This window comes from Haemorhous mexicanus, chromosome 3 (genome assembly GCF_027477595.1).
Source record: "Haemorhous mexicanus isolate bHaeMex1 chromosome 3, bHaeMex1.pri, whole genome shotgun sequence".
Classification (NCBI taxonomy): domain Eukaryota; kingdom Metazoa; phylum Chordata; class Aves; order Passeriformes; family Fringillidae; genus Haemorhous; species Haemorhous mexicanus.
Genome location: NC_082343.1, coordinates 77,627,434 through 77,910,978, shown reverse-complemented (window position 1 = coordinate 77,910,978; position 283,545 = coordinate 77,627,434). Strand labels below are relative to the sequence as shown.

At 38.2% G+C, this 283,545-nt stretch overlaps 3 protein-coding genes and 1 pseudogene across 9 annotated transcripts; 1 reads left to right on the top strand and 3 right to left on the bottom strand.

The window, feature by feature from the left end:
• Positions 1 to 23,365: 23,365 nt before the first annotated feature.
• Positions 23,366 to 28,352, bottom strand: NDUFAF4 (NADH:ubiquinone oxidoreductase complex assembly factor 4). Its single transcript, XM_059842433.1, has 3 exons — positions 28,217 to 28,352; positions 27,516 to 27,613; positions 23,366 to 25,438 (listed from the first exon to the last, which is right to left on the bottom strand). Exons 1-3 carry the CDS (start codon positions 28,341 to 28,343, stop codon positions 25,124 to 25,126), a joined length of 540 nt encoding a protein of 179 aa, XP_059698416.1. The 5' UTR covers positions 28,344 to 28,352; the 3' UTR covers positions 23,366 to 25,123.
• A 13,082-nt stretch (positions 28,353 to 41,434) lies between these two features.
• LOC132325718 (kinesin-like protein KIF11-A) lies at positions 41,435 to 45,227 on the bottom strand (annotated as a pseudogene).
• Positions 44,665 to 166,322, top strand: KLHL32 (kelch like family member 32). 7 transcript variants are annotated; one of them, XM_059842427.1, is made up of 11 exons: positions 44,668 to 44,828; positions 70,256 to 70,338; positions 72,844 to 73,024; positions 93,126 to 93,233; positions 103,611 to 103,709; positions 127,178 to 127,393; positions 148,530 to 149,256; positions 158,722 to 158,780; positions 161,210 to 161,402; positions 163,511 to 163,605; positions 165,398 to 166,322. In XM_059842427.1, the coding sequence occupies exons 2-11, from the start codon at positions 70,316 to 70,318 to the stop codon at positions 165,557 to 165,559; spliced, it is 1,863 nt and encodes a 620-aa protein (XP_059698410.1). In that variant the 5' UTR covers positions 44,668 to 44,828; positions 70,256 to 70,315; the 3' UTR covers positions 165,560 to 166,322. The 7 variants fall into 7 exon arrangements, 6 of the variants coding, with proteins under 6 accessions (XP_059698413.1, XP_059698410.1, XP_059698412.1 ...); XM_059842428.1 differs by lacking the exon at positions 44,668 to 44,828 and adding an exon at positions 47,071 to 47,153; XM_059842429.1 differs by lacking the exon at positions 103,611 to 103,709.
• Positions 166,323 to 173,751: 7,429 nt separating this feature from the next.
• MMS22L (MMS22 like, DNA repair protein) lies at positions 173,752 to 262,829 on the bottom strand. Its single transcript, XM_059842425.1, has 25 exons — positions 262,528 to 262,829; positions 261,269 to 261,456; positions 259,072 to 259,197; positions 256,278 to 256,330; positions 253,439 to 253,526; positions 253,160 to 253,337; positions 251,942 to 252,035; positions 249,844 to 249,974; positions 245,868 to 245,981; positions 244,615 to 244,794; positions 239,165 to 239,227; positions 233,455 to 233,574; positions 232,812 to 233,032; positions 229,907 to 230,416; positions 198,692 to 198,882; positions 196,126 to 196,276; positions 193,266 to 193,408; positions 192,364 to 192,506; positions 192,048 to 192,207; positions 188,867 to 189,036; positions 182,025 to 182,236; positions 179,566 to 179,732; positions 178,052 to 178,148; positions 176,733 to 176,900; positions 173,752 to 174,470 (listed from the first exon to the last, which is right to left on the bottom strand). Exons 2-25 carry the CDS (start codon positions 261,445 to 261,447, stop codon positions 174,386 to 174,388), a joined length of 3,744 nt encoding a protein of 1,247 aa, XP_059698408.1. The 5' UTR covers positions 261,448 to 261,456; positions 262,528 to 262,829; the 3' UTR covers positions 173,752 to 174,385.
• Between the last annotated feature and the right edge of the window lie 20,716 nt (positions 262,830 to 283,545).

Sequence of the window (283,545 nt, the reverse complement as noted above, 5' to 3'; positions counted from 1 at the left end):
AGCTGTCTTTTCTTACCAAGACTGGCCTCTGAAGGAAGAATTTTTCACAATCCCTATTCCTATTTAAAGTGCATTTACCTGATTGCCAGCAAACACATCTCTCTCTACATCAGATCACAACCACGCAAAGCGGACTCAGACCATTAAAGAAGAGAATAAGGAAGCTTCTCGTTCTCCCAAATGGATCTCTTAAGCTGTGTAGCTGATGGGATGTCAGCAGAATGCTAGCAGCTACATCTAATCAAAGCACTGATACTGCTTTGATTTTTGAGGAGTTCAACTCTTGATTGAGTTCAGCAGCCCTGCACCCACAAGGCTATGGCTGGGAACTGCAAGGCAGAGAAAAAGCAGTTCTTTCTGTCTTCTTTACAAAATTCTTGACTGCGTAAAATTATTTCTTTATTCTTAAATTTTCTTTTACAAGTGGGTGTGAACATTATTTTTCGGTGCAGTTTCCCATCAGAGTTCAGTTCTCATCACTGTTAAGTTCTGCTGCTTATTTTGAATGCAGAAGAAAAGACCTAAAGGAACCTGTGGGCTTTTGAGTTTTGGGACTCTGAACTCCTCTCATCTGAAATAGCCACAACTAACCTGCCCTGAAGGCGCTTCTGATTTGTCTTGCTGTGGTTGGATAAAGTTTTTAAAGGGTTTTTCTAGCATAGGGGAGACATGATATATTGATTCAATTTGAAAATCCTCAGATATTATCACTGCACTCCATCTTGTGGAAGAGACAACAACATGTTTTTAAATTATTCTGTAGTGGTTTGAGTAATTAAACCTAACAATGTTTGGTTCGTACTGCCAAAGCAAAGAACTACATATAGCAATGGATACAAGAAGTTGCTTAAGTCTTAATTTGCCTAATTGTACCCAGTGGATTTCTGTAAATGGTTTTAGATATGAACTTCACATATTCTTTGTTTTGGAAAGGAGCTTTAGGAAAGCATTCGAAGAGCCTAATTTGAAAAGTGGAACTAAAGAAGAAAAGAATCTGCTTTCTAGGTGAGGCTGCCAAGGAGCACTCCAGATCTGGGAGAGATTTAGGGATGGTGATCCATTGGGAATATGTGGCTGGGGTAAAGACTCTGCTAAGCAAGATTGCTCTGTAGGGAACTTACTGGGTTTGGAGTTTGGTCTGTGTGGTTTTGGTGGTTTTTTGTTACCCCTGTATTAAGTACAATAATCCAGTTGTATCTGGACACTGTTTTGAGGATCACTGTCTTACCAAAAAAAAAAAAAAAAAAAAAAAAAAAAAAAGTTATGAGGTTCGCTCATGTATTTCTGAAACTGCCTTTCATTTTCATGGCTTGTGACCTTTTTCCCCTTGATGTCTAGTGCTGCTTTGGGAAATCAAAATAGGTATTGAGGCAACAACTGTGAACCATAGCAGGGGCATAGTCATATATACCTGTGTCTGACCAGATTCAGAGAAAATTGAGAAACTTATCTGAATTCACTGCTATAAAAAGGTTAACCTTATAATAGTTGCCCTAGGACAAGCTTGAAGATAAAGCCATTTAACTTTAATGAATAACTTAAAATACAAAGGGCTAGTTATTCCAACTGTTCCTGGGGCGGAAGCAAAAAGGTTTTATTGAAAAAAGACTGCAGAAAAGCTTAGTCATTCAGACCCAAAGAAGCAGGGAAAAACAGGTCTTGTATGGGAAGGATTTAGGAGAAAATTCTATTGTACAAATGAGGACAAAATTCTGTAGTACTCTGAATTACCTCACCCCAGAAGTAGGTTCCACAAGGAGACTGAACTTAATTAGTAGCCATGAACTATGCTTTTAGTTTTCTTTTCTTTTCTCTTTTTTTTCCCCCATAACTCTCCCTTTTCTTGCAGTAACAGTAATGAAGCACTGGCCTTTTCTGTATCATTTACCAGGGAGGGGGTTGGACAACAACTTGCTGAAAGCTGGTGTGCTTTACTGCTCCAGACTGAGCTGTCTAGTAAGGTTGAATTGATCTAACTTATGCCTCAGTGCAAACAAGGCCTTGAAGGTGGAGTGTCTCTGTCTACTATTCTAATAGTGGAGACAGGTCTCATTAATTCCTGATGTACACTAAAGACAGGCAATCTTCATTGACTACAGTGTTTGTTAGCCTTTTCCAGACTCCTTGGTCATTTTCCTAAAGCAATGACTCACTACTCCATCACTGCACTGATTACATTAAATTGTTACTATTATTACAATGAAAGTAACATAATGTTTATGTTAATTCACTTCTCACGCAGCTGCCAGAATTCTTGTAACAGTCCTCCGTTGGAAGAAACCTACACAAGCATTTTGGCATTATTTAGACTCTTTCAGATTATACTTTTTGATATTGTAGGTAAAAACTTGGAGCAAATAACCAGACCTTTTTGTGAAACCACTAGTATTGTGTGAGAGGAAATCAGGACATTACTGCTCTTGAGTATCTACTCCAGTTCAGCCTCAGAGATTCATTTTGTTTTCTTACAGAACAGGCCAAGAGTAATGTTGGGGCAGGGGTAACAGGGAAGATTTCCCCAGAAGGAAGTCTACTTTTTCAAAGCGTTCAACATGGATGATAAAACAATGAAGTTAAGTTTGGGGGTATTTCCAACAGTAGCAAGAAAACATGCAGATGAACAGAACAAAAGTCAGATGTTAAGTGAATTTATATTTGCATTTATTTGATTAAGCAGAGAGTTGTACACAATCCCAGTAGAGTCTTGAGTTTCAAAACTGTCTCTGAACTCTGTGCCCAGGAGAGAAGAGATTTCAAAATGTAGTTTCTGCTATATGCAACATAAAAAAACCCTTATCATCCTTTTTGCCTGCTTTTTGCTTTGTAATGGAAGGAATTTGAAGACATGAAAAAACACAGTATAGTGTAACAAGGAAGAGACAGTACTGAGGTCTGACCTTGGTGGATTATTCATGTGCTTGAAGTTGCACAAGTATTTTGTTCTGCTTACCACAGTAACTGGAGCAAGGGAAGAAAGACTGGGTGAGTAAAGATTATAGTGAAAAAACAGGCTGCTATTTTGAAATGGAAATTTATGACATTGACCTGAGCATTGGTGCAGAAGGCTGGCGAATTGGAGCTGAGTTTGAAATGTAGCACGAAAATGCTTTCACACCTTTTGTCTAGAAAAATTAAATCTTCTAGAGCTGTTTGCAATGGAGCACATATCAACTAATCATTTCCTCACAGCTTTGTTACTTTGTTTTCAATCCTGTTTTCACTCTGAGAGGAAGAGAGAAAGAGAAAGCTTGCCAACAAATTTTTTTTCTCATTGCCATGCAAATATGAGATAGTTACTATACAATTTCAGATATTGCCATACATTCAGACTCTCTTGTCCTCTTTTGGCTATCTGACTGCTATTGAAGTAATTCCTCTTTTATTTCTTATAACAAAGATGAAAAGATGGTCAACAAACCTCCCAAATTCACCTGCCTCTCAAAGGCCATTTGCTGCTTCAGCTGCTACTGTTTGCCTTTGAAGCAAGATAAACCAAAGCTCTATTGCATCTATTGCACCATCTACATCAGTGCAAAAAGAATGTTTTGAGAAAATTCAGCTTTCAGTTTCCAATCCACAAGACCCTGTAATGTTTGGGCTGTAACTTAAGTAACTTAAATCCTTCACTAATTATAATAATTTAAGGAGCTTGGGGAAGTGGAGGACATAGCACAGAGTAGTCTCCAATGTGATATTTTGCTCTTAATTTTTTTGCTCAGTTCTGAGAACCATGTATATTCATCCCATATCCTAGTTTTAAGAAAGGAATGAGACTCACAACACTTCTCTTCATTTGAACTCTCCCATAACAGAACCAGCAAACTTCCTTTTGCAGTTAATATGCTGGACAGGGAGGCTACATCCAGTATTACTGAAACTGATGAACTCGTTTTAATTTGTTTCCTTTTGTTCTGTCATCCAGGAACCAGAGGCAAATAATATTTCCTGGATTTCCTAGAGAGAAACTATAAATTTCTTTCTCCCCTCTCTGCCCTCCCCTCCTCCCAGATCAGTGCTTCTCATGCTTCCCATGAGGGTGTAATAAAAGAAGTTTAGCCTTTTTCCCATTCCAATTGCATCTGTGCCTGGGTTTGGAAATTTGCTATTGTGTCACTTTCAGCCTAGATTTATATCTACTCAGTTACTTGATATAATTTTCAGTAGGATCTCTATGATACATACTGGTATCTCTGTTTCAAAACAGGGATTTTTTACTGACAACATAGGAATCAAAATTAGCAACGTTAGTTTTCAGCAAATCCTTTGGGATCCTTACATTACAGTCTAGTGAAAGTGGCTGGAATGATTTTCCAACGTCTTTGTGAAGGAAACTATCTACAGTGTAATGTCTGAGCATGTCCAGTTTTTTGTTCAACTACACTCTAAGAAAAGAGCAACAAAATAGGACTTCTGCCACAAGCACCTTTCCCTTGTGATGGCCCAAATTTGGTAATCTAATTCTGTGCATCTTGTTAGAATTGTTGCCATTCATTCATCAGCAAATTTGACTTTTAGAAGATGCTAGAAGTGAAGATGGACAACATAGATGATATTTATTAGAAACATTTTCTTTTCTTTTTATTCAGAACCAAAATCAATGCCCCATGACCTTAATCTTATGAAGTTTTCTTTATAGTAAAAGAGGTTTCTTAACTGAAAACCAATGACGAATCCTTCACAGATCCTCCAGTTAAATAAAAATAATGATGAAAAACTCACTTATCATTGACAGAGAGCATTACATTAAATAAGATATTATTCCCATTTACCACTGGAAAATACCTGTGTTGGAATCCCTTTCTCTGAACTGATAAGTAACTTCAGCAAAGAATGAACATGAAATAGTACTTTAAAACAAAATTTTCTGTTCAGTCAGTTTAATGAAAATATAAGAATTTTACTGAGATGTTGCACATAATTTTTAATTTTTTCTTTAAAATAGTTGCTACCCTATTTTAATTGCACCTGGGATTATCTAAGTTTTCAAATTCTTTGTAAGTCCCATTTATCCTAAATATGCCATACCATTTTTTGAACAGCACTAGTAACTCAAGAGTGACTTTCACCTGTGGAGGCCTTTGCAATTCACACCCCTCAGAGAGGAAAAAAATGTCCTAAAAACATCCATGATTGGGGAAAATGCCTTACTGTGTTGGACTGTGTATCTTTTTTTTTCTCAGACAGTGGCAAGAGTCCCTAGCACACATCAGGTATTTTGAGTGTACATCAAATGCCTTCTCTCCTCCACATATGCTCATTGAAGTTCCTGCTGTGTTTTTGCCTCTGCACTTTTTATTCATACACTCCCTAACCAAGACTCTTTCAAGTTGCAGGATCTCCTCATCAACAGCTACCAGGTCCTGTTGGTTGTTCATGTCACCAGAAGAAGGAAGGTGGATGGAGGGATCCTGGTGACAGTGGAACCTGTGTATATTCAGGTCATCATTCTCCCACATCTCCAGGCAGAGCATCACTGGGCAGCATCCACCTGCTCCTTGGTTAACCTTCAAGAAGTGATGAGTGATGTCAGGGTTTCTCTGCTTCATACCCTCCTCCAGTTCTCTAGCTCTGTATTTTCAGAGCTGCAACTCTTCCCTTTCTATCATTTGTTGTTTGTTGTCTATTTTTGTCCCTGTTTTCATTACCTACAGCCCTCTCCCTCCCTTGGGGGTCTTCAAGGTTTTGCTTATACAAAATTCTGTTTTTCTAAACCAAAAAGTAAATAGAAACAGCAGCAGTAGGAGAAACTATTTACAGAGTGCACACAAGTTTGGGCACTGCCTTCAAACTCTTTTCTTTGTACTCCCCTAGCTTCTGTGGCTCTTACAAAGGTAAATCCTTGCCTAGTCCTTTCACTGTCCTTTTTTTTGACTTTTTGTACCTGAACTTCTCCAATTCCAGTCCAAACTTATTCCTGAGATCTGCTTCCATAACATCTTTTGGCAGAAGTGCAGAAATACTCTAGCTCCTGTAAAGTAATGTGTTCTTTTTATCTGTTTTAATTTAATTCCGCTGAATGAGCCTGACTCTGAAATTTGATGAAAAATATTCATCCTTATAGCCACCTTCATGATTTCGTAAAGCTTGAACAAGTTTCACCACTGCCTTCTCCCAGTTGAAAAATTTTGAGTCTGATCTCCTAAGACAGCCTCCCCTTTAATCCCTTTAATAATTTCAGTTGTCTTCTATATATCTTCCCTACCTTTTTCATGTCCTATTCCAGACATTGAGACCAATTTCTTTTTAGTTCCTGTGAACTTTTACCATCTTTTGTATAGTGCATGAACATGTCTATTGATCCTAGTGATTTAAGTCTTCCAAAGGATCAGCTCTACCTGGAGTGAAGTAGAATTCTTATTTAAAGAAGCTCAAACATATCTTTGTTATAAAGTAGATGAGGTGGAAAAACAGTAGGTCCTAGCTAGGAAGATAGTAGAGAGAGCAAATTAGAGTTGCCTTTGGATCAGCTCTTGAGACCTAAGATTGCAAAGCCAGCTGCTTATTTTGGGGCTGGTGATCTCCATGCTGAGTATGGAAAGAGGAGAGGAGAGGAAGGGGTGCTCCTTAAGCATCCTTGAAGTCTTCATAAATTCTGGGGTTTTTTTCTTAATTTCATTTCCAAATTTTAGATGCAGAAGTGCCAAAAATGAACAGCTAGGGGAGGTTTTTATCAGAGACTTTATGATATTGAGCTGTTTGTGTGTGTATGTGTGGAGATATCCCTCATATGATGCACTCTTTGATTTGAAGGGCTTACAAAGAGGTAAAGGCCTCAAACAAAGATGTAAAAGCTGAGGAAATAATTTTTTTTAAGAATCTATTTTCCCTAAAGAAGTAATTGATTCCTAGAAATGAGACATTTTGTATATTACATTTTTCTTGGCACATTAGCTCTTGTCAGTTCACTATTCATATAAAATAACAATGTAGGACACCTGTAAAGGCAATTGCACAGAAAGCAGACTATTCTTTTATAAGGTTCTTTGCTGTTTTAGTTTTGTATTTTAAAAATCCAGACATTTTAAAACCAATTTTATAACAAATAAAAGAAGGTGCTATCTTTTGGGATTTTTTAGGGCGTATTGTCAAATATCCAAAGAATACATAAAATACCTAGTTAAAAATTAATATTTTCGCACTGTTCTATTCTTATGAATGCTGATTACTGGAGAGGAAAGGATTGGTAATGTGAAAGCCCTATGTCCTTTTCAAGCAATTTTGTGTTATTAAAAGTAAACAAGTTTGAAGAATGAACCTTTTACTAATGATCAGCATACCCTCTCCATTTTTGTCTTCAAATAGACCAGCTGACACCAGATCTTTTTTTTTTTTAATGCAGGGAGGCAATGATTACAGCAAAGTTGTGTTTTAACTAAAAAACTTGATAAAGCCATCCTTTTTTCAATTTCAGATCATGTCTACTGAAGCATATTTCTCTGGATTGCTCTACATAAAGTCCTTTATAGTATTATGATTGATGCCTGTAAGTGCACAGGCAGTGAAATGGCAATCACCAAAGAGGGAGAAGAGCTATGAATAAATTTAGGGTTGAAATTTAGAATGTTTCTAATAGTCAGAAGAATCAGGTTCTGGAATAGTTTTTCAGGAGAAGTCTTGGTGGGATGATCTTTCAGTACAGAGATGACATATGTGATTTCTAGCTCTGCCAACTTAATCACAAGACTGTAACACAGCCTGCAGTCTTTATTTCTTGTGCAGAACCAAAAAATAAACACCCCAATCCTGAATTCCACAGCCTAAGCATCCTACTGTCTGTGTGGGTCACAACTGCATTTCTAATTTAGGGATTGAAAGGAAAAAAATCCACATTCTTCTCCACTACACCTTGCCTGTGAGCTCTTACTGAGCTGTGGATTATTTAACATAACTTTTGTGAAAGCATCGGTGGAAGTTTTAGACATGATTGTTTTTCTGCTGGAGGGCACTGCCATCAGAGTAGAGCTGGCAAAAAGGCTCATGCAAGAGTTTCTTATTTTCTTCAGCAAAAGGTCAGCCAAGATTAGCTCAAAATACAAAAAACAGTAGGTTAAACTATGCCGGTTGACTTTGTGCAGAAGTAGATTAGGGGTGCCCACAAAGGCCATACCACAGGTGAGCTCCAGAGGCAAGTGAACTCAGAAGGAAAGGACAACTTCTGCCATTTCTGTGGTGACTGACACAGCTCAGTAGCTGTATCCATGCAACCAGTTATTTCTGCTTCAATCTGAATTACAGTCTCCTTGCAGAGAGGACCATTGAAATATTAGGCTTGTAACATTTCTGGATGGGTTGAAAACGCTGTGCTTCCAGATACATGCATTCTGAGATATATGCATTCTGCTTTCCTGTGGTGCACTGAGAAATGCCTGATAGATAGAAGGAAAAATCAATGGGCAATACAGACTTGTTCTTGCTTCCATGCTACCCTAATGCCCATTTCTTCTTGGCCTGTTTGCATGGTTCTATGCCATACTGCTGATCCTTGCAAGTGCTGAAACGCTGCTGAATGGGTGCTTGACACCTTGGCCAATGAAAGTCAATAGGTCTTTACAGGAGCAAGAAGTAAGAAACATGTACCAAATGATAACATCTGCTTTCCAGCAGTGAGTGATTTATGAACTTCCTAAACACTTGTTCTTCATAGGAGTTACATCCCAACTGCTGTGTTTATTAACTACACATGAACTTCTACTTCAGTGTTGATTTTTTTAAATGTTTTTCTACTTTGTTTTCAATCTGCTTACACATTGGACCTCTGTAACATCTCATGGCAATGAGTTCCACAGTTTAATTATACATTAAAAGAAAGACTGGTTTGCAGGATTTGCAATGCACTGTAGCTACACATTCCTCAAAGCCTGTTTGCCATTTTAGTGCCCTTGTTGCAAAGTTCCAGCCTACAGGGACACACAGAGAAAGTAGAAATGGAAAAGATCTGTTGTATCACAGTGTTAGCTCCAGCTTTAATAGAAAATGTTTCAGTCACAGCTTGACATGATAACATCAATGTACTTAAAAGATACAGCAGGTCTCAGAACAGTCTGCAGGGTGTGAAAACAAAGACTTTTACAGCCCCCAGGGTGTTTTTCCTCAACAGAATGAACAGGGCAGGATTCATTCAACAGGGCTAGAGCTGCTGTGAACATCTCTATTGGAATAATTGATATTTTGAGTAGGCTTGTCATTTTCCTGACCACTGTAGTTCTAAAGATATTTCCTGTCCTTCTTCAACAGTTGCTAGACTAACACTATGTGCATTTCCTTGTATAGGTAATACAGAGATTACATTATTGTATTAGTGAACCACAGATTGTAAGTATCTTCATGGGGAATGCAGTTGGTTTTCCATAGCATAAACACTGGTTAAAGAAGAGACAACAAATTGGTGACAGTTTACCACAATCAGTCTAGAAGTAGATCTCAGTCTTGAAACAATGAAGGTAGTGTGGCAATTTTCTAAGGATTATGCAGGATTGTTTCTCACTGGAAATTACTTGATCAATAGTGGGTTTCTTATTTTTCCCCTAAGCTTCTTCTTTATTTCAAAAGAAATGGGAAATGAAGGAAGCATTACATCACTTTATTTTAGATCACATTAGAGTATCACAGTGATCATGTCTAAGATTATATAAATTATGAAATAAAAATAAAAGAAGAACTCAGAATAACCATGAACAATTGAAAAACACAATTTCCTCTGGAATAATTCAGAATAAATAAAGATCAGTTTGTTTAAACAAAAACTCCTTCAGTAACCTACTGAGGGCTTTTCCTAACAAACAACAACATCAGCACTGCAGATTTATGTAATGCATTAATTTAGTGGCAGTCCAAAGTGGTATATAGATGATTTATGGGATATTTCATACATCTCTAAAAAACAATCTCTTCTTGAATAGAAAGATTGTAATTATCAACAATAATACACTGTATTCTGGATCAGCAGTGTGATTTCTGGGTATCTGGACAATTCCATCTGTAGGCAAAATATATGAGCTGCTGTCCTTTCCTCTTCTCAGAAAACAATAGGAAACAAATTTTGAAGAAAATGCCTAACTATGTGCTAAAAACATTCCTCTTAATCAATCCTCAATATTTGATTATGGTATCATAGATTTTACATTAACACCGATTTTTTTTTCTCAAAGAGGGAAACTATATTATGGGTTTTTTAATCAGGAAGTTTTAAATCCTTCAGTCCAGTTATTGGATAAAATGTTTTATTTCTATCCTTTTTTAAATGGAAGTTTTTAAGCCTTATGATTGTAGAGAAAATATTATAAACTTGCAGCAAAGGTTCAGTAATTGTAAACCAAATAAACCCTAGGATCCCCATACTTCTTTTAAAATTCTTTGATGCTTGAGGGCTGTAATACAATTCTTGACAACTGGGACAAAAGACTTTACCATGCTTGGAACTGAACAATATTGTAATTCCTACCTTTTTGTAAACATTTGTTGTAATGAGAAATTACCTAGATGGTTTTATAGCCTCACTTTGCATTCCAAGAAACTCATACAGATTAAGTGACTCCGAAGCGAAGATGTTACTTATTTTCAAATGTATATCCTTTGTTCCAAAATGCTCTCAATTAATGGGAACATTCAGTGGTATGCTGAACAAAGACAAAAAGCTTTTGTAACAGATAAGATTTTGGAAAACTCAGTAATTCATCACATCACATGCCTGAGTTTATTTTACCTAGATAGAAATGTCATACAAACTTTAATTAGCACCGTATAACTATTGCTATGTTATAAACCAGGTTCAGGCTTTTAATATGTGATAATATATGTAGCAAGAAGAATAAATTGCCAGATTGTGGTTAGCTGAACACAAAAATTGGCAAAATTTAGTACAGGGCAGTTACTTAAAAGAACTCAATTCTATTGACCCAGATCTCAAAGCTTATCGTAGGCTTTTTGTATACTTTTAGTCATTATAAGTGGCTCTGATTTTATATACATTTCTAACTGAAGCAAGCCTTCCAGACTGCACACGCATTAAATCCATCTACCAGGCATATGGGGACTGTGGAGCAAATAAGATACAAGCAGCTCCACAATTGTGCATTGACTTGGAGGAAAAAATGGATGCCTCCTAGTGAACCATTAGCATCAGCACAATATGTTTTGGAAGTCTGGTCAGAGCTGCCCTTCTCCACCCTCACTGAGAATTCACATAGTTAAAAATAGTAAAATGGTTTTATCCAATATTCCTATTCCTTTTTTTTTTTTTTTTTTTTTTTTTTTTTTTTTTTTTTTTTATGCTCAACATTAATTTTCAGTGTAATTCTCTTCCAGGTGTTTGTGTTCTACAAAAGGTTTTTGTTTCTAAGTACATGTTCTGCTCTGGTAATTATCCCTCCTGCACTGTAATTCAAGCCTGAAAGTTGATTTATTCTCCATGTGTTCTTTTTACAATTAAATGTGTCACCTTTATAACTGACTTACATCTGACAAAACTGATCTAAACAGTTGCAGAAATGTCTCATTGCCTTCGCAGTTATGAGCCCAATTAACTTGTCAGCATTTTCCAATGGTTATTTACTACAGATTTACCACAGCTCTAATCAGCTACAGAGGCAGGAGAATGAAGGACAATTGGTGTAGGGAGTTTCTTTCCTTGCAGTTTTCTAGTAAGAAGTATTTTGGGATCTTTTGGAGTCAAAATGGTGATGGGTCACAAAATTACAAAGACGTTTCTTCAGTAATTGTGATCTGATTCTGAAGCCTACTGAAATTGGTTTTTGTATGAATAATTATTTCATTCTTGGTTATTTCTACAGCCACTTTTGAAAATGAGATTATCCCATCTGTTTTAGCATACTTCAGATGTCATTGGCATGCCATTTGCTACTTAAAGACCAGCTTCTGCTGTCTTTGTTCATCATATCTCAGAATACCACAGCTGCATAGAAAAGGTGAAAACAGTACAAAGTGACAGCATAAGCTATTGTTCTGGTAGCATTAATCCCTTTCATAATTTGCTTTTTGCATGTATGCTGTATCACCCAAACTAAATTACTGTAGATCCTCCTAGGGAAGTATCACAATTAAAGCTGTGTGATTTAAATATACCTAGAGACAGCAAGGCACCTTGCTAGAGAGCAGGTCAGTGCACACTGCACTTTGTGGAGCTGTTGAAAAGTGCAAAGATCAGAAGCTGTTGATCTAGCGCTACACCTTTGCAACAAATACTGTGTTCAAAACACTTTCATTCTTTTATGAGATAACAAGCAACTACTCCCTTTGAGAGGGCTCTGCTCTCACACTGAGGATCTGTTTCCTTCACCACAATCATCAGAACAGCAGAGCATTCCCTCCTAGCAGAGGGGCAGGAGCAGCAGCAGCACTGGTGCTGCTAGAGGTTCCCAGCAGCCTCTTCCAGCTCTTAGGTCCATCACTGCCCACTAGTGACATGATGGTACCATGGTGTTGGTGGTGCCAAATGGATTGAGAGGCACACTGGCTGTCAGGGTTCATCGAAACCTGTGATGTTCAGAAGGTTTGGCACTCTTTGAAAAAAGGCATCTCTGTGAGTGTGGTTATTTTCAAACCTTGCTGTACTGAGAGGAAATGCTTTGGGTCTGGGAAAGTATGTATTGTGTTCAAACATGAAATCATGTTGATCTGTTCATAGATAGCTCAACTTGTAATTCTGGTTTTAAGATAATTTGAGTTGTAATTTTGGTTTTAAAATACCTAGGAGTTATATGTAATGAATTTAAAACTAAAGTTGTTTCTTTTCCAAGAGGGCGCTGTGGCTGAGTGGAAACCATGGTAACTAGGGTGGCATAATGCTGGTACCTCGCTCCTGAGTGATAAAAAAATGCAGGTAGAGTAGGTTTTGGGCTTAGCAACAAAAAGGCTGGGTTTTCAAAATAGCTCCCTCTATCCCTCCATTACAGCTGCCACCCTTGTCCTATGCAGTATGTATCCCAAGCTTCATACGTTCATGTTGATTAAGCCTTTAGGCATTCAATAAGCAGCAGACAATACATTTCACACAAAAGAAGGGAATTTAATTTTTTTGGCTATTGCTTTAGAAGAATACAAAACTCAGATCTCTTCCCTGTAGAGCTGTTGAGAAGTATGACTCATCCTTGCCCAATGTGTTGGATGTTCATTTTAATTATCATGCATCTAAAGATTGTTGTAAACACTTGCTGTTAATAGCATATTACTCCCTGATTTACAATGGGAAGTATAAGCAATCCTAATACACTTAATACATTAAGCTGTACATTTTAAGTTATGTTAGGGCAGCACACTGACAGAAATTAATTAGGAAAATTCTCTAATTAGCATATATTGGCTGCCTTACAAATCACATTGGCATGAAAAATTGGAATAGTGCAAATTTTACTCTACGATGATATTTTAAATATTTTATAAACACTCAATATTGTTACACAAATCTTTGATACCTACCTATGTGGTAAATCTGGATGGAGATCCAGTTTATTTATAATAATGAGTGAAAAGAGATAAAGTATTGCTACTTTCTTGTTGGTGATGGTACCTGTTAAAATAGACGAACCTTTATAGAATCACAGAATAGTTTGGTTTGGAAGGGACCTTTAAAGGTCATTTAGTCCAACTCCTCTGCAATGAGCAGGGACATCTTCAACTAGATCCAGTTGCTCAGAGCCCCATCCAACCTGACCTTCAGTGTTTCCAGGGGCGTGGTAGCCATCACCTCTCTGAGTAACTAGTTCCAGGGTTTCACAACCCATGTCATAAAAAGAAAATATTCCTTATATCTAGTCTACATTGACCCTCTTTTAATTTTAACCATTCCCTCTTGTTTTATCACTGTCTGCCTGTGTAAAAAGTCTGTCCTTTTCTTTCTTACAGGCCCTCCCTAAGTACCAAAAGGCACCTATAAGGTTTGCCCAGAGCCTTCTCCAGGCCTCTCCAACCCCAAATCTCTCAGCACTTACTGTTTAGGAGAGGAGCTCTAGCCCTCTGATCATCTTCATGGTCATTGTAACAGGTCCACATTCTTCCTCTGCTGAGGACCCCAAGCTGGATGCAGTACTCCATGTGGGGTCTCACGAGATTGGAGTAGAGGCAAGTCCCTTGACTTGCTGGCCTCACTTCTTTTTATTTCACATACACATATTTTCCTCAGTACAGGCAGGTGAAATGCCTTTCTACTTAGCTGGGATCTAACCAACCCACACACCAGTGCCAGCATATGACACAGCACAAATTGATGATCCAGAGATTTTACAATCTCTCTCTTGGGAGATTGTAAAAAAGAACAGGAATATGTCTTTCCAAATGTGGCTTAGCATACTTGAGTAAGCTTGACTGCTCTCAAAATCTAACACAAGAATGATAAAACCATGTGGTTATTTGTGTATATGTCTTTCTCTGTGGTGCAGAAATGAATCATATTTGTCTGTAAGCAACATATCTTTTTTTTCTCCTTTTAAATTTCACTGACATTTACTGACTCAGGATGTACAGTATTTCATAACCATAATGCTATATCACCATGTGTTAAATGGAAGGCTCTAGGGTGTTAGACTGACTTTATTAACATCATCTGTACTTTAAGAGTGTTTTCACATGGTCAGATCAGTAGCACATTATTTAAACATTATTGTGCCTTTTACTGCTCAGAAATCTTCACAGGGTACCACTTCACGTTTTTAACAGAAAAGGATATTTCAATGTTTTTATCGGTCAGCCAGAAAGATCCCTGAACAACAAAATCTGAACTAGTCTTATCTCGGAGAAATTTATAGACACCTTAGTGTTAATCTGAAGACCTAATTGTACATACTTTTGATCACATGCATAATTTCTTTTGGTGGAAACCTGACCATTTATGTAAATAAAACTCCTATCTAAGCTGCACCATCAGGACTTGAGAGTCTAGGTCATTCCATTCACTTAATGAGGATAATGGTGCACCCCTGGACTTCATCTTTTCTCCCACAGCCCTGTTGTGGCAGGTCAGAATTTTCTGGCTTTCTTTTACCTTTAGTTTGCACTTAAACACCTGCCAGAAAGACAAATGTGTATATGTCACAGGACTATCAGAGAGTCTTCTTGGAGTCATTTAAGTGACATGAAAACAATTTGGTGTTTGCTCCTAAGGCAATGATCAAAAAAATAGCAACCACATTTCTTCATGTGTCTGATGTAGACCTTAGGCATTAAGAAATTGTGGGGGTTTTTTGTGTGTTGTGTCATTAAGAAAATGTAGGAGAACTTGAAAGTAAAATGTCACCTCACGTATGCCTTTCAGTACCATTAAAACATAGAATCAAGGCATATTAAGAGTCTGTAACAGATTTGTTACCAAATATTTCATTAAATTTGATGCCTTAGAAAATTAATAACAACTATGGATCTTTTAAGCATATAATAAATGGAAACAATTTTCAGAAAGTGTTCAGACTGTAATGTGGATCCTATAACCTTATTACCAGAAAATGTTACTACAGAGGAGTTGCTAAGAGAAGAGGAGCGATTGTGAGCTTATGTATAATTTTTTTACATTAATGTTCATTAAATAAAATAAGGCAATATTATTTCCATTGGTAAACCACAAAGAAAAAACAGGGATAAGTTTTGACTGGATTTTTGCTCATTTCCTTGTTCAGCCACCCACAGCCCTGGCTCCTGCTTTCCAGAGACAAATGCATTGCCTGGTACTAAGTATATGTAGAGAAAACATGCAAGCTGACAGGAAGAGTGATGGTGTTACTATTGCAGGAATAATCCTTAAATTGTATGTTTATATTCTGTTGAATGATTTCTTTGTCTTTTAAGCTACATTATAGTGCCTTTTCCATGTACTCATGTTTTATAGATAAGGTGGTAGAGTTAGCTCCCAGTAGAAACAGGAATTGGAAAGATGACATTCCCAGCAAAGGAGTAAAGCACAGATGGATGGAACCAAGTTTCTTTTTGATAATTTTTAATATTCTGGTGATGCTGAAAAATATTTGGCCAGGCATAAGCAATATGGAGAAACTCTTCCATCTTCCTATCTTCTAGCAGAACAACAATGGGCAACAGTCACAAGTTGCAACAGCTGTACAGAAATCACTTTTACCACAAAGACAGTTAAGCACTGGAATGGGTTGCCCGTGTTATAGAATCTACAGGTTTGGAAGTATTCAAAGCTTGACTGCACAAGATAAATTATTCCAGTTATTACAATATAAATTTCTCTGTGATTCTATGAATTCAAAAATGTTTACAACACAGTGCCCAGTTTTTTGAGGTAGCAAGTGGTCTGCCTCATTCCCAAATGAAACGCTCTGATCTTCTTCCAAGATCATTCCTCCTGCCATTAGATCCCGCGTCTCTAGATGGCGTCCTGCAGTTTACTTGGAAGCTGCTCAGCCATGGTTAGAACTGTCACCTAGGTCCTGCAGGTCAGTAAGACCCCAGTGCTCCTTATTCCTGTTGCCTTTGTGTAATCTTGACGGAACAAGGACAAGCTTTGAAAGTATCACAGACCTTATAGATGCTGTTAATGATCTGCAACTTTATGAGCAAAATTAAAAAGTGATATAGAAGTATTTTGGTGGCATGGCAAGAGATGTGTATGTAAAAAAAAAGCATGCCTAGGAAAAGTCTATATTGATTTCTCATACCTGTAATTTTTTATTCCTACTCTGCTGCTAGCAGACCTCAAAAAAAAAAAAAAAAAAGGTAATATTATTCCTAATAGCAAAACAGAGAAAAACATAGCAGTAAATCTAGTAATCAAGTAATGTTTTGTGTAATAACTTATCCAAGAGGTATGGAGTGAAGCGTCCTTGCAGAACACAGAGAAAACAAATATTACTCAGGTTATCATAGTTTACATTTAGTAGTTGATCCTGGTAAGTTACCTTCCCAAATGATGCAAACAGGTCCATTGAGATGTCCCTGCATAAATTTAATGATGTTCTTATAAAAATCTCTGGACACCTGCAGCATATATAGATTTGCCAGGGCTTTGGGGAAAAGTTTGATTTGCAGAGAGGGGTTATTTGCAAGGATTCAGCAACAAAACCATCTGCCTGCATCTCCTCCACAGCCTGAAACTCTATTTTTGTCTAGTGTATCTAGTGAAGGGACACAACAGATAAGCTGTTTTCTCATCTTTAAGCCTCATTTTTTCAGCTGCATCTTTAGATAACCACTCTGCAACTCCAGAGACAGTTTGACCAATTGGAATGCACACTGGATTTTTATCTCTTAAGTAACCATTTTTTCTTATCATGAAAATAGCTTGAAAACGAATAGAATGTGAAGTTAGTTCAGATTCAAGTTGTCTTCCATTTGAAACAAACCTTTGATGAAGACTGGAAAAATACAGCGTATCCATGTCTAGCACCAGGTGTAGAAAGGACGTAACATTTGAAAATCCTTCATGACACATTCTTCAACCTGACATTTGAATATTTATCTACCATTTCCCTCTCTCTTCTCTTGAGGAAGCCAAGATAATCTGTGCAGGAGAAGGTTAAGGAGATGCTATCATTTCACCAAAGACAAAAGATGATTTTAGAAAAGGCATTTCATGTTGTTAAAAGCTAAAAACAAGAGAAATTGTCACAGAGCCTGTGTTAATTCAAGACAGAAAGGAGTAGTAGCCCATCAAGAGCCCTATGTAATTTATATCAATATGTCCTGCATTTTGCCTTTAACTACATTTAGGTTTTCATCTTTCATTTTCAGAAGTATTGAGCAGCTAAAACAGAAGAAGCAGTTCATTTTTCACAGTGTGTTTTAAGTTGCAGCAATCTCTAAGAGGATTTGAGTAAACATGGCTTACACTCAGTTCAGCTTTTGTTCTTGATTAAGAACTAATTACACTTTTTTGGCAACATTAAACATTTTATGCTAGAGTGCAGTGTTGTAGCAAGGGCTGAATTCTGGAACAAGTTCCACAGCAACAGAATGATAGCACAAATTTTTTAGTCTAGAAGTCTAACAAGGGTTTCTCATACTGCTCTGTCAGTAAAGCTGCCTATTTCCTTAGCCTATCTCCCAAACATTGCAGTTTCTCTGCTTTCTGAAGGCTAGAGAATTATGCATGTATATATAGGGTCATGGACTGTATGCATCACAAGCAGGTATTTATGGTATCTGTTGAAGGAACACACTTGCTTTTAGTAGCATCTTCTCAGCTTTTAATCATAGCTATGTGTTCATGGTAAAATTCAAATAATTTTATTCAAAATGTACTCAGCAGTACATTTATTTCAAAAGGGTTAAGAAGCCATGATTAAATGTCAGCCTATTAAGAGAGTCACAAGAAAAATGTCTCAATTTCTCAAATTGCTACATTAATGACAACTTTGCAATATAAAAAGGGTTTAATATTGAAGAATTGCATGTGCCGAAGTGAGCTGATAGAATTTATCTTTGTTAAGTGATGACAGCTGTGAATTTGTTCCCACAAAGGAAATCTTTAACTGGTGACAGCTAATTGAGGAAGGCAGAACACAATATGAAATTTATTTCCACTTTCCTCCTCTGCAGAGAAGCAAAGCCAAGAGTCTGGCATTATTTCTTCTGAAGACATCTTCAGTAGCCTGTTTTACACTGATTCATTGCTATTCAATGCATTTGCTTTCTATTTATTCCAGTTTCACTGTAGCTTTAGGTAGACTGTAAATCAGCCTCACTCAATGTACAAAATTAATTGCCTATCTATGAAACAGGACTAGAAACCTACAGATGATGCTTGTCAGCAAAGTAGAGGGGTAAGAGGGGGACTAGATTTAGGTACGGGTAGGAATGGTAGTAACTAGAATGTGACAAAGTTTGTTTAACACAAGTCTTAGCATTTATTCTGGAGATTGACCAAAGGAAAACATACCCTTATTAATTTGTAAAAATACTCCAGGTGTCTGAACAAAATATTTTGTCTTCAGTTTGAACTGTCCTTAGAAATAAATGTCATCTTATACCACCTCACTTAAATATGCTTTTAAAATTTAAAAAGAAAAAAAGGTTTCAACAGTATGCTTTTCAAATAAATAACCTAGGGATAATGCATTTCAAAAAATTCATAGCAGCATTTTGCTACATCTGCATGTTCAACTTTTTGCCCCTAAATTTTGTGCAAGAAAAACATACCTAATTTTAATGACTTGTTTCTCCCTGTAGATATGTCCAGTAATACAAGTAAGCTGACTATATGGTGGCTCCAGTCAAAGGATAGCCACTGATGCTGAGAATGGTAAAGACTTTCTTCTTCTCAGTTATAAAAATATCTCTTTTGCTTTGTTTTCTGCTGTGTTCGTGAATTAAAATGGTTCATCAAATGGTCTGACAATAGCCTGAGCTAGCAAAAAGAGAGGAGCTGGGCTGTAGTGGGCTGTAGCACTGGGAAAGGGGTGGGGTGGTAAGGAACAAAGAAGGCTTTCCTCCCTGAGCAGCAGTGGGCCCCTTCCCCTGTCCACCAGGCTGTTGCTCCTACCACTGCCCCAGCTGAGCCATAGGAAGAGGGACTTGAGCCCTGCTGTGCTTGGTTCTCATGAAGAAAATTCATGGTGTGGAGGAATTACGCAACTGAGATACATAGGTTCCAGCTTTTAGGGGGCATGGAGACTGCTCAGATAGGCTCTATCTAACATTCAGTTTCTGCTTGGCCTTGAGAGGGATGCAAATCCACAACCCCACTTTACAAGAGGACACCTAACCATCAAGCCTGTGGCATCCTTTAGGCCACAGTGTTGTGCTGTGAACGCCAGAGATTGGGACAAAGGGCAGTGAAGGGTGACATGCAATGCACAACTCCTGTACATATGGCAGCTGAACAAGGATCTGACTGTCCAGGCTTACTGCGCTCTGCCCCTACTTCATTGCTCTGCCTTTACTTCACACTCCACACGTTGCTGAAGTCGTCATGAACTGTGTTGATTCTTTTTTGGAGCAAAGCCCTGTGCAATTAACAAAAGGGCATACTTTAGGTCAGAGAAAATGTCTCAAAGACTCCACTTTTATCTCTTTTCACTCTGCCAACACAGGCAATTATACCAGCTCTGCACTCCCAGTGCACCTAGGTTACCAGTGCTGTCTGTTGTTCTTTCTCCAGGCTCTGTGTAAGTAGAGCTTCCAGCTGTGACTTTACACTAAGGCTTCCAGTTCAGCAGCCCTGGCAGGACTGATTCTAGCTTTCACCAGCACCACGTGCAGCTCATCCCACTTAGCAGTGGGTTTCCTCAGTCCCTGTGTGATCCCAGCTTACAGGTATGGGTGCCACTGAGTGACTTTTGAAAAAGTAGAGATTCATGCAACCACACCATCACTTCCCTCAGCTTACTAAAAGCAGAGCTTCCAGCTTTTTTACTTTTTTACTAAAACCAGTGGCCTCATGCCACTCATGCATTTTCTATTCCCATGTGAGGAATCTTTATAGGAGATAACTGTGTGGTCTGTCTGGCCCCACTTGCTTCCCTCCAGGGCAATGCAGCACTACTCCTCTCAGGAGGCCAAAACATCTCACCTAAAAACAATTTCTGCTGTTGAAGTAACCCACACTGAAAGGAGATTTTGCACAACAGTCACAAAAGAACCATCTTGGCGGACTTTTTTTTAAAATTCTTTTCCTGGTGGCAGACAGACACATCAAATCCCACTCCACCCTGCATAGGCACAAGAGCAGCATTGTGCTCTCCCTCCAGCATGCTACAGGAGATGTGCTGCTGTTACTTACCACTGCTGCTGTGTACATCTAAGTCTCTGTTTCAGACCAAGAAAACTAATGTTAAGTTTCTAAGAGAATTTAATCCATGGGATTTGCGGCTTTTTTTCAGGAGAAAATACTTAGCTCTGGTAACAACACAGCAGTACCTAAATTGTGAAAGATTAACAGAATTCATTAGGCTTGTAGATTGCTGGAAACAGATTTAATAACAGGCACCAACAGGGTGTTTTGATTGCAAATACCACATCAGTTGGTGCACAACTTGCTACAGTCTCAAGTACCAAAACCTGTTTGCACCTGAAGCTCCCCTGCTCTGGTCATGCCTGCCCTGTCAGTTCAACAGTGGCACCATCTGATTAAGAGGCAGGAAACTCCTGTATAAAGGGGCTTCAGAAAGAGCTGTGAAATGTGAAGCTTCATGCAATCTCAAACATTCAAGCATGATGCTCTCATGTAACAAAGTGAGACAGCCACCCTTTTTTAAACTTTTGCACTTTGATCCTGTTGTATGACTACTTGAGCTTTGATTTGATTTTCCAATACAGAAACAAGACATTTCATTTTGTAAGTTTAATACATATGTCGCACATATACTTTCCTTTTCTCCTTGAGCAAAAAAAGGCAGCTTAAAAGACAAGTTCCCTGTGCTGGCAGGCTACAGAAAGTTCACATTTTGTACTAAACTGCATGGGGAGCAGAGTTAAAACTCACTCCTGCCTCACAGCTCCAATCTTGCTATCTTGCCATCAGTCTGCAGGAACCAAGCTACAATTAATACGTATGTGGTAAGACAGATTGCTTACTAGGCTCACATATCCCTAAAGAGTAGCTTTTGAAGATGTCAAAGAGCTAAATTCCTTTTGAAAACCTGTCCTATTCATAAGTTCTGCAGCGTGAAATGTGCTCAGTCTTCTCATCTTTACCTCAGCAGATGTGCTACTCTTAGAAGGCAAGAGAGCTCTGCAAAAATAAAATAGTTGTTACTGAAAGGACAGAATACAACCAACATTTGTATATGATCTAGAACAGGGAAAGAATACAACTGCATGAAGATTTCCTAGCAGCAAATACTAGCTGCAGAAGGCTGGGAATAGACTTAATGATAGAAGAAGACTAGAGAAAGAGGACTATATCCAAGAAAACCTGGGTAAGTTAGCTATTTGACTCCCCCTAAAGAAATTTTCTTAAAAAAATTCAAGCCAGGAATTCCAGTATACCTGTTGGAACTCCCCTGAAGACATTCACTTTTGTGACTCACTAGGAATGTAACCCTTATTATCAAATGAGGCTCAGGCTGCTCCTGTGTATTCACTCTGCATTGGTGTTCAAAGTGGTCTGGCGTTTATTCAGTGATGTTTGAAGGACTGGTAGAATAATGTCACACGTAAGAAGTTTGTCAGCCATGTGCCACACTAGAAATGAAACAAATCCCTTGCAGGATCACAAAGTACTTGCAACACATTGCAGTTATTCCATAATAACAAAGCAGTCTGAGTGAGACAGGTTGTTCTCTACCAAATGTAATGTTTCTGCATGGTGGCCAAAACCACCTGAGCTAAATTTGTTTCACCATATGCATGGCAATGAGACATGAAAAATTCTTCACATAGAAGTACCTGAAAACTGAACTGCAGGTTCCCACAAATTCCCCATAATTACCTCTTCAAAACAGTTGCTTGAAGAATACCTCTTTCTTAAGCTGACAGCCAAACAGGAAAGGAATACAGACATAAAGGGACACAGACAAAACCATGTTTCAAGTGTAAAGAAAATATTCTTCCAATTAGAAACTAGTAACCAGGCAAGATAACTGATGAGTAAAATGTCCCTTGAACCTGGAAGAAAGGATATAAAGAGTTCTAGAAAAGATGCAACAGTGAGAATAGTCTTGTTCCATACATCAACCCTAAAGACAGCATTACCTTCAAACACATACTGGAACACTGTAGGCACACACACCTGCTGTGGTCAGTATCCTACATGGAACAAGAGAGTGTTGGAGAGCTTGATCAGGGACAGGCTTTCCCACCAGAGTAGAGGAAAGATCCATGCTCCTGGCTCTTGTGAGCTTTGGGGAACTCCATGTTGGAAGACACAGTGAAAGCTAAACATTCAGACCTCAGATGATTTGGATAGATAATGGTACAAATTTTTAAATGATCCTGTACAATTGGCAATACCCTTGTAATACTAGTTTGACAATGCCCAGCAGGTGTGGCAGGTGACCAGCAGAATCCGTGCTAACAAATTGCATTGCATCTAATTTTCCTGGGGTGAACACACTTTGCCAGAGAACTGCCCGGCTCCAGAGAAGCCTTCTGGGCCACAAGTTCACCTGCTTGCAGGGAGATGGGATCCCTACGCCAGCTCTGCTGTGGGACATCTTTCCCACTGTGGATAGTATATTCTGAGGAAGAGATCCTGGCTCCACAGAAACAGGGAACAGCTTTGCAATCATCACAGATGCGGACAGGATTTTTTCTGAAGGTATGGCTGGGGGACTGGATGTGATGACACCAAACATCCCAAAGTACAAGCCTGCTCCTGGAGGGTGTAAGCAACACAGTAGTGTACCATGAAGTGAAACAAAGCACTGTCATGGTGCAGCCACATCACAAGACTTTTCATTAAGCCAGACAAAAGATGCCAAAATACATATCAAGGCAGTCAAAAGACATGGTTAAACTGTTGTCTGGTGCTGGTTGTAGTATGTTTTTAATCAACTTCAATCCATAATAAAATTCATTTTACAGGAAATTGCAGCATCTTTAATATCAACAGTATCTGTACCAAATGCATTCCACAGCTGTTTTCTGAATGTTACCTTAAATATTACATTAGGATGAACTGTACTCAAACAATTAAGTATTTCTGTTATAACATTTTATGAAACAGTATTTTGTGCAAAGCACAGTCTTAATGTGTCACATAACTCAGGTGCATTAGTTTCAGAGTGCAGCTCTGTACTCCATTGTTTTAGAGGACAAATGCCAAGTCACACATCCTAAAGACTAACAATTTTGAATTTTTATACAATGCGCAATGAATTGTATAAATTTCAATTCATCTTCCACTATTGTACAGCATTATGTACTTCTGAAATCAATCAAACGTAACCTTCAAATACACTGTGGCAAACTGTACCAGAGATACCATGTTCCAGCTCAAAGAAGGTAAAGGAATCTTGCTGTGAAATAACAAAGCTGATCATCTTGGTAAGACATTTACCAGACTCCAAATCAGACTTGGCAGAAAGGTTCTTGAAAAGAAGGTTACATTGTAAGCCTGGCACGGACTTATACCCTTTAAATTCACCTTTGGTACCAGGCATAAAATTAAAAGATTCTGGGTTTGTTTTTTAAAGGAAGGCAACCATAATGCATTTTTAAATATCAATTCTCATTATCTTCTGCCCCATCTCCCCAGCTTATCCAACCACATTTCGCTACAGGATTAACCATCAGTGCAAAACTTTTTTACCTGCACAGATGTGAATAGTCACAGTATCAGGGTTTAAATCCACCACTACCTCACAGTTTGTGTCACCCTTGTGTCATCTGTCTAGGTGTATGCAAGTAAACATGACCTGATCTAGCCCACACTTGGATCAGACAAGGCTTCCACAAGGAAAAAGGATTGTTGTAACAGGATGGGCAAAAATTCAGAGAAGTCCGCCTAGTGGGTCCAGTTAGTACATCCAGTTGCATGTCCTTGCTACCTGTTAATATGAAGCATTGTTCCTCATACAGCAGATGCCACGTGCTGCTGCAAGAGACTTATGCCAGAAGATCATCACTCTACAAATTCCCTAACAGCACCTGGAGAGGTGTAGGTATTTAAGATAAATCAGAATAGAGTAGAAAAGGAGTTACATATGAGCCATTACTGTTGCAGCACCAGAAAGAGGCCTTCTTGCTGTTCACCTTTTTATTTTATCTTTGACACAGCTGAATTTTCCAAATGCCCTTGTGGTTAACCTTCTTTACAAAGTATAAATACCATTCCATTCTTATACAAAAGAAATACAGCTGTTTGTTATATACACACACCTTGACAGCAATTCCTTGAAAGAGCAGTGCAACATGAAATTACAGAGCAAACGCCCACAGAGCGCCTCTTTAGCTGCAGGCCAGGAAGTCTCTGCTGAGAAAGGCAATCTTTTAAGGTAAAATGCTTTAACTGAGTTCATAACATTTGAACGGGATAATCAGAACTATGTGACATGCTGTCATACCACAAATTAGTCATATTCTGGTTTACAAACTGTAGTTGCTGCATTTCACTGAAGCCATCCAATGCAGAATGGAATTGCTTGAATACATCTCACTGGCATAAGGAAGTAGTCTTGCTGGATGACACGTTATCGACTGAATTTTTAGACACGGAATATACTGGAGAGTAAAATGAAGACACAAGTGAGATCACAAAAGGTTTTGGCAAATATTTTTATGTTAACTTTTTTGGTTTATGGCTTGTTAGTGCTTTTTTGGTTTCTTTAGGAAATTCCTGCACAGCAAAAGGAATGAAGAATTCCAGAAGAGAGTTGACCTCCTTCAGTTCCAGACTGTATTCTGCTGCTATTTTCTCTGCAGTCCATATTTGAGGTTGAAGTTTATGATTATTAAGAAGTGTCAGAGCCTCCACAAGGGAAATTTTGCCTTTGGGAACTTTCTTAACATCTAGACCTTCCAAGCGGCCTAATTTTGTAAGTCTCTTTTCCTCCTGTTTACTTGGAAGATGTTCACCACCTCCATCTTTTACCTAATTGAGGGAAGGAAAACAAAAACAGCTCAACAGCAGTTCTGTTTACTATGCATACTGTAGCAGCTAAGCTGCTTGCCTAAATATTTTTTCTGTTTAGCTTTTCCTGTTAGCTTTTGCCATTTTTTAAAAAAAGCTTAGCCAGCCTAGCTTCTTCCACAAGTCATTCTACATAGAGTGTCAACTCCTGACCAAATGCTGAAAAGCTCCTATTCACTGCATTCTAAGTGTTGTATTGGCTTGGTACCCCTTCATACAAGGCAAACTACAGATTCTGGTAGGCAAATGTAAATCCAGATTACATAATATTTGGTACTGATTCATTGGAAGGGACAAAAAATTATACAACAAATCTGTATCCTTCTGATACTACTGGAAAACTTTTTCATGCAGTCTGTCTCCCTTTTGTTTTCAAATTTTAGTTTTCGTACTAAAAGAAATTCCTTCTTTTGCTCTGTCTAGAAAACAAGCTCTCCTGCTATTTTGCAGCATCATGTGGAGTTTAATTGCCATGATTACTGCAATGTGTAGACACACAAAGTGTCTTCTCTAAAGTCCCTTCATATTTCTAAACAATCTCCAAAACAGCTTTCCCATCACAATTAATCAGTGAATCACACTGGAAAAAAAAAAAGACACAATCTTATCTTAAATTTAGAAGTATTTATATAGTAATCAGAGCCCACGACCACTGATTATTACACAGACACTCTGTATTAACTCATATGCTGAGAAAACTGATGTGGATACTACAGCACCTGTGTGTCTGTTTCTGAGCTACAAGGAATGTCTGGCCTGTACTCCATGTCTTCTACTTTTTGCTAAAACTGTGCTTGGATAATGAATGATTTTTCAACTCTCAATTAGATCATCTGTCTCTGGCAATCTGCCACTTCAGGGCTCCCAAGCTGGTGCTTTTTCACTTACCACAGGCAGACACCCCAAACATACACAGAGACGTGTACACATCATGTACACGATGCACCAAGTCATCACGATAACATCATGAATGGGAGAAAGCTTTTGCATTGCTTTGCCCACAAGTCTCTGTGACTACACTTCAATTGTGCTCTAACTGCTGCAAGCAGACACAGCACAAGGGCAAGTCTGTGGCAGCAAACTCAGAGTAGGCATGGAATCAAGCAAAGATTTGTTCCACTTTGGGCTTTTTCCTCACATCTCTCGACAGGTTTACACATGAATATTGAAAGGTACTGAAATTAGACCTTCAGCACTTCAAGATTAGAGTCCTAACCTCTGTGATGGAAATTAAGGATAGAGATTTCTTGAAAATTTCAGGTAGAGACTGAAGAAATCTATTTGTATTTTAAATATTTTTAGACTTGAATACCAAATAAATGTCAAATTCGAGAGACTTAGGGATTTTGCTAGATGAATAAAGCAGCTGGAATAAAATGGTCTGATAATGAAACAGGTAAAACACACAATATGATGGAAAAGAGGACACTGAACCCCAGTCTGCATTTTACACAGGAGTATGCTTTGCTTTCAAGTAAAAGATTGCAGCCGGTGGCAATAAGGAAATTATGACCATATGACCCACATGATTATGTAGGAAAAAAACTAAGGCACTTCGTGAGCTGGATTAAAAAAAAGGTCTCTGCACTGTATAACATTTAATGGAGTTAAAGACTCTATTAAAGAGTAAACATTATTGTCCTCTGCTCCAGCAATCCCAGTCTTTTCTAAAAACCCCACAAATGATCTCTAGCAAACTACTTTATCTTTGCAAAAGGCTCGAGAAGTAGCCTGCCTCACAGGAAGGAGAAATAGGAATTTAGGTGAAAAACAATATAAGAGCAAAGCAATGTTCAAAAGGAAGACTGTGTCAGCATTTACAAGCTTGTATAATCATTACAATCTTCACACATTCAAAACCCGGGGTCAGACACACTCAGTGTTATTGATGTATAGAAGAGCAATAAAACCACCATTTTTATCTACTGAAAAAAGGTAGCATTTATGCACAAAGAGCATTTTTCTTGACACAGACTTTGTGCTGAGTTTGAAGACCACAAAACTGATGCTGGTATGGCTCACACAGAGATACACTCACCCGCACCGGCGGATCTCTGGACTCGACATAAACATCTTTGAGCAAGGTGAGGAACCTATCGTCCTTTCTGAGAACTTCTTCTTTTATCTCTGGGCTATCTAAAGGCAGGAAGAAGAAGAAGGGAAGGAAAAAAGAAAAGGAGGAAAGATTGACCTGACTCAAATCGTTTCCTTTTTGTTACTTCTTCCCCGGCGGCACGGCATGGCTCCCGCAAACACACCTGCCTTCTTGGGAAGGTGTCATTCCTCCCATAGCCCTGACCTTAGCGACACAGCTTCACAAGGTGGGGCCGGGCCTGTCCCCTGTCACAGCACAGCGGGACACAGTAGCCACACGCTCGGTACTGCTCAGCCACCGCTCCGTGCCACCACCCCCGCTACCACCGATCCCACCGCCTCCACCAGCTGTCCCCGGAACCACCGGCGGCATCAACTGTCCCCAGGCCCTGTCCCCATCAACCGCCGACACCGACCGCCCCCCGCAGCGTCCCAGCAACCGCCCCCATCACCCACCAGGCCACCTCCATCAGCCCCCCTCACGCTGCTGCCCACTGTAATAGCCCCGGTCCCCGGCAGCCGCCCCACAGCCGCCCCACCGCCGCCGCCGCGGCTCCCGGCATGCCCCGCGCGCCCCGCGCCGCTCTCAATGTCACCGGTCCCGCACCGGGAACCGGCGGGCGGGCGGGCGAGGCCGGCGCTCACCGGCCATGGCGTCCAGCCGAGCGGTGCGGTGCCGCGGCGCGGGCATGGGCTTCTCCTTGCTGATCTCGCGGCGGGCCCGGTTCTCCACGTTGAAATTCCGGAACACGCGGGTCACCCGCCCACCCATCGCCACCGCCGGCCGCGCCTGCGCACGGGGCAGGCCGGGCAGGGGCGGTGTGCCGCGCCGGCGAGTGCCCCGGAAGGAAATGAACCGAGTACCGCGGGCAAACAAACAAACAAACAAACAAACAAACGGCAACATAGACAACGCGGTTCGCTTTGCACTTCACGGCACTTCTCCTTGTCCTCCGCGCTGCCTCGGACGGTTCTGCCGTGCCGTTCCTAAAGGCGTTCGTGAGCGGAGCATTCCCGGTGGGTCAGGCAGATCCTGCCGGGAATGCTCGCAGAGCCGCGGGCTGCCCCAGAGTTTCCTTCTCAGCCGTGGCAGCCGATGCCTCAGCCCCCGGGCACGTCATGTCGTGACTGTTGCTACTTATTTATCGGCGGGGATGGGCGCGGGTCGAAAGTGCGGCGAGGGACAATTCCCCAGCCCTGCTGAGAATTTGTAGGCTGCACCATGCTTTCAGGGCGCAGACCCTCTTTTTACAGCTCAACCAAATAACCTTTCTTCTGACTGCACAAAAATTGCGAAAACTGCTTGTGAGAAAATGTTGAGAAGGCCTTAAGGCATGCATGATAAGAAAGGTAAATTTGTCGACAGAATCAAAGTTGTTGAGATGTAGTCAGCAGTTCATAGATTGAAGACGTGTGAAAAGATACAGAATCCTCAGAGAAAGGAAGGCAGAAACAGCAAGAGTAAAAGCTACTGGCCTGATGCAAAAAGCAATAAAACCTGATGGTTGATTACTTTATTCAGCCACGACTGATAAGGTGTCTTACCAACAGAGATGAATTACTCCTTCATTCCAGCTGCTGTGTGAATTAGCCAATAAGTAATTTCCTTATGGCTTTAAATTGTATATGTGCTCGTTGCAGAGTCTTAGTGCCTTCTGGGCCACTAGTTAGTTCATGGTAATAGTTGCCTGAATGAAGTCACTTGGTGTGGGAGTGTTAAAGAAGGACAGAGAAAAGACCAGACTTCTTGTGCTGCTTTTTTTGTGTTATTGTTGTTGTTGTTGTTGTTGTTGATTTTTTTGTTTTGTTTCTTAGGTGGGAAACACCTTTTTTTCTGCTCTTGCATCTATCTAGTTTTTCTTATTATTGTGGGCATACAAACCTAGAAACCTGGGGTTTCAGAACTTGGTCTCCTACTAGTAGCATTATTTATTAATGATAATTATTATGTGATAGTTGCCAAGGCTGCAGTGTGTTTTAATGCTGGATTAATGAATGGCTGTGTTTTTCTTAGAAAGAAGCCAAATAGATTTAGAAAGGCAGTGGAGACAAGGCAGCATAAACACGGTGTGTGCTGAATTTCTGCTCTCTTTGGGAATCAGGAAGATGCAGTTTCTCCACTTGTTTATTTTATTAAAGACTCTCACAGTCTGTAGGAGGATAGAAACATGTTTTTGTTCTCTGGTAATAAGCTCACTGACCCTGTCTTATTTTAGACATAGCATGTGAATGAATTAAGGAGAGCAGTGATACAGTGATAATAGGAAGCTGTTAAAATCTGCTGAAGTCAGACTGGTGACAAGTTTAATTAAAAATGTATAGTCAATTACTTGCTGACTAAACCTGTGTTCCTGAGTCCAGGATTTGATACTTTTGTAAGTGGTGAGTCTGTGTGATGTGGCTATAATGGAGAAATCCACATGGATGCCTTTGGTGGTTGTAGACCTTTCATAGGAACTTTAGATTTGTTTTCTTACTGATCTGTCTGTGGATCAGCTCTTGTGGCAAATTTGAAACAAAGTTTCTCCTTCAAAAGCTAAGAACTCCCAGCTTGTGGAATCAAACTCAACACAGGGCTTCTGTCTTCCTAAAGCCTGAATGTGATTAACACTGGTGTAATATGTACTGACAGCAAAATAAATTCACCAGAAAGCAGTCAGTTAAAAATAAAGAGTGATGTCATGCTCTGCCTGTCACTTCCTACGACTGAGGATGGCACAAGGCTGTTCTTTTCATGTATAAAGATGCATCAAAAGTTCAAGATTTTTATTCTGAAGAATATTTCTTAGACTGTAGCAAGCAGAAAAACCGAGATTGAAAACAATCTTTTTAAAACAATTTGGTATTTTACCAATGTGACCATGTTGATATTAAATGTCAGTAATCAAGAGGTTGGATTTTTTTTTCCATATGAAGCATCTGCAAGTGAGATGATAAAAAAATTAGTGTATGTGTTCTCAGCTTAGATAGCATTTCAAATGTGATGCATTTTTCTTGAACGAGGACCCTGAATTTTTCCAGGGAATTCAAAAATAACAAAACAGCCTATGAGAAGAACAGAGACTATCCAGCTGGATTCATACACATCTTTTCTCAACAGTTTCTCATAGCAGCCTGTTCTCAATGCTGGACAGCACCAAACACATCAGAGAAAAATACTGTAACTCTCATGATATGTGCATGCCATAGGCTGCCACACTAGATCTTGTAATCCTTCCATACGTTTTAAGAGAGAAATTTCTAAAGCTACTGGGTACCTCGGAAGTAAAAAGTACATTTGTGACTGTTCTTTTAGTCTTTTTGGTTTTCCATCTCAGTTTTGGTTATATGTCGTGTGTATTTTTTTTTCTCAGCTAGTTCTGTATCTGAGTGAAAAAATTTCCCTTTTGTATTTAAGTGGCATCAAAAGTCTGATTGACCTATTGAAAATTCTCTTTAGAGAAGGGAGAAAAGGAATGTCTGTTGTTAACTTATGTTACTGTGTGGTACTACTGAAGTTTCTTTGCTGTCTTTACTACTCAGAAGATCAGGAATCAGAATATGAGTCCAGATTTCAGTGAAATAAGTCTTTTTTTGGTAATAGGTGCCAGCTGGAGAATTTTGGTGAGGAGGCAGGTGAGGTTTGCTTTGTGATCTGAGGTCTGGGAATGGCACCACAGTCGACCACAGAGGAAATCAGGAATGCCCTTATACAGCAGCAGCAAAGGTTTATGTTTGATTCTGTCCACATTTTCTACCACTGAAACTGTTTTCCTATTCTTGTCTTTCTGTTGTTGTTTGTTCATAATTGATGTCAGTCCAAATGGATACTTGAGCAATTTCATGTGTCATTAGGATTCAGGGAACTGAGTCCTCTATCCTGATTACTGGTTTACCAGTAAACACAATGCAAGCATTGATCCTTTTGTTCCTTATCTCATCAGTGTTAGGCAGAACCAGAGAACATAGCATTACCAAGAATTGATTATGAGCCAAGTAAAAGTGACTGTCCTGCACTTTGTAAAGATGAACTGAAGAGAGGTGGATTTACTGATGGATCACTTTCACCTTTCAGTGATTTTTGGTTGTTCTGTTACCTAATTCAGATTATTTCTCCGTTATTGGTGTCAACTGATCCATCTTTTACTGGCTTCTGAAGTATCTACAGAAGGATCTACATTGAAGGATTTTGCTTAATTCCAGTCTGTGATCAGTGTTCCTGAACACTTGCATATTTTCAAGGCTAGGTGGCTGCAGTGCTTTATTTAAAGGAGTTTTTGTCAAGTCCTTATGTGGATGAAGTTTATGGCAAGTGCAGTCAGCTCAGTGTTACAGACTCACACACCAGCCCAGACAGATCACTAGCTCCTTGTCAGATAATAGTAATTTCAAAGTAATTTAAATTGCATTTAAATTCTTCTGATGGACTGTGGCTTGATATACCTGACATCATCTTCCTTTTTTTTCCTGTCTGATTGTTGTTTCTCAATTAGCAGGTTATTTTGACTTGGAAATGCACAGTAGGAGCCAGCATATTTGAGAGTGAGGCAGCCTGGTACTGGAATTAATTAATTTCATCAATTTCATTAATTACACATGCCTTTTTTCTTCATTTTTACTCACAGGGTACAGTACCCCATGTTCTTTTCTCAGTTGCAACACTAACTGAGACAACTGACAGCCCTATTATTTCTTGTAACCCTGGCTTCAGTTCATCCCTCTTGCCAGCATGAGGGTGTAGGAACACCTCCAGAGCAAACAGCATCACATAGATGGTCTGATTTAAGAAAGAGGAGAGCTCCTATAATTTTTCTAAGCTGTATCAATCACACAGGAGGAACAAAAAAGAAAAAATCCTGTGACAGGAGGAGTATGAATACTGTGAACAGGTATTGCTGCCAGGTTGGCAGCTGGTTGGTTGGTTGGTTGGTTGGTTGGTTGGTTGGTTGGTTGGTTGGTTGGTTGGTTGGTTTGTGAGAGTTTGCACTTTGCTCCCAGATTTTTTCCCTGCCGCAGTGACAGAAAAAACTCCAGTGAGGAGGAGGAGGTGGACCAGCAGTGGGAAGAGACTGGATGGAATGGAGTGCTGGCTGCCTCATCTTGGGCCAGCTTTGCTGGTACTCCTACATCACCCAAGACAAACAACATCCTTTGTACTGACTTGAGGCAGTAACAGTAGCCAGGATTTTACTGCACTGCCACTGCAGTAGCTCTTTGATAGTCCAGAAGAGATTTGGTGAATGGATTCAGAATGTTAGCTATCTGTTGGAGTTTCTTTTATGAAATATGACACATTAAAAAAAATAGAAAATATATAACCTAAGCGTGCTGGCAAGGTGCTCTTCTACAATAATGTAATATTTTTCCATCCCCAAAGGATATTTCTAGTCTCTCCATATGGTTTTAATTTATGATTATACCTACATATTTATACAGGTGAGATGCATTTTTGTATACATAACTTTATAATTGTATTATCTGTGACTTGATGTATCAAGGGATTCATTTTCCATGCTTTTATAAGTAGTTGCAAAGCCAGTTTTATTTATTCATTTTACACTTTAATTGCATCCATCTGCAATTTACAAATTGGGTATTTGCAGGTGTGAATTACATGAAAAACTCAAGTCTTATTTACCTGTGGAGAACCAAATTTTGTGTAGAACAGGAAAGCCAAAATGACCTCAGTGAACACTTCTAAAACCATTTTATATATATCTCAGTCCTAAAGAAGGCTTATATATAGATCTTAAGAAGCTGGAGAAGTTACAGTGTGGTTTAATAGCTCAGTGGCTTAATCAGTGTTATGCTGGGTAAGTAGCATTTGAGTCCATGTCCTATACCTGTGTTTTTTTAGATGCAGTAGCTAAAAATCTGCCTGACACATGCAAAGGATTCTTTGCAGATATTCAAGGAATACCATACTGAGATTACATATCTTTCTTGGCAGCTTCCACAAGCCATTTCAAGTCCTCTAATTTCTAAAAAGCAAATATATCTACACTAATTCTGGAAGAGGATTCTATCAGGGGAAGATACCAGACTGCAGAGCAAAGAAAATGTGACCACAGGATTACAACCTACAGCCTTTAATTAAAGGCCTTGAAGTAAGGATGAATGTGCAATATTGCATTACCAGAAGACCAGAGAAATACATTAAATTCATTTAGCATTTAGTCCAAGAAACAAATGAGTATTCTGAGATGTGGAGTCACCTGTAGACTGGTGACTTTACAATATTAAAGTCTGGCTGATTTAAGCACAGTTCTACCTTAAATTTCTGGTTGAAATAACTTTATTCTAAACTCTAAATTTAGGAACTGATCTTAAAACATATAAAACAGATAAAATCCTATTGACTTCAATAACATTTATACAAAACAGGATAAATAAGAATGAGAATATTGGGAAAGAATCCAAAGCTCTAGTCAAAAATTCTAGACACAAATTCTTCATTTGAAATGAATCAAAAATTGTTAGAAGATTTTTCATAATTATGTTCTGTCTACTACATGGGTTTTGTTTCTTTCTCATCTTACTGTGAAATACCCTGTGGAAGCCCGTATTAGAGATGCAGTTTTAGATAACATGTATTCATATTGATGATCAGGGGAAAATAGATTTATTATCTACTTGCTGTATTTGACATAAATTTGATTTAGGAACATAGCAGTATGGATTATTGTAGCAGTGTTGTAACAGGAATAATGTCCACTACAAAGGATTTGGTCTACACCTAATGCAGTAGTACCCATAAATGTATGTCACAGAGAAGGATATAGTTAAGACAAATAATCCTGTATTGTTTTAGTTAATTTTGCATTATTCCCTGATACTCCGTACAGTAATACAGGAAATTAATTACATTCTTCCTACAGCTCTTCTCAGCATTTTAATTTGTGTGTATCCCCATTTACCTGAGAGATGACATATCCAAATTGTGCAGGTAGAAAAAGAAAAGGTTTCAGTGATACCAACACATGACTACCAGTATTAGAGTTCAAGTGGAAATAATTACTGAAGTTAGATAGCCCTTTTGTGTGCCTCTTCTTCCCACAGCATCAAAAATCTCGGGACAGCATGTGGGACACAGATGTATTTTAAACAGTTACATTTACTAATTATATAGAGAGCTACAGTGGTTAAGTATGCAAGTGTCAGGTTGCTCTGGGGGCTACTAAAATAGACCATTAAAGAGGTCCCCAAATATTTAAAGTACTACTTCAATACACTAGAAGTTCATTTTTAGATTGCATAATAAGGACAGGATTAAACTTCAAAGCTCCAGCATTTTAATGCAGATTTACTGAGACTCCTTGAAGGCAGAGTTCTTTCTTTATATAAGATGTCTTTGGGATCATGATGAAGCTACCACACTTTCCTATATACTTTATTCTAAAATAAAGTATATAGGAAAGTGAAAGTGTGTAATAAAATACAAAACCAGTGTTCTCAAGCATTAATTCAGGAACTCTGTAGGTACTATTGTGCTTTTTTGGGCTAGAAAATGCTGCAAGTGGTCACATTTTCTTTAGTTGATTAACAGTTTGTCAGGATGTCTCATGTTTTTCTAATATAAATTAAGGAATTCTCTACAGGATATATGATGAGTGATAACATGATAAATTTCACACACATAAAATTGGTAGAAGTTAGGTGCTCAGGGAGATTTTTGTAGCTTTCTGTGGGATTAGGTGTCAGCATATAAGAGCTGCCGGGAGATGAGGTTCCCTGTTGTACCTACAAGTAGCAGGTCTCAGCCTATGAATGACAGAGACTTTAAATAATTCAGTACACTGGGTTACTCCAGAAGAAATGTCTGTTGGTGGCCTGTCTGAATTATGGCAGTGAAGCTTTTCTTGTCAGAAGTACTGCCAGACTCTCATCAATGGATTGTGACATGGGCCAGTTCCATCCTGGTGTCAAATCTCTTGTCAGACTGTAGAAATGATCCCTGCAGGGCATCTCTCTTTGCAGCATGAGGAAATTCACCCCTCACCCCAAGAACAATTGAGATTTTTAGATTTCTGCAAGCTGCTCCTGTAGTCTTTCAGTGTTTGTTCAGACATCAGAGGGAACATGCTAAGTTGTTTGTTCTTGTTTAATACTTTAATCTGTTTGGAAAATGTGGGTCATCTTGTAGTGGTTAATTGCTACAACAAGGAGGTGATTTCAATTTTTTCTGACACTCCCGTGGATGGACTACACTGTTTTTTGGACATGAGGTCAAGAAGCACAACTACAGACTCTTCACATGGGAGACAGAACAGCACTGATTTCAGAATCTGTTCTCTCTCTCTTCAAGTGCTGAAATGCATATACCAGTGATCTCCACAAGCTGTTGCAGCTCCCAGTAACAAAGAAAAATACATTTTTCTCTTTTTAACGGGTGAATTATTTCAACCATTGCCTTTTGTTCTTTCTATTGGTTCACATGTATTTCAGGCTCTTCCACTATATCCTAAGACAGGCGGAGTGGAAATGGACACTGGAAAGGAAAGTAATGGAGTGGAAAGTAACACTGCAATTTTTAGAAGAGCAGTTACACTTTTTGCTAAAATTAATTTTTTTTCATGTTTTTTCTTTCTGGGGCATAAATAAGGTGTGATTTGTAGTGCACTGTATAAATTGAAAATAGAGATTAAAAGGCTAAAGTATAATCAGCAAATGTATAAGTAAGAGCTATTATGAAAAATTATGAAAATTTGATAAAGTGTTCCTGTTTCCTAATAACAGGGGAAAACTGAAAGGTTTAAATTTTGGTACCTTTTACAGCTTAGCATTTTATTAATGCATTATATGTGTTTGCCAGAGGTGACCATATATATGTTTTCTTAACTGCCCCTGTAGACTGGGCCATAAATAGAAACAATATTTTGTTTAATGCTAAAATTTTATCTGGTGTTTCTGATTTTGCAGCTTTTTCCCACTGAGCAAAATAGAAGATGGCTTCAACGACTCTTTTGAAGGCATCTTGCTCATTTGAGTTCTGCTCCTTCCAGACTGTATACATAAACCACTGGTTTATGGGCACAGCAGGAAACAGTTTCCATGCTCCGTGTCAGGCCTGCCAGGCAGCATTCACACACACACATATACAGACACACAATTGTATGCTATTGTTGCTTTTGTGGACAGGAGGGGCTGTTGTCATCTATAGCCCTTGCTGTCACAACCCTAATTTTTCATTTAATGACTCCATAACCTGTCTCCCTCCATGCTGCCTTTTGTCTCTTCATCTCGGAGTGACTCCCCAGACAACACCCAACCCTCCTGATTTCAGACCAGATTATTCAACTTCCCCTCCATGCCTCTCATTCTGGTGAATGATTTGGGCAGTGACTTCAGTTGTTTTGGATAAAATAAATTAAAAAAAACAAAACAAAACAAAATGGCATTTGACTGTAATTGGAAGTAGGCTGCCATTCCTAGTAACCTTAAATAGGATTTAGACTTTTCATAAATCAGAGGTGCATTTCATGAAAGTTAGTTGCAATCTGCCTTTTAGTGTCTCCTGCACCATTACGACTTTTTGTCTATTTGAGCAGACAAGTGCCTGCTTCCCAGAGTGGAATCCATCATGCTGAAATTACTTTCAAGCATCTTTTTTGTGTGCTTACCAGAAGCAATTTAAGTCTGCAGTCTAACAGTGCATTGTCTCTAAAGGAGAATCTTTTACCAGTGGCCACCCCTCAGCCCTCTTGGTAAGAAGGGCTCCTCTGCCTGCATGGTAAGCCAGCTCAAACTACTGACTGTGCAGAAAACCTCTCACTTTCTTTTCTTTCATTCTATTTTTTTTTTTTTCAGATACCCCTTGTTTAAGAAGGTGAGTAAGAAGCATAGCACATATGTCATCCTCAGGATTTCTTTCAGGAAATTATTCTGGATTTCTACTGTTCCTTAACTAAGGAGTTAAGGATTGCAATGTCACCCTCTGAGGGCTCAGTTACACTGTGCTAGGTGAATCTTTGGTTTGAATATGTATAGTCACTATTCTGCCACCAGTATGACTAAGAAAGTTCTTCCTCCACTGATTTAACAGCATCATGCACATGAAAATAACAGGCTTTCAGAAACTAAGGTTCATATTACCCAAGTACCGCTGTGAGTGGACTCATCTATTCTGTGAATGTGTTGACTAGAGTATCTTCTGTTTTCAGTGCACAAATCCTGACAGAGGTGCAGGGGTCTTTGTTAGACACTGAGGAGTTCAGTAAGATGTGACCTTACATTGCTGGTATCTACAGAATTTCATTATTTTGGATTTCTACCTAGCCTTTCCTGCCACTGTCTATGAATTCATGCTCTGACAACATGAAGCCAACAGAACCTCCAATAATGCCCTAAAAACCACAGAGAACTGTTAGAAGACATACTGAGAAGGATAAAAGGCTGGTAGCATCTGCTTAAACAACCTAGAAGGTAATAAACCTCAAACTGTAAGCGCTGTGAGTAACAGCCTAAGAGAACTGATTTCTGCAGGTGCTTTTGCATGGGGAAATACTGGAAGTCCTTGATCAGATATGGAATCAACTATTCTCGGGATGGTTCCTGGAAAGTGAATAGTGCCAGGTAGAGGAAGATTATACAGCTCACTGTCCCATGTTGTGTTTCTAATGTGTACCCGCTGGCTCTTCTTATTCTTTTCATCCTCAGAGGTTACAAACTGGAAGAGTTTTATGATTAAACAGTTAACCATTTTTTTTTTTTTTAACTGCATGAGAAAGGAGTTGCTGCTGTGCATAGTTAACATAGTGAGGTCAGTTCTGTCAGCTGTAGTTGTGGAAGGGAGGATAGAAAATCCTTTGGTTCTGCTGATAGACTAAGCTCAATAAATTACTTTTATGAGCTCTCCCTCTCCCTGCAGATTTCTAACACCTGCATCCTCCCTCTTATGAGGAGGAGGACTTGTCCTAGAATTAAAAGCAAAGCAAACATTCATTCTTTCAGATCTTTGGTATCCCCATGCTACTTTCTATTGCAGAAAGGACCTGAATGTAAGAAAAGGCTGAAGGAAGAGTAATCTAAAGAAACTGTTATACAGACAGAATAGAAGTCCAACAATAAAAAAAGGAAGGAAAAACTCACTGGTTTTGAAAAAAAAAAGGCATGCAGAGAGCTCTAGACAAAGACCTACGCTTTTGTTAGCAGAGTGGCAGTGCCAAGGCTTGCAACAGGCTCCATAAAGTGCTACATATACAAGCTCATCACAGTGTAAAAAGCACTGCACGAGTGCATGGTCTATCTCCCTCTTCCTTACCCCAGGTTCTCTCCATACTCTTCCTTTTGCAGCCATGTCGTGATCCCTTTCATTTGATCATAGAGGTTTTCACACATCAGAGCTTCTAGCCTGATGTTCTTGCAGCAGCCAAATGCTGAATGGAGCAGCTACATTTTCAGAGTACTGGCAGTAAAAATGTTTCCTTGATGTTAGAAATACACCTCCTACTTCACAGAAATAAAATCTGTGGAGTATCACATCTAATGTGCCAGACTATTTTGATTTCAACAGTTTAGAAGTTGAGAATGATTTTGTTTAAAGCAGCCTCAGGCTGAGCCATGCTCAACTGTTCTTTGGGAGTAGGGAGATCTGGGAAAGGGAGATGGAGGAATAAGAAAATTGTTAACATTCAGTGGCCAGCAATTTACCTACCAAAAGTATTATACAGGTTGCTTAGAGAACTGTTTATTTTAGTTTCTGTCTAACCTCCACTTCCTTTTTCCCTTTCTGTAAATGTTAAGGGATGCATCCAGGGCTGTATCCAGAAAAACATATGTAGCAGAGGAAGCATGGCAAGGTTCAAGCAGGACCATACACACCCTGCTACCTGTCAGGAAGTTTCTTTCGTCCTGTAGGGGATGTCACCTTGTGTGACTAAATCTGTTCCAAATGAAAGAACCAGGTCAAAGCAGTAACCTAGACAACTTCAGTGTTACAGCTAACACTACTATTTATATAGCTTCTACTGAGAAGGGAATAGTTACTCCCTTATCTGTTTTGATTTTCTTTTGCCCTTAGCTGTTTTTAATTTTCTTTTACTGGGCTGCTTTTATGCAGGTGCTCTTGAGTAGTTTGTGTTTGTCAGCTCCACCAACAAGCAGAAAACCCGAGGCACTTAGGGGTTTTCTTCTAGCTCCAATTGCAATGAGGATAGAAGGTAGGATTGCAGATAGTATGTTTTCTTCCTTTTTTAATGTTAGACTTTTATTCTGTTTGTGTTTTTTAGAAACATTTATTTGGGGTACTGACATCTGATGTTTGTGGTATTGACATGTAACCTAGAAATGCTCAGCTGAGAGAACTGCTCAGAACATAATGTAGTGTTTGATGTTTTTCTGGTTTTAATCAAAGTAGTGGTGCTTGGGTATACTTTCAGATGTAACTGGTAAATGCCTGTGTTTATCTGGCTAATTTTCAGAATGCTGAGATAACGTACACCACCTGTAGAGCAGGTTTCCATTCAGCTTTGCAACTCAGGAAGAGCACTGTAAGAGGAAATGATGGGTTGAGTACAGATGATTTGTAAAAATCCTCTGAAAAGAAGGTTTACCCAAATATTGATTGCACATGATCAGAGATTGCTGTAACTTGTGGCTATGTGGGGAACTCATCATAAACCATCATAAGATGAGAATCTTGTGAACCCATACTGGAATCTGAACTGCAGAAGTTTTCAGTACCGATAGCTGAGTGATACGTGATGCTGACACAGTGACTGTTAATCATTTTAGATGTTATCCAAAAACTAGAAGGAAAAAATACTTCCTAGGGTGGCTGGAATCCCAAGGCACTGTAGTGTTCATAGACGTTCCAACAACATAAATTTTATATTTACTTTTCTTCATAGTGTCTGAAGGGGTAACACAAAATTCTGTATTTATGTTTGAAAGCAGTCTCAGTTTTAAGTTCAAGCCAGCTGTACCCTGAGGCTGAAACATGGCCATGTTTTGGCAGCAGGGAAGATTGCCATATGTTGTAGTGATAAAAAAATTACACTGATGCCAATCTCTGAAGTCAGTCCTCTAAAAAATATATAACAGAGTATATTTGTGGCAATATAAGCTTTTAGAGAGAGAGAGTAAAAGAGCTTGACAAGCCTTTATTTAATGATAATTTTTCTGTCTCTTTAACAGTAAATGCTGCAAGTCATAATTCACTGTTGCTCTTGAGAGAAGTTGTATATAATATGTAAATCCATTGCATCTCCCCATTACACAGCATTGCTTGCTGTTTAGCTCCCAGCTTTCAATTGCCTTAGGACAATTCCATTCATTGAATAAGTTCTTACTTATTGCTGGCTTTTAGTGAGCACAAACTGGAAATCAATAAGAAGACCTTTTTTTAGGAGTCATTCAGGCAGGCCTCTAAATGAGAGCAGGGATGTGGACCCTGGATCTAGCTGGCAGCACCATGACATACTCTCTCCTTTTTTAAGGTCAATATAGGTCATTGGTTTGTAGCTCTCATGGGTGAATTCCAGTGCTTTTAAAATTGGTAATTAGTTTGTTTTAGTTCCAGCAGTATGTCAAGGATCTTTGAACACAACTATTTGTATTCTTGATAAACATATAATAAAACGTATTGTATGATATATTCTCACAGTGCAGTAGTTTCAAACTGCATCTACTGAAATCTTAATGCAGAACAAAATATCCAATAAAAAATATGGATCTCAATCATTAACCTTCTGTTCTCTACTGCAAACACTGAAGCTGCTGTTTCTTGTTGCTGAAGGACTGTTACTGATCCATAAAGCTGACTATATGAGCAGTTTTAAATTCTCTCCATTTACCAGTATCCTGAGATGCATTTTTTAGATTGCTAAGAAGCTGCTGAGAACAGACTATAGATTCCACCAGCATCTTCTTTCATGTCCGTGAAACTTATGGCCATAAACTACCATTTATGTCATTGAGCTTTTGAAAGAAATTATCCAGAGATGCAATAAATTTGTTTTGAAGCACAAGTTTTACTATCAGTCAGTAGTTTCCAGATAAACATTTTCTTGTCCAGCAGTGATGGTAGTCATCAAACTTACATTTTTTGACAGTATACAAGCTAGAGTTCTTCTGCATCTCCTGTGCCAACAGGTTCAGCTGGCTTTGAAGTGAGGACACTAATTCATTTGCATTCTTTGTATATACACACTTTTCCATTTCTGCTTCTCTTGAATTCCCACAGTACTTTGCATCTGAGAAAAAACACTGGCTATTTCTGTAATGTTTTCAGAATGAAACAAAAATCTTCTAAGAAGATATTAATTGTTTTTATGGTCCTCGATCTCATCAACCAGAAAATTTCCTTATGTTATTCTGAAACAAACAGTTTAGTTCCAGGACAATTTCTACCATTGCTGTCAAGATATTTAATGCTCCTCCTGATCCAGATATTTGCTTCTCAGTCAACTTGAATGGTTCAGCTTTACTTGCAAATGGCACATTTTTTTACACATTTTCAGACACTTGAGAAAGTTCGGAAAGGTCAGCAATTTTTTAACAGAGGTGAAAGACCTTGATACAACTAATGCAGATACATTATCTGCTGAACAACTGATAGATAGAAGGACACCTATAAATTATGCATAAGATGTCAACATCTATTGCTGCTTCAGATAGTTCTCACTAACTGAATCTTGTACTTTATTGACCAGAACATTAATTTCTCCTGCAAATCTATTTGGGTGATAGCACAACAGCTCTCTTATGATACGGTTTTGTAAGAAAACATGATTTATATTAATAGTACTGACAAAATGGCTAGCTGTGCTGTGAAGTTTTTGTGTATTCAGAACTGAAACCATATATTCTTTCTCAGCTAGAGAAATCTTGGTTTCTTGCATATCTGTCTGTGCTTAATTTCAGTTATTTCTCCTTGAATTGCAGATCTGTTTTCATTGTTTTATTGCTTTTATTAATTGTGAATGGTTTAGTGATTGTTTTCACTACTTTTTCCATAGTGCTCATTATCTCAATATACTCTGTAACTTGTTCTTCCCAAACTGTCAGCTTTCCTTTAAGGGCTACATGAATTTTCAATGAAAATATAGATTCCATTTTACTCTTGTGCAGCAGTGGGGTGTCCTTTTAGGTGCCTAATCTCTTCAGTATCTTCCTCAATAACAGCTCCTTTTGGCAGCTGCTGGTTAAGGTTTCATCACGTTCTTTGCTCTGTGAGCATACTCCACTGTACTCCGTTTTCCCTTGGGATTTATAGGTGTGGGAGAAACTCTGGCTATTACTGATGTTCTTTTTGTTCTCTTAGAGTCTTGAAGGATCCTCTTAGGATGTCTTCTGTGTCTTCCACAAGAGCAGCAATAACTCTTTCATGGTTCAGGATAGATCATTTGGTATTTCCAGCTTCATAAACTCTTTTATCCAGCCGCATAAACTTCTGCCCCAAAATGAAGTGGTTTTACCTCATTTACCTCAAGTTTAAATTCCCAGTTCTAAGCTCTTGTTCATCTGCTTAAGTTACTTTCCTACAAATGGTAAAGGAAAACCAGGATCTACTGGAATATGCATTCATGTAAGTAGCTGCAATGGTTGTTTTTGCTGCACCTTTTTCCTAGATCTGGGAGGCTTTATTTTAGTTGTGTTCAGATATTTCTTTGGAGCCTTTCACATTTACATGTGTCTTGTGTATGTGATCATCGAACATCTGCAGTCTTTCTCTAGAGCTGGGAACAGGAGTAAGATAAAAAAAGCTCTTTGTGATATATTTCCAGAATAGAGAACTTTACAAAAAAAAAATCATTGCCAATTTCTGTGACTCTTTCTAATATTTAATATGAGTATTGCCAGACTGCTTTCAGTGGTGTCCAGCAACAGGACAAGGAACAGTGACCATAAACCAAAACACAAGAAGTTCCACCTCAACAAGAGGAAGAACTTTATATTGAAGGTGGCAGAGCCCTGTAGGAGTCTGCCTAGGGAGGTCAAGCGGTATCCCTCTCTGGAGACATTTGAAACCCACTGGGACACAATCAAGGAAAGGTATTGTAGCCATAACAGTTTTCGGTTGCACATGATTGAACTGGTTCTCATGAAGCACTGGCCTTGCCTTTATGCCTCTCTTTAGTAACAAAAATGGGCCTCTGCCTGGTGTTGCACTACACAAGCACCAAGCTGCTTGACCCTTGACTTGGGGAAGCTTTGCATTACTACCCAAAACACTCCATGTACTGCATCTGGTGCACTTTCTGAACTAACTTTCCAGATGTTACTGGCTGCTCTGCAGATGAGGAATTGGGGTATTTCTAGACACCTTTCACAAACACCTTACAACAGAACAATTCTGTCAGTAGGCTTAACTGGAGGCCTCCATGCTGTAGAAGTGTCTTAAGGAATTGTTATCTAAAAAAGACTTGAACTCCTCTGATGTGGCATGTATGCAAAATTTAATATGGAGGTATGTTGGAGATGGAGGCAGAGATCTACTCTTTTTCTATTAACTTCACAGATCAGAAAACAGAAACTAAACTCATAAGAAAAGCCACTAGCAAGACGAAAACTCAAAAGTAGAGATGCAGAGCTGGGTCCTGTGCTCCTGCAGAGATGGCATCTGGAGAAATGCACGATGGCGCAGCACTTGTATCTCAGACGGATGTTCCTCATCGCTTTTGCACATAAGATTTTTTTAAAGTCACATTAAACCCCATAAGAAGATGATAGAGCAGTGATGCCTTAATATCCTGGGATACAGCGCTCTGGTCCTGACCCTGCAGAGACCTCATCCTTTCCAGCCGTATCTCTTGTCCTAAAATCCTTCTTCCCAAATGGCCCCTTTACAGCTCTCCTGACCCCGCCATCCCCCTGGTTATCCCGCCTCGCAGGTATGCTTCCTACAAACTTAGCGCTACTTAAAGGGCTCACTCAACCAGGCCTTTTTCCTCCAGCGCTCCCGCAGGGCCGTGGCCCCGGCGGGTGATGAGCACGGCGGCCCTCGCCTGCCGGGGGCACCGCGGGCTGCGCTGGCGGGCCCCCACCCCCCGGGAGCGGCCGACACACCACCTCCTCCTCTTCCACCTCCTTCTCCTTCTCCTCCTCCTCCTCCTCCTCCCCCTCGGCAGGTGCGGCCCTCCCGGGCCGCCGCTGCGCACTGGGCGGGGCGGGGAAGCTCCTCCTGCTCGGGCACCGGAGCGGCACAGCCGGGACGGCGGCTCTGCGGCGCGGGAGCTGCTTGCCCGCAGCTCGTCCCCCCGCTGCCGTCGGAGCGCAGCGGAGCGGGGCGGAGAGGCGGCGCCGCCACCGCCGTGCGCGGCCCCGACACCTGCCCGAGGTGAGCGAGCGGCCGGGCCCGCGGCGGCGCCTCGCCGCCCGTGTTACCTAACCGGGACCGGGGCGGGGGGCGGCCGCCGGTCGTGCCCTGCGGCCCCGGCCGCTCAGCACCGCTGCGCTGGGGAAGGGGGCTCTGATGGCGAACAGGGGGCGGCGAGGGCGAGTGTCCCCGTTGCCAGGGAGACGGGTCAAGCGGCAGCTCCAGCCGCCGGGGCGCCCCCGGGCAGCGAGCGGCGCTCCCGCCGGCCCTCGGCTCCGCGTAGGAGGCGGCGGGGAGCGGCGGTGGGGGGAGGATGAGCCCGAGCCCGGGGTGGCTCCGGGACGCCGTGAGCCCCGCTCGCCGCGGGGTTGTGCGGGGACGTGCTCCAGGTGCTGGGCTGGCGGCGGCTCCGTGAAACATGGCTCTGCCGCCGCGACACGGGCGCTGCGAGGCGGCTCGCTACTTGGTGCGAGCTGCGCTCTCCTATGCCCGCACTCGAAGCTACTCGTTTGACTGACAAAATCAAGCTCTCGCTCCTCTCCGGCGTTTAAATATGCGGGAGCTCGCAGCTGCAAATGATCCAGGCACCCTGATTGCTGGAACATTGTATCTGCAGCCCTCGCAATTGAAAAGGTGCTGCTCAGGTGGTTGCGGCTGATGGTGGGGAAAGATTTGGTTCCCGGCAGGAAATTTCCAGTTCCGTCGATCTGGAGCAATTCTGCCGAAGAAGCGCGGGTCCCCGCGATGCCGCAGGTTGCAGATTGCTCGGCTCATTGCTGCTGCTCTCCCAGGCCATCGGAGCGGGGTGGATTCCGCCCCTGGAGCGAGCCCGGATCGTCTGAGCGGGCTCTGGCGGGGTCGGAGTGACAGCTGATCCATAGCTGTCCCACCGAACACTGAGAAGCAGCGTGCTTGTCACCAGAGACCACAATAAAATGGGAAAGAAGGGGAATTATCGTTTAAGTCTTCCCTCGGGGAAATAAACTATAGACGTTGATCATAGCAAAATCGCGTGACTATAGTTTTTAAAGCTTGTCATGAATTTTTCCAATTTTGTAGGGCTTGGAAAATATCTAACAAACGTTTCAAAAGAAAGTTGGAGTTAGTCTTGTGTGAGTAAATGTTCATGGCAGCATTTGCTCAGTCGTGAAAAGACCAGGAGCAGACCCAGAGGCCACAATCCTGTTAACTGTAGCACATAGGGTAAAGGATTACTGGAGCCCTGCCAATTCCTGTTGATTCTGGGATCTGCCTCCATGAAGCAGTTGGCAGGAGTAAGACCACTGAGACGTGTTCAATTCTTCTGAGTTTTTATCTGAAAACTGTATTTATTGTTTAAATAGATCCTTCAGAAATCCAGTGATGTGCTGAATAAGTAATGCAGTTACCACAGATGCTTAAAAAGCCACCCATATACAGCTACTCAGTGACATCTCTTTGTATTATTCAAGTTTACAGATGATTACAGGGAAATTTTTTCTTGACTTTGAAAGTACTCCAGAAAAACTCCTTTAATCTTTTGCCTTTTTTTCAGACTGTGAATAATTTGACAGCATCTGTAAAGCACTTTACAGTTATTATGTACAAAGTACTATGCTAGGTATGGGTATTCTCAGAAATTTAGAGAATAATAAGCTCTTGATTAGTAGGACACTAAAAATAATGCAGTTGTACCAATTAACATCTCTTAAGCACAAGATTTTTAATTTTATTTAGGTGTCTACAATGTTTATTAAAATATTATGTTATACTGTACACACAAGCAACAAAAGGCCCTGTTAATTCCTGTAAGGCATGCATGGACAAAATGTACATTTGGGCAGCTATTGAATTGGCAGATGGGGCAAAGATTGTACTCCTAATATGTCAAGAGGGAAAGAAGTTGCCTTGGGGTTTCTTTGAAAATGGTCCAGTTAGATTGGCAGGTATACATTTCTTTCAATTCCAAATGAGAGAAAATTCTGTTAGGGGAGGGAATTTTAATATGGAAATTGAAGTGTTGTTTGTTTACCACTTTGAAGCTCAGCATGAACCACACACAAGGTGAGATTAACTACTGTTTTTACCACTGTCAGAATAAAATGGAATATTTTGAAAGTAAAAATGACCGTGCAGAAATTTAATTTATGCATATATTTTTATGAAAGTGAGCTTGGAAGTGACTGTGCTTCAAACTGACTCTGAACAAATAGTGTAGAATCTTGCCTTGGATAAGAATTATGAGATTCCTGCTGATCTTCTAGTGGAGTTGTAATCTTTCTTCAGTCTTGTCTTTTTAAAACAGGAATTGAACAACTGTGTTTAAGATGGCAACTTCTGTTGGAAAGTCTGTGTATTGCCAATCGTGTAAGTGAATTTCACCCAGAATTTGAATTTGAACATACAAAGAAAATGAGTAGCATCAAGGGAGATGGTTTTGTTTTGTTTTGTTTTCCTTTCTTCTTATTAAGAGGAGCAGTAACTTTTGATTTTACAGTAAGGAGAAGTATGGTTAGAAGATCAGTAGCAGATGGAAATTTATGCTGGCATGGGTCATTTCTTCAGTGAGCACTTACAAAATAAAGTAAGTGCAGTTTGAACAGAGAAAAAGCTGTGTTAATTTTAAAAAAAATATTTTTGCTGTCTATTTTGATTCAGAATGTCTTTCTTTTGCCTGAAAAGTCAAAAATTGGTGTAACAGCTTCTGACACTGATGATCAGCTTCTACAAAGCAGCAAAAAGGAATGTATTTAATAAGAAATCTATGGCACTGTTGTGGTGTTTTTGATCGATTCTGCTGACTGGAATATGATGTGCTTAATGGTCAAGAATGACCATAATTTAAAAAATGCCACACTAGCATGGGGAAGTGATGATTATAAATTGAACTAGAAGTGGGAATTGGATTAAAGGAAAAATGAAATTATTTTAATCACTTGTGTGAGAACAGATGACAGTTATTGGGAAAAACTAGCAAAACAAAAATATCATGCAGTGTAATTATACTTACCTACAGCAACCACATATTTGTCTCATTTTAATTCTTTTATTGAAAAAAAGAATTATCCTTCATATTTCCCATCTATCTAAGACTTTCATATGATACTTGCCAGTGTTCTCTGCTCTTAGGACTTCTATTACTCTGACTACTCTGATTGCAGGAAGTGGAGGGACTCTTATGTTTGAGTTTTTTCTATCTCTCTTCTTTGGAGATAGAGGAACAAATTTTAGCCAAAAGGCTAAAAATTATAGGATTTTCCTAAGAAATCACTGAATTTTTAGAAACCTAATTTTTGGGTTTTTTACAGTTTATTTGCCCCACAAAAAAGTCCTAACCCACCCTCATATTACTAACTGGTAGAAGTAGTATATCCCCTCAAATTTCTTGAATTATCTGATACTTATACTTAGTAGTGAAAGACAGCATTCTTGACACAGTGATTCCTAAACCCTCACTTCCTTATGTTCTGACTGTGATGGCTTTTTGACTGCTTATGAAATAAAATGAGGTCTGCTGCTCTGGCATTCTGTGTGCATACTATATTGCATGACTGTGTGCTTGGAGATGGGATGCTTTTATTCCCAAGAGATTTTTGAAATTTTAAGATCAAATTCTGATTACTGAAAATGAGTAGAAACCCTTCACAGGGTCTTGTGATTGTTTAAAATTATTTTTTTTTTTAATTTTGTCTCATGTGTGGGTTTTACCCCTGACTGAATTTTTGGCTTTGAGCAGTTAGAACCTTCAAACTGAGAAGAAACATACTTAGGAGACCATTTTTTGAGGGGAATTCCTGCTAAGCCTGAAGAAATTTCAGGGACTAGAGGCCCCTCTGGGAGGTAGCTTCAAGAGAAGAAAATGAAGCAATTATGTTGGAGTTTGACAGTTTAAACTGGGAGACCAGGAGAGCTTTGAAACTCCTGGTTCTGGGTGTTCCCGTGTGGACCAGCCACCCTGAATGTGCCTGACCTTTACAGAAAGGGAAATGTCTAATGTAGGCCAGAAGGGAGCAGCAGCAGGTTCTGGGTAGGTGCTAGTCTGTGTTCTAGATTCTAGAAAAATATTCTGTCAAGATTTATCAGATGTGTTTTAATTGGATTTTAACTATAAAGGTTTGCACTAAGCTAAGATTCAACACTGCAGTCTGTTGCTGGGCTTGCTGTGGCCCTGCAATGTTCGTCTTCCTTTCTGGGGCAGGAGTTTTCACAGACAAGGTTCCTGAATTAGGAGACCTTTTGTGCTCTTTGCTGTTAGCGGCAGTGAGGTCACTCAGGGCAGATAGCTTGTGGGAACTGGGGCAGTACCAAGGGGTCTTAATCACCTACATACACTGCTAGATCTTGGAAATACAGCTCTCCTTCGGCTTGGGACCAGAAAGATGCTGTTTCAGAAAGTGACACCCCAGTAATGAATGCTGTGCAAATTCCAGTCACACTCATGCCAGTTGGAAGCTGTCGACCTTGCTATTGACAGTTGGATATTTCTCTCTGATGAGAAAGCAATGAAATTTGTAAAAAAAAAAAAAACGAATAAAATAAATCAGAGGCTTCACAACATCAATAATATTTGAGAATGCATGATTTTTATTTCCTCGAAGTTAGGTGACTACTCTCAACAGTTATGTAGATTAAGGATTTGTTCTGGCAAAATTTCCATAGCAATATGCTGTAGCAGTTTAGAAGAGCTTTAATTGTAGGGAGTGAGCTCTGTAGGGGGATAAATATTATAAATATTTTGATTCATCCGTACATAAAAGTTAAGGTTGTTCTGAAGAGTGTCTTTTTCTACAACCATCTGTCTTTGTTTTTCCTGACAGGAATGATACATGTAGTGGTGGTATTTGACAGTATAGATGTTGTAATGTTGGAGCCTAATTTACTTTTGTGTTTTTCCTGCGTGCTGTGATTGTTTAGGATTGATCTTAAGATCGTGGATTTTTCCGCTCAGTGGTCAACTCTTACATTTTTTTAACCCCTTATGCCTCCAGAATAACCTTTCATTCTAGCCTTCAGTAAGAAACCTGTTGGAAAAAATTCTCAGCATCACTAGTTTGGATTACAGGGTTGGTTTTTTTCAAAGGTATCATATCTCAAAGTGATTGAGGTCTATTTCTGCCCTGTTGTTAAGGCTTGATTTCCATCCTGTATGTTTTGTTTGTTTTTTTAAAGTGATTGCTTAAGTAAAAACAGCATTGCTTAGATGAATAACACATTTTGAGGAAGTTGTGAGCAAGATTATGGCCTTATTATGTCTGAAACATTTTCCATCAGGTTTCAGTTCAGGTCAAATAAAGCAAAAGGGCTGCTGCCCTTTGTAAGCTAAATTGTGCCTCTACCTGGCCTATCAAGACAAAACAGATAAAAACCTGTGGTTGAAGAAATGCCATCAGGATATGTGGCATGTATATTTTCCAGGTTTATTTTTGAAGTTTTCCAAAATTTGTCCTAATGTTTTTTTCCCCAACAACTACATTTATAAGACAGTGTCTTTAATAACAGATTTTAAAATTATGTCTTTAAAGCAATAAGAAGCTTCTCCTTTTGAGGGGATGCATCTTCTGTGGTTTTTGCCTTTTCTCTGTTAGTTTTGAAAGCCCTCTTTCAATCACTGACCTATATTTTAGTTGCATAAAACAACAACAAAAAAGAAAGAACTGAGGTGATCTTTTTAGAACAGAACTGGGACTTTGACTTCAGTGATCTGTGGAGACCAAAATAGAGGTCTCAAGAGCAAGGCTGAACTGATGTGCTGCCTTCTTGTGGGGATAAAAGTACCTGTTTTATGAGTTTGGTGTATTCCTTAGCTGAACTTCCTTTTTTTCACTTTTTCTTTTTCTGTTTCCGTAGAAAAGTCAGGCAAACAAAGAGGAAGGGAGCAGAACTCCTTTCTGGCAGGGCCTTAGTGCATCAGCACTGTGGAGTGCCCTGGAGAGTGTGCCATGCCCCTGCTGTGCTGGGCTTCCCAGCCTCAGTGAGGTTACATTAAAGTACACTGGGCATTTCTTGTGGTCTGTGGTGACTTTTGCATATAAATGCTGTATTTTCTTGTAGAGACAGTGTGTAGGAAATTGAATGATGGCAATGCAAGTGAAGTCTTGTCCATTTGCATTTCATGTATGTGGCTCCATCCTCCAAACACATTCACAGAATTGCAGAAACTTACATGTTGCAGAAATGTAAAAAAGAACTAGGTATGCTTTGCTTGCCTGCTTAGGGAGGATAACTATGAATGGAGGTGAAACAGAACAGAAGGAGGAATTCAGCATTAGAGAGCAAGTCAAACTCCAAAAGATTTTGGTAGCCAGCCCCCTAATAAAGGAGGAACCTCTCCTGGACCAGTGTGACTGGGTCCTTAAGTTTCCTTTAAATTCAGTTTGAATTATGCCATTTCTTTTTGTTTGGTTGTTTTTTTTTTTTTCTTTTTATTAGATTTGTTCAATTTCTTTAAGACCTTTTGATCAGGTCTGTTGTGCACAATGGCATCAGATTCCATGCTTCACATCTTTGGATGTAAATGACAGCAGATGAGAACAAGTCATACACAAAATTAGTGGAGTTTATATTTCTTGCAGCTGTTCACATTTCCCCAGGCTTCCCAATCCACCATAGTGCAACTCTACCTTAAAGGCTGGAAGGCTGCTAAGACAGGCTGTTTGAATTTACTGTCTTTGCTAATTAGAACTAACTCTTGCACTATGGACTTGCATTGATTTTTAGTGGTGTTGCTGGGTAGGTGAAGAGAGCTAAGGCTCTAGTAGCAGAACCTTGTCAGTTGTAATTTGTAGCAGTTCAAGACATAAATACCTCCAGCTTTCCACCTCCCTCTGCACGTACTGCAGAGCTGGAGGAGTAGAGCAAATGCCTGCATTTTGTCTGGTTGTGGGCACTCTTGTGGGATGTCAGTTTGGGTTTGTGCCATGACACCCGTGGCAACACTAGTGTCACCTGTGCCCTGGGGCAGTAATATGTGGCAGAGCATGGGGCATACAGGGGAAGGGGAGTCAAAGCATCTTCAGTGGCATAGGCTGATTCTGTGAATTACACATTATGTTTCTACATTTTGTCCTGTCACCGGCCTGTCTACTTTGAGTGTTGAAAATTGTTGTGGGAAACCCAAGGAGTGAATTTTTATAGGCTGTGTCTTTAGTTCCTGATATATTTATTCTTTGGCCCTGGTGGTGAGGGAAGTTACTTGTGATCACTAAGTAGCCCATAGCAAAACAGATCAAGCCTTGAACACCTAAAAAAAAAAAATATGTGGTTCTATAGATACAGGGATCTAAAGATATAAGAGAGAAGGGTGGGGTTCTGCTGTTTGTTTGGGGTTTTGTGACTTTGTTATTGTTGGTTTTTTGTTTTCCTGAGCTAATTGGTATAGTCTATGGTAGGACAGAAAAAAGTGTGAACAGAAGTGTTTCTTTTGCTTAGACCTGGAGAAGGTGCAGAAATCTAAACACTTGTCCATTCTTTTTATAATTCAATTCCTGCTCCTAATTAAAGACCAGAGATTAAAAATTATTTAATATCTTACTTTCAGGTATTTTTCCTTGAAAGAGCAATTTTTCTCCAAGTAAATAAAAGTTGTGTCTCAGACTAAGGAGGGCTAGGGAATGGTTGAAGAAAATCTTGAGCTGTAAATTCAGAACCTCCTATTTGAAGGGAAAAAAAAGTCCCTCTGTCTGTTGTCAACTAAGGTTATTTCCCATCTCTTTATCTCTGTTACACACATTTGAAAACTGTCAGAAGAACCAGACTTTATCAGAAAATTCCATCTAATGGATTTATGACACCTTATGCATCTTGTTTTGATAAAAAATATTCTGCAGCTGTACTGGCTTGAGGTACTCCTGATCCCTCTGCCCTCCTGCTGCAGCTTGTTGCTCGTGTGCTTTGCTGGCATCACTGTTTGTGGAGGGGCATTGGGGATTGGATCACCAGCATGTCTCATAGAGCTTTAAAAAATAAAAAAACCTTCCCTAAAAATTAAAAAGCAGCCCCACAGAAGTCTTTCTTGCACTCTTAAACCAGGTCAGGCAAAAGAAGGAAGTATGGAAGCTGAACTTGTACCCATTCTATCTTGAAAGAAGAGAAAGTTGCTTTGACCTGTGATGAATATATGCAGACTAGAGAAAGGCATGTGGACTGTAAGTGTTTAGTTTTCTTTCATATAGTCAGGGGTAAAAGGTGTTAAAACAGTGGGTTTATTTAGCAATTTCTGGCACTGATTTGTAGTAAGCAAATATTTACACTGCAGCTTGCCATAAATAAACAGAAGGGTGTTTGGAAGCCCTGACCAGCTTTTGTGTAGGAGAGAGCAGTCATAACAAACTGGTTCTGTGAGAAACTGAAAACAAATAAAAGATGGGCTGTTATTCATACTTTGCAAAGGCAGAAGAGACTGTGAACAAAAGAAGCAAGTAATTTTCAAATACTGAAAAACATTGTTTGTGAACCTGGGATAAATTTCAGTAACAATTCATGTTCTCCTGTTTTCAGTCTTTAGAAAATCTAAAGAAAAGAAGGGCAAATGATTTTAACCAACTCCAGCCTCAGAGAAGGGTGAAAATCTTCACTGCATTTAATACTGCTGTGAGTCTTTTGTATCTCCCCAAGATATTTCCAAGAACATTTGCTCCCTGTTTCTGAGTGTTAACAATCTTACAGCTAGTTGCTTAATATGTTGTAGTTAGCTAAAGGAAAGGATTCTTTCAAAAATCCCCTAAAAAACCTTTTCCCACAAGGAAAGCTCTTCTTTTAGTACTTAATGAGATTATTACCTACTACAAGGAAGTAATTTTCCTTATTATTTTGTTTTCTTGGGATTTTTTGAGTCTAACATTACAGTATAATAAGATAGGTAAGCAATAGGGCATTTCCAGTTGGGTAGCTTAAGGATAGATTTAGGGGGTTTTTTAAAGTAGTTAAATAGTACAAACCCCAAAATCAATATTCTGTTTTTATTTATACACATAGTTTTTGTGATTGAGTAATGTCCGAGTATCTTAGTAGTTGATAACTCATATTGGCTTTTTTGCAAATTTTTTTTTGTGGTTTTCATGCAACCACAGCAATATACCAAAGAATCTCCAGCCTTAGAAGATAGGCTAGAGATTCTTTGGTATATCACTGTGGTTGCATGAAAACCACAAAAAAAATTTGCAATAAAGTCATATGAGTTATATCTGGATATCTGGACTCAGACTTGGAATGGTGCTGATGAAATAGAAATAAATTCATGGCTAAAGGCTGAACCTTTTTCTTAGTTATTCCCTGTGTGGAATGGAAATGTATCTTCAGCAATCTTAGGGTCTTCACAGAGAATCTCAGGTTGTAGGGTTCCACTGGAGCCATGTAGGCAGGGAAGTGGTATTAATAGCTCAAATGTCTTTGTGACTGTGATGGTCACAAAGGAAAAAGAAATGTGTTTTACAGAAGAGATGAGATGAAACCTTCTACATTAGGGCATACAAGTTGACTGTGCTGTGTAGAGATACCCACTAAGCTCTGAGCAAATTAGCAAAATATGTAGGAGCATTATTTGTGGTGTAGTATTTTGTGTGAGTAATGTGCTGAGAAATTACTTGTATGTCTGCAGGTCTCTGCATTGGGCTGTGTTGAATGCAGGTGAGGTGGTGATCCCTTGGGAACTGCAAGTCAGTAAACTCCAGTCCAGATTCAGAAATTTTATTCTTTCTCTATGTGAGAAATGGACTTCAAAGACCACACTTGCATGGTAATAAATTGGGGAAACTATTGAGTCCCAATAGTATTGCTGCATCAGATTTTGATTCATCTTTGAGAAGGTTTGTATTTCCAGTAGCACTGGCGGAATTTCATAAATAGCTTTTAGTTCTAGTTAGTGTGCAGTTTGTACTCTTTCTCTCCTGAAAATGGGTGGCAAGAGCCTATATTTGGTTATCTTGAAATTGGTATAAATACAGAGGTAAAAACTTGCATCTGTTTTTCAAATATTACCAAGAGTTAGCCTGAGAGTGGTGAAGCTTGTGGTGAAGCCAGTCCTAGTAGTGATGCAAGAGCTTCTATATGCTCAGTGACTGGCAACACTGTCAGATCAACAAGTTAAAGTGCTTTCAAGATGGGGAGAGATCTTTCAGACTTTATTTATTTATTTATTTATTGGAGATCAGTTGTCTCCTGATTGTTTCTGAGGGGTGACTGTAGTGTTGAATAACTAAGGTAAATGAATAAACCTGGCTGAAGTAGTCCTGCAATTCTTGGCTGCCTTAGGCATCTTACTGTCCAAAGGTGGAAAAGAAGCAGTGAATGTGTGCTTAGAGTGCTGGATCATGTACAATGCAATGGCTTAGTTCCTTGGCAAGGTGAGGAGCAGTCTGTCCCCTGCAAATTCTCTGACTCAAATCCAGCTTCTTGTGTGTGTGCCATTTGGTAAAGAGAAATCAAGCACAATTTAATTATCCTCTTAGTCCTTGGATGTATCTGCGGTATCCTTGGGCTCGGCCATTGGAGGGAAGGAGTGGGTGCTTCAGGACATCTTTGTGCCAGTCAGCATTTTTTGGGCCAGCCTGTTTCTGTTCCCAGCTCAAGACACTGATGAATAGCTTCTACTTGTTATATCATTGAATGGCTTTTAATCTTAGCATTGTCATTCTCAAGCATCCAAAGCCTAAAAGTCGGTTCCCACATGTCAGTAATCACATTTATTCAGACATTCCCCAGTAGGAGTCATAAGCCTGGTGTTGGATTATGTTTTCAGGCTTCTCTCAGTAATCTTCAGCCCTATAAACTTTGTTCTTTTTTGTGAGGTGAGAGCTTCAGGTACAGTTTTATTCCAGGAGATACATTTGGTGACAGGGAAGGAGACCACCATGACTGGTTTATTTTGGCTATTTACCTGTGGTTGCAACAAAACTATTCTCTAGTGTTAGAGAATAGTTTAGCATTTTCCTTCCTAAATCAGTCTAATTTTGATGTAGAAATTCAGTTGATATTAAGGATCCTGTCCCATTGATTCTTCTAGAGGTGTACTAACAGTGATGTATATAAATTTTATTATTTGCAGTGGTCCAAATGTAAAAGCAACCTAGATAGCTTCCATGTGGGTTAGAGGCTGGGAATCTAAACTAATGAAAAAATAACTGGAGTAAAAGTGATGTGGAAATGTTCTGATACAGCATATAAGTCAGAATACCGTAGGAAAATACAGTAATTCAGATTTCTCCCAAGCAAGTTAACTTTTTAAATTTTTTTCAAGTGTGTAGTATAAAAGAGTATTGTTTTGTTGGACATAGGCAGTTTAATTTTAGCACCATTCTTTTGTGGAGTTTGTTGTCCCTTTTATGTCAGCAGATGTTGCTTTTCCTTGTTTAAAACTTCATAGCAGCTGGAATCAAATGCTTTACTCTCAAACAAGAATGATTATTAAGAAGTTAATCTCTGATCCTGCTGGTACCAGCAATATTAAATGTCTTATAAATAATTAAAAATGCTAATGTGAGATCTTGTAGATAAAGTGCACAGTTAAAGCAATTAACAATGTAAGATCTAGTCAAATGAATTGTTTGATGAAAGTTCTCTTCTACTACCAAAAAATCCCAAACAGCCAGCACTGAAGTGAACCCCCCTACCCAAACCTGAGTAATACAAGCTTGGTAACTCTGTGCTCTGCTAAAAAGATTGTGGATATTTCAAATTTAGTTAGAGCTTTGACGTCTTTGACTACTTTAATAACATTTTTAGGAATGGACAGACTGTTTTGGCCTTACAAGAGCCCATGAAGAAGAGATTTGGAGGAAGAAATCTCTTCAGGGCTCTCTTTTAGAGTTTTGTTGCTACCATATCCAGGAGAATAATAATCGTTTTCTGGGATATCGTAGTAACAGTGATAGACCACTGTTGTCCCTTTGGTAATTCAGGGTTTCATTTTATTTTCTTCTCTAACTGGCAGTGTGGTTTTGATAGAGATGTCCACTGTAGCCTCTAGGAGCAGTGGCTTTTCCAGACGTCATAGTTAGCAGAATTATCTTTCCAGAAGGCTTCTTAGTGTGAGTCAGTTCTGATACATTCTGATTTGTTGCCTTAACATTTGATTATCAGAAGCATTAAATTTAAAAGCAAAAATTTTATTGATTGTTGGAAATTTATTCAAGATGCTTTAAGTTGCTTGGATTTCTTTTGGTTGATGACCATCTGTTGGAAAACTTTGAAAATACTGTCGTTGAAACTTAGTTAAGGAAAATAAATTTTTTTGCTCATTTTCAGGAGTCATTCAGGGCTCTCTGGAATAGGAATGCTGAGTGCCACTTGAGATACTGATGCAGAAGGGACTGGATGTCCTGTGTGTCCTGTGTCATCTTTCTTTTCTTCCCCGGAAGATGGCTTAGATACTCTACAGGGTCTGAAATAACAGTAAATTTCTATATATTATCAACTGAATTCAAGTCTTATTTGAGTTTAATTGGAAAATTTTTTTTAAAGTGCATGCATATATTGCTTACAAAGTATTATTTTTGGTTATCAAGTGAAATAATCATCAAACTTTATATACAGTAGTTGCACATGCATTGCTACCAAGTTTTCCTATCCTAAAAAAAAAAAAATCCCAAAAAGGAAAAAATACTTGCTTATGACAAAAGAAGTGTTTAGTGCTACAGTGCATTTGGTTTGGATTGGTATTATTTCTAGACAGGAGTTTAAAGGCAGTTCCAATAAATGGAAAAGACTGAAACTCATAAATGTGCCCTGCTGGGACACCTAACAGAGATCTGGAGGCATGTGTATTTGCTATGGTTTGGATAGAATTTCCCCCTTTTCCCCTTCTGTTTCCTTTTATGAGATAAAATGTCTTCAGGAAGATTGGGATGTGGAAAAAATAGGTCATACGGGACTAGTATGCTCTTGCATGCATGCAGTACATTCGTAGTCTTCTCAGCTGTACCACAGAGAATCACACAAAGCACAGAGTTGTCTAGGCTGGAAAGGACCTCTTGACATAATTTAGTCAAAGCAGGGTCAGCTAGATCAGATTGTCCAGGATGGTGTCCAGAGGTGTTTTGAATATATCTAAGAATGAAGACTCCACAAGCTCTCTGGGCAACCTGTTCTGATGTTTAGCAATTCCTCATAGTAAAGAGCATTTTCTAGTGTTCAACAGGAATTCCATGTCTGTTAATGTATGCCCATTAAGTTATAAAAGAAACAGTGTTTTAACATGAATTATAAGTAGCTATTTGTAGCACTTAGTGGTTTTTAACAAGATAATTATTGCCCCTAAAATTAAAAAGTAAATGTTATTTTAGAAACAAGGAAACAAATACCTTTTTGATTTTTTCCCTCCTGCTTGGCACAGTTTAGCTTTCTCAAATAGGGTGGGATTCTAGTGGTTGCATTCAATTCACAAACTTCAGTTAGGCATGTAGGTCTGTCTCCACAAATCATCTGATGTTTGGTTCTAGAAGAAGTATTCACAAACCCTAGAGACTTGCTGAACTTACCAGTTTAATGTCCTGGTGCTGATAGAGGCTTCAGAACGACGACTCAACAAGCTGCAAGATGCTTGCATGTATATAAAGGGAGGAACAAGATGTCAATTTAACTGATAGAAAAAAATCAGAAGTGTACAAGTATTAAATTCTTCACTTCTGCTAGTAAGCACCTAACTGTAGCCTTACTCAGTCTTTCATAGGTGCCCTTGGGAATTTAAACAGCAATTTGTTTAAAAAAAAAAAAATTTTTTTACTTCTCTTTCGAAATGTAGCTTCTAGTTTGTTTGGTTGGATTTTTTTGTTTGGTGGTTTTGTTTTGGTATTATTTTTTTGTTTGTTTAAATAATCTAAGAAGTATTGATGCAACGTTTGCCTAAAAATGGATCTGAGTCTGTCTATAAATCTGTGTGTACCCAAAGAATTTAAAGTATGAATTCTTGGATTGTCTCTGAAAAGCAGAGAATAGACCACATTTAAAAATCTGATGTTTCCAAACAAAACTTAAATGTTTCTCTATTAACCTATATGATAGAGCTTAATTAGAGTGATATTTTTCTTTAGGAAAAAGGATTTCCTTAAACTGAATTTCTTAAGATGTTGTGAAAGTTATGACTCATGCTACAAATATATGCATCTTCACTGTGGGTTTTTTTAGACTGTACTTCCTGTCACCTCCCCTCCCTATCTGGTGTGTCCCTTCTGCTCTGAGGGAATTTTTATTTGTTGTATTGATGCTGGGTTTTAATGACAGTGGTCAGAACATTTTCTAGGTAGCTGGTCTGGTACATTGAATAAAGTCTGTGTTAGAAATGAAACATAGTGAGTAAAGGATGAGAGAAAAAAGGAGATCTCCTATTTCAGTAAAATACTCTAATACAAAATCTAGATTCTGGATAAATCCTTGGAGAAAAAGAATCCTCTAACTCTCTCATCAGCTTGGTCAGGGCATTTAGCTGTTTTCCAGCAGATGAGGTCAGGTGTCCTGATGTTTTCCTGTGTGTTCCCAGCAGATATGGGAACCACAGCTTCCTCAAGTAGGAACTGTACCATTCCCAACTGTCCTAATGCTTCAAAAGCTCGCACTCTAGCAGATTGTACTCACAGGGAGCAGGGAAAAGGCCACAGTTCCTTAAGTAAATCTGCCCATTGATATCCCTCTTGAGCTGAGAACATTCTTTTTTCTAGTGGTATGGTAAGAGCTTTCTCCTTTGTCCAGGTAAGGTTTGTACAGTCCCATGTACAAAGCTCCTGCAGATTTTTGTCTATGGATGCAAAAAATCCATCTGACATCTTCAGTGCCACTTTGCCTATCCCAGACCAGGCTTATCTGTGTTCTTGTCTAGCTAGGCTCATTTAGGTTATAGAGGTAGCAGTGCCTGTGTAAGCACGTTGCTGGTGGTGAATATAAGAAATCGTGGTCTTATAGGAACAAAATATGGATGTGATGGAAATTCTATCGTTCCTAAAATACAAGGGTTTTTTGTTTTTTATTTTAATCTGCAGAAGGCAATGTAAAACAGGGTAAAGAGCTAGAAGGAGAGGTGACTGTGCAGGCTTCACTGCTTATAGCTTTTGTAATTGCAGTATGTAATAGAACTTGGAGATGGGCAACCCTCTCCACTCACTCACACCGCTTCTCACCCATAAGCAGAATTTCTCTGTAAATCTTATTTATTCTGGTCATCTAATTAGTTTTTATTTTCGTTTTCAATCTAGATTTTTTTTAATGTTTAAATCAAATATATCTTTTCAGTAAAGAAGTGTTTCAATCGATCTGAGTTTGTTGTGAGGAAAAGGTCTAAATTAGATGGATTTACTTTAGAGCTCTAGCTGACTTCAGGTCCTGTCACTCCTACTTAAAATTCTAAGTCAATTATGAAAAGCTACATGTAGAGATTCCTTTAATACTTGAAGCACCTTAAAGCTAAACAGTAATATAGGCATCCATGTGATACAAGAATTTGTGCTGGAATGGCATTAGCCAGGCTTTTAGAAGTATTGATGCAACTTAAGTGTAGAAAAAGGGCCCTAAGGGAGTTCAAACATTCAGGTTTTAAGAAGTGATGGAATTAGGAATACCTGTGCCTTTTCTTGTAGTCAACTGATTGTAGGGAACTTCAGTTTTGGTATTGGAGCACATAGCTTTTTGCCTTTTCTAGCATTCTTAAGTTTCATGAGCATGTAACCCTTTGACACTTTTTCAAAGGAAAACGAAAAAGATCTTGAAAAGCTCTACCAACTGAATGGAAGAGCAGCATGATTGGAACCATTAGCACTAAGATAAGTAAACTGTCAGGAATTATTCACTATAATCCATCACAGTCAGCAGAAAGGGAAAGCAAATGTTCTTCAGCTGTTTCTCCACAAAAAAAGACGCAAAACTTGGTGATCTTCATTTCTAGTCTAAAATCTAGATGGAATGGGCTTTAATAGACATTGATTCTTTTATTTGCTTTCTTCTAAATCTGATTGTTTTGTCACGTGCACATTTTAGCCCAGGATCTTCCCTGCCCTTGTCTCTTCGTCTTTGTTCTGTGTGCTTTCACAGTCTGCTCTCCTGAGCATTCAGTCTTCTTGTCCAGCAATTTGAATTATTCCCTGATGACCTCTGGCTTCTCTTCCTACAATTGCACAGTAGAAAAATCCATTATTTCCACTCTATTTTCTCAGATACTCGTTTGATTTTAGTACTGTGTACTATTCCCCTGCTTCCCTTTCCCCTTTGCAAAAGAAGAAGACCAGGAAATAACTGTAGCTGGTCTTCACCAGCTTCCTCCGTGCTGTTTTGGTTTCCTCTTCCTACTTCTTTCCCACCTGACATCTCCCCCTTGGCCTCATCAAAATGTGTTTCATTATCAAGGTGAATCACACTCTGCCCAATTTGCTTAAAGCTGTCAGAAATCTTTTGATGCCCATTTCTCTTAACAGGAAGGAGTTTGCAAATATCTTTGTTCTCCTGCATTGAAGAGTGGAGGAGAAGTCCATAAACCATACAAGTCCATAATTATGTGTCTAGTTCTGAGGTCCTCAACACAAGAAATGATGACTTGTTAGAAAGGGTCCAGGGAAGAATCACAAAGGTGGTCAGAGGGCTGGAGAACCTTTCCTGCAGAGACAGGCTTAGCCAGTTGGGATTGTTCAACCTGGAAAACAGCTTGGAGTCTGGCCTCACAGTGGCTTTAGAGTAAGAGGCTTTATTCAAAGGAGGGGAGACTGACTTACACAGGCAGGTAATGATAGAAGAAGGGGAATGGTTTTACAGGGTTTAGTTTAGATGCCAGGAAACAATTTGTTATTCAGAGGACAGAGAGGTACTGGAACAGGTTACCCAGAGAAACTGTGGATGCTCCATTCCTGAAAGTGTTCAAGGCCAGGTTGAATGGGACTTTGAGCAACCTGGTCTAGTGGAGCCTGCTCATGGGAGTGGGGGTTGGAACTAATCTTTAAGGGCCCTTCTGACCCAATCTCTTCTGTGATTCTTTGATTCTATTTGGGGTAAAATTGATAGGGATTTTAGTGATCAGTTACTCTATGACTTAAATATTTTTTCAAAATAGAAACATGGAGGTCAGTAACCTGTTGCAGTGCTTTGATGTTTATAGAACTGTTGTGTAGTTGAACTTTTATGTACAGACATTTTTTTTCCTTCTGATTTCTGGCTTTGAAAGCACCCGCTGGACACTGAGCAAGTATTTTACATTATTTTAATTATGCTCTAAGGGGGGAAAAACCCACTCTTTGAAATACTGTCAGTGTCCTGGAAGTACAAGTCGTATTGAAGTATAGTTCTGCCACCCTGTGGCTACTGAAGGGCATTCTTTGAAGGTAAATGTTTACTTAACTGCTTGTAATCACAGCCTTTTACTTTTAACTTCATCAATGCTATTTCACAGAGGAAGTTGAAGGGCTATTGCAGGTCCCATAGAGATGGATAAACTCTCTGTGCTTTTATTGAAATATATAAATAGTTTTTCACTGGAAGTGCCACGTAGACATGTAACTGATCACTTCAGTTATGCAAGACTATACACGATTAAGAAATCACACTTTTCTTAGTATTTTTCTGTGTTTTTTAATGTTTCAGTCATAGATATGAAAAGTTCATGTGGCCCAATTGTCAAGATTGTAGACTACAGTACTGTATATTCCTATTTGATGTAGTCTATATGCAGATTTGAAGTAGTTTCAAAAACATGTTTATGTATTTTTGACTCTTAATTCTCTAGAAAAGAGTAATTGTTGTGTTCAATAAAAGCATCTTGATGGTTGTGAAAGTTAAAAATCTAAGGCTTATCTGAGTGAAGTTGACACCATTTCTGACCACACTTCACTATTGCATGTCCCTTTCCTTGTTTGTGTCTAGAGAGTTTTGTTTCTATCAGGAGAAATAATTATGATCTTTCCAGTTAAATTTCTGTTGCATTCCACTATAAAACATTCTGACTTGCTTTAGAGAAACCTTCCACATTTATGGAGCAGATCCAGAGGAGGGCCACAAAGATGATCAGAAGGAGGGAGCACCTTTCCTATGAAGGCAGGCTGAGAGCTGGGGCTGTTCAGCTTTGAGAAGACAAAGCTCTGGGGAGATATCCTAGCAGCCTTCCAGTACCTAAGTGGGGCTTGTAAGAAGGTGGGAGAGGGTCTTCTTACAAGAGCATGTGGTGACAGGACAAGGTACAGGGTGCAAAAGGTTTTAAACTGCAAGAGAGCAGGTTTAGTTTAGATGTTAGAAAGAAATTCTTTACTCAGAAGGTGGTGAAGCACAGGAACAGGTTGCCCAGAGTAATTCTGATTGCCCCATGCCTGGAAGTGTTCAAGGCCAGGTCAGATGGATCCCTGAGCAAACTGGTCTAGAGAGTGGCATCCCTGTCCCTGGCAGGTGATTGGGACCTAGATAATCTTTAAGGTCTCTTCGAACCCAAACCATTCTATGATTTTGCAAAAACATGACAAATTTTCTAGAAAAATAAGTTTAGACTTGAAGAACAGGGTTCTTGGTTTTTTTATCTAAAAAAAAACCCCAAGAAAATGCAAATCAAGTTCCAAAATAACATGTAATTACAAGTACTAAAGTCACCCTGTCTTTTAGTTCCTTTTTATAAGATCTAGAGGAAAAATCTTGAAAGCAGTTTTGCAAAGTAACAAAGATTTTGGTTTATGCCAGCAGCAGAATGCCTTAAAACTGACCAGAGAGCTTTTAACTTGTCCCTTATAACAACTGTGAACTCAGTGTATGGATTAGATACTTCATTTTGAGATTGCTTTGCATATTTGTTGCCTAACTTTGAGAAAGATGAGAAAATAAGTTCATAGAAAAATATGTTTGTGTTGGAAGAGACCCTTGAAGGTCATCTAGTCCAGTCTCCTGCCATGAGCTGAGATTTCTTCAATGAGAGCAGGATCAAGTTGCAATGTTGTTCTCCCAACCATGATAAATGAATCTGCTGGAAGTTATGTCCTGCTCCTTTCAGCAGGTGAGTAATTAGTATCATGGCTTAAATGACACCAATGGTGGGTGCTCTGAAAAGCTAAGATGATAGTGCATGAAGGTATGTTACTACAGTTGTATAAAACTGTCATCTTTTTTCAAATGAAATAAGTGAAACCATGTGCACACATCCTGGAAGCAAACCTTGTCTTCAAAATCACCAGACTTCATCTGTGTAGTTTCCAGCTGAGTTACATGATTGTCTATGGTTTTATCCCTGGAATGCAACAACCTCTTTCTCAGGTGGTAGTTTAGGTAAAATATGCCTTACACAGATGACCATGAGCCTGGCTTTTTATTTTATCTGAATGTGTATTCAGAAAAAATCTTCTGAATGCTGATATATTGAGATATGTAGAAGATATAATGCCACAAAGAAGATATAAAGACATAAAGATGTCATTCTACTCATACAGCCTTCAGCATTATTTTATATTTTTTATTTTTGTGGTTTAAGATCTTAATTATTCTGTGAAGCCAGATGGTAATTTGGTAGTAATAGAAAATAAACCTCATTATTCTAATTGACTATAGCTGATGGCCTGAAGATAGCAATGACCTTTCCAGTCTCACAAGAAAATAGTTTGCAATTAATCAGAAGACTGTAACAGTTTGAATTTTTTGCGGTTTTATTTTACATTTATTTTGCTGAATTTTTTCTTGAGGTGTTTTGGCTGATTTCCGTTTTCCCAAAAAAGTCCAGGTTTTCAATTTTTTATTCCCTTAATTTTGTAATTTACATTACATCTAAGGGGTTTTCAGTACTATGATGAGAGCTTTTTCTTTAAATTCACTATATTGAGGCACTAAACTAGTTGAGCAGCTTGTGTTTGAGCTGAGTGATGATTGCACTGACAACATTGGGTAGTGGCAGAGTTTTTCTCACACTTTACATTCTTGAACATTTTTTATGGAATGAGAAAAATATTTCAATTCTCAAAGATCTCAATGAAAAGAGAAAAAAGTCTTGTCTCCCAGGCATGTGGAAAAAGTGTGTTAGTATACTCAGAAGAGTAGGTTTGCAGTCTTTAAATCTGTTTCCAAGTGTTTTCCTTTTGACAAATTAATCTGGCAGAGATGTGATATTGAAAAGCAGAGGATAATGTTGTCCATTATTTTCTCTGAATAGTAAACCCATAGTTTTGTTTCTGAAGAGACTCTGAGAGAAAATGAAGTATGGCTTGAAAGGATGATTTATTTTGACTCAGTAAAACCACAAACAGAAGCAGAAACTCCTGTGAATAAGGAGCCAAGCTAGAGCAGAGAATTGCCATGGGTAAATCTTAATGGTCTAGTTCTGTATCCATGGCAGCCTCTGTCAGGATGTGCTGTGATGCCATCCTGGGATGAAATTAATATAGTGTATTTCTGTTAGCTTCTAAATGTTGTATTTTCTTTTTTTAAAAAGGCCAAATTGAAACCTTTTTTGGAGCTGTCAAAGTGAAAAATACAATTTCATTGCATACAAACGCTTTATCTTCACGACTTATCCAGTTGGTTCAAAATTTTCCTTTTTTGCAAGAAAGAGCTCATGATCCCTTCAGTTTGTCCATGCATCTAACTTGAAGTGGTGTGGGTTTAAGTGGAAATGTTTTTCAATACTTAAAATACACACTTGGAAAAACAGTGACTGGAAGGAAAGAAGATAACTAATTAAAGACAACTCCTTGAAAATGCGAAATATATTTTAAATTATTTATATATTCATTATTTTTAGTCTTTTTAACCAGTTCTTGAGCATGTGAATTTAAAAAATTTTCTATGTAAAGTAGTTTGGCACACAACAAATTTAATGTAAGTAAAGTTCAGTTACTATTTTCAAACATAACAACAGTCATAATTAAGAATGTTGGTAAATATATCAAAATGAAATATTGCTATCTGAAAAGATACATTATCTGTACCCAGAGAAATGGAAAAAAAACCCACATTTAATGTGAAGTTTTATGCATCAACAGCTTTTTAAGGTTACTGACAAGTAAAATGAAGTTTTGGAATATAACTAACAGCTACTTATATGAAATGGGATTAAAATCTGTGTTTAAATACTCAGGGTTTGGCTAGATGGTTTGAGTGAGTTAAAATTAATTACTTGAAATATATTTTTGACAAGCAGCATTGTTTGAAGTAATGTGGTAATCAATAAATGGGTAGCTTTCCCAATTCAAAGCAAAAATTTAAAGAAATTGGAGGGCTTCTCATACACTGAAGGAGTTTAAAGGCAGAGCAGCACTAAACTAATGCAGTGCCATTCTGTGAAGTTTAGTGGTAAACAGAAGATCAGCAACTTTATCTTTGATCAACTAGGTGGCAGTTGCTTGAAGTGGTACCCGTGTAAAGGACTCCACAGCTCTCAAAATCAGTCTCCTGCCACTCTGTGAGTGGCTCTGGAGCAGCAGGGGCCATTGTGGGGAGCGAAGCAGTGGCTGCTTGAAGACATCCCCAGGGGTTCTTGGTACTTCTACCTCCCTCCAAATGTGGATTATCACAAGAGCAGAGATTGCATCTGGCTGCAGTGGAGATTTATGTATGTTGGCTGCCTGGATCTCAGTGAACAATTTGAAAGATATTTAGCTCAGATTTTATGTTGCATTTTTTCACAGTTAAGCTATTTTCTTTATATGGGATAAAAGGCACCAAATGCTCTGTAATTTTCCACCCTGTCTTTTAAAGGAGTTTTGATCCTGGCCATGTTTGCAAGAGAACATTTCTTCTGTCTACAAAAGCATCTTTTAGTATCTCTTGAATTTCGTATTAAGCTGAACTCTGTGAAGTGGTAGTTGCCTGTGTTTCACTTTGAGTTTTCTCACTTTTTTATGTCAGTCTCGCCAAATATCTGAGGAGGGCAGAGTCTCACCTCTCCCACCACAGCACAGTGTGTTACCTAGAAACATGGAGGCAGTCAAGTGGGGTTTTTCTGACTCCTGCTTAGGTAATAGAACCCTTGCTTTCCCCTAAACCTAGGCTGGGGCTCAGGAGGTGGGAGTGGGATAGTTTAGTGACTCCTGCCTAAGAAGTAACTACTTTAGTAAAGAAAAGAGTGCAAGCTTTTTGTCCAATGCTGTTTTGTTTTTGTACTAAGAACAAATTTAAAATCAGGATTTTTAAATAATTCTATTTTTGACCTAACAGAAATAATGCTTATATCATGTTTTTAAGTGAGTTCACACTGAAGTTGATTGTAACTCAGTTCTTATTTACTTAGAGCAAATGGGAAAATTATTGATGAAACCACCAAGGTGGTAATTATTTGATATAAGCTTGAATTATGTAGAAAACCTGCATGTTTTCAGGCATTATTAATAAATTGCCATTTCCATTATGAATATACATTTTTTACTAGTTTGCAAGACAAAGGAAGCATAATTAGGGTGGAAGAAATGTTTCTTAGGTACCCAGTATAAAATACAGAGCCTGTTCGTGCAACAGAATAAGTTTTGTGATGATCTGGACTATGGTTTCGGCAACTCTGTAAAATCAGATATGTGAACTAGAAAAAAAAAACCTTGTTACATCAGGGGGGAGGAAATGGTGAATTTTGGGACATTTAAGTTATTTTCAGAAAGTAGGTTGAATATGAATTTTATTTTGATCTCCTACACCCTTGCCCTCTTAATCTAATCCATATTCTGGTGGCTTGTATTTTCAAGAATTAATCAAAAATATGTTCTCGCCTTCAGTTTTTTTCTAAATGACACAAGAAAAACAAATAAACCCCCCCAAATAAACCCACCAAAAGGATGGGAAAAGGTGTAACTGAAATTCTTTCAATGCCTCATGCATTCTCTGTAAACTAGGAACATGGTATTGGCTCCTCAAGATTAATTTAATTGAACAAGACTTTTTCTGGAAAAGGGAACATGCATTCTGCCAATAAATACTTTTGGATACTAAACTTTTTGTCTAATATTTCCAAATCAGTGTTATATCCGATTAAAATGAAGGAAGAAATACTACCTGCTTAAGTGCTTTTTTTTAGTGATCTTTGAACAAATAATTCCTGAACTCCCCTGGTAATTTAGATTAAAGTGGCATAGCCTAACTGTGCAATGGATGTGGCAGTGACACTACATTCCAAGATTTCCTGAGAGTGCACAAAACCTACTGTTTATTTTGCTGTGTCATAAGACTGCGACAAAAATAGATATAGAAAGAGTGACATTTCATCAGGCAAACAGAGCAAACACTGTTTTGGTGTGTTAATTTGTCATAATCATTTGCATGGACAGTGTGATTTCTTTTGAATGTCTTACCTTTGAAATCCCCAGATACACTGTGTTTATGTAAGGAAACTACTGTTGAGGGTTTTTCTTTTTTCCATTTGGGAATGGTGCACCATTCCCTACCAAAATAATGTGTTTTTCCAGTGCTAGCTAGATCATTACTGGTTTTATTCATTTGCCAATTTTTAATTTTAGCACTTTTCTAGGATGTGAAAAAACTAATGGAGCAATAAGGAAATAAATTTTAGTTGTGAAATACTATATTATTGGGAATTAGTGTTCAACACAAAACCATGAAGAGTAAAATAATATATAATATTTTTAAAAAATGCTTTTTGGCAATTTTAGCATGTGTCTCAAACCTAGGATGTAATGAGCATTTTCTGTCTGGCCTATATTTTTCCTGTTAATTTCCAGCATTAGGAGTATTTCACTATAACAGAAGGATTTAGGTGGATTTAAAGGTTTTCCATTTAAACCAAAAGTCTTCTCTTCAAGTTTCTAAACTAATCTTTTAAACCAATTTGATTACTTAAAGGAGTTAAATAGAAAGACAATAGTATGTCTTAAACATTCTAATGCAAAGAATTTCCTTGAGTATCAATCACAGTTTATATAATGGAGATGTATCCAGCTGTCTGAAATAGAAATAAAGTCTTGGTGCAAATGATTTTAGAACTGTTCTGGCACAGCATATCTATGCAACAGGTGGAAGTGCCTCCTTAATTCTTTTTCAGTAAGGATAAATAATGCTTTCAAATTTCCCATTATTAAAGATGTTTAGCTGCTTTAATTCTATATGGCTAAATAAAATCAGTGCAGTATTGGTTTAATGATTTACACACTCTACTCTTGTGTACATGGTGTACATTTAAGTGAGGCATGCAGTGCTGGAGCTTTGGAAGAAAAAGGAGGAGTGCTGAAGTTTAGGGAAGTTTGATTTGTTAGCGTAAAACCACTAAATGCAGTGTGGGACTGTTTGAATGTTTTGTTAACTCTTTGATGCAAATGCCTTAATTACTCTAGAAGGAATGCTTTTCCCTGCAGGTCTTCATCCTTCCTCTGTTTGCTCTCACTGCTGCTTGTGGTTTTGTTTTTGGTTTTTTTTTTCCTGTGTATGAGCCAGAGAGTTTGGACTTCTTAAAGGTTGAAGTTGTTCTCTACCAGTCTCTGGATGGTGTAGGATTTCCAAAGGGCGGACATCATTATTGATGTATGGGTGTATACAAGAGCAGGTACATTGATCAGAAGTGGTTTTGCTTCCTTAGTTGATGATATCAACTTAATGTGCTGTGGTTTTCTGTCTCTTGAAGGATAAGTTGAATTGTTTTAATAGAACTAGAATGGTGATCGTTGATGGAGAGACTGAAATGTTTTGAAACCACCGTTGGAAAGCACTGGAAAGCACCCATTTGTTTAGTATCCCACTGAATCATCAGCATAAGTTCTCTATGACCTCACCCATTTGCTCAGAATTGCAGTCTTTTTGGAAAGGAGAGAAAAATATAGAAATTTTCCCCATTCTTCAGATTTTGATGAATTGTAATACTTCAATGTTACTGAGTTAAACAATCCACACATGGTTTAAATTAGAAGTCAAAGTAGTGTACTTTTCTTTTTTGACTATTCGGTTAAAACCTATTTTTTCTTTTATGATTCTTATATGAAATTGAAATGTCATGTCAGCTGTGCTGGCTGCTACACCAGTTAAAAATTTGCTGTACAACCTGTTTTCAACAACTTAGGTCTTTGGACACTTCAGCTGTTCTCTGTTTATTTATATGGTCACTTCAGTATTTTGCATTTTAAAAAAAGAGCTGTTGTGTTTGTTAAAATGATTGTACTATAAGTCTTCTAATTGCCAGAATGATTATAGCATCATAGAGTCATTTAGGTTGGAAAAGACCCTTAGGATCATTGAACATAAAAACTCTGTATTATTCAGGGAAGTAAGCAAGCACGAATAAATACGTGCCTTTGGCTTACTTTTCATATTGAAGGAATTTTGGTACAATTACTTCCCTCCTCACCATTCTTCAGTGTTTTTGAAATTATATGTGTTCCTGAGTTTGTGGAAAGCATTTCTCAAGGGCAGCAGGTGGAGGACGTTCAGATGGCAGGGAGTGAATCTCTAAAAAAGGCTAGAGGAAAGGCCACTTTCCTTACAGAAACACTGTACTCAAATCTAGACAGTGAAAGTTGCTTTTGAATTGCACATCCTGAAAGTATTGATCTTTAAGGCTGAGGCTGTGTATGCTTTGAATTTTAATGTTCCTCTCCATTCTCTTTTTCTAGCTGGAACACTCACAGCTTTCCCTAGAGGATTATAAGTTTTGATATTCAGAAGACTGAAGGATGCCATCTGAGAGGTGCCTGAGGTATAGTACTTGGTAGTGTGTAGGAAGTTATTAACATTTAGGATGATGTTTACCAAAGATTCAGTTAAGAAAGTAGAAAAAAGTAAAAGTACTAGTTCTGTTCATTAGATAGGAATTCACATTATTAAATACATATCCATGTTGTAATCTGCAAAGTATTACCTTGTTGTTGCTTCTTATCTCAGGCAAGGAAAACTGTGCCTGGGATTGATTGGAGGCCCACAGGCTCCTCATACCTTATCTTATTTATGCCTTAGTCTATACTTGGAATTTTTGATTGTGGAAGCAGCTGACATTTTTGCATCTAGAATGGTGGTTGGTGATAATTTTGGGTCTATGCTGTGTTCCACTGTTCAGGACATATTACTTTTCCAGTTATGTGAAATGTCTTCCAAGATTCTCTCCAAATTCATCTTTCTGCCTTCCCTTGTGTCTCCTTTCCAGTGTAGCCTTTCTCATTTGTTTGTACCACCCATTCCTGCAATAGAGAATTTGTCATTTATAATTTAATTACTTTCTGGGAGCAGAACACGGTTCTTTCAGACAGAACACTCTGCAGAATTTATTAACTGAATTGTTTTTCTGCAGAACTTTGCAGTAGTGTGATATGCTGCTGGTTCTGTTTTAGAGTAGTTAACACTGATCTGGGAGCTCAGAAAACTCCCTGATGGGACACCTTATCATTCCAGTTCTGTTCCCCTTTCCATGCCATGCTTCTGCAGCAGAAGAGAATCAGAACTTGCTTGCTTTTACAGCTCTTGAATTTATCAACTGACAATATCACTACAAATAATCTGTCATGTTATGTTTAATTATTCTATGTATTTTCATTCATAAATTCCAGTTAAATTACCTTATGTGTATGCACCCTTATTAGCACAAGGGTTACAGGCAATTGATTTTTCACTTTGGTCACTGAATTGAAAAATGGATTATGATAGAACTCAGTTTAAAATCCCAGATAAGTTCTCTATTGAATGAAATAGTCCTCTGGATGATGGTGAAAAAAGCAAGAGCAATGAAGGTCTTTATTTACAACACTGGGAGAGAGGCTAATAAAACCAGAAGTAAAAAGAAACCATCTCAGCGTATTCATACCATTAATGTATTATACTTGCCCTAGTTTTAGTCACTTTGCTATAGAAATTACAGATGAGAAATAACCATTACAAATAATTCTCTTGTGTTTAGCAAGTTAGATTTCTTGATAACTGTCATTTAGAATATGAGTTGGGTTCCACAAACAGAACAAAGAAAAAGAATAATTTGAATGAGTCCTTTTGAGATGTATTTAGGGCATGTCCATGTGTGAAACCTGAACTGTCAGAGAGAGAGTAAAATTCAGATATACTCTGTTCCTGTGGTATTTCTCTTTGGCCAGCCTTCTTCTAGAAGCAATGTTTTAGTTGTTGTCTTTCTAAAAGAGAAGTTTAGATTAGAGCAAACAGTCTGCAAGGCAGGTCTGCAGTAGTTTACAGGTGCCAGAGGTGCAGGAGTAGGATGGGCAGAGAAAGGAGAATATCACAGCCACACAGCTTCTGCATAGTACATGTATGCAGAGGATTACATGATTGCGCTGGAGAGATGATGGGTTAGTCACCCCTTTAAAAAAAAAATCTTCACTTTGATTTAAGCTGAGATGACTCTCTGTAAACTCACCTTCTATAAACACCTATGTGGATTCTCTGACAATTTAAATTGGTAGTCTCACAGAGCTCAAATCAATTGCATTGTTTTGTACCAAAGAGGATTTGCTGATATGTTTTGATTTGTTTCCATTTGCATCAACAGTTATCTTGTCTCTTCCTTTTACTACAGAGAAAGGAAGCTGCAATCAGTCAGTCCTAGACCGGATTATATGCGAATCTTATATTCATACATGGAAATATTCAGAGGTGGAGAAGGCGTTGGCATTTTAAAATTGAGCAAACGTCCTCTCCCTTCCCCCAGCACAGACAATCAAAAAAACCACTACAACACTTCATAAATATGAGTAGCCTGAGGTGGTCTGAAAACATTCATTTTTCAGACTTAAGCATTCAGTGTGACTTAAACAGGCCACCTGAGACCATGAGGCATCATACTTCTTAGCAGAACTTCTTGCAGACATACATAAACCCTCCTTTTCACCAGTGCTTCAGTTTGAACCACTTAAAGTTTTCTGGTGGTCCATTGACCTAAGCCCTCTATTGTTCTCATTTAATCCTAAAATTAATTATTCCTGTGAGTTCAGCTGACTTCTGGTACAGGAAATGAGAAATCAGAACCATTGAGGTTTGTAAATTTGAGTATATAATCAGTTTTCGTAATGCTTTGTTATATAGTGCTTTTCTTCTGATGTCTACGCTGTGTAAAGATTTTTTTGCCTGACAGGGTTCATGACTTTTGCTTTCCAAGAATTATCAAACTACCTTGTCTTGTTCTGTATTCCTGACAGAATGTGCTTGTTTTGTACTTTAATTTTTTTTTTGGTTTTGACAGAATCTTTCCCCTTTCCCCTCTCAGTGTTCAGGAAATGCTGACAGGTCAGAGGCTTTGTCAGTCTAGCTCCCACAACGACGCCGTCCTGGCAGCTCTGAACCAACAAAGAAGTGATGGCATTCTTTGTGATATTACCCTTATTGCTGAAGAGCAGAAATTCCATGCACATAAAGCAGTCCTGGCAGCCTGCAGTGACTACTTCCGAGTAAGTCCCAAGATTTTTCTGTTTCTATAATAGTATTAAAAATTATCATTGTGGAGGATGGAGATGATTATAGATATCATATTGAACAAGATTTAAATTTGAACCTTTGGAAAAGGCAGGATTATTGCACACTCTGTAGAGCATACAACTTTAAATATCTGTAGGAAAGAAAGGGTAAGAACAAATCAGATTTTTAAAATAATTATTTATGGTAAGTCTTCCCCTCCCTCTGCCCCCAGCAGAGATAGGCAGTGCTCATCTTTCTGTGAATGTAATGTCCCAGTAAAGTGAGAAAGTGGAATATTCTATATATTCTAGTATGTAGAAATTTTTGTAGAACACATGAGAGCTGTGATTAGAGGATGGGACTCAAGGATACTGCATGAAGCTGAGTTGGGACATTTAGGTTGGATATCAGGAAAGATTTTCACGCAGAGAGCATTTGAGCACTGGAACAGGCTCTCCAGGGAAATGGTCACAACACCACACCTGACAGAGTTCAGGAAGCATTTGGACGATACCCTTGAGCATGTGGTGTGACTCTTGGGGTGTCCTGTGCAGGGCCAGGAGTTGGACTTGATGGTCCTGGTGGCCCCCTTCCAAGTCAGCATGTTCAATGATTCTGTGATCAGAGTATGGAAGTATGGGGTGAGGGAGTTTAAATGTAATCTTTACTATGAGGCTGGTCAGGCATTGGAACAGGCTGCCCTGAGAACTTGTGGCTGCGCCTTCCCTGGAAGTTTACAAGGCCAGGGTGGATGGGGCTCTGAGCAACCTGATCTAGGGGGAAATGTCCATGGCAGTGGGCTTGAAACTAGGTGATCTTTACCCTTTCAACCCAAGCCATTCTATGATAACACGATAAATGCAATTTATTTCAACTTGAGATTGGATTTTTGTCAGATGTAAATGGTCGCTCTCAAAGAGGAAGCCATAGTAATTTCTTAAATGTGATAAAACTTATTTTCAGAAACAAGTGTTTCCAAGACATAAAACAAAATATTCCCTGGGAAATCTGATTCAGACAATTCCAGTCTAATTCCAATCTAGAATTGGAATAACTGAAAAATTGTGTTTGCTGATAGGAAAAGTATCCTTTATATGAGGCAGTTCTACAAACCTTTATTACAATGTGCCCACTCAAAATGTTGGACGATCTATAGCTCTGTACTTGACTGGTATTTTTAAGTGTGAGTCATCCTGTTGTTAATTAGAGACTAAAGTTGAAATTAATTTAAAGGTCTATTTTCTCTAACAAAGTAAATTTATTAAATATTTTGTCTACACAGTAATTGTAGTGTGATGAACTCCTTTATGGGGATCTTTTTGTCTTATTACAAGAGTAATACAGTGTATGACAACTTCTCTATGTCTCTGATTACCTGAGCAGGGTTTTTATCTTCCTGTCAAATCTCTCTGACTTTTGGTTAGAATTTAGACTTAATTTATTCTGCATATTTAAGAAATGTTATTAACCTTGATGTGACTTTTGCTGTGATGGTGTTGAGCCAATTGATTGCTCATTTCTCTAGCTTTTCTGCATGCTTATGGGTTCTGTTACAACATAGTTTGTACTGCCACGGTTGCTGGTGTTGCTTCATCATGATGCCCAGGCCCTGCTGTAACAGAGATTGCTTTGCATTTTTATTTCCTTTAACCCCAGTGCACAGAGAGGGATTCTGGACCTTTCTACTTGTAGCAACTGCTATTATACTTGCCAATTATAAATATAGTGCCTATTCTGGTTTGGTTGAAATATTTTCATAAGGGTGCCATATCATCTGCACCCGTGACACTCCAGAGCTCATTGTACCCTGTGCATGGAAACATCATGGAAAGAGCACCTATGCCCAGTGTTTCAACAGTGTGGTAGGAACAGCTTCTACTTTGGTCACTTATTGATTGATGTTGGGATTTGGGGCACTGTGATTTATCCTGGTATTTCCAGTTGACTTTCTTGGTAATGACTGGGCAGTAATTGCAAATTAAAAGCTTAATGCCCTTTATTGCTACCTAAATATTTTTTATTTAAAAAGTGTTGAGAGAATGCTTTATGCAACATTGAGTCATTTGGTCTGCCTCTAAACTCTTATGGTTTGGTAGGATGTATTCTTCAGACTTTAGATATTAAATATAAACATGGAGCCTGTGCTTTCTGAAGTCAGGCAGTTTTTGATTAATAGACAAAAATATTTTTTTAGAATATTTTGAAGTAAGATCTATATTCTGGAGGAGATGGCAAGAAAGTTACACTATGTTCCTAATTTTAATAATTTAGAAAAAGCAAGAGTCAATTAAAAAGTAATAATGTTTTGAGAGAGATTATTGATCTTTTTATATCTAGGGAGATTTTACCTAATTTGAGCTGCTTGGATATTCTTTTTCTAAGACTTAGAAGAATGAATCAAGCTTAATTTTAGAGTTAGTAAAAAGAAAGAGGCATTTTCAGAGGATGATAAAGGAGAATAGCAGATTTATTCAGAATGACATGAGTGATGATCTGGAAGTGCTGGATCTCTCTCAAGTGGCCACAAAGGCCAGAGTCACGTGCTTCAAACTTAGCTGTTATTATTATTTAATTTTTACCCTTTTTTTTTTTTTCTGGAGGAATTCTTAGACAAAACTTTCAGATTTTCTAACCCTAAAGTCATTTATGAAGAACTCATTGCCATGAAACTTACCAGGATGGACCTGTTGCTGGCCAAGGCTGAACCAAGCAGAAGATGACAGTAGCACCTCTGTAATCTGTTAAGAGGGGGGGGGGAAAAGTTACTGTACAGATGTAATTGTGGCCAGAGAAGAGCAGAGTGAGAATATGGGAAAGGAACAACTGTACAGACACCAAGGTCAATGCAGAAGGAGAGACAGGACGTGCTCCAGGTGCTGGAGCTGACGTTCCCCTGCAGCCCAAGGTGAAGACCATGGTGAGGCAGCTGTGCCCCTGCAGCCTATGGAGGTCCATGAGGATGCAGATATCCACTTGCAGCCCCTGGGAGATACCCTAGCCAGAGCAGGTGGATGCCTGAAAGAGTTCTGTGAAACCCTGGGAAACCCGTGCTGGAGCTGGATCCTGGCAGGGACCTGCAGACCCGTGGAGAGAGAAGCCCATGCTGGAGCAGGTTTCCTGGTAGGACTTGTGGCCCTGATGGGAGCCCAGGCTGGAGCAGCCTGTCCTTGAAGGACTGCACCCCATCCATGTGGGAAGAGTGACCCACATGGCAGCAGTTTGTGGAGAGCTGTTGTCTGTGAGAGGGACTAGCATTAGAGAAGTTTTTGGAGAAGTGTCTCCCCTTGCAGGGACTCCAGGGAGCAGCAGGGGAAGGACCCACCTCCCTGCACAGTGGCAGAAACTGCTGGTGATGAACTGACCATAACCCCCATTCCCTGTCTCCCTGCGCCTCTGGGGTAGGAGGGAGAGCTGAGAAGGAGGAAGAGGCTCAGGGGAATTGTTTTAAAGATTTATTTTACTTTTCACTATCCTGTTCTGATTTTGTTAGTAATGAATTTTGTTAACATCCCCAATTTGCCATGATGGTCCATTTTGCCCTTGATGGTATTTGCTGAGTGATCTCTCCTGTTCCTTATCTCAGTTCATGAACTCTTCATTATATTTTCTCTCCCCTGTCCATTTGTGGAGGGGATTGAGAAAGCAGCTTTGGTGGGTGCCTGGCATCCAGCCAGCATCTGTCCACTACAGTCTTTTTTCCAGGTCTCCAAAAATACATTCAATTTTATGCAGGGCTCTATCAGAATGAATAATTTGTTTTTACTTTTTTGCTGCTATTGTAAAACAGCTTCTACAAGAGAATGGATGTTTGCTTTCCATGGAGGGTTTGTATAGTTTTCTACAGTTTTGTTCTGTGTCTACTTTGATTAAATTGTAGTGTTTTCTTGAGCAGCATATTTTCTTAGAAATTGATACTTATGTCTTTCTTTTACTGGAAAGAAAAGTTTGTTAATGCTTTAGAAGGATAACTAAATGTCATTTTACAATGTAACTAATGTGTCATTTTACAGACTGGGGCAATTGGAGCCACTTGTGTGAGGAAAAGTGGACAGAGGAGGCCAGAAGTTTCCTTATCAAATTTTTTTGGGGATTATAGTTTGGAGTAAAATCTTTTGCTTTCCTAAGCCAAGCTGGAGACCTGAGCTTCAGCAAAATACTTAAAGGCCTTAAGTATTTAAAATACTTAAAAGGCCCTTGAGTACTTAAAATACTCTAGGGTACCAACAGGGCTTGCATTCTTCCTGTTGGTATAGTCTCACAGTTCCAGCTGTGCAGAAACATTGAAGTTTAAATCCTAAGAGTAGCTCCTGGTTTGGAAGTTTGTTACAGTTGTACACCAAAATTTTGTTGGTTTTCTCTTTATGAAAAAAAATCCCTTAGGGAATTGTATACGAAGACTCTGTACATGGAGTTAAACTTCAAGATTAGACACTTGAAAATTAGGAGTTTTAATTTGTTTTCTGCTGCTGAAGTACCTCTTCTTTCAAAATGTCCTAAGGAATATAGTAGTTATCTCCATACTCTAAAAGACTGCTGTAAAGAATAGTAAACACCTATTTTTATGTGTTCTTTTTAAAGCAAGAAACATCATTTTAGGCAAGCTTTTCCATATTGACATGCTATGATTTGCCATTTGTCTCAATCTATTGCACTGAGACAAGGCAGCTCAGTTAATATGTGTAACTGTGATAGCTCTAGCAAGCTAAGTCATTTCCAATTAAAAGATTCCTCTGCTTTTTTCCCCTCTGGGAGCAAAATGAAATGTTACTGCATGACTTCATTAGTAGGCATTTACAGTGTTGGCAGGTGATTATATAACCTCAAAATTGTCTTCTACAAAATGCATTGGTTTTCTAGTCAGAAAAACTCTTCTTCTTCCCTGCTTTTCATTTGAGTGGGTTTCTAGTTGCAGGACTTTGATCTTTCTCAAAAAGATGCAGATTTTGCATCTAATTTAGATGAACAGTTATATCAATTATCTGGAATAGATTTTAAAATGTCAATAATGTTCTGATTCTTTTTCCACAAGGAGCATGCTCAATTCTCTAGGAGAATTTTTCTTATCTGAAATGAGCTAGTGATAACAATTTTGCACACAGACTTTGCACTACTAACTGTCACAGTTGATTCTTAAGCAGTTTCTTCTCAGGGGTTTTCTGTCCTCTCTTTCATGCCTGTTGTCAGATAGTTTCCTTCTTTGTCCACAACATTGCTGATTGCTCATATTTTACAGTATATTGCATTGTTTCATGATCAGGTTAGGGAATTAATTTCTACAAACCAATCCCTGAGGATTGAAAGGGAAATTGATGCAAATAGCTTTTGAAGTCAATGTTATATTAATCATAAAGAGGAAAAAGCTCTCCCAGATATGACTTAGAGATAGATCTAAAGACCTAGTTCTGAGAAATCAGGGCTGCCTGCTGCTTTTGCAGTATAATGTGATTTTGTCTTTCAGTATTTTACAATTGCTATGTGTCAACTAAAAAAAAAATATTGTCCTTTCTATCATGGCCTGAAAGTGATGCTACTTAGAAATTGTCTTTCCAGGTAACCTTTAAAAATGTAAGCTCTTCCCATTGGGCCAAATCAGCTCTGTTTTTCCAAACAAACAGCAGTTCTGCTTAGAGTCCTTCCCTAGCCCCAGACCACATATGGGTGCTTTGAACTTCCTTCCTGGAAAACAAGATAAGGAACAATGGCCATAAATTTAAATAAGAAACGTTCCACCTCAACCTGAGGAAAACTTTACATTGGGGTTAGCATAGCACTGGAATGGGCTGTCCAGGGAAGTCTTGGTTTTGTGAACAGGTTACTTGTATGCCGCCTGTTGAGGGTGAGAACTCAGTGCTGCTTGCTTCTCATTAGAAAGAAAGGAACTTGTCTAAAATAGGATGAGGCCTAGGACAAAATGGAGTTAATTTACTAGGATATTATAAAAGTTTAAATACGAATTAGAATGTTACTACTATTTATTCAGTTATTCCAGTTACAGTTGAGTGTCAAGAAAGCTGCACATTCCTTCACTTCTTAAAATACTGCTTGATATAGGCACTTCAGTTGTTTTACTAAATTAAATCAAAGCATTGGAAGTAATATAGCATGGACAGGTGTGAGGTGTCTTTTATATGTTCATCTGAACAAACTCTTACACTTCTGGAGTATATACAAAAATGGTTTGCAAACTTTTTAAAGCTTTCTAAATAAATAATATTCTTTCAAAATGAAAAAAAAAAAAGGAAATGTATCTGGGTTATTTTACTTTGTTCATCCTTATCTTTGTATTTAATGAGTTTTTATTCTGTGAGGCTCTGAAGCAATTTTTCTTTGCTGCAGGTAGAATTCCCACAGCTCAGCAGTGTTGATTCTGACAAAAACATCTACAAGAATCTTGTCTTTTCTGAATTCTGTCTTCAAATTCCCAACAGTTTTTATTCTGCCTGCTCAAATATGTTCCTGTTGCAATTCTCATAGTTCATGAATGAATTCATTGCAGTTGTGTTAGATGGACAGTTGGAGAGACAATATGTGGTGGTACCATCTTGGTTTTTTTTTTTCTTTTCCTTTTGTGAAGTGCCTGTATGGTAAGTGTGTGCACCATGGCTGTACAAAATCAACTCTGCAGTCTGTGAGATAGTCCAGAGCAGGCTGTGGCTCACTGTCTCTCAGATCTGTGTGATAACAACACGAGGTGTTTGGCTACTGGACTGATGCATTCTCTCAGTTTAAAACCAGGAGAGAAAGGAGCCATTACAGCCATGTTCCTTTGGTTGTTCCTTTTCTTTACTATGTTCTTTGCTTGCTTCAGGCTACCTCAGTTCAGTTTTGCAGGGCTGCTAATAACAAGTATTATGAGTTTTGGCTGGGCTCAGCTGCATTTCTATGTGGCTTAGTGTTTGCCCATGAAAACCAATTTACTGGGGCAGGCCTGTCTCAGAGAAGCATTTTGTACCTGTGTTTTTCTCAGTCTCTGTAGTCTGGTGAGGAAATCTTGTGTTTCAGATTGTTGGATGCAGTAGATGCTCTTGTATATCTTGTAGTGTCTGTCAGTATCTTCCTACACAACCTCAGGAAAAATAAAACTATTCTGTGGGTGTAGTGAAGCTGAAAATACCCGAGGGAATTATTGGGCAGCATATCACTTTAAGCTTCAGTGACTAGGACCCACATACCATTTTGATAACATGAGAAGTATCCAGAAAAAGAGACAGAGAAGTGTTAGAATTTTTTAACCTTCTTGAAATAGCTATTTTTCTTTTGGATACCCCCTCAGGGAGTGTCCAGAAGCCCATTACAATGCAATTCTGGCTTTTGTGTTGCACAACATGCTTGTTTGAAGTTTAGAGGAGATACCTTTCTTTTAATAAATTCTTCAGTTGCTTCACTGTCAACAGTGCCATTACTTTACATCCTTTTAACACCTTCATTTTAGTAGGCTGAAATATAAGTTTGGTGAATTGAATTCATGTCACTGTAGGCAGTGAATCTTGTGGAAGGTTGGATTTAAACAGTGGTATGTTGGGGAAGATGAAACAAGAAAGCCTTACAAATATGATTGCCTGGCAAAAGATTTTGAGAATATAGAAACTATAAGCGAGATTGAAATGAAAGCAAGCTTTGACATCCCTTAGTTACTGAACAACAGGAAAACAATGGTGTGGCCGGCTGAAGGTAATCCCCTTTTGATGAAACAATACCCTCTGCAAGCAGGCAGGTCCAAGGGTCAGAGCAGACCCTGCCAGCTTGGCAGAAGGGGTCTGAAGAGTAGTTTTTTGGGTTTAAAATGTAGCACAATATGGTAATGTAGTGATTCTTATAGGCTGTATGTAAATGCTATAGGATTTGTATGCTGTACTAGATTGGTTAGTGAGAATCAGAATATTCAACACAGAAGATGATATATTGTATTGTAATGGGAACTTCGCTCTCTTATGCTCTTGCTTTTGCTCTTGTTCTCTTGCTTTTACTCTTGCGCTCTTACTTTTCTATGCTCTTAGCTCTTGCCTTTTTACGTTATTACCCTCTCATCCTTTCTCTTCTCTCGGGCCTGCTCCGAGCTGCAGCTGGCAGCTCCCAGCAGGGCCCTGTACCCACGCCCTTTGCAATAAACCGCAAGTTCCACGACCTGGCTTCAGAGATCTCTCGTCTCCATCCGTCCCGACCGTGCTACCTCCAGTCTCGCCTACAGTGGAACTTTTGCATTTGACTGTCCTGAACAGCTTTGTAAAGTGCTGCTGGTTGCTTATCTTTGGCAAGAGTTAGTCCGCTCGAGTCAGCCAGGCTGCAAACTTTAGACATCAAAAACTTCTCTAAATCCCAGTCCTCTCACTGAATGACCTAATGTGTGAGTGATGAATGGATCAAACTGCTCAATCTGCTGCCTGATAGGTAACACCTCAAAGGAGAGAGATGCCCTTAGGAGCCTTAGGTGAGAACATAAGAACAGCCACCCCGAGTTGGATCATTGGCTACTTGCTTTAGCAGTAGCTGTTTGTGATGTCTGGTGAAAAAGAGTAAATCCAGGGTAAGTGTATGTGGTGTGTTCCAGAGAATTCCCCAGCTGTTTTCATCTCAGGGACATTTCAGAGCAAGGTGTGATTCCTGTCTGCTCAGCAATCCTTACTAGGTCTTTCTTCTAAGCTTTTATCTTCTTTCCCATTGGGCCTGTGTAAGATTTCTCATCCACCTTACAGGGTGGCCAGCTGCCTGTTGTGTGAAGATCTGCTTTTGTTTATAGTCAATCTGATTTCTACCAGTTCAATTTGTTTCCTTCTAGCTCTTCTGTTGGAAAAGATAACCATTGATTCTTCTCATGTCAGTCATCTCTTTTCCAGGCTGGGATCTTTTGTCTTAATCAGATGCTATTTAAATGGAAGCTGTGCAGGATGTTTGAGGAAGCTTCTTGTCTTTCTCCAAAATTTTGACAATGCTGATGTATGTTTTGTGAGCTTGAGGGTAAAGGAATTGCATTCAGGAGGCAAGGTGTAAATTTCTGTATGAGCATAGGATTGATTTCTGTTTTGTTGTCTCTTGCAAGAAAAAATTCTAAGCCTTGATTACCTTTTTTATTTTTTTTTTCATTTTTATTGCTGAGGACTGGAGTGATTTTTTTTTTAAATCATATGTTCATTTTTATAATTGCCATTTTAGAAGCCAGCTCTTATTCCATGCAATCCTTTTACAGTTTATCACATTATCCATGCCTTTAGTACTTTGCATAGCTTTGCCTCAATGGACTTTCTGCCTGCAGTGCTCTTGCCCTTTTCCAGAACTACTCTGCATATGTTAAACATGAGTTGCTCCACAGGAATCATCACTCCCTGTGAAAACTTCCCCATCTTTCCTTGTTCACTGTTTTATGTATTCAGCCACTTACCCAGGCAAAGATCTCATTTCTCTCTTGCCTAGTTTGCCTTCCAGGCATCTAAAGGCCTCTGTCAAAAGCTTTTTGTGAATCCACATTGTGAAAAAGCAATGGTTACAGCCCAGCATAACATACTCTTCACCATTAGGTTGCATCCATTACTTCTATGTGTATAGAACACAAGTTTGTGTGTGTATGTGTGCAAAAATCAAATTATCATCTCCTCAGACATGTGGAACATTCTTAGCTACTGCTGAAATAACCTGCCCTTCTAGGGCCACAGAGTGCCAGTTATGCAAATAGGCAACAAATGTACACAAAGCCCATTTTATATAAAAATCAGGAATATTAAGACAACATATTAAATGTTCATCTGCATTTTCAGGAGCTCTTGTACCTGGCACTTAATTATCTACCTTGCCAGGGTTAGATTTCAGCCAAGAAGGAATAGGTATCAAGCCTGGAGAACTTATGAGAATAATTAAATTAATGTTGTTGTGGTCTGTTAGCTCAGAAGCTCTGTTAGCTTGTTTGTTAGAGTTGAAGGAAAAGCCAAAGGATAAATGAGCATGGCCAAGTGCAGACAACTAAAAATAAAGTGAAGAGATGATTTTATAGAGGCATTTGTTCCAAAGGAAGTAGCTGATGAAGGGTAGAGCTTAGCTGATGATGAAAACTACTGTGACAAATGACTCCAACATTAACACAAGCCTGGTTAGTCAAGTCATTCTTCTTTTATTTTGCAAATTGTTAGTGTTTGTTTACTTTTTTAGGTTTTTATCAGTAGAAGGGTATGAAAGAAACAAAGAAAAATAGTCAGTAAGCTGGTTTTATTACTCTGTATAAAAGAGTTTAATAAATATGTTGGTGGGAATTAAGGGTGGTACTTTAGCAAAATTGTTCTATATTTTTAATGAAAAATGAGATTTAGAATAATGATGGAAAATAGAATTATTTTAAAGGATATGAAAGTTATCTAGTTCAAACCCTCATAGAATGGGCCAGATAGGGAAGATATCTAGTGCAAACTCTCATAAAATGAACCATTTAAAATTTCAGCATTAGACTTCTCACATAACAAGTGTGCTTTTGCAGTTAGGATGCAGAAGAGAAGTAATTGCCATAGTTTACTATTGCTTGGAACATTTGGATGTCAGTGCCTAATAACATTCACATCCCATTATATAAATGGCTTCTTTAAAAGGTAATTATAATAACAACTAAGATTGTTACTATGGTTCTGTTAGATTAGGCCTTGCTGTACAACTCTTATATTAGAGCCTGCATGCACTAAGGTGGGACACTTGTCCTGATAGTATTGTATGAAGTATGTTTTTAAAATGAAGCCCCTGAAAGGTGTCCAAGTTTGGATCATGGTTTTTCCTTGGAGAGGGAAAAAAAAATCGCAAGAAACTTTGCCTTCCTGGATTAAATGTATTGTGGTAGTTAAAATGCTAGTTCGAGAGCTAAATGACTTCTATTGCAATTTTATTCTGGGCTTGCTTTTGATATCACTTGCTAAAATCATCGAAGGATGTGAACAATAGGCTTATGCATTCACTGGGAAACATTAAACCAATTTAAGCCAGAATTTGCAAATGTGACTCATGCTTTTCTGTGCTTGACTGGAAATGCTGGAAAAAAAGTCTGGTTTTAGTTATGCTGCTTTCTTTATTCTCCAAAAGGCAGGCCTGCTTATAGGTGTCTGTTGTTAGGACAGACTGTACATTATTGGAGTTTTATGCAGTGCTTTGCACAGCAGTGTCCTTGCAATTCAGTTTTCTTGCATCTGCCATAAAATAAACAATAATCTTGATATTCAGGACCACCTGTGGTGACTTATTCATTTTGAAATATTGGAACTAATAACTTAACTGTATCTGTAATAGTTCACAGTTTTATGTGCTTTTTATTCTGATACCAAGTTGCACATGAAAATTGTAGAATTATTTTGTTTTTATGTCACTACTTAGATTTTGAATATGAGTCTTTTTAATGATGATGCAGCAACTCATTATGAGTAGCATGCTACAGAGTTCCTTTTTCCATGTGGCTTAAATTATGTCTGTGTACCTAAGCAGAACTTTGGGACACATTGCACTGTTAAACTCTGACTATCAAAACCTGAATTATGTTTGATGCAGGTTCAGTCAAGGATATAACTTGCTAGCAACACATTTTTGGGGATTTTTTGTTTTAATTTGAGTTTTTGTTTGTTTGCTTTTGTTTTGTTGTTATTGTTTCAGGTTTGTTTTGGGCTTTTTTTTTTTTTTTAATCTTGAAGTTTTTATTTTGACCAGGAATAAAGACCCTGTGCCTTGTTACAACCAAGAAAATAATTTTGTTCTTGATGGAATGTCAAATATACAAACAGGAAAAAAAAATCTCACATCCCTAAGTTCTCGAAACAGTAAGGTTTAGAGAATTATATATTGCAATTTTCATTAGTTGTTTTGCTTATTTTGAAGGATACCTAGAAAGGGATATCTTTTTGTATCCAGGTGTGATGTAACAAGTGCCTTGTACATATCCTTGATTTGGTAAGCTCTTTGGGGCCGTGTTATTATGTATCGCTGTCTGACACGTAATAAAAGAAACTCCAAAGGTTCAGTGGAATTTGCTTTACTAACAGTAATATGTGACACTTGAATACTGTGCATTAAATTGTATAGTTTGCAGCTCAGTTTTATTTCTTTAACTATATATTCTCTTAAACTATGAATGATAGCTGACCTTTCCATTTAATGGGATTCATTTTAGTTGCTTGGCAAATGCTTAAAAACCAATATTTAGGTAAATTTCATAGAGCAGATGAATTACCGTAGGCTCAGATATCAGTGACTGATGTTATGTGACATTTTCTCTGTGAATTTATATGGAACTTTTTCAGAAGAATTGTGTAATGAGCCTCTTAATCATATTTCATGCAATTGGTATTGATGGATATGTTTTTCAGTGTTCAAGAGACTCCAGAGGACATGGCTGATTGGCTGATGATTGATTTAGGATAGAGAGGCTTGACTTGGGAGGGAAACAAAGCTAGTTATAAGAAGAACGAGTCACATTTTTACATGCTGTAAAGAAACATTGACATATTAAATTGGTTATTTGGATAAGTACACATTGCACATCTAGACCATAGCTGATATTTGATGTGGGCATGGTCATCTGTCAAAGCACTATTTTGACTCCTGTTCATAGATTCTGAATGTATTCTTTTTTGTTGTGATAGGTGAAAACAGCAAAGGAAAAATGACATGGATTATGTAATGAAGAATAAGAACATGAAGCTAAGGACATCCAAAGGTTATTTCAGGAGTAATAGAACAAAGTAGATTAAATATATTATGATTTATTTATTTAATATTACTGTTACATGAACAGGGAATTGCTATCTTTAATACAAACTGCAAAGTGTAATGTTTTGGCCTGAAAAAGTTTATAGCCCAGATAGAAAAGAGTATGTCAGGTCTGGATACTTAGTAGCCCACGTGACAGATCAGCTGAGGTCCCAATCAGGAAGAATGTGCCACTGATCAACAGATCATTGATGCCAGTAAGATTTCTCAAAGGCTTAAAGTTACACTTGAAATTAAAACAATCTTGAGGCATCACATCATAACTGAGTTCCCTGAACAGTGTGGGAAATTGATCTGAGATCTCTGAAGTGTTGGTTTAGTTTGTTCATAGCTTTTCTGATGCCCAAGATGAGAAGTACAATCAATTTCCCATTAAAAAAAAGGCTATGGAAAAGATGAATTTAGAATGAAGTGCATTCCCCATATGATGTGGGAAGTAAATTTGAATAAAATGCTGTCCTTAAGGAAGATGCCTATCTATTTTAAAACAATTTTTTAAAAGAACTCAAGTCAGTATTGTTTAATTGTGGAGGCAGAAACTTGAGATGACAAATCAGCTCTTTCCAGAGTAAAACAATACTAGATAGTGTTGATTACTTAGAAAATTCAATGCAACAAGGTGAATAGCTAAGGAAAACCTTGGTGACTTCATTGATCACTTCTTTAGCAATTAATTTATTAAGTGGTGGTAATTCTAAAGTATCCCAGGACATCATTATTGTGCAACTATGTCTGTGGTTGAACAAGAATTTGTGTATGTCAGAGCTATGCTTTGTTGGGAAGGTCCAAATGTTTGTTTTGTATTATAGTAGACTTGGATCTAGGGCTGCTGGTTGTTTCCAAAGCAGTGTTTGAGAAATCAGAGGGAGAAAATGTTACTCTTGGAGTTACTGTAAGTTTCTATAGCAAGCTCAGCTTACTTGCCTGTTTTTGAAAGCTTAGCTTTCTTTTGAATGTTGCATTTAAAGTTGAATTGAAAAAAGTGGAAAGTGATTAATGTCTCTTCACAATCTTGCTGAGAGAACTTTGAGATATTTTAGAGGTTATTGCTATGCACTGGTACCATGTACTACTTTACTCCTAGAAGAGTGAGGGTATTTCTTGAAAGCCTCAGGTCACAGCAAGTAGTTACTTATGATTTCAGTCACAGTGCTTTTTAACAGCATAAGGCATAACCATTTGTTCATTTTACATAATTTACCTGTCTCCTGGCACTGCATATGTTTTGATTCTGTTTCTTGCCTTTAAAAGGCCACTAAGATATGTGGAATTCACTTACAAAATTTGCTTGTTTAAAGTACATACAAGTTGTTTTGTGATCATTTGCTGTTTGCTGTGACTGACGTGGCTGTAAGGTTGATGTGTACAAACGAGGAAAAGCTCATTACTCTCATGGATATGGAACACCTGAGTAAGTAACAAAATGACTCAAAGGCAAGGAGCAATTTGTATGTCACCATTGTGACAGTGAGCAATTTGTATTTTGGGGATTTTGACACACATCTTGTGTGTCTGTTACCTACGTATCTGTTCCTGAAGTGGTGTGTTGTGAAGGAGTCCATATATGTTACTGCAGTGCTGCCTGACTGGTAAAATCAATGTGTCTGGACATTTTAACAGTAATACATTATTCTGATTTGGTGTTATTTTACAGCTATTGTGCATTTTGTCTTTGAAAGCTAAACAACATGCTGAGCATGGAAAGTCAGACACAACGACTGTGCTAAACACCTTTTACTTTGACAGTTCTAGCTGGTTGCATCAGATCTGCTCACATCTAGGTCTATACACCCCGTGGTTGTGTTTCATTCAGTTTTGAGCTCTTGTTCACTTTTGTATTCTATGTTTGTAGAAGAAAATATTTTTATAAAGGTGCCTGTGACTGCTCAGGGCCAAGTTGTGAAACTACAGGTGTACTCTGTGTTAAATGCTCACCAGCTTGCCACATTTCTTTCAAGTCAAGTTTCCAAGAGTCTGAGAATTTTTTTATGGCTTGAATATTTTTATCTAAGGACTGTGTGTTTTGTTTTCTTTTTCCTTTGGGAAAAAGAAAAAGCTTTGTTCTGTAGCTTTGTTTCTGTTTCAGGCAAGATTAGAAGAAGAATGGAGGGTTGATTCCTTCCTTCCTCCAAAAAGATGAGCTATTAAAGTATCTGCCTGTCTCACAAAAATAAGGCCATCTGAATCTGTAGTATCTGAAATAAGTGTGACCTCAGGTGGAATTCCACAAATGGAATACATCCATTTGTGTCAGCATGCTGAGACCTGAATTTTGGAGCAGTTGCCAAAAAACGGCCTGTGGATTGTACTTACTTTGCATTGGGGGATTTGGTTTACTTAGTTAAAATCTTAACTGAAATACCAGAATGTAAACAATCAATCTATTTACCACATTGTTGCCTGATTATATGATTGGGTGGCAGAACAAGATCTGGATTATTAAGAAGCTAGAAAAAATTCTAAGTTCTCTCATCAGTGGGTTTTATTATAAAAGGGATCTTTGGTTAACAGTGGCAACTCGTACTTTCAAGTCTCATGAAGGTCTTTTAGCAGAAATGAGGCATAATCAGATTTTATTTCAAGCTGAAATGTTTTAAAGTATAATAGCTGTGTTGAATTAAGCAAATAAATAACATTGGTAACGTTTCATGCTTAGTCAAATTTGGTAGCTTTTCTGATAGGGTTAACTTTGAGTTGTGCATTTGTCCAAATATTTTGTATTTCATTTGTTTTTCTTGTCTGTCACTTCTTCATTCACCTGAGATATTTATCTTATTGCCTTGCTTTTAATGTACCCAAGGGAAAAATAAAGTAGGCTAGTAGCCTTGTATTAAAAGCATGACTGATGGATCTATATAAGCTCACAAAACCTTAGAGTATTTTCAGGGATGCATCTGAAACTGGAGTTTAACAGCTTAACCATAATTCATTCTCCAGGTATTGGTGAAGTCTCAAATCAGAATGTAATGGTCCATATTTTTTTTTTACAGCTGAAACTGCAATATTCAGGTACAGGAGTGCAAATTAAAGGCTGAGTTTGAGTTCAGCTTCTGCCTATGGTAGAACAGATTTTTTTTCATGCTGGATTAAACCTCAAAAACTATCAGGCTAACAAGGAAATTTGCCTGCTGGTGAAGGCAGTGTGGATCAGTGAGCAGTACAAAGTTCATTTAAGTGGGAGATTACTTTCCTGGAGGCTAATCAAGTTCAGCTGAATGTGAACTGTCTCAGGACCATTGCAAGCCTTGTCTTTTGATCGAATTCTTTGGCCTTGTTTCCTGAAAAACAGATGCAGTTCCTACTGAGTTTCAAAAACCTTCACAGAATATTTGAGGTGTGACTACCCCAGTGGACAAGGGAAGAGCTACAGACATCATCTATCTGAACTTCTGTAAAGCCTTTCACTCAGTCTCCCACAACATCCTTGTCTCTAAATTAGAGAGCTGGATTCAATGAGGGGACTGGTAGGTGGAGAAGAAAGTGTTTGGACAGCTGCTTCCAGAGGTGAATGGCTTAGAGTTTTGATGGGCATCAGTGCCAAGTGATGTCCCTCAGGAGTCTGTATTTGGACCAGTGTTATTTAATACCTTAATCAAAGTGATTGAGTGCACCCTTGGCAGTTTTGCAGATGACACCAAGCTGGTGTTGCAGTTAGCACACCGGAAGGATGAGATGCAATCCAGAGGAGCCTGGACAAGCTTGAGAAATGGGGCCCTGGGAATCCCCTGTGGCTTGATAAGAACAAGTGCAATGTGCTGCACCTGGGTCTGGGTGACCCCGGTGTTAGGGCAGGCAGGGGTAGGGACAGATGGAGAGCAGCCCTGCTGAGAAGGACTTGAGGGTGATGGGGGATGAGAGGCTGGACATGACCCAGCAATGTGCACTCACAGCCTGGAAAGCCAAACATGTCCTGGGCTGCATCCAGAGCAGCGTGGCCTGCAGGGAGAGGGAGGGGATTTTTCCCCTCTATTCTGTTCTCATGAGACCTCACCTGGAGTGCTGCATCCTGCTTTGAGGTCCTCAGTATAGGAAGGACTTTGACCTGCTGGAATGAGTCCAGAAGAAGGCCACCAAACTGATTAGAAGAAAGGTGTGTCTGTTCAGCCTGAAAAAGAGAAGGTTTCAGGGTGTGTGTCCTTTCATTATGTAGAGAGACTCTTCAAGAAAGCTGGAGAGGGACTTCTAATAAGGGCATGTAGTGATAGGAGAAGGGGAAGGCTTTCAGTTTAAGTGAGAGAGAGTAGGTTTAGATTAGATATTAGAAGAAATCCTGTACTATGAGGATGGCCAGAGACTTTGTGGGTGCCCTGGCTCTGTAAGGCTTCAAGGCCAGGTTGGGTGGGGGTTTCAACAAGCTGGTTTAGTGGAAGGTGCCTCTGTCCATGGCAGGGGGGTTGGAACTAGATAACCTTTATGGTCCCTTCCAACCCAGACCAGTCTCTGATTCTTCACAAAGTCACAGTTTTGTGTCTTACTGGCAGCTACAGTTCTGATACCCCATTGCACTCATAGACTGTAGTTATAAATAAGGGGAATGAGGGCTTGTTTTCTGGCCCTAAAAGGACTGGCATAACATGGCTTATGACAATATGGCTAAACCTCTGTGGGCATTTTGGCTTTGTCCATGCTGCCAATTTGGAACAGCCATGGCTTGAGTTATCTCCTGGACCATAGTCTGGGCATTTCCTGGGAGAGTGCTAGTTGGCAGGGGTCAAAGCTCTGCTGGAGCTGTGCTCCTTATGCACTGGGAGGAATTAGGGACAGTGACTGAGTTAGTGGCCTGATCCTGCTGAGTTTACTAAGTTAGGTATAGTAATAAACCCTGTGTAAAGACCATGTTGGAATCTCTGTGTTAAAATAATCTCCTTAAGGTAAAGGTAGTAAGTGTACACAGAAATCGTATAGGAATGATTCCTAGTTTACAGATAGGATTCAGTTAACCGTTTCTTTGTATTTGCAAGCTTAACTCATTGTGTGGAATATTATCCCTTGATCAGAATAAGAGCTGTTTTAGTAACCACACTGTCTTTGGATGGTTCCTCTGCGCAGGTCTGAAGTGTACAGGTTGTTACTGTAGCATGGTTGGAGGACACAGAGCATCTTTCACCTCTCAGCATTCCCAGCCTTTCTGCAGGCAGTCAGTGTCAGGGTTGAGCGTACAGAAGGTGTGCAAATCTACCCCTCGGCAGACAGGTGATGCTTTGAGACTTTACTCTCTTTATTCAGGAACTGGTGTGTGAAAGGAATATTTTCCAAAATATTTATCTAGTAGTGAATTTCTGAGAAGAGAAGCTTATCTCTCCCAGACAGCGAGTGCAGGTTTGCTTTTCCAAAGAGTAGGTGGCTGATGAGTAGCTTGCAGCTCCTGGCAAGCTCTGAAGCCTCACATTAGCTACTAGATGACAACAAAATATCCACTTCTAATTACATTTGTAATGGATAAGAAAAGTTGCTGAACTTGTTAGAAGTTTGCTTTTTTTATTTTAATCCCCAAGTATATATTTCATGGCTGTGTCTTACTGTATTTGTTTGATAAAGCTTTTGAACAATTTGTTGCTTCTTTTCTGTTGCCAGTTTGGAAGAAGCCTTAGTATCACTTTAATTCAACAGAAATTGCAAAATCAGAAGGAATGACTGGATGATAAATGTCATTCTTGTTTATATTGGATGATTTCCAGGAAACAGATTTATGCCAAATTATGGTGGTTAAATCATTACAAGTACTAATATTTTCTGAAGAAATTACTTATTTGCAGCCAGCACTCAGTTCATGAAGTCACCTGAGTCTAGGCAAAACATGGAATGATTTGAGTAAAGATAATGTTGTCATTCATATGTGCTAAATAGTTAGAGAAGGTAGGGCTTATTTTTTCCCTTCAAATTCAGCACTGCTTGGTGGACAGATTGCACATATCAAATCCAGTGGGCTTGTTGACTGTCTCAGCTTCTACAGGTATCAGCCAGAGTATAGAAAGAAGGTATGAGGGATTATGATGAGAAGTGCTTTGTTGCTGGAGCTCCCCAAGGCCTCCCGAAAGACATTGAGTATAGCACAAAAACCTACTGGGAATAAGTTTAGACTATTGTCACCTTATTTCAAAAGCTCTTATACCTTCTTGGTGATTTCTCATGGGCAGCTCCTCACAGCACTGACTGCTTCTTCTTCACAGCACAGCCAACAGCTCTATCTCTCTTCACAGCACAGCCGCCAACAAACCCCAACTCTTTTGACAGCACAACCAACAAACTCCATCTCTCTCCTCAAGCAGCTAACCCACTCTTTTGTAGCACTTGTCTTATAGGACACAGCTGTGGCCTATTAAGGGCAGACCTGTTCCTAATCTTTGGGGATTAGTACAGCTGCAACTCCTCAGGTGTGAGACTACCTTCTGCACTATTTTCTTACATTCTATCCCCCAACATTAGAGTTTCTTTAGTGATGGCAGATGGCAGAAGTCTTTGGTTTATTTGTTCACAGTTTACTGTTTAAAAACTATGAGTGGTGTAGTTTGTTAAAAAAGTGTGTGAGGGTGCCAAAGAATGGAGCTGATAAGTAGGGAAGGAGTGGTAAGTAGAGGTAGTGTAGCAGGAATGCAGGTTGGGAGGGAAGAGTGAGGGGCAAAGAAGTTTAATGGAGATGAGAAGAAAGAGATTCCCTCAAGGATTCAAGAGACTGAGTACAATTGCTTAATTCCAGGGAGACACTGAAGACAAATGATCTGAAAGTAAGGCTGGATGAAAGGGAGAGTTGCTCTTCTCAGTGGTATATTCAGGGAAATTCCATAGCACCTTGCCTCTCTTCAGTTTAGACTGTATGATATGAGAAACTGAGGTAGTAACAAATAAAGGGAGGTTTGAGTGTCTGTATCTCCATCGTTCCTCTTAATTTCATAAATTGACTACTGCATTGCTCATGTTCCACCCTGAGATGCTGATTTGAAAAGGATTGCTTATAAAAGATGGTTTTAACTGCCCCTTCTTCTCAAAGTAATTGTGTATGGCTTATTGCTCCTTCTTATACACAATGATACTACACTTAAGTATTGCTTTTAGTGATACTTGTGCAGATTATTCTTTTCCCAGAGTCCAGTTACCTTTTTTATTGAATGAGACCTTATTGTGTGACTGTTCTCACTGATTTCACCTGAATGACTTAATTAAGAAGTATACGTACATTGAAGAAAATTATTTCTCTCAGTTTATCTAGAATAAGTTTTTGTATTTCTTTAATGATAAAAGGACTCATTTATAAGATTGATTGCTGTGGTGTTACTGAAAACTTGATATAGAGCTCATCCTAACTCTCAAGGCTGCTGCTATTTGCAATTCATATCCAAAATTGCTTAATGGCATTTCTGTTTTTTCCCATAGGCAATGTTCAGTCTCTGCATGGTTGAAAGTGAAGCTGATGAGGTGAATTTACATGGTGTCACAAGCCTTGGTTTAAAACAAGCCCTGGACTTTGCATATACTGGACAGGTATGTACAGCCCTTCAAATTAAGAAACACAATCAAAAACAACTGCAATAAAAACTGAGTATGACCTTTTTGGAGATACTAGAAAATATTTTTCTTGTGCACTGCTCAGTACATGCTATTTTGATTTACCAGATCTTAATTTTCTTATACTGTGGTGGATTTTTTCTTTAGAAGGATTGGTTTATGAAAACACTGCTTTATGTGCATCATTGTCAGGTAGGGAACCATGTAGGGCCTGCAAACCTTTTTTATGGTTGCCTGAATATTCATAAAATCTTAATGTGAGTTTAATCTTCTTATTAAATGAAATGTAAAGAAAAATGTTTTCCTTATAATAAATATTTATAAACTGCTGTGTTTGACAAATTATATAATTGAGGGGAAAAGTAGTCTCTTACTCTCTGGACAGATGCAGTTGAGGCATCTTTGTAAGTGCTTATAAGTACTATCACCTCCATTTTCACCCATTCATTATGGTACTTCAGAAAATGTGGAGTGATGCTCCTTTTCCCTCTGCCTCTTACCAAAAAAAAGCCCCTCAAAACAGAAAAAAAAAAAAAAGGAAAAAAAAAAGAAGTATTTATGACCTGCCATATCTCTGCACTGCATGCTTGGAGAGTGTTGCTGTGTGACTTTGTCTCAGTTCAGAGTTCATGGATAGTGAGCTCAGAACACTCAGCTGTTTTTGCTTTGGACTTTAAAATTCTAGATAACCAAACTATTTCTGGAATATCACTACAGCAGTTGAGTCCGTTGACGCACTAGTGACGTTTATTAGTTAATTTTGAAAGGGGAGGCTTAAATCCATACTATGATATTCTGAAGAGTTGTTGGATCATAAAAATTTAAGTTGTTGGATTATCTGCTTCCATAATGTGAATTGAGTATATGGCCTTATGTGGGTTTTTTTTCATTTTTTGTTTTTTTTTTTTTTAAAGAAAACCAAGTAGAAATAAGGAGGAAAAAAAAAAACCTGTTTTAAAGGAGCTATTTTTGTCACCAGCCCAGAAAACCGTTATGCTTTAGCATTGGTCTTGAAGACTAGCACTTGAATTTCTTTTTAAAAAAATTGAGTTTGTGCTGTTTTGGAAAACATTATTTATTCAAAGATATCTTTGATATAAATGATAACCAGAGATGCCATATTATATTAGTGAATTAGCCAAAGATCTCAGTACATAACTTGTCATTGCTATGCTTTTTTTTTCTTTCAGTTGAAAGCTTCTATTAAAAATTGAATGTCTTTGATAAAAAATAAAATGTTAGGTACCTATACATCATCATATTAGTAATTTAAAACTATAGGTTGATTGTTCTGAAGAGAAAACTCTGGTTAAATGAAAGTATCCTCTTAGAAGATGAGTTGTAATTGATTTCTATCTGAACCATCCCATCTTTCTGCAAAATTCTAAGTCTAACAAACCCATGTAAAATACATTGAGAACCTTTGAAAGAATGGATGTGGCTTTTATGTAACCCAGCAAGTGACCCCAAGTTTCTTCCAGGATAAAATCCTCAGATCCCTAGGAATTATGTACCTTCTGTCATTGGTCCTTTAGAGACTTTTGAGTCTCTCATTTTCAGGCATAACCTTCTTTGAATAAGTGAGTGGGTTTCCTGAGTTAAATATAGAAGTGCACCTATGTAGTCACTCATAGAAGTGATTCTGGCTCCGTCATGTCTGCCAGATACACCAAGTGCTACTTTGATGCACAGACAAATGAGAAAGATTCTGTAGGATTTGTCATGTAAAGATGCCTTTGAAGCACTACTCACTGAAATGTGGGTCTGAGAATTAGAGAATTAGCAGTGTCTCATTTCCCTTTCATCCTTGGAATTCTCTTCTGACACTGTGTATGTATTGAGCATTGCTTGTGTTCTGACTCAGACTGACAGAATCTGGATGAACATTTCAAGGTAGTGAGTGGGAGTATTAATAAATAACTGAATTACTCCATGCTTATATCAGAGAGTTCTGAAAACAGAATTGTCATTAGCTTGGTTTACAAACTCTTCCTGTTTTTATAAGACAAACAAAATATTTCTCAGTAATCCAATAGTCACTCATGCCATATATAACCTTATATTGCTCTGAAAATATGGGTATCAAGATGTGAAGTGCCTCTTAAAAGTGAAAACCATGAACTCTCTCTCTCTCTCTTTGTTTTTCTTTTTATTTTTTTAAATCATATTTGGCCAAAATGTTAGTTCAAAAAATTGGTGTTTGCCTAGGTAACACTGTGGAACTCCCTAAAATACCCATGTCTAAACAGAGAAGTAATTAGTTGCAGCTTTCTTCTCTTTACTTCTTTAATATACTACACTTATATTTGGTACATTACACTTCAAATTGAGTGCAACTTTCTGTGTGAGCTAATATGCTGGAGACATCTGGTGGAAATATTTAATATTGCACAATGGCAATATTTGTTGTCTGCAGTTTTTGAAAGTTATTAAAATGAAGAAATTTAATTTTTAGGATGACCATGAAATCTGAAATTAAACTCTATTGTCCTTACCTCTTTTTGTTAATTTCAAATCTTCCTGTGGACTTCAAATGCAACCTTCATTGTCCTGTTCACTTAGGCAGACAGTACCTTATTGTAATTACTGTTGAAAATATTTTGCTTTATAGGAAAAATTGATTGTTCAGAAGAAAAGAATGTTTCAAAAGTCAAGTTAAGTATAAATAATATAACTCCAACTGAACTAATCTATTACTATGGTCTTTAATAATTACAAAGAAAGAAATTTTGGTACAGAAATAAATGAAAACTGACAAAAGGAATGGCAGTAGACTTTGATTTTGTTCTTTGCATGTATGTTCTCAGTAATACTTTAATAATAAAATCTTCATCAAAAAATGTCTTAGATATATTTCATCTTGTCCATAGGCATTTTACTATATAATCCCCATATTCAGAATTTAGAGATACAACTCTTCTCCTTCTTCGATGACTCGTTTCTTGTTGTAGTTGCTGTATCCTTTCTTCCCAGAAGGGCTTTTAGGTCATTCTCTCTTTTACTTCATGGCTGGCAGTGGTCAGGCCAGGCAAGAGTCTCAGTGAGTAGATTACTCATCCTTTATTCTCACAAGGGCATTTTGTGAGTGTCAGTGTGCCTTGGAAGGGAGATGGATCAAGTTACAAATGAATTTACAAACTATCTGTTTTAGAATTCTCCTATAGAGAAGCATTTCTAGGCAAAGAGTTTGGAGCTCACAATTCCTGCTGTCAAAATAAGAGCCCAAGTGTCAGAGCCTCATGGGCATTGTTATCTACTCTTTTTGACTACCTTTTAAAATTTTAACTATTTGTTAGAGACATAATCTTACTTGGAGGAATGGGGTAGCCACTAAATAGGCCAGTGTAGTTTTCTGACAAGTCAGAGGAGCAGTGGCTTTAATTTGCAGTGGATGATTGTGATCCTAATTCAACAAAAATACAAATAGAGTCCCATGTGTACTGAAATGCTTCAGACCTGGATCTTTCTTCTTTGTTAATATGTTCTATCATCTGTCTTTAACCTATGGTAAAAAGTATTTTGTTTTTAGATAAAATTTTATTTGAGGACTTCAGAACACATTACAAAAGCAAGTAATCCCTGTCCTTATTTTTTTTGCATCACAGACAGGAGATTAATTTGGGAGAAAATAACTTTCCAAAGAAAGCACAGGGCACTGGTGGCTTCTTAGTACATAATACCAAGTTCTCCTAAGTCCTGTTTTCCTGAGTGGCTGCTTTGTTTATTCACCTAAACTCTAATATTTTGTTTTTGTATGAATAGAAATTACATCTTCCTTAGGTTATAATATCCTGAATTAGTAAAGCTGAAATGAAAGAATTAGTGAGGAAGCCCTTACATATGAGGCTTTTTGTGTTCAACTCTTTCTCCCATAGTGAATTTTGAGGTAATTTGTCCTGTGATGCCTTCTTAGCCCGAGATTAACACAGCCTTACTTCCTAACTATGGCATGTTGAAATGTTTCCTTTTATTGAAGGCCACATACAAGGTTGCACTTACAATGATTCAAAAATAGGCTTTAAACTTTGTTATTAGCATATTTAACAGGTTTTCTTTTAATCACAAAATGCTAATGTAGCAGCAGTGTTTCAATAAAGATAATATGAATATATTATTCCAGTTACAAATCTAGAACTTCATTTTATCTCCAGGTATGTTGCTCCCAATATTATGCATTTCCAGTGTGAATCCTATTTAACTACTGCCTTTACTTTGTATTCAGGTAGTTTGAAACCTATTATCCTCTTCACAGCTAATATTACTTTACCAAACAGATTTCAGGAATTTTTAGAGTACCGTCACATGATTTTTCAAATTCATGCACACAAACCTCTGATTAGTTAAAGTATTATCTTACAGCTCCTTTTAAAAATTGTTCTTTTAGCTTTATTTATTTTAAAAAAGCCATGAAAGAGTAAAAGATCTTAGATAGTAAAGAAGTAGTAGAAATAATTATTATTTCTAAGTACAACTATTTCTCCTTATGATTTCTTGGATTCCTTTGTAGAATCTGGGCTTTCATCTCTCATCTGCTCCCTTCCTCATCTGGTGCATACAGTTTTTCTAGTGATCAACCAGTATTTCATCTGCCATTTTTAGTTAAGACCTGGGTAAGGCAGCTGTCAATATCTTAGTGCCCCTTATTGTGTTAACCCTCTCTTGTGGGTGGAGGTGTATTGCAAAGCTGTATTGTGATGGTTGATTTTCTTGGATAAGTGACCTGCTGCGTCCTGTGCACAGAGCAGTTCCACTGGCTGCTTTTAGATTGAAATTTTTCAATTAAATTACCTGCTGTCCCTAGCAAAAATGAATTCAGCTCTTTTCTTCAGGGGGCAATATGCCAAAGTGTTGGATAACTGAATACAACAGGTCTGTGTCTTACTGTAAATACTTAAGATAATTTTTCAATGCAATTTCAAAGCAAAAAAAAAAATTGAATTTGATACTTAGATTTGGGCACTTCCTTTTTCACTTCTCTCAGGATAATCTTGTTTCTGTGTCTAGCACTAGGGGTTACAGATACTAGGTCCTTGGTTCACAGTCCAGCTAGAGATTGCCTAAAAGGCTTAGACTAATACAGAGCTTTAATTAACTCACTTTATGTAGTTTATTGTAGAGAAAATTGAATAGTTCACTTTTTTTGCTCTGGACAGGAGTTTAGCTAGAGACAAGAGAGCTTTCCTAGTGCTGGAAGTGGTCAAAGTGATGAAACATCTTCCCAAAGAATAGTGAATTTGCTTGGAGTCTTGTTTATCCAAACCCTCTTTAATTATAGTAATGGTACTTAATGGTGGTGTGAAGCTAAGTCAGGAAAAGTTCAGGCTGGACATGATGAAAAGGTGGCAGGTCACTGGAACAGATTCTCCAGGGAAGTGGTCATGACACCAAGCTTGTCAGAGTTGGACATGTGTCTAGTTTTGGACAGTCCTGCAATTAGCAAGGAGATAGGACTAGATGATCTTTATGGGTTCCTTCCAAATTGAAATATTCTATGATTTTATGATGTCTATGCTGTGCGCTTAACATGGATTTTCTTCTAATTTTCTGGAAAATTCTTATGATGTATCAGAGAAATGCTGGTCATTATGCTTTTTGGCATTGGCTAATGAGACATCTGGATTTTGTAGCAAGTGCTACCAGACATTGTGTGCCAGGGCTTTGGGCAGTTGCCTGCAGGGGACTAGAACATTCTTTCCTCACTTGCTTTTTTTAAGCAGCACTTGTCAATGTGCAAGGAGCTCAGTATTCAACTGAATCATGAACGAGCAGGGAGACAGGCAGAAGTGCTATCTGGTTGGGAGTGAAATGCAATCTAAATTACTTTAAAAGAAAAGTTAAGGTGTTTGATTGCTCTTAAGCACACGGAATGATGTCCATCAGGCAAAAAACAACTGATACTTGTGTTTGATGCCTGTCTTGTTTGAAATGCTGATCACTGCCAGGGAGTCAAGGAGGAATTTTTTTTTCATCAGAGTGACAGGAATTCAGAAATTTTTTTTCATGTTTTCTCTGTTAGATTCCATACAGTTTACTTTCTAGAATTTTCTGACAGGGCTGCATATTTCCTTATTTTTGAAAAATGGGACTTAGGAGAACTTGGTATTAAGCACTAAGAAGCCACTAGTGTGCTGTGCTGTCTTTGGAAAGTAATTTTCTCCCAAATTAAATATGGCTGCATACTTCCTTACCATTACAGCACAATAGTGGTGTGTTTTTAATGTGAATCATGCCACCATCTCACTTTTCCATTGTCCCACAAACAGCTGGATGGAAATGAGAAAAATATGGGGGGATATCTGAGTAGCTGGAAAGAAGGTGATAAAAGTGCATCTTCAACCTGCAGTTTAGCCTTCTTGGGCCTAAAGCAGCTATTGTTTAGTGTCTGTAAAAATGTGTGGATAAATATAGTGGCCTGTAGTATTCAGAGAATAGAATGTTCTAGTTGTTCTTTCCTGATATAAACCTCAGGAGACTCCACAGATGTGACATTTAATCTGGACCTTAATTTCTCCCTCAGGCTCTAAGTTGATATGTTGGAAAGGACAGTTTAAGGAGTTTCCTTTTCATTCTTTTCTGACTGTTATTGCCCTCTTTGCTCTGACCTTATTTTATTTTTTTTTTTTTTCGGTAGGCCTATAAGGCTTTGCTGGCTGTAGGAGGGTGGGTTCCGGAGCCATTAAAAGAGTAGGAGGACATTTTTGATCTGGACAATGTGGAGGTGAGGCCTGAGTAGTTGTTCTTAGGAAAGGATGGTGGTTCTTATACACTTTGTTGCTACAACTGTCAAAGAGGATTGAAGAGAGAGGCAGGATACATGATACCAGTTAAGTATTTTCCCATCTTACTCATTGTCCTAAGGTGTTGGAGAGGATGCAGGTTGAGTTGGGAAAGGAAGAGAGAAATCTTGGGCTAAGAGGGAATAAATTCTAATTTTGAACTGCTGGCTGAAGGGTAAAAATATGGGGCAGGGTGTTAAGGCCCCTGTGTTTCAACAACTATGGGACTGGTTATAAAATTCCTGTTTCTGCCTCAGTATTTTGCTTTACAAAGTCAGGTTTAATTTACCATTTTCTAGTTCTCGCATTTGAAGAGAAACTTTCTGCAATATATCCATGAAGTATAAGTGGATAAGTTTGTGTATGCCTAAAAATAGTGGATCTAAGAAATTATGTAATCTGTGACCTCAGCATTCTGTTACAGACAGCCAGATTTTGCATCTCTTCAATCCCTTGGGCTGTGGGTCTGACCAAAGCAGGGACCAGACTGTATTTTATGTATTCTCTCTGGGGGGTTTATGGCATGATGGAGAGTAGAAAGGCAGCTTTGAGGAACAGGTCTCCTGTTTGAAAGCAGTCATTGGCAGAACAAAGTAGTTTGTCAAAGTAAATCAGTTTGAAAACGAGCAGTGTGTCAGGCTTGATGGCTTAGGAAAGGAAGTTACTCATGTATCACAAGATCTGCCTGTTGTACACAGGGAAAAGGTGCTTAAGGGGATTTTCTTTCTTTTTTCATATGCCAGAAAGAAGTCAAAAGTATAATGAAAATTAACCCCTTAAAATAAGGATTAGATCGAGGGATGATTGTAAGGTGCAGCCAGGTGCAATACCTGAATTGCATCTAATTAATCTTAATGTAAAAACAATGCTGCAACCAGTCTAATACAGCCTGTGTCATGAGAAAGCACATTCTTCACTGGTGAAGGTTGCAGTTTTTGTCTGAATTGGATGAGTCCAAATTACTCTTAAGTTTCTGCCCAGTAATTATGCCTCATAATGCTTGGGTTGAGGATGGATTACAGGATAATTAAGCTTCTCTCTATTTTTTCACACTCCAATTTATGATGGATTTTGAAGTTGTGAATCTAAAGACCTTATTTTCACTCTCCTTAATTTGCAATAGGCATCATTCTGTAGACATCAGATCTATTGTTTTGGGAGTTAGACAAGCAGAGGAGAGTCAGTCACTGTGTGTGCTTGTGGTGTGCATTTGGTGGTATTTATGTGCATTTACTGTTAATATTAAGCTGGAAGGCCTATATAACATATAAACACCTGTGCTGGTAATGAATAAAACCCAACCAATTTCTTTTGTGTATAAAAGCTCAAAGGTATGGAATAATTGTGAATTACCCCAGCTTTAGCAGAAGGAAGGCTTGCAATATTTTCTTCCTTCTTTACTTATCCTTTTCTTTTCCTTGTGGATTTTACCAGCATGCAGTTTCCCAATGGTGAACATTTAGCATAGATGAAACAGTATTTTTTGCCTATATCCAAATGAATGTTGAATAAAAGTTCAGATAGTTCACTTTAAAGCAAAGTTTTGTTAAAAGATAATCTAGACTTTCCTCCCTTATCTTGGGAAGCACAAAAGTGATTCTGTTTTCTCAGTAGAAAATTGCTTGCATGGTAAAGGAGGGCTGTAAAAATGGAAGAACATGTAGGAAATACATCTGCCACCTTGAAATGAACTTTTGTTGATGACTTTGTGCAAATCATCTCTAGACAGTAGCCAGCCACCCTCTTTGCCTCTTGTCCTACTTCTTATCTCAGAATGCTACTAGTATTATTTGTAAATGGATTGCTGTAGCTTTAAAATACATTAATATTATCACAGTTAGGTATAGTTTGTCTATGCCTACAAGGTACTGATCTGCTTAGGGTTCTGGTTCTCTGGCTGACACTTAGTAAGTAATGTGCCATAGGATGGCAGCTTCCTCAGTGTCAATCATGTCTGAATAAAAACCACTGCAGGGTCTATACCAGTTTGTTTAGTCTGACCTTGAGTTCTCACTTGAAAATACTTGAGAGCGACATGCTTTTATTTTTTGTTTGTTTGTTTTTAATATCTGTGTGTGTTGGAGATATTTTTGTTACTGAAATCCATCCTAACTTTCTGTTTAAGTGCCTCTCATCATTCATGGCAACCTCAGTAGCACCAGCCAAAAACCTGGGTTCTGCTGGGCCTGCTTCTCATTTACAGTAGGACCCTTACTTGGATTTCTGGCTAGATAAAGAACCTTCACGTTTTATATAGTATGTAAATGATATATAATGTTCACTTAAAACCTAGAATTAATAAATGTAGTGATTTGCAGAAGCATTAAGGTTTTCATACTGCCAGAACTCAATGTAAATGAGTTCTTGATATAAGCAAGGATCAATCGCCTTCTCTCCTCCTCCTAATATATCCATTATGTTGGAGATATTGTGGTTTTGCTTGAAGAAATGCATACACTTTTTTTTCATTTCCCTCAAAAATAGTTAAACTACAAAAGACGCAGTTGAGTGTCTTTCCTTTAGTTTTCCATTTTCCTTATTCCACTGCACTTGAGGTATACAAATGATTCTATGAGTTAAAGCTGAATTGTGTTGGCAGAAAGAAAAGAATCTGAAAGCAAGCTTTACCTTCCCTGTGGAGCAGTGAGAGACTGACCTCATGTGGTGTGAAAGCAAAGTTGCCAGGGGAAGTACAAGGATAAAATTGAATAAAGCAAGCAGCTTTGAAAATTTAATTTTTCTCATGCATTTCTGATTTTTTTTTTTTTATTTTTGATGTTGTGCTACTTAAAAGAGTTTAGTCTAGACAGTTTGTAGTCTGATTGCTAATAAGAAGTTGACCAGTGTCTGTATTCCCAAAGACATTTTTGTGTCCCAAAAGGGATGCTCTAACAAGCTGACCCCAAGACAGCGGTCTATGAGCTGTGGCCCAATTATCCTTACTACTGCCTGTACATGATTTTAATTGAAATGAGTAGGAGTTTCATGTGAGCATGTAGCTGAATAATCAGTCTTGGTTTCCAAGCCCTTTCTGGCACTTCCCCAGCAACATGCTCATTGTGCTTTCAGAGCCTTGCTCTCTAAAATGAAGACAGTGGTTAGGAAAATTATAAAGTGGCACCATGCAGAATAGGCAGGGTGTTCCCAGTCTGTATATGTTTTACATGCATGAATAATATTATTAGTGGAGACTTCTGAGTCAATTCTGTTGGCTTGATTCATCAGTGTATGTGGAGGGATCTAAGTATACAGATAACAAAAAGAGGTTCTGTTATTTTGAAAAGTCTCCTTCTTAAACAGCATGCATTTAGTTTCAAAGGATTTAGGGGGTATTGTGACTTAGGGACTCTCACAGGAAAAAGAAAATAACAAAAAAAAAAGTTTAAAAATCCTTCGGGAAATTTAGGTGAACTTTAGAAAATCTGTCCCTATTCTGTAAAGACTTCCCTATATGCTTAATTGTATTTTGTTCTTTATATTGACTTAAATATCTGAAATAACAAAGGCCTTTCATATACTCTACAAGTACTCTAAGTACATCTTCCAGATGACAAACCTTCCATTTTCTTCTTTACAGATCCTCTTGGAACCAGGGGTGATACAGGACGTCCTAGCAGCTGGGAGTCATTTGCAGCTGCTGGAGCTTCTCAGTTTATGTTCTCACTATCTCATTGAGGTGAGGCTTTTTGGCCTGATCAGCTGTTTCTGTTTGGCACCCTTTTGTTTCAAGCCTAATTTCAGTAGGAGGCTATTAGTACAATACCTGGTGTAATCTAAATGGCAAAAACTGGATTTCAGGAGATCTGCATTTTGGGTGTAATTTGGGTATCAGTTTATGGTTGATGCTTTATCCTTCCATCCATTTGGTCCGTTTCATTCCTGAAAACAACAGTAGTCCACTAATTAATATCAGCACATGGGAGTTTGATTCCCCCTTATACCAGGCAATTTGCTTTCTTCTCCTTCTGTGTACTAAATGTGAAGATATTTCCCTATTAGGATCATGATTGTTGTGACAAATTCAGATGTGTAATTCACAACAGAATATTGACATATATTCCAGGGCGCTACAACCTCTCACTGAAGGAATAGGGCTTATTTTAATGGTACCGTCTTCTCAATGAGCCTTATGCTTGTAATGCCTTTATCAAACAAAAAAATTGAGTTGTGGCAAAGATTTTTTTTCTGCTTGGCTTGTATAGGAAATAGCTTATGATGGCAGCAAGAACACAGCTTTGATGGGTATCTGTGAAAAACCTTCTAAAAATAAAATGGCAGTAGCAGTTCTACAGAACTGTTTGCTCCTCTCAGTAACTTTTCATCACTGTTTCTGAAATGGGATGTGTTAACTGCACCTGGGCAGCACTTGGGCATGGAGATGCACATCAGCACAGTGCTCTCAGTGTGCACTTGCCTTCCAACAGTGTAACTGCCTTTGAACAGTGGGAGTGTGCTTGGCAGCACGCTGAGCTGCCGAGCACCAGGGGCAGGCAGCATCTCGTGTCAAGATCTTCAGGATGTGCTTGATGGCTTTGTGTCTTACAGGGAAAGAATCTGTTCTTTGAGTGTTAACCTTAGGAAACCCTTCAAAATGTATATTCAGATAATAAGTTGGTATTAATTTGTGCATTATAAATTGATCAGAAAGTTCAAGGAGCTGACAGAGGAGTGCAATTGGTTTTTGGTTTTTTTGGGGCTTTTTTTAGGAATGTAGGAAGGGATTTAATTTTTCTGAGAAAACAGACATTGCTTGTGATGGGAAGGATTGTTGGTTTGAGAAATAAGAACTGCGAGATACCAAACTTGCCACAAAACCATTTGACCTCCTGATTGTCGGGCAGGCATGGGAAGGGGTTACTGTAATGAGAAAGATACAAATCTAACACTGGTAGTCATATACAATGTATTTAATGGTCCCCAAACAAACCAGTCAATGTGAGAATGTCTTTGATGCTCATGTGGCTCTTACTTTGTCAGAAATTGAACTAAAGAGACTATTACAGCAAGGAAGCTACAGAAAATATTAAAGAGTAAGAAAAAGGTTGTTCGTTGTGCTCATCAAGTAGGGATGTGAGAGGATGTAGGTATATACTCAACATAAACCGTTGTGCTAACTTTTTCTGTTTAGGCTACACTAAAACTTCTTTTCTATTACCTGTGTTGAGTAGCCTCTGGTATTTGTAGCTCTTCTCTCAGCACCATCTTAATACTTTTAATCCTGATGCCATTGCAGGGGAAAGACAGAAAACTACAGAGTTAGCAGTGCTTTGAATCTCGTCCTTAATGTGCAAGCTACAGTCAATTATTTAGAAATAGATTGCTAATTAATTAAAAAAACAAATCAACCCCAAAATCACACTAGCCCCATAAAAAAAAACAACACTTTGGATTTAGTAAACTTTTTTTCCAAATGACTCTGTAATTAACAGAGCAGTAAAAATTTTCTGGACATGATAAAGAAACCTTAAGTTGGAAAAGCCCTTTAAGATGAAGTCCAACCACAAAATAACTTGCAAAAGAATCAGAGGCATTTTAATTCCTCTCCTGCTAATGCTTTCCTTGTTGATCTCGTGTCTTTTGATGCATTTTGTCTCATGAATATGTTTATTTGCATGTTTTTTCTATTTCTACAACTTACTGTGTCTTTCATGAGTCATAGAAACCACAACTTTGTGGTCTGTTGTTGCTGTAGGATGTGGGAAAGGTGTGAAAAAGCACTGTTGTGCCTTGAATAGTGTGCCAGGGTAGGACAACTGGAACAAGAATTTTTACACTGTGCTAAAAATTAAGAGGAAGTGGGACCCAGTGTCCAGATTTACAGTAGTGGGGGTAGGGAATAAGGTAGTGGATGAAAGGGAAAAAAGAGAAGAATATGTATTGGAATACAGAGAGCAGTGCAAGTTCTGTAACCTATTTTTGAATCAGCGTCTCATCATAAAGGTTTGGAATCTGCATGCACATCTGTGAGGTGGCTGTAGATGATATCATGTTAGGATTTAGGCTCTATTTTACTCTTTTTGCAGTTTTGTTTTTGACAAGTTCATGTCAGCAAGGCACACATGTAGACAGATCCACAGTCTGAATAGATCCCAGTAAGAATTTACCTGTCGTGTTTGTTTTGTACAGTTGCAGTCCACGCAAGTAGTCAGCCTTGAGTGGTGGCTGAAAGTCTTTTTAACAGAGGTCAACGAGGTAATGCACGTTAAAATTGTGATATTTTTCAGGTCCAAGCTAACTAAATCAAATATCTGTTTATGTTCTACATATTACAGCGTGACTTTAAAAAATAGCTCTTGCTTTATTATAGTACTATCTGCAAATAAAATTCAAGCAGATAAAGAAGGCTTCCTTAAAACCACTTATCCTCTCTGCAGTTGGTAACTGGGGTGTGCTGTGATACAGATGTGATCACGTGCTGTGATACAGATGCTGGAAAGGGAATAGTGCTTGCTCTTGCTCTTCTCTCTAATGAATGAGTGTGCCAGAGTTTTTCATTTACAGTGGTGCTGAATTTCTTGCATGCTGTTTTGAATTGTTCAGATATCATGAACTTGGCTTAGTTTAGCCTGAATTCAGGAAATACAGTCTGTGGGATCTGGCTGTCATTTATTGTTGTGTAATGATGACACAGAGTTTTAACTGGTTAGGATTGTCTCTAACTGTTTTGATTAGACCAAGCTTTTCCTGTATGAGTGCTGCTCTTATTGTTAGCACTTGTTCCAGCTCTTCTCTAGTTGTTCCAGCCTGACAGTTCATTGGAACTGTCTTGAACACTTTCATCTCTTTTTGATACTTTTATCTGGGACCTGTAATAATGCCATGCATTTCAATAAGGATGGGGTTTTTTGGCTGCAAATGCAATTGGCATTGCCTGTTCATGTATCTGTTTCAAGGCACATTGATAGTCTATGAGGTTCCAAAGAATACTGTAATGATCTGATTCATCTAAGATGATTGCTGAAGTGTCTGATTGTCAAGAATTATTTCTAGTTCACTGGGGACAGAATATTTTCTAGCCAATGCTGACTTTTATATTGACTGGTCTTTAACGAATTTCCTCTTGGTTGTCTCAGAATAAACAAAATGTTATTTTGACTATGAAAGATCCTCCTTTTTATAGACTAAACTGCTTAGAGGACTTTAATTTTTTAATGAATTTCAAAAAAAATTTCTTTAAAATTTGTCTAAATTGCATTTATGGCAATTTTTTATAAGAGTTCTAAATCAAAGGAAAGACAGGAAAAAGGAGAGGAACATTTTCTCCCTACCCTCAGTTAGGCAATGCAATGGAGGTTTCTGACAACACTGCTAGTTTATTAAATGCATTTTATCATCTATAAATTTCTCATTATCAAATGTTCTGTATTCTATATTTTCATTTGAAAACTCATGCTCATTTTAGTTTGATAATTTACTAGTTTTCATTTTAAAACTGTGGTAAATCATATTTTCTTTATTTGCAAACAACAGAATTGCCCAAGTATTCCTTAACTTTTGGTCTTAATTCCAGCTTTGTGTAGTGCAGACTTCTCCCTCCATATCAGCATTGTCATACCTCGAATTTTGATTATTCCTCAACCTCTGCTGTTTGGGGTTTTGTTTCTAGCTTCATTTGTAGAAGGGGACTCTTTTGAAGCATGCTGATGTATTTTATTTGAGATACATACATATTCATGAATCTCTCATGTCATCTACATAATTCTCAGGTACATTAAACATTGAAACAAGGCTTGTAAGAGCACACATCTGTCTCGGGCTGAACAAACGGTAAGGCAATCAGCTTTTCTTCACTGCTACAGAGGTGTGGGAGAGCTAAGGACTTGAACTTTGTGCAGTGGCACTAAGGTCTGTGATCACTCACACAGCATTTGCTTGCAGCCTGCACATCCAATTCTCTTAGGTTCTTGTTTCCCAAGTTCCTCCTCCAGCTCAGGCTGGTTGTCAGTTTTGGCTGAGGTTTTTTAAAGGAGGCTAATGCAGAGAGCTGCAGCCAATAGGCAAACTTTGAAATGTAGCAGCAATGGGTTGTCTGAGTATCTCCTTTGCCTTTTAAAAGTGGGCCATATTTGTCACGTGATATAGGAAAAAAGCAAGAGATAAGTAGTTAAAGGCATTAAATGTGGTGGCCATCTGAAAAGGGACTTTTTAAATGGAATGTAGGGAACATGGTATTAGGTAATGTGTTTGTGATGACCTATTTTGCACTTTAAAGCTTGTGAATGTTTCTCTGAAGGATACATGACAACTTTATTCTTATGCAAGAGAATAAATGTGTTAAAACATTTATTCAGAACATAAAAATGTTTGTTTCATGAGTATGTCTGAGTTACATAACTGGTTGTAGATCTAAGAAATTTTGTCTTTTTCCTCAACTGTTTGTGTATTCAGTACCAGAGAGCCACAAACTGCAAATTATTTCAACAATCAAAGAGTCTTGATAAGGAGGGAATGCTATTGAGAATATAAGTTTTTAATGGAATTTCCTTCTACTGATCAACAACAGCTCAGTATTGTGTGGGTAGTAATTGGTTTTTAAAGCAGAGGTTGATTTCCACTGGTATTCAGGGATCTGGGATATTGAACTGCCCATAATTGAAATCTCAAAGCTTAGTGATTTTTATGTATATTCTGAAGTACAATTTTTTTTTTTCAGTGGAGTTCTAGGTACATTCTGAATTGCAGTCAAGGTATGATAATTGTGGGTGAGGAGTTTAGAAGTTGCAGAGCAGTTCCAAGCAAAGCTTAGACTCATTTCTGAGAGGCAGGATATGGCATGACTGTTAGATTGCATTTAGATTAATTTTCTGCTGCCAGATTAGGCACCTTTTGAGAAGAACAAATTAAGTTTACACACTGGACAGAGTCGGGAATATAATTTATGTTATGTATATTGGTTGGACAGTGGCATAGTTTCAGTACAGACTTATTTAAAGTGACTGTCCTTGTACTTAATTCTGGAAATTATTTCTTATTCTCATAGTTCTAGGAGGAGCAGGTATAGTAGACATGAGCAGTGATGATCCTGAATGCCACTGAAGTTATTCTGACTTGTAAAAATTCTTCTTGGGATCCTAAATGTTTCTTGTGTCAAGTGAACTTGAAGCTTTGATGCCAATTCTCCTATTAGTGTTAAGTGCATTAGGTTCCCTGCTAAGTGGTAAATGTACCAGATTACTTTTTAGAAGCTTCATTACATTAAATGGAACTCTGCTTGCTTGCTGCTGATGTCAGTCATGCCATCTTTGAAGACAGCTAATTTAAGATAAAAAGAAAAGAACATTTTAGGGGAGTGACTAAAATAAGCCTGGGCACAGCACCGTGGAGCAGTCAGCTGGAGTTTTCTTGCAACTGCCTCTGTCCTGCTCTGGATTCCTGTATGTAAAAGCAGACAGTAAGGAGGATCAGACCTGGGATGCAAACATAAGGTTAATCAACTGACAAATCCTTCTGGAATAATTCATGGTAATAATTGAAGCAGGCAAATTGTCTTAGGTAGGGGCATTTGATTTTTAACCTTCTACTCTAATGGTCAATTTAGGCTTAAAAAACAATTTTTTTTTTTCTTTTTTTACAAATTCCTAATGATCTAAATATTTTCTTATTGTAATTTTAAACTATCTGAATGTGTTGTAGATTGAAATATGTTACTGATTTTAAACGGAAGAGGCTGCAAATGAATTGTGTGTGGATTAAAAGGAGCGTGCATGGTTTATGTATGTGGGTAAGCCAGAGCTTCAATGCTATTTATTTTTCTTAAACCCAACTTCTCCATTTGGAATGGTGCCAATGACAATCCCAACTTTCACTAAGATAAACTCCTTCAGAGATGAATTAATTCCTACACCAGAGATTGAGAGCATCACCTTTGTATTGCTAGAAGCCCCAGATCAGTTGGGATTTTAGCTCCTGGGTTTTTCATATAGAGCAAATTAAACTGCTGGAAAGAAAATCTAAAGGTCATCTAGCAACCAAGGCTTGCTTTTTTTAACTAACGCTGAGTTTTTTAATCGAAGTACATGCATGCACACTCTGCACACTCCCCTCAATCCCCCAGAATTAGTCACCACCAGCAAGCTTAAGTCTACCAACTTTATCCTGTGGTGAAGTAACCTTCCCATGCTAAGAATACAAAGTAGACAAAAATAATGTCTTACATTTTCCTGTTTATAAGTGTTACACAACCAGTTGTTGCTGTGCTAGCCTGCTATTTTTTGAAGGAGCGAGTTTTGTCAGCTGTTGTCATTGAGCTATTGATAGTCATTAGAACAGTTCTTGGACAAAACTCAAAATAACTTGGGGAATTTTTTTCTGTTATCTCTTTAATATACTGATACATTACAGAGATAATAATCTATATATATGAAATGTGGTTGCACTAGTGAAGATTCCAACTTAGAATGGGACTCAGGAAAAACAAGATGGTGTTTTTTTCCATTTTTCAGTTGGTATCAGTGAGGAAAGTGAAAATATACCAAAGTGACAATACCCAGTCACTTGGAATCCCATCCTTACTGTCATCCACTCGCTGCTATTTATCTGCAGTGTGAATTGAAACTGATGATGGATGTGTAAAAAAATGATGCTGCAACATCTAGGTTAGCTGTTGCTGGCGAGATCAAAGCTCCCAAGCTGTCTAGGTAGTTGTATGGATACACATTGCCAGTCCTCTGCAGCAAAGTTACAGGAGAGGTCACAAGTTGGGAGGAGACAGTTAGTGCTATATCTGCCATCTCTTTGCAGATTGTGTCAGGAAGGGAGAGCAGCTTTGGTGTGTGTTTGAAATGGGAGCAGGGAAACTGTATTGCTTCACAGTTTCCCTCCCTGCCCTTCTCATGTGGTCATTCTAGCCAGCGTAGACTCTTTAGATGACCTTTCTGTCCATCATTCCCTGAAAGATTTCTGCTTCTGGAATCTTTCCAGTATATTTATAAAGCTGTAAACAGGGCCTGATGAATGCCAGAGTGCTTAGTGTACAAAATTCTTCTTTGGTTTTATTGCCATCTGATCGATACTAATGTTTTATATTCTCCCTGTCCCTCCCTGTCCCCTGTGTATTTCACTTTAAGTTCTCCTTACAAGTTGAGGCAGTTTGGATGCACTTCCAAAATGGAAGTATTTGTAACTGAGTGGTGCAGCTATCTTCATCTGCTTGTGTTCTCAGAGACATGTCCACTTAGAGGTCTGGAGGAAAATTTTCTTTATTGTAAGAAATGACACCCAGAATGGCTGAACTGGACTTGAAATGAGGCAGTCGGGGCCCTTTCTACCCGGGCCTGGGCAGCAGGTGGCAGTGTGAGTCCATAACAGTTTCAGCAGAGAAATTCAAGCTAAAATCAGAAAAAATGAAAAGAAAAATTATTTATTTTTACTCCGTATTAGTCTTCTGACCTAATCAGTAAAAAAGTCATTATTCACACAACACTGGGCAATATGCATTGTAATTTTTAACAAATAATAGGAAACTGTTAATGTTTTCACAGGAAATACAGTTCTGTCTTGTGCAGCAATGGTCATTTATCACTGCACTTTGTGAAATCACTCATTTGTTCTAATTTGAATGTAAATGACTCTAAGGTTTTACAAATAAGGTGACAGACTCACATAAATGTAATTGCAGGGTTCATCTCTCTCTTTTTATATATCACTCATTAAGTTATGAATTAAATACATCGTATTAAACCAGGGGCATGTCCAATGATGATATTGTAATGGCAAATTACTCTATGCTATTAGAGGTGTATTTTTTATTCATGGACATTAATTTGTCATTAAGCGGCATTAGTTTAGCACTTTTATGTGGAAGACGTGACCTGAAAGAGGAGACTTACGGCTCTAATGTGAAAGAGGAGGAATATAGGCACCAGACATGGAGAGGGATGTTTTACCTCCTGGAAAGAAACAGAGAAAAATTTTACTTAAATTTGTTTTCATCTAAAGCACTTTGAGTTGTATTAAGCCATTTTATTGAAGGGATCTCTGAAACAAGAAAATCCCTTGATTATAAAGTATTTAGAATATGGGAAAAGCCAGAATGCTAAGTATGAAATGGTGACTATAAATCATTTGTAACCTGTGAACCTGAAGAGAACACTGGGCTTGAAGTGAGTTACAATCTGATTTTATCTCAGAAATATCACTGTGGTAGAGAGCTAATTGTTCATCTTTTCTTTCCTCTATACTACCTTACCCAAAATAGAACTGACATTTTTCATTCTTCATTATGAAGTAAATATCTTTTACATCTTCTCTACGCTGTTTTTAGATACACTCTTATTATTTTCATTGGAGTCACTTTCAAATTCTAAATGCAATAGCAAAACCTTTCTTAAGAAAATGAATGAGAAAATTTATTAGATGGAATTTTAGGAGGCAACTTAGCACCTGAAACATTAGGCTAAGGAAAATAGTGAATGATTCAATCTGCTCTGTCTTTAAAAGATGTCAAAAAGACCTTGTCAATTTAATTTAATTTTTCAGTCAGTTTAATAGAAGAGACTTTCAAAATCTTGTTTTTTTAATGGTGAAGAAGGACTGAAATAACGAAGATCCAAGTTGATACATTCTCCAGTTATGCAGTATTTGCATTTTAGTCTTTTTTGTAGACTATCTCTCATTAAAGGCATAAAAAATCTGTATTATACTATGGATATATACTGGACTTGTATTTTACTATGTATTTAGCAGTTGATACCCTGCCCCACCATTTTTTATGTTTTTCTGATGGCTTAATTGTTACTGGGTGATCCATCTACCTGAACTGCTTACAACATACTCAACTGATTGTGCTAGTTAAGAAGAAAGATTTGTAAGGAAAATAACCTAAGCCCACATTATGTATGAGTGAGCTTTAGAAATGGAAGTATTCCAGATTATCATCTCTTTTTAATTACGGTTAAATACTGTTAAACCATTTGTGTTTATAGGGGACCACAAAGAAAGAAACAAGTTCCATATAAGGCTGTTGATGTTTTCCAGTAGATCTTGTAGCAGCAGTAAATGAAACAGCATTTAAGCACATTCCATCATTTATGGTATTTTGTTTGCACAACTGCATGAGTAGAATTTGTATTTTACATTAGATTAGTGATGCAGACTAACTCCATTTGGAATAAAGACACCCTTCCTGTCAAAGGTATTGAACAGGCCTTGAAACCAGAATGAATATAAATGTATACATGCTATAATGACTTACTGAATCTTCAGCTAGTATGTGATCAGAGCTTTAGAAGTTATAAATTGTCTTCATTCTTCTCACTAATTCTAAAAATTAAAGATCCATACTTAAAGATTAGTGGCATCAACTTTATTAAGCATCAATAATGTCCTGTGAGTGTGTTATTTCAAACATGAAAACCATGAGAAATGCCTGTAACTTCATTCACCTGTTTTCTTGTGTAATATATTCAAAGAATCTGTTTATTAATTTGGAGGAAATTTTTGCTAAATTTCCCAGCTGTTTAAACAGTTTTATGGAATTTGTGATTTCTGTCACAAAGTGTGTCTAGCTGTATAAGCAGCATTAGATCTTAAACCAGGACTTTTTTTTACAGTTCAGTAGGAACTGAACTGGTAACCCATAGAATTCTTTCTCCTTGTTAATTCTTTCGTCCGTCTTCCTTGTGGAATGTTTTCTCTTTGTTGATTGGAAGCACTGTCTATTCTAATTATGTAAGTAAAGGGCCTTGAGTTGCCATAGCACCTCAGCACATCTGATTATCATGGGAAAGTATTGTAGTAACCTCAGGTATGTTCAGTTGCCAGAGGTCACTAGGATTGGAAATCCAACTGACTTGAGGTGGCATGTTGTGGACATGAAAAACACCAGGGGGACAGGCCTACTGTCATACACCATGCCCCAAATCAGTGTTTATATGTGTTTGAATTTGGATTTGCCTGCCTCTCAGTATTTTTACTCATATTTGCAGCATTACCATCTTCATGAGGAACTGAAGTATGTAGGACGTGCACGTATGCGATGATGATGTCCAGGACCCCCAAATCTGCTATTGAAAGTTTACTGTAACCAAGCACTTGAAATTATTTGACTTTCCTAGGTACTATTGTGAGTCTTAACTTCCATGTATTCCTAATCAGATTCTGGACTCACATAGCACCATTCAGCCCTGGACCAAAATTTGAACAGGTTAAAAAATTTCTTGAAAAGGAGCAAAGCAAGTAGCAAAAATGATCAATGTGTGAATATTTTGAGGTGAAAGGAAAACAAAGAGTATTAGGCATTTGTAACCTTTTATAAGCTGTTGGTAGGGTTTTGCTTATAAGTGTGGTTGAAATCTTTGGAATTTGAATGTTTTAGCAACATTTCTCATTGAAATTTTTATTTGAAAAGGACCAACTTTTATAACATTGCATGGAACAATCATTGGCTAAAAACTTCTTTGATAAGCTGTAGTTAATTTTTTTTTAAAGCAGTGACTTTTCTGCAGAAGTACATTCTTTTTGAAGCAACTCAGCTATGTCTCATTTTTAAATGCCCTTCCAAGGTTCTGTGAAAGAGTGTTACTGAATGGATTAGGTTGGAAGGTAACGTGTTGGGTTGTCTGATCCAACCTTCCTGCTCATGCTGGGTCATCCTGCAGCACAGGGCACAGGATTGTGTGCAGACAGTTCTCAAATATTTCCAGTGATGGAGACTCCACAACCTTTCTGAGCAACCTGTTCTGGTGCTCAGTCACCTGCACAGTACAGAAATTTTTCCTCATGTTCAGGTGGAACTTCCTGTGTATCAGTTTGTGTCTTTTGCCTCTTGTCCTATGGATTGGCACCATGAGGAAGAGCCTGGCTCCATTCTCTTGGCACTATCCCTTCAGATATATTGTTGAAGTCCTCTCTCAATCATCTCTTCTTGAGGCTGAACAGGCCCCGTTCCCTCAGCCTTTCCTCATAACAGAGATGCTTCAGTCCCTTAAAAATCTTGGTAGCCCTTTGCTGGACCCGCTCCGGGAGTTCCACGTCTCTCTGTGGAGCCCAAGGTTGGACACAGCTCTCCAGATGTGGCTCCACCAGGGCAGAATAGAGGGGCAGGATCACCTCCCTTGACCTGTAATGGTCTTTCTAAAGTACCCCAGGACACCGTTGGCCTTTTTGGTCACTGGGACACACTGCTGGCTCTTGGACAGCTTACAGTCCACCAGGACTGCCAGGTCCTTCTTCACAGAGCATTGCTTCGCTTGATTCTATTCTGTTTAAAGGGAAATGCTGGAGAGGTGCCTTTCAAACTCTACAGGATTGAAGTCCTGGACATATCTGCAGTTGTGAACACTTAAAAACTGAGCCTACAATGAGTTGTTCAGCTTATAAAGGTGGTGTATTTAAGGTGAAACCTTGAAGTGGGAGAATTTTGTCATTTGGTTGTGTTAAATGTATGGTCCATTGATTAAATGTTCTTCTCTTCTCTGGGGAAAAAAAAGGCATTATGCTAAACAGGAGATTCTGACTGTAAGCTGTTTGGGATTTGGAAGTGAGGGATTTAATTATTTTTTATTCTTGGTGAGAACTGCTAGAAACAAATGGACCAGAGGTGTCATCTCTTTGAAGGCTCATGCATTCCTGCTGGTGCTTGGCACCCTCACATATGTTAGTTTTGGGAGGACTTGTGACTTGTTTAGCACTACTGAAGGTCAGATGGAGGAAATCAAACTGAATGTTGAGTTAAGGCCCATTTTTTACATTTGGCCTTCACCCTTTCCAGGTTTTCTACTTTTGAAAGCCAGACTTACAATAATTTCTGACTAAAAGAATGATGGGTAAATCCCTAGGCAATAATGCTTAAAATGTGCTTGGCCTGGAGACTCAGGGGAGACCTTATCACACTCTAGAGCTACCTGAAAGGACCTTGTAGCCTGCTGGGGGTCCATCTCTGCTCAACCAGCAACAGGACAAGAGGACACAGTCTTAATTTTGCCAGAGGAAGTTTAGACAGGACATTAGGAAACAGTGCTTCATAGGAAGAGAGATTTGCTGTTGGAATGTGCTGCCAGGGTGATGGTGGAGTCCCTGTCCCTGGAAGTGTTTAAAAAAGACTGGATGTGGCACTTAGTGCCTTGATCTAGTTGACAGAGTGGTGTTCACAGGTTGGGCTTGATGACCTCAAAGGTCTTTTCCAACCTAGTTCATGCTGTGATTCTGTGCATGACAAGCACACTCCTCTTGATCTTCACATGCCCAGATTGTTTTTTAAAATTCAGTGGTTCATCTAGATTTTTCTTATTCTTTTAATTTTCTGTCTGTTTCTGGCCCACCACTATCCCTTCTAATGTTGTATATCTCCTGAAATCTGTTCTGATTAATACATTGTAAACCTACTAATAACACAGCTCCTGGTTGTGGGAAAAAGGGATATTCTTTTCAGTGCATAAATATGGGGAAAGAGAGTTGTAGAGAGTTGGGTTTTTTTGCTGGGGTCTAATGCCTATACAATACACAAGACATTTTGCTAATGTATTGAATATGTAAGTTAAAATTCTGTTAAAGTTGGTGAAGGCAGGAATTATCTAGCTACTAGAGCACTGGAGTGGGTTCCAGGCATTTGAGGTTCACTTCTTTGTATATTCTGCATCATGGGAAATCTTTTCAAATTATTCTTCTGCTTCTCCTTTTTTCCTCTGTAAAATGAGAATTTGCCTTGGTTTAGTGCTATGAGCAACAAAAATAAAATTCTTAGTGATTTTTGAGCTGAGGTCAGATATTGCAGCAGCACAGAGATACCTGAACAAATAACTGTTTTCCAAATAAAATGGAAATGTTGCCTTTTTATCATTCACATACTTACAGTCAGGTTCTTTTAACTGCTGAGTACTCTCATATCTTCCTGCAGCTGCAACAAGTCTCATGCTTTTGAGAGGAATGAGAAACCATTATAAACCCAGCAGTCCAATTGCACAAATATTTCCTTCTTTACCTGTACAGACAGTTGTCAAAAAAACCTAGTTTTATTGCAGTCTTTTTTTTTTTTTTTTTAAATGCAGAGCTGCAAAATATACATAATCCCATGAAGCCAATGCAAACAGTCCTGTACTTTCTAGTTCCTTGTCCAGGGCAGCTCTGATCCTACATTCATGCACCAGAAACTATTTTCTGAAAATTTAGTTAGAGCTATTTTTCCTTTCATATATTCTCTCCATGTTATAAATATCTTTGCTCAAGATTAAATCCCCCAGGAGTCTCTCTTTAAAAAAGTTGAGCACCTGAAATCTTGCAAGGTTGGTTTTTCAACCTGTAGGTTTTAAGTATCCTTAAAGTTTGGACTTCAGAACTAGGACCAATAATTGAAGATTAGATTTAAAATGTAGTATTGAATCAGCAAGAGGACTTGTTTCTTTTAGTGTGCAGCACTGGGTGTGCATTTTATGACGTGAGCTTTTTTCCACAGCACTGTTCTGACAACTATTTATTAGACTGCTTCTTAGTGCCTCCTGATGGTTTGTCAGTGTTGTTCCAAATGGAGCCTGGTATAATTTTTATATTATGTTACTGGTTCCCAGATAGACTGACAATACTCACGCTGTCCTTGCATAGTCTTCTGCAGACTCTGCAGACCAAACTTATCATTCTCCACTTCAATTATGCTGTTAACAGTATTGGATCAAAATGGATTCCTTGAGGACTTTTGTCTGACAAAGTTATACTCATTATTGAGTTATCCTGCACTGGATTCAGTGTTTCAGCAGATGGAGTATCAAATACTGCCTTAAAATTCTAAGGAAGTTTTGTTGCTTTGGGTTCTTTTGCAAACATTTCTTGAATTGATCTGTGTTAAATAACCTGTTATTCCACATATTTTAGGCAATTTGTTTAATTCTCTGATGTTGTTAGATGACCAACAGCTAACAACATCAGAGAATTAAACAAATTGCCTAAAATACGGGGAATAACAGGTTATTCCACGTATTTTTAAAGACTTGTTTCAGCTCACTACAGCTACCCTTTTCCAATTCTCAATTCTTAATAGGTGTGTCTGTTGGCTTTGTAATCCTTAAGCATTTGGTGACAGGCTGTTTCCTGAAACATGTTTTTAAGAAAAGTGGCTCCTTGCTGGGCTTAATACAGAGGACATGGATATATCAATGAAATATTCCAGAAATAAAATGCCATAAAAGCATTATGAAAGCATTGTTTGAATCATATTATATATTCTTTGCACATAAACATCCTTATTCTTATTTATACCTGGAGAGTTAACATTAGTATATGGATAATTTTAAATATGCTCCCTGTTATTTAGTGTAATGTCTTCAGTCATGAATGTTGCCTTCCTTTTTTTAGTTAGTGATGATGATGCTTTTTATCAGTCTTCATCACTTTTCACTTACAGATATGCAGAGTAGCTGGAGGAACAGTCCCTCAGCCTCCTGGAGAAGCCATGTCTTCTTTGAATTGCAGTTCTAAATCTCCTGCTATATTCCAGTATAGTTTGCCTCTTGTAATCCCTGGGGTCTGGATCTGCTCTCATGTTCTTTGGTCTGGGTTTTTTTCATGCTTCTGCATCTGAAAGTGAGTGTCTTTTTCTGATCTGCTGGGTCTCCAAAGTGGATCCCAAGCATCACAATAAAAACAGACTTTTGGCATTTGGGTTTTGTTATTATGGTTAGGCTCACAGTGCACAATGATGCAGACATAATCTTGCTTAGCTGTGGAATAGATTATGGGCAGTGCAGCTAAAATGTCATGAGATTTTGGGCTGAAAAGTTCAAACAAGGTGTAGCTGAGCATAGCCAAATTATTTTTCTAGAAGCTTAATGAGGGGTGTCAGTGGAAGTTGTTCACAGGGATGGCAACTCCTATGATCTATTTCCATTCTGAATATTTTTAATATGGAAGAGCAATGGTCTTTTCCTGTCAGGCTCATTCTTAATAATGTATAATATGCTTTTAGGGACGTTTTCAAGAGGTTTCAAGTGATTCATCTTGAACCTGGAAAACTTCAGCCTGACTTATTAAATGTTGGCAAAATAGCAAGTTATTTTTAAAAAGGCTTTGGAAAGGGAAACTTTCAGGTACACTAATACCTCTATTAACAGATATATCAGGAATGTTGATTTGAAATTTTTTTCCGTCTCCCTCTGTCCTCCGTGCTGGTAATGGAGATATGAATTAAGAATAAAAATTGCACTTTAATGTACTCTGAATTAGAAATAATTTTTCTTTTTCTACTTTCAATGTCTAGAAGTTTTCATACTTAATACTGATTTAAGACTTACTTTGGTTTTCAATATATTAAGGAGGATTTGCTTACCTACCTTTCACAGAATAGAATCATAAAATCATTAAGGTTGGAAAATACCTCCAAGATCGAGTCTGATCTTTGACGAAACACCACCATGTCATATAACCATGGCAGTAAGTGCCATGTCCAGCTGTTCCTTGAAAACTTCCAGAGAAGGTGATTCCACCACTTCTCTGGGCAGTCTGTTCCAAGGCTTAGCCACCCTTTCAATGAAAAAATTCTTCCAGGTATCCAACCTGAACCTCTCCTGCTGCAGCTTGAGGAAATTTCCTCTTCTCCTGTCACTGGGAGGAGAGACCAACCCCCACCTGGCTACATCCTCCTTTCAGCTGTAGAAAATGATCAAGTCACCCCCAAACCTCCTTTTCTCCAGGCTAAACACCCCCAGCTCTCTCAACCACTCTTCCTATCAGTCACTCTCTACACCCTTCATCAGCTCTGTTGCCCCTCTCTGGACTCTCTCCAGTCCCTCAGGTCTTTCTTGGAGTGAGGGGCCCAGAACTGGTCACACCACTCGAGCTGTGTCCTCACCTGTGCTGAGTACAGAGGGACAACCATTGCCCCAGCCTGCTGGTCACACTCTTCTTTATCATACTTTATAATAGAATCATACTATTCTTTATCCAGGCCAGGATGCCATTGACCTTCTTGGCCAGCTGGGCACACGCTGGCTCATGTTCAGCTGCTGTTGACCAGCACCTCCAGGTCCTTTCCCACTGCACAGTTTTGCAGCCCCCAGCCTGTAGTGCTGCATGAGGTTGATGTGGCCAAAGTGCAGGACTTGGCCTTTTTGAACCTCACACTGTTGGCCTCAGCCCATTCTTCCAGATACAATTTGAAACAAGTCTTTAAAAATCATTGAAATAATTCCTCCCCCCCCCCCAGTAACTGGTATGGAACAGGACAGTAACAAGATCTGTTACTCAAAGACAGAATGCAATTAAAGAAGTGATTGGAAAATAGTTTCTGAGCATCCTCAGTAGAGTCTATTGCATCCTAATTTCCATTTGTAATATGTTGCATGAGTTCTGTCTTGCCTGCCTGAGTGGCTGTTTCTGTGTCTCACTTGAGGACCAAGTTCACAGAGACTTTTCATGTATTAAATCATGCGATGACTAAGAGCTACTAATGTGATGGCATCAAGAAAAAGGCAGCTGGACTTTCATACAAGTTAATTTATAAAGCTAAGGAAGTATTGATGCTACTTTACAAGGTACTGCTGAAAAGTCAGGAGTACTGGGAAGAGTTTGTCCATGCAGAAGAATAAGTGAAATCAAAACTGTGAGAGGTGTAGAAAAGGTCAGCTAAGATGATCAGGAAGGCCTACTGTACTTGAGGAGATTAGAAGACCTTTTCTTATTTAGTCTAGTAAAATGAGGGCTGAGGAGGAATATCATTGTTTTCTGTAACTATATCAAGGTAGTAAATATTGAGGGAGGGAGCAGAGAGAGAAATACTGTGCTGTTAAATCTAAAAGATAATTTTGGCACAGAAACAAATATATATAAACTGTTTGAGTAAATTAAATGAAAATAAGAGATGGAGTCTCAAAATCAGCTGAGGCTTCTTGTAATACTAGTTGGGAACAAGATGGATCTTACTTAATTTATGCTGAAGATGTTTTGATGAGTTTGTGGCATAGTAGAGGAATAGACTCCCACTTCTGTATTCACGTGACCTTAAATAGGAGCCTGTAACCAAAAAATAAAAAAAAAGGAAGTAATAATATCATACAATCCTTTTTTTTTTTTCTTGAGAACACTTACCATAAAAAATTACTGCTTGTTGATGCATTAGCCAATTAGTTTTCAGCTTTCCTCTCACACTGTAGTAATTCCAAGGAGCTAGGGAAAATGTAAAATGATAAATCATCTGTAGAGACTATATTCTGTGATTTCTGTTGGAGTAAAGGATATATGAATGTGCATGAGAAATGTTATCCCTCATAACATTTTTGAAGAAAACGCAAGCTCCCATAATTGGCAGAAATGGTAAATGTTGATAAATCTCGTCAAATCCTTGCTTTGTGTTTCTACTGTGTGAAATGATAGAAAAGTGCCAGGTGAAGGGTTAGGAGATCTCAGTGTTCCTTCATCCCTGCACTTTTATTTGCTAAATACAATATATTGCTACAGTTATATTGCCAGGAGTAGCTGGTAAGATGTGAAACTTTTCATTTAGGGGGTTCCTATGCCAGGAACACTTAAAATAATTTAAAAAATTCTTATAGCAGCATCTGTTAACCAAGGGAAAGCAGCTATTGAAACCTCTGCAGAACCTTACCTGTAGTTCTTCCACCGGTACTATGAAAATTTAACTGTCTAGTCTTAATATTCAATTATTTTATTTCTTTCCATAATACACATAATTATGTATGCAGGATATAAAAGTTATATATAATCAGGGTCACCTAAAATATTTAATTGGATTAGCAGTTGAAGATATTTGTACTATTTAATAATGTAGATCAATCTGAGTTTCTAGAAAATGTTTTCTTTTTTAAGTTTTACATATGGCATGCTTGACTTTCTTTTTTTAAATACCACACATTTGTGTCATCACATGAGCAATCTGAGAATGTCATGTCTTTCCTCTGTGCTTGTGAAGCTCACAGGCCTCTTCTGTGCCTTCAAAGAGGATTCTCACTAGCACCAGCCAGCAGGATTAAACCTGAAAACTGAGCAGATATAGAGAAACAATAAGTGAGAAGGGAAATGAATTCTCATAGGGTAAAGGAAAAATAATATGTCTGAAATGTTTCGATATTATTGGTCTTTTACTTAGCTCTAAACCTACTTTGAAACAGCAGCAAGGATGCAAATTTACTTTTCATGCTTAAAGGAGAAAACAAAAGCAAGAATCACAGGAAGTGGTGAGAAGGCAGTGATCTATCAGAAAAATTAATTGTATAAAACAAGTCACTTAAAGGCATCTTTTACTTTGTCTATAAACACGTCTGCAGCCTGCACTTATTTCATAATAAGCATAATCAGTTTAGTACATTGAAAAATTCTGCCAGGTGTTCCACTGTGACCAGGCTTCAGCAAAACGCTTTTAGTGCCACGACTGGATGACTTTGGTGTTTAACAGAGGCAAATTTCAAATAAGATCTAAAATATACTTTTTGTGTTTATGCTTATTATGAAATGTTTGTGTCTGTTGCTGTGCTGTTGAGTGTGTGCCTGATCTGTTAGTTCTCAAGTAAATGTGTGAGGTTTTGCAGAACTAAAACCTTTGATATACAAAGAAAAGCTAGACCCAGCAGAACTGGTTTTCTTTTATCCTAAAATTGTGTTGATCCCTTTTTTTGTCATTACAATTTTTCATTTTGTTACTATCCCTTATCTATTTAGGGTCCATCTTTGCTATGATTTTTTTCAAGGATTTTTTCTGAATGGTACAGCTGGTTGATAGTATTTAATGTGGCAGAAACCTGGAGGATGTAGGGTCAAGACCTGTGCTGCTTAAGGATTTTGAATAGCTATGTCCCTCTCTCAGAGACCTCACACTTGGGGTTGGTGTTTTTTTTTGCTTTAAAGAGGCTAAAGCCCTTTTAGAAAAGGGGGAAATGGTGTCACCATGCAACTCCTCCCTGCTATAGCAGCAGGGCTAGTCATTTAATACCTTGATTTATAACAGTATTGTAATCTAGGAAGCAGGTGGAGTTACAACTGGTTACGCTACTTTGGATATTAATGGCTCGGCTTGGCAGTGGAATTCTAAAGCTGTATATACTTTTGCTGTTTTAATTATGCATTCATTAAAAGCTTTTATACCCAACAGAATAAAGTAAATATTGTTTGATCTCCGTAGTGTGCTCCCAGACTGTAGATTTGCACAGCAGGGTCTTGATAATCTGAATAAATTGTATTTCCCCAAGGAGTTTATCTTTCAAATAAGGTCATAAAGAAATGCATTCTTTCCCCTTAGTTCTCCTTGTGCTTTTTCTGCTATTTATAATAGAGAGCACAGGAATAGAGGTATATTGTAGTCTGCTGTGTACTTGGTTATGATTAACTCTAATTTATCAATCTGTTACATCCTTTTCTGTGGCTTGTGCAAGGCAATTATTCTTTAAGGTACGAACAAATAAAGATGGTTTTGGAAGCAACTTAAACACAATGTTTATATCTATTTTTCCTGTTTGACAATTTATCATATCTCTATATTGAAATACACCTCTGTATCAAAATATTCACACTGTCACATCATTTATTTTGAATATTTAATATTGTCATCTTTCAGATTATGTTTGTTTGTAGAAAATATTTTCTTTTATGAGGCTTTTAAATGTCAGCGCATTGTTGAATTGGTTTGGCATCTAAAGGTTGATACCACTGAATCAGAAGACCCTTAGTGTGGAATAATAGATTCCCTTGCTTCAGTGGGGGAATGCACACTAAGTAGAATGCATGGGATCCAAGGTAGTTTCTTATTTTAGAAGTAGACACTGATAAATAATTTGGACAATTTACTAAATTGGTTTGAGCTCACTGTGAGATTTCTGAACTATTTAAACTTAGTTTTAAGTGTTGTACCTGTAATTTTATACTTCTTTTCTTAGCCTGAATGCGTTTCAGCAGTGTAACAAGCATCATATTAGAAAAGATAGGATCACTACCTTCAGCTCTTAGTGACAGTTCTGCTTGTGTCCATATTTCATCCTTCAGTTCAAAAAAGATAAGTGGCATATACATAAAAGTTTATGAAAAAGGGGTTAAAAGTTTAAAAAATTTACATAAGCCTGGGTTGTGATGCCTGTTTTCAAAGAACATGTACTGCAATAAGTACCACAAGAAGTCACACACTACTTCAAAATGTTGTGGTTGCTCAGTTAATGCAATATAATAAAATCTGTGGAAAACAGAGAGTGCCAATACTCATACTCATTAACACACCTGAATTTCCTATTTAGTAATCTACTTTACCACTTACCAAAGTTTTTAATTCAGTTAAGGTTTTAGCATGAAAAATTTATTCAAATCAGACTGAGCTGACAGTGATTGCTTTGATCCTTCCTGTGGGACTTTTTTAAAGCTAGACGATAAGGTGCATTTTTCTTGCAACTAATTTATATAATTCATTTTAGACTGTTTTTGAAAATTTTACCGCTTATAAGAGCAAAGTTATGTGATCTAGGGTGTACATTGAGCAATCTCGTTGTGACATTTTTGCCCTCTAGGATCATAATTGAGGCAGTTGTGTATAGACCTGCATAAACTCGATTTTCATTTGTAAAACCTAATGCAATATTTGCTTCTTTGTCTGTGAAATACGAACCTGTAGATCAACTCTAACCTTACAAAATCAGAAATGAACATTACTGATTCCAGGCAAAGGCCAATTTTAACAAAACACACTTTCAGTACTCATTAACAAGTAGACTGTAAGTTCAGCAGGTAACTAACACATTATGTTAGGAAGCATCAAAAGTCATCTGAAGCTTAGCAGTGAAAATAAGTAAACCTCCCCCCCCAAAAAAAAAACCCAAAACCCACATACATAAATGAGCATTTGAAATAAGTTACTACTTGCAGTATAAATAACTGGTGAGATTTTATTTATACATCCACAAGTATATTTGGCCTCTTCAACTGTAAGACAGCTTTCATGAAAACAACTTTGATTGCTGCTGATTTAAGAGGATAGGGGAGTTTGGAGCTCATGAAAAATATCCAAACCTAAAATGAAGGCTTACCAGTGTCTTTCAGATTTCACTGAAAATGTGAAGATTTTTCAGGGGTGGATTGCATTTGTGTGTCTCATTAGTGGCTCTCTCTCATAGGGATTCTTCTGTTATGTTATCTCCAGTATTTTCCTCCTCTGACGTCTGCTAAAAGCCACCTCTCTTTCTCAACCAACACTTAGTGGGGTTTGACCAGGCACATGTTTTAGTGGGACTGTTGATCCTCAGCTCACAGTGCTTGATTATTTATTTATTTATTTATTTATGTCCCTAGACATGGCCATTGACCACAAAAGAGCTCAATAAATACACGCTGAGCTCTTCTAAATTTCTTTCTGACGTTTGGGATTTATTTCAATCAGTGAGTTCTTTGAAAAAATAGTTTTCTGAACCAGGGACAATAAACTGTGGTTGTTGCTTGTCAAATACTGTGATGTTTGCTTGGATTAGGCTCCTGCGTGTAGTTGTCACCATTGCATGGCCATCACAGGAGTGGGGTTGTGAGGTGCCATCTGTGATCTGAAGATACTAAATCACCAAGCAAGCACAAAGACCAGATACTTTTCATGTAAAATTCATTCTTTTATCTTTCTTTCTGCAACTGCAGATTTATTCTTACCTCCTCTGTGTTAGTGTGAGGAGGAGCTGACACTGGAATAGCTGTGGCTTTTGGGATGATGGCTGTTAGTGCTTGTTCTGACAATGTAAAGAACTTACCTTTGTTCTTCCAGGAAAACCATGGGAAACTCTTATGCAGAAGTCTAAGTAGATAATGAGTAGGATTTATCTTTTGTGTACAACTCTGCTAGGGAAGGTGAACTGTTCAGACTGGGAGATTATGTAACAAGCAGGAACCTCCACAGGAATTTGATTCCATTTCCTCCAGTACTGACTCCTCTAAGCAGGTTAAAAAATTCTTTCTCCACTCTCCATTGCATATGCATAAACAGCTCCACAGCCATCGGGACAGGCACCCAATTCACACGTTCAAGATGTAGTCCATAAAACATTCCAAAAAAACCCCTCTTCGCACTTTTCCATCTTCCCTGTTGCTCTGCTCTATCTGCCAGCCGTGCAGCTCATTTGACATTTACAAGATTTCTTGTCAGTTTCATTTGGTGCTGCCATTCCATCCAGCAGAGCAGTGAAAGTGAAATTGACTTAATTTAGTCTGTTTCTCTTTCTTGCTCCAGTCCCCGTGTTAACTCACCAGCAAAGTGAGACTGACGAGGCTCCTTGTCATTCTCACACATGGGGCTGGTCAAGGGGAAGGCGGCTGATAGGGAGCAATGCGGTAAATTGGAAGATGAGAGCTGGGATTGCGGAGGAGAGAGGAAGAGAGGTGTGAGCATGCAGCAAGAACAGAGAAAATGGGTAAACATGAGTATTTCCCAGGTGCCCTGGGTACTTTTGTCTAAAAGAGGTGAATTCTTGGCCTGTTCCCTGAAGGGAGCAGTGTGGTCTAGAGCAGAAGTAGTTAGTTGTCTAGGTACTAATTTATGAGGATTGCCAAGCTGAAAACATTAGCCCATAAATATTGGTCATCTGTTAGCAGAATGGGCAAAGGTTTCTGCCTTGAGCCACTGTAGCTTTTGTCTCCTCACATTTTCAGCTGCTAGAAGGAGAGAGAGAAGGAGTAGGAGGCCAACATCCACTACATTTTGATGCCAGTGGTTGGAGAGAAAAAAAAAGGTTCATTTGTTCGATGAAGAAAAATTCATACGTAATAAAATGTAGCTCAGCATCTTGTATTTTGTGAGGTTTCACAGAACAAAAAGTTGTGCTACACAGGTGCTCTAGTTCAATCAAAACAGTAAATAATAAACAAACAATTGCTTTGTAACAAACCGTTGTAGTTAAAAAATGCATTTTTTAATCCACTTGTTAGCTCCTGTGAGCTCTTGACATACAATGTAAATCTTGCTCGTTTATTATATTATGTTCTAATCCATATTTCTTACAGATGCTATGCATATATAACCTTAGAAGTTGCAATATAAATTAGTACTATCATATATATTTGCATATGCAATGGTAACACATATACATTTTGAATGAGGCTGTGTTAATTAACTTCAAGTTATATTGCCTTCCTTCTCCACAGCTCCAAAAGAATAACCTTTTTTCATTATCTGATATCTGTGTATTTTTATATTCTCTGTTTCACGTTTGGGATATTTTTGTGACTTGTATTTTATTTGCTTCATCCATCTAGGAATTAAATAGTTTTAATTACTTGGACCTGTACAAGCTTGCAGATCTTTTCAACCTCACTTTGTTGGAGAATGCCGTCATTGGCTTCTTAGTAAAACATCTCTCTGAGCTATTGAAGAGTCATCCTGAAGAAGTTCTGGCACTCCCCTACTGTCTTCTTCGAGAGGTTTTTAAAAGCGATAGACTCACTTCACTCAGTGAAGAACAAATCTGGCAGGTAAGGAGATTGGTGAACAACCAGAATGTGTGACACTCTATAAACCGTAGCAGTAATCTGTTGTTTTGAAACCCTGGAGCAATCTCGAGGGAGAATAAGCACTTGAGCAAAAACTGTGAATAACAACTGAGGGAAATTTCTAAACTAAATTCTAAAAATGTTGTGTTGTGTTAATGCAATTACTTCGTTTGAAAGAGAAATTTGTCATGCTGTTTAACTTCTGCTACTTAAATACAGCCAGAGATTTTCCTCCAGATTCATCTTCTTTGATAGGAAGAGATGGCTGATGCATGCAACTCAATTATAATTGCCTCTGATGAGGCTAGTGCCATGAGTCTGGTGGCAAACCTGCTCCTGCAGTCTCTCTCATGCACTTCAGACAAATTTTTAAATAGTCATTGAAATTGTTTGGGCCGCCACAGCTGACTTTGCCTGAAGCAAATGAGAGAATCATCACACAGGCAGTGCTGCTCCAAGATGAGTGGAAACTTTGATGGAATGTTTGTGGCAAGAAGCCTGAGATAATTTCCTTATAAAAAGGTGCATCTAGAAAAGGACCAAGTTGCTAGCCATGAAGTATTAACAAGATAAAAGCATTGTGTTGTTACCTTTAGTGTGTATGGGCTGGGAGAAAACCTAATGTGAGAAAAACACATAGCCTATTAAGAGAAACACAAAAACTAAACCAAAATTTGTCCTTGGAAATGTTCCCATCATATGTCTGTAAAAATTCATTATGGAGTGGAAGGAAATCTCTAATATTGATTACACAGTGATGTTTTTCTGTTTCTTTTTTGCTGTCATATTTTAGAGAAGAAAGTATTTCAGTGTATTTCAAGGTAGAAGGAAACTTGCTGAAAAGAAACCTCTGCATTTCTTTTAGGAAGTGGTTTATATTGGTCCAACAGAGAAGACTGTGATTCAGAAAACTGATTTATTTTTTCAAACCCTATTATTTATCTATTTATCTTTTGGATTATTTTAAGGAAACAGCTACATTTAGATGCCATCAGTTTCTCAAAGTGTAAAGTGTGTATTCATCAGTGGGATGCTTCATGTTCTGTGGATGAATACTATCATGCAGTATAAAATATTAATTCTTAAAAAACCAAAAATGTCAGGTTAACCTGTATGAAGATGTAACATAGCCCTTCAGTTACGTAGCAGGCATATTTTTTTTCCAAAAGTTTGAGGCTTTAGATTATGGAGTATGTTACAAAGATGATATTTTCTGGAAATACCAAAATGAAGTTTGACTTTTTCCTGTCCTAGTCCCTGGAGGATGCCTGTACAGCAGAACCTGCAGTACAATACAAATGATGATGAGTTGTCTTTGGTTCAGGTTTTTAAGGCACAGTATTTCAGAGTCCTAGCCCATATTCCCTTTATCAGAAGTAAGTTTTGATGTACAAGTTTATGCATGGAGCATGGAAAAATGGCTGATTGGGTTTCACCATAATTTCTCTGCAGAGCCAGTGGAATGCCCTAGCTGCATGCTTGGGTATGCTTCTGCCAGAGGAGTTTCTAGCATTGGGAAGCCGTTCAAGTATAACTCAATACTCACTCAGTAATATGCCTCTTTAACCTGCTATAATGATGTTTGGGAAGTGGGAATTTTTAAATCCCGTCTAACTGTCCTGTTCTGCAAGACTCAGACTCAGAAGTAATTTTCTTAATTGTGTGCACTCCAGTCAATGAACACTTCATGAGGCAAATGTGACAAAGCCTCTGTTTCTGTTGCAGGGTCATACTGGGGAGAGATAGGTAATATGCTGCTTTCTGAGTGGCAACAAACTCCACACTGTCCATTTAAGTGTTATCATAATAGCCTCTCTAAAGGTTACTACTGCTGTTCCGAAGAATTTTTTTAAACTAGGTTTCTGCTGCAGGCAAAATGTGCGTGCATCTTTTTAATTCAGTTTGTAAAATCAGGAATAAATATATATTTATAAATATTCCAGGTTCCCAGAATGGATTAAAAGACACATATAAATATTTACCAATTTGGGCATTCAGAAGGCAATAAGAAACTGGTTTCTTGCTTTATCTTAGTAAATAAGTAATTCCCTCATAGTCAACCCAATAGAAGAAAATCAAATCAGACCAGCTATATTGCCTCAAGTGTAGTTAAGTTCATCATCTTTGCTAAGGTTATAGTGGTAATGCAATATACCATGGAAGAATCTAATATTCAGCCCAGGGTGAAGATTGGGTATGCCAGAGGATTAGTGTCAGGGTGCTTTATAGAAGTGAAACTTGATGGACAGGCTGGAGACAGATCTACAGAATCTCATTAAATTGCTGAATTGTTCATTACTGAGCACTCTCACTGTAATAAAGTGCTCATTGACTTTGACAAATCCCCATCCCATGTCTTAAGGAAGAACAGCAAAGCAGGAGGTGTTGGAGAAGCTGGAGGAAATTTGCACAAAGTGGGGCAGATAATAGAAAAACTGATGGGGGGATGCTGCCATTTGATTGTCTGTCTTACCTGTGACTAGTATGGCCTCTGCACATACACATGGCTGTGTGTCACAGCAATATGAATTCAGCATGTCCCCAAGGCACCTTTGCTAGTAGGGCTGCCATGAAGCCCTAAGCACAAATTAAAACTTCCCTCAGAGAACCTCTGGAAAGGGTGCCACTGGCTGCAGAGCACAGTTTTTTACACCAGTTTGAATTCCCAATGTCCACTGGGTGATATGATCCTAGTGCACGTCAAGATTAAGGTGCTTATTTTAATGCATCAAAAGGTGTATATGGAGTGATGCTTGAATATTATTTAAATGAAGTGATTGCAGCTCTTACCTGTCATACTTTGGATTTTTCTAGGCTACCAATTCCCAATTGGCTAGTTCTAGTGAGTATGGTGCAATATAACTGTGAACAAGCCAAGTCTGAGAAAGTTGAATGGTAGCATTAGTGGCAGTGTGCTAGGCTGTGGGTTACTGCCAACTACTACAGAAATTCCTGTTGATTTTTCAGACTCTTTGGCTTGATGTGTCTTATTTTAAGTGGAGACAATAGACAAGGATTTTAGTGATGTGTTTCTTAAAACAAATAAAACCAAAAAACTCCACCAGAAAGCCTGTGTAGGCTGTGAAATTGGATCAATTTATGAGCCTCTTCAATCAGGTCTTTCTTAGGTAAGCTAAGACAGTAATTATGATTATTAGTTGACATATGTTTTCATGTTGACTTTTACATTTTATTAGCGCGTGAGATTATGAAGTATTTTTTTATATAAGAAATTTTTGATTTGTCAGCTACATTAAAATGTGTAAAGTTAAGTCAGTGACATGGAAAAAAGGATTAAATAAAAAAGTAAGGAAAACAAAGGAAGGAATCATGGGAAAAGTGGAGGAATTTTTTTTTTTTCTGGTTAGTTCTTTTTCATCACAACCTGTGAAGCACCCTTCTTTTTTTCCACAGGAAGCAGTCATGACAGGGACATAAATGTCTAGTTTATCATGAAATGAAAAGTGAATCTTTTCATAATTGACCATTACAAGAAAGATTCATTGGCTGTACTTCAAGGCAGCAGGTGAATTCTTTGCCTTGGTAATTGAAAAAGTAACCAACCCTGTAAGGTGGAACAAGTTTGCCAGAGAAATGCAGCTTAGAGGGCTCGTTCTTGGAACCTTAGCAAGTAGAAAACAAGCCAAAGATTCAAATAAAAAACTAATGTTAGCTTTAGTTATGATATAATTATACCTTGTATTTGTTATTAGAAACTTCAGTGTCATGAGGCTTAAATATTCATATTTCAAATATCATCCTAACGGTTAGAGAGAGAAATATTTACGGTATTATTCTGTCTTCCTGCAGTAGATTGGTTTAATGGGTCTGTATTAAATACTGCACTCGATCCAAGGTGGACTCTTAAATCATATTGGAAAAAAATCCTAAGTGAGATCAGTATAGATTAGTTTCTTTCATCTCTGCTACTGTTTAAGTAGGTTGTTAAAAGATACATACAGTTTTTAAACAGCTAACAATAAAAGCAGGTCAATTTTAGTATTTGTTAATACTTCTTCAGAAGCAAGGTTAGAAGTTTTCCCTTGGCTTTCTTTGGCTTTTTTTTTTTCCCTTTTGCTAAGCAGCTTGGTTACTTGGTAATCAACTGATAAGCAAGCAATCTAGGAGAAGCTGGTAGATAAAACTGCTTGAGTGGTTTATTCAGCTAGGATGCATGCAAATGTGTTGTGCCTTTTTCAAGGCATTCCTAAGACATTCTAGCCCTGTTAAATTCCTTGTGTGTAACTTCTGGACTTGTGTTCATGAAGTAATATGTTCCATGTGTGAAAGTGTAACAGTAATTATTCCTTTTATCCCTGTGGAAGTGCAAAAGCAGTGTTTGGTCTCTGTATTGGAGAAGTGGTTTTGCTTGAATAAATAGAAAAATGAGGGACAGGAAGACTGCAGTGTAATAGGTCAATAGGAGCTTTTAACGTATCTTTTATAAAAATAATAAGTGTACAAATCCAGTGTTCTTATTACACTCCTGTTGATCCTCTTCTGTGCCCTATTTTCAACAGCCTTTTCTTACACTTGAGCTCCGTTTTAGATTTCCTGATGGCATTTGTGAAGGACCAAAATTTTTCTTCTGCAGAAATCCCACAGTTCAATGCTGTAGGAAATTTTGTGGTGTACACATTGTGGCAGCCTGCTATAATGGAACAGTTCTGTGCTGATGACAGATCCAAAGACATCTTCCATACTTCTGCAATGATGCACACATTTGCCTGTGCAGAACAGCAGTTTCTAAAGTGGATTGTCATGTTCCGGTACAAGCTTGCCATTCCTTCATATCGGTACTTGATTTTTTCTCAGGGGTATATATATATTTTAATGAAATGTGGCCTAAGTGCCTTGCTAAATGTGAACTTAGGTTTTACTGCCAAACAAGTAACAACATAAAATATATGTGAAGGAATGCATCTCAGTAATCAATGTTGTGTTTAAGCAGTATGTTAGCCTTTCACTATTCAAGAAATGAGCTTAAGTGCCCTCTTGGGCAATAAGTGAAATAATGTCCACTCTAATGCTTGTTCCTAGTGAGTATTTACCCTAAGCAGAAAACTACCTCTCTAAAATGTGGCTGTCAGCCTCTCATTAAGAAGGGCATAGAAGAGAGTGAAAGGGGCTTGATGCATGTCAAGGCTGAGGTGAATAGGTGAGGCTAAATGAGAAAATTAACAAATTACCCATGTGTGTTTTGCTGTGCTTTTACCTCCTCTTTTGTACCCTTTTCATGAAAGTCTACATAAAAGTGCCAGAGAGCCACCTGTGAATACCAGTATCCAGTGTGCTGTGTCTGTGGTGGTTGTGCTCTGTGTGTCATGACACACTGAGCAGCAAAATCACACAGTTACCCTCAAATAAAATTGGTATGGAAACATAACCTCTGATAGGCTGCAGGTTTCTTTTTCCTTAGTCTAATCCTCGTAAACACAAGTGTCTCACCTGAATTGACTTTCTACAATGGTGTATTTCTCACAACCTCTCCAGACTGGGTGGGATTAATTTTTATAAGGAATGTGCAGAATTGGTAAGACATCCATTATAGGTAGGCCAAGCTGGTAGCTGTGGCCCAAGGTCTGCAAGGAGGTTGGTGTCCACTGGAATTGCAGGCTGGCCAGGGTTCATGCAGGATACAGAGGGTCAGGCAGTGGATGTAGGCAGCAGGAACTCACACTGTTCAGCTAATGTGCTCAGGTCACACACTATTTTCCTGATATAATTTCTGCATCGTTTGTAATAGTAATGGCATTTTGGCTTATAGGGAAAATGAATGCTGTCCCTGTTGGCATTGTTCCCTTATTTTATGAAACACCTTTCCCCTTTGTCTACTTTGGTTAAATTCAAACGGGCTCTTAATTTGTCCTTTACAGTAATATCTTGTGAACTTTATATATGCTTTTGTTCTGAACTTTTAAAACTTTCCTGTTTTTTGAATGCTAGCTAATATATTTGCTGTAATTTATATAACAGTATAGAAAGTGATTTTCAGTATTAAAGCTGTGCTAGGACCTGTGTTCTTCTAATGTTCTTTTTGATACATGTCAGAAAACTTGATTATTTTGCTGCTGTTGTTGTGAGCATTGGAGAATAACTAGGGAGCTTTACTTTGGTCTTGCTGTCCTACAGTAATCTTGCCTCAGTTTATTCATCCCAGATTACCTTCAGAAGTGCACAGGGCATCACACCAGTATTTAGGAAGGCTGCTGTGCTCACAGCTCTTGGATTTAGGTCACTTCGTCAGCTGAGCAGTGGATGTGCATTTTGATTTAGAAAAAGACACCAAGGTGTCCACACAGCAGGACTGCTTCTGTGTTACTGCATTCTATGTTTGAATTTGTCTGCTGTGGAGGGATTTGTATTGACTGTTGCACTCTTTGCGGCTCGGAACTGTTGGATATTATCTGAAGTATAATTGTATAAACATACAGATATATGTGGTTACATTAAAAAGAAGAAGTTGCTGAAGCTGTTTTGAAAGCCAGGTATAGTTGAAAATATACATCAATTTTTAAGTTAAAGAAAATAACAAAGTCTAAAATCCCCAGATAACACGGATGATCAAAATGGCAGTCTGTTGTTACTATCTTAGTTAGTGTCTTCCATTCATAGATATAAATGTTAGTAATCTTTACTCTTTCAAAATCTTGGTAAGGCTGTTTAACTCTGTTTCCAGTGGGTTTAAGCTTGTGGAAAATGATAGGAAATTAGAAACTCTTCTGAGAATTCCCAGCTCTGTATTTCAACAAATTTTCCTTTGGGAGCTGATAGAAGTATTACTTTTATTTGTAACCACAAAGCCAAAGAAGACGGTGGAAGAAAATTGAATTCCATGTTTCCTGAACCCATGCACATGATCATCAATGTGTTAGGATAGCTGGAGTCTCGTTCTGGGGTTCAGTGCCCAAAGTGCACCCAGTTAGATGTGGTGAAGTCGCACTTGTGTGTCTAGACCTGCTAGCAGGTGTGCTGGTTCAGCACGACTGCTGAGAGCTCAGTAGCTGGTGCCCTGTGCTATCACTCCTGCCCCAGGATCAGGACTTTGGTGGCTCCAGGAAGGTGAGAAGGCAAGGAAATGGAAAAGCAGTGTCACTCCTGCACAGCCTTCCGTACTGCAGCTGGGACACCCTTGGCAGCTTCCAGATGTGCGAGTGAGCTGCAGAGCTGAGGGTTTCCTTGCCTTGTGACAAAGGGTTCCTTTTACTCCTTTGATCACTTTGGACTCCCTCGTGCCAGGGAGAAATGGAAGAAATTAAGACAAATAGACTTGTCAAAAAGATCTTAGGAAGATTTTCTGTGAAGTGGCTTCCAAGCTAAAGGTCTATGTGGGATAGTGATGACAGATTGAAAGATCACAGTCTCTGAAGTGAAAATCTGTGCTGAAGAGCTTTCAAAGTGCTCCTTCAGGGTGGAGCCTATTTTAATGTTTGAGTGAAACTATAGGTCGTAATTTTACCAGGTTTGTCTTATAGCAGTTACAGGTGTTTTAGTTTGCTTCAGGTATTATTTAGTGGGTTTATATAATAAATTCATGTTTGTTTTAATCTTGTAGTGGGGAAGCTCTGATATTCCCAATTCATTAGATACTTTTAGGATCTCAAATGCAATTACAAATGTGATTCAAAGTGTTTAAGGCACTTCTTGAAAGAAATAGCTTTCTTAGAACAATTAGTTGATTTTGAAAAATTAATGCAGGACTCATTTGTTTAAGCAGAGAGCTAATCTGAAGTCCATCATGTGGGGATTAAATCAAAGTCAGTAAAACTGACTGAGAGAGTGGGGGTTGTTCAGCCTGGAGAAGGCCTCAGGAAGATCTTATAGCAGCTTTTCAGGAACTAAAGGGGCAGACAAGAAAGATGGAGAGGAACATTTTTCAAGGGCATGTAGTGATAGGACAAGGGGAAATGGCTTTAAACTGGAAAAGGTAAGTTTGGATCAGAGCTACAGAAGAAATTCTTTATTGTGAGGAAGGTGAGGCACTGGCAGAGAAGTTGTGGATGCCCCATCCCTGTCAGTGTCCAAGGTGAGGTTGGATGGAGCTTTGAGCATCCTGGTCTAATGGATACTGTCCATGAGAGGGGGTTGGAAGTAGGTGTTCTTTAGGGTCCCTTCCAACCCATACTGTTCTGTGACTTAGGTTGGAAAATTTGACGTTGGGGGTTTTGTAGTAGCACAGTGTGTTGAACACATGCATAGTTATAAACCAGCTAAGGAGAGCATGTACTCTGAAGTACGTTTTTGTGTGTGACCAAAGATATTGATGACATACAAGTCCTGTATAGCTGTTGTAAAGATTATTATAGAAAATGATACATTTTTTTGTGATTTGTTCGATTTGCCTATTAAATCCCTAGAAAATTATACCCTAACAATAGGGAAGAAAGGAATAGGAATCCTTTTACATTCAAGAACCATTTAGACTAATTTTCACAGAGCTGAATTGCATTTTTATAGAATTTTGTCAATTTTGTGCCTATTTCATTTTCTAACAACCTTTTACTGATGAAATCTTGTAGGTTCTTGTCTCTGGAGTGAGCTGCTACACTTCTAAAATATATTTCAGAGGGGAAAATAGCAAGAGAGGAATAGCAATAAAAACAGTGTGTATCAGATTGTAAAAATTGTCTTTTCCACTTATTAATTATGTACCAGCAACTTGTTTTAGTGCTAAATGTGGCTATGTAAAGTTCCAATGCATTTGATGTCAACCTGAGTGTTTTCTCTAAAAATAAAGATGAGCAATTCTAGATTTTGAAATCATGGCTGCTGGAGGTAGGTCCTTTTCCACTTCCCATGTTCTCTGTCCTTACCCTGTTTCAGAAAAGATAAATGCTATCATAAACCCTAATCTCCTTAAACCGAAATCAAATCACAGTTAAGAACCCTAGTTAAAACAGCTGTGTTTATGAAGGGATAGGCTTCTGTTCTTTACAGCTTCAGAAAACTTATCAGATATAAAGCACCTATCAATGTTGGTTCTACCATCACAACAAATGATGGAGGATCCAAACTTGAGCATTTTTGGATGCATTTGAAAAGGCACAGCCAGAAGTTTTTACCTCCGAGCTTCTTGCCATTTTACCTAGTTATTAAAGAGAGGCAGGTTTTATGGACCTATGAAGCTACATTTTAGGAATGTTGATGTGGCGATGCAGAGCAATGCAGGGTCCCCAGGCAGTGCCAAGGAGAGCTGCTTTATTGCAAAAACCCAGCCTTTTTAAGCAGTTTGGCCTTTATCAGCTACATAGTTTTAAATCATAGCAAACATAATTCAACCAAGCACCATGCACTCACAATGGTTACAGAACTTTTTTTTCTCCCTCTAATTCAGCTGAGTCACTTTCCCTTTTCTGCTTAGCTGAAGTAACAGGACTAAGCCATCCATGGTTTTACAAGGCCTTCCCTTTGTAAGGTTTTACCTAGATGCAACATGTTTATGGTGAGGAAATTGATTTCCTTATCATTTCTAACTCTTTGTGGCTGGACTTGTTTCAGAGGAAAAAGTTGAGATTGTATCTCTGGAAAAAGCAAGACTGAGTCTCTGGATGCCATAATATGGATTTGGTTTTACTGGTTTGCTTTGCTCTGGTTTCATTGGCTTTGCATTGTCACCCTCCACACTCCTTTTTGATGATCTTGTTAAAAAAAATTTACCTTGATTACAAGAGTTAGCAGAGCCTTTCCACTCTGGTAATTCCCAGCTCATTTATTTCATGTGTGTAGACTCCCGGGTGTGACAGCCACTGCAGTGCACAGAAAACAGAGTGGCTGTGAGTGGTGGGGTGGCTGTACAGTCTGTTGCAATAGGAGCTGCACACAAGCTCATACAGCTTTTAAACACATGCTTGTACGAGTGGAGTGTCACTGAGAGGGGATGCACAGGGCCTTGCTTGCCCCTTCTGTCACAGTGGAAGAACCAGTTAGGTGTGAGAAGCACATTTGTAAATCTGCCTTGGCAGAGAAGCCCCAAGTGACTGTAGAGGAAACTCCTCCTTGGTTTGAGGACGTGGTCACACAAGAGTGGACTTCTCTTGAAGCACACTGAGGGACAGTTTTGTCTTTGCTGCTCCAAGGTTAAGTAAGGATGCAGTGTTTGTTGCCTCTATTGCCTTTCACTTTTCAGCTGCAAAAATATCTCAAGTACTTTTGGCAGATGATGCTTAAGGAATTGTTTTGTCTTCACTTTCAGATACCTGCATATCACAGACTTTGTTCTGAGCATGAGCACCAAAATTTCCGCAGGATTATTTTAGTGAAATAAATAGACAGTTGTACAGACAGGGGACAGAAGATTTTGATTAAGACAAGTAATTTTTCTCTTAGTTCCCATTTTGAGTAAGTGGTTGAAATGTAAACTTCTCTCAGGGAAGCCTGAGTTTTACTGCTTATAATTTGCTTTTAGATACTTGGAAGGAATGTTCTGTATAATTTTGAAGTTCAGAGTCCCCAGAAGGTGTAAAATGGCACACTTTCGTGAGCTGTGATAATTTACAACAGCTGCAAGTTTACCTTCTGTCTGTACCTTACTTACTTTGAACTCCAGTAGATGAGAAGATGAGTTTTTTCTATTATAGCAACTCATTGCTTTAATAGGATTACTTACCATATATAATGTTATACATTAATGTAGTTCAGCTTGCCTTTTGTAAAGCTGATTTGCCTTCATAGTTATTTTATTGTAAGTCTAAAAGATGGAATATCTTTATTGAGTTTAATAAATGTCTTCTAGGTAAACTTCTTACTCTCATGACCAGTAAATATAAGAAATTGAGAAAGTGTGTAAAAGAAGAGAATGCAATTCTGAATGCATACATTCTGTTGTTTACTTTTATTACAAAACTGGCATTTTGTTCTGTGTGTTTCATAGGAAATGCATACATAAAAAGATGAAACTAGCATTGTCTTTCTCGCGAACCTTTTTTGTAAAATAATGTCCCTTTTGAGAAGGCCACGATAGTTATGTAGCACTAGGGGTGAAGGAAGCTTGCAGTAAAGCACTGAACTGACAATGCAAGGGACTGTACTGGGTTGGTGGAGAGTTTGCCTTTGGATAAAGAATTCCTCTCTTTCTCACAAGGATGCTGGGCAGAAACAATCATTAAAAATTTTGGAGATGGAAATACAGGTGTTAAAGTTGTTACTCCTGAAGCTGTTTGATTATGAGTAAGAAATCTGCCAAAGATGTGTATGTTGTGTTATCCTCCTTGCACCTGTTGCAACACTGTGCAGAACAACATTTCTGTCCAGCAGCAACTGGTGATGGATGCTTTACTGCTTAGATGCTTTAAGGAGATAGACATTGTCAGCAGTTATTATTCTTATCACTTGAGAAAAATTGAGAAGTATTTTTATTACATTGTGATTTGCTTTAATGCTGTGAATTTTTTATGAATGTGTGTTTTTAATACACCTGCATTATCTGTCTCTACTTTAATTACAGCATAATATCATGAAATGTATAATTTTTGGTGCTAGAGACTTTGACCAATAACTCTGCTTGCTGCAGTGTTTTTCAACTGAAAGATCAAAATCAAATTTCTGCCTCTTGCAAAGTGGCTTACAGACTGCAGGGCTCGTGTTCTGAAAGTTGCAGGTTGTCATCATGACATCACATAAATCCCAAATCAGCAAACCAGCATTTCTTATTTAGGCCAACAGTTCCCTGTGTAGTACTCTGGACAAATCCACTGCAGCTTCTGCAGAGCCTGATCAGAGGTCAGGAGGACACATTCTAACAAGTGCTTTCACTCTCCACAGATAATGAACCTTGGTGTTCTTTAATCTTCCTTTGGGGCTGTGTATTTCCTGAAGTCAATTTATTTATATTTGGCTTCCCTCTATATTGCCTGAACCAATCCCTCAGTCCTCCAAGCCCAGTCCACTTTTGAAGCTGAGAGTCTTGACTGCATCACAGTGATAATATTTGGGTCTGGAAAGATGCATATTTTTTCTTTCCTGCCAGCTGTGAACTCAGTCTGCATTTGGGAACCGACTTCAGGGGCACCCATGTACACAATACCAGTCCCACTGCTGCAGCAGAGTTCTAGCAATAGTGTGGACTTGGCTGGGCAGGAGTTGGGGACAAATAGCAGAATGACAGGATCTTTGATTGTGTGCAGTGGTCCCTTGTGGTGGGGAAATGTGAATCTGAGACAATTCTCTTTATGCAGAGAAATGTTTGCTCTGGAGTCTTCTTTCTGCTGCATCCAACAAAACACGTGTTGGCAGCTTTCCAAACTCTTACTTTCCAAACTCTTCCTTCCCTTCTTCACTGGTTTCTGACAAATGTTTTGGGTTCATTCCCAAAAGTTCACTATATATTTTTTTTTTTTTCATAAACAGTGTCTTTATATTTGGAAAAGTACAGACCTCAATAATTGTAAATAGCACCCTGTGTGTCAGTAAGGATGTGCAAGCCTGCTCACTGCTTCTTTCACTGAGGGCAGTTCCACTTAGGTGAATGTTCTGCCTACAGTCCCAAACTTTTAAGGAAGTAAAACTTCCTTTCTGTAGTGTGAGAAGAGATACAAGACATTAAATTTCTTAAAAACCTTTAAAGAAGTTTGGATCAAACTTCTCTATCCACTCATCTTTCAGACAAATCCTAATCTTTGCTTCTAGGCTGTTTGTTTTTTGCTTTGGTATGCTGACTTGAACATAGGTATGCATTTTGTAATATGTGACAAACTAGAGAACATCTGATGATGACCAAGACCACAGAACAAAAGATTTACCACTCACTACTTGAAATACTTGCTTCTTTCAGAGGTACAATTCAATTAGATTATTTTTATTTACCTCACCTTCCTTGCAGCAGCCTTGTGAGAAGGGGAAGCTCTATGGGTGGAGCAGGGTGAGTCTGGGAGAGGAAGTGAACCCAGAAGAGGAGGTGCAGGACACTTGAATCTTTCATTCTTTTCAAATTTTCTGTAAGCAGCCCCTACATTTTTTCCTTTTTTTTTTTTCCCTGTTCATTTATGAGACACCCTGAATCAGTGCTGGTGAGTAAGGTAAGAAACACCTAGCGAGATTGATTAATTTTCCATCCTTTAAAATGTGGGAATGAACAACCCAACCCACCAGAAAACTAAATATTGATGCTGTCAGTGGCATGATAATTGGTCTCTCCTTTCATCTGCAAACAAACCCTTGCTTGGATTCTATTATTCATTCAAAGAGGAAAAGGGTTATTAATGCAGTGTTCTTTAATTTATATTTTTATTTTGTGTGCGTGAGAGAGAGAGAAAACAGGAGAGCAGTAATACTATAAATATATTGGCTAAGAGAAAACATTTGAAAATGATCCCTGCCCATTTTTTTAAATCTTCTCTTATCATGAAGAATGTGAACTGTGATAAATTGTTCTGCTAATCAAACAGCACTGAAAGGTTAGGTCATTGGAAGTCTTTAGTCATTTTGTGCTTTTCAAGAGTGAATTTGTTAAAATTATGCTGAATACCCACTTAAAGCCTGGGCTGAAAACCCTACCTGTGTTTTATAACTCTGCACTGTCAGAACCCATAATAAGTCAAACATTCTTTCAGAGGTACTCATAAGGGAGAAAAAACCCCGTAAATTCAAGAGTAATTTCAGATTGTAAATGAAAAAGAGAGGCACGACTGTTCATTTGCACCAATCATGCCTTCCTTTCATCTGCTCTGATTAGGCCTGGTGCGGTTTCATCAAACTACTCCATCACTGAGCTGTCACTCCAGTCGTCTGTTGATTGAAAACAATCAGGGCTCTGATGGCACAATTATTCTGACCCTTTAACTAGAGGCTGCTGTGATAATGAAAGGTTGATTATGATAGTTTGTGCCTCTTTCAGTTTGCCAAGAAGGTTAATTTGGGCATCAGACGGATGTTTAATGGGCGCTTGCTGGCTACACTGAGGTAAATGAGAACGTGCAGTCTTCGATATTGCACGGATATAGTTTGGCTGTCAATCATTGTCATTTTGAGTTTGTGCCTCACACTCTGGAAATCACATTTTATTTTTTCCTTGGGATTTAATTTATTCTGTGCCCTGAGGAAGTTCTTTCACTCTGTGACCTTCACAGTAGCTTTCTCTGTCTTTTTTCGCTTCCCTCACACGGAGCCCAAAGGCATAATACATCTAGAGGAACGTTTTTCTTTCATTTTTTACATTAAAAAAAAAAAAAAAGTGAAATTTAAAATCCCTGTTTATCACCTCACCCTGAACAGAGCAAATGTTTTAATTCTGATTGTAGAATCCAAACATGCAAATGGAAGCACGCCTGCTTGCTAACGCAGCGCCACACGGGGAGTGCTTACGTAGACACACATTTGTAAAACTGACAAACAGGTAATTTAGAAATGTCTCTGTGTAAAGAGGCTGGGGGATGGCACTGCTTCATTTTCACAGGGTGCATGCATATGCCTTAGCTCGGTGCCTTGTAAATGTGGTCTCAGTGGCTGCACTGCAACTTTTTGCGTTAGAAAGTCTCTCTTCAGGGTTCAGGGGCAGAAGGCATTTCATTGCTGATTCACAGATTATTAATATTTACTGTGTTCAGATTGAGAGAATCATATGCATGATTTTGTAGTTGTTTGACTTAAGGTGCAAAAGAAATGCAAATACCTCATAATTTTGATTGTTCCACATGCAGCTCATTAGAGTCTTATTTTTATGCACATTTTAAATTCAAAATAAAAAGAAGAAAAAGATTTCTATCTTTAAGGCTGTCTTGCATCTAGGCTCGAAACACTTATTTTTCCCGCTGTCCACAACTGTGTAAGATAGTACCTGATTGATAAAATTGCAGGAGTCTGGAGGCTGTGCCTGCATGGTTACAAACTTCTAAAAATATTCTTGTGTAACTCATGACTTTGAAAAATGATGTGCATGTGTTTTGTTGTGTAGTGGGACTTTTTCCCTCAGCAACAATTCTTACATTTTTCATCCTAAATGGATGATACAGACAAATTTAGTTCATCCTGCTTAAAATGCTTCAATGAATATCCTAAACCCCCTTGATTTTGTCCTTTGTAGCCTCTAGGGACAGAGAGAGGATGACAAAGACCCTTTAGAGATCCGAATTCAGGCCCTTTGGAAATCCCCTTGTTTATTTTAGATTAGGTGAAAGTTCCTCCATAGCTCTCAATGGACTTTATTCAGACCTTTGGAAAATGTCCTGGTTTATCCATAGGTTCTGCTCCTCTACTTAAATTTGACGAGTCAGGGTGTTGCTGACAATTGCCAACTGAAATGTGGTTTTGAGACAGGAGGTCCCAGTCTGGAACAACTCACTTGCTGAGTTAGATAAAATCTAATAAAAGGCAAAATTATGTGTGAGTTTACAGCCAGAATATATATTCCTAGTGTTTCAAAGACTGAACTAGTAAAGTCCAAGTTTTGCTTTTTGAAGTTTACTTGGTGTTGCTTTAAGGTGATTACTGTAGTAATACTGTGTTGCTTTCATGACTCTTCTTGGCTTCAAAAATCAATAGAATCAAGTCTATAGCACTGTCCAATATGCTAAGGGTACAAAGATATTAATTTGATTTCTTTTTTTTTCTGGCCAAAAACTTTTGCTTCTGTTAAGGAACAGAAGAACTGTTCAGATGAGATTTATAGTTCTTTCTCTTCCTCTGATTTAATATAATCATCAGATTGTCACACACAAATTGAGTCATTTGTGTTGCACATATCTGATCTCAGTCCAGGAAAATGTGTCTTTCCACTTTTTTTTTCCATTTTTAAATTTTTATTTTCTCCTAAAATTAGAGCATTCACTAGGTTATTATAATTAGGATTTCCATTTTTTTTAATGAGACAGTAGGAATTGTTTTAAAACCTTAGAAAATTTGTTTCCTTCTATTTGTTGTTGCTAAAACAAACAAAACACAAAAAACCTCAACACTCCAACTGCCTCGTTTTTTCCACTGCTGTCACTTTTTGACTTCATCTCATTTGCTAGACACCTTGGATGATATAAAGTAGCATATTTGCAGTCCATTGGGCTACAACGTGACTACATCAACTAAGGAGCAGGCCAAGATGACTTTATAACAGAGTTCCTGTGGCCCCTCACAGGTTTAGGTAAGTTTTTTCTTTCTTGGAACTCTGTAAACAGAAGCTTTCCCTGATGTTGGCACTGTTACTTAGAATTAGTTTTTAAGTGAAAACTGAGTCTAATAAATTTGAGTATGTCAGGCTTTTTGCGCTCATGAAGTGGCTTGGCTTTTCTGATTAGAGGGCTTGGTGTGGTGTCAAGTGAAGGTCTGGCACCTTTCCCAGCAGAGTGGCTTGAGAAGGACTGCAGGGGATGATGAGCAGGCGAGGCACAGGCGTGGTGGGCTCTCTTGCTCCCTGGCATAGCTGGCAGCCCAAAGGACCAGGTAGCTACTTCTTGCAGTGTTATCTTCAACAGGAGTGAAATTCCTAGTTCAGCTTTAACCTCCTGTGCCTCCGTGGCCTCTCTGGCTGTGGGATATGTGTGGTGTGTTCACCATTAACAGCAGGGAGGGAAGGACTGTGCTGCAGGCCCGTGTGACTTGGACTGTTCAAGCACTGTGCTGGAAGCAGAAGCAGGTGCTGGAAAAACAATGAACTCGCTATCCAGCATGCAGGTGTACTTTGATGTGTGCTCCAACTGTGCCACAACATATTTTTCCATTTCTTTTCTGCTGTTTGGAGAATGCACTCCATTGCTAAATCACATAATGTAACCTTGGAGAAGAAAAATCTTTTGGGTTAGGGCGTTAGAATAAGAGAATTAATCTGGTTTGAAAATCCTGCCCTTCTGAGGGTCTACTTTTGTCATTTACTTAGTTTAGAAGATGAATATGGCAAAATATATTATTTATTAAAGTTGATATAGGCACTAGGCTGTAGCTTCCTTTACTCACACACTCATACATTAAAATTAATAGAAAAGAAGCTTCTAGCAGTTTAAACAGAATTTGCCTATATGGGAGTAGGAGTAGGAGTCTTTCCTTATTTTTGTAAATTATTTAGCACTGATACAAATATTTGAAGCCTCAAAATTGTAGATTTTTTTTTTGCTTGCTTGTTTGTTAGCATTTTAAGTGCAGTTGTAATTTCAAGTGCTATTGGTATTTCCTTAGAGAAGCCTTAAAGAATGTCTTTTCTTGCAGCATCATAAAGCCTGTAATGCCTTTGTGTTTATTTTGCCAATGCTGATTATAGTTGCTAATTGTTAGTGCCAGAGAGGAGAAAACATAGGCACAATAATCAGTGTATAGATGGGGTGAATTCTGGAGTTTTTATGTAGGCACCAGGTTTTGGGTCTAGATTAAACAAAACCTGAGTAAAGGTGTTAGAAATTGTGTTGATAAATGTACAGATGTGTGCTGGTCTTGTACATGGAAGTTTGTGCCATATGTTGATGAAAGTTATGTTTGCCTCCTTTGCACTGAAGGAAAGTTAGAACTGTGTTACAGTCCACCAGTGACTACTTCTGCTTCAAGTGAAAGTGTGTTTGGGAATTCAGTTTTCTTTCTTTTGAACTTTTTCAGCCCTCCAATAGCTACTAGACTGTTCACTCACACTCAGTTTTCTTCCATGCCTCCACAGCTTGAGACATCATGTTCTGCTAGAGAACATGGTAACAATGTGCTACAAAACCAGTGTAGAAGTCTAAGGCTCAGTTGGTGAGCGTTCCTAAAACCAGACCTTGTGTCACAATTTAGGAGTTTGTCCTGTATTCTCTAAATATAGATACAGATACATACATTTGTAAGTTAAATTCCTAGCACTTATTTTAAAACTAATTTTAGAACTGTAATTGTCACAAATACCAAGACAAAGTGATAAAAACAATATAGCTTTCATCTCTTAAGGCCTTTTTTCTGCCTTGGAGTGTCACAGATTAGGGGTGGGTCACACAGGGCACTGTAGTCAGATTGTGTTCAAACAGTAGCATGAGTTGATTGGGACAGGAGCTTCTAAACACATTGTGATTCACAGACCTCTGTTGCTTCCCTAAGACTCAATGAAGCTTCTCAGTGTTCTGTCACATGTCTACAGAGCATCCAGGTGGTGTGCAGGGTTCTTAGCCCTGCTTTCTAAACTCATACAATAAAATGAAGTCTTCCTCAGCAAACTGACCTGAGACATGGAGTCTGGTAAGAGCCAGCAGCACCCTTCACAAGAGACAGCCTGGGAATCACATTGCCCTCCCCATTGCTGCTGCAGCTGGGGAAAGGTGGAAGTAGCCCTTCCAAAGATACCTGGGGGCGCAACACGTAGAGAATCCCAAGCAGGCTGCAATAAACTTGGAAAGGTTCAAAGGTTTTCATAAAAAAAGATGCAGGACAGATGAGTGGGAATAAAATTGTGTGGAATGGGTAAAGAAGATTTAGGTTCAAGATTCTACATCTCATATGAGTGCTAGCAAAATCTTTGGATCACTTTGCTGGAGTGGTTTAGGGAAAAGTTAGACATTTCATTTCCGTGGAACAGTTTTTTAAAACTCCAGGACTATTCTCAGTAGAGACATAACAGTACAAACCAAGTTGCATATGCCAAACTACCTACAGCAGAGAAAATGCGTTGTAGCAGAGATGTCCATGCCTTCTGTGCAGATCATCACACATCCCATATCCAGAAATGAATGCAGGTACCCTTTCTTTGAAGTTATGTATGTGGTGTTTGTTGGTGTGTGGTGTTGCTCGTGTGTTTATACAGTATTTATTGGGGGACCAAAGGCAGGACAATAAAACAAAAGCAGATGGATGAAGTCCTAAGATATTAATAAGGCATTAATATTAAACTTCCTCTAAAAGACTTGGGGTTACCAAGTCCTGGTTTACATTAGTGCCTGTCTTTTACAGAGTCTGTAATGGCTGTCATTGCAGCCCAAGTGATGCCTCTGTGATGCCATTTTAGATGTGAGCAAAGGCATGAATTTATAGTTCCAAAAGTCTGTTGGATGCAAGGGCTGACAGATAAGAACTCAGTTTTGGTAAATTCTTCTATCTTAATATGGTAATCCACATCTCATTTAGCTGATGTATGCTGAAGCTAGCCTGAATTCCTCCTCAATTGCAAATGACTGAATGACGAGAGCCAAGTGCCTTCCAGGAATCATTCACATGGCTAAAGACACGGAATAGGAAGTTGCCTGATACAACTCGGTAGGAGACACCTGACACATGGGTTTGGTGGATTTAGAACACCTGACTATAAAGCTCAATGATTTCAAGTCCAAAAGCATTTTCAAATAAATTTAATTATTGTCTTTTTTACTAGCAAGTCAAAATACATATAGGTAATGCATGTATTTGAAACTCAATACAGCATTTAACTGACTGAACTGCTGTTGCATTTTTGATGCCTGTCATTGATTCTTTGTTTCACAGGGGTTCACAGTGAGGAAAAAGTGTCTCAAATTAATCTTAGCAAAAAGGTGGTTTTGGTTTTTCATCTTCCCTCTCTGACAGAATACAGAAACAGTAATAAATTTAATACATCATATATGAAAGCCATGAATAAGAGCAGCCTTTATTTTCAGCTTTTTTTAATGTGACATTCCCAACAGCAGTACAGGGCCATAAGATTTAGCTGAAAATTTTTTTATCGCTCAGCTTGTTAGAAACATCCACTCTATGAGTTCTGTGTCAAAATGATTTAAAGTATCAAGTAGAGTTAGTACTTATTCAGAACTAGTCAATGTCTTTGATAATGACTTGGATGAAAGGATAATAAGGGATTTATGTTTCCAGAAAATCAGAAGGTGAAATTGTTTTCTGGCACTTTTGAAAATACAGAGTGGATTGAGAATGATCTTGACTGGAGCAGTGGCCTAAAGTAATAGTAGAGAGTTGGGTAATGGCAGAGAAAGCATGACACTCTGTGGAAACTCTACAGAAAAAAATCCTAAACAAACCAACCAACCAACCAACCCCCCCCCCCCCCAAAAAAAAAAAAGAGAAACAGGTGAGAATAGTACTCAATCATAAGCTTAAATATGGATCAGCAACATCACAGTGCACTGACAGTCTTATGTGGTGATGTACAAGCAAGAATGGCATAGATTGTTACATTCAAAGAATGGCTATTCCTCCAACCTATTCACTAGTACTACAGCCTCAAGAGGAAGATTCTGTCCAGTTTTCAACAGCAATCATTAAAGATTTCAGTAACAGAGAACTGAGAGCCAAGCAACAGAGATTTAGAAAATATGACCTAAGATGCATTGAAATGCATTTTTTGTTCACTGAAGAGGAAACTCCCACCAATATTAAAATGCATCTGAGGTGGAGAAGAAAAAGAAGGTAATAAAATACTTTTGATCCTGTATGGATGAATAATTTTCAAGGATTGCTCTGGAATATAAACCCAAAGGTAGAAAGTGGAGCGATGAGTTTAAGGGTTTAAAGCTGCTGCATATGTAAAAGGAAAATCTGTCAGGAAGGATATTAGAGCATGGGAATGGTTTTCCTGTTGAAGTTTTGGTATCTTCATTACTGGATGTTTTCAAAAATAACTTACACAACAATTCCTGAAATGGATTAGGCCATTCCTAACCTCTTTTTAGGACCAGTTGGATTCAATAAGCTTTATGTGATTTGAATGCTATGTTAAATTTTGATTATTGATACTAACTACAATTGGTGAATTGTTGCTTTCGGTCTACCCCAAACTAGCAGGGCCTCTTCTGTGCTTCTCTTTTCTCTGACTTAACTTTTTTGTCCTCTTACACCTTTCTCCACTTTATAAATAAAATAAATGAAGAAGAAATATATTGAAGGATTAAGTATTTAATGTGTTATAGTTCTTCAATATTTTGTCATAAATAGGATGAAATAGGGAGGGCAGAAAAGGCTTTTCTTTGTAGTCTTCTGACATCAGTCTTCTTTCTAGTGTCCAGTGATCCCATAGTCTCTGTGTTAATATTATTTTTCCAGCAGCTTGACTCAGGGATAGTATGGTCTCCAGCAGCACTAGCACTTTTTATGTGGACTAACAGGCTTTCACAGCTGCTTTTTAGGTGCATAGATACCACGACAGAGGCAAGTATATATATCTGCTTTTGGAATGCAGGCAAATTTCAAAAGACCACGTATTGACAGAATTGTGTGCAAATAACATGTGTCTTGTTTTTCCCTTCCTTCCCCCCACTTTTAGCTGGCTGTGAGGTGGTTGGAACACAACTGCCGCTACCAGTATCTGGATGAACTTCTCCAGTATGTCCGCTTTGGCCTTATGGATGTGGATACACTGCACACTGTAGCTCTCACTCATCCTCTTGTCCAAGCCAGTGAAACTGCGACAGCGCTCATTAACGAGGCCTTGGCTTACCACCAGAGCGTCTATGCACAGCCCGTTTGGCAAACTGCAAGGACAAAGCCTCGCTTCCAGTCAGACACTCTCTATATTATTGGTGGGAAAAAACGAGAAGTCTGTAAAGTGAAGGAATTGCGATACTTCAACCCGGTAGACCAGGAGAACGTCCACATTGCGGGGATCGCTAACTGGAGCGAGCTGGCGCCCATGCCTGTGGGGAGGAGCCACCACTGCGTTGCTGTCATGGGAGACTTCCTTTTTGTGGCTGGTGGAGAGGTGGAGCACTCCACAGGGCGCACGTGTGCCGTGAGGACTGTGTGTCGATACGACCCCCGCACCAACTCCTGGGCAGAGATAGCTCCGATGAAGAACTGCCGGGAACACTTTGTGCTGGGAGCCGTGGATGAGTACCTCTATGCCGTAGGGGGCAGGAACGAATTGCGTCAAGTGCTGCCCACGGTCGAACGCTACTGCCCCAAGAAGAACAAGTGGACCTTTGTACAGTCCTTTGATCGGTCGCTCTCATGCCACGCGGGATACGTGGTGGATGGTCTTCTTTGGATATCAGGTAGAAAACGTTTCACACAGTTTGAGGTACTAACAAAATACTGAAATACTGTCTTGAATTAAAGTAATAAATCTTTGGTTTATATGTCATGATAACTTTTCTCTGCGGAGAGGACAAAGAACTGAAGCCTCATTAGAAGTATAGGAGCGTAATGTATCTTATACATTACACTTGGTATTTCAGAGCTGCTGATATCATATGTGCTATCTCCAGTTGCCATTCATAAATCACAGTGAACTGGAATGATAATGCACTTTTGGACAAATTTCCCTAGACAAATTCTGTGTGCTTCCTAAAAACAAACTGAAAAAGACTTTGTTTCTGTAATATGATCTGGTACTTTTGATAGTCACAGGACCTGAGGGAATGGCCTGAAGTTTTGTCAGGGGATGTTTAGGTTGGATATCAGGAAAAGGTTCTTCCCCCACAGGTTGATTGGGCACTAGGACAGGCTCCCCAGGGAGGTGGTCATAACATCACTCTGACAAAGTTCAGGAGACGTTGGACAATGCTTTCAGGCACATGGTGGGGTTCCTGAGCCTGTGCAGGGCCTGGAGTTGGACCTTGATGATCCTTGTGGGTCCCTTCCAACCCAGAATATTTTATGATTCACTTATTCCTGATGATGAAATGGAAAATTAAGTGCTTGTTAGCTTGTGTTGTTCCAGGGCTTGAAGGCAAACGTATGATTTGCTCGCACTTGCTCTTCAGAATATTGAAACACGCTGAGATGACCATTTTTAGAAATCATCCATGGCTCTGTCCATAGCAAGTGCACAAGGTTGCCTGGATGTAATCATGGCTTTATGGCACAGATAGATGAATGTCTAGATCCTATAATCCTAAAAGAACGTGTCGTTTGCAACTGAGTCTTTAGTTGTTATGTTCCACTGATGGGGGTGAGAAGATTTAGTTACCTCAGTCCTTGTAGTGGTTATTAGTTATTTTGGAATACGGCTGATGCTGTCTACACAAGATTTGACAGAAAAATATTCCCCCTTTACTAAGAAGTGTGCCACGGAAGGTTATATAGTTATAATATTTATTAAGGAAGCTAATGAGTAAATGGGGCCAGCCCTTGAGGTAAATGTTCAATGATTGGCACCTTCACTGTAGATACCCTCTGGGGATTTTAATATGGTCTAGAATGCCTGTGGTGCAGGCAATGCACCACAGGATGGAATATGAATGAAAGATTAAGTTAGCTTCTTAGGCCAGTGCTGTACTTCTCAAAGTGTGTTGTTTAGGCTAGCAGATGTACCTTACTGTCCCTATGGATTAAGTGCCTCATGGGAATGGATTCCTCAGCATTGGCAGCGGAATTAGCAGGTATCTGTTTTAATACATACACACTAAAGTCATGAATGATGGCTTTGGAATTAAAAGCAGGACAGAACACAGCAAATCACCAAGATCCTTGGCAGGTACTTTGGGTCATTTTTTTTAGTGACCATCATTTAGGGAGTCTTGTAGAGTTTGTGCTGTGTGAATCCTGAGGTGAGACCCAGGCAGAGTACAGGAACAGGATTTCTCCGTTAGGCTACCAGCTGGGTGTATTCAGAGCATTATCATGTTTAGGGATGCGTGTCTGCAGTGGGCACTTCAAATACATGGATGTTACTGCTGCTGTGTCTTGATTGCTGGTTTTTTTTCCCTGTTTTGTGGTTTGCATTTGTCAGTATTTATGAAGAATAAGACCTTTTAAAAAATGGTGTTACACATTTTCACATAAAATCATTGAATGTGCACTAGAAATCTATCAGTGCGGTCTTTCCTCCAATAAATAAAAAAAGTAATATTTTTGTTTTAATCTTGTGAAAAAAAAAAACAAAACCCAAAACAATCAAAACGCAAGAAAGTATTTGATAGCAGTTTTAAAGTCAAACAAGAAGCTGGTTGAAGATAAAACTTAATCTTTCCAGATTTGCTAGGAAAGGGGAAATTATCCTAAGGATTAATTCATGTGCTTAGTTATATAGGTGAAATGCATGCATGACTGTGTGTTTTAAATTCCACTTTTGTTTAGAAAATGATGCAGTGTGATACTGTGTTCAAGGATATGCTTCTAATAGAGCTGTAGAATCAGTGGAAGAGGTAAGTGGAAGCCTACTGGATGAATTCTTTAAAACTGGGCAAAACAACAAAAAATATTTTATCAGTATTGCTCCATTTATATTTGAAAATGCTACCAACAGTGGAATAAGGTAGACACAGCTTTTCATTTTGATAGGTTCTGAGAAAATGCTTAGGAAGTTTTGAGTTGCTCAATTATGACTGGGTATTATAAGTACGAGAGCACACTTACTGTGCTACACTTCAGTAGATATCGATCTGAATTTTGTCCTCTCACACTGAAACCTGGTTGTGTATTGAATAGAGTTATTTTAAAAAGAAAAGTGGATGGAGATGTAATAACTATAACTAGCTTTCTATTATTAATTAATTCCTTAGGATCAGAATGTAACTTGTGGTACATGTACATTCGGGGCAGGGGAATAGTACAGAGAGATGTTTTATTGTATCATAGTCACTGCTGGAAAATCCACTGTTCATCATTGAATATAAGATGTTAGCATAAAAGCAATTAGTAATGCAGGAGGGAACCTAATTTTGAAGTATGTGGCCTAAAATTAAGTAATTAAAAAATTAGTCTGAGTTAGAATTGTTTCTGAGCTGTATCCCTGCTGCTTTTTCTGGGAAATACAGGTCATCAGCAAAGAGCTCTCAAAGTCAGGCTGCTACTACCAGCTGGCAAGGGAACCATGGAAATGTGCCCAGTTTTTTAGTGAGGGAATAAATTAAATACCGATAATAAAAGTTTCTAGCCCTTCTATTTGTGGAGAGCATCATCAAAGCTTGATCTGCACACTGACCATTTACTTACTCAGTGCCTCTGCTACAGCCCCGTGCCCTCTTAAAGGCTTTGCTGATCAAAAGCTAACTAGGCTTAAGGGATTTCTGTTATTATTTGGATTCATTTTCAGCTTTGCTTTCATGCTCCTTTGGGAAAAATATGACAAGGATTCAAAACTAATAGACAATAAAATCATGGCAAAGGCAGCAGGACAGGAAAATGGACAAAGCAAACCACTGTAGGAGTTTACACACTGGCAATAGTAGGTGGGTGGCTGGTGTTCAGGTGACAGAGGGACTCCTAAGCTGCCACCTCCTCTTTGGGGTTTTTTAACCTGACAGAAGCAGAATAAAAGAGAGAGCCTTTTGCATACTGGAACTAGTCAGTCAGTCTGCTCTGCACAAGTGGGTTCAGCCCTTGGATTTTTTGAGCTCCATATTTTTGTATTTATGTCATTATATATTGTTTCCCCGCCCCCCCCCCCCCCCCCCCCCCCCCGCAGTTCTCATTTTATTTTCTTATTTAAAGAAAAACAAAACATGGGAAGTTCCTAAAGTAATGTGCTGGTTTTGACTGGGATAGAGTTAATGTTCCTCATAGCAGCTAGTCTGGGCAGTGTTTTGGATTTGTGCTGGAAACAATCCTGGTAACACAGGAATATTTTTGTTATTGCTGAGCAGTTCTTCTACAGAGTGAAGGTGTTTTTTACTTCTCACCCCACCCTACCAGTGAAGAGACTGGGGATGGGCAAGGGTTTGAGAGGGGACATAGCCAGGACAGCTGATCCCTGCTGACCGAAGGGGTATTCCTGATCATGTGGTGTCATGCTCAGCATATACAGCTGGGGGAAGAGGGAACAAATGGGGGATGTTCATAGTGCTGATGTTTGGCTTCCCAAATCACCATTATGCTTGATGGATCCCTGCTCTCCTGGAGATGGCTGAACACCTGCCTGCTCATAGGAAGCAGTGAGTTAATTCCATGTTTTCTTTGCTTGTGTGCATGGCTTTTGCTTTACCTCTTAAACTCTCTTTATCCCAACCCACAAATTTTCTCAGTTTTACTTTTCCAGTTGTCTTCCCACCCCATTCTGGGGGAGTCAATGAGCAGCTGTGTGAGGCTGAGTTGTTGACTGGGTTTAAACCACAACAAATAAGTTCTCTGTACTGACATTGCATTGGGCAGATGGTTTGGAAATTTTATAGAAAGGTGATTCTTCCAGGCCCCAGTTAACATCTGGTGCCATGACCAATTTCACAGATGAATTGCATGCCACAATGCTTGTAAAGTGAAGTATTTCAGTGAAAGAAAAATTAGGTACACTAAACACTTTGGAGTTCAACATGACTAACAATCACTGTCTATAAAAGCGGGCAGATATTTTCCTTAAGAGCGAGGACTTGAACTATGCCCATTTCCCAGCATCCTCTGTGGAGTGCACATGCAAATCTGAAGACCTCCTTTTCTATCCACGTTAACCTTCCTCCACCTGTATAGGTCTAGTGCCCCTGGGGACATCGAGGGACAGGGAACCTCTGCCAGGCATTCCAGCTCTGGGCCATTCCTGCACCTGCATCTTGGGATAATGACACTTCCCCTTGCCTTAGGTGCTCCAGAGATTAGCACATGAAAAGTCTTGTTTAAAACACGGTGTTACACTGGTGTTTTGCAGAGGCCCAAGTTGTCTGACCCCAAGTGTGTCAGCTAAAATAACATCTTGGCATGCACATAGAAACTCAGCTTGGGGGAAGGAGGTAAACAAGCCATCCCTGTAAAGTTGTTTTGTAATTAATATAGGAGATAAATTTTTTTTTCAAAATTCAGGATTCATTCTTTTGATTTTTAAACTGTTGGGTTTTTTTCCCTAATGGTGAAAATTTTGACCAAGGAAACGATGGTGATAACACATCTTGAATAATTATTCTGAGTTTGCAAGTGATTTGGGATGAAAAGTATGACCTTATTGTCAGTATGCTGTCGGGAAGTAAAAAATTTTCTCTCAGGAAAACTCTATAAAATTATTTTATGAAAAATAGATCTGGAACAATAGGAGTTTACAGAATCCATCCAAATCAAGTTTTACAGTGTGGCTGGCACAGGATTTACTGGGAATTGGATGTTAACAAGTGGATAAAAATTGCCTTAGTGGCCCAGTCTTAGTCTCTATATGTTCCATATATATACAGACTTAATTTTTACTGTATTTGAATGAATGATCTCACACCTTTCAGTGATAGGACATTATTGGCTTGATGCCATTGATTCTCCTTAGACTGAATGTAAACATCCAGCTTTAATGATTTAAACAAACCTGGGGCTTGTGCCCCTCTTGTTTGTCGCTCGATTGCATCTGGAGTCAAAGAGCACTAAGCAGAGCTGCTGTTGGCCTCTTCCAGGGGACTCCTTACCTTGGGAGAATGTGCTCAGCTGTCCTCACTGCACCTGGACTGGCTGCAGTATGAGGCAGCAGGTTTGCTTTGCATGTGGAGGAAGGATTACCTTGTCTTTAACACACAGACACCTGAGAGAGAGATTTCTGCTTTAAAATAGCAGGGCACCTTAGGGTACATGTCTTGGGTTTCTGTATATTCCCTGGATTTGCTGCCAGGAGCACACGTGGGAGCTCTTTGCCAGCATGCAGTTTTACACGTCTCCCAGTGAACTCGGATTCCCGCACTCAGCCTCGCGCCTGGGGACTGCGGGGAGAGCTGTGATATTTCCTGGGGGATTTGGGTTGGATCAGGTTTCTCAAGTCATCTGGGGGCCTTGCTAGGCCACATATATATGGCATATAAATTGTCATTGAGGAAAATGTGGAATCTGCTGCCTCCTCCCCTTCTCTTTTTAGAAGTGTGTCGTGAAGGTGTTTTGCAGTGTGGTTTGTGGAGTGTTTGGGAGGACTGTAATAATTCAAACTGTTTATCAAGTGTGGGAAAGGGATGGATGAGGTGTGCTTTGGAATCCTTGAGCAATTTCCTCATGTAGAGGGGCACTGTTGCATGAGTTGGGAATTTACAGGTCTTGGAAGGCTAAAAAGCAACATTTACAGCCTACAAGGGAGTGAGAGATAGTTATTGTGGCAGTGTAAAAACATTGTGAGCCCATGGGTGGGATGATGGCCTTTCCATGGCAGTGTGCTCCTGTCTTTAAGGGCAAGAAAGACGGTCTTGTCCTCAGGGTACTCCTTGCTTCCCAGGAAATGGAATCCTCAAAGCAAGCTGCTCATGTAAAGTGGTGTAATCATCACTCTGTTTACAAATACAGCAAATGCTGACCAAACTGTAAATTTTCTGTCATTTAAACAGACATTTTTTTTTCTCTTTCTCTAACTGTTGGGTTACTACCACATTAGCTGTTATTGCTTGACATCAAATTTAATAGCATAGTTTGTATTTTTAACTACTTTCTCTTGTTATGATGGCTCTCTATCCTCTCCTTTTCTCATAGAAAACATGACAGAGAAGTGTAAGAAATTCTCTCAGAACTACCCCATTTCTTTTCTGAGAAAGTGTGTATTATTTTTAGTACTATTTAAACTCTTTTCCCCCTTCTTTTCTTATTTTTAAGAGACATATTGCTGCTCTTTCACCCTTTCCCAGCTGTCTGTAGTATTTAAAAAAAAATAGTTCAAGAGGACATTGCAAACTTGTTAAGTCTGAATTTTGGCAGAAAATTTTAAACTTTTGCTATAGCACTTCAAAGTTAGAAGGAACTAGAGTTTGAAAATTGATGCAGATATAAGATGGCATATTTAATGACAGATGTATCTATAGAAACCTGTTAAGATGCAGATTATCCCCCTGGGGAGGGGAGATCAAAACTGCCAATCTATAAAATATACTTGTTAGGGGAAGGCATGGAATCTATCTCTGTGAGCACTTTGATTGCAGGGGACAGTGTAGCAGCATGTGGCATCATAACCTAAGAGCAGACAAATCAGCTTGATGACTTTCAAAGCCAAGAATACTGCTGGAGGCAAGGGTACTCCAGTCTAGAAGAAATTAAAACATATAGAGACTGTTATTAATTCCAGATCTATTTTTGTGTAGTCAAATCTGTATGCAAATCCTTAGCATCTCATTTTGGCAGATTAATCTAAAAGTGAAGAGCAGTATGTGAAGGGAATGTAATGATAAAACACCAGAGATGAGCAATATTGCAGGGGAAAAGATGTAAGCTGTGTACTTGATGTGAGGGGCCCTTTGTGAAGAGAAGGAAATAATTTTGCTTATTTTATTACTTTATGAGGAAACAACACTCTTCTTTCTCTTCTTCATTCACATCTTTCCCCCCAGATTAAGGTGTCCTTTCAGGATGGAAACGTATGACCCAAAATTGTGTTTCAAATGTGTCTCCTGTAGTTTAACATTCTGGAAGTAATAATTCAAATAACTATGATTTTTATTTTTCAAATTACTAATCTGGTGTCTCATTTTAGACATTGTGCTGGGAGTGAAAATAACTATATGTAAAAAAAAAAAATCAAATTACAAAACAGATATTAGAAAAGATTGTTTTGTCTGGCTGGCTGATGACCACTAGGAATGTGAAGGCTGCACAACAGTGTAGAGACAAATAACAGATTGTGAGATCAGACACAGGGGCAGTCTTTGCTTTCCAGTGCCTGTTCTTATGTGTGCATTTCACATGTGCTGTGATGGGCAGGGTGTGGCATAGTGTGATGGAAACAGTTTGGAGAGACTGCATCTCATCCCAGCTATCTCTTAGCCTGTGAGTGTCTCTGAGCTGGGAGTCTGGCTGCCATCCCTCTGGAGATGCCCAGCACAGGCTGGTGCTTGCAGAGATGCACCCAAGTAACAGCATCATTTCTCCTTGCTGCTGCAGTTGAAGAAAACACTCTAAAGTAGATACATCTGTAGTTGCTGCTATAGATTCTTGACCCCACTCAAGTTTTTTTGAGTGATCAGAGGGTACTTCTATGTCAGCAAGTAGCTCAGCCCAGCAGGAGCAGATCAGCAGTTAAAACCTTGGCACCAAGTTCTCTGTGCTCCCTCCATGTACCCTTCCCATTTTTTGCTTTGGGCTAGGTTTGTTCTGGTCCTCTGGCTCAAATGTTCCCAGTGCTCAGATGGTACAAAGCCAAAAGACCAGTTATTATTTTGCACCCTTTTGCTGCCATTAGGAACTGGAGCACAGCTGGAGCACAGCTGGAGTAGAGCTTCTGGTTTGACTTGAATGCACGCCAGTCCCAACCTACAGCCTAAAGTGACGTGAAGGAGGTGGCAGAGTTGCTTCAAAATCACGATATGGCTCTGAACCAAAGTGCTGCCCTCAGCCTAGTGGGAGGCTGGCAAAATGGGAATTCCCCAGCACAGAGGCTGGGGGGAAGAAAAAGGAAAAACCAACCCAGCAACCTTAGTGGGACTGGGTCATAGCTCAGCCAGCAGGAATGTAAGGCACTGTGCTGCTGTCCTGGCTGAAACAGGGTATGCCCTGACAAAAAGGGAAATGTCAACAGAATGAAATGAAATGAGATGAAAATCCTTCCTTTCATTGCTGCGGATTTTGTCCACTTTTGGTACAGGCCATTAAAACTGTAATATAGTTTGTCTGTCAGTATGAGTGTCACTGGTGTGTGGCCTCTGACATGCCCTCGTTCTGCCAGACCTCCTGGCAGGATGAAGGTGAGGCACAGCTTGCAGGCATTATTTCTGGTTCCATCTTCCTGTGGGCCCAGCGTGGTGAGAGAGGGGGACTGGGAGCTGTGGCAGTGTTGCAGTGACACCCTGTCCCCAGAAGGCTTGAACACATTCAAAAACATGTTTGCACAGGTAAGATTACAGACTGAAGAAGTTTTCCATGTTTACTTAGTGAAATTTGCCATTTAAAACAGAACAAGAAGAGGATGATTAGCCATTAAATGTCTGTTTACTGTGTTGAGGTAAACAGCTGGTTTGCAGCATCTGCTTGGGTCAGAGTCTATTCTGTGCTTTTCTGAGGTGCTTAACCCCATGCTTTCCTGACCAGTATTGAAAAGTAAATGGTAGGGCTGTTTCTGGTCACAGTGGAGGAACCTTCCAACCTAAGTTTACAACTAAATGTTTTCTATAATACAAACTAAGTACAGAATTTCTCTCAAATGTATAGATAAGCACAGTTACACAGGCTTGACCTGTGCTTTTAACTGGCAGTAATATCCCCTGTCATATTTTTGGTGAGGCAGAGCTTCTCTGTCACCCCTTCCTTCTTACTGATGCAAGCCCACCTCCTCCTCTTTTAAACCCTGTCACACACTGGATGTTCCTTGGAACAGGAACGGGTTTTATCTTTGTGTCTTGATGAAGGTTGAATGCACAGTTATGTATAAAGAGATCAGTTTTTTGCTCATTTTTGGCTCATATAATTATCTCTACAAAGGGTGTATGGGGGCTGTTTATTGATGCTGTTCTGTGTTGCTGTATGTTTGACAAATGGGGCTGCTTTTTCCCTTGTAACCAGATTAGGAAGTGCAGTGGAATGTAAGCAGAAGTGATGGTATGTAATGTAATTATTACCTGCAGATGATTCTAGAATCGGTTATTTCGCTGTACCTGATCTTGTCCTGGCTTTGCCTATATGAAAAAATGTAACCTGTATGAACTCTTTTATAGGAGGAGTAACAAATACTGCACAATATCAAAATAGACTCATGGTCTATGATCCTAAGCAGGTGAGTGTCTGTGTTATATATGTTTTGTTTTGCTTCAAATAGATCTCTTGGCAAATACATGCAAAGATTTTGTAAGGCTGAAAGTGCTGGCCATTTGAATTAATGGTGTTTTAAATTCACTTTGTACTGATGTGTGAGTTTAAGAGAGTGATGGAGACCCTGACAACTTATTATGTTTTTTAAGCCTGTAGGAATTAGAAACATCCTAGGTTAAATACAGAAATGTGCTTTAAATCCCCTGTATTTATCAGTATTTATTTTGCTTCTGGTTTTTTTTTTGTAATCCAGCAGCCTTGGGCAATGTATACTCAAAGTCAGTGTTCCAAAACCGCTCCTTGTCATTGGCATTTCTGTTTTGAATTGCATATATGGGCCTTTTTGTTTCCTGAATACTTTGAGAACTGTACTACCTGGCCATGACTTACTCTGCTGACTGCAAGGGTGCCTATCATTTCATTACCCAAGCACCTAAAATATCTTTTAGGGATTATTTCATGCATAATGTATGTGTTTTGATTAGGTTAGCACAGCTCAGTAACCATTTCAGAGGGTTAGGGCATGGTTATGCCCTCTTGCTTGTATTAGGAATTAAAAGTCCTAAGCTTGCAATCAGAGTTGCATAGCCTGATTTACACCCACGTGGAAGAGTATTGACTTTTCTGATTGTAGGATAGGGGCTTTGATTGCTGTATTTGGAACAAAATTGTGCCAGGAGATACTTCCATGTGGTTCCCACTGCCTATTTAAAGCATAGCACATAGGAGGCCTGAAGCAGAAAGCAGGAGATGACACACCTGCCTCTTTCTTTTCGAGGTGCAGTTTTGTCATTGACTACAGATGCTGACTGTCCTAAATCCAAGTAGCAATGTCAGGCTGCAATCCTACTTTGCTTGTGAGGGGGACACATATTTGGATACCCTGTCTCTATTGTGTTCTTTCACTTGGGATTCTTCACTTGCTGATGTGAAAGTTACACCCCAAATTACCGGCGCTGGGGCTGCCTCAGCGTGCTGCGCTGACGGCGAGGAGCCCGGCCCGGCGCGTGAAGAGTTACAGAGGAATTGTGCGCTTGCATTCTTCAGACGACGGCTGCTTCGTGTTTGTACACACAAGCTCTTTTTAAAAATTCTGCTGGCATATTGTTTACGGTGGGTACTGGAAACCATCACATCTGCTCGCATCTCGCGCGGAATCTCAATGGCTCCATCACGGAGCCCCAGCGCCCGCTCCTGCGCACGGCCTTTGTGGCGAGTCGATAATGCCTGCCATCTGCCACCGAGCACACAGCTACCTGCCAGCAAGCCGCCTGCGCTGACCTCTGCTTCCCCACCGCTGATTAGTATTCACACGCCGCCTTATTAGAAATGACCCTGCCAGGCCCCTCTGTTTCGCTGCCTTTGCAGTGCTTTGAGGCTCACCTGGCAGGCACTGCAGTGGAGGAAGCTAAAGATATAATCAGGGGATGCAGGCAGGCTTTGCAAAGCAGATGGTGTCTATAGTCTGGTGTTAAGAGACTGGACTACTAATGCAAACATTAATGCCTAATATTCAACTATTACACATTGAAATGTATAGCTATATGTTGTGGAGGTTAAAAGGCAGAAGGCTTAGAGACTCTGGAGTTGCTGCACACGTATCACAAAAAATTTCCTCATGGGTTTTTAACTTCTTCCACTTAAATTAATCTTATCCCTTGCCAGGTTGTTTGGTTTGGTAGGCATAGCAGGAGCAATTGTTTTCTAAGGTATTTTATACCTGCTTTAATCCCTCATCTTCCATGTCTTCCTGCCTCTCCCCTAAACAGGTAAAATTCTTGAATATTGTTAATGAGTAAGAAAAATATGCAAAGGGTTGGAACTTTGTAAGTTGCCACAAATAAAGGGTTGACATTAAACCAAATGAATAATTTCAGAAGATTCTTTAGGAAATTATTTTTCCTGTTGCTTTATTCCCCAAGGATAAGATCAAATAAGCTTCTGAATAACAAAAGGCAGAAGAATCTCTCTTCTCACATAACAGAGCTCATTGGTGCAGATAATTTTAGCATTGTATACAAAGGAGACATTTAATAGTCTGGTTTAAGGAGAATTTGCTACTCAGTTATAAAGGGAAAAAAAAGACCTTTGAAACCTGATGAGCTAGACAAAAAAAAATAGAGCAAGAAATGCCATTAAATTAATGAACTTAAATGTGAGAATTATACCAACCATGTGTTGAAAGTCCACTATGCTTATTCAGCGTTACAGCCAGCACACGTGTTTGGCGTATGACCAGAACCAGTATATGCACTTGTGGTTCCTGACCACAAGTACTGCTCTATTCTTACCCTGACCAAGGGTAAGAGTAGAGCAGTACTGTGCTGCTGTTCATTGCACTGGCACTGTAGGTGTGCCTTTGAGCAGTGCTGGACAAGCCCTCTCTCATTCCAGAACAAGTGGTTAAGCCGTAGCCCGATGCTGCAGAGGAGGGTGTATCACTCCATGGCCGCTGTCCAGAGGAAGCTGTACGTGTTAGGCGGGAACGACCTCGACTACAACAACGATCGGATCCTGGTCCGTCACATCGACTCCTACAGCATAGACGCCGACCAGTGGACCCGCTGCAGCTTCAACATGCTGACAGGTGAGCACTGTACAAAAGGGGAACTGAAACATTTTTTCCCTTTAGATGCCTTTAGTCTGTGGAACTCCATGGCTTTGTGACAAGTGCTTCCAATTTAGGGGCCACTGTTAGCCAAGGCGGCACTTTTCATTACAGTTCTGGCATTCAGTGGTCTACAAAACATTTGTTTTCGTACATTGTACGTTAAATTTTGAAGAAGTTGCAGTTAAATTTCATTTAATTAGGCAGTCCAAAATAATTTGTCATAATATTACCAGTACTGTTTTTTAATTCTCCAAAAGCTTGCTTGTGATATTAGTTTAGCTCCTGGTTTGAGTGTACAAGAGGCTGATGTGTCTTTACCATGTAGCATCGTTTTGTAGTGGTTTCTGCTGGCATTATAGGGCAAAGCTTTCACTGAAATCTGTTAACTCTTGCTTATTTCTAAACAGTATCTTCTTAATAAATTACCCAAAAAGACGTGTCCTTGTTAGAATTCTATCAAGTCAGAAATTAATTGAGCACTTAGTTAACTACAGGATCTGTAAAGTTCTTCTTGACTTATTAGGAAGAACTGTTACAGCTGGAACTTGCAAAACACTGCACCTCACTGTCCCTGCTACCCGGTCCACCAAAATTTACCTCCACCTGATACAATTCCCAGATGTAGTATCTCCTTGAATCCCAAGGAGAAAAATAGAATCATAGAATGGTTTGGGTTGGAAGGCACCTTAAATATCATCTAGTTCCCAACCACTGCCATGGGCAGCGACACCTCCTATGACACCCGTGTTGGTCAAAGCCCCATCCAGCCTTGAGCACTTCCTGGGACTGGGCATCCATAACTTCTCTGGGCACCCTCACCACCTTCACAGTAAAGACTTTCTTCCTAATATCTAGTCTAAACCTAGTCCCTTCCAGCTTGAAGCCAATCCCCCTTGTCCTGTCACATGCCCTTTTAAAAGTTTCTCTCCAGCTTTCTGCTAGGCTCTCTGCTGGTAGTGGAAGGCCACAGTTAGGTCACGCTGAAGCATTCTCTTCTTCAGGCTGAACAGACCCCAGTCCTATCAGCCTTTCATCCTAGGAGAGGTGCTCCATCTCTCTAATTAACTTGGTGGCCTCATCTGGACTTGCTCCAGCAGGTCACTATCATTCCTGTAGTGAGGTCCCCAGAGCTGGACACAGCGCTCCAGGTGGGGTCTCACCAGAGAGAGCACTCACTCACCAGAGTGGAGCAGAGGGGCAGAATCACCTCCCTGAACCTGCTGGCTACACTTCCAGACAGGCATGTGACACATTCTTAGAGAAGCACCAATAGTAGAGTTGCTTGGTTTCCAAGTCGGGCCATCAAAGTACCAGATGGACACTAGGGAGAAAGGCATAGATTAAAAAAGAATTACACATGGTCAAACAGAACTAGTTTTTTATGTGTCTTTTGCTCACTAGTTGTTTATTTTATTATGTGGAGGAACTGACAGCCTTTGAGAAGGATGTCATCTGATTTGCAACTGCAAAACCCTGGCACTGCAGGCGCCCTCTCATTCTGGAGCTGACCCTGTCCCACTGAATGCTGTGAGGCAGCCTCCTCTCTCCACTGCCTCCAGGTTGTTTTCACAACCTGCGCCTTAAGAAGCAACCTAAGCATTTCTTTCTGTCAGTACAACTGGCAGTAAATGTGCTTGGTGAACTGTGTAGTGCAGATGTTTTTTAGGCTGTATTTTTCCTTCAAAACTTCCAAACTTGTTGGGAGACCGTTGCTATGGGGATGAACTTGGGCAGCGGCTCCTGTGATTTTCACCGTACTTGTACCTGGAGGAGCGGGGCTGCGCAGGTGTGGGCAGCACAGGAGGGGCACTCAGTGGGGACCGTGTCTGTCACCTGTGGCACAGCCACAGGTCAATGGTCCCCTGCACAGCCACGTGAATGCTCATCTGGGCAGCACCAGGCAGGGCTCCTGAAGAGAGCAAGGAACTGCCCCCACGCCTCACCTTCACTCTGACACATTGGGAATTCTGAAACAGTCAGGTCACTGCCAGGAGTGTTTGCATCCCATTTCAGAGCTCCAGCATTCGGTGTTAAAAGGGTTAATTAAACACTGAAAGTGGTTTCTATTTCCTTCTTTGCTTTAGGTCAAAATGAGTCTGGAGTTGCTGTCCACAATGGTAGAATATATTTAGTTGGTGGCTATTCGATTTGGACAAATGAGCCTTTGGCATGTATCCAGGTGAGAAATTCAGGTTTCTTTTAAAGTCTTTTCCAATAATCTTGCAAGTATAAGTTTTGCACAGTTGTTATTAAAAAAGGAAAATACATGTGAAGAGGAGAGATTAAGGATATTTCTTATGCAGCTACTGAACTTGCATAAACAGAGAGGAAATACTGTAGAAATTAAAAGTATTTCCAGATGAGCCAGTAGATGCAATTCCTCTAAGATATTCCAGTAAACCAGGGCTGAATTGTCTTTCCTTTGGCAAAGTTTGGATAAAATAATGTGTACATATTCACCGATTACACAACCAAGTTCAAAATTAAAAGGGTTGCAGAAATGGATGATGGGGCTAAGAATTTTTCAGTCCATTCTGGGATTTTTCTTTTCTTTCCAAGTTGTGTTTCTGAAGGGCAGTCAGCGTTACCAAGTCGTTCACTGACCAAGTGCAGTCAGCCTGCTACCTGCCCTACTGCTTACTGCCTTAAAGCTTCAATGGAAGTTTTTGATCCCTGCCCCAGGCAATAGATTGTCCTACAAACTCATCTGCTGTCCCATCCTTTATAAAAGCAGCTCACCCGCAGATCCACAGCTTTCAGGTATTTTGGTACAGAAATTAGGAATTCTTATCTTTCTGCATGTTTCTGAGTGAAGCAGTTCTGCACCACAGCCACTGCTTTGTCACCAGCTGGGCAGTTAAAGGCAGAAATTCCTGTTCGTATCTCAGTTTCTGCACTTTTGCTGATAAACGGCATTTTTATTAGCTTCCAACTTTTTGGATTTTAGAATTTCACCTCCAAACCGTCCCATAAGACTAGAAGTTAGGCTTAGCATAAGAAGGGAGTATATTAGGTTGCCAAGCTGCTGGTCTTACATTGAATCTGTAAAGAGTAAGATAATGCAAGATAAACAGTTAAAAATATGTTCTGGTCACTAGTATAATTGTGTTTTAGCAAGTTGTTGGATACCACACCAAAAAAAATATTGGAAAAAGTCATTCAGGCTGGCTTGGATATAGCTGACATATAATGCTTAGATGGAGTAATAGCACGGTGTAGAGGTAGCAGCTGTGCTCCACCAGTGGGCTCGTTTATAATCAACAGGTACTCTGCAGTATTGCACCTGGGTTTTAATACGGCTTAGTGACAAGCAAAAATAATCCTGGGATCTTGCTTTCTTAAATGGACATTTGTCCACATCCCCAGACTGGTTGTGAACTGGCAGCCTGCCTGACACAGTACCCACATAAAAGGGAAAAGAAATATAATGAGTGATTTGGCAGAGCTGTGTGTGCTGTCCCTCCTCAGCTCTTGGCAGTGTGCCTGGCTTTAACCAGCAAAACTAGCCCTTTTATCTTCCAATTGAGGAAAAGTGAGGTTGCTCTCTCCTTTGGAAGAAAAAATTCCACTTTTTCTTTACATTTCTTTACTTACTTTAAGTCAGTCATTTATTTGGCATTCCCTTCTTCCATAGAGCTTCTGTGCCCCCTAAATACCTTGGAGCTGGCAAATGATTTGTGCTCTGTGCTAACAGGAACCCTTCTCTGCAGAGTAACCCACTTGCACGGCCGCACATTCTCCTGCCAGGAAGCAGGATCCAATGTCATTGTTTGCTCCCGAGTGCCTGAGCACTCAGGTTTTGGGTTGGGTGATGAGAACAGCAAATGGATCACCAGATCCATAAATAATCTAAAAATTATCTGAAACTACCTTTATGCTGGGATTAATAGTGAATACATGAGGTGGGTGCCAGCAAATTTTTCAGCTTTCTTTTGTGATCCCAAAAATATTTTGTATGCGTTGCCATGCAGGTGCTGGATGTCAGCAAAGAGGGGAAGGAAGAGGTATTCTATGGGCCTACGCTCCCCTTTGCTTCCAATGGAATAGCAGCCTGCTTTCTTCCAGCTCCTTATTTCACATGCCCCAACCTTCAGACTCTGCAAGTGCCTCACCACAGGATCGGCACAATGTGACACATTCCTTGCGCTTCACGGAATCAGAAGTGGAGGAGGAAAACATCGAACCCCACAGGGTTTGATAGAAGGGTTTCTCTGGGTCAGTGAGAAGAATCAATCCACTTGGGCTGCTGCTTTACCATCACACATTTGTCTCAAAGTCAGATCCCAGCAGGCGGGAAGGAAGTCCCAAAGGCTGCGTGTGGTTTTTCTCCTCGGCCTCAGACGTAGCAGCAGATGCGTGAGCGCGTTGTGCATTTCTGCTGGTGACCACTTGCTACGTGTCTTCTTCATTTCCTTATGCAACTTCGTCAGGCGTTGTGGATGCTCTCAGCTCTTCCTGGGCCGCTGCTCTTTGGAGTTTGCACATTCAGTTGTTCACCAGTGGCGCTTTCGAAGACAATAAAAAAGCTCTGTTTATGTTGACAAAGATGATATAATACTGTGCTAATTATGCAACTTTCTCAATACCTTTGGCAAAAAGAATAACAAATGTGTTGACTTCCAATTCTGAACTCCATCGTTTACAGTTTCTCATTTAATAATACTTCATTTGAAATTTAAATACTTCAAAACAGATTAAAACAAAAATAAAAAACAAACAAGCCCTATAGGATACGAGGAACAGACAGAAATTGTCTCAGCTGAAAGGCAAAGAAAATGAAGCTTCACGGTTAAACTCAAGTCTGAGCTGAATGTGTTTGTCTGAGAATCTAAAGATTGTTTGGGATGTCATTTACCAAGGTCTACTACCAAATAAATGTTACCTTCTGTCATATGATCAATTCTTCCTGACAGCTGCAGTCTTTTAATGGTGGAGATCAGCCTCTTTACTGTATAATTAAGATGTGCCATTTACTTAATATTTTTAATATCTAGTTTGCAAGGGGTCACCACATTTACAATTATCAATGAACAGTCTCATTTTGTCCAACATATGGTCCCACAAATCACTGGTCTCCAGAGGCTAAACAGGTGTAGAACAATGTCAATATTTATTTATTTATTCTTTCAGTTTATATAGCGTGTCTCCATTCCACTCTCCAGGCATATGCCAGCTCACAGCAAATACTCTAACCTGGTGTATTTTGGCTTTGCTTGGCTACTGCAGTCCCTGTCTCTTATCTCTGTGTTTTATTTACATATTGAACAAAAATGTCAATGTTTGTAAATATTAACCAAGCATGTAATTAAATCTTTCTCTATTTCTGATTTATGGATACTCTGCACTTCTCTGCCTTACCTACTGATCAGCTCCTTGCCACTGTGCTGCCTGAGCAGATCTATCAAATTCCTGCTGATGCTCCTGCTAATGCCACATGTGGAATGTGCTGCAGCAGTAGCCTGTGCCTGCTGGACAGGAACAGGCTTGACTTGATCCAGTGAGCAGCACTTTCTAATCAAAACTATCTTTTAAGGGTCTGATTACAGGGACGTAACTTGATTATCATTTCTATCTCCCGCTGGGCAGTGTACTGGTGGAACATCCCCTTTCCTTTTCCATACTTATCAAGTTAGAATGTTTTATGGTTGGGTTTTTGGTTGGTTTTTTTTTTTTGCTGAGCTTCCTCACTTTTCTTGCCTTGAGCAGAGTTGCAGCTGCACAGTCTTTGCCTGGCACACTGACTCGACTTGCTAACACCATCTCCGTGTGTGCACCAAGCACGCCTATATCTAGGCAGCACTTTTCTCTATGCTGCGTGGGAGCTGGGTAGGCTGTACATCGAGACATATTTTAATTTCTTGGTTTCATTTCTTTGATCTCCTGGAAATCTGCATGCTCTGACAGCTCTCTGAACAGTCCATTTACAGAAACTGTTTTCCTGTGTGGGTTGCAGGGCCCAAGCCAGGTAAGTATATAAACTTTGACTTAGATGTGGCTTTCAGGGCCACAAATGGAGTGCATGTCTCATTTTCAAGAGGAAGGTGGCTAAAATAATCAAAACGTGTGCAGGGGCTTTGAGTCTCATCCCGGAGGTACCACACCAGGTGAGTGATCCACTTTTGTTTCGGGGGCAGAGCCGACACTTCCTGTTTATAAAGCCCAGGGCACTTCTGGACAATTGTGCAAAGTGTCTTTGCTGTGTCTCAGCTTAGTTTGGAGACTTTTATTCCTAGGTCTCATAGCTTACTATGGCTGTTTCTAAACTGCTGCTTCTGGAGAGCAGGGGGAGGGATCAGGATGACTGCTGAGCAGTGGCAAAAAGTGGCAGCAGTGGCCTTTGAGAAGCAGAGGGGGGCAGCTTCCTTATGCAAAGCAGCATGTGCCTCTTGGTTTGAGGTCTGAAAGGCAAGAAAGTTGTTTATCATGTTTGTTCCGCCCTTTAGACACTTCTACTGCTCTCGTTGTTGTCGCCAATTGTCTGCACTGTGAATGGCAGTTTTAAACAGCTGTGCAATTCCATTATATTGGTTGGGGTGCCTCTGCCACAGAGCCTCAGGACAACACATATGCTCCTATTAGTGTCAGGATCCCGCTCTGGCTCTTAATCATCAGGCTCCACTGATTACAGAGGTCTTTCACACCAACCTCTTAGTAATTTAAGTTTTTGTGTCACACTTTCCTATCTGGGTCTTTCTGCTTCTGTTGCAGGACCTACAGGACAGATGCAGGGTGCTTTGCTGCATCTGAAGTCAGAAAATGCCTCATAGCCCTTGCCAGATGAGCAAAACCCAGTTAATTATTGCCAGGTAAGAAAAGAGAGGAGTGTGGATGCAAAGAGCAGACAGAGAGCACCCTGCTGTGCCTGAAGGGTCTCAGCTGCAAGGAGCCAGGATGGGAGAGCCAGGCTGGCTTCACCTGCTACCTGCAGCTGTGCAGGACTCCTGCAAAGGCTGCCTGGTGAGCTGAAGTTTCTGAATCATCATGTCCTCTCTCTGCCATCCTTCCATTGAATGTCTCTGGCTTCTAAAACTGCCATGGCTGCAGAATCCTGTGCATGACCTCCTGATCCACCTGTGATGTTCTAAGTTTTGTACTATTTTGGGCAGACACGACTCTGAACCCAACCTTTGTCCCTATCCAGCCTGCTGGTTTTGGTATGTACCTCTGACACAGTTTTGCTCAGTTTTTCCAAACAGCCTTAAAGCTGTCCAGAACAAGAATATTATTTCCATGCTTGCTGGTTCTGTTGCCAGAGTCTGACCATCATTGTGAGAGCAGATGCCAGCACAAGTTATTTATCCAGCTAGGAGTGTGCAAGTTAAGGGGACAAGTTGCAACCAGTGAGAACTCACTACTGCTTCAGGGAAAGAGGTGTTCTTACCAGTGAGTAATGCAGCAGTCACTGACTGTCCTATTTGGAAAACAGTGCAGTTCTGTGCCCTGAATTCCTTAGGTTTACACATTAAGGCTATTTATATCTGCAGTTAAGACTTTTGGGCCACAAGGTCTTGAAGAGCTATACTGAAGAGCTATTCTCTGATCTTTTTCAGGCCACACCCATAAAAATAATATTCTATCCTTTATATAGCTTTAATTAAGGTATATAAATATATATACTTCACAAGCAGCAGCAGCACTAACAGCCTCTTCTGCCACTTTGGTGTCTCTTGAGCATTTCACACCCAAGAGCTGACTAAAGAAACACTCTCATTTGATCAGCCAGTGTGCAGCAGTTCTGCTTCTGTGCAGTAATGTTTCTGTAATCCTTTAACTTCTAGTTGTAGCTTACAATTTTCTTCTTAGTTTAGCAGCTTTTGAGCCAAGTTCCTGACTTTCAGAAGAGCTGAAACTTCTGTAACTCTTTTTCATCTAAATTTTGCCTTCCCCAGTTACCCTCCCCCAAACCTGTACAGACATTTAGTACATCAGTTGCAGAATGGCGGAGAAACAGATAATTGAATATTCACACATGCAGAAACAACCCAGGCAGAATGTGGAACAATGTGGAAACAGGCGCGAAAAGAGGCGGCATCTGTTTATTGAAAATTAAAATGTAGAATAAATTAAGAGGGCAAGGTTAAAACACTTCATCTGCAGACAGAGTTTGTAGGGGAAGAAGACTGCAGGAAGTTTAGCACATAGACTGTGTATAAAGGACTTATGCAGTTCTATTTTTGCAAAATGAGGAGTTTTTTCCCCCTCCAAGGACATTTTATAAAGGGATAAAGTGTCCACATAAAGAATGGTTTTCCAATAGAGATGATTATATATAGCAGTTTCACAGTAATGCCAGAATTAAAATGCTTAAAACGTTAATGTTGCAATGCTTCAAGTACTGAAGAACAAAGTATTTTTAGCAATACCCTCAATTCATGGAAGTAAATGCTGTGCTAATTTTTCCACCAGTGCCTCTGCAGGTCATGCTGGGCCTTTCTAAAACAAATAATGAATTTAGCAAATTTGCATTTTTAATGCCTGTTTTGGTGTCATTCTGTAAGGAGAAGGGTAGAGCCAAGATAGTGTTTGATGGACTGACAAATGCAGTGAATTTGGTTGTAATGTGGAATTAATCTGCTGGCATTTCCAAAGGCCTATAAAGATAGTACATCTACAAATAGAGGATCTGAGCTTTTGCTTTTTTGTTTTGTTGTTGTTGTTGTTTTTGTTCTGTACATATCTTTGCACTTTGTACATTAGGCTTGCAAAAGGTTTATCACTTTAAAGCTGCTCAAGTAGACAAAAGCCATATCCTAGTCATTCATCATAAAACAAGCTTAATTATGCCAGGACATATTGACACTGCATCAGATTTTTAATCTTCAACATAATTTTATAACCATTGCTAACAGATGGGCTGATTACACTGAATTTGAGTTTTAAGTAATAGTTAAAAATTCTAAAATATGATTAAACTGGAAATACCCATTGCATACCTAATTTTCAAAAAGCTTCTGAAAGAAGGAAAACCAGAGTGCAGTAAAACCTCTTTTTTTGTTTCCTGAGGGATCGATATTGCATTTAAGTGCAGAGTTATAAAGTTCCTTAGATGACCAAGCAGTTTATGCTATTGGCAGCTCCTCTTCTGTTCAATTATAACAGATAGGCCAGGACCTTATTCTTTCCATGGGTTTGCTGCTCTATTCCAGCATAAAAAACATGAATTTTTCTATTTCAGAACCTCTTTTTTATCAAACCACGTACCCTCCCCTTTTTTTTTTCTCCATGGAAAATGAAAGCAAAGAGTAATTTAAATTAGGATGTTTCTGCTCTTCAATAACAATAACAAATGTAAAATTCTTATGAAACAGAGGGACAGCTTTGTGGGACTAATGGAAGTCACATGTGAATTCTGAACAGAAGGTATTTTTTTTCATGTTATTTTGTTAAGGTCACTAAAGGAAAGATAAGCCAGTCTTCCCTCTGCCTGCCATTGTTCATCTTGTGCTGGACATGTGTTTCATATCACAAGGGTGATAATGGGTCAGAGGTGATTGGTATCCTGAATTCTGCAATAGGGGAAATATATAGATTAAATACTGTCTATTTAGATTTCAATTCTATACATTGCAGAAAAAAAAGAGTGTTTAGTATATATACACACACATCACAAAAATGTGTCCTCTTATATCCGGGAGCAGTCCTCTGGCCACAGAGATCAGTGTGGAAAATTCTGGCAAGGCTTATGACAGCTCGGTTTTAGACAGGTCTCCCATCACCAGTATTAGCATTTCCAAATGAAAGGACACTCTGGTTACAGACTGAGTGCAAGAAAAAGCATACTGAAATAAAAAATTTTGTTAAAACTGCATTGACAGTGATGCTATAGTTACAAGTAATTAATTAAGTTGTCTGCTAGTTTTGGCTGGGGTGGAGTTAATTTTTTTCACTGTGTCTTCATAGCGATGTTTTTGTTGTTGCTGAGCAGGGCTTACACAGAGCCCAGGCCTCTTCTGCTTTGCTGGGGATAGGGCTGGGGCTGCTTGGGAGGCTGGAAGGAGACACAGCTGGGACAGGTGACCCAAACTGACCAAAGGGACATTCCAGAACATGTGACATCATGCTCAGTACATAAAGTGGGGGAAGAAGGAAGATTCATTTGGAGTGATGGTGTTCATCTTCCCACCTTACATGCTACACTGTTACATGCGATTGGGCCCTGCTGTCCTGGCGATGGCTCAACACCTGCCTGCCCTGGGTAAGCAGTGAATTTATTCCTTGCTTCGCTTTATTTGCTGCTACTCCTATTTATGGCTTTTGCCTTCCCCATTAAACTGTCTTTGTCTCAGCCAAGGAGTTTCCTACCTTTTACCCTTTCAATTCTCTCCCCAGTCCCACTGGTGGGGGAGCAGCTGTGTGGGGCTTGGCTGCTGGCTGGGGTTAAGCCATCACAACATTCAAAACTGCTTAATACCACCAACTTTTCATTATATAGATGGGTTTGAATAATGAAATCTTTCTGAATTAGGTACTCTATCTACAACTTTATTTTCAAGATCTTTTCACCATCCATTGCAGAATTTACAGCTGCAGAATATGTTCATCCATGCAGCAGTGGTATTTTAAAACAATATACTAGAAGACATCCTTGCCATCCTATAAGATTGCAATGAGTAGCAATCTTCAAATGAGTGAGGTTGCTTAGAGCCTCATCTTACCTGACCTTCAGTGTTTCCAGGGATGGAGTGTCTACCAATTCTCTGAGAAACCTGTCCTAGTGTTTCACCATCCTCATAATAAAAAAAATTTATTTCATATATCTAGTCTGAATCTACCCTTTTTAAAACCAAACTGTTCAGTGTAAAATACTATAGAAAGGTTTAATTTAAATGATGTTTATTGCCTTAAGCAGCCTCTACACAGACAGCATCTAATAAGATATATATATATTTTTTTAGCTTTTAGGTTTTTCTATATTTTAGTTAAAACCAGCACTTTCTTCGCTCCTCCTGACTGGTTGTGGACTGCTGCTTGGTATATGCTTGGTAGGTCAGCATAAACTAGCACTCTGCAAGTCTTCCTCTCATTAATATTATTGGAACTATCAGTCACATCTGCCAATGTCCATACCACCCATCAGATCCCCCATTTGGCACTGGTTGATGACTATGGTGCAAAATGCCTTGTTTCTGTTTGCATTAACTTTGTGACAAAGAAGAATGATATTTTCCCAACTGTTTAAATTAGTTTCTCATGTTCCAGGAGCTGCTATGCATTTACATGAAGTCCGGTTGCTTTTTCAAAAACCTCCAGCCACTACAGATAGTATTAAATATGTCTTTAATAACCTACTGAACACATCTTTAAGTGCTTCATTGTAACACCTGGTCTATCCTTTAAAATCACAGTTTCTACTTTCAGGAAGTAATACTACAGTCAGACATCTGTTCTGGGATCTACTGTGTGGTAGGACTCAAATTTCAAAAGCATCTCAATTAATTTCTTTTGGAGAGGGGTGTTTTTATTTTTTTTTCAAAAAGGCTTTTCAGAAGCAGAATCCTTCTGGGATGAATAAAACTCCCAGGTACATAAGCTTGCAAGAAGCTACAATGCAAGTTCAATAAGTTACTTTCATAATGAAAAGAACCTCCATGTTCTGCACTATTAAGTAGCCTAAAGAGGCTTTTAGTTACTGCATTATCTGAAGTACTGATAGCTGATTTAGGCAAGAAGATTATCTAGTTCGACTTGATAAGATTACTGTAACGAAAGGGAAGCTGCTCTGAACAAGATTTTAGGGATTTTTGTGGCGCTATTAGACATAAAAATAATTTTTTCCTTCCTGTTAACATTGTAAGATTAAAATGTGAGTAACTTTAAAAGTAAGAGTCTGCTCACTGGTGTTGCCATTAATGGCAAACCCACTCCAAAGTCCAGTAAGTTGTTTCAGAAGTTTTCAGAAAGCTTCAGATTATTGAGGGAAATGAAAAGTATAGAGACCATAGCCATTAATGAAATCTTCCTGAGCACTTAAGGAAAAAAAATGTAGAAAAAGTTACAGAGCTAGATCCAGCCCGGAAAGACCCATAACACAGCAAAATATTTGAAAGAGCCAACTTTCCCAGCAAACAGGAATAATTACTAGTCTATCATCAAATGATGAGTATTTTAATTAGAAGTCAGTCCTCTCTTCTTTTTCCCTCCCACCTTTCACACCTAGTGTAAGTGGATAACTAACAATGTCATGACTATTGAAAAGACCATTGGGACCCCTGGAAAATACATGTCAGTTTTAAGAACATGGCATTGAAAAGGAAGGGAACAGGAAATCTAAACCTGCCTTTTCTTATATTACCCACAAAGAAAACAGACAGGTTTTACAATGGAATATGAAATACTGAAATGTTTTAATACACGTGGAAGTTAAAGACAGCTATATACATTCTGTGCAACATAAACATATTAAAAAAAATCCTCTCTCTTAACACAAACTTTATCACATTGGCACAACCCCTGGTGAATGCACTGCATTCAACAAGTTGAATACTAGAGAGCACATATTTTTCCCATTCTACTAAAATAATAAATTAGAAATTACAAATTATGATTTTCTTAAGAAGAGACTGAATAAGATTTTCAAAAGTACACTATTAAGAGGGACAGGTCTCATTCAATGTGAACTAAGTTGTGAAATTCTTTGAAATCCTGTCTTGTATATTGCAATATAGGCTCTGTTCATACAGATATTTGAATCTGTAATAAATTAGCTTTCAATCTTTCTATTGCTATTCATCAGGATATTGAGTCAATCTTCAAATGCATGACAGGAATAAAATACCATAGGTTTTTTTTTTTTTTTCAATTAATACACAAATTGGGGGGAAAACTGTGGAACAACCACAAAAATTGATACATGTATTTCCATTGTAAAGAAAAAGAACTTGTCTAGTGTGTCGTGGTCTGTAGTTTTAGGTACCAACAAAGTCATAATGTCCAAGAGGAAAGGATTATTCACCAGTACATTACTGATCTGTCTCATTTTCCAGTTTTTGTATCTCATTTTGTCCAGCCTCTGCAAGGTGAGATAAGAGTCTCTTATAGGCTTCTCTGTTGGGGAGAAAAAACCAAAACATATAATATGTTACTTTAATAATCTCACACATCCTAGGAGTAAAAGTATGTAATTCCCAAACACATTGTTTAGATATTGAGATATTAAAACATTTCAGCTATTCAGCTGCTTATTTGCTGTGACTCTTTAGCATGGCCAGATCAGAGGAAGACTAGGGACTGCACTGTTTACAGCTAGAAGTGTAGTGGAGCTGCTTAGAAGGCTACTTGTTTAGTAAACTGTTGTGAAATACAAGTTCCTTATTTAAAAACATGGAGTTTCCAAGGCCTAGATGATATTAGCATTCAGACTTGATGATGTTTGCTCTCTTATTTCTGCCTAAGCAATCCCTGTGACTCTCACCACAGCATAGTGATATGAGCCCCTCACACTTGGGTGCAGCCCAAGCACTGAACCAGATTCAGACCACCATCCTCAACCAAGGACAATGACTGTTTTAAAACAAACCTGGAATTCACAAGGGAACTGTCACTCAAGTGGATTTTCCAGAAGAGTGCATATGTGTTGATGAGACTTTTCACCTTAAGTTCATTCTAATACTCTCCAACCCAAACAATGTAATTATTGTTAAAGTACTGTCTCTGACATTTAGGTATTTTCTAATTATCTATTTTTGTCATGAAATATTAACTTGAGCAAACAAAACTGCAGTTTTCGTACTAGTTCCTTGCAATTACAACACTGGACATCACCACTATAAAGCATCTAATGCAACTTCTGAACCTTACTTCTTTTATAGATATGGATTTGCACTTTAATGTCTACAGGAATTGCACTGAAGATGTTAATATCATGTTATTTAGAGTCTAGGACTGAAAAGAGAAAATCAGGTGTTCTTGAAGAGAGAAAATTAGTGTTCTTACAATAAAGTGCTCATGGATCATCTCAGGCTGCTGGGTAATGGAGCACATTCTAAATACATATAACTAATAGAAAACATCGACAACAGGTTAGCTAATATATATGGTTTAAGTGATGAGGATAAAGGAAATTGAGCTCTTCAGTAATCTCCAAGCATGCATTTCAGGAAGCTCAAACAACCTGCATGCTTTCAGCATTTTGTAGATAATGGGATCAATGTTACCATATTAACGGTATTTAACAAAAGAAAAACAAGCAAAAATTTTAGCTATGAAACATATTATCGAAGGATGAAAAGCAGGTCGTGTGGAAATCCTACATATAACACTACATCAGACTGATCCTGGGCAAATTCTCTTAAATAAAAACAAATGCAGTTATTGGTAGTGGATAGTAAAAAGTGAGTAATATAATTATAAATTAATTAAATACATTTTTCATTAAATGGAAGATGAATACCCTGTGAGTATCCTTCAGTGTCTCACGAGTTATTCTTGCACAATACTGTCTTTTGGACTTATAGCCCAGGCCCTGCCAACACACACCTCAAAACTTCCCCAGTGTGAGGTATCAGTAGATCCTCTCCTTTGAGTAGTCCCAGGATGTGTAGCAATGCAAACACAAGGGCCAGTTCCTTGCCCAGACCACAGGAGAGTCATGGGCAGCCTTCCAGGGAGCAGCCCTAACAGGACAAGCTCCACATGAGGCAGAGCTTCCTGGAGTTTTGTAGCAGTACTTGCATAGATGCTGAAAGGTCAGTGCTGCAATTGCACCCAGACACCACCATCCCTCCCTGCAGAGCTGCTCCCCTCCTGTGCTATTTTCTCCTAATGCCAGATGGATTCCAGTGTCTAATATTTCTGTCCTGAGTTCTTGTGGGGCAAACGGAGGAAGTGTGAGCCTGCTGTGCCTATTGGAGCCAGCCTTTCCTGGACACCCACAACTCTTCTAAATTCAGATTATGAGAGAGCTCTTGATATTAAGTTGGGGGTATTTGTTTTCCAAGCATCTCAGACCATACCAGAAGTCATTTCACATATGACCCATAAAGTCCTCTAAAACAGGGACTAACAGGAAAATTCTTCGGGTAAGGAATTCTTAATTCTGTTTTGCAACATAGATTGTAGCGACAACTTGGCTTCACAAAAATTCTACTCTGGTCTGTGGACCCTAGTATCAAAACATCTTTGGAAATATTTAGCAAATATAGATGGCTTAACACCATGAAAGGCTTGAGTTAAGGGAGATTTCTGGCTGACAACATTTAAAAATCACTCACTTTTGAGTGTCTGTGCTGCTGTCTTAACACTGCTTTCTTTCAAAAGAATAAACCTCTACTGTTCATTATCAAAAATAATATTAAATGAAAATCAAACCTCTGTGCAGCATTTCTTCCAAGGCCTTGTTTGCGTTCGGAATCCTTCAGGGACTGTGTGATTGTGGGAATCAGGCTGGTAACTAAAGTCTGATCCAAGACTGCCACTGTTTCCAGTATGCTGAAAACCCGGTGATCATAGACAGCAGTGTAGTCCTCGATAAACTGCCTGAGGAGGACACAGGGGCATTTAATGCAGGGTCAAAATGAGATGTAGAGAACATGCCAACAGCAACTGTAAAGTCTAATCAGAACAAACAATCTGGCTGCATAGCAATTTTCATATTGTTACACTGGAATACTCTACCTGGAATACTTTCTCTAAACAAAGGATGGTTTTGAAGCCTAATGCTAAAAAATCCACACATTTTATTTTCAAGTAATTTGGCAGATTTTGCTGCTGTTTCACCAGGACTGCCTTGTTTTTAATGTGTGTGAATGCAAAACTAAACCATATATTTATTATTTAATAAATATTAATTGTAATAAAGAGACTAACAAAACAAGAGTTTTAGATTCAAATTTGCAGAAACAGTGTTGGCATTTCTTATAAACTCCCCTGGATCTTAAATAGGGCAGATCATTATATGGAAGCACATCCATTTGCCATCCTGAGGACCTGAAAACTTTAGGACTCACAGATTACATTCAAATCAAAACTAGCACTCTAGGGATGACACATCCCATGAAATTGATGTATCACATATAGAGTGGCATTGTGCCAGTGAATGCCATTGTGAGTGGCATTCTCACAAACACCCATTCTTTTTACAGTGAGTCTCTCTCAAGGCTTTCACCTACACCTAGCCCAATACAGCAGCAGTGCTAAAGGTTTGCAGAATGTCTTTGAGTGCCAGATCATGCAGGTCTTCTACTGTATCCATGCAAGACACAGGATTCATTTTGCAGAGCTATGAAATAAGAATAATTTACATTAGAATAATCTATTATTGTCACAAAATCTAATTAAAAAACCCTAAGCTTGTTATATGTATATTAGCTGCACTTCAAATTAGGCACACACATCTTTCACAGCACCGTCAGCATTCCTGAGGAGTTTTCCCCATCACAGGAAAAGCTATATGCCTATCAAAATAGTACCTCATCCATGAGGAAGCAGGTATGCCTCTCAGTTCTATTTTTCTGCTCAGGCTTTTTGGCAAAGCTGTGTTCAAATCCAGTGCCAAAAGTACCATTACTAAAATACCATAAACAAGCAACAATGCAGCATGGTGGGATAATTAGTTATTTTAAGAAAACATGTTTGCTGTCAATTGGCTTGCAGCAGCTTTGCTGCCAGTTGGCATATTTTCTGGTTACCGAAATACAGAAGTCAGCTGGGTGGCGTGTTCTCCTCCTGACCCTGCTTGGCAGCCTTCTACCATATACTGTAAAATGTCTGTAGATATTTTTTTAACTGCAAAAGAAAAATCACAAGATTCACACAGAGCTCTTGAACTGACCATCTGGAGAATGTCTTTAATGAAGACAAAATTTTTTAAACGAGAAAAAAAAACGTTTAATATTTCTTTGGTGCAAGTGAAATGGTTGTGAGAGCACTTAGTTAGATTGGCTATAAAGAACAGAATGAGTCACGGGTTTATGCAAAAGTCTCATTTTCACCACCATTATCCTTTAAACAGATTTTTAAATACACTATGGTTTTTTTAATTTAAAGCCAAGAGATATACATTTAGAGGAAATAGAGGTTTTATTTAAATCTAAGTTTTGTTTATATTCTTTAAGCATCCCTATTTGATTCGAAAGAAAGGTAGTCACAGCCTTATATTCTGCTCAAAGCTGTGTGGATCTACTCTGTAATTTCAGTGGTGGAGATTGTTCTGAAATGCACCCTTACTCTTTTTTAAGGGAAAAAAACCCTAGAAAACCCAACAACCTCTCCCACTATTTTCTCAATAATTGTTTCCAAATAAATACCCAAGTTGCAAAATACAGCTCTTCCTTTATAAAGGTGGAACTGGGCTGCAAGGACTTTTCTAGAAGGGTGTGGCACAGCCCTGTCCAGGCAGGCAGGGAGCTGGTGGCTACAACAGCCCAGGACTTCCAGCACGTTGCAAGGTGGGTACTCAGCTTTCAGCAGATATGGCTGTGATGGCAAAAGTGGGGAGAAAATTGGTGATGACGGAGCCAATTTCCTAAGCACATCTTGTCCCTGAAACTATTATAGACCAGAATTGAACAATACTTTATCAGAAAAAATTCCCAGGAGAACTCAGAGGTGAATCCAAATTTTGCTTAATGCCTCTCTAGCAGCAAGAAATGGAAATTTTGAGCTCAGGCACATTCGTTACACAATGGTGGGGTGAAAAGAGTGCTTCATTCTTTAGGTACCTAAAAATAAAGATGTTCTTGCTACGAAACAAAGCATGCTAAAAAGAGAAAGAAGACGCAAAGATACCTTCAGAGAGCAACATGCTACTTTTAATCCATTTATAATGCCTTTATGGGGAGAACATACTCTTATGGAAAGAGCATACTCTAGTCCTAATTGGTCTCAAAACTTTAGGTGGAAGAAAAGTTCCACAACTGCTAATGGAGGAGATTATATGGGAAGGATTGGGGAAAAAGGAAATGCCTTCAGATTCCTGAGAAGTTGATTAGTTCATTAGAGAGTTAAATGAGGCAGGACTTCTCTGCCTGAGAGGCAGAAGTCCCAGACCAGTTAATGAAAAAAAAAGCCTCATTCAGTTTATCTGGCCAGATTGTTTTATTCACCTCATCTGAGAGTCTTAAATACTGGGATGAAAGATGCTCAGCAGTGCAGAAACCTTGCAGGCGTGGAGAGATGTACTTAAAGCAAACAAACAGCTCACCTTGCAGCTCATTAACCAGCACCAAGCACTTCAACACAGCTGGGAGAACCAAGTCTATGTCACACAGTTCAGTGCTCTGGGTTCTCTGAAGTACTTCAAGAATGAAAGCAAGAACAGAGGCCAAGCGAGGAGGTGGAGCATGCCCTTTGAACTGCAGGTAGTTTTCCCTGGGAAGACAAAGTAAGCCAGAACAAAGTCTATGATTTGGGTTTTTTTTCCATTAATGCAAGCACCATATACCTTAAAATAACTGTGATATTTCAGCAGGAGGCCTATTACATAGATTTCTACGTTTATCTAGACTTAAATAATGGCTTCTATTTATCTTAGTCGTAGCAATGACTCCCAGTTTGTCAGAGGACAGTGATATCTTCTGACTCTTCTGTTCAGGGAGGAGTGAGAAATAAGAGCCATCATAATTACAATTAAAAACCCAAGCGTGACTATTAAAAGCTAAATAAAGTAGCTTTATAATATAATTGAATTAATGAAGGAATAAAGATTCTAAAATCCTAAACCAATATGCATGATACAGCTGTTATTTAATTACATTATTTAGCTTTATGTACTTTTGCAAACTCACAATCATACTTGTGGTAACAGCTCTGTTGTTACACTGGTACTGTTATTTGATTTTTGTAAACAGTATGTTGTAACAGGACAGCCAACGACTGATTTTGTTCTGTCAGAATTAACACAAACATCTCCAATATAAAATCTGCCACAAGGATAAAAAGGTGACCTGCCAATCTGCAACAAGAGCAAATTTTAACATCACACACATGGAGTGTTCCAATTTTAACACATTGATTTGTTCATTTTCCACAGAAGAATACAAGAATATGAACTACTGTTGGTTTGGCATCACAAATTAATGGAATCTGAAGACAGTAAGTTTTGCAGGTGAAAGAGAACACAGCATTTATTCATCAGTCAGCAAGAGCACTCCCAGAACCTTCAAAAAAACATTTTAAGATATTTAATATTAGGTACTGTTTACCTACTCAAACAAGGCACATATGTTGGCTGAGCAATGCATCAGTTAAAAAGCAGCATCATTATTAAAAAATCAGTAAAGAGTGCTTCTACAACTTTCAAATGCAATTTGACTTTCAGAGCTCTGTGTACTTCATTGCACCACTTCAGAGCACTGGTGTGACTTGGCCACTGAAAGTTGTGACACCCACAGTTCTTGTATCATGTGGTCTGTCTTACTTTAACATTAGCAACACTGAAATCTTCTGTCTCATTAATTACTCTGAAAATTTCTCACCTTTTTTTTTTTTTGTGTGTTTTCTTCCACTACAACAGCTCTGTGAGCTGGGTAATACAATCCTGATGGTGTGGTTCCCTTTCCCCTCTGCAGCAGCACTACATTCCCTGCTTTCATATGGCAAAGTGGTGAACAAACTGCACCTATTTGTGTACAGACCCCATGACTGCCTCCTGACCACTCAGCACTTTGTAAAACAGAGTGCTGCTCAGTTCTAACACATTCTTCCCAAATCACTATGGAATGTTTCACATCTTAAAAATCACCAAGTGCCATTACACCTCCAAAACTTTCCACTCTCAATCCCCATGTTCACACATGCATGCACACATTCAAAAATAACTTTAATAAGATGACAAAGTTTGGGTATCCAAAAACATGTCAGAACAAAGATTGTGAACTCTTAATTGAGTCCTTTAATAGGTGATAATACAGGCTTAACTTTCAGGATTGCCTATCATATTTACCCAAGATCAGCACTGGCATTCTTTTTCTGATCAACACGTATACCCACTCTTTAACAAATAAAGATCCAATTACCATAGATATAGGCCTGTATTTGAGGGGGTTTAAATCCTTTCCCAACATGGGAAAAAAGTACAGATTGTTCACTGTTCTGCAGTACATAAAACCAAGTGTCAGCCTCTCAGCAGCAGGAACAGAGATTTGTAGCTGCTGTTGACATCATGCAAGTGGTGACAACGCAGTGAACAAATACTGTCTCCCTGCCTCTCTGTCTTCCTCTTCCCAGTTTTCCATGTCCCTGGGGCAGCTGGCACACCTGTGTATACCCTGACACTTAGAGAGCAACAAGGCCCCCAGTGCACAGGTGCCTGTGGCACTACAACTCTGTACCCCTAAATACAGCCTGAGACACACATGTGATGATGTCTCTTGGAGCATAATTTTTCTAGAAAAGGACTTGCATTTCACGTGACCTCCTGCAATATTTTTTGTTGTGGCCTAGGACTTTTATCCTTAATTAATCTCTCACAAATCTTTCCAATTTTACTCTTCTGATATATAAACACTCTCCTTCCTTTGCTCCCTGCCTAGCAACTCCCAGGCTCTTCCAAGAGCCACACCATCAGCTGAGAGGAAAGCAGAGGCCCGAGCTCATGAGCTATTTGAGAAATCTGAATCTGAAACCTGAGTAAATGATGTTTTATATCCTACTGGTCCTTACCTTATGACATGCAAGGTGGTCTTGCGGAGACGGAGCAGCTGGGGGGCGGTGATGGAGCTGCATAAAGCAGAGAGCAGAGGATGCTGCCCAGCACCGGCCGCAGTCGGGGAGGAAGGCAGGAATCGTCCAAAATAATGGCGAATAATGCTCCCAAGGAGTTGATTTAAATAGGCACCCTGCGTTTGGGACTGACAACATATGAAGGACAGGCCCTGTGGAAGAAAATTTTAGAAAGTGAGGAATTAAATAAATTTTTTACCGATACAGTTGAATAAATCTTTAACAACTGCATGCTAAACATTCACTACATGCTGTGCAAACTGCTGCACGCAGAGTAACTATGCCTGACAAATAAGCATCGCTGATTTGCTGCAGACATGATGATCCGCAGATGAAGACAGAGGCAGGCAAGGCTTGCAAAGAAGAAAAAAATCTTTCACTAGACTAATATATCGGAAGATAAGCTTTGGGACATGCAAGCTCCCCTTAAAATTCAAAATAAAACTGCGGCATTTCAGACCTGAGAAAGCTTCTGCGCCCAAAAGCTTCTAATTTCTGTTTTCAATCCTGCACGTGGTCTAAGAAAGAATGTTAATCAGGTAAGATTTGAGATAGGACAGAAAGAATAAATACCTCATTTGCTTGTAAAGGACTGTGTGAAATTTTTGTATAACTGATATAGCAGAAAAATGAGCACTTAGAATTGAGCTCCAACAAGAAAAGATTGCTCTTAGTATGAACAAATTAGGGTAAATCAGGCACCATTTATAAGGGATTTAGAGGAGGTTTTAAACTCTGTTTAAGATAAGGCTAAAACTGCTGTGATTTATCCAATATAAGCTACATTGATCCAGAGAAAAATCTATAATGAAAGTACTTGCCCAGAAAGTGCTTATCTGAACTCTACCTGTACTTATAGAACATATATATGGTCCATTCCTGAAAAAAAAAGAGTAGTATTCTTACTGGAATGGGTTCCCATAAGAGAAAGTGAAGATCTTGTTTCCTTCCCCCTCCTCTGATTACTGAGAGCAAGAAGAACAAATCACTAAGAAAAAAATAAAAAGGTCCTGTGATCTCCTATCTCAAGGGTCACAGTCAGCAGCACAAACAGAAGCCTCTTGAGAACTCAGTTTTCACAATAGTTTTGTCCAACAAGAATAATGGTGTAAAACAAGGTCAAGCACAGAGCTCCCTAGACAGCGATTTCAACAGTACTTCAAATTTCCATTAGCATTGCAATCCAGACTCCAGTTTTGGTAAGAGGAGTATCTGTCTGAATATTTATGGTTGCTGAGGTAAACTAATGCCCCTCATATAGGAATGAACAGATCAAGTCAAGCTGCTTTTGTTCCCCAGCTATTGAAAAAAGTGTACTTCTGTTACTTTTTGTATAGATGTCAAAAAAACCCATTTTTTGACTCCCGAAAAACATTTTCATCGATACCTGTCTGTGTGAACATGACAGAACATTCAGGTGGAAAAAAAAAAAAAAAAAAAAAAAAAAGAGCAGGCTGAGGCATAGCTGAGGGTCTTGAAATGCTGAGTTCCCACTTTTGGTTCCACAGTAAACAAATACAGGAAACACAATATTTCAAGAAATGAAGTGCCTGAAGACTTGGTGGCTCTCTTGAATGCAGATTCGGCTTAAGGGTTTTACCTCACATACTTTTGGGGTTCCTTGATAATTCTGGCAAGTCTCAGTGATAAAAACTACACTTTCTAAACTGAGGCTTTGAGTAAAACTTCAGATTTTCTCCTCCTTTTGTATGTATGAAGTAGGAAAAAGCTGCTGCTGTATCAGAATTCTTTTTAAGAAGTCTGATACTTCTTGGCAAGTAGCAGACTTAGAGACTGTTAGAGATGAGAGACTATTTAGTGTGCAAACTTAAGTGTTTGATGTTTTCAGTAAGATATTGCAGCAGGCATAAAGAAGAGTTGCCTGTGCTTTCTGTAGTAAAGCTCATACAGAAAAACAGAATATATTCCATAATCCCAATATCGGAACTGGCACTCTCAAGACTCTAGACTCTTAGTGTTTTAACACTAAAAGAATCTATACATCTATGACACAGTGTATTAATTTATTGGATAAAAGGGACACAAAGAACATCACATCCTTACAGAGGATACGTGCAGGAATACATGAAGAAGGCAGCGCCTCTGAAGAACTAACAATGACAGTTGCTAAAATGAGATAGTTCTTCAAACTGAGCATCAACAAATGATACACAGTATCAAGAAGACATCTGTTATTAACCAGTAGGAGTTACTGTTTTTAAGAATGATCCTAGACTTATTAAATGGTTGCAATAAAAAGAAAAGAATATTAGAATTTAGATATCTGAAGGAATGCTGACTAAGTTTTGCACGTCTAATAATTTCATTTCAAAGTGAACCAACAAACCTAGTCTGATCCTTCATAAAAGCATTTTCATTTTTTGAGTTGAAATAAATTGATTTGGAAATTGCATCCCAAAAAATTAGAAAAGAACTTGGATTTCTCTCTTGGACAAAAAGGCCTACTGACTTCAGGTCAACACTCTGTCCTTTGTTTTGGACTCCTCCTTTTCCTTACAAAGTGCAGAGAGCAACAAACCTGCCCAAGGTCTGACAACAGCATATCCCAAGTGGCACAGGGCATGAATTAATAACACTGAATAGTAGGTGCAAATCTCCAGCTACAATGGCAAAACATCCTAGGTAGTGCTGGCCAAGGATGTGATTGCAAGGTAATCACACAGAAATTTCTTCCTTTAAATCCCACCAGTAATTAAGAAAGATAAAGGAAGCTACTGTTCAAATGAGAGAAAAAAGAAACATGTGCAACTGGACTGCAATTCTGGACCAGAGATTTGAAATCAATCACATCAGACCCCCAGGACAATCCCTGCAAAGCAGATGGACTTTAAAGGGTTGATAGAGTTGCTTTCTTTTCTTTAACTATGCTCTTCAGCCATCTCCTGAGGTTAAGATTAAAAAAAAAGACGTTTTAAGGGGAGCAGAGAAGCATGACATCATCTGCTCTTTATTTTAGCAGAAAGGCAACGGATTCCTCTGTGTGTTCACTGGAGGAACCTTTTGTGGCCAGAGCTGCCTCTTCTGATTTATCTGTGTATCTGTAAATCACCTGTGGAGAGCAAAGAACCGATTAGTGTGGATTACTGGAACTATTCACTGCAGAAATGCCAAGCTACCTAATGATGACTTACACTGTAAGTCCCGCTGTTGGAATAAATCTGCTGTCCACCAATTAATGTACAATTCCTGTTAAATACATATTATAATTCACAAAATGTACTAATAAGCTTGCTCAAATATCGGACCACAGATGTGGCTCATGGGAGGGCTTTCAAGGTCTGATCTCTGACAAATGCTGAGCCTGCAGAGAGCCATTAAAATCACTGGGAAGTGTATGGGCCAAGCACTACTCAGATTGAAGCTCTTTTGCTGTTCTCAGTATTTAGACAGAAATCAACAAATCTTCTGTATTTGGACAGGAATAATACTGATAAATCAAGCAGGATATCTTACCTTCCCTGTCCTTATATATACAGTGCTTATTCAATGCACCCACACTGTATTCTGCAAGATAGACTTAAACTAATATTTCTTCTCCAAAACAGGTCTCTTACACTGCTTCAGTCTTTTCCCATATTACTGGTAAATGTGTACTAAAATTCTTCCAAATCATTCTCCAAGAAATTCATCAAGAGCAATATTGGTCTGAAACTTCCTGTGATAGATTTTAGCAATCCACTACCACACAAATCAATTCAACTTCTTTTTGCAGCAGTGAAATACCTACAGTTAAATTGTACATATCGCGCTGTCTCATAATTAGGAACAGTCCCATACAATTGTAAAATGGCTGTTCATTCACATTCTTTGTGCTTTACTTTCCAAAGTCAGTAATTCAAACATATCTGAGGACAATTTTTATATCTCAATAAAAATCTTTCTTAGGTCATCAAGTATTACCAAAACACATGTGCAGTGAAAGAAATAGTACCCAGACAGTAACCCTTTAGGCAAGATAAAAAACCAAAAAATAGTTTAAAAGTTGCTAGAGCTAAGCTATTTTAGCAAGGCAGCATCAGTGACTGAATTTGGAAAAAAAAATCTTTATAAGCTCCCTGTACAGTAGAGACCAGACCAGCTGCCCAAAAACTGTCAAAAGGCAGGGGTAATAGCCCAAAATTCTATATAAGGACAGACTTAACAAGTAAACACAGTCAGTCTGAACTGATGGGAGAGAAATGCAATATCCAGTCTTAATTAGTGCCTTTGACAATTACGTGTGCTTGTGTAAAATGAAGCAAATAAATTTGTAGGTTTGGGGTGGTGAAGGATGGTGAAATACAGCCATTGGTTCTGACGAATTGTGTAGTAACAAACTACATTGTGTGGAGAGAAGGAGCTTTGTATGTTGTCCTAAAAGATGAAAATATTCAGGAATTCTATAGGATTTCATAAAATAGCTGCATCAGTGGATATGTAAAATAAACTGCTACTAGGACTGACTTCAAACCACTTTAAAACCCACAAAAGGATCAAGTAAACCACATTTCTGAGATCTGAAGCAGTTTTTTTGAGCAAAGCAGGAAAAGCCTACACTGTAGGAACTGAAGAAGAAAAAAAGATGGAGCCTGGAACTTTTCAGAAGACAAAAGAAAAAAACATTAAAAAGAAAAGGCTCCTGAGTAGAAATTCCACTCAAGGACTTTTATACTTTGACTATGAATTAAGAACTTGCATGTATAAGAAGATGCTTTGCATGGTCTCCAAATTCTCGTTTCTTTAGTTTCAAGTAACTGTGAAAGGATTAAGTTGTAAGCTGGAGTATGAACAGGGACAGATCTACAGAACAATGCTTCTGTAACAGTAGGGTGAATTAAGGCTCCTGCACTAAAATACAAGTGCTCTACCTCCACAAATGAGCACCAGGTATAGGGCAGCTCCCCAAGAGTGGCCTCATCACATATTTCACCTGAAGTTTAGGTTAGTCAAGGTGAGGTTATTCCCAAAGAATTCTCTTTCTCCATCTTTTCTTCCACATATACTGCTTTATCACTTTTCTGATAGCCCATTTGGGGTTTCGGGTTTTGTTTGTTTTGTCAGGCTAGTTACTATTTGATTCAAGTCACAAATTGCTATTCACAAAATCATTAAAGCAAATTAAATGAGAATGTGTATGGTGGTGAAAGGGAATTAATGTAGCTTTAAGCCAACTGTGAAACAATAACTTGAGATGTCAGAGAGTGCCTAGAATCCATTCAATCTCAAATGATCTCCGAAGAGTTATTTTTTTGTTGTTGTTTTTAAAATGATCTTGAAATATTTTTGTTTTGAGTTGACGCTAAATTGGAATTTTCCCACTTTTCCACATAAAAGAGAAAGAAGCATTTTTGAATAAATCAAGCATTTTGAGACACTTAAAAATACTGAAACCTTGTAAATACAAACAAAAATTAATAAAATACAGAAATGTCATATTGAAACAGGAAAAATAACTCATGAATTCTTCTCTTTTCTCGCCAGAAGTTTTTATCAAATTAAAGAATTACTTGTTTTCTAGAAGCAGTGTTTGTCTAAAATATTGTGTCACACAAGATCATCTAGCATAGCTGGAAAGCACATGGACAATGCAGCAGACTGATGAAGAGTACAAAAGTGAGGTCTGGAAGTCAGAATCTGGCAAATAAACCAGGAAACAAGGGTACACAACACTCAAGACTTCAAAACCAACTCAAGTGGTTTCATCTGAAGACTACATCTGTCTATGCAGGCTCCAGAGAAACTGGCTCTACAACTGAAATAACAAATTAGCAAACAGACATTCACAGTCCATGCTATTACCATTGTCCAGATGGCCCTACATGTACACAACTTCTGAAAATACCTACAGAGCAATAAAGCAAAACATACTGGGCAGAGCATTGCATAACCATATTCACTTCCATATGACATGCCTTCAATCACAATGAACTGCTTTTGAAACTAATAAATTCAAGTGATGTTTACAATGTCACCACTGCATTGTTTCACAATGTGAAGTAGTCAGTTAAGACTCCAATCAAAATGAAGACTAAAGGAGAATGGTAAACAAAAAAGATGCAAAGATTTACAAGGAAAACATGTCAGCTTATTTATTTTCAAAATATAGTCTTTTCTCTTTCTCACCAGCAGAATTAGTCCCTTTCTACAGCATCAACAAGCCTTAAACAGTTTCAAGAGTGACAGGGTAACTGAGAGAAGAGTAGGATGAATAATAGGGAAGAAGGCTTTAGTCATGCAATCATAAGCAGCAGGAAGCTGATTTAGCAAAACATATTCTCCAAGTATTAAGACAAACCAGTGGCATAATGCACCAAGGATTTTCTTTTGTTCCGAAGAGCCACAAAAAAGGGTTATCTCATTTATAACTATCTACAGTTAGCCAAGTCAAGGATGATTTAAAACATTTGTTCTATCATCTTAACAATTTTCTCACTCAATATTATAATTACTTGATGCACTGTTTGAGAAATCTGGTCACATTGGTCACATTGGAGATCAGTGTAAGCAGCAAGTTTGGCTAAAGGTTTTCCATATGCAGTGATGAGACCAGAAGCTCTGGAGTGTCTGGAGTGTACCACAGCATAGCTGCCTGCAGTGAGGAAAGCCAAATGGGTGGCAATTTTCCTTTCACTTCCATAAAAAGAAAAAAAACTTCTCTTGCTGCTTCAGTAAATTCAGTCAATGCTTGTTGACTAGGGAAAAAGAAAAGAAAACATCCCCTGCAATATTAATCTTTTCCTGAAGATTCATTTGTATGCTGGTAATAGAGCTGAGATACTTACCTGGAGATAAAGAGGCAGGCTTTCCTGAATGGCAGACAGCAAAGCCACAGGCAGCTCCTTGTCCTGCTGGAGCACAGAGTGTGGCAGCAGTAAGCAATCCACAATGCGAAACAAGAGTTGCTGTGCCTTGGAAGTAGCCAGTATTGGTGCACAGAACTTTACCAGACATCCTGTTGAAAAAAATTCAAAAAATCCCAAATCAATTTATAGTTAAGAAAAAAAATTAAGCAAGGCTTAATAATCAATTATGTTAAATTATATAATCTGAGAGTAGCAAAAGCAACTGAATTGTCTCACTCCCACGTAATCATTCCATGGCATCCCGTTAAAAAAATCCCAGTCAAAACAACTCAAAAGACCATTTACATTTCATCAAAATAAAATACTATATTGATTCAACACAACACAGTTAGAAGTTTTTTAGGCAAGTGAAGATGTTTTAGGAAAAGAACAGCAATGCTAAAGATAGGATGAGTCTCTTAGATCCCTGCAGAAAACTTAATTAAACTTGATCCATAACCCTACTGCAATCAGCACATGGGCACTTGCACATTTACCTTGCTGTGTGCATTCCTCCCAGAGATATGCTGCCTTTGCCTTCCCTTTACATTTGTCTAACACCACTGTGGCAACACCACATCAGCAACTACTCACACAGCAATTCAATGTCAGCAAAACATTAAATATCCTTCAAATTGCATTTAATTTCAGCAGATTAAGAAGAACAAGGGGCAGCCAACTCCATTAAGTCTTGCCAGGTCTTTGTGGGCTCTCAGTTCACAAACTGAGAGCCTCAGAGAACATCTTTCCTGTTTTCAGCACAATAATGTATCACTTGCTCAGCTTTGAGCCAGTTTTAAGATTGTTCGTTTGACTTTCAGAAAAAAAAAGTAAAAAGGTGTTGATGTGTAAATACCCCAACTTTGAAAAACATCTTGATTGCAGGCGAGGTGTAATTTTTCTTGAAAAACTAACTCCATACTCAGAAGTGTTAATACTCAAAACACACATTAAATAAAACAAGATTCTTATGTAGACATTGTCAACTTTACATTTTATTAGAGGCAGGAAGAAATTTTGTGGGTTGAAAATACAGGAATATCCTGAGGAAACATGTTTAAGACTTTGAAAATAATGGAAAATCAAAAGTAGGCTGGTACAAGATATTATTAATCTATAAAAGTCATTCATTATCATCTCTAAAAACAACGCAAAACAACATTAATCTTGTGGAGTGAAAGAAAACACAATGATCAATCATAGAGAAAGAGAACGATCACCTCACAATACTTCTAATAATGTTGTCTAAGCTTCCTGCTTTGAAAGAAACATGGTCATTCCAGCTCCAAGTACTCCTTCTATTATCACTGCGTGATGTATGGGACAGTACAAGACACAATCTGACTACAGACAGGAGGTGTTTAGATTTGTTAAGTTTTGTGCTTTGTCCTTATAATTTAACAAGCCCACTGAATGTGAAGCAGTGATTGAAATACACTTGATTTTTTTTTCATTTAAACCTTCTTTATGTTTTCTTAAATAAAAAGAAAGAACATTTCCTTGCACACAACAGCATGACTGAAGATTAATCGTTTCCTACTGCAAAGAACAAAAAGGACAATACCAATCTAAAAAGGAAAACCAATCTAAAATTACTTTTCAAGGCTCCAACCCACATTTGGGTATCTAAAAGTGTTTAATTTTATATACATCTTGTGTATCAAAGTATGCTGATCTCACAATATAAAAATTGAGTATTTTTAAAAACTCTAATTACAGTACATTTGGTGCACCTCCTGCATCTGGGTCATGCTTTCCCTGTGCTCCTTAGAATCAGGATGTAAACTGTGTGTGCATGCAAATCATTATCTCTGTTTTAAGATACATAAGGTTTACTCTGTTTTTAAAGCTAAGTGGGTCAGACTGGCACATTCATTGAGAATTAAAGCACTCTTCTTTTTCCACCCTATCAGTGGTTCCACATTTAATAAATAAATGCTAGAATTGCATCTTAGTAAAGTGCAGTGCTTTTCAGAGAAGGGGTTCCAAAAAAGAAGTGATACCTAAGCCGATTTGGCCACTAACATAACTCCACTACATACCATGTAGCCTGCCATAATACTGCTTATCACAGAATAGTCTCAGCTGAAAGGGGCCCAGAAGGATCACCAAGTCCAACTCCCAGCCATGCACAGGACACCCACCAAAAGTCCCACCATGTGCCCAAGAGCATTGTCCAAACACTTTTTGAACTCTGTCAGGCTGGTCCTGTGACCACTTCCCTAGGGAGTCTTTTCCAGTGCTCAATCCCCCTCTGGGTGAAAAACCTTTTCCTAAACTCCCTAAAACCATAGTTTTAAACTCTACCTTACCCCTCCACATTGGCCCTGACCTACAGTTTGCTGAATTCTACGACTCCTACAGTTTGCTGAATTCTACGACTCCTTGGTTGCACTTCTACTTAAACTATACAGTGATTGAAAAAATCTTTCACAAACAAGTGACTACCACAGTGTTTTCTTTGGTGAGTCAGGCTACGCCCCATAGCGTGGATACCTAATACCAAACATTGCTTCTAACACTGCATGTTGTCTCAATCCACATGGCTCAAAATTTGGAATTTTTTCAGAAGGGTGTACAGTGACTTTTATGTTCTACAGGAAGAACTCAGAGCTCATCAATTCTGTTTGAAATTAGTGGGCAGAGGAAGGAAACAGTAAGAGACCTCAAACAGAAAGATCTCATGACCCTCTCTGGGAAGAGCAGATCCACTGTGGGTACAAATTGCTGTAACTTCAGGAATTGCTATGACTTAGACAATCCTCACTACAGCTAAAGAGCCAGAAACCAGCTCCTGTCACTGTTTCTGAGTTTGTTTAGGTAGAACAGGTGGTTTTCACTAATGAAAGATACAAAACCATCTTACTTTTCAAAATACTGGTTTGCAGGAGTAATTAAAAAAGACCCATAAAAACTCACAAGGAGGTTAGACATCAGGATCTAGAGAAAACTTGGAAAAAAAATATAACTGTAGCATCTTGAAGACTTTCTTTTTTTGAACATTAAATAGTGTAGAGCAAATATATATCTGGATAGTATAGAGGGGAAAGAAGTATTATAAATTTATTTTACTGACTCTCTAAAAATATTTCCTAAAAGATAAGATGTGTAAAATAATTACCTATGATCCAGTACGTAAGCTGCAGACCTTCTGGAGGTCCTTTTGCCTTCAGATAGGGTTTTACATACTTTAACACATCACCCAAATACTCCAGAGTCTTTGCTACCATGGCAGATCTCTCAGGGAGTGTCTGAAGACCACTGTAAGTTCTACCAACGGCCTGAGAAAACAAAAACATTGAAATAAATATAAATCAGTCTCTCATGAGACTTTTTTCTAAATGTGACTAATTTCTTTTGGTCACTGGAAACCTGATACATAGTTTCTTTTCACTGAAATTGTCCTATGAAACTAACACGGGGTAGATGTACAGTACCTTAATGAACTGGACAAGAGCATGTTTTGGATCTTGCTTGAAAACTGACTGTCCAACATTAGCCTTTAAAAGAATGTTTTCTACTTCTGAGAGTTTAAAAATCAGTCTTGTCATTTCCGTCAGCTGCTCCATGTAGGCTTTTCCTGATTATTACAAGAGAGCACATCAATAAATACAGTATACAGTATTTAATTCAGTCCCAAAATCATGAAGTAAAGAATTATTTTAAAATATCTAAACCACAAATATTTGGCAGCCAACAGCATCTCTCCAGATAAATAAAACAATTCCAAACCAGTTATTTTTCTGATATAATTTATAAGAAAATACAGAGTTTTTAGTATGGCTAACCAAGCTGATGGGTTTCTTTTTTTTTTTCAAAATCCACAAAATGTGTATGGGAAATAGTGACTGGAAGATATGTTCTACAAATAATGAGAACTATGGTTGTTTTAAAAGAAGGGATGAAATATTGCTGTAAGAAAGCAAAGTATCCAGTGTAAAAAAGGGGAGAATTAATTGCAGCTAGATTATCCCACCCCTCCCTTTTTTTTTCCTTTTAGGCCATTCACAGCATGATTTCTGACTATTTACTTAAGATTTTCACTTTTTTTAGAGCAGTTTCTCCATGGGGGAAAAATAACTTGTCTCCTTGGGAGCAAGTTTTTATTCTTTGCTTCCAAGGAAACAAGCTCTTTTATCTTTGTTTGTGATAAATTTGTCATATGCAGAGCAGGCAAACTATCAATAAATAGCACAAGCAGTGTAAAGAAACACATTTTGTAATTAGGTAAAAGTAAAGGAATACAAACAAAAATATATTTTGTAATTAGCTGAAAATGTTTGCCAGCTTTGCAATATAGCCCCGTTACTGCAAACATGAGGGAAATGTGAGCACTTACCAACTGTTCTCTCAGCATCTGTCTTGGCCAAGGCGCCACTCGGTTGATCGAGGAACATTTGCAAAACGCAGCGAAACCACGACCGTACTGTCAAAGCTTCGTAGGATGTATAGCCCATGCTAGAAAAAGCTTCACACAGTGAACTGCGTAGGTGGAAGAGAAAGAAAAAAGGTACAGAGATCTAATAAAAGTAGGCAGAAAGGTGACAGAGTATCTCATTTGGCTGTAGATGCATATATTCTTGTGTATATATGTTTTGGCTGCAAAAAAAAGAGAGGGAGGAAAATTCACACAATGGGAAATGCCTCAGTGTAACAATGGATGATTTGACTGTATTATCTGACAGTGTACAATGCTGGAAATAGTTTATCTGAATCAGCTTGGAACTTCATATTGACACTGCTCACACTGCTCCAGCCTTTCATATAAAGCCAGTCCAGGTGTCCCACACTACTCTGAAGTCTGCTTAGTTCTAACAACATTAAGGATGGAGAAGAGAAGGTCTGCTTTAGCAAATAAAGATAAGCCATGTTCAAAACAGATGCAAAAGGGAAACATAAAAGGGCACCTTGGAGATGAGAAAGGAAACTGCTGTACTCGGCAGTACACATATTCATTTAGGTATATATATACACACAAGAATATCCATTCACACATAAACCTGCTATATACACTTTCAAACACTTGCTACCATTCTACCAGTCACGTGTCAGACCAGAGTCACTCAATGCACAGTCCCTGTACTCTACTACTCTGTACTCCCAAAGTTTTATTTGCCTCATCACCATGAGTAGCTGCTGCAGTTGTTTTTCCCAAGCCTATCAACCTTGCATCATTAATTCTGGAGAAACTCCTTGCTAAAAGACAGCAGGTGTGTGCTGCACTCTGCTCCCAATTACTATCAAAAGAGGTGCATGTGTGCTTCAGATCAGGGATATTTTTTGAAAATAGTTACACCATTTATTTGAGATACTTCCTCCCTGATCAGTCCTGGATATTTAACGAAAAATGCTTGTAGTCTTTCTTGATATGTGTACATGTAAATCTACCTATTTTCTATTGATTTTTTACTCACGCTTATAACAGAATGTCAACAAAGGCCAGATGGAAACCAAACTGGATTCTACTTCTCACTAAACAACATTAATGAAGTTGAGGGGTTTTTCTGCTTCACTTACTTAAAAACAGTGATATCTGTTGAGTATATTTTGTCTGAACATCCCTGCTGAAGTACTATTGACAACATAAATAAGGAGACCAAATGAAAGCAAATAAAATAAAAAAATTAACGCTGAATTCCAGGACCAAAAGAGAACAAATAGGTTGCCTATGGACTTAATGCTACTTGCAGTACCATATAAAGAAGCTCAGCCTCATGTGATCTTGATGTACATAGCTAGTCTACTTGGTCCCAAAGGCTGACAAAACCACTTTCTGTTGTAGTCTCACTCTTGTTTCCCTTGCTTGCTGGTAGGTGGGCCACTTAGGCATCTTCCTAAAACTGGAAAGGAATATGCTCCTAATCCTTAGAAAGGAACAATAACCACCTGCTGGAAGCATGGCAAGTGGTCCTTTTAAAACAGTGAGCTTTTTCACATGTTTAAAGTTAGGTTATAACACTGTCATGAGCCACACAACATGGATCTGCAAAGGAAGGTTTAGGCTCCACTGCAGAAAAAATTCCAAAGCTCATGAGTATGTTGCCAGAGCTTGCAGGGTATAACAGTATTGGAAACAAAAGAATCTTTTACTTTTAACTGAGAATGTTTGATGGGAAAATTATCAGAGCACAGTAACCATGAAGTCTTAAGACCACAGCACTTTGACAACTTTTGCTACAGAACAAAGGTTAAGATAAATAAGTACATGAATCATGCTAAAAAAAGTGATTTCAAGACAACAGCAATACCTCCATATTCTATTAAAAATATCTTACCTTAGGTACTCAGTGTCCTTCCACAAGGAAGCTGAGCCAGGATAACAATGTATCTATGTATATATTGTTAACAATATGTCAGGCGCTTAATGAATTTTGGTGACAAATACTTAAGTAATTGCTTTTAAACACCTACTTAAGTGAAGAGAATTGGTAATTAAACTTATGACCTAAATAATACCAAAATTCAAGTTTAGGAATCAAAATTTTTTTCTTGATCTCACCCAAAGAGCAACAAAATTCAAAATTATAAAATTCAAATTATAAAAGGAATTTAATGTGCCTAACTCTTATTTCATTCAGCACATGCTAGGTATCTGCAACCTTGAATGAAACTCGCTCTATAAAAATCATAAAAGAGGAATTTAGCAGAGGACTGAATACTCCTTTTCCAAGTTCCAAACTGACACACAAGGAGCTAAATTCAACCTTTTCTAACACCTCCCTGCAAGAAGGCCATAGCCTCATCTTTGTCAATCACACTTAAATAATCTTTACCATATCCTGATTTACAGTTACTGTCCTTAGTACACTATGTACCCTAAAAATGTGCAACATTTTTCACTTTCAAATACAGTCCGACACAGAAATATTCCCTCTTTCTCTCTCATTTCTCACCTCCCCTGCTTCCAAAACCTGATTCATAAGCGGGCAAGGCGGGCAAAAAAAAAAAGCACACAACAAAAACAACCACCACTCATCCATCTTAGGTTCATAGAGGCTTACTTAGTGAAAATAAAATTTCTCAGGTATATAAAAATTCAACTGGATTGTCCTGGGCAATCTGCACTAGCTGATCCTCTTTGAGAAGATGCTAAGAATCTGGACTATTTTAATGAAACATTACAGTCTGAAGCAAGATTTTCCTGAAGCCTAATGAAGGATGAAAAGGTACTGGAAGAACAAACAGTCACAACTTTTCACCTGTTTTCAATTAGATGACTTAGGTATCTTGACACCAGCTGAGGCCACACCATGTCATCCCACCCAAACAGCCGCATCATTGACAGAACAGGCTGTGGCTGCAGATCTGACAGGGCTTTGCTGGGTATATCCAAAGCTAAGAGAGTAAAACCTGGTTTTAAAGAGAGAAAAACATGGCACCATTTTAATAATTTCTTAGTATAATCCCTGTTCCACAAAGAGTACTGACAATTAATTACAATCACTAATGTGCAGTCTGGAAATACCAGAAATCTCAATTAAAACTGGGCAACTGTTCTAACAGTGATTGTTTGTATCCATGTTAAAAATGTAGTCTCTATCCCAAGCAGTTTGTAAATCATCAAGACATATGGGTGGCAAAGGAGGAAAAATGGATCCTAACACATGCAATTTTAAATAGATTCACAAAACCACAGTTTATAAATCCTGAAGGCATAGTTTTTACCACCTCTGAAATGTCTTAAAACCTGCTTTTTCATCTTCTTGACTTCCTTTTCTTACCTCCATCCACTACATCTTGCCCTATACACTTAAGTATTACTGTGCTTTACAGGATTGAGATTTATTTATTTGTTTTGTTGTTTTTACACACTTCTCACAGTGAAAAACTGTATCTGGAAAGAAAACACTCAGTAAAAGCTGGTACCTCTCTATTTTTAGAAGACTTTCATGTATCAAAAGTTACCATATAAATAAAGCACTACAGAAAAAAATTATTCTTGCAAAGGATCTCCATATAACTGCTGCAGATCTAGAAACTGGGGCAGTACTTTGTGCAGAATTTTGTTAATGAAGCATAACCTTTTGCTGATTCTGTTAAGAACACTGTAGATTCTGTATCCAACAGTACCAGAATAAAAAATATAATGCATTATTAATACTGCAAATGATAAGTGTATAAAAACTCAGAAATTAGATGTAATCTTAAATGCCGAGCTGTTATTGGATTACAGGAAATGAGAAGCATCAAATGAGTCAGGAAAACTGACTTTGGAGGGCAATGAAAAAGGGGCTCATTAGTTCCCAAATTCTCCAATTTAAATAAATATAAACCTGCATGCATTGACAAACTGACTTTGATTTAGACAAACGGCTAGTTTTCAGAAACAACAATAAAACTGCTTTAATTAACAGTACAGGGACAGACTACCTTTAGCCATGAAGGATTTCCCATTTCCTTATGTGCCTCAGAATAAACAATAAGGTCATACAGAGTCCTCACTCTGCCTTAGGTGAGGAAACAATTTGTGCGAGCCTTTTTCCAGATTATCACTTCGTTTCTGCAGCATCAGCCTTAAGAGAGGCTGGGGAGAAATGGGAGGCAGAACTCGCTGGGAGGCCCAGGCTGTTTGCCTGGCAGGGGGAGCAGGAGAGCTGTGACAGCTGCTCTCTCTCTCCTCTGGGCTGCAACCTCAAGGCAAGAAGCTCAAACAGCATGGGAAAGGTTTGCCTGTCTCTGTAGTGCTACCTAACACATCTCTATAAAGCAGGTCACAACTGCACTCCCCTCCTTCTCAGAGGAGTTTATAATAGCTTGCTGCTCTTGCTATTTCACTGTGCTAATACAGAATAGAAAAAAATCTATGTCACTGTAGGAAATGAATGAAAGTTTTGACATTAAGAACCTTCTCCTTTGATTTGTATTGCTGTTTCTCACACATGTTTCAGCAGTGTGAGACCACTACTGTTGCACACTGCCTCTTTCATTAATGCTGCCTCCTAACTACCACAGAGCTGCTTCAAATGAAGGGTCTTTTAGCTTTTCTATTACCAACTCAGTACTCCTGAGCTTGTAACTTTATCTAATTCATGTCATGATGGGAAAAAATATTTTATGTTTCACTCTTCTGAATTTTAGTTAACTGGATACAAGATTTCATTGTAACTGCAGAATGCCACGTTAGCTCCTGATGTGAAAGATCAAACTGGGATATCTTTCTATTCACTGCCAAGCTGACTCGTTGCATGTGGAGTTCACACAAATATGGAATATTGTACTTCAAGATTAAAAGCCTTCAGTGTAAAGCAAGACAAATAATTAGAATGAATAAAAAAATAGATTTATGACCACAAACATAAGGGTTTGTCAAAAAGCAACAGTCAACTCACTAACCTCTTAAAAATTGCTTTCAAATGAAAAATATTTTAGAAAAATTAGTTTGAATCCCCACCATTATGAATAGTTCAACAGAAATAAACTTCTACAAAAACAAGTAAATTCAGAATATAGTGAAAAACAGTATCCTTATTTATACTGTAAAACACTTGTATGGTGATTATAATCTGTGACTAGTGAAAAAGAAGTCAGGTATGTGTAGCTTCAAACCCCTTTGGCAATCTCAATGTGTTTGTACCCTATTAAGGAATTCAACACTACAATACTTCCTTCTGTCAGAACATTTAGCACAGATTCTACTTTTTTCATTTATACACACTTAAGTTACTGCATGGAAGGAGAAATATCCCAAAGTACAAACTCCTTGAAAGTTTGTGACCCAGAGAATAGCACCAAATCCAGCAGGTCGCAGGCAGGGTCAGTGCTAACCTGCAGCTGTATCAGCAAGCTGTGGGGAAGGCGGTGTCTGTGACATTCTCTGGCTCTTCAAGTAGGGAAAGAAATTTCTCCAGAGAGCACTGGCGACAGCAAGGTGGTGCTCTTTAGCCACTAATGGAAGCTGTGCATCTGGGGCTGTGTTTCCCAGTTGAGGTCCCTGGCTTACACGTTCATGCACGCTCCTAGGGAGAAACAAAAACAATGTTTACGTACAATAAATGAAAAATTCACATCTTTTTAAACAGCATTTACAGCTACTTTAAACCGTAGAGTCTGAGAACTGAAGGATCATTTTGAGCAATTAAAACCTTTATGCAAAGACATTATGCATACTAGTCATTTGATGGATGAATGATGGCATATTAAGCACCATAAAGTTAATGTTAATTACTAATGTCAACCATTAATTATATGCTTTTTAATATGTCAGATCAAAATGAGAAATTGGCAGCTTTAAAATTAATATCTGCATTTTGCAACTGTTAGCGTGACAAGCAAGTCTGCTTCCAATCCGAAGGCAGGTGCTTCTTTAAAATTTCTGTCACTAGGATTTTTAGGGTTGAGTTGTGTACAGCAAATAATGGCAAATGATTTTGATCAATTGTAAAGCTTCCTTCTGAAATCTACTTCTCACTTGTACAATCTCACTAAGTACTAGTTTAGATAAAAGATTCATTTTATTCTGATGCACTGCAGACAATTAGGTTTGACAGCAATGCCCCCAGCTTTGTTAGTACAGTAAAGACAAAAGTTACCACTACACATAACTCCCATCTCTTCCTCAGACAATGTGGCATGAATTCAATAACACACTCAATTTTCTTTGATTCTTCTAGTACCATTCCTGCTACTTAATCTAATTTGGAAGTTGTGACTTTCTAGAGGTTTAATAGAGATATGTCTGCAGGGAATCAATGTTCTCTGAGAAATGGGGGGGGGGACATTAATAAATTTGTCTGGTAGAGCAGGATAGGAGGCATTATAGTAGCGGGCTGATCAACTAAATAACATGCTTATTAAAAACAATCTGTAGGAACGCACTATCATTCCTGTTCCTATTTATCTTCTGGTCAACCCAATTGAGATTGTGCATTAAAGCACAAGCAGCATTATTACATTTGCTTTATTAAATTCTATAAACAGCACTGTAAAGTCAGAGTCAAGATATTTATAAGATAATGGCAAACCGCAGAGGCATCGAGAATTGCCTTAACACTAAGATTTCTACACTACAATGTTTTTTTCCTAACTGCCATTCTCACAACAGCAAGCGTTTCAAAAAATCTTCCCCTAGATCTTTATTTTATGCTTACCCTAATTTGAAATAGACCAAAACAAAAATAGAAAGAACTCCAGCTCCTAGTTCCCTTCTGGGAACAGAGGAAAATTATGAAAGAATTACACAACTCACAGCACTCATTAGGACATCTGAAATGGAATAATTTTAAATAAAGAGTAGGTTGGCTGCAAGGCCTTCCCGTACTACGGTTGATATTAGAAGCGCATCTCATTATATCAAATTAGTATCCAAAAATTCTGCCCAACACATAATTTAAAACATAAAACATACTGGCTGTCAAAGGTAACGATACCTTATGCCTGCCTGCAGGCATTCATTAGTTTCAATAGGACAGACAGAGAGAATTGAGTACCAGCTACTTTTCGAATGGCTACATTTAACAGACAAGGAAAGGTATGCAGCATTAGGAGGAATCAAGGATTTCTCTGAGAGATGGCATGAGTCCAAACACAGGAGCAGAAGCCAGGAATTCTAAACCCAACATTTATTCCCTCTGTGGCTTCACATAAATCATACAGCCTTTGTTAGCCTCAGTTTCCCAGCCATGATATTTGGATAGTGAGACAGCTTACCCTTTAAGGATGCTGTGAAAACAATCAATGCTTAGAAACTGAGGATTATATTCAGTATGCCAGTTGGTATTCCTATTTACAAGGCATATTCTCCAAGTCAACATGAACTGAAATAGAAGCAAGATTAGCATAAAAAGTCAAGCAACACTTCTTTGGGAGCATCCCTTTATGAAAAAAAGGACAAAGAAAAGGGTGTAGAAACAGTGAGGCGTAGAAGTCAAATGATGAGAAGGTAAAAGCAAGGTGAAAGACAAAAGTTTAAAAAATTATTTTTGTCTATTGCAGAAAGAAAAAGTTTAACAGTAAAAACAAAGGCCTTTTCTGTTCTATTTCGTGAGGAAAGGAAACATGATGCCTCATAATGCCGAGTATAAAACTTCTGGAACCAAATTCTGCCCTACTTAAACCCAGCCTACACTGTAAAACTGCACAAAGACCTTTTTCTCTCCTCTAAATTGCCTCTCCAAAGACGGGTGCCTTGCATCTCCTTTAGCCATCTATGCAAAGTAGAAGGGTGTACAGACTTCCAAAGTAAGGTAATATATCTCTGTGTCAGTGGAAGGGCAACACGTACAAGTCAGTATTTATGTTTATTCATAGTAACCTACACAAATGCTGGCAATAAGGTAAATGCTTGGAATAGATGGGGCATCAATATATGCTGCACTTGAAGTAGCCAGCTACTTCTACAAACTATCACATTTTTTAACTCTACTAAAATATGAATAAATGCAATTTTTCTTTTTATACAGGTTTCTACTTTTTTCTAACACTAGACAAGCATACCATCAAACATTACTCAATTTCTAAAATTTTATGCATTTAATTTTCTATTCTGCTAAGAACTCTGGAACCAGCAGTTGCCTTATTACATTGGTAATAACTTGGTGTGGTTTTTACTTCTTTTAAATAATGAATTTTCTATTTCTTTAAAAAAAATATGTGGGTGTTTTTTTTTTTTTCCATTTTGCCATCAGATCAAATAAACCCTGAGTTTATTAAAGAAGGGAATGCTTGTGCTACCTGAATGAGGATTGTGCTGGATGTGTAGGTATAATAGTAGCATACAGGATTATTTTCTATATCCTACACCTAAGGTAAGGAATTGCAGCCATTCATCTGGATGTAGATACTGTAATCATAAAATATGCCCTTGCAAGCCTGCATTACTAAAACAGAGCCAAACTTCAGGTCAAGCCAGAAGAGTAAAACACAAAACTCATCAGCCTGCCTGTATAATAGAAACTTTCAAGTCACTACTAGTCTATAATCTGCACTGGATGCATAATAACATCCAGACTTAATGCAATGTCATTTAATTTGATCTACAAGGGTTCAGAACTCCCCAACATGAGAGAAGACCTCTCTCCTACCAGCACTGCCAGGGGCTACCACCCTCAGGGTCTCACAGGCTATGAATACAGACACTGGTTTCTTCATAGACAGTATTCCCAGCACCTCGAGTCCCAGTCCAAGGCAGGCCAGCCACAGCATCAACAAATCTCAGCTGCCCAGTACAGCCAAGATTAAGCTCATGAAAGTCTTCTTAAAGGACATGAATGACCTTTTGATGTTGAAACAAATTAATTATTAAAACCTGAAGGACCAACACACTTGGATAAAACTAGGGAGATTGGGAAGAGATATATGAGTATTTCTAAAATGGTGAGTGGTTTTGATGCATAGAATTTCAACTACAGCCATCAGTTATTTCCAGAAAAACTCAGGCAATGTGAAGGAAGCAAAGCATCATCACAATCAGATTCAAAGAGAGATAGTAAATACTTTGTGCCCTTTGCAAATCAATGGAACTTGCACAATATCTCTTTTATATCAATAAGATTACCAACACAGATCATGGAATCATAGAATTGTTTCAGCTGGCTGGAACATTAAAGATGACCTATTTCCCACACTCCTCCATGGACAGGGACATCTTCCACCAGACCAGGTTGCCCAAAGCCCCATCCAACCTGGCCCTGAATACTTGTGGGGCATCCATAACTCTTCCAAGCAACCTTTTTCAGTGTCTCACCACCCTCAAAAGTAAATATTTTTTTCCTAATAGGTAACTTAAATTTCCCCTCTTTCAGTTTGTACCCATTACTCCTTGTCCTATCATAACAGTTCTTGATGCAGAGTCCCTTTCTGGCTTCCCTGTTGGCCCCTTCAGATACTGGAAGGTTGCCATGAGGGCTCCACGCAACCATCTCTTCTCCAGGCTGAACAGCCCCAACTTTCTTAGCCTTTGTACAGAAGGTGCTCCAATCCTCTTGACAACTTTGTGGCCTCTTCTGCCCTTGCTCCCACAGGCCCATATCTATCCTCTGCTCAGGTCCCCAGACGATGCCATGATTGACAGCTCAACCAGGGCTTGGGGAGGGCCTGGGGGTGGAGCTGGACACTGCCTCACCTTTAGCAAAGCCTAGCCTGCCCCTCCCACCAGACACAGACACAGGGATTCCAAAGTGTTTCAAGACATGAAACATCCAGTTTCTGACAAGCAGTACACTCAGCTTTTAGCAACTGAACAATATTTAGCAAAGGGCATTGCAGAATTACTTACAAACTAATTATTCAATTTCACTTTCTTCAAATGTCATAAAACACCAATACTTGGCTGGACAGTGCCCAGGCAGAAAGGACCTGGGGGTGATGGTTGACAGCCAGCTGAACATGAGCCAGCAGTGTGCCCTGGTGGCCAAGAAGGTCAATGGTGTATCCTGGCCTGTGTCAGGAATAGAGTGACCAGCAGGAGCAGGGAGGTCATTCTCCCCCTGTACTCAGCACTGGTGAGGGCACACCTCGAGTGCTGTGTCCAGTGCTGGGCCCTCTGTTTGGGAAGGACATTGAGAGGCTGGAACATGCCCAGAGGAGAGCAAAGAGGCTGGTGAGGGCTTGGAACACAAACCCTGTGAGGAACAACTGAGGGAGCTGGGGATGTTTAGCCCTGGAGAAAAGGAGACTCAGAGGTGTCCTTATCACTCTGTACAGCTCGCTGAAAAGTGGCTGTAGTCAGGTGGGGGTTGGTCTCTTTCTCTAGGCAACCACTGACAGAAGGATGGGGACACAGTCTCAAGCTGCACCAAGGGAAATATAGGTTGGATATAAGGAAAAAGTTTTTCACAGAAAGAGTGATAAAGTACTGGAATGGTCTGCCCAGGGAGGTGGTGGAGTCACCATCCCTGGATGTGTTTAAGACAAGACTGGATGTGGCACTCAGTGCTGTGGTTTAGTTGAGGTGTTGGGGCATGGGTTGGACTCGATCTTGAAGGTCTCTTCCAACCTTGTGATTCTGTGATTCTTTAATACCTCTACTGATTTTTTCCTGTCATACCACCTGAACTGCTATTTACGACCAGCATGGCAAGCAAGGTTACAGCAGAAGCCACACACATTTCCAGTAATTAAATCTATACAAGATTAAGCTGAAAAAGTTCCTTGTGTGCCCTCCCTATACCTTGGAAAATCCTGTATGAGTGTTCAACTAGATGACTACTACACAATTTAATTACATGTTATAAAAAATTGCAACTGTAGCACCTATTTCATCAATGCCCGCGGATACCAACTCCCATGTTAACAAACTCACTGTTCAACTTCTCCTTAGTAATCTGTTCATAGGCATTTATTTATTTTTTTCTGTGCTTCAAATATGCAGTTAACGCTAAATACATATAACATTTCTGAATCACAACTACTTCCAATACCATAAAATATCATAGGAAGTGTAAAGGAAAACACACTTTTAGAGCGAGTTAAATACTTTGATACAGGATTTTCTAAAACATTAAAAAAGAAAAACTAGTTTCAGTCTGAACTGTAGTACTGGCACTCAAAAAGGCAAAACCAAAATGGTTGCATCTAGGTTCAAGTCTGCTTTCAATGCAGTATCATAGCACTGTGTCAAGATACAAGTAAGACATTGCAGGATCCTACCTCTTACAAATGCAGATTCATGTAAAAGAAATGGATCTGGATTCACAGAAAAGGCACACTAACTGCATGGTGGCACAGCTCAGAGTGGTGGCAAATCACACATGTGGATTTCAGGCATCTCATGATAAAGGATTTTGGCTTTCTTTTCACTGGTGAATGATCTGACCTAATGTGTGAAGGGGTGAACCTCCTTTCTCTTGGCCCCAGTTAGGAATGCAGGTGTGCCAAGTAGCAGAGCTCCGCACTGAACTCCTGGTTATCAGCATGTTTAGTAAGGGCACTGACAGCACGCTTACAAGACTTTTAAGTGCTAGAACATCTACTTGATGGCCTCAAGGTGCCTAAGCTGGATGCTAAACAGCTAAGGCCTATGAAAACAGCCTTAATGTCTCTGGGCACATGTTTTGGTACCTAGGGAAGCTGGGTGCTTAAAATGGAGTCATCTACACACTGTCAGACACTTCCATATTCAGTCTGCTTCAGTGAGACATGCATGAAGGAAAGTGACTAAATTCTACCCAAGTCTGATTCAAACATCCAAGCCTTCTTTTAAATCTGTTTCTAAGCTCTCTGGGATACAGCTTATTTTTTATATCCCTTTATATAGCACCCAGTATATTGAGACTGGTATGACTGCAGTAGGAACTCTCAAAGTGCACAGAATTTTCACCCACCTTTGTGGAATTAAAAACTACATTTCAAAAAGCTAAGCAAGACAAGAAACTTAAGACCAAATCCACTTTTGGAAAAAGATCCCACAGTTTATAATGTGGCAGCACTGTGTAAGCCATGACAATAGCACCACCACCACAGAGCTGTACTGCTATACAGCAGAATGTATAAGCAGAAGTGCAAAAATCATGACACAATATTATCAAACACCAACTTACCCCTATCAGTTCACTATGTATTAAATGATGTTTTAGTGTTCACCCTTCATTTTAATTTGCTTCAATAAACCATTTGTTGAAATGTTTACTCAAAAAAGGAAGTTCAAATAACATGCCTGATCATGAATGTGTATGATGATTACTGACATGCAATGGAGTAGGGAGGGCTAACAAGAGAAGAAGGATGTTTCTCAGAACTCTAATAAATAGGAATTTTATCAAATGCTTAAATTCACTCATGGTGCTTAAGTTCATTATAGTGGACTTGCACAACACCATTAGTACTATCAGTGCTACAGCATACCTTTATCAGGAACAACAGGAAACATACACAAAGTGATGTCTCTTAGATGTTGGATGAGATCCAAAGGGATACAAGGATGTAATGGTTAAAAAGCAGGGCACAAACAGATATCAGACTCCTCAATAACAATTCCCAAACTGCTCACTTAGTCAGATCACCCTCTTTTGACTAGAAAGTTCCCTAGATGCCTGCAACTAATCTACACAAAAGTCTTGAGCTGAGCATATGATTCAATCTCTGTCTACTGGGGCCCAGAAATTTGATCACGACTAATCCACACCAAAAAACCAGGCAGGCTGCATAAGGTGCAGCAGTAGCTACTTGTATTTTCAAACACAGAATACACTTTTCTTTATGTAGCAACCAATGAATCACAGCATCAGGGTGGAGGGCAGCTGGGTCCAGTTTTCATACTATTTTGGGCTCTGCTTTTGATTGTGACTTCTACATTAAGTCAGTTACTGGATAAAAATGTGAAATCCCAGAACAAGGAATGGACACTCTTCTCTCCCAATATTACATACTAATCACTAGAGAGCAGATATCATCACTGCAGCTGCTGCCCGTGATTTAAATAACAAACAACCAAACCAAATAAAATCCCAAGACGCTTAAGCACACATCCTCAGCAGCTGGGCTCTACAAGTGGTTCCAAACACACAGATTTCTGTTTTCATGACACTAAATCAGATGTCTCTGGGCCCATCACACACACACTGGATTCAATTCTTTACATTTTCTGTAGGTTAACAGGAGACAAAATCCCAGAGAGGAGGCAAGAGCGGTTTGTTGTACAAGACACATATGCTACATGTGTCAAATATGCTGCTGGTGAGCTGGACCTGTTACTGCAGGTCATTAACCATTGTATCTTGGAAGACTCCTACACCATTTGAGAGCAGGGTTCTTCCAAGTGCTGGTAACCTTTAAGCTCACCTGAACAGAGCTGTCAGGCAGAGAGATACCCAGGAATCAAAGGTCAAAAGAAGCCAACATCACCACAACACTGTAGAAAGAAACTGACGCATAGAAAATTCCACCTGAAGATGAGGAAGAACTTTCTCATTGCATAGGTGACAGAGCACTGGATCAGGTTGCCTAGAGAGGTTGTGGAGTCTCCCTCACTGGGAATACTGAAGAACTGCTTGCACACAATCCTGTGCCATAAGCTGTACGATGATTCTGCTTGAGCAGGGAGGTTGGACCAGATGATCTGACTGTGGTCCCTTCCAACATGACCCAGTCTATGATTTCAATTACTACTGCTTCCCTGTAAAACCTTAGCTAAAGACACTCGACCTTTCTCCACTCATAGCTCCTACTCAGATTGTGTTTGTTTGGTTTTTTGCCACACATACATTAGGAATACGTCACCCCCAAATACCTTAAAGCGTACTTTGCATTGTGTTGCCTTAATTGAAAAAATGCCTTTTTACAAAATAAAAAAGGCTACAGATCCTTTCAATTTACCACACATCAATCACTGCCTGTGTAGAAGCAGATCACATACTCTTTCTTACTGAAGATACAGCAGGTTTAAATAGAGCCATTCCATAGTTCTTTCATTGGTGGTATAAATCTTCAAATCTCAGTGGAAGAGCCCAGTATATTCCTATTGTTAGTGAATCATTGACAGAACAGACTCAACAGTTAAGAAGATTCTAATGTGATAATTTATATAAGCAGAGTAATTAAAGTATATTAGAAATCCAGATAATCTCTCCCAATCAAGCCAATGAAGGGCAGCCCATGGGCATTCAAATTACACATTGCAATTTAGCTCAGGGTCACCTTCCCAAGTTAAATAATACCAACAGAAAATGCCTTCAACAAAATGATCCTTACTCATAACTAAACCTATTCAGGAAATGATGTAAAGCTCTTTGAAGATACATACATTTTAAGAAGTTAACTACTTTACACCACTACTTTTTTCCCCTCTGTTGATTTGAAGACTAGGGCCAAATTTAATTCCTCAGACATTACCTGAAATATTCACTAAAACATAGGGAAGAGAGGAGAAAATGTTTCAGATCCCTTTACAAGTTATAGTAAAGTATGGCTGCAATATTTTCTCACATTACCTGAGAGGGTGTTAAAACAGATGACCCAAGATGTAGTAAGTAATGAATTGCACTACCAACTGATAAGGAATCTGGTGCTTATGATATTTTTAAAATTCTCATAAGCAGGTTTTTTTACTGCTTTTATTTTTTTTTTGTTTGTTTCATGCATCTTCTGCAAATCAGTCTATGGACTACACATTTAAAAGCAATTGAATACATTTGACATAAAATTAAAAGTAAATAAAAGTCAGTATATATAGTTTTCCTACTTTAGGGTTACATTAAAAACAAAACAAAGCAAACAAAAAACTCCCCCTCAAAACATTACCATTGCAACTGATCCCATAATACACAAAAAATGGCAAACATACACTATTCAAATTTTAAGTCCAAGTTACTTAATTTTTTAATACAGAACTTAACTGCTACTTCTTTACAGAAATACAATTCAAGACATGGGGCTCTGTCTGAAAGTATTACAGAGGAATTTGCTAGATTTATGTTCTTCACTGAATTATTTATATTTGGATGTAACAGAGCAAAGAGCATGTACCACAGAAAAAAAATTGAACTGGAAGTCTCAGGCTTCTAAGACTGCCATTTTTTCCAAAGCAATATGAAAACAATAATGTACTATGATATATAACCAGCAAAGTTCTCACTGATTAAGTGATCTTCCCAATCAAGGAATCACTAAAACTGGCAAAAGCAACCATGACCTAATCCTCTTCAAAATTTTCAAACCAAGCATTCAGAGTAAGGAATGTTAGTTTGTCAAACTGCAACATTTCTGAACACAGCAATCCCTGGAAATTTTAAATATTCTTTGGGAATTCACCTTCTGGACTTTTAGAAGGAAACTGCACATTGGTGTGATGAAGACTCAAAATGTAGGTGCAATTCATATATACTCCTTTACTTTTTTCCTGCTGGATGGCAGAAGTTACACAAAGGCCAAAGTGGTACTAGCCTGAATATTCCTGCCCTTCACTGAAGAGCAGTGAAAGTTCCCAAGATAACACCTACAGTCTTGGCAGAGACAAGAGAATAAAAGAAGACAGTATCTTTAAACTCATGAAATTGCAGGAAGAAATGTGGCTATTCTTCAAAGAGGAAAATGGGCACACAGCAAATTCTATAGAATTTAACTAAGAAAGAAAAAAAATTAAAATACACAAATGAAGTGTCAAGCAGAGACAGTTCTCCCTACTATATTATACCACTTATTTTACCCCATTCTTCCTGCAGTGACCTTTACCCCATGCACTTAAAAAATAAGAGAGACTTGGATCCTCAGTGAGACTTGCAATGATGCAGGCCAAAGAGAGGACATAACCATGAGATCCAAATGAATGCTCCATATAAACTTTTCCTGATTGCCTGATGAAAGTCTTACATAAATAGAGAAATGTTCAGTAGTCTACCTGAAGCAACTCCTACTAAATTACAAGAAACAGCAAGGATTTGGAAAAGAAATAGCATATAATATAATCATGGACAAAGTAAAGGAAATCAAACTTGGAATTCTTTTCTACTGACTAAATTCTCTTTACTTTAAAGACACGAAGTACAAGTGCCACCAAAATTTTGATTTTATAATGTGTAATATTAAAGATGGGACAATAAATTCCAATGATTTTTCTATGCATTTAAGTTCAGATTTTAGAGGAAAGCTGTTCATTACTAGGCTTCCACTAACGACAGAAAATGTCAACAAATCTATGTTGCTCTTTCAATCCACCGATTCATAGATAATTTGTGGATGGGGAACACTAGGAAAAGCTTTTCTTAGTTACTCCAACTTGTGTATTTCTTTTAGAACACATATATTTTCCAAAAGCATTCACTATTTTGTAAATGATTAAACAGCATAAGAACCTCATAGTTAGCCACTAATTCATTAATCAAATTGTTTTACCCATTTTTGAATGGCTAGGCTTGATGATTATTCCCTCTACATGCCTAAGTGAAGGAATGTCCGAGGCAACAGTCACAAGACTACATTAATATATAAATTTTAAAACTAGAAAAATTATCTGCCCATGGAGGGACTCATCTCCTGATATAAAAGATTCTAATCTTCACTGGGATTGAAAGTGTTAATGCTGTGAATAAAATATTTTCAACTGCAAGTGAATCATGTGAAGATTATCAATATAGCAGCAATGTACAGAGGTGCTCCAGCAAGGTTACAGAGTTTAATATAATCCTCTCTATAGCTAAGCACAGTAATAGAGAACCCTGCGTTCACTGTGACAGCATGTTGTGTGCGCTCAGTAATACTTTTAAAATACATGGGGAGAACAAGAAATCCCCAACATCCTTACCATTCTCAAAGACAAAGTAAAGATATTAACAAGAACAGACACACAACTCTACAACACGAAGGTACAGAAAAGCCGAACATTCAAAGCTGCAGAATATTACTTACCACTTTCTCCTTAACCCTTCTCAGTGGGTTTAACTGCATCACTGAAAAGACAAGTTGTTATGACCGTAATCTAAATGCAAGCAACAGAGCCTGAGCTTGCTTGTCTAGGTCTGCTGTGGGGGAATATTACACCTGCCACAGCCACCCTAGCAAATTTGTGTTAGAGAGCTGTTTTCTTTTCCTAATCACATTTAGAAAAGATAAGGTTGCTAGAGCAGCAAAGACAACACAACCTGTGTTAATTCAGTGCAACTAGTTCACATTTTAGTTTGTGGAATACTGTTGGGAAAAAGAGACACCTGATTCAAGCCCAATTGCAATTTTCCTTCATTACCTTCACTGGTGTTCAGCCATGCTAGCTTCTCCCCTGTACTATGCAAGCATGTGCTAAGATTGCAGTTTCCTCTGTGTCTGTAATGCAAAATACAAACTGGAAGGCACAAGCACACAAAGTGACCCTTTGCTGTCCCAAAATCTGAAGTCCTAGGAGAGAATGCCCAGGTATTCATTTTAGCATAAGGGCTTAGCCATTCACAGATCTCAGTCAAGTAGTCTCTACTAGATTCTGCACTGTTCAAGGCACTGGAAGTCATCTTGTTGCTTTGAACAGGTGCCTACTCAGTTCTTTTGAAGAAACAACAGAAAAAGTAGAGATAAAAAGACATTTAGTTTCCCTAAGCAGACTTTCAGTACAGGTCAGACACAGAATTTTTTAATCCACTGAAAGAACAAAGAAAAATAAGGAAAAAAATGTAAGAAGCTGCATTGAAATTGATAGTATTCCCCTTTTTTAGTTCACATATATGCAAAAATCCCCACCTAAACAAAATTTAATATTTATAAGTCATTGCCATATCACAAAACTTAAAGCTGCAATTCAATTTTTAAAAACCTTATTTTGAATAGAAATATTTTGCAACATTACAATTAGTTTTACTAAGACAAAATTCCCCAATAAATTCCCTGTCACCTCACAAAATTAGAGTTCAAAAGGAAAACACAAGACATTCATTCACCATTGATGGGAAGGAGGAGGCTTACAGAAATCATTGGAAGTTCTGTGATCTGCCCTGACCATGAGACACTTCAGCCTTGGTTTTGAAGATTTTGTTAATTTCTTTGTTTGAAAAAACACTAGTAATCATTTATCTAAAATATTTCTTAGAGAACTGAGAAACTGTCATTACACTTCTGTAACTTTAAGTTATCAGGGACCAAAGTTCTTTCTTTTTTTTTTTTTTTTTTTTTTTTTTAACAGGAGATTTTGTTTCCAAGCTATTTTATATTTGAAAGAACTGGTAGCCCAGTTCACTTCAGGCTATATTTATTCAAGTTCAGACTTCATTAGGAACATAAATGCTACTATCTGCCACAAAGGGAACAGAAAGTGTTAACTGTTAGGTGTTTCTATGAAAAAAACACATCACTACTGGTACCATGATTCCTTCTTCTTGCCATCAGAGCAGAATGGTTACAACGAAAGATTCAAAGGTCACAGCTAATAAGTTTAGCACCATTTGTTCCCTATTAAAGAGTATCTTCCTTCAAAATAATTTAAAAAAAAATCCACTCAACCTCATCAAGACCTTCTGAGTGAACTCCTTGCTTGCAGAAGCTGACTGCCCACAACCACATCCAGATGGCTTTTGAACAGTTCCTAGTATGGAGACTCCACAATGTCCCTAGACAACCCATAGCAGTGCTCAGTCACCCTCAAAATGAAAACAAAAGTGTTTGCTGGTGTTCAGAGGGACTCACCTGTGCCTCTGGTCTTGTCACTGGGCACCAGTAATAGCCTGACCCCATCCTCCTCGCACCCTCCCCTCAAATAGTTCTATTTATTGATAAAATCCCTCTTCACCAGTCCAGACTAAACAGTCCTGGCTCTCTCAGTCTTTCCTCACAAAAGAGATGCTCCAGTCCCAAAATCTTCTCTGTAGCCCTTCACTGGACCCTATCCAATATGTCCATGTCTCTCTTGTACTGAGCAGCCCAGAACTTGACACAGCACTCCCAGCCGTGGCCTCACCATGAGCAGAGGGGAAGGGTTCCCACCCTGAACCAGCTGGTAATGCTCTGCCTACTTCAGCACAGGATGCCACCAGGATCCTTGGTGGAAAGGGCACATTTCTTGCTGAAATCCCCGATGAAGGCATATGGAAACCTTCCACATCTCTATAAAATGACTCATACATGAATATAATTTATAGTGAGAATCAGAATGCCAGATTATCTGAGAAAGTTAAATGCTGAAGTGAGAAGCAAGCGCTTTCATAAGCCATACTACTTAATAAACAGATAAACTGCAGATTGCAAATAGGTATCTTTCATAAAACTCTTCCATTTAAGCAGTACTTCTAAAATTCATCATACTCTAGATGCTTTGTTAAACAGGATTTCCATTTGTATTTTGTCACTTGTTGGTTTTCTTTTGTGCATTTTTTATTAAAAGCTAAAGTCACAGAAAAAACCCTTTTTAGAAGGGACGCCTGGAGGTACAACCCTTGGCTCAAAGCAATGCCAATCTTCAATCAGTTAAGGAGGGAAATTCTACAACCTGTCTTAGAAATTTGTTCCAAAGCCAATGAAAATGTTATCCTTATTTCTAATAAAAACTTCTTTCCTCACAATCTCAGTGCATTGATTCCTACAACCTTTGTGATGAATCTGATTCCATCTTACCTACTACTCTCCTTTCCTAAGGATGAAAAACTCATCTTTCTTTGTCTCTCCTTGTAAGAGCATTTGCTCCTGCCCCCTAATGATCTTGTTCATCTTCTGCTCAACTTAAATTGGTATGTCAATGCTCTTCTTTTACTGGGAACCCAATATGCTGCTTACTTATACAACATAATTTATTTGAACCGTATTCCTGCAGAACACCAGGAGGGCAATGAAATGTAGCTGTCTATAGCTACACAACAGCCCAGACTCAGATACAACATATTTTCTGAATTTTTACAAGATAAGTCTTTTTTACCAATGTCTTACTGTCTTTTTTTTCCTCAGAAAAAAATTGAGAAACAAAAACTATATAGTGTGACAGGAATGCCAAGTAATGGTGCTGAAAGGCCAGCACTGAAATCCAGTTTTAGGTATAGTAATTTCCAAAATCCTGCCTTTAGCTCTTCCGTGGGACTCTGAGATCAGCAGCAGCTGACAGAGAATTCTAACGATGGGACAGGTTCATCTCTTCTCTAAACTACTGTTTACACTTTTAAAAGCAATTTGTTACACAGTACAGATGGCTGAAATAAAAATTAAAGCTTAAAGGTTGAACCTAAACAGATAATTTCTTGCAATTCAGATCCCAGTAGTAATCAGACTCCCAGTGCTGATGGACTCCCCACACTGGGGAAGAGACACCCACTGTATTGAAGTGGATCTCTCTTTCAGCTCAGTGTTTCATTCAAATATATAAAAAGAATACAGATCATGTTGAAAGAGTTTACAGTCTTAGAAATGTGATGGCAAAATTTGGCTATGCAAAGATAATTAAAATTCTTTTTAACCGTGCTATAAAAAAAAAAAAAAAAAAAAAATCAAAGTTCAATAAATTGTGTGAAACATTCACTGAGTCCAACTTCTCCAATGTCTTCCATTATCTAGCACAGCTTTAGAAATGCAGTTTCTCTCATTGAGCATGTCCTCACCCAGGCTCACGTAGAAAGAAGCAAAGACAAACTGGTAAAATTGTTATTCTGGCTGCAGATATTCATATGCTGAGTTGGTGACACCTCAGTTAAAATTTTCTGATGGGATCAGGAGATGTGAAATGGACTCTGAGGATAACTGCACAGAGTCCTGAAGAGAGAATCAAAATATTAGATATTAAAACCCAAATACTGAAAACAAACCAACTTAAAGTACTACTACCCACAGTCTCTCTTCAGACCTTCTGAAATATTTTCCAGTAACAAGCCTATCTTACCATTACACCTGTAACACTGTCTGTATTATCACAAAACTCATTTTTAAGACAGGAAGCTTGAAAAATACTTCAAAAATACTCTTAACTTATAACAAGACTGTATAGGAGAGAGGAATTGTAGTTCAAGTGAAGTTTTTCTTTTCTAAAATGAAACTCTCTTGCTCCAGCTTCTCTAGCTGTCTTTGCAAAAAACCAGAACCCATATGCATATGGATACTCTCTAGCAAGCTATGCTGAGTCATATACTGTAAGTGGTTTAGGAAAATCTTCCTCTCAAGAGTGAAAACAGATTTTGGAAGGCAAGCAAACTCGTACTCAAGATAATGAACTAACTTGTTTCCAAATTCCAAAACCAAGTATTTCATTTCCTTCCTGCAAAATCAACTTTGTTCCTTATGGAGTATCTGTTGCAAGAAAGGATGCTGTTTGTGTAATACATCTTTTTAGTGGAGGTGATTACTTTGGGTACAAAACACCCATAGTAACATTGTTCCCAACACTGCATAATACAGAGCTAATGTGTCACCCAGGAAGAATGGCAGGCTTTCGAAACTTACATCATCATCCCCTCTGAAACATAGTAAAAATCACTGTTAAAACTGATCATTTATCAGATCAAAGGTACCATCAACAATATCAATTCTGCCTGATAGTGTTTACAGGAAAATCTTTTACAAGTTCTACCACTGGGCATCCAATTAACTTCCAGCATCAGCTACGCTGTAAAACTGCACACATAATTTATCTTGCGACCTGTGCGTGTGGGAAGCATTATCCAGGCAAAACTTCTCACAGTCTGACAAAATGCTGTGATTTGCACTGTTCAGATGATTGAACAGACTTTAAGCAATCACTGACAATAGTTTTTATCTTCAAACATGCTAAAATATAACACTACATGAGAGCAACCTATTGCTTTAAGACCAGATTTGATAGAAGACAAATAAATGAACAATTACTGCATTTGAAACTTGTCCACATCTTATCCATTAAGCTTAAGTATTATAAAGTTCACATTTATCTTTCCCATTTTTAGCAATTTCTCCACAAAACACTCCTAATGCTTCTATGGTGTCCATGGTAACATCTTTGCATACATATAGCTTAAATAGGCATTCATTCCAATTAGGTGAAGTAAACAGAAAAGAGCCATTCATAATTCCTCAAGTTATTGCCATCTTTTCCTTTACATAGCAATCAACTGCCTTCAAATAGTTTCCAGTTTAAGTCTGTCACATGCAGTTGATGTGACAGACACAGGTGTGCAAATAAATTCTCTTTTCCACATCGTGAAAAAAGCAATTTAATTACTCCCAATAATATGCACAATATTTTAAAAAAGTACTTACCAATAATTTCAACAATGTAGATTTGATAACTTATCATGTTTCTTTTCAGTGTAAGGCTGTGCAAGGCTACTGTGCAAGGCTTCCTGAAGTTTAATCTAATATTTTTCTATACTATAAAAAACATTTGATTATAATAACACATGCTGTAATGCCTTCCAAAAGACTCACCTCAGATAGAAAATATGCACAATATAATAGGATTGTATGAAATTGTGCTGGTTTTGCAATATTGTATTGTATTTAACATCAGAAGACAGATATCTTGTTTAAAAACTAGAAGCGCATAATTTTTTAAAACATTCTGATTTTATGTACCTGTTTGTTACTTAATTTCTTAAGATGCACTTGCCTAGTTTGCAATATTTGGTTTTTCACTGAGAAAGTAGCTGATGAAGGTGTTTTCTGATGTTTTTTTACATAAAAACCACTACAGTGTAAAACAGCATGAGCCCTGGAACACCTACCAGCTCCTACTACTCTGCCTATGTTCAGCATGTCATGTCCTTGCCACGCAGCATCACCTACCACAGGTAGACAACACATTGTTAATAATGTCACAAATAACTTCAGAAGTTTTCTATGCAGCTGCTGAAAGAATTCAGAGACAACTTCAGGATGCAGAGTTAAATGTTGCAGATGTTTTTCCTATTTTGCTCTTCAAAGCCCTAAACTAGAAAATCCCTTGAGTGAAAAGTCAGAGAAAGGCTACCATCCCTTTTAGGGTTAAAAGATGCTTTTGTAAGATTTTTAGGTCAGATTAACCTTTTGCTCACAATAGGGCTGGTTATTGGTTTTATTTTTTACTGTCTTTAACACAGGTAAAAAAATCAATATGAAGCGAGACAAAGGGCTCTGGAGGCCCTGGCTGCACCAGCTTTTGGTTTGGCTCATATACAATCCTACAACATGCTGAGGCTGGGAAGGATTAGCCTGCTTGTGTTGAGTAAACCGATGATACTCAATAAACAGTTTCTGTTGTAAACCCCTTAGGACGTGCAAAGCCACACTAGTTGGCATTAGACCAGATAAGCTGCCGAACCAGCTGTAATCTCATTTAGACCTGAGCTGATCCTCCTGTCCTTTCATTCCACAGGATCAAAGCAAACCACTGAGGAGGCAGCTGTATTATAGCTGCAGTGCTTGCTGGATGCAGCAAACATTTCATAAATTCCTCTCCTTGAAGCAAGCCTGCACATAATCTACCCAGAGCCAGTTCAATCAATGGATTTCTGAATTCATTAGTCTTATTATTGCAGGATAACTGTTTTCTCTACATAGTGGTGTAGCTGTTGCAAGCCAACTTTGCAAAACAGCTCTTATTGCTGACCATTTCTTTCTGGTAATGTGCTTTTGCATTTTTGCACTGCCACATGAAAATGATTTAAATCACTTCAATGCAGTATTTTTTTAAAGACTAGAAATAAAACCAATTCACGAATATTCAAGTAGGGAGCCTTGAAATATAGTACACTCTTCCAAGCATAATTACTGGCTACCTGTTTGAATGCTTCCATGCATCAGTAATAATGATCAATGTTTTCTGAGCTCAAATGATAACAGCAAAAGTAGAGATTATATCATTGTAGCAGCATAAATACAGACAAAAAAATACAGATGCGAAAGCAGTAATTCTAAGAAAAGAGATTTCTATTTGCCTTTTACTCTTTGTGTTCTCTGGAATTAAAAAGAAGAAATATTTTCATTGTTGAAGAAATTAATAGCACAACTTAGGAAAACTGGAAAACCACATAAGCAACAAGTCTTTTTAAACTAAGCAAAAATGAAAACCAAGGCACTGGATCAAATAAGACTAGAAGGTGCAACATTTGATTTCTGTATCACATTTGGAGTTTTCACTTGAGTTGCAATTATAGATAAAAAATATTATAGTATAACCTTAGAGCTTTAGAAGAACAGAATGTGTAATTCAGAAAATGCATCAACAGATCCATTTCCCAGCAGTGAACTATGCAATATAGCACATATTCACAGATAAACAAAAGAAACAAAGTAAAATTATATTTTTTTACTTACAATGGAATAAGGAAAATATTATTTAAAATATTTTGCAGTCTTTTTAATTGCTAATTATATTAATCATTAATGTAAAGACCCAGTTTTCTCAAACAGCTTCACTAGAAAAAAAAAAAAAAAGAAAATTGATGTAATAAGAATTATGCACCACAGCAGCAATTTTTTTAGGTCATATACACGTAACATTACTGATTCTTGGATCACTCCTTGAGGAATGAGTAGTAGCCAGAAAAAAAAAGTTTGGTCTGAAAAATAAGGGAGGCCAGGTAACCCTTACAGTTAAGGTAAAAATAGCAGTGTTTGTGACTTATTGCTATTTGCCGCCAGTATAAATATGCAGCACATTCACGCACAAACTGAAAAGTCAGGAGGATTCCCTCACAGAGAACTGCTCCTGGTTTACAGAGCACAAGAGAAAGAGCTGTATCATCTTTGCAAGCACACCCTACCCTACATTGCACAGATCTATTGAACATCTATGTCTGGCTGCTCATGTTTTTACAAGAGTATGAAAAAAAGTCCTTGTAATAAAAAGATTCAATGAAGTAGAATCAAAGTTTAACATATACAAGTGATTTTTAACAGATTACAGAGATGTTTAGCATGAAACTTTTTCAAGCACTACAGTACAGATGTGCTAGAGCATGTCATAGGCAGCTGGCAAAGATGAACAAAAGGTATTTGCACCTATCATCTACAGATGTGTAAAAAAGTCACCACACATCTCTTCCTCAATCACTTATAAACCATCTGATGTGCTAGTTAATGATTCCCCTCTCTCCACTTCATTCTTCAGACATAAAGGGGTCCCATTTAACATAATCACTTAATAACAGCAAAGTGATGGGTATCAGAACTCTAATTCTTCTAATATTTGCAAAATCCAGCTCTTTGTAATAATAATAACACCATGATAGCAAACTGTAAAACTGTGTAATTATACTTTAATTGTATTGTGAGGCATGCATTAATCACAAAGTTTAAGTACCAAGGATGGAATTATAATAATTCTGTAAAACAAATTTAAGCTAGCTAAGTAGGTCAGAACCACTAGCATGCAACAGGAGACCTCTGGGAATTTATCAGTTAATGGCTATTTATGTGCAAATGAGTGCCCTCCAACCCTCCCAAATCCTGTGTAGCTGAAGGGTATTTCTGTTAACCAGGAGCATGCTTAACTGCTGAGGCATAAATTAAACCATTTATTGGAATGATTTTAATTCTTCTCTCCCCCCCACCCACTCTTACTACTCCCCTCCACCCTCACTAGTAGCACAATTTACAGTATTAATTTACATGGTGATAGGATTGCTGAAGAGTTTTCAGAAATTACTCTGTTTCAAGAGAGAGCAGGAAAAAGAGAACGGAAAAAAAAAAAAGAGTGAGAGAAAAACTTTTAGCAAGAGACAGTAGCAATGCTACACTTAATCTTCAAATCTTAGCAGATTGAGCTGTTAGAAATTCCAGAGGTTCAGTATCACAGCAGTGCAGTGGAAACACTTTCAAAATGAACTTTAATGAAATGAAATTCTGTTTTACATCCTCACAGAATCATAGAACCTTTTAGGTTGGAAAAGACCTTTAAGATCATCAAGTCCAAGCATTAACCCAGCACTGCCAAGTCCCCCAGTAAACCACTTCCCCAAGTGCCACATCTCCTTTTTCTAAATATCTCCTGGGCAGCCTGTTCCAGTACTTGACAACCCTTTCCATGAAGAACTTTTTCCTAATACCCAGTCAAAACTTTCCCTGGTGCAACTTGATGCCATTTTCTTATCTCACATCCTAAATTTGGAGAAGACAATGAAGCTCAAGGGGGACTGCATCCACTGTATTTTCTGTCGTAACATTCAGACATTCAGATTGTACACATATCAAAGGTTTTCTTTCAGGAAAGAAAACAACAAAAATTTCTTGGCTGCAAGAAAAGAACACCTTCAATTTTTGAGTTTGACTTGGAAAAAGCTAGTCATTTTTCATGTCTTGGGAAAATAGATACCTTTACAAACTACTCGGAATCAAGATGTATTGAATTTTCACTGGGATGTAAAATGGGGATGATTTACAGACAATATAAATGATTTCTCAACACTTATAATCATGGCAGTAATTCAATACAGCAAGGCAAGATAATGTAAGCATAACTTCAGGATTCACTTTTAGGCTTATAATTTCATATGCTTGGGGTTTCCTTCTTTTCCTAAGTGCATGCACACATATTCTTGCAAAGCTTAGGGTCTCAGGACAATGAAACAGCAAAAATCTGACTATCCTAGCATCAATTAACCACAGTTCCCTGTTACCCTAAACAGGGTTACATCTCCCCAGTGCCTAATAATTATATTGTAAAATCCCTTGATTGTCTGAATATATTCACTCTCCCTATAATGTTTGGATGATCATGGCTGTGTTACAGTTAATTATTATTTAAGACATGATTGCAGTACATTACTCTTTCTGATGTCATCTTTGCACCTAATACAAAAGTCCACATAAATGTAATATACTGGACAAACAGACACACTTTTTCCTCACCAATTCAAGCTGCTGTAGAATACCTTTTAATATAAATAGGTGTGGTGTGAATCAGAGGAATTCTCTGGGAGCAAATCTTTAGCTGCTCTAAAATATTTTTAATTGGCAGATACGTGGAACACTTACTGAAGTATTTTCAAAGGCCCATCTCCAATACCTAAACAATATATTCATGTCCAGAAAAGCAAAAGAACAATGAAAATACTCTGCTTTATTCTTATGGTTGACTTTTTGTAAGGAAAACAAGACTGCAAAAAGCAGTAGAAGGAAACATCATTGTCCTGGCAAGCACATCTGTACTTGCCTGTTCTTCCCTTCTCCTGCCCCTCAGTGAAGGCTGACACATCCCTGGCAGCAGGATGCTCCTGCTGTGTGCATAATGGCTGCTGTGGCTGCCTGTGCAGCCCCTGCATTACCACAGAGAGAGCCAGGAGCTTTCTGCCTCTTAATACAGATTTGCAAGCATGCACATTAAACCAGACACTTCATACAACTCTTTGATAACAGCCAGAAGTTAATGAATGAACAGAACTATCTGACCACAAATAAGTTCATGCCTGTATTTTCAGAAGCATTAGCACATGTGCACTATCAGAGCCTGTGACAAGCCCATGGTTACCTCCCCCTTCCCTACAGTGAGGGGCTGCAGCCTGGATTATGTCTGTACCTTACAGTCACTGGCAGGGGCTCAGTATTGCCCTCAGGCTTTAATTAACCCCAATTAGAGACAAACAGGGCCTTCTGGTTGTGAAAGAGGGAACAGACAGCACCTTCAGCTTATCAGACAACTACGTAAACCACAAACTGCTTTCACCTTTCTCTACTTGCTTCTCCCAAAAAACAAATGTTAGGAAGAGGTCCCCACAAGACCCTGACATGATGCACAATGCACATGTTGCAGAGCATGCCTTCCTCTTTCCAGTTTGTTTTTAGGGAGGATATATATGGTGGCCTACTATTTTGGGCTCATTTCCCATAAAACACATTTTCACTACCCCTGTTTTAGTGCCACTGTAAAGAAAGCTGGAGCATTTAGCCACAGGCAATTAGTGACACTTGGACATGCTCCAAGCCAAATAAAACACGGCAATGCACATCTACATGCCCTGTATCAATGCCTAAAAAAGCATTTGCAAAGTGATTTTCTAGACAGATTTCAAGATTCAAACACAAAACCACCACAAACACATCACCCTTTTCAGCAGGGCCACTGTCCAGTGTGTACAGCAGAAGCCATCTTTACACTCCCACCCTAGAAATTCCAAGAACAAGTAGGCTACAGTAGCACTAAACAGGTTCAATTTTTCTTCCCCAACAGAACAGAAAAATTTAAAAAAATATCTAAGAAGAAAATAAGTAAGTTTGATACCACAAGTTTCTCTTGAAGCCTGCCAGAATGCTACATTTGCAGCCTACTCTAAATAACCACCTTAAAGTTCTGTCCAAAATTAACCTATTCTGTCTTCAGTAGCATGAAGAACAGCAGAAAATCTTTAAGATCCTTTTACATACTGGGTAAGTTCAAGCATGTCTCCCCTCAATTCTTCCTAGCTGAATACACTTCCAAACTTCTACAAACTGCCTACTCTAGTCATTCATATCTGTGACTCTCTCCAATTTTCAATTTATTAATAAATATTTTGTAAAATGACATATCCAGAACTGCATACAGAACAATGCAGCTAAAGACAGAATAAGCAGCTCTTCTCACCTGCAGGAGTTTTATTAACACACTTCACAACAATATTTTACATTTTTTTGTTGTTTTTTCCTAAAGAAGAGTCACATTAAGTCTTGCTTTATAATATCACACAGGCTGTGTGCATAAAAAAGTCACTGTTAAAAGTTAGTTAGCCAAAAGATTTCAGTCAAATTTGAGATTTTCTTCCAGCTACTATGGTCTTAGAAACTCACATAAATAAATATCCTCTAAACAGAGGTGAAAATATAAGTACCAGGTACACTTCACACTCCTTGCAAGATACAAGTAAATCCACTTCACAAACAATTCCAGCTTTTCCCCCTGCACTAGGTGGCAACTGTGCTAGTGCAGGGACAATACTGGACCTTGCAGCAATCTGTGCTGAGCAGGCAGGCAGCAAAGTCTACAAGCAAGGGCAGAAATGGGGTAAGAGCAATGGCAGCTACCTCACTTCAGCCAAGCCCAGATGCAGAGATCCCCTGTTTCTCTCACCTCCCCATACTTTGACAATATGGCTGCAAGTCAAGCATTCCATGTCCTATTTCCATGTGTTCTTCCTAGTTTCAGTACTTGGCCTTCACTATTTCCTCTTGTTGATGGTAATTTGTTTCAAAATATCAAAGAAACTTTAACTCTGGCTTTGTTTTCCATTTGAACACAGAGAAATACTCTCTAGTTTCTCACTACATGCAAACTCAAACCCTTTTTCATCTAGTACAACTATCTGTCCTAAACAGTTCTCCATTTTCAGTAATCTGAACAAATGTCATTAAATACTAATTATAATAATGCTAAGATTACAAAAGTGACACTGAAGCCTTACACTACCGATGATTTTTGTGAAAATTTTCTCTCTCATTCCCATAGTCACACCATTTTAGAGAAAAACTGTTTGTACTTTTAAGGCTGCTGGGTTTTTTTTCTACCTTTTTTTTCTTCTTAGGATACCCAGGAATGAGTACACTAGAAGCTGTTTATGTCCAAGAAGAAATTCAATCATAAGCAAAAGCATCCTAGGGGATGAAGAATCAAACAGTATAGAGCCAGAAAAACACTAAGGAGTAAACAGAAAACACAATGTATTGAAATTCACCCCTTCTCTTCACTTGGTCATTGCTTTCAAGAAAACACACCCAATTGTTTTTGAAGTTGGTAGCAAGAGTTGATGCTGGTAGGTTACAGCTGTCAGTAACAGAATCTGAAATAAACTTGGAAAAAAAAGAAGCAAGTGGCTATTTCTCGTCACTGTAGCTATTACCCAGTTGCTGAAGTATGAGTGATGGGGGGGGGGAGTACACAACCAAACTCAAAAGCTTGTTCTACTGAACCACTGAACTGAATCTTTCAGAACTGCACAAAGTGCTTCAATCTATGTTGTCTTGTCCAGCATCCAGCAGGTGCTTTCCTTGCTTTTCATTTTCCTCCATTAAGACAAGTGCGTTTATCTGTTTGGTTAGCATAAGGATTCTCCTTGGAGTTGGTTCAGATTTCTTCCTCCACTTTAAAGGTCAACTTTCTTTAAAACACATAGGCACAAATTAATTCTACTCTCCAGAGATACCAACTCCTATCTCAGGGGCTAGCAATGGAGAGAAGAGCACAAAGGGAAATATTCTGGGTGAAGCAGAGCCAGATGTGCCTGGTTCAATGCACATAATTGACTCGTCTAAACATTCTTGACACATCCAAGACAGGGGCTTGCCGTTGTCCCAAAATGTACATTTGCTATTTAATCAGTCATGTTTCTGACTCTGTGATGAGAGCCCAGAAGCCCCGGGCACAGCTGGGCACCTGGGCAGGCAGGGCAGCCGAGCCCCGGGCCCGGAGCCAGCTGCCCGTGGCTGCTCCATCCTCCCGCGCTGGCTGTCAGTAGGAGGCAGCATTGGCTCTGCCAGCAGCAGCTCCGCAGCGCAAAGTACTTGGGAGCGGGCTTCATTCTTCTGTCATTATATAAGCAAGATGACACTGTTCTCTAATCCAGCCAAAGCTGATAAGTACCATCAACCTGTCACTTCCTACATTTCAAATTCTAACATTGCAGCATCAAAGAGTTTTTACATTTCGATTTCTTTTGCTGGCAGCGGTCGGTAGCCTCTCATTCTCCCACGGTGTTCTAATGCAGCATTTGCACACCGGGGTTACTCCCAGCCTGAATAGCAGGTCATCCCCTACTCACTGAGCTCATCTGCGGCCCATGTGCTAGGCAATTTAGATCCAATCAGCCCTTATTTAGCTCAAGAGTAATGAGCAGCATAGTGACACAGACTTAAGCCTGACCCTCAGGACACTGCTCATCAAGCAGTAAAACTGTGACAAAATCATTCATCTTCCACCCGCTGGCAAGAAATAATACTCGCACTCACTGTATTACTTTTTCAAGACATAGAAAAAAAAAAAAAAGGTCCTGAATTTTCATGATGTGAGACATTAATTTGCAGAAAGCTGAATTCCCTTAAACCCCCCTGTTGCTATGAGCTCACCAGGGGGAAATAGGCCTTAGGAGACTGAAATGGAATAAAGAAAATTGCTTCAGCTTTCTGTTCATTTTAAATAAGCCTTAAATCTGACATGAGATATCCTAAAGAGAGAAGAAATATAGATCTTGTAAGGTAACGAAGAAACAATCAAAATTAAGAGATTAGAAGGCTACTTGCATATAATGATTTTATTGGCAAAAATATTTCTTTTGTTTAACATCCACAACAAAAAAAACCCACTCCATATGAAAAGCCATTTTCACACCTCATGTGAAGAATAAAAGGAAAACTGAGATGAAAGTTAATTTAGGGAAAATAGTTTCAGAAGTGAGACGCTTCCATCAGAAAACAAATCTGTGCTTTATGTCCTTCAGGGAGCACGTATTTCTCTAAACAACTGCAGGGTCCCAAGCAGCAGGTTCTCAGTACACCTGGATATGGTTTTACTCTTTTTTTTCATGGATTTACTCTTTCACAACAGAAGTCTTGTACTGTTGTCAGGTAGGCTACAGAAAGCTTATGTGGATTAATTTTTGGAAGATAAAATGGATACAATGGAACAAAAAAGTGTTTCCATCTGTAGCACAGGGGATTGAACTGTGTATCTTCTTGATTCATGTCTGAGTACTAGACTTCAGTGAATTTCTTTAGCTTTGGGTGTCTACCAAGACTGACTTTTTTTGAGTATCAACAATTAGAAGGTTTTTTGATAGCTTTTAATGTTTCAATTTGCTCCAAAGTGATTCTAGAACAGAACAGTAGAATAATCTATTATAATAGAATGTTCTAATAAAATACAAGGGATGTAAAATGACCATCGAGCCCAGCTGCCTAAGTAATTCAGAGCTGATCAAGAGCTAAAGCAAATTATTAAGGGCGTTGTCCAATAGCCTCCTAAACACTGTCAGGCTTGGGGTAACATCCCAATTACATCCTAAACATCAATGTGGAATTAATGTTAATCTATTGTTCAACTTTCATGCGTCTACCTACTGATTCAAAAAAATGGGCATTGAGAAGGGGAGGTGAAAACTCTTGCAAACCTGAACCACTGACAGACATATACAGGAACTTTCTATATGCAAAGTATTTAGGGACACATTTCCAGTGCATGCTGCTGTCTCATTTCATTTCTTTACACAGTAATACTCTCAGAGCAGAGGAGAAACAATCACAACACACATTAGTTTTAGCTACTCAGCTTTGAAGGTCAGCATACAAGGGACAAATTTGTAAAACATTATTTTAGTCCCCAATAAAAACCTGAAAAAAGACCTCAAACCCCACAAAGTAAGAAGAAAATTCAGTGTTAATTACCAGAGCCACACCTTAAGGCAACAACTGTAGCTAAGAACACACACTATTTGCTCGGAAGGTGGTAACAGATTATTTTTAAGGATTTAGACGTAGGAAAACTCTCAAAATGCTGCTATATTCTAAATCTGTGCTTGCTTCTCATGCATTAGAGCATTTAGAGACTAAATTTTCATTACACTCATTTAAACACCAGTCTTGTTAATGGAATACCTGAACTTCAAAAAAACCAGTAAAAATACTTTAAAATATTGTTCAAATCAGCATAGCAAGGCATGCTTGCTCCCCAAGCATAGGATATTTGTTGCAAAGTGAAAAATGAAGGATTTATTTCATTTTTATCACACAGGTGTACAAAGTTCACAACAACTTTTAGTGGTCATTCATTAAGAGTGGGAGATCTTAGAGCTAAGCTAACATCTTCTCACTCTCAGTTCAGTGACTTAGTCACAGAGTTGCCTTCTGTGCTTATCAGGACATCACAGCTGGTAGCTCGAAATATCCTCACAGGATGGGATGGGTAAGTGAAGACTCATGATATTCCAAACTCTTCTGAATACAGTTTTCAGAAACTCAACATCAGAAAAAAGATTTTACAAAGACTAACACTATAACCCCTGAGGGGGAAGCAAAGAAGGAGGGTGGACCTTTCTATTCTCCTCCTGAGATTATCTACTGACTTACACAGTAACAGAGAGGGGGAGAGATGCTTCTGTTGGTCTCAAAAAAGCTTCCCACAGGCTGTTTTGATGGCAAGTATAACTCAAAAAAAAATTACAAATGAATGTACATTTCCATAGCAAAGATATACTGGATAATCCATTCCTATTGTGGTTTCTCTCACAACCTCAAGGCTAAACACATTCAAACAGATAGAAGCATTCAGTTCTCCTGTTACCCATGGCCCAATTATTAATGTAACTTTCTACTAGAGATAGTTTACTTGGTCAATATTGCTGTAAGGGCTTATAAAATTTATACATTGAATTAGCATATACATTGAAAAATTAGCAAAAAAGTATAAATGGGCACAAATGCACAAAAACAGTTTTCAAAGTAAAATTACCACTTATTATGGTATTAGGTTAGTGGTACTTCTCATTTCTCCTACAGGAAATCAGTACCAAGTCTCCCTGAAACTAGGCAAAGATGTTTGGAGCACACCAGGGTATCTACTCACATTTTATAGTCCTGTAACTCTGTGCTAACACTCAACAAAACCCAAATGCCAGGATGACAATAATAAGAGAAAGCTCATGTCAAAGCAATACCCCATTACAATACAAGACATTTTAGCATGTTTCAAGCACTTCTTTTAAGTATAACATATTGCAGTGCCAGCACCTACAGCCAATTTCTCCGAGCCTTGTATCCATTTTTACAGCAAGTTCTGTCAAATCTATTTAATGCCTGTATTTTTATTAACCTAGGGCTTCTTTTTGTGCCATGAGGCACTCAGATGACAGATAGTGCTAGAGATTTGGAACAAATGAAAGCACACATGGGCAAACATCCCGCATTTACCTTTCAGTAAAAAAAAGTAAACCAAACCAAAACAATAAGGATTTTAAACCATTGTTTAAAAACAGAAAAAAAAAAAGGGAAAAAACTCATCTGAGCTAGAAGCAGAATAAGTAAACATGGGAAGGAAGCACTTCACATTTTGATTTAGGCGAGTTTCTAGATTATTTACTGTTTATTTTACATGCTTTTTAAAAGGAAACTATTAAAAGTGTAGGATGGTATTAAAACACAATCTTACACTTCACAGTGAATCTTACTATGAAGATCAAATACTTGCAAGTGCCAGCAAGTAGCATTTGATTCCAATTACCCACTCACCATGTCTCAAAAGCTGATAAAAATGAATTCTCCTGCCAAGACATAGTTCTATTTAAATGTATGGACCTCGAAATAATCAGAATGATAACAATCAATTTAAAAAAGTGGTTTAAGAGACCTTATTTAAAATAGTCTAACCATAGGTAAATACAACTATCAAAAGCTACCTGTACTTTTCCAGAGGACTAGAAGAATACAAGAAAAAGCTGGAAAGGGTTATTTTAAAACACTATGGTGTAAAAATAGTGAAGGTGGGGGTCTCTTTTCAGATGTCTTTTAAGAAAAAAGAAAGAAAGAAAGAAAACAAGTGCACTTTCAAATCCTTGTATGCCAAGTTTTAGCCCAGAGCAAGTTTTCACTGCTATGTTACAAACCCTTCAAAATAAAGGTTTATAATGGAAATGCTGACAGACCCTTAACCACAGCAGCATGAATAGCTATAATTAAAGAAGAGCTTTTGGCTACACCTCACTCTGACAATGAAAGACTAGAATTTTTACAGTAACCTTAAATAAAAACAACTGGGAAACCTGGAATGAGATCCCAGCAATCCAACAAGATATGTTAAAGGGGACTGCTAAAACTATTTGACATTTTAAGCTTTAAATATTGAGGCACTTAGTTAACACAACCAAGTCAGTATTTTCATAATGCTACTTAATCAGCAATAAAGAATGCTCCTGTGAGCCATCATCTGGGGTTAACAGAAAGTAACATATGAAGTTATTATTTCCTAACAGCCTAGAGGGAGCTGCTTGTCTCTTTAATCAGTGATCTCACTTCCTTCCTACCTGTAAATTCCCTGTCATATAGTTCTAAAATTATTAAGAGTGCAGTGTACAGAAAAATTATATTTATGAAAGGCCTACTATCTTATACAAGCCTGGATTTTAAAAAAAAGCATTTCACCTTTTTCTCAGTTTGAAAACAGACCAGGCCTAATCAGTCTGATCAATTCAGTAACATTTTAGCATCTGGTTAGCACAAAGTCATCCATATCTTCTGAACCAAAAAAATAGTTTTAGTGTTGTTTTATTTGCATAGCAACAGAGGATTGACTGATGGACTTCAGTGAGTCTGTCGAAGCAGGAAAATCTAACATTTTCCTGTTCCATACAATCTGAAGATCAAAGTGTTTCATAAGTGTTAAGGAATTTAGATCCTCTGAAGATAGGATAAACAGGCTGGTAGCAGTAATCAAGTGTATAAATAAAGAAACTGAAATAACTGTTAAAAGCAAGGTTCTAAAAATCTCTCTCATACCAGTTACTATTTGAGCATGTTGGTAATGCAAGCATTTCAGCAGAACTACTTTTTGCAAAAAAAGGTACTAATACTGTCCTGTACCTTGTCTCTGATGACCTGAGAAGCCTAGATTGAACTTCCATGCCCTCTTCTCTGTGTTACAAGAGGGCCACATAAGCCCCAGTCCTGGAAAGCTTAAACATAATGCCAAGTTATAAAAATAGGCAATTTTTTCACCAGCCTGAAATTTCTCCCTATTTCATCCTTAAAAAACAACACAGCAAATGCTGTCTATTAGCAAATAGAGAAAATGTCAAAGTATTTTTGAAGTCTCCAATTTATTCCAGGAAATACATTCAGTTGAACTGAAATAATAAATAATAAATCAACTAAACTTAGTTTTGTGCTTCATCTTTTTTCAAAAGACTGCCTGAAAAACAGTAATCTTTGGATCTATAAGCTATTGACAGCTGCAGTCAAACTACTAGACAATAACAAAGAATCTACTTAAAGAGAGATCTTGCATATGGGCCTCAGAATTCCTATTATGTACTCTTCCACAGCTCTTTACACATATTTCAGTCTTGCACATTTGAAGTAATGGCAGATCAATAGCTACCTCTTAATATCTTATGAAAAAAAAAAGCAGTTTGGGCTTCAAACTGGAGGACTGCTTCTCAAAGGCATCAGTAGACAAAAAAATATGCTTATTGAAGGGCACTGTGGATGCTGAAAAATGAACTAGTACATCAAAGCAAAATTGCTTGAAAGTGGTAAAATATGATTTCCTTCTTTCCTATCGAAACCCAGACAAGTATTTAAATCTCCATAACTGTAGAATTTGAATGCAACCTTGGAAAAACAGAAAAAAATAAAATGAAAAGTCTGAAAAACAGAATACATTCAATGAAGAAACAAAAACAAAAAAGCAACACCCCCAATTAATGCAATTAACACAGACAATAATTTCCAAGTTTCCTGTACGAAAGAAAAGCTGATATTTTCTGAAATAGAATCAACTGGATCAAGAGACACTAATTCATAACAAAACATCAGGATGTCAAACCGAATCTCCTGAAATAATAAGGAAACATTTCAAAGATTCTGTATGCACTGAAGTATTGGTGAATTTTGAAATTTAACATATCATTCATAGCCCTTCAGAGATTCCTCTTTCCATTTACTCAATTTTGGTAAAAAAAATTATTAGGAACTACAGTTTAACCCTAAAAACAAAATGTTAGTCTAAATCGACAACTTAACTAAATAACTTACCGAAGTCTGGCTAGAACGACCTGAAGAAAATTCAGCACCATGCTCAGCTCAGCTCCTCGACATGCAGGCAGCAGCATAGTAAAGCCATCATTTAGCAACTTGTCCTCAGAAAGGCTCAAGTAGCAGCTGGTCTCAAACACTTCCTGGACCCCATCAATGTAGGTTGAGAGCAGAGTCCAGAGATTTTGTCTCTGTGTGTGGTCATTTTTGGTTACTAAAAACTCCTTTGCCTTCTCACGGAAAGCATTTGAAATTTTCTCAGCCAGGGCACTAATGTCCATATTCTTCTCAACATAAATTAAAAGGAAAGCAAAATGACCTCTCCAGATGAGAGCTCTCCGAGCCGGGGTGATGGAGGATGGAGTCAGGAAATCCAAAAGATCCGACACCCGACTCATGATATCTTCTGTCTCCACAACAATTGCCAGCACGAGGAACAGGCTAAAAAAGTTCTGCAGCCCCACTTCTGTCAGCTCCTGCATCCTTTTCCGATGGAACTTGGAATAAATTCTACATTAGAAAAACAAACCAAAAAAAAAAACAGGAAAGAGAAAGTTTCTTAAAGTATGCAATTTTTTATCTTCTTGAGTGACTGAAATATGAAATTGTATTTTCATGCTTTTAGTTTATGGTTACCCACCTCCAGTAACCCTTAAATTTTAAATTTTTTTCTCATTACTCTTATTGTTACTGGAACAAACACGCTCTTTCAGTTTCTGCTTTTAATTTAAAGCACACATTGTTTTCAATTGGAGGTGCAGCCTAACCCTTCCCCCTTATCTAACCTCTAGTACCAAACTGAGCACAATGTTATGAGCAGACTCTCTATTCTGTCTGTGATGGATGTCCTCCATATGTGCCTTCAAATCAAACAAGTTTAGCCCATGAGGGCTCCTAGGAAAGGGAGCTGTCAAGTGGCATCTCTTTGCAGCAGCAAATCACTCCTGTACCCCAAATTCTTTCCTGGAAACTTCTTCATTTCCACCTGGAAATCAGCTAGTGGTTTCTGCTATTATGTCATAGTGCTGCAGCTGCAGTGATCAAAGTCTCACCTACCAAACCATCACTGCAGTAAAAGGAAGATTTCTGTTGGAAAATTTCTTTTCTCCACAGTGCTTTGACAAAGTCTGTATCAACTTGTACTGCTCACCTATGGTATGGACAGGTTTGAAAGAAAACAGAAACTGAGGCATTTGGAAGACCAACTTCTCTCCAGATAGGAAGATGTTATGAAACTTTATCTGCATTGCTTACAGGACAATGCTCAAGTCATAAACACCTGATGGTGACAAGCACTGCAACTTTGAAACTTTAAAGTGGTTGCCAAAAAGGAAAAAGCTTATACAAAGAGATCTTTAATGGGACCTTTTCTTGGATGTGGACTTTTATTTAAAAATCACCATTCCTACAACAGAGGAGCAAGATAAAATGGCATAACTTTTTCATTATTGTGTTTAAAACTTTGGATATATCTTTCACCTTTAATTTAAAATAACTTCCACCAATAGTAGTCAAACATCTATAAATGCTGTTTTCCTATTCTGTCACCTGGAAAGTAGTTGGAAGTGGTGTTGAGGCTATCAAATCTAGCCACCAAAAATTACAGCAAATCCAATTAATGTTGTTTAGTAGTAAATTACTACTGACAGGCATTTATGTTTTTCATGCGTCAATTAATGCTTGGTTAGCTACTGAAAACTGAGTTCATCCCAAAATCATAGCTGTAGGCTGTTACATTTTGCTACTTGTGTAATTGATTTTTTCAAGGTAGAAATGAAGAAAATCAGTTCAGCAGACTGATGCACTGTGTGTTGTATGTTATTACTCCCCCCCTTAAATTAGGGAAAGTAACAAGTTATAAGAGCACAGTAAGTATAATTTTATTTCAGTAAGAAGGGAGTAGGCTAATTAAAATTTTAAAAAAAAAGCAAGACACTGATACAGAATCCAACAACATATTTGTCTTTAAGTAGTTGCAGTGATTCATAAAGCCAAACTTTAGTGACTTTAACAACTTCTGAAGTGTACATAGACATTTGGCATACTGTTCTTTTCTGACAGCCAAGATAACCCTTCTTTTCTGGAAGAAAAACACCTCAACTTTGTAAGGTGTGTATATATGTGGGCCCTTTTTAATGTTTATTACTTGTGTACATGAAGATCTTACTAATGCTTAATAAAATTTTAATCAATTATATTAATACTTAACAAAATCTTTTTTAAAAACTCAAAAGCCTAAACCAGAACTATTTCTGTTTTCTCTAATGAAAATATTGAACAAGTATGTACTAATCATTACAACTGCTATCTCATTACTATAAGAAAAGTCTTATGGATTAGTACCCATCTAAAACATTAAGGGTTTCATTTACAGCATATATATTTTATGGGTTTTTTATATCATGACTGACTGTACTTATTAGTCTGTTCCAAGATTAAGTAAAATATTAAAATCCTCACAAAAATATTATGAGAAATTTTGAAAACCCCTGAAAAAAAAAAATTTAAATGAAAATGTGGGTCTAGCAAGCGTCAGTCTGCGTGTTCTTGAACAACACATGGCTCACATGCAGCTCAAACACAATTTCTATGCTTTAATTACATTATCTGTCTGGCAACTGGGTTGTACCACTGCACTGGTTGCCAGTCTACCAAATTCCTGGCCAGTGGGACGAGGTAAATCATCCCACTCTATGGATGCCAAGGTGATTCTTGGATCCAGTTACAGCCTCAGCTGGCAACAACTTCAGCGAACAACTGTTTTCTTCAAATTATGAGTCACCCTGGATCCCTCACCCCCTTTATTTGGTCATGAGCAGAGTGCCCTCTGCCTCACATGTGGCTGGAAGGGCCCCTAACCCACTACACTTGTTACAAAATGAGACAAACTAAATAGCATCCATACCGTCCTTTAATTTGTTTCCAAGGATGCACACCATTGTTTTCTTCTTTCATAATCCGTGCCAAGATGCTGAGGAAAATGAAGTAACTGTTGCTGGAGTTGTACAGAGAAGGGACCTGCTGTTCACAGCAGCAGCGTTTCACTAACTCAAACATTGACAAAGAAGTCTTACTAATATTTGCCAGATCCTTCAGACCAAGCCAAGGAACAGTAAAGCAGCTGTTCTGAAAGAACAGGTGAAAACAGAAAATATTATAAATAACAATAAATGCCAATATTACAAAGGCAGTAAGATGCACTCCTTCACAGGAACAAAAGGATATGTTCCTACCATGGCTAAAACAATAAAAATGCATTGTAACTGTGTGCAAAGTATTTTTACAAGATCTTAAAATGAGTAATCTTGATAAAAAATAGGACTTAAAATATATTATCATATTCTATAATTCCATAAGGTAATGGACCATAACAAATTTAAACATGATTTCATTACACAAACATAGCAAATTTAAGGATACTGTCATTGATTAGGTAGCTTTACCCAAGTATAGCAATCAAGCTTGACTACAGGAAAATCAGAATTAATCGGCAAAAATCAAGGACTGTCTACATGCAATTCTACACTTTTATATATTAATCTACTTACCAGATTCTTGCTGTAATAATCCCAGAGTATGGTGACAACAGATAGGTTCAAATCCCAGAAACAACACAAAGTCAAACAGCACTGAAGATGCATTCGTAAATGTTCCTCCAACACACCAGCCTTGAACAGGAAGTACGAAATTAATTCTATGATACATAAAACCAGTACTACTAGACAATTCAAAGCAATTTCCTAATATAAAATATATTTTTAATTATATACTGTTGAGTAAATGCATCTTCTAATACAAGCAATGAGCTCAAAGATAAAAGCTGACAATTGCACCCTGCAAACCAGCCAATGCTGCTTCATCATAGAAACATAGAATCACAGAATCATTTAGGCTGGAAAAGACTTCTGAAAAGTTTCATAGGAAAGAAAATAGGAAATACCAAACAATTGAACACAGTGAAGCATTCAGATAGTAACTGTGGGATAATGAAAGTATCATCCAGCTTTTGGTAACAACGAAACAGAACTTTCATGGAAGGCAGGACATAAAGAGCTCCATGCTCTGAACTAAAATCATGTGTTTAACCCAGCCTGTTTCAGGCATCTGCTTGAGGGTGATAAATCCCGTAAGGGCTTCATTGTCTCCACTGCCTGCAAAAGTGGCTTAATGGACCAACTTGTGTGCAGTTGTCTTAAGAGTAGACTTTTACATGTGTGAGTTAGTCTAACACCTCTACCCAGTGGCAGGGGTGTGGGAAGTAGATGATCTTTAAAGTCCTTTCCAAACCAAAACATTACATGATTCTATGATTTACTCACAGTGATACTTCTTATGACTTACTATGTCTTCGAGTGGTTTTTTTTCCTGTTTTCAATGCCACACAAATGAGTGTAACTCTTCTCTACCAGGCTATACATTCATGTGGAAAACTTGACTTGCTACACTTTATCACAACACTGCAAACAAGTATACAATCACCTACAAGAACTTCGAACCACATCTGCTTTCTCCTCTCATGAACAATTAATGTAGGGCATATGGCTTCTAAACTGGTACATTCCTAAAACAACTTGAAAATTGAAAAGACATTTTCAGTTGTCATAGAAAATTATATATTCAAGACATTTTATGTAAGATACAAAACCCAATAAAATAGGAAAGTAACTTTCCAGTAAAGACTCATTAAAAATATCCAGAATAGTAATTCAAATGTAATAAAAATGCCTACAAATGAAAGGTGATACTCAAGTATTTTTTAATATATGACATAACTAATAATTCAACAGATGTCCCAAAACAACCCCAATCTTGCATGAAAAACAAGGGACAGAACAATTGCTCTTGTTTTTAATGAATAAAAGCAAGAATCTTGAGTAAAACAAAAATTCCTACAGCTGAACATACCTATTTCTCTAGAGGGATCTACCCAGTTACAAGGTTGTAAAAAACCAAACAAAAATGAAACAAAAAAACCAAAACACACACCATTCAAAAATTCCCAGAAAGGGAATGCTTACTCTTGAGGTTGTATTTTGAATCTAGGGTTATGTTAAGGATCTAATTCAACAAACAATGACTGCTTCAGTTAAATTAATTCAACAATAAACACAGCAGTTGAGCAGCTTCAATTTGAACCATTATTTATCTGTCCAACTACAGTTTTAGAACAGTTTCCAAAACCAAGATAGCACTGAAGGCTTTATCTCAAATTCAATATAAAAGAGTATCCAGACTTCAAATATCCCTGGGATTAATGGATTCTCTCATTGCTCTTTTGCTTAAAATAGTCTCTTGCACTGCTGGAAATACTATCAGAACTCTTGAGGTAGTCAGCTTTTAATTTATCACAGAAGGGAGGAACACCTGATACTATCAAAATGATAGTACTATCTAAACATAACATTTTTCTCTTATGACCTCCTACTGTAGTAACAAAATTGGTTTTCCTAGAAACCCAAGAAATACTTCTCTATCTCTCTTAAAGTAGAACTAAACAAAAAATACAGTGAAAGTATAACTAAATTGAGGCAGAAATGAAACAGCACAAAGCATTTTTTTTCTAAAATGAGAAGTCTAATAAGACAGATTGCTATTACTTCTTACAAACTAAAAAGCTTTTGATTCTCACAACAAAACTTCATAAACAAAAATTCCTCTTATACTGACAACCCATAAATCTAGTCAGTTTGATGTTGCCTACTAGACAAATACAATTATGATAATATTACTACTACAACAATTTCCATTTTGTAATACAAAAAGAATTGTAATCCAGCTTTTTTCTTCTTTTGGACAAGAATTCCAAATTACAGAAAAGGTAGGAAAGACCTCATACAACTAGTTTCCCAAAAGATGTCATTTTTTTGTGATAGAACTGGGAGTTTTTTCAAATGAGCAATTTTCTTCAACTCTTATCTACCTGGAATTTAAAAAGAGAGCAATTTGTGGCTGAAAAACTCAGCTGTTGGTCAACTGTTTGAAGTTGAAAGCATATGTCCAAGGCAGAAGCCCACTACATTTGCCCAGGTATCCATGACTGGACTCCTATCTTCTCAGAGGATGCTTTTAGTTCCCATCACTATTGATCCCACAGGACGAACAGCAGCTTCACATCTTTTCCTTGCTCAGCATCAGGCTGACTGAATCTTAAAGGAACCCCTGTCGGGAACAGGGCATTATTGGGGCACCCCTCAACCACCTTCACCTGGACATGTAGCACCATCTTCTGGAGGTCCTCAACACACCCAAAATCCAGCACATCCTGGATTAACATGCCTTAGGTTCTCTAGTGCCTGCATGTGGACCGCTAAACACAACAGTATTACTGAAACTACCAAAATGCTGCAGATTGAACACTGGTCAGATTTGGATGCCATGGGACAGGGAGAGAGAAACAGCAAGTGTTTCTCACAGCAGCTTGTGAGAAGTTTTAGGGAGGTGGAAAGACATGATAACCTGTTGACTATAAACAATTTGCAGGTGCAAATTTATTTTTCTGTTCCTGTCAAAGACCGTGCTTGAGAAAGATGTTTCTGCTAGTTAGCCAATAGAATAGAATCTATCATACCACTCTATAAAAACTGCGTGGTTCTTTTGAATAAAGTCTCTTCTTCGCCTTTGCTACGATCCTGCCTCTCGCCTGTTCCTGCCCCCACCCCGGCACATGAGTGACAGCTAGGCATTTTTGTATCCCAATACTTAGCTGTCCTAAGGATGTTAAAGCTAACTCCAGCTTCTACTGCTCCATGATGCTCTGTTACCCTCAGTGGCTGCAACAACACCTACTGAATCATCTTTTCACAGTATAGAATTTGAAGCTTACTTGAAGGGAGATTAACAGTCATTGGCAGGAGATTATCTATTTACCTTACAAGTGTATGTTCTGCACCTTTTTCAGATGCTTTTTAACACACAAAACTATACATACTTGACTTCTTCTTTTCCCCCCATTCAGTGTAAATTGCCATTCTTCTGAGCATGCACAGTTTAAAAGCTATAGGGAAATTAGGGAGCAACAAGCACAAGATTATGAGGCTGATGAACACAGCACTAAATATGGTTAGTTTTTAAGCTGCCATATACCTAAAAATGAAGTTTTTAACTAGCAACTCCTACCCTTTCTAGCAAAAAGGCAATTCAGCACTATTATTTCTTTTATTTTGCACAGCTACTGCTGTGCATCTTTAGTAGATAACAGGCTATAGGCTGAAAAGGATGGCTCAGATAGGATTAACTAACAAAGTCATGCCAAGTGTTAATAGCCAGTATCATCAATCCTGTCCTGCTGTTCATTCAAAGAGTACTATTATCAGTTTTGCTTTTTCCCACTTTTCAATGCTCCGTTTCACTACTGACTTCTTGATATCTCATTGTGCTTCTCATTACTACATTTTCTGGACTCAAAAATACTTAAGAGATGTAAAAGGATAAGATAAAAAGTAGGAGTGGCCACTTGAAGCTGACAGATCAACAGAGGAGATGGACATGTCTACTGGCAATAGAATTCTCCTTCCTAGATACTGTGAAGAAGGCTGTTGTGCAGGAATAGGGAGCAGAATGCCTGTTTTAATAAAGTACTCCATTCACTCGTGCATGCACATATAGGAATTAATGTTCCCCAAGGAGCACTTCCCTCGGACAGCTAACTCCATAATGCAAGAAAAAATAATGAACAAATAAAAAAAGGAAATAAACTAGATGGCTCCTTAGATGGTTGGTAATAGTTACAACCACGTCTTTGGTAAATGAGGATTTGGTTTAATTCCAACAATGGTTGCCTTTGGAAATTAAAACACATATTTGCTTCATATTACTGTGTCATGACTGACTCAATATGCAAGTCTTCTGAACTTGGCCACTTAGCTGCCTTTCCAAACTGTCTACAGTTCAATACTTAAACAGAAGCATTAAAAAACTGCATATTTTATGTATGTTCTGTTTCAAAGTAATCTTTATTCAAAATAATAAACACTCACAAAAAAAGGGGATTATTATTTTGAAGAACAGAACATTAACTGTGTCTCAGGTTGCTGCCACACAGAAGATGCAAACAGGAAGGTGGCTAATAAGCTACTCAGTATTTACGCATCTTATCTAAATCTCTCCAATTTCTCTCACTGAATGGTAAGCATCCAATAAGTAATGTCATCACTTGGGATTTTAATGTATATGCACAATTTGTATTTTCAGTCATATACTGTAAAATCATTCAAAAAGACTTAATCTTTTAAGCTGATAGACTACAACTACCTAGCCAAGCATTAGAGTTTATGTTTAGAGTATTAAAAATCTGAAAATTCATGCTATCATTTCAAGTCTCCTAACAGCCACAAATATTTTCTTGCCAAAAAGTTGTAACAAGTATTGTTCCGCATTCCAGCTTTAACTATAGTTGTTGCGCTTCCATGAGCAAGACAGTTATAAAAATTTAAAAAACTGAAAGAACTGATTCCCCTTCTCCTTTCAACAACAAAACTCTGCAGGATTTTTCTTAATTTCATATACCAAATGAAAAAATAAACATGTTTATTCTTGTCTTAAACATAAATAAATTATTTTTACAGGCATTGCCGACACATTTGCAATTTGTACCATGCAACTTCAGAACAAATTTACAGAGCTATAATGTAACTTATTTTAAAAACTTGATGAACAGCATATTTAAAAGCGTATTAAAAGGAGGTCAATTCTGACCTCTGGGCCATGAAGCATTGCATTAACAGTTCTGCAGAAAGAAAAATGATAAGGTATGAAATGAGTGCTCAGAAACTAGAACCTTATCAGTAAGAGTTTGATTCAAGCCTGTAAGACAAATTGCTCAGCAAGGCAAGTCACCTTCCCGCTGTGATGAGGATATAGCTGAATTTTCAATGCAACTGACTATCTCCTTCATCATGTCTCCTCAACTTGATATCCTTACATTCAGTATCTGATTTACATTTTCTAAGCATCCAGTTCTTATTCTGAATACATCTTGTCTAAGACGCCATATACTACCCTTCCAGGATAATTATCTTTTTTCTGTATCTGACAATTTAGCATCAAGCACAAGCACTTTAAAGCAAGTGGAACTACTAACAAGGAGAGAACTGTACACTGTCATAGTTTAGCTATGTCAAGGTTGTTCATTTACCAGTGATAAAAACACCGCAACTCCAAAAATACACTTGTTAGTTGGACTTTGTTTCATGCACTGTCTTTTCCTGAAAGCATCCCTGACACTTTCCTTGTTCACTATTCTTTCCTTTATACACTTACTTGAGCATCAGTGGATTTTTTAAGGAGTTCCTCCACAAATTTCCAATTGGATTCCTTCTGTTTCTGAAAAATAATTATCAACATGAAATAGCATTTGTATCCCTTACAAGAAGTACTATGCAATAACACAAAAGTAAGCAGACAAAATATTTCCAGAAATATTTAATTTTATGACAGAATACAGTAGTCATCACCAAAAAGAGCTTTTCTGTTATATGAACGTAATTGATACCTGTCCTAAAAATTAGCCCTCAGAAAGCTAATAAAAATAAGAAATATGCATCTTGAACCACTTTAGGTGACTCATTTACCTTCAATTTTAATGGAGATGCAAAAGAATCAGGCATTTTTTATTAGCCCAAGCAGCATGACTTACAGTTTCTTTCTTTAATGTTCTGCAAAAAGGAAGCTATAAGGAGTAAGAAGGAAGAAAAGGTATAATCTCACATTTTCTTGCTTGTTTCTTTTCCATCTATTTATGCAAAGCGGGAAAGAAAAGGGTAGAAGGCTTTGCAACTAAGGCCATTTTCTAAGGAGAAAAAAAAAAAGGCAACAAGGCCAATATACTTACATTTCTAGGAGATTCAACAATCACCTCTTACATACAGCTAGGTATATAGCCTCTGAAGATAAGTAGATGTGTGAACACAGTACTTCCATCATTGTCCTGCCTTACTTGTTCCCTCCACTACCACAGCTGTTAAGCCTTGTGCATTATTGGGAGATAGCTGTCCTTTAAACATCGGCTTAGAATTTACAATAAAGAGCATTTTAGGCTTCGGTAATTGAAATATAACTACTTTCCATCAGCAATACCATTGTGCTCCATCCTCTTCTGCTACTGATTAAACTGGTTAATGGTGTGGCTTGGTGACAGTTTCACACAGAACTCCAGAAAGTACCAAGATAATTTTAAAAATTAATTTTTTTAAAAAATGCACTAATATTCATCCAACACTATTTGACTACTTGGTGGCTTTACATTTACACCACAAGAAAATGAGAATACTGAAAGACAGACAATGATAGCAAGTCACAGCCCATAGACTGCTTATGGAACAAATATAAATGAAAGGACAGATCTACAGAAAGTTACACTAAAGCTGTGATTTCATGATTCAGGAGCTTGACCCGTATCAGTTAAGAAATTCCCACCGCTTCTTCCTCATCCTGAGCTCCTCTTTCTGTCCTCACAGCTATAGCATGCCACTACTCAGTTGTTCTGGTACTTCTCTTTGTGGGTCTCTGAGCCAGAACAGTGAATCAACACAGAGCTTTAGGAGAGGAAGAAAGAATGAAAAAGGGAATAAGGCTTGACTTAGGTCACAGGAAATGGACCCCAAAAATTGTGCCAGAACAGCAGAGAGCATATCATGCCTAGGGTGGAGAACAAGATTTAAGCTGTTACTGATGCCAAAGGCTCTGTATCATGAAACCAGAGCTAGCATCATGTCAGGAGGACATTGTATCAACAGATAGTCAAGGAGTAAAGACAGCACTTCAATAACAGGGTTAGGAACAATCAGCATTTCCAGACAAATCTGGCCATTATGTACATTCGATTTTTGACTGTATTTTAGAGCCTGATGTTATGTCAATACCTACACATGGGCAAAACCCTACTGCAGATTTCAAGGTAAGCTAAAGAACTGCTAAAAGACCAGTTCTGGCAGCATTAAGTAGATATTAAAGCTATGCTAAATGTCTATGAGAACACTGAATGTTTGAATCTGCCTGCTTAGAAATGTTTTTAGCAGTGCCATAGACCAAGGACACATGTTTTATACAACAGGTGTTTACTGCCAAAGTTCCAGCTCGTCTGTGGTATGCAGATCACCTTACAAGATCTTGGAGTAATCTAGGGCAAACTCCTGACACCAACTGGGATTGATTACAAGAGTGCACCCGAGTTCAGCCCAAACTCAGGAAAGAAGGACACTAACCACCTGCTGCATTCTTTTTAGTTACAATTGTATCTATATTTTAACAGACTTGCTTCATTCATTCCCAATAGATTTATATCCAAACAGTATTCCCTACTGCACTGGCAATATGGCACAGCACCTGTTTACCATTGTTTACAATCTGTCCCTGTCAAAACATACATAGAACCTACATCTTCAACTCCAAACAGTGTGTCTTAAAACATCCTCCCCACACCCCCAGAGAATCCCAGAAATCAACAGAACCAGAGACCTCAAAGCGCATAGAAGTGTTGCTAAAACCAAAAACTTGAGCTGAGTTTGCAGGAAGAAACTTTTGAAAGGACTAGCAGCTGAGTACCTGGAAAAGCCGTATTAGGCTTCATAGCTGGAAGTCCATGTTTGCATATCTTGACACATAGTCATTTCAGATTATTCTATTCAAAGGCAAGAATTCTTAGCCCCAAGTAACTCTGCCTATATTACCTTAGCCTAAAGGATATTAAAATTGACCCCTGCAATGTTCAGAAGTGGCAAATTTTCTCATCAGGTCCCATTTGAGTTTTAAATATACAAATCCTACTTTTCAGAAGAGTGAAGTGGGAGCTGAACAGGGGAATATGGGAAGAGACACGTACTGTACATCCCTCAGAACAGTCTCTAAGAAACCTGTCCAAAACTTTCTAGTTTAAAAATGTGGTTTTCATGTACGTGAAATATATATTTAATATATATTGAATCATTGCATATTTGAAATTGTGTTTTATGAGCTAAAGGGGGAAAAAATAAAAAGAAGCAAGTCTGAAACCTATTTGGAATTTTAAAAGGTTTCATAACAACCTTACAGCCATGCAGACCACATTACAAAATAGAAAATCCTCCACAGATGACATAGGCTTAGAGGCAATTTTTGCTACAGAGCACATGAATAACCATCATTATGACACATCACACTCCCACCTCTGATCACAGTTAATTAAAAGAAAGCATGTGTCACAAAGCCATTGCATCATATGTTTAATCAACAAAACAGGACAACAGAGTCCTCATGTAATTCTATTGACTTCACAAATTCATATCACAGACTGTTTATCTTATAATGTGCAAAAAATATTTTGAGGTTGCAATTAAAGGAGGGGAACAGAACCTAAAGGGATGGTCACCAACAAGCTGTCTGCGACAGATTATAATACTGTGGTGGGTGAGAAGGCCCTGATGTTACTGATAAGATTTTTTTTGTACGAGAACAGAGATCCCTGGACAAACTCACAGTAACTCAGAAATGCAAATTAAAGCTAATAGTTTGAACATAAAGACTACTGGAAACATCAAGAGAAGCATGCACAGGATGGTCTCATGATTTACAAATCAAGACTTGGAAATTCTCTTCTCCCAGGTTGGGTCTAAAGGAAAAGGATCATTTAATCTTGGGAAAGTCACTTCCTGTCACTGTGTCTCAGATTCCTATTTTAAAATAAGAACAACAGGAATCCTTTTTCACAGTCTACATGTTTTTTTGGCTTATGTAAATAATACAGTGCCTGGGGCAAAAAAAAAAAAATCTCTCATGAGGCTAAATACAGAAAATCTATCAGAGTGAGATACAGGAAAAAAGCGCCAATGATAAAAGTAATCAGTATCACTGTATTTGGATTAGGGCGTTAAATATAAGAAACCCAGTATAAATGTGTGCTTCACACAGACTTCTGTATTTCACCTGGGAATAACCTTTTCTCGTTTTCTAAATTCCTCTAAGAAGCAGAAGTGTAGTAATTCTATCTTGCAAGGTCCCTCTATAATATGCTCTGGACTGTGTCCCTCTTCCCCCACCATGTAGTAACATGCAAAACCAAGGGAAGCTCGGGACAACCTTCAGTGTAACAATCAGACCTGGTCTGCAACTTTACACTGTATAAATGTGCAAGAAGTTGCTTCACTTTGCCACATGATAACAAGCAGCCTGCCATGGTCTCCTAAAGGATTTGTAAACTGGCAAAGGGAAGAAGCATAAGCATCCCACATCCCTCTAGCAAACAGACATGGTCATGAGTTTTTCAATGAAGTATTGAAGGACTGAATTAACACATCTTCACTACATTTAAATTTTTTTAAACAAATTTGCAGATCAGAAAATCCAAGTAATTCCTAATTTTTTTGGAAAGTCTAATTTTACTTAGAATTGTAAGCATTCTCTATTTACAGACTTACTGCTTTTAAAGACCTAAAGACAAAGAGAGGGATTTTAAGTTATCAAAATTGCTCAACCTGCATGATCATTCTTCCCTTCTTACAGATTTGCAGTTCACAAACATTTCCAGGTTTTAACCTTTCATCCTAAATCAGGAATGGAAATCATAGTACCAATTTTAACAGAAAGAAGGTACAGCCTTTCCAGTTTTAATACACACGGTTAAATTACAAATAATTAAAGACAATTCACAATAAAGGCCAATTAAGCCCAGTTTGTGGAAGATGCCATACAGTTTATGCTTGGAAAATTAGGGAATATGGGCAATGCAGCCTAAATGTTAAAAAAGTCTCCACACTAAAAAACCCCAAAATCAAACAAACAGAGACCACCAACACCCCCCCAAAAAAAAAAAAAACAACAACAAAAAAAAGGCCAAACAAAAAACCCAAAGTAAACAGAAAAAAAAAAAAGAATAAAAGAACAGAAGGAGAAATGACAGAGGATGGCATGACCAGAGTCTCCCCAGTGCAAAAAACACTGTTGGGGAAAAAAAAAAAAAATCCAATCAAAACACACTACACCAAAAACACCCCAAATCCCACAGTTTCTGGGTCTTCATTCACCTCACTGGCTTCTAACAAGCTTCCTCTATAGACAATTAAGAAGAATTGTCCACTTTTATACATCTCAAAATGTATAAATGTATGAAACTTGCACTCAGCAAGTCCAAGTTTCCTAAACCAAAACTTGAATTCAAGTTATTAGACAGTGTCTCTTGGTAGCATACCAACGTAAAAATGAAGCTGTATACACAAATGTATATACATTTTATGATGTTATGGCTGTGATGCAAAGGTAATGCAATTAGACAGATTGAAATTTATCCAGAGCAGAGCTATCACTTTAGAAAAATAAGTGGCATTAATAGTTACACAGTCAGCATTTGAGGTTTATACTTCATAAACCACAAACTCACGTGCTCAATTCCTAAAACAACTAATCCACTGAAGCATTCATGCCGCAGGCAGACAATCTCAAAACATATGCTACGTCATTAAGTATATGTGCTACTGACTAGTTGGGATATTTCAAGTTTCCTTCACACAGTTCTCTGTTGAATATCTGGTATGTAACATGAATATGTCTGGGACTCCTGGAACATTTACTGACTTGTACAAACAACATCTTAACACTTCCAACCTAAAAACAACTTCTTTTTAAGGAGTATGAAAATTCCTGCTCTACAAAATGAATTGTTTTCTGTCAGCAAAAATAAAACCAAAGAGATCAAAATCAATTATAACAACTCTTAGGTATTTAGAAAAAAGCAAACCCACCTTTTCATCTAGATTTCCATTACGGTCAAACTGGTAGAGTGGCGCCAGATGACTCATCATCCACCAGCTAAAACTCAATGGGTCTTTACATTGAATTGTGTCAAACCCAGACACACTTTCAGAAGTACTTGGCTGTTCAAAGATATTCTTTAGGGTTGTGTTCACCAAGCTCCAGAAACACTGTAGAAAATGTAAAAGGTAATTTGAACTGTCTTCAATAACAAAACCTATGTTAATTTTCTCCACAACACTGTCCAATTGATTAATTTGCTTATACAGAGAACAAGTAAGATGACCGACATTTAAAGAAAATAACAAAAAGCAGTTGTGAGTACTACCACAGAAAACTCAAGGCTACCTTAGAAAGTACTCTCTCAAATGTCAGTAGAAAGCATTGTGAAAGGACAAGCTTGGGTCACCAGTCCAACACTTCCCAGGCAAAACTACAAGCTGATGGATTGATGACATGCAGAGAGGATGGTGCCCCAACACTCACAAAAGAAAGATTAGAGTTCTTTAATGAAGAATTTTTATAACATGTTTCTGAAAAACTTCTTGTGCCAGACTATCCTAACCAAGAGGAATACAGTAGGTGGTAGAGAATCAATCTGAAAGACAGCAAACAGAGATTCCAGTTCCCTGTCTTGCCACAGTCTGTTCCAGCACTAACAAACTGATTAATTCTCACTGATTCAGACCCTTGCCTATATCACAATATTACTACTTCTTACAGCCTGTGCCTATCTTTCCTACTTTTAAGGAAGCTCTCTGGGACTTCTTTGCATGTGTATTTCACCCACCTTAGCTGGGTCCTGGTAACAAAGACAGAAACATGAGCTAGCTGGACCATTGTTCTGACTGTACCCATGTTTTTTCTAATGCCTGGAGATGACTCATGGCGTGACATATCACAGAAACTGCAAATAATTTTTTTTAAAAATAGGTAAACACAACTTTTTGTATTTTGCTCTTCCTTAAAAAGAATAGAACTTTCACAATATATTCCTTTGCTTTGCTTTCTTTAGCACTAGGAGTGCTCCTTATCAATGCCCTCAGCCATAACCCAACAGCACACTGCAAAGCTAGAGTCAGGATTACACATTCAATGTGCACAGCGACCCGAGGCATCACAGTTAGCATGCAGTTCTCTTGGAGCAAATACGAGTTCAGCTCTACCATCAGATCTGTGCATTCATGGCCATATGGGAACATCTGGTGACTGTACTGCACATGCAACAGTATTCTTCCTTTACCTCTGTATTAGACCCTTTATTTCTGTGGTCCAGCAATTGAATAAGTAGAATCCATAGTTCTTTAATGCAGGTACAGGAATAATGGCTGCTGGTAAGAGCCTCAGAAGGTCGCACCTGAAGGAGAATATAGAATAAAATTATTCACAGAAGTGATAATTTTTGAAATTATGTTTTATATATCAATATTTCTTCTTGTCTTGGCTGTTCGGTTTGAGGGGTTTTTTTTCAGGTAAATAATATACTTACAATTACACATTCAAAGGTGCATTATTTCACTATCATCCCAAATATCTCTCTCATACAACACGGTCTCTTTCCTAATTCTACATAAATTATAGGTTATGCTATTTCCTAGTTTCTTCTGATCCACTCTCAGACATTATTTAATCGCATAAAAATAGCATTCCATGTCGTAAATGAAAAGAAGTTACAATAAATAGTAATTCATTGTCTGATAGTAGGGAAAAGAAAATGATTGATTACATTTTCTTGATGTTCTTGAGAAGAAAAAGATTTCAAATTATTTAGTAGCTATTATTGTTATTTTTAACTGAAAAATCCTTAATGACTAGGCATAATGCTAGTGGAATATGTTGTTGTTGGCATGATGAGGATGTTAATGTTCCCACAACATTTCACAAAATCTGCTTTTCGGTAAATTTACTGCAAGGCATTCTTTTAATATGCAGAAAACAGCATATTTCAAGTCATGTACATTACTTGATTACTATTCCATATTTAACAAAATTCACTCAGACTGATGCATTTCAAATGCAAAATAGTCTTCTTGTGATTCATCTTTCAATTTTACATTCTCTCAATTGTGAAACAAAACAAAACAGCAAAAGGAAGTGCTAAATACATAAAAAAACTCTGTATGCTGTAATGATTTTAAGATCTACCAGACCTGTATTTGAAATAATCATACTATAGATAAAACTTCACTTACTCTATCCTTAGACACATGAACCCAGTGAACAGTATGCAGAGGTGGCAAAAATTGTGAGAAAAGCTTTGCTTAAATAGCTCAGTTCAGCACTTTTTACCTTCAAGCAAGGACACAATGGCAGAAATGCAGAAAGAAAAGAGGGAAAACAAAGCAGTTTATACTCATTTTATCCCTAGACAATGAGTAGTCCTAGTGTGAATAATCAACCTACACCTCTCTAAAGCAAACAAAGGGGAATAGGTACCTAGAGAGATTAATTAATCTTACTGTAGAACAGTTATCCTTCCACAACAATAAAAACTACCTCAGGTGACTAGTTTAGCCTACTAACTCCTAGCCATCCACATCTGATGAGGTGGAGCCTGAATTTTTATATCCTCATGTTTTTTCTGATCCATTCAAGCACAGCTATTCTCAAATCACACTGGCACTTAAAATAATCCCTGAATTTGGAAACCTAACAGTGCAAATTAAAAATTAAATCAAAATATGAAATGCCAGTGACAGCAGTGGCTGTGTGAGACATTATAGAAGTGGGAGTGAATGACTAAAAACCTACATTTTCACAGTTAGAACAACAAGTATATGACCAAAAATTTCAAATTTGTATAATACTCTTTAAGGATGCAAACTCTTATTTATTATCCACCTTTAGAATATGTTTACAACTACAGTTTCATACAGCTCCAAATCAGGTTTAAATAATTTTAATTATAAATATAAACTTTCATTCATATATAAAAGTGAAACAACTTGTTTTTTCTCTCTCTCAAGAATCCTCTTTATCCTATGAAATTTGCATGGTAGACCTGATCTATTTTAAATAATGCTCTATTCACTTTCCACATACACTGACAGTATTTCTCTTTTCTCACACTTTTAGTTAAAGATCTATTACAGGAATTCCTCAACAACCTGAACTAATTTTATGTGAATATTATCTTGAGAATAAACAGTATGGCCACTAAAGTCTCTTGAGAAAAATCATTATTTAACTATTAACTTTCCAAAACTGAAGTGCCTCAAAAATAACTCTGGTTATGACTCACCACCAAAGAGCAAAACAGATCCACTGGAAATGAGCAATCTACTTATTCCAGATGCACTGCAACACTAGAAGTTTTTATAGAAGTATTAGGCATAGAAACTATCTATCTTTGAAATGAGTTTCATTTCAGGGTCCGCCTTCTATGTGGACTACCAGTTGTTGCAGCAAGGTTTCTTCATCTACTGTTTCCATCTGTTACTACGCTATTCTCAAAGATAGTGGGATCTATCCTGCAGGAAATGTGCATATCTGTTCAGCAGAGTCTGGGTAGTAGTATCAAAGCAAGACACTATATAGGTACTGCTTAGACTAAGGATAGCCATGAAACAGCTTTCTTCAGAGATACCCCACATTTCCTCTCACAACATACTCATTTCAGTATCTTGGTCAGAATGTTTAAAACCCCAAATTGTGGTGCTGTTGGGACAATACAGCTCTGGTGCCAGAGGCGTGGCTGCTAAAGACAGAAGAAAGATATCCATGAATACATATTTCTTTGCCAAACATGTCTCAGAACACACTGGAGTCAGTACATGATTCAAGTCAAGCACCTTAATATCAGAGCTGCCCAACAAACCAATCTGAAAATACTGAGTCTGGAACACTAGAGTTTACGTCCGTCTTTCCAAGGATATCCACAAATGTTAAGAACTGCACTCATGAATGTTCTCAGCCAAAAGCCCAAGGACATGTTTTAGTGATGAGCTGATGGTGCCACATACTAGGGGTATTAGTTGCACTTACAATAATTTTGAGGGATGCTATTTCCATTATGGGATGACAGAAAGGTTGTACGCTATCGGAGTCACCAGCTCAAGCGCAAGCTTCAATTCAGAAATTAATCTCAAATAGAACTAATTCAAGAAGTGTGGCCCAAGCCTAGAGAAAGTCTAAGAAAAAGCAGTTGCAAAACAATCTTTTCTCTTTGTAGCATGGCTCTGTGAAAGTATGTAGAATCTGTCATTTTATCATCTGACATTTCCAAGTCTACCATCAAGCACTGTGTTCAACAGATAGATACTACTTGAATTTTCTGTTATAAAATATTATTCTCATCTATTTGTGTTTTGTCAGGGGAGAAGGTTGCAGTATTATCTGAATTTAATATACCAAAACTGATTTTAAAACGTAACAGTTTTCTACAGGAAGGTATTTTAAAAGAACAGTTATCAAAGGCTAGTGCAGCCATTTCCCCCAACCTCAAAAGAAACATGAAGAAGAGGTACTCTATTTCTTATGCTTTTGTACTAGGAAAACAAATTATACAGTGGTCACTGCTATTTTTTCTCTGAGTTCAGTCCTGCATTCCACACGTCCATCTAAAGCAGGTTTCACAATGACACAAAGATTACACAGCTCTTTTACTGGCTTCTATATGGAGCTATTATGACTTTCTAGCTCTGGAGTGCTCAAAACAAGCGAGAAAAATACTGCAGCTATAGAAGGAAAGAAAAAGGAAAAGAGAAGACACAGAAAAGTTTTCCCATGACAAATGCAGAAGTGCTGTAACAGAAAGATGAGGTGGTGGAAATAGGCACACTGCAACAATAAACTGTAATATGACATTCTCTAAGTGTCCAGTTAGCTTACTGCCAGGATTAGAGTTATCCTCTTTTTGTTCCTGTTCAGAGAGTTTGAAAAGACTTTTTTTGTTGCATTTATCTAAACCTTTTAGACTGTGCCATGTTTGGCATTAAACCTGGAACACTAACTTAGAAAATGTGGCACTCACTTCTGCTCTGTACACAGTGCATTTCAATATTACTGTCTCATTCAACTGCCAGATGGTCATGAATAAATATAACACAATTTGAGCTCCTAACAAATAACACTCTTTAAAACATGGAAATACAAAGCCATACGTAACATTTACAACTAAGCACTAAGAAGTCATCTATGCACTGGTGCAATACTCAATTCATATGGTTCCCAGTAAAAGCATCTAACTGCCCATGGCCTGTATAAGGAAAAAGAGTTACCTTTGTATATTTGTTGATGGCCAACCTTATTAAATCAGATATGAGATTTCCAGAGTGTTTTTCAAATAAACTGATATTAGTTAGATTCTCTCCAGTTAGATTAATGAAATGGTTAGCATATACAACTTGTCCTAAAATACAAAAGAAAAGTATAATTGTTTAGTTCCAGGTTTGGTTCTAGCAATATAAAACAGGCAGGATTTCTCTTCTGAGATATATATATATTTTAGAATGGGCTTGTTGACCTGTATGTAATTTTAATTTATAAATTCATGTGAGAAAGCTCATCCTAAATTCAAGCTAATCCCTTCATCATTGCACTGAAATCTGTTATTATTCAGGTTGACAGTAAAACATCTTGGCACATTACGGCCTTTTATTGGCACAGATTTTGCAGAGGAATAAAGATTTATTTATCGGCAAGTTCCTCTTTGTCACATGGCAGTGCGCATGTTCTGGAATCATGACATGTTTTGCAGATATGCAAGTTGATGACAAACAATTCTGGAGAGGTCTAACACTTTCCTTTGGATGTGTTGATGTAGAAAGCTGGCATGATCATGTTCCAACTTGAGCATTTGTAAGCATTAACAGATAAAATGGTGAAGTTAAGAGGCTGCAAGATCTTATCCCACAAGCTTTTCAACAGTACATCTCCCTTGACATCAGTGAAACAGACAATACATAGAATGAGCCTGTATTTCATTCCTGGAAATATAAGGTGAAACCCTGAATCCACTATCCTGCCACTGGTCTCAGCAGTGTGAAGTTTCCACTCAGAACACTTTACAGAATGAGATAAAAACCTAGGAAAATCTAAGCACATAAGAACACAAGATAATGTATGTAGAGATACGACTGTCTTGACTAGTATATTTCGTTATTAAAAATCACGAGCTTTCTCTTACAAAGATAGATGACTGCATTATAACTCAGAACATTATCTAGAAATAAATACTGAATTCTGGAAAAAAAATTGCCTCCAACAGTTTCACTATCCTCTCTCCAAAATGCTCTAAAAAAGGCAAACATGCTATCCCACAATGGATCATACTAGAAACTTAGAATTATGGAACAAAAAGCCAACCTACACACTATACAGCAATGTAGAAACAGAGAAAATGTGTTAATGGGAGCAAGGCTGTGTTGTGACAGCACTCTGAGCAGGCAAAAGCTAATCCAAGAGTTCACATCAACACTAGTTACTGGGGTAAGCGTATAGCGCCTTCTTTCTATACCTCAACATTACTTCAACTGTTGTAATTCCTATATGGAATTTATATTCACAACTTATAATCAGGTGGTGTGAGGGAAGGTATGGCTGAAGTGACACACCAAATGTAAAAGAAAACACACTTTTGTGATTTATTTTGGTAGAATGGACATGGAAAACAGATATAAGCCTCACAAAGCAAATAAAGTCCTCTTCTCTATTTTAAGAATTCTTCAGCAAACTGAACTACTCTGAAATTGAGTTTTTCAATTGCATTCTATGACCTTTTTAATCTAACTTCTATGAGCAGCTTACTCTTATCAACTTACTTTTTGCCCTTTTAAAGCCTTATAAATTTTTTTAAAAAAGATATTGCCTTGCCCTTTTCTTTCTGTATTTTTATAAGCTCCCCTGATTGAGGCCTCTTCTTTTGCCCAATATTTTCTTAGAGTCACACATGGTTAGCAATACAAATTCTCTCCTCCGAGAATCCTTGTTCTGGTCCATGCCTGGACACTTCTCCTACATTGTTGTCATCAAACTGCCATTCATTGTTATGCATTCTGCATAGCTGTAAATGCATTTTTATTTGTGATGTCAAGAAGTGCATTGTTAATAAATATTTATTAGGTTGCATCAGTTGAGTATGAACTCTGTGATCTTTGTTTTGACAGAGCAAATTCCTAATAAAATTTTATTTAATTTGACCTGCACGATGATTCACAAAGAACCTACCTTTACCATATCTGAGTTTACCACATTAAACACAGACAGCTATGCTTAAAAACCACCAAAAGTAGTTTTGATTCTGGACAAATCAAGATGGGAAAATTAGGTAAGTCATATGGAAAAGAGTAAGTTCAAGAAAAAGGCCTGTATACTTACTTTTCAGTTTTTCACCTAGTACATGAAGAACTTCTAATACTAGCCAGTTAATATCCAAATGGAGATGTAGTAAGTGCCATGATGGAGGAAACACCTGTGATCAGAAATACATTTACTTATATTTAACATTTCTTTAATGAATTCTGGATACCGCGGTAAGACAGGGTGATCAGGCTTTGGAACAAGCTGCCCAGGTTTAGCACTGGAATCACTATTCCTGGAAGTGCTCAAAAACATGTGGATGTGGCATTTGGGGACATGGTTTAGTGGAGAATGTGGAGGTGCTGGAGTAATGGTTGGACTTGACATTCTAAGATGGACTGCAATGAACATTATATCTATGATCAAATACAATGTAACATACAAACATGCCATTCAGTTCAAGAAAAAAAAAACAAAAAATTTCATTACAATTCTGTATGTAAGGGTCTGTTTATGAAGTTTTGATTCAAGCTTGACAAATTAAAAGACCCTTAGTTAACCTTTTTTTTTACAGAGAAGCATTATGTAGCACAAAAGTTGCTAAAGTGAGCTCTAAAAATAACTCCAAAATTTTAGTATTCTCTTCCTTAAAGTTTTCTTGAAAATACTGTTTTTTATCAGCTCAACCACTGACAAGCTAAATAAAGGTCCAAAATGCTGCTTCTCAGCAGATCATTCCTCTCCAGATACTAGTTTATACAACATAAGCCTGAAATTCCTTTTCTGTCTTTATAAAGGATTTGAAAGCATTAGCTATGTGTATGCACAAATCCTAATGGTGTATACTTCAGTAGTATTTAATGCTGCTGTGCCTCCTTCCACATCTGCACTTTTCTTTTATAAAAAATATTTTCCCATTCTGAGTCAGATTTCAGAATGTATTTTTAAAGAAATGCCCCTCCTACTGGGATGCTCAGAAATTTTAAACATTACTATAGACAAACACCAAGGAATTTTTTAAACAAGCTATGCTAATTCAAGCCTTCTTATCTACCTGTAATTGGTACTATCATTTGTATACTATAGGAAGAACTCTAAAGCTACAGAACAAAAATAGATAAATAAAACAATGACAGAAAATCCAGATCTCATCTGCTGTGTTTACCAAGTACAGGATAGCACTTAATAAAGGAAAAAAAAAAACCAAACCAAAAAGAATAACTTAAATTAAGCCAAATTTTTTCGAATTGAATACGTAATAACACATACAAAATAAAATTATAAAAAGACACCAACCTTTGCCTGATTTTGAATAGTAAATGCTGCCAGAACATTACTAGGAAGTTCACAAAGGTGACCAACATGCACAGTCAAAGCATGAAGCTCTTCCACCAACACTGATGGTAACTGAGCTTCTAGCTCTTCATAAGGACGTTGCACTCCATCATTTTCCACCTTAGGGGGTTCCAGATACCTGAATGTACAGAAAAATACAATACACACAATCAGAAAACAGGTAAGTAGCAGCTACACAAAGCTCAGTACCCGACTTAGTAAAATGTGTGTAAATCTCACCTGAAGATGAAAACCTTCACATAATGCAAAAACTTAAGACATTGATGCCTGATGCTCTCTGCTTCAGAGTGCAAGTGTGCAGCTTGACCTGAAGTAAAAGAGACCAGTAGCTTAAAGCAGATGACAAGCACACCGTGACTTGTTTAACATTTGCATTCTCCACAGTAATTAGACCAGACCACTGGAAAGACATCCCCTGAGGACAAGCTGGGAGGTGACTGATGGTAAACACCCACTTTTAAATATCATCTTGTCAGAGAGATCCATTCTTTGTCTTAACACATATCCAGATACAGAGAGAAGACACTCAGGAAAAGTGAGGGTAAGTACTATCAGTGCTAGAAGAAATCATTCAGCCCTACTGCCCTGCTTCCTGACTGCTTCCAAGACACCTTCAGTAAAGACATGGGTAAAACAATTTACCAGTACCCTTCCCTCTTGACAGACTTAAACTGTGATAAGGTTCAATAATAAGGTACAAATAAGTTCAATAAGGTGAACTTATTTGTAAATACGCTTTGTTACTTTTCCTTGGAAGCACCACTGTTGCACAGAACCTGCAGGTGCATAATGCTGAGAGCATCCATTCACAATCCTGACTTTCACTTGCAGCTCTGTATGCTTTCAGGCAATTATTCTGGCTGTATGTCTGCTTTCCTTTGTTCTCTGAAGCTGTTGTTCTTATGGTGTTACCGTTCTCATCTTGCACCTGCAAGCTCAAACACCCCCATTAGAGTAGAGATTCACTGGAAGTTATTGCCACTGTGTGAGAATCACTCCTTATTTATTCCTACACCTTGCCTTGTAGCTTTCAGCTTATATTAGAGAAAGATGAAAGTTAGTGCATAACAAACAAAACACAGTAATTTAAACACCAAATAACTACTGCCCACAAATATATATACACACAAAAGCTTAGCAAGCACTCAGCCTGCAACACGTGTACCTGATTACAACATGTGCTGATTATTCAGAGCATATTCAATGCAAGCATCAAATGAGGACCTTGAGCAGGACCAAATGAAAGTGCATCACCCTAGAGGAGATGCATGACAGAATCTTTTGGTCACCTACTACACTGGACTGCACAGCCAGGGAAAGACAGTTCTCCTTACTCCTCTCCCCAGCTGACCAGTGGGGAGTCTTCTCATATTTTGATCTTGCTCTAACTCTCCCTTTTGCTTTCCCCCATCTCCTCCAATTAACCTGGAAGTTCATATATGACACTTATTATAGACCCCAAAAATAATGCTTTGTGCATACAAGCCTATCTCAACATCTTTTGAGCAACAACACTCAGCAGGCAAAGCAAATCAGAATATTCCAGTGTACAGCCTACCTGCACCACATCAGAAGCCATACCATCTGCCATGGTAATGAACCACAAGTTTAGAATATAGTGAATTGATCCTCTTAAAGTAATTATTTATAGATATTACTGGTGATTTGTACAAATAACAAATACTGTATCCTAAATTCTCAGAAGTCCTGTTTAAGCAAAATTTTATATTACAGTATTTTCACATGCCTTCTACATTACACAGTTCTCAGTACAAAGTCTCCAAAGCTCATCAAGACTAATAGGAAACAAAATTTAATGTACAATATTGACATCTACATAAGCATACAGTACAACAAAGATTTAGTGAGCTAAAACTCTTAAGTGGGGTTTTAAACAGTGGTGACAGCACATCTATTCAAGACATCACTAATAACTAACATCACTCTGCTGACCATTTTAAATACTTCAATCCTCATGACACCCTTCTACTACTAGCTCACTTCTATAAGGAAGGAACTGAGTCACAGCTGAATCAGTGATTTGCTTCTGATTCAGAAAGCAAGCTCGGTGCAAAGCACAAAATTCAAGTTCTTAATTTTACTAGCTTAATTGGCAAGTGGAAGAATGGGATACAAAGAAGAGAAGGCAACCAAGCAGGTGCTTAAATTTAAGTGAAAAAACCATAAACCTACAGAACAGTTTCTTGATGTTGAAACATACAGTTCTGTAGTTGAAACCTACAAAACAGTTTTTGATGATGAACTGTACACAAAAGAAGCTTGATAATAAAGTCACATCATTTAAATGGCAGAACATCACAATGTTAAAAAAAAAGTAATGCGTAAAAATATTCACTTATAGAACACTAGCATGTTATCTTTAATGAGAAGACACTATAGACAGTTTATTTCTGAGTAATTACTGAACTTCTCAACTTGCTAAGTAATTCAGCCTCCAAGGCTGCAATAATTCTTCAGAAACACGCTGCTCCTCATGCCTCAGTATTTAATTGAAAGAAAGCATTTTGTAGTGATCCCATTTTATCAATACTACTGCAAAGACAAACTAAGTTTGTAAATAACTCAAAACTAAGCAAATCTAACTCATTTAAACGTAAGCCAATGAAACACGGAAAAAAGATCCAAGCCACTACCTTTGTAACTAAAATAATTGTTGGGATGTTCAATGAAATTTTCTGGTTTTAATCAAAAGAGTTAATAGTTTTGCCAAATTCTGTTCTAGGGGTGACACCTTAAGTCAAATTAACGCAAAATGCCCCACTAAAGATTGCTCTGTCCATCTACCATTACAGGCAAATCTGGTTCCAAACTGACTCCCAGCATTTCCACTATTTCCCTACCATTTTACCTCACTTGGTTGCCTATATTTCCACCCTAACTGCAGTTTTATGCTGCTTATAAAGGAGCTGTTCTTTGGCACACTCCAAAGTCTCCTGGTCAAGAGTCAAAGCACAAGCGTGATCTGTGAGAATTTACTTCTTTAATGAAAAGTAGTCAGTTGCCTATTGCAATGTCAAATTAAATTCGTAAAACTTACCAAAATCAGATGAACTCATTTGTACTAGGTTTTCCAGTCTGTATATCTGTTGCCTGATTAAAGGAATACAAAGATTTATGGTATTTATATAGGTAATAGTTGTTCAACTCCATTTTAGTAAGTGTAAAATAAAACAGAGAAAGGTAAGAGCTGTTTCTTGCTTTCTAACTCTGAAAAAGCTTATGGAAACGTAACTTAGAAAACAGTTTCAGTGAAAGGCAATGGACACATCCAAGTGTGAAGGGATGACACTGAATAGACTTTGTGCATGTTTATAAATCATTAAACACAGTAAAAAAAAAATCCCCAAACAATTGGCTGAATATTGGGGAAGGCAAAAAACAACAATACAGACAAAAACCCCCCAAAAGCAATTCCCTGCAAGTGATCTTATCACAAGCATAACTCAGCTTCATATTTGACCACAGAATAAACCTATAAGTTAGCCCTCATGGCATACACTCAGTACACACTAAATTAATCCACTTGAGACTGTGCATTAATACATCCTGTCTCCAGCTTGTCCTGCTTAGGATGGTCAGCTCCTTAACTACAGCATAAAGCATAAACAGTAACAAAAAGAGTAGGTAGTGTAAAAGGAGGTGTCTTTAGAAAAGTTAAAGCTCAGTTCAGTTTTGAAGAGGAAAGAGAACATTTTTAAAGAAGCCCAGTGCCACAGCAAATGAAAATTTTAAACAAAAGCTGCAACAAAGGTAAACACTTGGCCATATTCTGTAACAAGTGTTATTTGCAAGTGGCCTTCCAGTAGAATCTCCACAGAGATAAAGCAGTACTAAACTGAATATATGAAAAGCACAACTGTGTCAGACAGACTTTTGAAAGAAAATGCTGCATAAATTGAGGGGAGAGCTCTCTGCCTCATTTCTTATACAGTCAAAGCAATAACTACTGAAGGATTCTAAAATAGGCTACTTGGATCTAACATAAATCAAATGTTCATATGAAAAAAAACTCTGAAAACTAGGAAGCATTTAAAAGACACAAGAAGCATCTAAAAGACAAAACTACAGGTTGTAACTTGCATATTAAAGTGCATACAGACAGTAAAATGATCTCCCTTCACTCTGTCTTGTTTTCTTGGAAAAAGCCATGTCAGCTACCCTTCCATCCTTTAAGTGGGTTGTAGAGCATTTTGTCTGTTTTGAAATCAAAGTTGAATTTCTGCCTGGATTTTTCAAGGATTTCAACCATGTAAAAAGGAAGGAAATCTGAAGCAGGAGGGCTTTATGCAACAGGGTTGTTGAGACTGGTGTTTAGAGAAGGAAGGTGTGAGAAAGGAGTGACAGAAAAAAAAAAGAAAAATACTCTCCAGTGAATTGACAAAGAACAGTGGGCTGATAAAATTAAAGCACAAACTAGCACAACATACATAACAAAAATAGCATCATTTAAATAAATCATTTTAGTTTCAATTTGCATTTGTACCTCAAGGATTGATCCTCACGGCTGTTAATCACTAAATTATTGATTTGCAAATACACATTCTGACAGGTAAATGGGTACTTCTGTTTTTTAATCAAAGACATATTATCTTAATATAGCCACTTAAATGGTTACATAGTCTCATTCACTTTGACTCACACTTCTATCACATGAAAACCCATAAATAAAATTTTTACTATGCAATTACTATTTTAACTTGCAGTTCTGCAGTATATTATTATTACAATACTTAAAAAATGTAAATAATTTTAAATTACAGAGCAATTTACATGACAGGAAAAAAACTTTTAAAACAGTCATTTAATTCAACATTCTGTGTCACTGCCCAGTGATTTATGCTAATGAACAGTTAAAAAAAATCAGACTAAACACTGAAACTTTTAATTAAATTATACTCCTATCTCCCACTTTATCACTTTGGGTTTTTTTAAAAAACACAGTGAGGTCAAAGCTTGCATCCAACAGGTAAAGCTAAATAATAGTGCTTTTAATACACTTCCAGTCATTTACGTCATCATGTTCCAATAAGCCAGACCCTATTAATCATGTTGCACATCATGCCCTTGGTCATACCCTAAAGAGATGGAAGAATCCCCTGCAATGAAAGGAATGATGGAATATACCACATATATTTGTGAAATCATACAAAAGCTCCTCTCCCATCCACTCTCTGTATGTGCTGTACATCCTGAGGATTACCAGTAGCAAAGAGGATTATCAGTGATCTGTGTATTTGCATTGACCAGATTAAGCATCTACATTGAATTAGTCAAACATTGAGTAACTGTATCTGAAGAGATTGCTGAAGCTATCCTAATCCAAACAATTGAAGAAAGCACTGCATCCAGCATTTATAGCATTTGATTTTTAACCTCCACTTCCCTTTATGCACAAAAAAAGGGCTAAAAATCTTCAAAAGACAACTTCAATTATATGTGCAGCACAATCTCATTCAAGGAAATCTTATATAGTCTATTCATATAATTCTGAAGCTAGAGCCTTCTAAATTAACCCCAACACTCTGTTGTAATAACTATACTTAATTTTTTTTATCTGGTGATGCCTCAGATATGCATCACACTACTTAGAAACTTAATAATAAGTCACATAATATTAAGAATCCGTGACACAATGTACTTCTTCCTGCAATTCCATCTGTGTCTTATCCATCACTTACTGGAGCATTACACAGACAGCATTAATCATTTTTAGATGCATTGCATAGCCCACAGTCTTTTATGATGTTACTTTTAAATGTGAAGTTTGTTACAACCTTACAGCACGTATAATTACAGATGTGGATTAATTACAAAATACAATATTATTGTACCTAAGTAATCCAAAGAGAAATCCACAGGATTCAACTAATGCCATTTCAGTAACCCACTGAAAGCCAAACAATTCCACTGTAATTTCTTCATAGTCGTTTGGAGAAGGATCTAGTCTCAGCAAAACCCTGCAAAATAGAGCCAACAATATTCATACATTTTCCAGTAATAAACCTATGGAGTACAATATTTACAGCTGGCTTATGTACCACCAATACTTTCTGAATATATCACCAACATGTACATGACAGATGTCTCAAAAACAGTTGTACCTTTTAGAGTAATATGATCTATAGAAATATGACAACTCCTAGCTTCAAAAGCATAAAACAGGATATAGTCACAGGTCACAGTAGATTTTGGAAACAAAAATTAACAGATTACCCCCCGATGTATTTTCATACTTACAAAGGAGCTGAGACATAACACACAGACTGTGAAGAGAAGAGGCTGCTATCTAAGATAACACACTGCTCTGTATGCTTGTGTCTCAAGGCACACTACTTACCTAGTAACTAATGCTAGAACATACGTTTGTTCATTTACATACATTTAACAATATTTATATTGAGAACACTGCTAAAGGCACACTTTTAGGCAGATGAACAGATGAAGGTCAAAATGGGACCTTGCCACTATAACTTGAGCTAACACTAGGCCATGATTACCCTTTGCTCTTGCTAAAGGAAAATTAAATAACACCAGAATTACCATTTTACTCAAAGTGGAGAAAAATCAGACACCTGTGTTGTTAAAACATCATAATTTGTACAAATAAAAAAATGTTTCATTAACATGCACTTTAAAAAAAAAACTACAGCAAACTGCTCAACAACATGGTAAATTATTTTAGAATTTTCCCACTGCCTTTCATAAAATAATCCCACACAGATGAAGCTCAATTCCCTAATATGTAAAAACTATTTTTATTTTAAAAATAAAAATAATAGGTAAGCACTTAGTTTCCATTATATTACACACAAAATTCATATTCTGCTTGAATTATGCACCATTTCCCATTTCATTCTCAGAAGCAAAAAGAGAATCTGCTGAACAATTGGCTCAACCTCCCATAACACTTTAATTCCCTTGGTAACTTCCTGAACACTGGACTGTTTTGAAGCCTCTAGCAATTAATTCCAGTTACTCCAGTTCCAAGCAACAATGACAGAAGAGTCCCTCACATGGAGGCTTTTCTAGGACTTTGCAATCCAGGTAGACAACATAAACAGACAGTGGAAAAACAGTGTTTTCATAACTATAGTGACTGGGAAACCTGTCTACATACAAGCTCCTCAGTGAGTTTTAAAGACAGAAACAATTTCAGGTGAAATGCTTCTTTGTCAATGTGGAATCCACTACTGATACGTTTATGCAGATACAGGATCCCTCAATCATCTACTTGACATCAATTGGAATGAACGTGCTCTGATACAACTAGAAAATATGATGGATAAGGCAGAGAAAGGGGGAGGTGCAGTGGACCCCCCCCTTAGCCTTTACAGAAAACACTGTGGAAAAAAAAGTACCACCACAAAATACAAAGCTTGGTGGGAGGACAGACAAAAACATTAGGCTTTTGTAGGAAAAACAAGACTACCTCTGTAAGATGAGCAAACAGCACAGAAAACTAAGCTGAATGACAGACAATAAGGCAAATAACAATTAAACCAAAGTGACATTTTAAAATCTCACAGAAAATACTTATTTGCTATGCCTATGACCTCAGAACCTTAAATCCAGAATGCATGCAAGGGTGCAGCTCTGAGAAAGATGGTCTTAAAGTTACTAGGGCCAGCCCCAGCAATTTGGGGAAGCCAGGAAGAGTGGAAAAGAGACAAAAATGGCTGGCATTTATTAGAGCACATAACTGGGAAAAGCAGTACTGAAGCCTCCTCAGAAATTCAAGTGATCTCAGATGCTGCTGCCCAACAGGCCAGTTTTGAATTATCCTAACAGGCTTATGAATGTCCATTACATTATCTTAAAAGTAAGTTCAGAAAGCCAAGAACTGCATCTACAGCGCTGTTCAAAGTTGTTTATCAACACAACAGTGCTTTCCACTTTGATAGTGCAAGTGGATTTCAGGATCAGAAGAGCTGGAGAACAAACTGATTTGGAAACCTGTCAGCACCAAACATGAGTGGAAAGAACATCTTAGAAGGCTTTTATATTTGAAATTTAAAAAAAATCCCATACCTCTTAAGAGACCCACTTGCTAAATAGGACTCTGCAGAGAACCTTCTCCCTCCATTTTGGCTGTCAAAAGCACAAGAAAAGAAAGATGGCCTTGAGTTCTCATGCTCCACTTCCATTGCCAGCTCCAAGCTTTCAGTGAGAAATGGGGATGTGAAGGAAGCCCCAAAGTCATCCTCCATTGTTTTCACCTGGCCCAGAAAAAAAAAAAGAAGTTAAATACAAAAATACTCTTAGCATTTCTTCAAATAAATTTCTCATTGTTACAACTCCACATCATCCTTCAGCTCAAGTGAGGACATAGATCTGACCAACTGTAACACTGAAGTAAAAGCTGAGAGACACCACCAAGAATGGCTAGCATGGTCACATGCCCTGTCACACAATTCTGCACCTTTGTGCAACCACATCTTCCTCGTTGAACAGAACCTGTTCAAGAAGACACAGCAGTGACTTAAAAAACACCCCAAACGTTTTCGTCTGGTTTAGCTCTCTAACTGAATTAGTGATGAGGTTAGACTAGCAGTAGGTTATAACACAAGACAGGAATACATTACAAAGCTACTTCCAGCAACACTTCAGTTTATGACCGGAGTAGTTATGCTATGGAAGCACATAATGTATTACAGGCTCACAATATTAAAAAAGAAAAAAAAAAATCTAACTACCCAGGAATCTGAAAAAAGAGAAACAAAACCAAAAAAGGATTACCATGTCCAAAAGAAGCTCACTGTACAGTTAATATTAGTGTATTCCCACTTTATACAATATGCTGAAAGAGCAGAATTAGGCAACAGGTGTCAGAGAGTCCTATAAAAATATGCAAACAATATAACTAAAACGCTAAATTAAAGTTTTCAATTTCTTTGCTGGTACATTTCAATACGGTTCTTGCCGGAACTAGTCAACACAATAGCTACAGGTTGATAATACAGATGCTTAACTAAAATATAAGCTCAAGGGGAAAAAAAAAAAAAAGAAGAAGAAAACAGTTTCCGTTCTACTTTCTCACATGCATTCACATTCCTGCGGAGCAGGCGGCTGAGAAAGTAGGAAAAGAATGACTTCTGCACTCCAGTTTACAGCCAGACCCCATGTAAGGCTGGTGAGGCAGCGGAAGGGAATGCTCTCAGCCATAGGAGCTCCTAAGGAAAGCCTGTTCAGTTCGGGGAACCAAAATCGCCCCACAGGACAGAAACCCTGGGGGAACAGTTACATAACAGGGCACCTCTTCCCGGCCACAACTCCCATCAGTTCCATACCTGTCTACCACATCCCAGATGCAGCGGAAACAATTAAGCAGTTTAAGCACCTCCCGTCCTCCAAGCAGAACCTTCCAGGCGGCTGCAATCCGCGGGCAGGAGCCGCAAAGCGGCGGGAGCAGCGCGGCGGGCCGCCGGGACAAGCCCACGAGCACGACCCGCACGTGCAACGCCTCGGCCCCGCGCCGCCGCCCGCTGCCCTCTGCCTGGAGGCGCTTCCCGCCGGGCCAGCCCCGGGCCGGCGCCAGAGGGACTCGGGCGGTTCCTGCGCGCCGCCCGCGCCGCCGCTGCCCTTCCGCGCCCGGGCCCGTTCCGTACGGCCCGCGCGCCGCCGCCAGCCGCGCACTGCGCAGGCGCCAAGTCCCCCATTGGCCGCCGGCCGCTCCTCCCCGGCCGCGCTTCCTCCTCCCGCCCCGCCTCCTCCCCGGCGCGGCAGCGCCTGCCCCGGCTCCCGCCCGCTCCATATCCCGCTCCCTCTGCCCCTCCTCTCCCGCTTCCTCTCCCCGTTCCGCCCCACCCACCCCAGGGCGAAGCGCCGCCCGCCGCTCCTCCCAGGACTGACATGCCACCGGGTTTCCCTGCTCGGCTGGGTGTCCCCTGGCGGGCCAGCCACCGCAAGTGGTTTCTGGCCGCCTCGCCCATGAACGCCACCGCCTTGCCGCTGCTGTTCAGCTGCCTCCCTTGTCCCCACAGAATCATGGAATCATAGAATGGCTTGGGTTGGAAGGGACCTTAAAGATCATCTACTTCCAACCCTTCTGTGGTGACTTCAAATACTCCAGGATGTTGAGAGCCTCATCCAGCCTGGGCTAGAACCCCTCCAGGGATGGGGCATCCACAACATCTCTGTTCAACCCATTCCAGTGCCAAACCACCCTTACAGTAAAGAATTTCTTCCTAACGCACCTACTGTCTTTCAAATTGAACAGATTCCCCCTTGTACTGTCTGTACATGCTTTTATAAATAGTCTTGGCCCATCTTTCCTGTAAGTTCCCTTGTACTGCAACTGTCCCCTACCTTTCTGTGGTGTCTTTCTTGTCTAGACTTTACCTGAACCTCATTTCCCTTCTCCTCAGCTTTCTCAGTTCACTCATTCTCATGTTCCCTCACAGAGATGGACATGAAGTTCTTCTCCTGGTCTTTTCTGATGTCTTACATATGGAGATCTGACCTTCCTATGTGTGCAAGGTAATGCTTGTATCCCCAAACACACACGATTCTCATCAAGCTAGGGAAGTGGTGTTCAGTGCATTTGAAATTCAAGCTAGGTATCACTCCTCTCATTTACTGCAGCATCTCCATTGGGTGTCACAGCCACCACAGAATGGGGGCCAGGGCAAAAGTCCTAAAACCTGTGCCTGGCATAGCACAGGTTAAAGTGCATGCTGTGCACATGAGGGCTTCTGGGTCTTTTTTTTAAAAAAAAAGTGTTGTCTTATTTTGGATTGCTGTGGTTTGATTTTGTTTCAAAATGAATGCTCTTCCATTTTTGCCTGGATTTTGGATGCAAAATAGCAGCAGTGCACGAAACTTCCTTGTAGTAAGAAAGTTGCTATAAAAAGTTTTGCTGCTGTTGCTACAGCTTGCTCTGAAAGCTTTGCTGTAATTTAAAATGCTTCGTTTGCTCCTGTGTCTGTAAGAATCTCTCATTTCCTTCTTTAAATTCCTGTCTAATTAAAAAAACAGTACATCATGGTTAAATAAAACTGTACCCAGGATAACCCTGATTTCCATATGCAGATTTATCTGCACTGACAGCCCCCTCTCCCTCTCTTAGTCTTTCTGTTTCCTCTCCCTCCCTCACTCTCCCTCTTTCTCTTCCCCTCTCTTTCTCTCCTTGTCTTTTTGTCTCTTTATGTCTATTGCATTATGCCTGAATAATTTTCAGTCCTTTTTTTCCTCCCCTCTTGCACGCACATGCTAAAATAACTAGACAAAGATGCAAGGTGGTTGCTGCAGTCCCTATCTCTAGGACAAAACCAAGAAAGCTTGTGATTGCAATGCCACCTTTCTTTTTTTTTTTTTTTTTTTCTTTTTTTCTTCCCCAGCCATGCTTGGTGATTAAACTTCCTCAGGATGGGGAAGAAAAAGGAGCTGGAAATGAAATAGGGTTGAGGAAAAATCCCATTGCAGCAGCTGCAGCCAGTGGTGTCTGCTGCCAGATGTGCGAAGGTTCCTGGGGTCCTTGTCACTAAAAGGCAGTATTCAAATATTTGGAGACAAAAGCTGCATCCTCAGTGATCATTTTCTTTATTTAACATGGCAGCAGGCATCGTGTGGGGAAAAATCAACATGCTGGATGTTGAATCGGACTTTTCTCCTTTCTGGGATGAAAGGATGTTATCTATCCCGTGCCAAGAGGGAACTGAGGTAAGAGAGCTGATCCAGCTCGGTTTTTTGTCTCGTTTATTTCCTAAGCATCTTTTCTGAAACAACCTATATATATATATATATGAGTGTGTGTGTGTGTATACATATTTCTGTGTTGGTATATTTGTGTATTCGATTTCAAGGCAGTGAGTGGTAATGCTTTTTTTTTCTCTGCCTTCACGTCAACCCAGAGAAAGTTAATTCACAATATATATTCAGAGCTTGTTCAGAAGGGTCGTTTTGTGGGATTTTTTTGAATACCTTTTTGTTTCCAGAGAAGACTTCAGCAGTGACATCATGGTCGGCTGCTGATATTAAACCCTATTTTCAAAGTCTGTAAAAAAAAGCCAGTAACTTTGTGATAAGAAATTGTGCAGGAGATTCATATGCTCTATTTTTCAGTTGCACTCTAAATATTGGAAGTCTTATTAAAGCGATAGTGAGAATTTTTTATTATTATTATTTCTAGCACAGAAGCGATGAATGCTGCATAATTAAGTACAGTATTTAATTTGGCTGTTGTGAAGCAAAAGAATAAGGTAATAATTTTTATTGTACTAATCAGACTCAAGATGTTCTCTGTGTTAATTGGGTTAAAAAAATTGCAGTACTTATTAGAAATTCTAATTTCACAATGCAGCACTGACAATAAGCTCAGCCAGTGAATTATTCACATCTTTAATTTGCTCTCTTAATGACAGTGTTCTGTAATCAGAGTGCAGCGACTGCTTCCTATGCATTATGTATGATGTTCAGGACTTAAATGCAGGACATTATGAAGCCTCTCAGTGGCTCAGTAATTAGTTTTCCACAAGACAGGGCTTAGATATTCACAGATAAAAGTCTACAGCTGAGATAATGTTAAGGTGGTGACTCATGCTAACAAAAGCAGGGAAGTTCAAATTTAATGCTGAAACTGCTCTCCATTCTCCTTCGTTGTGCGTAGGTGCAGGGGGAGGGGAAGAAAGTCTCCCAAACTAACCCGGCATGGTGAGTACCCCGCGGACAGCCCGGAGGGGCAGCCCGGGGCTCCTTTCACTCCGGGCCCCTGGTTTTGGCAACTTTACTGATCGGTGGGTGGAGGCGGAGCAGAGCTGCTTTTGGTGCCCCTTTGTAGTGGTTGTAAAAAGGGCAGTAATGTACACACTGTCAGAGAGCAATCATGTATTGGTGAGATGTATTTTAAAGGATTTCATTTGAAGCACTGACGTTCGTAACTTTGTCAAATTACGGTGTTTTGAACGGGAGCTACTTTGTTATGTGTAGAACTTTGAGAACACCTGATACTCCCTGTATTGCTGTTGTACCTACTTCAGTTGTCATGGTCTTTATACATTTTAGAAACTTTTTTTTTTTTCCTAGTAGCTTAGTTCCCACCATCCAAAAGATGAGCTGTGATGTAACTTTGTTCTTTTTGCCTTGGATCATTTACCTGGTGTTAGATCAAGTGATATTAATTTAGGGAATAAATATGGCTATGTAACTGTCCTACTTCTACATGCTGCTTATTATAGAATAATAGGCAAGAATATTGAAATGAAGCTGGAAAATGATAAGTTTTCTGAACTTAGTTGCTCATCAGACTGGGAGCTGTACTTTGGTCTGTGTTCTCCCTCCCATTAGTCAGACATTTTTATTGGAAGCAAAATAACTGACAAGAGAAGGTTCTTTACTTTGTGTTAACTCTCCAAAGACTTGTGGCCTTTGTACAGGACTGTGATTCTAATTATTAAAATTGATCTGCCCATAAAAATTTAGGCTTAAATTAAAAACAAACAAAACACTAAAGATCCCAACTTAATAGTAGAGATATAATAATAAGAATTTGGAGTACAATCTAGATTTTTGAAGCAAAATATTGTAAAACTAATTCCTTTAAATTTTTCAGCAGAGTCCACATCTGGAATTCAGCAGCTGTTGCTAGTGTTGTTTGACCTCAAGGCCATGGGACATGTTACTAAGTAATTGCTATTAACAAGCAAAATCCTATATCCTATGGCTGGATCAGATATTGGTTGTATATAGTCCAGCCCTTAAAGTTGTTACCATTAAACTGTTGAATAAAGAAGCTGCAGATTGGATCAATGTAGCTAGGTGATTCATAGATTGTATCAGAATCCAAGTGATTGTATACACAAAGAACTTGATTTGGTCTTTTCCAGAAAAAAGGCTTTCCTTCCAAGTCAAGGTCCCATAGCAAGTGGGTCACTCACTACACGGCTACATTTCTTCAGTCACTTCAGCATGGAATCATACAATTGAAACTTATTCCCTAAAGGCATCATGCCTGCCCCCTCCCTCTTCCTCCGAAGCAACAATCAATAAAAGTTGTCTTTTAAGTGAGCACTTGCCCGTCTGCCTAAAGATTTGTTATGATTACTTACCTAAGTAAGTTATCTATCCCAGCATTTCACTAGTCTTCCCATTAGAATGTTTTTTGTGCTTTCGCATCTTAAGCTTAACCTGCCAAAAGTAAATTACTTCAACCCATTAGCTTTTGTTAGTTAATAGTTACAGGGATTTTTGTTTTCCTCTTTGCCCCACACTCACATATTTGAGATTCTCAGTCATGTTTCGACAGTGTTATTCTTTTAAACAATCCCTGGTTTTTGTTTTCTTTCTTGAAATGCAGTGTTCTAGACTTAGATGTAATTTCATATGCATTATAAGTTATACATTTTCTCTTAATGAAATGGGGTTGTCGCTTCTTAAGAAAATCTAGTTTTCCCTGAGAAAATGACTTGCACCTGGTGAGTACAAAGACATCTGTTAACCCAGGCTACAGTCTAGGGTATCTACAGTACAATTGGAAAAGGTGCAGCATGTGCAGCATGAGCAGGTTTTTAATTCAAGGATTTATGCTTCTAGCAGGAGTCTTTATGGATATTGTTTCCAATATCCTTATCTCACAAGATAAGTGCCTGTGACTGACCTGATTAGTAATGTCCAGATGTGAGCTATCCAGCTGTAAAGAATATCTGAAGTGTTCATTACTCAGGATTGTTTCAAGTTGTAGAAGTACTATTGCAGAGTCAAAACTTTATAATGCCCATGTTATAAAGTAGATGGATGTTTAGAAGTTAAAATCTGAACTTTTCCAGTCAGATTAGACAATCTGAATTTGAGACACTATTACAGGCGGGTGAGAATACTTTTTTACAAAAGTGACAAGTGTATTACTAGCAATCAAAAATAACAGACCATGGTTAACTGTGCAGCAGTATGTTTTAGGTTAAAAAAAAAAAAACTAGAATGTTATCCCATTCTAACTAGCCTAGAAGATTGACTCTACATCTGAGCTGTGCTTCTGGGAAAGGGCCAATCGTTGTCTACCCAATCTATTAGAGTAAAGTGGGCGTCCATTCAGTTTTAGCTTGGAGTAAGGAAGGGCCCAATATCTTCCCTGGGTCAGAGGAACATAGTTCATACTATCCTTGTCTTGTCATGGCATGGGAGGAGAATGAAGTCAAAATGGAAATCATGTGTATGAAGAGTTAAAGATGATTGGCTATGCTTCCAGAAGATCAGGTTTAATAGGTTAAAAAAGACATAGGGATACCAAGAAAAATTTTAAGGACCTTTACATGGTTACACAGACATCTAGTTCATATAACTGCAATGTATTTTTAACTTTTACTGTCCTCTTACTGATACGCGACTTCTCTGGTTTAGGAATATTGCAAGTCTTTTGGAGTGATCTGATTCATATTTCTTTATTTGTTCATATATCAAAAAGCAAGAAAAACAGTTTTAACTCTGTTCAATTTTATTGAAAAAGTTAAGAAAAATCTATCCATCATATATTTCCAGGAGTTGTATTTTGTACTTTTGTTTATATTGCTCCGGGCTTAAGTACCATGATAAATGTTAGGTTCTGAAGTGGTATGATGAGTTAAGTATTTCTAAATGTCTTCTCCTAATCTAGCCTAATAATGCAGTCTTTTCATATGCATAATTCCCATGAAAGCCAGTGGGAGTACTACATTGTAGAAGGAATGATAGATGCATATGCCAAGATGTCTTCATTTTGAGTTATTGTTTTAACTTGATTGACAAAGAAGAAAGTTGACTAAAGGAAAAATATACTGAGAGTCAAAAGAAGGTTATTGATAATATTTTTAATTCCAAATTTATCTGTTTCGCCTCTGAAACATATATGCCAGTAGAGCAACAGTAGTCATAATACGTGATAGAAATCTCAAATGAATTTATATTCACTAATGCTTTCTAGGAAATATTCACAAGTAGAACATATGCATTCTAGTCTATAAAATTCCGTATAATTGACTCACTATTAAGAATTCCAACCTGTATATATACCTATGTATATATTATGTGAAATAGAATAGCGATAAATATTCATAATATAAACCAGTTTGGCTTTTTTTTGCAAAGTCAAACTGGAAATTACATAATATACTGGATGAGTTCAAATACTCAGTCTTCTGTAAAATGTAAATTCATAAAACTTTGCAGTTGTTGTCTGTATCTGTAGTAGGCTGGAAAAAATAGTTGCAGGAGTACTTAATACTGTACAAAAGCATCTCGCTGCTTCCAAGTGGCTTTTCTTCTGGTTATCATCTAAACTTATTTTTTGTACTGACTCTCATCCAAGGAACTACTTAATATCCTCATTAAACATGAGTTTTCATTTCTTGTGTGCTACTTTTTCTGCCTTTCTTTTTAAGCTTTTCCCCATACTCTTTTTGAAGCTCATGAGTCTTTTCCAATTCCCAAAGCATCCCTCCTTAAAATTCTTGTTTTGTTTCTACATGTGATGGCAACAGTCCTTGAAATCTTCATATCACATTATCTTTTTTTCATTGTTTTCTTGAAGTATCCCATTTCTTGTCTCTTGCAGTACTAGATTGCAAGATCTTTGGTGAAAACAAGGAGTATTTCTGTGCTTTTAGAGTGGACAAAATAAAGATATTTAGACTCTTTCTAATAGCAGGAATACAAAAAGTATGTGAAGTTAATAATTTTAACTTGAACTCTTCTAATCCCTAGTAACACAGGCTTTTCAACTTTTAACAGCTTCTTTGCAATAGAATTTCATCTGGATTCTAGGAAGTTGACAGGTTAGGGCACAAGAAAACTGAGAAATAAAGGGGCCACCTACAAGCAGAGCAGAACTTATCTTCAAAATATTTCTCTTCAGTGCCCTCTGTTTACTATCTTTGCTTCTCCAATATAATACTTTGTCAAAGAGACCCTAGGCCAAATAAAATTATTCAGAAAGCTTTTTGTCTCTCAAGTACATAAATTCTTTTTGGTGTGTGGTACACAGAGACAATACAGACTCTGTTGGTCCAGATGAAGGATTGTGTCAGTCCAGCTGTAGACTGAGGGGTTTGGGTTTTTTTCCAGAAGGAATAGCTTTAGCCTTGTGGTTGTGATACAGTTGTCTATCAGCATTTTTGGTGTTCTGTGTTGGTAGTATCAAATATGAAAGTGTACTTGGAGAAGCTGAAGGCACAACTGTGCAGTCCAATATGAAGCTTAGCAGAAAGCTCTGGCTATACCATATCACAAACTTTTTGATGCAGAATTTTTTAAACCAGAATATTTGCTTTTCCACCACTGCATGGATTTTTAGTTGACAGTATTTGAATGAAGGCAGTTAATTTCAGAGTGATGCAGTTCTCTGGCTCCAACTTTCACTCTCCACCTCATACTGTCTAGTGTTGGGACAAAAGGCTGAGCTCCCACTTCTGCTAGTCAGCAAAGCTCTTTCTCCTCACTTGTCCAGAGGCTGTAAGTTTAGAAAGCAGATCAATGTTTTCTGTGTATGCAAATGTGGATATCATACAAAGGCACTCAGTGTAAACCATATTTTCAAATATGTGTATAAAAAGAAAAATAGCTAGCTTTGACCAGCATAATTTCAGAATTACAGAAATCATTCAAGTGGATCTTCAATAAGCTTCAGCTATGGTTTCCAACACCACACAATTTTGTCCACTCTTGTGCAATCTCAGAAATATTCTCTTTTCCTTTTCTCAGTGCTTTGTGTTCTTCACCTCAATGTAACCTGACAAAAAAAAAAAATTCAGATGACTATTGGATACTTAGCATAACTTTGAAGATTTTGTATTTAAAAATATGTTGGTTTTTTTGCCCGTCTGAACATTACATTAATATTTATATAGTGGAAGGAAGAAAGTGCTCTGCATATCTCAGGTCCTCCTTTATCAACTTAGGAAACAGAGATATAATTAGCAAAAATGATTGAAAGGTGATGGCTCATATTCCGTTTCTCATTCTACATAGTTCATCTGATGATTTTAGGAACTCTCTTCATTCTTGCATCTCCATTCCTCAGAATCTAAAGTTGAAATCTCTTTGGACAGTATGAATTTTCATGCAGGTTTTGTCTCTTAGTGTGTCATTAAAGCACACCAGTGACATCTCAGGATTTTTTAAAGGCACTGGGAGGTTTCTAGATACTCTAGGGCTTGAGCAAATGTATAAAAACAGGTTGGTATGAGCAAGTATGGAGATTAACCAGTGTTTCTAATGGTCATCATAAAGGAGTTCTGATTATCATTTGTGTAGTGAGATTCTTGAAAGACGTGGGGAAAGAGTTGATTTTTAAAATGATAAACACTTTGCAGAAGTGGTCATTTAATATGCTGCCTGTGAAACATCTTTTACATAAGAACATCTTTTTATAACACCATTTCAAGATTTGCAAGAGAAATTTGTCAAAATATTAATTATTAGAAGGAGCTCTGCATTGAAGCCTTCAAATTCAAATTGTGTTTTCTACTTTTATTTTGCTTTTTATTTATTTTAGTTCATGTTTTTGTGTTCATGCAAAGGTTTTCACGTTTTTAATATGATTTTCCATTGCTCTGTTTCTTAAAGCTTGGTAGGAACACCATCATATAGCCCTGAAGCTTTTCCACCCATTTAGATTTCAATTAAGCATGGTACTTCAGTATGTGGGATAAGGCTGTTTGAACTGTGTCATAAAACTATTTTTTAGCTACCTATACTAAAAATATATTTATATACTTATTTCCTATTAAGTTTGTGGGGTTTGAGTTGGTTTTTTTCTCCTTCAGAAAAAGTGGTTAGAGAAGAAAGGATGACCTTTCTCTTTAAAGGCATTCCAAAACATAACAGGAACCAGTAAAAACAAATGCTTTTAAAAATGTAGCTAAAAATCAGTACAGGTTGTCCAAATATGAACTGTTAGCCAGTACACTAAGAATACTGTATACAGGTACTGTTTTTATCAGTTGATATCAAAGCCTTTGCCAAAGTAAATGAGCTTACTATTCATTTTGCAGATGTCCTGGCTACCTAATTTGTAAAACATGGGTGTAAAATGATGTAATCTTTGTTTTGACAGCAACAACTCAAATAAATATAGCTGAAACAGGCATTCTGGCTGAAGAGTTTGTAATAACAAACTTTAACATGACTGTGCAAAGGAGCTATTCTGCAGTGTCTGTCAGTCATGGATAAAAAAGAGAAGAGTTTTGTTCCTCTATCTGGTATCTAACCCTCAAAGGCCTCAGTCTGTATGATAATTGCAAATAATGCTATTGTGATGATCCTATCTCCAGATATCCATGGTAGTATGTGAATAGGAGTTGTATTATCCTTTTGGCAGAGAAAGTTATACTAGATAGAAGGGTGAGGATGATGTTTGATGACTAGATCTGAAATCTCTAGAAGGAAGTTTCTTTCTGGCAAGAGAGAAGAGGAAGTTTGTCTGAAGTAGTTTTCTGTTCTGTAAAATCTCTTAAATTTTATTCTGTCTCCACTATTTTTAATAAACACACACACACACAAGCTGAAAGGAATCATATATATGTATTTTTAGATTCTTCTCAGGTTTCCTGATGAGAGTTTTGTGTTGTAATCTTCCAGGTATGCTTGCAAGTCTTAGAACTACATTAAACTTTCCTTGTTGTCAGTCTGACATATGCAGTTTAAGCTTGGAGCAATAAAAGTAGAGAGCAATGAGAATAAATTGACAGCTGTCTCACAGCAAGCTAAAACTAGAGAAATGAAAATACCTTATCATGAAAACTGTATTGGAAAATGCATCTCAGATTAACTACTGGGCATAAGTAATGAATCATACCTAATTGCATATTGCATATTCTAATAGATTTAACAATACTTACCAAAATAAGGAAGCCACTCTATTTGAAAAATGAAAATTATGCAATGGTGTCATACAACAGATTAGACCTAATAATTTCAAGTAGGTTGGTAAAAGCTGTAAAATTGTGCTGTAATTACATTTAGAGCTAGATGCTTTTAGTCAACCTTATCCAGTAAAACAACACTCCAAAGATACTGTAATTTATCCCCTGCTCAGACTGATGTGGTTTTCAGTATATGGCTATCCTTTGGGGACTAAATTAGAAAAATAACCTCTCCCACTTCAACACTGAGTACAAATTCAAGCTGAACATTCCAGGAGATTGTGAAAGCCCATCTTAGAGGAAGAGCTTAGTCAATGGACCTCTCTTATCACTATTTCTTTGGGAAAAGAAACCAACAGGTTTTTAGAGGTGCATCGAATGAACGGCATTTGTGTTTCACCAAGGGATAAGTTATAAGCAGCCCTCACCACTCTGAGCACATACCGCTGACCCCTGCACTTTGATGGGAAAAGTTCCTGAATAGCCCCTTGTCCTTTGTTCATGTGGTGCATGAACAAATATGGTTCTTAGTAAAAAAACTCAAACAAACCCTAAAAATTGACCATTTGCAATAGAGGTGAAAATTTACAGTTTTATTTCAGTGTGATGCACAACTGCTCACCAAGGCAGACATTTGAATAGACAGATATTTGAGAAGAAATTTTTCCTACACTAATAAAAGGTAAAAAGAATTTTTTATTTGTTTGCTTGTTTGGCATAATGAACACCACAGACAATATTGTTGGTTGAAATTATTAAAATAATTTTGACCTCATCTAGAGCCTAGTTAAGCTGAATTTTAATTTTTTAGTGGAAGGTATGATATCATAAATCATGCAGAACCAATTAAAAAGAAAGCCAACAGGAAACTCACCAAGAAACTTGAAAAAGAGAATGAATGTCACAGTTTGACTGTCATTTAACTTTTTGGGTATTTACCAGTAGGGAACACCTTTGTACTGCTCAGTAAAGCAGCTGGATGACAAAAACTTGCCAGGTTTATGGAACAGAATGTGTTGGAGAACTTACAGTGAAAATCTGACAATGTAATTCAAAATAGATTTATTTTAGAGTTTTTTAAAAAATAGCAGCTGGTTATTTAGTAACAGCAGCTTGAGATACTTCAAGATCAGGTTTTCTGAACCTTCATTTTGTGGAAATTGTTTCTTGTTCCTGACATTTCAGAATTCACATTTTTGACTGCTTTTGAGTATTTTGATTTTATGTATTTAGCTAAGTTATATGTTAGATATTGACTGTAGAGCAGGGAGCATTTTTAGATAAATGTTGCCAGTCATCTTTACTAATTGAATAATCTCTTGTATATTAGCACAGTGGTTTAATCTTTTTTAAATCAATACTGTATCTTAATACTTCTTAGAGTGAGCTATTATTAGCAGGGAATCAGCTAGATATATGAGATAATCACAGCTACACAAAAGCCACCTATCCATTATAAATAAACAGTATGATAATTAACCCACAAGATTCTTCCTGACCCTAACTGAGGATCAATCAAGCTGGTTGTGTTATATTTGAAGTGAAAGTACACTGGCTAGGATCTCAAAAATAATATCACTAAACTAGCATATTGTTTTTTCCAGGCTGCTGTACTGTACCTCTTAACACAGCAGCTAAATTGAACACAGCTTTGTGGTGATGTAATACTGCTGTCTACTTCTGCTTCAGGACATACCTTGATCTGAATGAATATTTGGGATGTCTTCCCAGTACACACTGTTGCAAATAGAAGTTGCAATCTCTCTCCATATTCATTTTGAATAGTAGATTTTTGAAACTTGAGGTTTAAAACGTTCATGCTTTTCAAAATGTTATTAGTTGACAAGACAAAACAGTATTCTATTTTACCAGTGTTAACACTGTTAATGACCTTTTTGTCATTCCAGCTCAACTGTAAACATTTTTAATAAAGCCAAGTAAATTGTTGTGGAAGGCTCAGTATCATACAACAATCTGATATGAGAATTTTTTTCATTTAAATTCTGCATAGTTAAGTTACAGTAATAACAGAAGTGATATCATCCATGTCTTGTTACTAACAGTGTACTCCAACTGCTGCTTTCAACCTATTTGGATACCAAGCCAGTTGGACTTTTGATCTGATCCCATTCAAATGTTCTTAAAGCAACTGTTATACTAAAATCTGATCCAAAGAATAGATGAGCTTCCTATTGCAAAGAAAACAGTGTGGCATAGTAGCAAAATGCACATTTCCTTACATATTGCACATTTCGCTAGTTATTTGCAGCATTTTTTGGCAGAATGTTAGAAAAAGCAGAAGATATTAAAGATACTTCAATTCCATACCATTTTTGGACATTTTTTATGGGCATGATTCTTGATGATCAAGAGCAGTGAGAACTAGATTTGGTTATTAAAATGAGATTTGTAGAAGTGTGGTGCATAAATAATAGATAATGGCAGTCAATGCCAATCAGAGCTCTAACAGTTGCCTAAACCAGCACATCCCTTAAACTCAGCACATATATGTTACTATGATCTTTATTTCCCTTTAAATTTAGCTACCCAGTGCAACCACTGCACTCTTGCTTCTCTTCAATGTCTGTTAAAATCTAGTGATAAAAAGGGTGGCACTGAAATGCTGCCTTCATCTTTGGAGGTGTCTGATATGTTTTGGGAGAGGTACTTGGTACGCTCTCAGTGCAGATGGGCAGCACTAAGATCTGCACTAAGAAATCCCTAAGTGTGATCACATCTGTGTTTTCATGTAGCACGTTTTAACTACCAGGTTGTTCAATAGTCTGAGAGGGATGATGGGGGAGCCAGTGGGTGCTGAGCCACACTGCAGGCAGGAATGCCAGATTCTTAGTGCAAGGGAGAAGAAGAAAGAGTGGTGGGCTGCATGCCAAAGAGATGGAGAGAGTGGAATGAGCAGCATATTGGTTGGTTTTATGCTTTGAATTAGAGAGTTTTGGTTTAAGAAATAGTCCTGTAAGACTAAATTAATCCATATTGCCTTTGGGTTTGGATTTGTGAGTTGGTATTTTTATTGAGTAATACTCAGGGTGCAATATAAACTTAACCTGTATTAAACAAAAGAGAATCCATTTGAAAAGGGTCTCTTTAATGAGAAGTGAGGTTTACACTACTAAGTAAAAGTTGCATTCATGTTGCATTTTCTTTTTCTTGTAGCTAGCAGACAATCAATACAGCTATCTGCTTTCACAAAGTTTGTAGGAATGTTAAATCTTTGAGACCTTTTCCCATGTATTGGACTTAGATGGAATTGGTTACTGGAAGTGATCAAGAGGAGCTGAGCAAAGCAGCTCATTTTTTTCAGGAAACCATGTAAAAAGGAACAATAGTCTTTGGTTCAAGGAGCTTTTTGTTCTCTCTGAGTCTACAAAAAATGCTGCCAAGCTTGGTGTCTTAGTAAAGATATGGTGTTTCTTTCATTTAAACTAATTTAAATATACTCATTATTTCTTATTCATAGAAACCTGATCCATATCCTGAAAAATCAGGTCAGGTGCCAGGCTTTTAGGAGTAAGAGCTTCTGATGGGAAGCTATTACTGATGTTTCTTTCTACTCTTACCCTAGAAAACTGAACCACATGCCCTGCATTCCTATTTCCTTACTGTCCTCTGCTCTTCATATCTCTATTATTTTGTGCTCTACAGTATTCACTGTTTTCTTTTTCCAAGTGATTTTTTTATTCTTGTTCGCTTTCCTAGACCCAAATAATCCATTCCTTTTCCTCAATTCTTTCATCATCATTAGCAAGGAAAAAAAAAAAAAAAAAAAATCAGCAATTATTGCCAGACATTTTCTGAGCTCTTAAAAAGCATCAGATTTCTTTCTTATTGCTTTAAAAATCTTTAGAAATTTTACCTAAAATTATGTCATTTTAGGTTTTCTCTGTGTCATCAATTTTCTTAATTTAGGAAACAAAAAATATTGGAATATATCTACCAACATGAAGTGATAAATAGTAAAAAGTTAAAAAGTTGACAGTTGGTAGTAGTACTTTAATAGAATCATCTTCGATAACAACTCCTCTGGTACCTGTTATATGTGCTCATGAATAGCCACTGAACTAACACAAAACATCTGCTGCTTTGGCTGAATTTAAATGCCCCAATCTGATAACCTTGTCGAGAAATTTAGCAGTCGTCTAGAATGAAAATTCACGTACCAGTCGTGATCCATCAAAGAGAATGAGACTTCACACACACAGAAATAAATGTTAGCAGATCCAAAGATTTTGTGTTGAGCATTATTTTGTACTGCTATGTTTTACATAGTGGTTAATGGTTCAGAGTTAGGGAGTGTTGTAATTATACAGGTAAATATGCAGGCACTACCTACAATGTAGCCCCGAAAAAATAGGCAGAAAAATGTTTATTTAAATTGGATTCACTGATGCATGCATGCACAGATTTTATAGAGTAATAAAACTTTACATTCAAGACCTCTTCATATTCCAGATTTTAAAAATTTTCTAGGATTCTTCACTTAAAGAACACCAAAAGAAATATTCCTTTTACAATATCTCAGGCATTTACAGTGTATTTTGGGGGAGTATTTTATATGATGTATGTTGAAATTAATTTTCCAAGGAAAAAAGCACTCTTACATACTTATAAATTACTGTGACTTTTCACACAATATCTTTTTTTTCTGATTGTGTCAGTTGAGTGCCTGAAGGAAGCTTCTTACCTCTTTTATCAATGAAAGTGACTGATACATGTTTTATTTTTGGAAATCATTGAGTGGACTTACTGCTTTCTCACTGCTTTTTAAAAACTGAGTGTAATGGAGGTTCTGATTTATGTATTGAAATCTAAGCTTTCTGATATTTCCATCTTATGCCTTTTAACTTTTCCAGTTATTTTTTAGAAAAAATCTTGATGGTATGACTTAAGGAATCTTAAGGTTGCCACAGTTACTCTTTTTAATCTTTTTTCCTCTAGCGCTTCCATCCTAGCTTCTTGTGGTGGGCTTGAAAATTAAATATACTGGAAAGTAAAATAAATAAGTCTTTTAATGTGTTTTGCAATGTTACCTGTTTTAAATCCTTCAACGCTTAGAAATAAGTGTTTAGACACCTTTAGTCTGTCAAAGTCTATTTTTTTTTTTTTAATCAAATGGAACAGCATGGAGAAAAAGAAAGTATATAAAGTGTGTACTAAGGGGAGATATTCAAATCCAGTTTGAGATTTCATTCTTGAATCTCAATAACACATATGTATGGCATCGTTCTGCAAATCTAGACAAAAGTAAGCTGTAGAAAAGTAATGCAGAGTCCTGCACCTGGGGAAGAGCAACCCGGGTACCAGCACCAGCTGAGGGCTGACCTGCTGGAAAGCAGCTCTGCAGAAAAGGACTTGCTGGCCAGTGGACAACAATGGGCAGAAACTGATGCACAGGGAATTCCATCGGAATATAAGGAAGAACTTCTCTTCTGTGCAGGTGACTGAGCACTGGAACAGATTGCTGAGAGGGTTGGGGAGTCTCCCTGACTGGAGATATTCAAGAACCATCTGAGCAAAATGCTGTACCACGCGCTCTAGGATGACCCAGCTTGGGCAGGCAGGCTGGAGCAGATGACCCACTGTGGTACCTTCCAATCTCACCCATCCTGGGTTTCTGTGATTCTATAAAGCACAGCTTGTTAAATTCTAAGTTGTCTTAATACCATGACAACTGGAACAGACTTGAGATTGGATGCAGAAGTACCTGGGGCTTCTTCTTGAAGGTCCTTGGCTATTTTTCTGCAAATTTAAGTAAGTACTTTAAGTACAAAGTTTCTGTATTTGATACAATGTTGACAAAAATGTAGCACATTTAGGAGAAACAATTTAAAGAGCAACTGTTGCAGCAGTTCTCTGGCTGACATAGATTTTTTGCTATGGTGGTGTGGAAAAGTAGCAGGACCTAATGTTTTCCAAATGCAGAAGTATAGGGTAAGTGTACATATTTGTAGATATGTGTATGTGATTGTGTATAGTTGGCTACATTATTGTTCTCTAGAGAGCTCTGATCCCCTTCAATGTCATCCTAATTATATGATAGATAAGTAATTAAGACTTTTTTCCCTTATGTTCAGTCATCAAATAACTCTTTTTTTACCTTTTTTTTGGTCTCTGCGTGTGTGTTTAGGTGACCAAAAACTAGAAGAATTTTCAAAGACAGGATTAAGATTCATAGTATAACTGCACACATTTTTTCTATTGTCATCTGCACATCTTTCTACATTATGAAACATGGGTACTCTAAGCTAATTTTGCACAAATTAATAATTCTTAAAAAATGAAGTAATTCAATAATATTTTACAAGATACTTCTTCTCCTTCTTCTTATGTAATTAGTAGCTGTATTACCTACAAGTAAAATCTAAAGTAATCTCATGAGTTTCTTGATCAGTGGAGAATACCCTTAATTAAAAAAAGAAAACAACCCAGACCCAATGTATAATTGCTAAACAGTTACAAAATATAGGGAGTGTGCTGAAGAGGCTATATTGAATGATCTTATAAACATCCTTGAATATTTTATCTCTAAAATTCACAGATTTGTGAGCAAACAAAACAGAGCAAGTGAAGGAAATTACCAAATTTCTTAGAAGAACTTAAGGAAAATAAGAATTAAGTGGAGTCTGTTTCATTTTTGGTTGGGGATTTTTTGGGTTTTTGTCCCTTCAACTGCACAATTAAAAGAGTTGGCAGCAAATGAAAGAGTTTGAATCCCAACACAGGGACATGACAAAATGCAAGAATAATGCAAAGTTGCCAATGACTCCACATCCTGATGGACACTGGTGACTAGTGGTGTCCTTCAAGGGTCTGTACTGGGGCCAGTGCTATCAAATATCTCCCATCAGTGACACAGACAATGGAATTGAGTACATCATCAGCAAGTCTGCAGTTGACACCAAGCTGTGTGGTACTGCTGACATGCCTGAAGGATGGGATGCCATCCAGAGGGATCTGGACAAGCTTGAGGAGTGAGCCCATGGGAATATGATAGGGTTCAATTGTGCCAAGTGACCTGGGTTCAGATTATATGTGATGGAGATGAACCTCAAATTTGCAGGATATTTCCACACTGGTCTGTGCAGCATTAAAATGCATTAAACTAACAAAAGGTAAGCTTCAGCAGGTAATACTAAAAACTCCAGTGAGACCCTGATGTTCTTAAATACTGTGTTAGACAGACTGGAGCATGTGAAAAAAAAAAGGCACAAAAAGTGACTTTAAGAATAAAGTTATCATGTATGTAAAGAGGAACAAAAAGTGCAAAACTGAGGTCAGTACTATTTTCATTTTTCTCTTCTCCTTTGACATTTTTGTTAGTGAGCTAGGAAATCAATAAAGACTAATTTCATTGGCAAGGATTTGAGAGTACGTAGGAAGGAACACTATACACTCAGAATGTGTATGGTTGCTTTCAAGGGCATTTTGAATAAAATGTATTTGTTATAAAGTAAATTGAATGGTTCTTTTTGTCTAATTGGCTCATATATCAAACATTATTCTTTGGAAGACCCACCACACAAAACTAAGTTTGCAATATTTAATATACTTAAAGTATTTTGTTTATTTCAGTTATTTTTACACCCTCATAATAAATGCTTGTCTGGTAACCGACGTCCTTTCATTGAAATAATAAATCATGTAACTCAGAGTATCAATATAATACAGGAAGTGTCCTTTTAACACTCTCTTAATCAATAACATTCACAATTTAAATATATTCCATGTGCATAATCTGTGATGTAGTTTCTCTGAAAGAAAAATGCAGGGATTTGTGCCTTCTATAGGACATTAACTGAGCAGTATCTGGAACTGTTGGAACTGTTGGTTCTGGAGTTAAAAATGTGGTTGCACACTGGATACCCAGCAACAGAAAACAGGCTTTGGCAGGAGTAAAAAGAGATTCTTCAAAGCTGAGGAGGATCCAGGTGTGCTTTCCAGCAAAGCTTCTGGGCCAGCTGACCCTCAGCTATGCAAGGCTGATAGGAGGAAATGGGGAGTGATAGAAGTAGGAACCTCCAGCACTTGGGGCTGGAGACAACTGTTTGCCAACCCAACCTGTCACCTAGAGAAATTTTCTGCTTGCCTGAGATCTGGATCCGGGGCTGTGTTGCCAAAGCTTGTCCAGACCTGTCTGTTGCTCTTATGTGTGGGTACCTGTGATACTGCTGGTGGCAACCTGGGGAGTGTCAAAACAGATTGCAGAGCTCTGGAGGATATATTCAGCAATGTGGGGGCCCAGTTCTTGTTCTCAATCTTGCAAGGAAAGGGAGGGCTGCAAGGATACTGCACATCAGGGTTTGGTTATAGAGCTGCTGGTGGAAACTGAGATTGGGTTTCTATGACCAAGAGACCATGCTTGAGGACCAACACCTACTTGGAAGAGATTGGAATCCACCCCCATAAGTAGGCCAATGGTGTCTTTGCCAGCAGAATGTCTGACCTGATGATTAGGGCTTTCAAATACCCATCAACAAGCACAAGAGTTACCACCAGCTCTGGGAGAGAATGATGGTCATGTTTAACAGCAAAAAACTTGGGGTGATGTGAATGAAAGGGAGCACAAAATTAACAAAAACAGGCTAAAGTGAGGGCATTTCAAGCATTTTTCTGTAAACAAGGTGCCTTATGGAAAAGTGGCTTTATGGAAAAAAAAAAAACAACTCAGACTCTTTCTGAGAAACCAGCATGCTGGCATGTGTCTATGATGGTCTGTACACTAGTGTGGAAAATAAATATGAGGAAAATTAGAAATTTATATGCAGTTGCAGGGATATTATCTTGTTGGGATCATTGAGATGTGGGATGGTTGCATGACTGCAGTAGAAGAATATATAGCCCTGCTTAAGATGGAGGGGTGGACCAGATGACCTCCAGAAGCCCATTTCAACCTCAGACATTCTGTGATCTTGTAAATTCAGCTAAAATTAACACATGTTCCATTAAACTCATTATTTATGATTGTATATTCCTAATAATCTTGGATAACAAGCACTGGCAATGACGGGCACTGTAACCTGTGTTTTCCAGTGAAGTAATGCTGTCTTAGCTTATAGAAGAAATGTCTCCTAATGGTTTCCTTTGGAGGAAATAAGCAGAGAAAAAGCTCCAGTGTCATGCATACTGAAAGGTTGATGCAATGAATTCTAAGGTGTGTTCGTTCATTACTTACCATCTTGGCTAAGCATTGCTGAGAGAATTATGTTCTTCACATCTACTTTGAAAAGACTCCTGTAGAAGCAATAAGTCTGCTTCATACTTCTGGTCAGATTTATTTCAGAAAAAATTAAGTGTGCAGTTTAGTTCCAATGCATATTTTCCATAAAATCAAGCTTATTTAATCATTGCTATAAGTCAACATAGCTTGTAGTCATGAATAAAAGCATGAGTACTTAATTCATTGTTGAATTCTTTGTTGGCGCCCAGCTGACATAGAAGACAGTAAGAGCACCAAGATGTTTTTAGTGATGATTTACATGTTTCTCATATGGCCTCAGCCTAGCTGTAGAATAAATCTATAGAGGCAAAACATTTAAGATGAAAGATCTAATTCTGTATTTTAAGGTGTGCTGTGACTGTTGCTGTAATTTTGAAGGGACAGACAAGGGAAAAATCCTGAAACATCCTTACTGTGCTTAACAAATTCAAATGGAAATTTTAGCAAAAAGGACTTATTATCACTTACCAGTGCAATATAACCCCCCCACCCGCATCACATGACTTGATCACACTTTTGGAGTTGCATAACTTTTCTATTCTTCCCATTCAAAATATTGAATAGAGTATGTATGCTGCCAGATAGTTGTACTATGTGCTTCTAAAGAACACTGGAAAAGATAATGTAAAGAAATCTTTATTCCCTTCACAGTATCAGCACCCAGCTGAGCAAGTACCTCCTCTTATTCTGGAATAGCTACATTACATTAGGTGTTTCTGACGGAATTTTCTAATGTAATTTCAACAGACATCTAACAAAAAAAAAATCTTTGATAATATTTTTTCTGCTTTAGAAATAGTTTTAAAAACCTAATAATTGTCCTGTAGAGAAGATATTATATTTTTATACCTGATTAACAGTATTATACAATGTAAGCATACTACTCCTGTTTAGTTTAGTTTAGTTTGTTAAACTATTGAATTAAGCTTATAATTGCCTCAGTGTCCCACACTAAATCACTACTTTACTCTAGGAGATGTTTATATAAGGATGTGAAATGATGATTCCTTTAGAGAGGCTACATACTAAAGACACCCATATATCAAACACTTAATTGGAGTTACACACACATTAAAATTAAGCACGTGTTTGCAGTGAGCTTGAGACCCAAACAGAAGAGTGTCAGGAAAATGAGATACAATTAAAATATGTAGAGTTATAAGCATATATTTCCCTGTGTTCTGTGTAGATATACAAAACTTCAAATCATTAAATTTAATACAAGCAAGAAATTTTAGAGGTAA

Excerpts from the sequence above, each read along its gene's own strand:
- NDUFAF4 (XM_059842433.1), bottom strand. The coding sequence starts at position 28,343 with ATGGGTGGGCGGGTGACCCGCGTGTTCCGGAATTTCAACGTGGAGAAC. Across the intron at positions 27,614-28,216 it reads TCGGCTGGACGCCATGGCCG|ATAGCCCAGAGATAAAAGAA; the intron begins GTGAGCGCCGGC and ends TCCTGCCTTTAG. Across the intron at positions 25,439-27,515 it reads CCAGAGATCCGCCGGTGCGG|GTAAAAGATGGAGGTGGTGA; the intron begins GTGAGTGTATCT and ends TCCCTCAATTAG.
- KLHL32 (XM_059842427.1), top strand. The coding sequence starts at position 70,316 with ATGCCATCTGAGAGGTGCCTGAG. Across the intron at positions 127,394-148,529 it reads GTGAAGAACAAATCTGGCAG|CTGGCTGTGAGGTGGTTGGA; the intron begins GTAAGGAGATTG and ends CCCCACTTTTAG. Across the intron at positions 158,781-161,209 it reads TGGTCTATGATCCTAAGCAG|AACAAGTGGTTAAGCCGTAG; the intron begins GTGAGTGTCTGT and ends CTCTCATTCCAG.
- MMS22L (XM_059842425.1), bottom strand. The coding sequence starts at position 261,447 with ATGGAGGATGACTTTGGGGCTTCCTTCACATCCCCATTTCTCACTGAA. Across the intron at positions 245,982-249,843 it reads CCATCAACAAATATACAAAG|GTGCGACCTTCTGAGGCTCT; the intron begins GTAACTCTTTTT and ends ATTCTCCTTCAG. Across the intron at positions 193,409-196,125 it reads AGTCATCTAATTGAAAACAG|TTCACTGTGTGAAGCTTTTT; the intron begins GTGAAAAGTTGT and ends CCACCTACGCAG.